Here is a 224590-nt window from a genome sequence, read left to right on the forward strand (position 1 = left end):
GACATTACTAAAGAACTTGTAATCATAGCTGTCGTAGATTAAAAAACAAGGCTGTGTGTATTAATAACAAATATATAAACTTTAAACACTTTGTTAGTGCAATATCATTTGGCAGTTTCAACTTTCTGTTCTCCCTGTGCTCGTGTGGGTTTCCTCCGTGTGCTCCGGTTTCAACTATAGTCCAAAGACATGTGCTATAGGTGAATTGAATAAACTAAATTGGCTGTTGTGTATGTGTGTGAACGTAAGAGTGTATGGGTGTTTCCCAGTGTTGGGTTTTGGCTGGAAGAGCATCCACTATCTGTACTCTCTCTCAAAAATAAAAAAATAAATACATTACTAATACTTTGCTTCTTAGACTTTACACACCTGAAACTTGCCTATAGCACTTATTCACTGCTGCTCTTATAGTTGTGTAAATTGCTTCCTTGTCCTCATTTGTAAGTCGCTTTGGATAAAAGTGTCTGCTAAATGACTAAATGTAAATGTGTAGATCCAATATCTGTGGCGACCCCTGAAAAATAATATATTATAAAAATGATTGATATAAATTGATGTTAGATTGCGGGAGAAGTGTCTGTAGTCTCAGGTTAGGTTCATGGAACTAATGCACGTTTTTTGTTCTTCGGGTAACAGTTGCAGCCATGCAGAAGAACAGCCTGATGTGGATTAAGAAGTCTTTAGTGAATTCACGTAAGCAGGGTTGTAAGCTGGTGGATTGTAATCTATGGACAGTGGTGGTTGAGCTTCTGTTGGTTGTATGGAGTACAAGACTTGACCACTGTCATATGCAGATTGGCTGATAGGACAAGAACACCCTGCTGGAAACAAAAGCCAGACAGTAATTTCATTTGAATTGCCCATCCATTGATTTTCAAATGTAAAGTTTCTTGTTTTTAGCCAGGTGTTGACTGACTTGTACATTCATATGTGACCCTACAAACCAGTCTTCACTTACGTGGGGATATTTTTAGGAATAGCCAAGGATACATTATAAGCCAAAATTATAATGTTTTCCTTTTATGCCAAAAGTCATTAGAATATCAAGTAAACATCATGCTTATGTCAACTTAGGCTTATTAGAAATATGTTCCCAGGGATACGAATTTGAGAACTGCACTTTTTGTTTTCACAAATCCAATAGAGGCTGCCGTGTACATATTTGCCAATCTCAGTACGTTACTGGGGTTTGTTTTCTCATATCTGCCATTTCTTGTAAATCCACCAGAGGCCATTGTGTGCATTTTTGCCCATCTTAACGTCCTTCTTGTGTGCGTCCATAAGAGAGTGTGTGAAAGAGAGAGAGAGCAGTCGCTGTGTACTTTTACCACAATGCCTTTGTTGTTTCGTTTTAGCTGGTTTCTGGAACTGTCTTAGGCCAGATTCAAACCCCGGTCCAGTCCCCACCACGTCCCAAGTCCAACACCATATGTGGTGAACTATCAAGCAAACTTGTCACACCAGAAAAGTAATCCATAAGAAGGTAAGCATTCTGCAGTATAGCACTAAAAGGAACAGAGTATGTTGGTGGTGTAGTGTTCATGTTACACACAAAATGCAGCCATACATAGCCCAGGGCACATATTTTATGGTTCTCAAGTATGTACCTCTGGCCACATATTCCCAATGAGCCTGTGTTGGTTCCTGTTCTATGAAGAGATTTTTTTTAATTTCCTACCATAACATAAAAACTTTGATACTTGATAAAACTTTGAATCTTCGATAAGTAATACGCAATGGTAAGAACCAGTTTTTCCAGATAGTTGTATCTTGGCCAAATATTATCCTAAATACTGAGCATACACATCACCTGAGCAGTACGTTTCTGAATGCAGTTATTGACCATGGGTGTTGCTAAAAGATTATAAATTATAATCAGTAGCAGATTACACATTGCATGATAAAATTTCTAGTTTGTAATGTCATTTTTTAGATTATACATTTATGGTTATGTAATCTGATTACGTTTGGATTACATCTAGATTACTTTTGTGCCAACCCATATACAAAATGGTGATCTTGTACTATTTTGACACATGCACAAGTACATGCATGCATGCATGAATATTCATCAGCAACGAGAGCCTCAACAGCTCCTTTTTAAAGTGCAATGATGGTCAGTTACGTCAAAATACTAATGCTATTATACCTCACTGTTAGTGTTCACTAAAAGTAACACTCAGTATAACTAAATTACATCCTTTGATTCTAAAATATTTACTTAAAATTAAATACATAAGGAAAAACACCAACATTACAAAAACTAACATTTAAAAACATTCAATTGACAGCAATATCATTGCAACATCAAATATTAACAGTATAAAATATGTAATCCATAAAAATTAACTAATCGGATTACAAGAATTTTAAAAAGTGGGTTACTCCAATTACAAATACTTGACTTTTGGAATCTGATAACAAAATGTAAATATATAAAATCGACCTCCTCTTCAACACTAGAATCAAATGTAACTCCCTGCCTGCACGCATTTTATTAATGTCATAAATAATCTCAAATAATGTGCAGATCTTACCAGCCTCATGATATGAAGGCGGAGGTCCCGGTGCATATAGTAGTCCCATTGGCATAGTGGGTGATTGTGGGTTATTAGACACAGGGTGGTAAGCGGAGTACTGGTCCTCTTGAGGATAGCGTTGTGTAGTCGTGACTGTAGTTGTTGACGTCACTTTTGTTGGGAAAAATCAATAGATGAAAGTACATTATGGATAAAATCATCCATGTATACCATTGAAACTTACGTCTGTTTCTGATCCTTTTTTCACTGCAGCAGATGATGATGAACACAATGATGACAAACACTAAAAACATGACTATGGGCTCAATGAAAACCGTTCGGTCCAGTTGATGGGGAGAATGACTTGACAAGGTGTTGTTTCTGGGAAGAGAAACATTTGAAATTGAGTATTGTGACTTAATTCAGTCAAATATTTAGCAAAGCATTCAGACAGTTTTCAGAATTTATAATTCATTGGTATTTAATTAATTTGATACTTGAATAAAAGCGATCAAAATTACGACCAGTTTTCAGTTTTACAGCTGATGAACTTGTTCTTAGTTATTAATTATGTTAAAAATCTGCATTTCTTACGAAAAACAGTCATTTAGTTCATCTTTGGTTATTTTTTCCTTCCAATTGTTGCAGCAGTATATCTTATCGCACGTCCCGCAGCAGAAGAAAGACCTTCTGCTACACAATACAAGATCACCACTGCTGGCATTGTAGGATGCACAATCCTCAAGAGCTATGAAGGAAGAACAGAAATAAAGTGATTCGATTTTAAAAGCGAATAACAAATCCAAGTATAGTTACATTGTGAATCACAAATAATATTTGAAATTACTAGTACTTTTCTAGTTTATCTGCTCATTTTTACAGTTAACATCAATATATTCGGTCACTTACCTAATGTCACTTTGATTAAAACTGCAGAAAGGCACAGAAGAAACATGACGGCGTACACCATAGCGCAGCTCTTCCCATTTAGTGGTGAGTTTTGTGTACATGGCGTATTTCCGGAGACTGCAGAATTAATTATGCTCAGTTATGCTGTTGTTGTTGCTCGTGTAACCCAAACAATCCTGATGATAAGTGCCTCCCATGTTCATGTGACAAACCCAAGAGGAAACCAATGACTGCCAGTGCAGTTTGAACATTGTTTTTAATGTCTAAATCCATGAAAACTGAAGAAAACTATACTCAAAATTTCCTCTGCGTGAAAACTGAAAGATTAACAAGTTCAAAACATTAGGTTTCTCCAACTCCAGACTCTGATAGTCAACTTAACACTTGCAGGTAACATTTAATGAACTAAAATCAATATATTCACAATCTAACAAGTTTACAATCTCAGATTCGCTGGATGTGGTTTAGTAACCAGTCTTGGGCATCTGAACCCGTGTAGTCATAGTTGTTCCCGGTGATTCCACGTAAACAGGGTTTACTGCTAATGGAAGCGAAGTATAGTCGATTGGCATTGCTGGTTGTTTAGGGTCCACAGTCTGACCTCCATCTGGACATAAAATGAAAGACAGCAAACAGAAGACACCAGTTAGTCAAATGATTTTACCATATTGCATTTTGGGAGGTTTTTAAGGATACCAGAGATAAAATGATCGCGTCTTGTGGAGTTTGGTATTGTTTGGGCATATGGTACTACCTTGTCTAAAAAAATGCTTCTTGATTTAATAATGTAGATATTTGGACTAGAAACAAGACTAAAACTGTAAGTAAGAAAAACAGATTTTACCAGCATCCAGATATGATGGTGGTGGTCCATTCAAATGTCCAGTTGGCATGGGTTGGTCTCCGTGTGGTGTTTCATTTCTCAAAGGCTGGTATGGAGGGTAGTGGCCGCTCTTACTGTCAAGCTGTGGAAGGCACTGTGTCGTCACGAATGTAGTTGTCGCCAACACGGCTGTGTAAAGAACCAAAAGTTGTACAATGAGTACATTTACATAGACACCAATAATCTGATTTTAATAGGATTAAGACAATACTCTGATTAAGAGTCTACCATGTAAACAGTGATTTTGATTGATTTAATCCAACCAACGTCATAATCGAACTAAACAATCAAATTAAGACATGTAGAGTATGCCGATTTTAGTCGCATCATTGAAGTGCATTACAGAAATGTAGGACTAGGACAGGATAGTCTATACACACAGCTGTTTGACACCATTCTCTGCACCTATCGAGTCAGTAAAGGACACATACCACAAAATGCAGAGGTTTTTTCCTCCCATTTAGCGTATGATATAAAATTTCATTAAAACAACACTCTTCCACCAGTCCTTAATTGGTTCTCGCATACAATACCTCAGTTTGTCATGGGGGGCATGAATGAGATGTTCCTAAATAAAAGTGAAACTGCTGAACTGCAATTAAAGCTGAAGTATTTAAAATGAAGCAGCCGAAATTACATCAAACTCCAGAGGAAATGTGGATAGCGTGATGACTCAATGACGTTAATCGATTTATGTGCTGTAACTTGTAAATCGAGATCATGAAAGGAACATTCAAAAAGCAACTCATAAACCTTAATCATATTATTGCCCTAATCAGATTATAGCAAATAATTCAATTACTGATGTCCATGTAAACACAGTCACTGTTGGATTGATAGTCTAAAAACATTCATGCATGTTCTTATCATGATTACAATTTATGACCATACGCATTTTGGTTTAAGTAAACCTGTAAACCAATTTTACTTTATCAAAATAAGCCATAAATGAATCAACAGTGGGATTTTTTCCTTTCATACCAAAATGTGTTCTCATCTTGTGCAGGGAGTACAAGTGGTGCAATCAAAATGGAGCAGAAAATACTTTCCAATTGCTCGTAATAAGCTACATACATGTTTTACAGCTATTAATTTTTGAACATGACAAAACAGATTGGACTTGCATGTAAGGCCACGTTCAAACAAGACTAAACATGAGCATGCAAACTTGTAGTCTGGTTCAACTGGTTCTTTCAATAAGCAGATTTTTGGGAGTAATCTGCAAAACGTAAACAAACTTAAAGCCATGTTTCCATCTATCTACTTTTATGCATTTTAGAAAATTGCACACAATAAATGCTTAATGGAAGTGCCAACATGTGGATACATTTAGAAAATCAAAACTAATGCGCACAAGTGAGAAGGATAAACTTTTTATGCCATAAGAAACTACAGTGGAATCACATTTATCGACAAAAATTCAAGTTTGTGCATCAAAAATTGATTTGGTCTTAAGAGATCCTGTGATGATAAAATTGGCATGACTGGGTGGCGTTAATGCACAAACCAATAGATCCACCACATTGTAAAACACCTGAAGTTCTAAAATACCTAAAAGTCCACTATTACAGTATTAAGCATCGGCACTCCCAAAGAGCGGCCAGTCACAATATCTATTTTTTGTTGTATGGCACCAAATATATTGATATATTGCACCAAAATATATTGCAATAAACTACATATCATTTTAAGACCATTTTATGCCAGTCATTATATAATCTGAGATTGACAATATAATATAATCATAATACAAGCACACTTCCTAACACAATTTATTCTTAAGAATATATAATTCAATCATAGTCATTTGAACACATTCAATAAGGTAAAAAGTAACAGAGGCTGCCATATCTGCTACCAGATCTATGTTCAGTAGTTTCACCCAAATGATAATATACTAAACTAATTTATAGTAAATATCATAGTGTTTTTTTAACCATACTGAAACCTCCAATAGAGATCGAGATATTGCTTCAATTAATTTTGCTTAAGATCAGCTAAAATGTTGCTAGAATTGGTTTTTATGTATGGTGATTAGCGCTGTGTAATTTTTTATGACAGATATTGTGATTTGATTTTTAGTCAAGCTGCAGCTCAATAACCTGTAAGCCGTGGCAACAATTCAGCGACAGCTCTTAAAAATTAGTTGGTTTTGTTTGGCGTCTGTGACTTTGAAACCAAAATATTCCCATATTACTGATGTCCTGTTTTTCTTTGATATTAATTTGTCTATTAATGTTTCTGAAGCAGCATACGCCATTACCCCAGTTGTCCGCGCTTTCCTGTATTTTTTTATTTTTTATTTTTTATTGTGGGCGTTCCGCATAGTTCGGTTGCGCTATTCTGATTGGGCAGAACAAAAATGTGCTCACTCAATTGGCTAGTAAGACAATCACACACAGACGGCAGTCACACATTTGCTCTAGGCGGTGAAAATTAAATAATACATATACTTCATATTACAGCCTCTTGCAATTAGCTAATCACAACGTTTTAAATTGCAATTCGATTAATCACACAGCCCTAATGGTGATTTCTCTGGAATGTTTTAAGAAACTCCTTAAGACTCACCTTTTTACCGTTGCTTTAAACTTGTATTAATAGTTAAAAACCAATTGTATTAATACTTAATATTTTATTGTGGTCTTTTTATTTTTTGACTGTTTTTATTGTTCTGATTTGTTTGCCTTGTATCTCTGTTAGCACTTTGGGACTGAGAAAAGCGCATTATAAAGAAAATGTGTGTGTGTGTGTGTGTGTGTGTATGTATATATATATATATATATATATATATATATATATATATATATATATATATATATATATATATATATATATATGAGTATCTTAGTAATTTATTGATAAAACAATAATCACTTATATATCGCCAAGTCATGTCCATGTGTTGTACGATAAGTCGATATATTTTATACTGTGACTGGTCTAATCTCACAAGTTCTAGTGCAAATTATTTATTATACAAGAAAAAAGGCCCAGAGTGGCTTCTCATATCACAAAATTCTCAGTTTTGGTGCCAGCTTACCAGGAAGTGACGATTTTGATGTCTTTCATACATTGGCAGGAAACGGTGCTTTATTCGCAAAGGTTTTATGCAAATAAGTTTTGCCCTTAAATTTAATTTGTATGGAAACAAAGCTATCGACTCTTACGTCCAGGATTTCTGAATCTCTTATGGAGAAAGCAGGAGGGAGAGACCCAGCAGATGATGAACACAACGATGAAGGCCACAACTCCAATTAAGGAGCAATAAACTGCGACATATGTGTTGTCAGTTGTGACTTTCTTTGGTTGAAGAAAATTCAACTTTCCTTCCAAAGCCTTGAAGTCTTTCCTTGTGGAGAGAAAATGGAGAATATATATAAGTAATGCAACTTTAGATAACAAAAACATTAGCTTACGGATCTGTTTCGCTTGTTTAAACTGAACCAAAGATTTGCTTATGTTGAAAGTTAAACCTACACACATTTATTTTCTGTCCTCTTGGGAACAAAGTGGTTTGTGCTCATAGTAACAGGGGAAATGATGGTTGGAAGGCATTTCCTCTTTTAGATTTCCTGTAGTCTGAATCTCACAGAATAATGATGTTAAAACAAGAAAATTGTCCATCTGTCAAACTTTTGTACATAAATTATGGTAAAGCTGTTGGGCTATGCACAGCTAGTGATTTTCAGCCAATCGTGAACTTCCGGTGAAAGGTTTATGTTATTATTTTCAATTTCATAAGTTTCCTTTTACAACATCGAAAAAAATGGTAAAAAGTGACGAAAACCTATTTAAACGCAGGCGCCGTCTTTAGCAGCAGGCTAGCACAAAAACTAGAAAACAGAATTTAATGCAGTGCTTCTGGTTTGGTCTGATATCGACTATATATTGCATCTCAGCCAGGCAGTAAAGATCACTGTTTTTAAAAGAAATCAGATCTTAAACACAGCGATTTTTCTATTGGATGACTTAACCGGAAGCCCTGGGGCTGGCTGACTGAAATTAAAAGTCTGTTTGCATACATCCCATTTAAGATTTAGTTTTCTACTAATTTTTCACTTTTATAAGCAAACAGCTAAACTGCTGGGTTGTTCATCGTTCCAAAAATCTGGTTACAAAATTATTAGGATAAATTCCCAGTGTTATCAGTTAGTGAGGGAGAAACGATTTATATTTTTAAAAACAAGCAATTCCTTACCAAAAACAGTCGTCTAATTCTTCTCTGGTGATTCTTTTATGAGGGTCATTGCAGCAGTGAGTGCCATTACAGGTCCCACAGCAGAAATTGTCGGTCAACCAACCACAGACTACAAATTCATTCTTAATATAATTGTAACAGTCTTCATAGCCTAAACAAAAGAACAGAAAAAAATGACCTAATTAATAAAAAAGGGGCAAATTAAATACTTTTATGTAGTGGATCGCTTGTTTAAAGTGTTTAAATCCAGGTTAAATTTATTAGAGACATCCTAGAAACACAACCAAATATTTTTACCAAAGTTCATAAAACGATATACTTAATTTAAAAATGTTTTGCATACAGACATTATCACAATGGTCTCTGCTCACACTGATCCACAGAAATGTATTTAAAAATGTAATACACAACGCACTTGGTGAATCTTGTCTATGGTTTGTGATAATCACTTTTATAATATTCATCTTTTCACAAAATCACATATGCATGCATTTAGGCCTTTGTTTACATGAACCTACACCATGAAACCTTTTAACAGAAGTTTGCATTTTCTAATATTTTAGTGACACTTAAATGAACAGCTATGAATACATTAGCAAAATAGACCGTCAGGACTCAGGCTACTGGGTGCGTAAATTATAAAATATCAGTAATTTATTGATATATCAACAAAGTATCTTGTACGATGCATTTTAATAAAGTAAAAAGTGTCAAAACAAAAACCCAAGTAAACATGCAGTAAAAAAATATAAATAAATTTATTTATATATATATATATATATATATATATATATATATATATATATATATATATATATATATATATGTAGAATATGTGTCCTGGCTCGTCATCTAACAATATATATATATATATATATATATATATATATATATATATATATATATATATATATATATATATATATATATACACACAACTTGCATTAAACGATTATAAAATCCTGTTGTACTTTGTTAAGTACATTTATTAAATTAAAATATGTAAATGGTCAAATGTTCTCTGTGAATTTAGAACGTTTTGATTTTTTGAACAGATTACTTAAAACATTAAACCCAATTTTCTTTTATGATTAAAAAGTTATGTCAGGTTATGTCAACAATTGCACACAGCTACGTTTTTGTTACTATGAATTGAAAAAAAAAAATACTACGATTAAATTTGAATGTGTTTATATTCAAAGACAAATATTAACGGTTTAGTTTGCACATAAATTACTAACACGTGTGGGGAGGGGGGGAAGCGTGCTTGAGTGCCAAACGCGCGAAATTATCTTAAAATCAGTACAAAAAAAGACCAAACGTACGTAAAAAATGTATCTTCAAAACGGTCTCGTATTAAATCATTCTTCAAGTTAATCGACGGTAATGTCCGTCGTGTGTTCGTAGTTTATAACCTTTATAAACGGGTTAAACGCATAGATACGCTTTCTTCAACACTTACTGACAATATTCCGGAATAAACCCGCGAACAGCAGGAGAAGAAGCGGGATGCTGGAAGCCATGCAGCTCTTCACTTCACTTTTCTTCAGAGACGTGGGCGTAACCAATCCTCAGGTGTGTGGGTGCGTCTTATTCATTTCTTTACTCAAAATGTTACATCCATACAAAATGTCTCAAAATAAAACCAAGACATAGTGTAATACGAAACATTTATTTTAATGTCTAAATCTGACTGGACCCGTGCGGACTTCAGACAACACAAATACATATGTACAAGCAAACAGAACATATTTGAGACAAACCCCCCAGGATAAAAAAGGCAAGAAAATTGTGGAGCAAGTAAACAGTAACCAAAACGTTTATAGTGACGATTTGTCACACAAACCAACTCTTGTTTATGATTTTTGAGTTTCTTATGAATAAAATGACTAAACGGTTGATCCCAGGATATCTGAAAACAACTTATTTCTTACATTTCATTTGTTAACTAAATACACCACCACTTATCAAGTACACTTGAAGCACTATCTTTGGCAACACCTTGACTGGATATTTCCCAAAATGGTGCTCCAATGATTGTTGGTTTAATGATTAACTTGATGCAGTACAAAGTAATGACTCCATATAGCAACATGAAAAATGGTTTAGTATTTGTAAACATTGAGCATCACTCATTCGCTTTGGAATTGATGGTGTGCATGTACGTTTACAATGCAAACAACTGAGTAAGCTATTGATAACCTCGCTAACACTGTCAAGTAGGCATTTAGTATTGTTGTTGATACTCAGAAATGTTTTTGGACAATGTCTCTCCAAAATGGGTTGTGGGGTTGCTGTCATTGGATTTATTTGTATCACTATCTTCTATTGCCGCTTGGCTTTGTATGGCCGTGAACGTTTCCGCCGATCAGGTTTGCGTTGTTTGTGAAGCCGACCGATGCTTACGCCTTGTCGCCGACGCACAGAGATGTTCTGCTCCACCAGACTCGCTAACATACCTGCAAACCCCCAAAAGCACATTTGATTACTATGAAATACTTTACTGAAAATGTATTTAAGTTCATATCTTGCATTCGTTAAAGGGATAGTTCACCCAAAAATTAACTGAATTATTTACTGACACTTCGCTTGTTCAAAACATTTTTAGTTTATTTCTTGTGATGAACAGAAGAGATAGTATATTGAAAAGCCATTGACTTCCATAATATTAATTTACTGAAAATAGGTATTAAAACTCATTGGAAGATATTTAGCAGAATGTTCCCATTGCTATTTTCATGAATATATCTTATTTTTATGTTCTATGGAAGAATTAATGTTTTTTTTTACCTTCTTGTGCAAGCATTGATATGAAGGTGCAGATGAACTCGTCGTAGTTATGGGTCCTCCTCTGGTCATCAATCTGAAAACGTATCTCAATAAGCTCATTCCATACTTTATGAGGACAAAATCCTGTGAGGAATCAATCACCTACCTTGTACTTCTTCCTTTTTTCCACTTCTTCTTTCAAGTACACTTCGTAGTTGGCAATATCTGCTTCTACATACTTCAGCAAAGCCAGCAACTCCTGTTCAAGAGAAACCCTTCTATGTGATATTGAATAATTAACCATTACTTGACAAATAAATGGTCAGCGTCTTACTTTAGGAGTGTATTTTTCTCCAGGAGGTTTGGTGCTGGTCTCAGCATCAGTGGAAGGCAGGTTCTCCTTGTCAGGTTTGACGTCGACTGACTCTTTGACGTCCTCTGCTTTCATCTCCACTGATGGTCCCTCCTTCACCTCCTCCTCCCCTCCTGGACCACTCGCCTCTTCTTTCTTCTTCTTTTCCACACCACCCACTTTCTTCAACCCCTCCAATGCTTCTGTCAAATGAGATCAAAGTTAGCTTCAGTTCAGCTGAAATTGGCCAGATGACCATTTTATCACAGGACAAGCAAAAAAACATCTGACTACAGTCCTTAGTTGGTCAATCAGTGCATCTCTAGTTAAATCTTGTAGTTTTTAATGTGTACCTGTAGGTGGCAGGGCAAATATGACTCCATCCTCTTGCAGCTGGAGCTGTGTTGAGCTCACCAGCACCCCCAAGTCTCGAACAGCCCGATTGTGTCGGGCGTCTAACCTAGGCAGCCCCTCCTCTTCCCCAAACAGCACCCGGCTCAAATGGGACGCCACTGGGCTGGAGGGACGTGTAGCTGCTTGTGATCGGGCTGGCGACCGCAGTGGTGAGTTGAATGCGCTACCAATCTCGGAGGCTGTGTCCGTGCTTTCGTTACTAGGGGTGGGTGACGGCTGGCAGGCCGAGGTGATGCTGATGCCACCTGTCCGACCCTCGGTACGTACGTTCAGAGGAGTGGATCCAGTTGTGGCCAAGGCGTCTTTCCGCTGGACCTCCTTCTTGAGTTTCTCTGCTAAAACACTGAGTGCTAGTTGACCCTCCATTGCTGCGACTCCGCTCACTGCAGTGCGAGTCATGGTACGGGTACGCAGACCCACCTTTCTTCGGACCCTGCTAATTGCAAACACAAGTATTGAACATGAGAATGCACTCTATGGCTTGATTTACACCTATAGGCCATTTCAATTATGTCATTGGCCCATGAACATTTCCTGCTTCTTGTCAAACTATTTCATAACTACAACAAGAGGCAATTCAATCATAACTTGACATTAAAACAGCTGTTATTTAAAAATGTAAAACAGGAAATACATTAGGAGCTTTGTTATTGTTTACATTCCTCAAAATGGTCTGTAAGATTAATATTTTGATAATCCAATCACAAATTATCAAAACTAAATATAAGTGTACACTGAGGCTAAAATGTTTTGAATTCATCCATATTCAACCCCTTCCAGAAGTACTTGAAAAATGTGTCATTTTCAAGAGTAGTAGAGCGTACTCTGCGTACTGACCTGTTATGTGATGTGTGTGACCTATTGAGTGAAAGTAATATGGATTTCGATTGAAATTGTAATTGCCATCCATGTTCTTTTAATGGTCATGTGTTGCACTGAGCGCTCCTGTGAAGATGTAGAGCAGGGGTCACCAATCTCGGTCCAGGAGGGCCGGTGTCCCTGCAGGGTTTAGCTCCAACTTGCCTCAACACACCTGCCTGGGTGATTCAAGTATACCTAGTAAGACCTTGATTAGCTTGTTCAGGTGGGTTTGATTCGGGTTGGAGCTAAAATCTGCAGGACATCGGCCCTCCAGGAACAAGTTTGGTGACCCCTGATGTAGAGCATAATGAAAGAAGAAGGAATGCTCAAAATCCATACACAAGGGAGCCCTATTCAAACGCATGATAACATCAGGTGGAAAACACTTGTGTTAGTCTAATAGAAGTTGCATGTTAGGGTGCTTTCAACCTGTACATCGATTGTTTTGTTCAGAAACAGGGATTCAAATTGTTAGTGTTGCACTTTTTTCTTGGTGCTGTTTGCTTTCACAAGGCAAAGTTTCTAAACGGACAAAAAGAGCTAAAACAAGTCACGTGCGAGTAAACTCCTCACATTGCTTAGAGTTTCACGGTTTATTTTGCAGAATCCCGGTCAGCTGTCATGCGTCCTTTCTCTTCATATAGCCATATATATGCCTATTACACATCCATAATACACTGTGATATAGCTGGGCCCGGATTGTTTTGCTTTCTCACTACATTCAATCCACTCTAGAGTTTGTTTCAATCGAGCCGAGACCACCTCGTTCAGGTGATCTCAGATCGATTGTTTTGGCGCTGATCCGAGCATGATTACTGAATTCACATATGCCCAACGAACCACGCTAACTTGGGAAATGCGCCAGGTTCCGAAACAAAAGTCTAGGAGTGAAAGCACTCTTAATATCGAAAGAAAGAGCGCCTTTATAACTACGCAAGTATTCACATGGAACTCATCATTGTGTCTAAAAAAGTGAGATGCAGCACTTAGGAAGGGTTTTAAAATAAGTGCCACTTCAACCATGTTAACGTCAAATCAAACAGTTTTAAGGCCAACTTGTGTAAACAGAAGCTGGCAATGCTTGCCCATCCTCTTGAGTTCTTCTGATTAGTCCATAGCTTTGGAACTAACTTTGATGAATGGTGCAGCATGTAAAAAGCAAGTCACCGCAAAATAAGCAAGCATAACACATGTCCTTCACATGTGTTTACATGGAAAACAATGGAAAAGTTGGAATGGAAAAATTTGTCGAGTGAAAGGACCATTATTATGAACTAGTACTATTGCTGTCATGAGGAGAATGTCACCTAGCAAACCAGGTAACGGTTAAGCTGTCACTATTTTTATAGCCTACAGTTTATAGTTCAGAACCACTCTATTGACCTTATTCCTCAATGTGGAAGTGCGCTCATTTTTGCGATTGTTTTAGGACTTCCGATTCAGTCGCCTATGGGAGAAATGTCTAGGAATAATTAATGTCAGAAAATGGTCAAACCACTTGCTCTGCAAACAAGTGTTCGCATAACTATACAGACCAAGTAGAATAATATCATGAGAAAATATACGTTTGTATTATCAAGCAGCATAACAAATGGTTTTTAACGTCGAAAAATGAATGGAAGTGGATGAGACCGGAAGTCTCCAGCCAAAACAATTAAAATGACTGCGCCCGCTCGTACGTGAAAAATAAGGTGAATATTGGCAGAGGTTTGTTACAACGACAAAAAAGTTGGACTTAGTACCTGCTTGTGGCACCAGCAGTGCTGCACTCCTCCTCTTCATCATCATAGTCATCCTCATCATCAGAATAAGGAGGCTGAGGGGGGCGTGAGCGACCCACACCTGCAGCAAGATCCTCCTCTTCCTATCAATCAACAGGCATATGAATGAAAGCACATATTAGTCTATTCCAGACGTGGTGGAACTAAATCTGATCTTACCTGCATTGGGGATTTGGCGTAGTTGTGATTGTCCAGGAAGGCTGGTAGACGCTGCACAATGGTGTTGGTGCTGGGAGCAGGTAGAGGGGCTGGTGGTGGAGCACCCCCTGCTGGCAAAGCAGGTTTAGCCATGGGTCTGACTTTGCCAGCTGGACTTGATAAAGAGGCAGCACCTTCTTGAGTTTCTGAAGTGTTAAGACATTTTTAGGTTGCCTTTTTGAATATCTACAGTAATTATTAACAGTTACACTATATGTTGTCTTATGCACACACAATATAAGGATGTTGCAGGTTGATTAAAGCCAAAATGAATTATCAGGGTTCTTATTTGTAGCGATTAAGGATATTTTTTTATCATCTCTCATCAGCAATCACTTCAACAGCTTTCAGTCTTACTCTGCTTCATACTACTATATTTATAAGTGGCGAATACTTTAGCTCATCCATCAACATCAGTTTTGCTGGAGTCTCTTAGGGTATAATGAAAACTCCAATGATTCCACAATCAATATACTCCATTGTTTGTTGTGAATACATGCCCTCTAGTGGCGAAAATGACATACAGTGATTTTAAGTCTTATTAAAGAGATTTAAACTTAAAATACATTTAAATGATATTCAAATCAAACTGTGTGGGGTACCTGTGGGTGTGGCCTGTTCAGCACCTGAAGGTATTGGTGTTTCTTGCCCCTCCTCCTTTTTAACAACAGGGGGCGTGTCTTCTGAAGAAGAGGAGTCCTGCTGCTTACGATCCTGGCCTGATTCTTGCTGAGTCATCCGAATTACCTGCAGCATGAACATTGGTGCATATACACATTAACAACACACCAAAACAGATTAAGCTACATTCACAGGTAGCTTAATACTCCAAAAATAAGACATTTAATTCAAAAGAAATAAATGTTTGGACTCACTTTTTTCTCTCTAATCTGCTGGAGCCCTTCAAGAATGATCTGCCTGTTCCGTTTCAGGATGTCCAGCTTGGACTCGTATTTTATCCTGCGATCTGGAACCACCGCCATGAGATTAAACCGGATGTCATGGTAGGGCTCTCTAAAGAAGGATAGAAAAATGTATAAATATCAGCCAGCCAATCATGTTGCAGCAACTATTCAGTATTTAGGCATGTAGACACGATCAAGATTAAAAATTTAGGCACAATTTCATATTTACATTAAGCATTTTTTCTGCAATATTACAAAATACACATAAAAATAGGTCTTAGATTAAAACAAGGATCCACCTTGTCTTGTACCAGTGGTTTAGGCTCCTGGTGGCAAAATGGGAGATATTTTCGTTGCACACTTTGAACCCCTCGGCACCAGTTGACTCAACATTGTGACCACAGTCAACCTATATCATGACCCATCCCTCATACTTCCAGCAGGATAACCGTACGTTCACACCGAGAGCGGCAAGAGCGTCAAAGTAGCCGGAAGTCATTCATTTTCAATGAGAGCCGGCGGCGATAAGCAGCGAGGAGCAGCGCGGCGCATCTTCGCCGGTGTGGACGTCAAGGATAGTTGAAATCAAGTCAACTTTATGGTAATGAGCTATGACGCGGTTCGGCCGCAAGCAATCAGAATGAAGAAGTCCACCGCTTGAGAGGAGTTCAGAGAACACAGACCTGTGAACTTTGGTTCCGACCACAGTTGTTCCCAAGGGTTTGATTAGTGCGGTCACTGGATTTCCAATTATTTACTATGTTTTCTTACAGGAACATGCATTAAATAAGTTACTGGCGCGTTACTGATCCGCATTAATGTATATATATATAAATATAAAAAATATATATTTATATATATTTATCTTTGAAAAAGCGGGAATCTCATGCGACAGTACAAAACAGTATTGCTGCTTCAGGATATTTCAGACATATGGACATATTGGATAATTAAGTGGAGCAAAGCCACACCATATGCAACTTGATCTTCCATTGTTAAATTAATTTGATAAGTGCGCAACATTTTCACGCTAGAAAGCATGTTTTATGCAGGAATGTAATGATATGTTGCAACAGCCCCTTTAAATACGAGATCAATGTAGCGATTTTTGACGCTCTCACCGCCAGAGCTGAAGGCAGACAGCGTTGTCGCCAGGGCGGCCAGAGCGACCTTGGACGCTCTTGCCGCTTTTGGTGTGAACGTACGGTAAGAATGCTCAAACTGGTTTCTTGAACAGGACACTTCAGTAAACTTAAATGTCCTCCACAGTCACCAGAGCTCAATCCAATGGAACAACTCTGGAATGTGGTGAGATGAGATTTCTCTATATATTATTTTCTTATTGAGACTATTAATGTGAATACTCATCTTACCCAGCAGTGGCCAGTCCTATTCGCTCCATTATGACCCGTCTTGCCTTATCGGTCCACTCTTCATCCTCACCCCATGGTCCTAAAAGAGAAATGAAGATTAATTTAAACCAGACTTTCACCAGGCTCACAGTAAAGCTGTATTTAAGTAGATTTAAATGTTCACCATGGTCAATGGGATACGCCTTCAGCCCATCCAGCTCAAACAATCGGTCTTTGATTGGCACGTAACTAACAAAGTGAAATGCCTCCATCGTCCTCACAGCACTAATGCCGTTCTGTTTCTCAGGCAGATGCCGCGGCTCCGGCCTTCATGAAATCAAGACAAAAACAATAACTACAAAACAACAGATTTAATCTATGACAGATTGTTTGCACCAAATATACTTATTTGGCTAATTCACACCAACCCCTATTTAAAAAGTTCATAATTAACACAAAAAAATAACAATAACGGTATAAAAGTGTTAAAAACAATTCTAAACAACAATAACATTAATGCTAGAGAAACAAAATCAATGGAACTGCTTTCAAATGCGAACTAGCAATATTAAAGAGCTAGTTCATCATTAGTAATGTTATTACTTAAGCTCTACATGTCATTCCAATCTCGAGACCTTCGTTCATTAGTCCACAAATACATTTTTTAGATGAAATCTGAGAGCTCCTTTATCCTCCATTGACAGCAAGAGTCTAGAGATATTCCAGAAAAGGAACCAAAATTATTGTCAAAACATTCCATATGTCTTCAGTGGCCCAGCTGTAATCATACGAAGCTCCAAGAACACTTTTGTGCATCAAAAAAACTGTAAAAAGTAACTTTGCCTGTCTTCCGCATTAAAATAGGGTGTGTGTGTTTACTACAGGCAACACAACACATGCATTTTGCACTGCTAACTCTAATGGGAATACATTAGCCCCTTTCACACATACAGACTTTTTCAGGGATCAAGTGTGAACAGGCCTTTTTGAAAATACCGGTAAAGTCGTTCCAGCAATTTTCCAGAAAGACAAGTTGTAACATTTCCGGTCATTTCCTGAAATGCTTCTCTGTGTAAAAGCAGAAGGTAAATTGCCGGAAAGAGCGTGTTAATGTTTAGAACATGCTGACATGGACGTCTAATCAATCAGACGAATTCACCCCTGCGCTGTTTATGAAAATGAATGGCTTCATATCCTACTTTAGACACTTTTAGCTGCTGCTTGTTAGTCAGATAACGTTTCTATGTTCCTTATTAGTGCAAACTGTGGAAAAAATTATCCATAAATGCTTATGACAAACCGCTGTGAGTTTACCTGGAAGCTCTGCATTCAGTTGTGTGACGCATGCGCGTGTCAAGGAGTGCTGCTTAAGTTTTAAATAAAAATGAAACCATCAAGAAAAAAGACTGATCCTCTTCATGTTTAATACAAGCACGACTGTTTAGAGCTCATTTCTGGTTAATGATTTCAGAATTTACCGGTATTTTGGAATGGATGTGTGAAGGGTCTCTTCCGCGAACACTTTGGGACTACCTTGCCTGTGTGACCTGCACATATTTGAATGTATTGGTAAAGTCGTTCTGGAAATTTCCCGGATATTTACTGGCATCACTGTGTAAAATGGATTTTTGTCTTGCCCATATTAAACACACCCCTGATGACCTGACAAGGAAGTGAATTATAATATAAAGGTTTCTTTGGTGCACAAAAGTGTTCTTGGAGCTTCGTTTGATGTCATTTGAACCACTGAAGTCATGTTTTGCCAATGTTTTTGGTCTCTTCTCTGAACGTCTCGTAACCATTGCTGTCTATGGAGGACGAGGGAGCTCTCAGATTTCATCTAAAATATTGTAATTTACATTAGAAAGATAAACGACAGTCTCAGGGGATTGAAACAACATGAGTGAGTAATTAATAACAGATTTTAATTGACTGACATATTAGTTCATATTAACAATTGGATGGAAATCATGTAACATTAAAGTTTGACTCTACCTGGCATGGCTGTTGTGGGCTTTCGCCAGCTCTGGGGCGTTTCCAATGGCGTAACCTTTACTCTGAGAAGTCAAAAACAAAACATACTTCAAAACGCATCAATGGAGAAGAATCTGTTGCCGTTTTTAAGCATATGCACAGAGCTGACCTCAGGATTGAAGCCCTTGGTGAAAGCCTTCATGCGGCTCAGAGTCATGCCCAGCTCCACACCGCTGCAGTTCAGGAGCACGCTGAGAAGTGCGTGAGTCGCACAGGAGTTCGGGATCAACTGCACACAACAACCGACAAACACAGTGTAGATTTATGCTAAAAAAGCCTGAGAAATAAATGTTAGAAAGGGGGTCCAACTATATAAGAAGAATATAATAGTTGTATGTGATGCCTCTGGTGATCTGTTTGTTCTGTTATGTTAAAACGAATAAAAAACAAAAGTTAAAAAAAAGAAAGGGGGTACACATTTAAAGAAAATAAACTGTAGTTGTTTAGTCAGTGTGGTTCCTTTGGATAAGTGTGAATGCTGACATCCAATCATTGGTGTGCACCAAACATGCAGAGTGAGACCTCTTTTTTGGTGGCTTAGTTCATGGTGGCTTAGTTTATTTTCTTTTTCGGCTTAGTCCCTTTATTAATCCGGGGGTCGGCACAGCAGAATGAACCGCCAACTTATCCAGCATATGTTTTACGCAGCGGATGCCCTTCCAGCTGCAACCCATCTCTGGGAAACATCCATACACAGTCATACACTACGGACAATTTAGCCTACCCAATTCACCTGTAATGCATGTCTTTGGACTGTGCGGGGAAACCAGAGCACCTGGAGGAAACCCACGCGAACGCAGGGAGAACATGTAAACTCCACACAGAAATGCCAACTGACCCAGCCGAGGCTCGAAAAAGTGACCTTCTTGCTGTGAGGCGACAGTACTACCCACTGCGACACTCCACAATATTGTAATTTGGATTTATTTTATAATACAGACAAAAAAGACTATTATACAGACTGACCTGGTGAGCAAAAAACATGTCATTAACGATATCGTCATCGATAACAGAGGTTTCATCCACCAGTGTGGAGACTTTACGCCGAGATCTTCTCTCCTCGATCCATTTGAAGAGAAAGATGAAGCCATATACTGGACTGAGAAAAAGAAAAATGTAGGATGGTTACATGAAATATACAGCGCTTATATTTCACATATAGGTTTTACTTTTACATATATATTTAAATTATCACTATATAAGCAAAAATTTAATCTGTTATGATCATTTGATTTTTCTGTAAATTTACAAATAATAAGTAGACTCACACGGAACCCGTGCGCGCAGATTTCCAGCCCATCATTTATTAATTTACTTGTGTAAATGTGTATAATTTTCTATTTATTCACTTTTTAAACTAATTTCAGTAATAATATTGACTAATATAAAAGTGTTCATTTAATTTATTTACAATACAGTTGTAAAGTAATATTTTCTGTCTTTTCGTTCTAGACTTGCTTTGTTTACCAAATAAGTGGATCTAGATGGATTTGAATTGTAGACTTAAATAAAAGTTAAAAAGCCATTCTTTTTTATTTCACATATTGTTTTTAGTTACGATACTCCCAAAATAAATCTGCATAAATGCACAGATTTTTTTTACAAAACTCTCTGCACAAATAGCAAAAAATGTCTGCAGATTCTGCCTGGCCCTAATAATAGGACACAAAAACAATGTCAAATTTATATTTGAATTATTACTGTTATTTTTGTATCATTTTATATTAAACGACAAATTAGCCGTTAAATTAAATTAGCTCTTAAATTTAAATGACAAACGCATAAAATATGTGGTAAACGATAAAGATTATATAATTTATCATATAAAGTTTTTTCTGAGATAACTATATGCATCATATCACATGTTCAAGATTCTAAATTTGCATTACAATCACTATAATTTATTTGTAGAATTACAAAACAGTATTATTTAATAATTACAATTTTTTAAATGTTCAAAAAGTGCAATAAATTCACCTTTGACATTTGCTCTGAAGATCATAAATCTCCTCCACCTGAACACCTTTCACACCTGTTCAAACAAACAAAATTTAATTATTTTCCCCAATTTCACTTACTATAGAAGATGCATCTAATATAAATAAAACTACATATATATCATTAATATATGTGTTTACTGTAACTGTCACCATAAACGCAATAAATCATGTTTGCATACAGATCCACTCACCAAAGTCCTCCACCAGAAGTGTGAACAACCCTGTAAGAGCACAAGATATCATAATAATAACCAAAGTATTTTATCATTTAAATCATACCTGCCAATACTCTTGTTTTTCCCTGGAGTCAAATGTTGGCAGGTATGATTTAAATGGGTTTATTTTTCACACACACTGAATTTAAGCCCCACATAATACACATTAAAAGAAATACAACCAAAATGTACTATGACATTTAAACTTTGCGTATTTTAGGAACAATAAAATACTTATTGATCGACATTTAATAACGCAGCTCGGGTATTATATGCAGAAATGTTGATTTTGACACTCACCCGGGTCACTTTCTAACTCCAGCCAACCTTTGTTCATTTTGGCGAATTTAGAGTCACTAAAACTCCCGGTTAAATCATTGACCAATCGATAATATTCGGAAGAACCATGACGATCATTTTCTCGCACATCTTTGATTCATCTTTGGGCGATCTGGACGGCTAGTAAACACAATACAGAGCAGCGCCGTCGCCTGGACTTGACGTCATAACGCTGAGCCGTCAACTTGATGTAATACAGTGAAGGATCGCGCGGTGGCGCTGTGGTGTAAAGTTCAACACATGACGGACTAACAATGGCTGTGGTTTCGTAACTTTATTTATTTATATATTTAAATATTATATATTCGGCGTACCTGTGTGTGATTTGTTTCCTATTTCTCAGCATGAACACTTTATGTTGGATATGTATTATATTAGATATTTGTTTATATTAATTCTATTTGCGCAGAAGTATTTTAACAAGTGATTAACAGCTTCTTAATAATGAATAATTCATTTATTCATTAATTCATGCATTTTCCTTCGGCTTGGTACCTTTATTCATCAGGGGTCGCCACAGCGGAATGAACCACCGACTTATCCAGCATATGTTTTACACAGCAGATGCCCTTCCAGCTTCAACCCAGTACTGGGAAATACCCATACACACTCATTCACACACATACACTATACGGACAATTTAGTTTATTCAATTCATCTATAGCGCGTGTCTTTGGACTGTAGGGGAAACACCACTGGACCACCGTATCGCCCGAATATAATAATTATCATGGCGAAGACGGAATTTTACCGGCATTAACACTAATAATATGTGTATGACATATTATATATGACATTATGAAGTATTAAACGTTGTCATTTTTGTCTTAAACTTTGTTTTGAATGTCATCTCTTTTGATTATTCGTGGGATTTAGACAGTATGAAACCCTTTGGGAAGCGTTGCTGTTTTATAAGGTGCCATAAAATGCTTAGTAATTATATAATAAGTGACGTAACAGGAATAGCATGCACTTGTATCATGTATCGGGGATGTAAAGCGTAGCAATTTTGCAATGCAATTTGACCATTTTAGTGAAAACTAATCATAAACGATACTTAAATTACACTTTTTAATACAATATATATATAAAAAAAATACCGTTTTATCATTTTAACTGAATAACAATCATATATATTTGAATTTAATATCAATAGTTTTTTTAATTGTAATGTAATAACATGCACATACAATATATCAGGAGGACATTTCGTTAATGTATTCCTTAATGTATAATCATGTACATTTGTTCTTACATTTTTAAAACTTTATTATATACGATTCATATTAACAGACTCAAATAAAAAGTAAAAGTCATTTATCTCGAATAATTATTGCTGATTTGATCATCTACACAAGTTTTGCATATTTCTGTTTTGTAATATGTTTTCTTATTACATAATAAGTTACATAATGTGTACAGTCATCACACACATATCAAATATTCAACGATACATTGGATATTCTGTTTACACGTATATATAGACACACACATACATGTATATACAATAATTAAATAACATTTTAAAAATCTATATATAGGCCATCTAACTGTATTTATATACCACTAAGCATAACGAAAGCAAGTGGAAGTGACAGCCTTATCGCTCAACTTCCTTCAGTAAGTCATCGAGCTGGATTATTCTGGTCATTTACACAACACGCCACCTTGTTGTATTTACTTTTATGCAACAGTCGGCGATTATGAAACGCTGGATGACATTCAGGCCCCCGGACCGAAAGAGGAGCCGGAACCTTCAGCCTCAGCCCGCGCGCCTCGGCGGCCGTTTGAGCTCGGTTACACAGATAAAATAAAAGAATCAGGGAGTATAACAAAAAATAATTTTAATAATTTAATGCGTCGCAGCACCGCCGGAGCATCCTAAGGAGGGAGTAAAAAAGGTAAGACGCCGATTTGACACCACACACGCGCGGTTAATCGCTAACATTGCGTTTTGTTGGTTGTATTTGAGCACAGTTAGCACGAAGGCTAACGTCAACAAAAGAGAGCATCGCGCGCTCGTGCTAACACGCTAACAGTTAGCCGCTCAATAGGCTCCTGATAGAGCTGTTTACATACCGAATGCGTGTAATTTAACGCAGTACATCTGTCTGTTTGATCTGAGGTGATTTGCAGGTGATTTTCGGGATATTAGGTAAGTTTTTAGCCGGGTTGTTCATGTGGTAGCGGCGGCTGCTGGTCACATAGTACAGTTATGTAAATGTGCCTCATTCTGTTTAGTCTGGAAAAGCGCTTTAAAATGACTTCAGTTTGACATGTGAGGGAAATGTGAGATATTGCAGTGTTGGTGTGGTGAAATGTGATGTAGATATTTGTACTGACAGCGGGTTTGTGGAGTAAAGCAGGTGCAGAAGAACTGAACAATCTACCTGATCTACCTGAAACATGAACATTTCTTTAGATTTGTGATGGAGTTTGATGTGGGGGATTCTGTTTTTGTGTTTGCTTTTTAACTGAATTGAGGTCGGTGGGTTGTTAGTGATGAAAAGTTATTCTGATAAAAGATGTCATTTAATTCATTCATTTATAGGTTATGTTTATGGAGATATACCACACACACACACACCAGATTATTATAAATGAGTGATTGTAAATATACTGATTATTTTTGTTTTTATTACTGTTTTATCCTAAAATGTTGATTGTTGAATGTACAGTGTATTCTGATCTATTATTAATTCATATATATATATATATATATATATATATATATATATATATATATATATATATATATATATATATATATATATATAATGTATTGAATAATAATATGATATATTGAATAATAATGTGATATATTATTTAGGTTTTTATTTAGTTATATATTACTATATATATTACTTTTTTTCTTACTACAACTACTACTATTTACTGTGTTTACTGTTTTTTTTTTATTATTATTATATAAGTATGTTCTTTTATTTTAAATGTAAACTTTATAATGCTTTGGCAATGCATTTTTAACATTTGTCATGCCAATAAGCAATTATTGAATTGAATTGAATGGATATAAATGCCTAAAGCCGATTTATTCTCAGCAGAAAAGAACTGCATAATTTTTAGATAAATTTAACGCTAGGTTTGTTTGAAGAAATTTATAGAATTTCTGCCTTTTTTTATATATATATGTAGGGCTGGGCGATATGGTAAAAATGCAATCTCGTAATTATTTTCCATATTGAACAATTTTATATATATATATATATATATATATATATATATATATATATATATATATATATATATATATATATATATATAGAGAGAGAGAGAGAGAGAGAGAGAGAGAGAGAGAGAGAGAGAGAGAGAGAGAGAGAGAGAGAGAGAGAGAGAGAGAGAGAGAGAGAGAGAGAGAGAGATAAACATGCTTTCATGTTTAAAAGAGTACCCCAACAATGACTGAAGCCACAAAAATTTGAGGGTTTATTAAATCTATTAAAACATATTTAGGCCGATAAATTTTCGGTGGCCAAAAGTTTGTTACATCTCTAATATCAACACACTTTTAGATTCTTATTGGTGCACATTTCTGCTGTGTGATTGGTTCTTCGAATTCGAATATCGTTTGTCAGCCCAAGTTAGATGTGATTAAGGAGATGTCACTCTTTACTCTTTTTCTTTCTTTCTTTTACTGTAAAATAGAAATTGAGATGTTTGTAGAATGCCAGCGCTGCTCTTTTCTGTGCAATTAACAGAACTAGTCAGTTTATGAAGTATTTGTATGTATTTGCAAAAAAAAAAAAAGCCGTTATAAAGTTACATTTTTATATATAAAGATCTAACAAGTATTTCTGTAAAATTATTAATACTAAATATTACACATTTATAATTGTATAATAATTTAAATAATAAAAAGTAATGTTTTCATTATAATAAAGGTTTTTATAAATATAATATTTTTTTATGAACACTAAATACAGGAAAATATAACATTTTATTGATTATTATTATTTCAATTATTGTAATTATATTTTATAATGATATTTTAATAATATAACAATTATGAATTATTGTAAATAAAGATTTTCAAAATTTACAATAAAATATTAAAAATGTCGCATTTAAAAATATAACGGCTGTAAAACGTTACTTGTTATAAATAATGATTTACATGTATAATAAAGCGTCAAATATTTTATTACGTTAGATATATATATAGATGGATGGATGGATGGATAGATGGATAGATAGATAGATAGATAGATAGATAGATAGATAGATAGATAGATAGATGGTTTAATATATATATATATATATAGAGAGAGAGAGAGAGAGAGAAACTAAAGTGCTATTTCTGATAAAGAAAGGTTCATTTTAAAAAGTGTTTTAAATCACACACACTCATAACAGCACAAAATAAACTTTTATATGTAATCATACTAAAACTTGCCTGTTCAGATTTATAAATATAATTACATTTTTAAAAAGCCAAAAACTTGATTTGAAATCTTCATTTTGCTTTGGGGGGGGATGCATGACTTAATCCAACCTCATTTACTTTCGTTCTGTAAGCAACAGCAGCTGCGACGACATTCCTAATATTCCCCCTCTCATACTTCACTCAAGGAAAACACACAACCTGTTCAGTTTAAAAAACAACAGCCGGAGATCTTGCTGTAAGTTTCTGTCAGTCCAGACTGCATGAACCTGTGTGTGCAGGCGGAGCGGCAGGTGCCGTCTGTAGGTGCGTCTGCATGAGTGTGACTCAGGCTGTTGTTGTGGAACAGGCTGTGCTGTACTGTGTGAATGTGTCAGTGTGTCACGGCCAGCATGGCCTACATTCACACAGCAGCCTTCTCTTATATAACCCGCACTTATGTAAGCAGGCCTCAATCTCGCGTTCCCTGTCCTCCCTCTTCTGTTTTTCCTTCTTCTAGATCTTTCTCTTTCTTCTCTTTAACATGTAACTCCGACTGCCAAATTACAATTTTTGTGTGAGTCGCGTTTCGCTTTAATGCTTCAAGGGATGGTTCAGCCAAAAAGGAAAATTAGCGGTTAATCACTCACCCTCAGGCCATCCAAGATGAAGGCGACTTTTTTCTTCACTAGAAGATTAAAGAGGATTTTTAGCTGAAACTTGTGGTTCTTGGTGATTCATGAAATGTAAGTAAACTGCTACTAATATGTTGCAAATTAAAAATTAGAGTCAGACAGCACAAAATTAATGCAGTCAGGACATTTAGCAGAGGCTGAGTGGGGTTTTAAGAAATTATGTTGTAAATGATGTGCAGTTTTTTCAGACTGGTTATAGCTAGGGTTGGGGATCAACCGGTATGTACAGGACTGAATCAGATTTCAGACTTCAGTGCTATTTTAATGCCTAAGCTGCGGATTTAAATAAGGGACGATGAAGTTTTTACTTGTTTATTGTGAAGACATCATCTGCTTTGTTTTAAATCAGTAACCTGTAATTAATCTCACTGTGATTTATGATTACTGTTGAATTTGTCTACTGCTTGCTTGCACAACTCAAGTTTTCCCATACATACCATCTATGAGCAGCTCGCATGTTTTAAATTATTCTGCACTATTTAGTTTGTCCACAAGATATCAGTACTGAACTGGGCCGTTATTGATGTTGCAAATTTTATAAAGCTGTAAATGGCCTTATTTTTGGGCTGAAATAGAAAAACAAGTGAACAAATATATCGAATAAAGACTATTATTGTGCTGGACTGACCAATCTGGCTGTGTGAATATTTGAAATGAAATTGCGATTCAGCAAATGCTGAGATTTTCATGCACATCTTGTCAGAGAAAAGCAAATTCTGCTCAAATAACATGCCATCAGGACATTTCTATGTAGTATACTTGTTCCTGCTGCTTGCAGTAGTGTTACTGTGCTGTCATGGCAACACTGGTAACATGACAGATCGACTCGCGATCAATAAAATATGTTGTTTATTAGCTTGTTTTTTCACTATACAATTTAAGTTATTGTTAGGCCCACATGGAATCTGTGCGCGCAGAAATCTGCAGATTTCCGCAGATTTTTAGCCCCTCATTGAGTCTATGTATTTACTTGCGTAAATGTGTGTGAATTTCTATTTATTCCGTTTTTAAACTCATTTTACTAATATTATTGTGATATGATAATAGTAATATTAAAATGTTCATATGATTTATTTACAATATAATTTGTACAGTAAAATGTTCTGTCTTTCAGTGTGTATATATATTTTATAAGAGACTTACTTTGATTACCAAATAAGTGGATCCAATTGGATTTGCATGTATTGCAAGTATTTTTTTTTAAATTTCATATATTAAGTTTTTAGATGGTTTTGATTGTTATGATACTCCTAAAATAATTCTGCATAAATCCGCAGATTTTTTTTACAAATTGCTCTGCAGAAATAAAAAAAAATGTCTGCAGATTGTGCCTGGCCCTAGTTACTGGTTACATTTTTAAAGGATAACAAAAATACCAAGCAATTTAGTTTTTTGGCCAAGTGCTTCACGAATGTTTGTTTTTGACCCATGATATTTATCTCATTTTGATGTGCTGTGTGAACAACCTGGAACATATTATTTGTGTATTTTCCAGAATTTCTGTGTAAAAGGCCATTTAGACAGTGTTTTGATAAGTGCAAATATGGGTGGAATAATGGATATCAGCTACGGCATTAGTACAAAGATATTTTTCTTTCTCATAACATTTGTGAAAAAGTGGACAGCCAGCAAATTGTCATGCAAGCTGTGTGACAAGGCTCAATGTCAGGCTTATAATTATTCAGCAAAGAATTGCAGAAATTTGAAGTTTTAAGCTGTTTTGTAGAATACCAAGAACCAGACTGTTTGGCAGTTGTTAGCACTGTAGCCGTTATTTAGTATTTAGGATTAGGAGCTACCATTAGAAGTATTGATTTGACAGTTTTTCCATCTAATTTGTTTGTGTTAAAAAAAGCATGTAGACAAGGGTCAGAAATTACCAAGGACTCGAGGCAAAAGTGACCACAAAATGAACAAAAATGCCTCAAATCCAAGATAAGGGGGCCAAAATGCTGATATACACATCATCTTAATGTTTGTAGAGAATTATTTTGAAGTAACCCTTGATTTGCTGCTTAAGAAACATTTATTATTATTATTATTATAATGGTTGTGCTGCTTATTACTTGGATGAAGCTGATCCTTTTGTTTTCAAGTTTTTTGATGAATGGAGATATGTGACACTGGACCACAAAACCAGTCAAAAGGCTTCATTTTTTTAAATTGAGATTCATATAACATCTGAAAGCTGATTATTCAAGCTTTCCATTGATCGATGCTTTGTTATGATGACATTTGTGTTTGGCCAAGATACAACTTTTAGAAAATCTGGAATCTGAGGCTTAAAGAAAACATATATTGGAGAAAAAATTATTAGTATTATGCATTATAACTATATTTACAGTCTTCATAGAACATGTACTATAATAATATTTAATGATTTTTGGCATAAAAGAAAGTCCATCACTTTGACTCGTATTGTTTTTTTTTTGGAGCTATTCCTACAACCATACCAGTGCAATATAAGACTAGTTTTGTGGTCCAAATGCACGTGTTATTAATGTCTTTACCGCCACTTCTGATGATTTTAACACATCTTTGCTGAATAAACATATTATTATCTTCTTGGTGTCCTTAGGAGGTCTGAATGGAGATGTGTAAGTAATGCTCTTGGAGACCCAGGGGACGCCATGTCTGAAGAGGCGATCTCAGGAAGCGACCTGGAGCCCAGCCTTAACAGTGAAGAGGAGGAGGAGGAGGAGATGGACGAGGAGGAGGAAGAGGATGGAGAGAACGATGGCGATGACGAGGAAGACGCAGGCGGTGAGCAGCAGTTTTGAGTTTGATTAAGACGTTTACATGAGGTCAAGCGCATTTGGTTTCCGTCTGGCATCATGGCTAATGCTAGCGCTCGTCTTTCTGACTGTATTGTGAATTATTGATGCGTTGGTGTTTTCTCTGAACAGACCAGCTCGAGAGCCTGGAGACGGAGGATCGGAGAGATCCCAGCAGTCCGGCACCTACCTCACCAATGTCTGGAGACTCCAGCCCCGACCGCTCGTCCCGGCCCGCGTCTCGGCCCTCGTCCACCTCACGGACGTCATCGCGACCCGGATCTCAGCCCCCATCCAGCCCGGACACCCGCAGCAATGCATCTGCTAACAGCAACACTAAGAAGACGACGTCCAAAACCTCCAAACCGGCTCACCTAAGGAGGAACATCCGGTATTCTGATCATCAACTTTCATTTTCTGTTTACATATTTGCTTTTATCCTGGTATCTCTCTCTCTCTCTCTATGCATTTGTTATTGGACAAGTGGATGATGCTTAATACAGGTGTAAACAGTCTGAAGCATATTGTACATGACATCCAGAAACGGTTTACAATGTATTTGTAATGCGTTTTACAAAAGCCGCATACTAGCCTGGCATAACACCACATTTTTAGTCTTTTAAAATCAATTTGAATGGGAAAGATTTAATTTTAAGTCATCTGTATGCAAATATTTCTGTTTAAAATTTGACTAAAAAACAATCAATTAGTACATTTACATAAACACCAATAATCTGATTGTAATACGATTAAGACAGTACTCTGATAAAAAAAAAAAGTAAATTAATTTTATTTGATTGAGGTCATAATCAAACTAAACTGAAATTGGTTTAAGATGTAAAGCAGTGCTTCCCACACATTGACTTTACTTGAGCGTGCCGCCCAGGTATATTAACGGCCACCCAAGTATATTTAGTGACCCATTTTTTTACTATTATTAACATCCTGTTACACTTTTTGTATCTGCTCAATATAACCAAACATCCGCGATCGATTAAGTAGAAAATCTTCTCTCGTTTACCAGTTTCATTCTGTGCCCGCGAGACCTGTCAACAACCATGCAGACACGTGCACTTCATACCCACAGAGACGCGCATTTTTGGCACTTAGATCTCCTAAAATGTCCGGAATTCAACTTTTGCTTTCACTTTCTAAAGCTCATGTGTGTTTTTGCATTACTTTTTATTTTTATTTTTTAATTTAAAGACTGATTTAAGCCTGATTTCACAGCTGGCAGCTCATACAGCTGTGAGACAGAGAGAAAAAGTAAATAATAGATTCATTAATCTAAACGACTCAGAAACTTTACTATATACTCGGAGAGGACGAAGTAACACCATACTGACTGCTAAATATATGTACACCGTTAGTAATGGTTTAATTGCACTTTAAAGGGTTAGTTCACCCAGAAATCAAAGCTACCTCATCATTCACTCTCCTTCATGTAGTTTTGAACCTGCATGACTTTTCTCCTACTGTTAACAACAAAAGGATATGTTTTGAATATGCTGTTTTCTGGCACACATTGACTTCCATAGTAAGAAAAGTCAATGGATAAGAAACTAAAACAGGCTTGGTACAGTAAGTAAAGGGCACTTTTAAGTAAACGATTCCTTTAAATAATCCTTAATTATTTAATAGGTTTTTATATCGCTGATTATACATGATTAGCATAGCACAGTAGGCTATCGTGGTCATATTTAGGATAGATTAAGCTGCGTTGAAATACCCGTACAGCTTTTCTTTGACATTTCCTCGAGCGATAATGATGTCGACTGCAACTTTCTGTCGTACACCATGCCTACCAAAAGATACAATTCTGGCAATGGAGACACAAGCCTGATAAAGGTGAACCATACTGAACCGTATCAATCTGTACCACTCAGTGGATATGGGCCATATGAGTTTTCTCCTACTGCTTAAACCTAAATAATAAATTTTTAAAAATGCTGTTTTCTGGCACCAATTGACTTCCATAGTTGGAAAGAAAATGTCTATGAAAGTCAAAGGATAAGAAATTAAAAGAAGTTTGTTACCTGGTGAGTAAATGGCTAAATTTCCACTTTTGGGTGAACTACCCCTTTAAATACTCCTTAATTAATAAGTAGCTTTTTTTTTTATAGCTAATCAAACATGATTAGCATCGCACAGTAGTCTATTTTAGTCATATTCTGTATAGATTCGCCCACACTGAAATCTCATTGGTCCATGCTGTGTGTTACTGATCACTGTTTCACTTAATTACAATCATTTACCCTCCTGCTCATGGCATCTCTCCGCTTCGCCTCACAGGAAGCTCCTCACCGAGAACCAGCTGGAAGCGGGAACCAAAGCTGCTCAGCAGGAGGAGCTGGAGAGACGGCGACGTCTTGAACAGCAGAGGAAAGAGTTTTCTCTTCACGCAGGTCAGACTAACTTCTCCTCTCTGTAGGAATGTTTTTTTTTTTTATTATTGATGTGGTTTATTTATTGGTCGTGTTGTTTGTCTGTTGCACAGATTTAGCCACTGCAGCAGCTGGATCCAAACAGGAAGTGATCTGTCTTGACAGCAGTGGAGACGAGGGTGAGGAGAAAGAAGCCCCGCCTCCTCCGCTTCCTGACCACAGAGATGGTAAAGTCAAAATAAAGAAGCAACTATTAATTACATTTGTTAAAATTTATTATTGTTATGTTCGTTTGGGTAATTTGTAGTGTTGGTGGTTTTATTGTTATAGTTTTTACAATGATTAATCTTTTTTTTATTTAAAATGTTTGTTATTTATAACTTATTACAACTAATAATTGTTATAAATTATAATATATAAGGATTTATGATTTAGTTTATTATATTTCCCAAATGATGTTTAACAGAGCAAGGAAATTTTTACAGTATGTCTGATGATATTTTTTCGACTGGAGAAAGCCTTATTTGTTTTATTTCAACCAGAATAAAAGCAGTTTTTAGTTTTTTAATACATTTTAAGGTCAATTTTTAGCCCCTTTAAGATAAATTTTTTAGATAGTCTACAAAACAAACCATCATTATACAATAACTTGCCTAACTACCATAACCTGCCTAGTTCACCTAATTAACCTAGTTAAGCCTTTAAATGTCACTTTAAACTGTATAGAAGTGTCTTGAACAATATCTAGTCAAATATTACTTACTGTCATCATGGCAGAGATAAAATAAATCAGTTATTAGAAATGAGTTATTAAAACTATTATGATTAGAAATGTGTTGAAAAAATCCTCTCTCCATTAAACAGAAATTGGGAAAAAAAATAAACTGGAGGCTAATAATTCAGGGGGTTTAATAATTCCGACTCCAACTGTGTATGTATATGTATATGTATATATATATGTGTATATATATATATATATATATATATATATATATATATATATATATATATATATATATATATATATATATATATATATATATATATATATATATATATATATATATATATATATATATATATATATATATATATATATATAATGTGTGTATATAATGTACACCAAACAACCAAAAATGGCAGACTTTTGTAAATATTAATGTGTTTTGTAATTTAATTTAAAACAGTAAAGCTCTTTATATATTCATATAAAACTTTTAACAATCACATACATTCAACTTTAGAACATATGTTACAAACTTATGAATAATGATGTTTTTATTAACGTTTAATAAAAATGTTTTAATTGTAATATAATCATGTTAAATATATACAATTACGTGTTGTTTTGTTTATCATTGTCATTATTATTATTTATTTCTTATTTAGTCTCATTTGTAGTTATGTAGTTACTCATTATGTAGTTGTGTGTGTATATTAAACATTTTGTTGGTTGTATTCTATTAAATAAAAGCACCAGATTTGTTGAATTGAACAGATTTATAATGCTCCTGCTGCGTTTGTGTTCAGATGTGATCGAGTTGAGTTCAGGTGATGAAGGTGATGCTCTGCGGATCAGCAGTGAGGAGGAGGAGGAGCGCTCGCTCACTCCGGGCACAGAGGAGAGCAGCGGCTCACACATCAACGACTCCCTCAATCAGCCGGACGGCCAGGGCAGAGTTCTGGTCAACATCAACCATCCTGCAGAAGAGGAGGACCTGTTTCTCGCCCCCCAGCTAGCCCGCGCTGTCAAACCACACCAGGTACATCCATTTACACCAGCTCCACATTACATTTCACACATTGATAACACATTGATAAAGAACGAATACAGTTTGATGTTAGACTTAATATATGTCACCCTGTATCACAAAACATGCTACCTAAAATGACTGAATGATTTTTTTGGTGTATTTTCTTAACTTGCATCACGTTTTGCGACACATCTGTCTCTAAAATCTGATTATTTTTGAGATTCAGAGCAATAAATCATATTCATATGCATTCTGGTATGTACTAATCTTATATACTGTTATATACATTTGTTCACCAAATTTCAATACGAGTAAAACCAAGCTGTTTTCTCTTCTGTTTTATCACTATAAATCAGGTGAGCCATTAAAACTTCGTTGTATCAAGTAGCCTAAAATAAAATGTAAAAAATCTGAGCACACTTTTTCTTTCATGTTTAGTCCAGACAGATTAAAATGAAACCAATGTTTCAAAAGAAATGCTAAGTCATTATTGTTGTTTTTTCGCTTTACATTTGCGTCGAGAAATGCTCAACCTATCAGACACTCTTTGCTGCACTCAATGCTTTTTTGTGCTACTTTCAATGTTCATAATGTGTGGACGTTGTGCTCAACTTCCATAAAGATTAGCTGAAACTGCTTGCTACGCTAAGCTCCCAACTTGCCATTGATGTGCTGTTACATTGCGTCCTAACTGCACGCAACTCGAGGCTGCCACATTTAATAAAAGCATCTTTTTCATGTTAAAAGGAGTTTTTGTCTTAACCATCTGAGAAATCCAAACCAAATTTCTATTTAAGAAACTATTTTTCTGCAACGTCACAGCTGAACTACAGCATAAACTATGACAGTGATCACCTCAGGTACTGATTATGGGCTTCCTTCAGTCTTAAATGCTACCAGTGTGAGTTTGAACATCATTTTGCCTGACATTTATACATTATTTATTTCAATATTTACATACATTTATTATTCAACATTAGATTTAACAATTACAGTAATATAAAGATGAATGTGGGGAAGATTTGAACGTGTTGTATTCTTCGTTCTCTATCAGATCGGCGGGATCCGCTTCCTGTATGATAACCTGGTGGAGTCGCTGGAGCGCTATAAGACAAGCAGTGGCTTCGGCTGTATTCTAGCACACAGTATGGGCCTGGGCAAAACCCTGCAGGTCATCTCCTTCATCGACGTCCTGCTGCGGCACACTGGAGCCAAAACTGTCCTGGCCATTGTTCCTGTGAGTCAACTGTGACCAACACTTCTTGCGCTCTCAGCTGAGAGTCAGAAACGGCTCATGTATGCTGTGGTTTCTCCTCAGGTGAACACACTACAGAACTGGCTGGCAGAGTTTAACCTCTGGCTGCCCGCCGCTGAGGCTCTGCCCCCAGACACCGACCCACAGCAGGTCTTACCTCGAACCTTCAAGGTTCACATCCTCAACGACGAGCACAAGTATGAATCACTTCAGCTCTTGTTTGTACATTTCAAACTCTGACATCGTGCCAATGATTAAGAGATATTTCAACAGAGACTGCGCTGAAGTCATTGCTTAACATTCGTGATTAAATTACATTTAAACAGATCAGAATCAGAAAATATCTCTTACCTGTTTACTTTAGTGTGATTGTTACATAAATAATGTTCAATCACAAGAGAGATGTTTCTGGCAGTGCTCAGCAGCATTATGGTGTGTGTTTGTGCAGAACCACAGTGGCACGGGCAAAGGTGGTGGAGGACTGGACTGGTGACGGTGGTGTCCTGCTGATGGGCTATGAGATGTACCGTCTGCTGTCACTCAAGAAGAGCTTCGTCACCGGACGCAAGAGGAAGAGCAAGAAACCCGCAGGACCTGTGATCATTGACCTGGACGAGGAAGACCGGCAGCAGGAGCTCATGAAAGGTCACTGTGCTTTTAATGCCATTTTGAGATTCATTATTATTATTATTATTATTATTATTAATGTTTGAAGTTGTTTACATGTAATATATTATTGTTAATGGTTTGTTTTTGCAATAATGAATTATTTAATTCAATTCATCTTTATTTCTTTAGCGCTTTTACAATGTAGATTATGTCCAAAGCAGCTTAACATAGAAGTTCTTGTAAACTTAAACAGTGTCAGTCCAGTTTTTAGAGTTGAAGTTCAGTTCAGTTCAGTTTAGTTTAAGTCAGTTCAGTGTGGTGTAAATTTCACTGCTGACAGTCCAAACGCCGAAGAGCAAATCCATTAATGCGCAGCTCTACAAGTCCTGAACCAAACAAACCAGTGGCGAGGAACAAACTTCTATTGACTGATCTCAGTTGTTATAATTGTGTGCAACTAATAATAATAATTTGTGCAACTGATAAACTATTATTCCACTTTAACATTAAGGGAAAGTTAATACTTGTCTATTTTATTATTTGTTGTTTTAATTGTTAATGTGTTTTTACATCTATTGTAATTGTTTATATGTTTTGATATTATTTTAGAATATAATATTTACAGTGTCATTGGTTTTGTATTATTATTATTAATATTAATAAAATAATTTAAAAATGCTGAACAGTTTTTTAGTTACATTTTTGTGGTAGTATTTTTTATTTCATATAAAATGTTTTTGTAGTAATTAATTATTATTTTTATGTTTTTTTTTAAGTACAGTTACTTTTACTAAATACAAATATTTCCATAGAAGCACTGGTGTTGAATAATATATATTTAGGGCTACATTTGGCCTAAAATCAATTTCAATTTATTGAATATCTTACCTTGATTATGATTAATGAATGATTATTTTATTTATTTATTAAAAAATTTTGCCCTCATAGTTTACTGTTTACTTGTATGTCGTCTAAAGGCATGTCTGGCGCAGCTTCCAATCATCATCAATGTAATGCAAAGTAAGGCTCAAGAATGAGTCTGTCTTCCTACTTGACCAGAGATCAGATGTGGCTCCAAAGTGGGCGCAGAAGTAGAAATCAGCCACGGCCTTTAACAGAGCGTGACACATAGGGAATGTAATTGAAAAAATCATCCTGGAAAAATTAGATTATAGGTTCTGAATGTGGATTTCGATTACTTTTCGATTAATCACCCAGCCATATATATATATATATATATATATATATATATATATATATATATATATATATATATATATATATATATATATATATATATATATAATGTTTTCTATTTATAATAGTATTTATTTTTATTATTTAATGTTGTTTTTATTTATTATTATTAAACATTATTAATAATGAAATGTCAATGATTTTTTTTGCATTAAATTTGATGTGTAATTATTTTAGACATTTATTGGTGACTTTTATAAATATCAAATGCATTTTCTTAAATACTTTGTACTTAGATCTTTTGTTTTTATTTTTTGAGAAAAAAAAAAGATATGTAATATTAATATAATAAATATTATAATATATATTTTTTAATTAATAAAGAAGTTAATTATCCAAAAACTTAATTTTTCTTTCATTTTTTCAGAAAGAATATAAAACTTTAAATATTATTTTGTTTTCATTTTATATCTTCTTCTTTTTTTAATGAACTGTCTAAATGATCTGTCTGTGTGTGTTTGTTCAGCTATCGAGCGCGCTCTGTCTCGTCCCGGGCCGGATGTGGTGATCTGTGACGAGGGTCACCGCATTAAGAACTGTCACGCCAGCACCTCTCAGGCCCTGAAGAACATCCGCTCACGTCGGCGGGTGGTGCTGACCGGTTACCCACTCCAGAATAACCTGATCGAGTACTGGTGCATGGTGGACTTCGTCAGGCCGGATTTCCTGGGCACTCGACAGGAGTTCAGCAACATGTTCGAGAGACCCATCCTAAACGGCCAGTGTATCGACAGCACACCCCAAGACGTCCAGCTGATGAGATACAGGAGCCACGTCCTGCACAGCCTGCTCGAGGGCTTCGTCCAGAGGTCACACACTTTATTACCTACTGGGTCTTAGACATATTAGTATGAGAATTTATTCACTGTAGTAATGAGTAGTTTTTGTATATTATTATTATTATAAATATTATTTATTATACAAGAATGTTTTACGTTATATTTATGGTTGTTCACATTTATTATTCACTAGTTTTGAGAACTTAGTTTATTATTATTTATAAATTATTTATGTTATGACCTTAGTCTCGGGTTAAGGACATAACTATTATTATTATTATTATTATTAGATACAAATATTGTTTATAGTTTTGTTATTATTATTATTATTATTATTATTATTATTATTATTATTATTATTATTATTATTATTATTATTAGATACAAATATTGTTTATAGTTTATAGAATTTTGTAATTATTATTATTATTATTATTATAAATATTATTTATTATACAAGAATGTTATACGTTATATTTATGTTTGTTCACATGTTTACACATTTATTATTCACTAGTTTTGAGAACTTTGTTTATTAATATTTATAAATTATTTATGTTATGACCTTAGTCTCGGGTTAAGGACATAACAATTATTATTATTATTATTATTATTATTATTATTATTAGATACAAATATTGTTTATAGTTTTGTTGTTATTATTATTATTATTTATTATTATATGAAACATTATTTAAAGTGTTGTTGTTATTATTATTATTATATTTTATTTGTTGTAAATATTTCTGTATTTGTGAAAATATTTAATTGCCATTTGTTCTTTTGTTTACAATTACATATTACTGACTGTAGTAATATGAGTTTGTTATATCTATTATATGAATTATAATATCTATTTTTTTATACATTTAGTATTTTATTTATTATTATTAAATGTGTATTAGATCAAATGTGAAATATTTATGTATATATGGTTTCATTTCATTTGTTTATTGTCGTTTAACAATTTTACTTGTAGTCTTGGGAATTGAATATGCATTGTTATTACTAAAATTACTAATAAAATTATTATAAATTACTAATAATTTATTATTATTATTATTATTATTATTATAAATATTTTAGCACATTGTTAAACATTTTAATAATTTTATTTGTTGTTATTTGGAATGAATTTGTATTGTAACTGTTAATATTATTAACTATTTATTGATAATATGAATAATAATAACAGTGTTAATAATAGTTTTAATCAAATGTTTGTTTTAATCTTGTTCTTTTATTATTACTAATGATTTATTTTAATAATTATTCTTTTTATAGAATTTACATTATAGAATATTAATGTATGCAATTATACATTCAAAACAAAATATTGATTATTTACTTATAAATTGTCATAGCAAATAATAATGCAGTACTCATTGTTATGTCCGTAATTACATCCCATTTTGAAAATGAATATTTTTAGCCATTTCTCAGTGAATATAGGCAATGTATTTTGGTGCATTTAAACAAAACAGACGGATATATGTATTCAAATAAATATTTAAAAAAATTACAACCTACAAAATTTCAACAATTTTTAAATGTTTTTGCTTCTCTTGATTTTTCCTTTATTAAAATTTGTATTTAATATTTTTCTATAACATATAAATGTGGCTGTACTAGTTTTTGGACCGTTATCATAAGTTATTTTGTCAGATAAGCTCCAGATTTGGCTTCAGTACTGACTAATCTAATGCATATGCACAAATATAATATTGTGTAGCTTCCTATTTAAAACTATAAATCTAAAAGAGAGGTTTGTGAACGGTGAACCTTTATATATGCTGAGCACTGTATATGTTTTTAATATTTATTGTCATTTATTGTGTTATGGATATGTATTATTGTATTTGTATTGAGTATTTATTATTTAGTTGTTATTATTGTAATCATTATAGTAACACATTTCAGTTAAGAAAGTGAAAGTAAACAGTATTTGTCTTCCCCTTTGCAGACGAGGTCATGATGTTCTCCGTCATCAGCTTCCCCCAAAAGAAGAGCATGTGATTCTGGTGCGCCTGTCCCGTCTGCAGAGGGCGCTCTACACCGAGTTCATGAACCGCTTCCGAGAGGCGGGAAACAGCGGCTGGCTGGGCCTGAACCCACTCAAAGCCTTCTGTGTCTGCTGCAAGGTGCAAATACAGATCCACACACACAATGACCTTCATTCTAAAGAACACAATTATAGCAATACATGTTTCTGATCACTGTTAAATATTAGTGACTTTTATTGTGAAATATTTAACGATAAAATTACATTTATTTATGTGGTCATTGTTGTTATTATTATTTTTTAAATATCGTGAAACATTTAAGATTTTTATATTTTATAGGATTTATTATGAAACGTTAATATTAATATTTTATAAATATTAATTTTATAAATATTAATATAAACGTTATAATTAATATTTTAAACATTCTTAGTTATGTTAGTAAATATTTTTTTCATTTATATAATTTTTTATCATATAATAATTACATTTGTTAAATATTATTCAGTTGTTTTTGTATCAGTTTAGTTTAAATTCACTATTATAACTAAGTAAACATTTAATAATAATAAAATTAGGGATTTAGTGGAAATTACATAAGCTACCAAGTTGTTATTTTTATTATTACTACTTCATTATTTCTGAATAATAATGCATACATGAAGTAGAACATGTGTAATTTATTAATACTGTTTGTAATTATAATACACAATAATAATAATAGAGATATTTCTACACTATTTGATTTCTAATAATCTTATTTTTACAGAATATTGCTCATTATAATAAAAATAGCAATTGATTTGATTATAGTTGTTATTAAATATATATTATTTACTTATGTTTTATTATTAATAGTAGTTTTAATTATAAGTTTTAATATGGACAAATTTTCTCGAGACGCTACTTTTATTTTATCTTCAGATTTTGCTTCTCAAAGACTCTAATTACACATCTGCTGCTTGTGTTATTGTTTTTATTATTAATAAACTGTTATTAATATTGTAATTATTGTTGTAATTGTTGTTATGTTTGTGGCTGTTTCTGTGCGTGTGCTGCAGATCTGGAATCATCCGGATGTTCTGTACGAGGCTCTTCAGAAGGAGAATCTGGCCAATGAGCAGGATCTGGATCTGGATGATCTGAACTCCTCCAGCGGGACACGCTGCTCCGCTCCGGCAATCAAGAGCAAGACAAGTGATGCTGCAAACAGCAGACAGATGAGTGTGGGACACCTCAACCCCCTGCAAGAGAAGGCCAACCAAGTCATCACTTATGAATGGGTAAAAACCTGCTGTATCCTGCAGTTTAGCAGATCACATATGAAGAGTTTAGATGCAAAATCCTCTAAATGCCATCTAAAATTTTATCCTTAAATGAGCATGTTCCCCAGCCTCTTATGTTCATATTCTGTTATTTCACTTTAAAGTCAATGAAAATTACTTATCAATATAACAGTAAAATTACTGAGCCTACACACAGGAGTTTGAGAAAAATGCTAATTTTAGAAGAAAATATCAAACGGTATTCACAGGTTTTGGCATCTAAACTAATATATATATATAATATTTCAATAATATTTTATTGTTGTCGTTATTATTATGTTAATTATATTCAACATTTTTCCAAAATTGGGCATCCGTAAAATCTAGTGCATGTTTTTGACAGTAGTAACAGCTCCTATGTTTATATTAAATTTATTTGTTTATTACATTTATAAATATGTTTATTAGTATGTTGATATATAATCATAAAATGCTTTTTTTCCCAAACTGTGCAGCCCTAAAAACACAGGCTAATGATAATGTATTATTTAGTTTAATATTTATAGTACAATTAATTTCAGTTAGTTTTTATGTACGTCATAATTTTCAGTGATTATTTGTGTGCTTAGTGTTAGTTTTATTATTATTATTACTAACTTGCATAGCTTATTATTTTAGTACAAATAATATAAAATTCTGCAGCCCTAAAACAAAAACAAACACATGCCAAGAACAATAGTAATATTTATTATAGTAATAGTTTATTTAGTACAATATTTTTCTAAATTGCAGCCCTAAAAAAGGCAAAGGCTAATGTTTATTATTGTTTCATTTGGTACAAATGCTTAGCTTTTTACTTTCTAGGTAGTATAATCATATTGATATCTAATCCCAATTGTTCCCCATATACTGCTGCTATTTTTGCATCTGAAATGTGAAAATGCTGCTATATTAAGCTACTGAACTCACTCTACATTTTAGATGCGAATGAATTGGACATCTGTAATAAATTGGACACGATTTTGAAGGTTTCCGTGAAGTGCTTTGAAATGTGCTTTATTTTTTTTTATTCGAAGTTTGATGTAATCTCAACTGAAACATGAAGACAGTACGGGACATATAGTAGCCACTCCCCTTTTTAGAAAACAAGCCAGTAGGGTTTGGTTTTTATCACAATTCTGTGAGTGACAATGCAAAGGGTCTTGAAGGGGGCGGGGCATGTCAGATACTAGAGTAGAGAGCATTTGATAGGTCAGAAGATTTGATGACAAACTGAAGTATGAAATGATGTCAAAAAGTGTTGATCCATTTAGACAGAAGTGACTTTGAATGTTTTGTATCTGCTAAATTAGAATATTTTGACACTTTTTTTGGAGCACACTAGATTGTACATGTAAGACTTACTAATAATATCCTCTAAAATACTTTATTTTGATTTCATGCTGACTTAAGTCCATTTGTTTTAGGCAAAAGACGTCATGACCAACTATCAGACGGGTGTCCTGGAAAACTCCGCCAAGATGGTGTTGCTGTTCCACCTCATTGACGAGAGCGTTGCTCGAGGAGACAAAATGCTGGTTTTTAGGTGCGACGCGTGTGTGTGTGTGTGTGTGTGTGTGTGTGTGTGTGTGTGTTCGTAACATTTTGCAGATGTTTGTCTTTTTCTGTTATATCTGAGAACTGTCAGTCATCATGTTATTTTTCTGTGTTTGGTCAACGCTGACAGTCCTTTTATCTTTTGTGTGATTGTGCAGTCAGAGCTTATCAACCCTCACGGTTATCGAAGATTTCCTGAGTCGAAGGCCAATGCCTATCCAAACAGAGTCTGGCACGCACAACTGGGTCCGAAACATCAACTACTACAGTGAGTTTGCTGACTTTATTATTCATTCATTCATTTATTTTCACTTCGTCACCACAGCGGAATGAACCGCCAACTATTTCGACATATTTTACGCAGCCAATGCCCTTCCAGCTGCAACCCAGTACTGGGAAACACTCATACATTCTCTCATTCACACACTACGGCCAATTTAGTTTATCCAGTTTACTTATAGTGCATGTCTCTGGATGGTTGGGGAAACCGTAAACTCCACACAGAATCACCAACTGGCCCAGCCAGGACTGGAACCTGCGACCTTGCTGTGAGGCAATAGTACTAACCACTGAGCCACCGTGTCACCTTTGACTTAATTATTCTTTAGTAAAAACTCATAAATATTATCAGGGGTGGATTTAACCAGTAAGCAAGGTAAGCTGCCATTTAGGGCCCCCCAAGATATGGGGGCCACCAATAAATGTCTATAAATTATATAGAACATATGTTGAGGGTCTAACAAATAAAATTTACGTAATTATTCAGCTCATAATTTATTACTTTTCAGAAAATCAGACTGTGTGCTCTGAGAAAACAACAGCAAAAAGAAATACAAAGGGTGAACACTTGGGCTCCATGGCTGGAATTGCTTAGGGCTCCCAAATTTTTAAATCCTCCCCTGAATATAATACATATAATAATAATAATAATAATAATAATAATAATAATAATAATAATACATGTGCATTAATGATGACCTTGTGAATGAACTCTTCTCACGTTTTGTCTCGTTTCTGATTAGCACTCTTCATTAAAACTCTGTGTTTTATCTCCTCCACAGGGTTAGATGGGAGCACATCAGCTTCTGAAAGAGAAAGACTCATCAACCAGTTCAACGACCCGGCGAACACACAGGCCTGGGTTTTCCTGCTGTCCACCAGGTGAACAACCTGCTACCAAACACCACATGTTAGCTGCATCCGAAAGCTTATGGTTAATCATTTTCAGATAAATGTACAGGCACAGTAGTTCCAGGCAGGTTTTGACCGCATTACAGTTCAATATGATTTCAGTCATTTCACAGCTACAACAGTCGAAATTCAAAACAAAAGGCATGACTTTGAAACTAGTCCTATACACAGAACAGTTTGAGGACAAAACCCCTGACAAATGCCTTGAAATACAAAATCTGAACAGTGTGGTAGCCGTAGTATAAGCTCTTAAACAATTAGAAAATAACGAGATTCACCAGGCACTTCACTTCGTGTTGTGACCATATCAACACCTAAAATTGTGTGTTATTATTTAACGATTCAATGACCTGTTGTCAGTTATTCCTATAATGATGAAGTTGGGACTAAATGTCTGCTGTGTTTGCAGGGCTGGTTGTTTGGGGGTGAATTTGATTGGTGCAAATCGAGTGGTGGTTTTCGACGCCTCCTGGAACCCCTGTCACGACGCGCAGGCCGTCTGCCGCGTTTATCGATACGGTCAACGCAAACCCTGCCACATCTACAGGCTGGTGTGTGACTTCACGCTGGAGAAGAAGATCTACGACCGGCAGGTGTCCAAACAGGGCATGTCCGGTAAGAGATGGCAACAATGTTTTTTATGAGAGTTCCTGTGAAAGTCATTCTAATGTTATGATTGTGAATAACAAATGGCAAAGAGAATGAATCTGCATATAAGAAACAAAACTCCATGACCTTAGCAACAATATTAGTAAAAGAACATCTATAAGTTCTCCAACAGGTGGGAGCAGATTGTATAGACCATTTTGAGGGGTGTAAACAAAAACAGTGGTCCCAGCATATTTCCAGTTTTACATTTTTAATTTCTGTACCTTCCAAGAATACAAAAAAGAGCCACATATTGATAAATAATGTTATGATAGCTGTTTTAACATTAAGTTATCATTAAATTGCCTCTTGTTAGAGTTATAAAATAGTTTATAACAAGCAGGAAATGTTCATGGGCCAATGACATGACCACATTGAAATGGTCTATATACCCCCTAAAGCAGTGGTTCCCAAAGTAGGTTCCCATAAGTATTAGATTTCCAAAAATCTAATTAATGTTATTAAATCATTAGAATTACCATATTCTATCCATAACCTACTGAAGAGAAAATAGTAGTTTGTAGCTACAGCCTTTCAATTCATTTATTTATTTTCTTTCCTATTGGATTGCGACCCTTGGGGTGATTACATTATTTTAAAGACAGAGATAGCAGATTCAGCAGTTTGAATTTTATGGCACCAGGTTAAACTTTCTGGCACATTTGCAGCACTCACATACACAGCACTCATTAAATGAAGTATATTGGTGTGTGTGTTCACCGTTCCATGCAAGGTTTCTATTTGTATAACCACCTCTTAGGTTATTGGGGGTCGTGAGTCATTGGGATTGTTATTTTGGGGGTCACGGGCTGAAAAGTTTGGGAACCCCTGCCCTATAGAATTGGTCACTCTAAGATGACACAAGTTTTAATACTAGCAGAAGATCCTCCCACATGTTCTCTACTTTTCTTTGTAAAAGAACCATCAAGCATATTCTGTTAGATTGTGTCTGCTTTAATTCTCTGAGGAATTTCTGTCATTCAGTTCATTCTTTTGATGTGATTTTAACACTGAGTCCAAATACAGTTTTAAACTCAATTTAATCTATATCTGCAGTATATATTTCCTAAAATAGCCATAGACGCTGCCTTGGTGTTAAACACAAACAAAAATACATGTTATGATTGTGTGTTGATCAGATCGAGTCGTGGATGATCTGAACCCCGTCCTCAACTTCACGAGGAAAGAGGTGGAGTCGCTGTTGCACTTTGTGGAGGAGGAGCCTGATCCCGCAGAGCTGCAGCCTAATAACGAAATGGAGACGGTCATTCAGCAAGCCTGTGCGATGTACCCACACCTCTTAACCAAGGTGATTATGCTGTACCAGCAGTTAGTTTTAAAATAGTACTGTTTCCGAATCATGAATGCTCATAAATGTCAATTAGGACATTTTGACAGTGGCTTATCAACTTGTCAGAGTCTTACTAGTTTTGCTTTCGTGAAGTTCGTTGCACCCTGAATCAGAAATTTTCTCACATTAAAAAATAAATCCGGTGACACGGTGGCGCAGTAGGTAGTGCTTTCACCTCACAGCAAGAAGGTCGCTGGTTCGAGCCTCGGCTGGGTCAGTTGGCATTTCTGTGTTGAGTTTGCATGTTCTCCCCGTGTTTGCATGGGTTTCCTCCGGGTGCTTCGGTTTCCCCCACAAGTCCAAAGACATGTGGTATAGGTGAATTGGGTAAGCTAAATTGGCCGTAGTGTATGAGTGTGAATGAGAGTGTGTGGCGACCCCAGATTAATAAAGGGACTAAGCCGAAAATGAATGAATGAATGAATTAAAAATAAATCCGACCTCACATTGTGTCAATGGCATTCGCACACTGCTTCTGAAATTTTTATTTATTGTTAAAAAATATCTGATCTGATTGATCTGATCTGAAACTTAACTGTTTATTCATAACCTTTCTGGAGCATTTCAGTCACAATAATTATTTTTTACTTTATATTTTACATTGTGAATGCTTAGCTCATGCATATTTATTAGATCACACTAATGTTTCTTTGTTTTTTTAAGTTGAGTCTTCTATGCTAATATCTGTCTGTTTTTAACACCAGCCGCCCTTCCATCATGAGTCCCTTTTAATGGACCGCAAGGAAATGAAACTGACCAAAGCGGAAAAGAGAGCAGCCAAGAAAAGCTATGAAGATGAGAAGAGGGCATCTGTGCCGTACCAACGGCCCTCTTATGCACATTACTACCCAGCTAGTGACCAGAGACTCACCAATATCCCAGCCTTCAGCCAGAGGAACTGGTGAGTCCATCACAGAAAACCCTAACATTTTAAGGCTGATTTTTTACTTCTGCGTCAAGTACATGCAGATGTTCCGGCCCAGCCTTCGCTCGGTGGCATAGCCCTCACCATGGCTGATGCCGACGTTGACGCGCATCACTGAAAAAAATGTAATTACACATCGCAATGACATGTAGCGCAAGCTCTGTGATTGGTTAGCTTGGTAGCTGTGATGAGTGCATGCGGGATCAAGAGCCGTGCAAGCCCAATGGAGGGATTGTTTACAAGTGTCGAGTCCCTTGAAGGAGCTCCAGATGGAAACTTTTGTTTTGTGTTTACCTTATGATTAAAGTTGTTGCACATCCGCTGGTTCCCATCTCTGAATGAGGGACTTTTAGCTACTTGTACATTAAGGTAGCATTCATAAAAACCAAAACACCAGCGAAGAAACTCGATACAGAGGAACATAACATAACCTGCTGCCAGCTAGCGTTTCAAAAGTGTTATTGCAGAGCTACACAAACAGCATGCAGAAGTATACATGCACGGCTACACGCAAGGCAGACGCCATGGGTCATGGCGATCACTCGGCCCAGAAGTATAAACCAGCCTTTAGTCTTTGTGTCGTAAATGATGTAAAAGTGTTTGCTCATCCCTAACCTCTTGTTCAGGCGCCCTCCTCCTCATTTAGAAGAGAAACCAGTTGCAAGTGTGAGGCCAGTTCAATCCACGCCCATTCCCATGATGCCCCGACAGGTACCCATGGGCGTCCCTAGTTCAAGCACAGGATTCCCTGTCAACTATCTGCAAAAAGCCGGTGTTTACGTACAGCGAGTCGTCACAACCACTGGTACAGATCTTTTGATTCTTAATGAGTTTAAGGTTTATACAGTGTTTATTTGATAGTTTCTTGTTTTTGCTTTGCAGATATTGTGATCCCAGGCTCCAACAGCAGCACAGATGTCCAAGCCCGGATCGGTGCAGGAGAGAGTATTCATGTTATCAGAGGATCCAAAGGTACTCCAGTGGTATAAAACTGTTTAATGTTTACTGCTCTTTAAGTGTTGGTAAGTTTTATTTACTTGTTATTCTGTTTTTGCTCGCAGGCACTTACATCAGGACCAATGACGGGAGGATATTTGCCATCCGCTCTGGAAAGCCAAGACCACCTGAAGGAGGAGCCACAGCTTCAAGAGGTTTGCCAGTTAATTTAACAGTCTTTGGCACACTTTGGGTCTAAATAGGAAATTGACATTATTTAAGTTCTGGGGGGGTAACGTTTAAAATTGTTGTATTACATTTAAAGTTGAATGTGGGAAAGTTGTAAGTTCCTTTGCTTGAAAGGATGGTGAATATATATGTTTCTTGGCCCTTTCTTCCAAATAAAAAGTTCTAGAAATTCAAACTTTTCCTCGTAAAAGAAAAAACAACACTTTTTTTGGGCTGCTGTGACCTAGAGGTCTGTGTGGGTTGATTATTTTAGATTTGCTCCTGCAAGACTCTTTCCTCTATAGGGGCTTTTGCACCAGTGGAACTGTTTCACATAGAGGCCAAAAGAAGGTGCTTTCCCTGAAAGACATTTACAAACTTAAACTAAATCAACTTATTTTCTTCCTCAATATGTGAATTTTCGCACTTCCCTCAGTCTCATCAATATTCTCCCTTGCACACCTACACAATTCAAAACTTGTCCTGTACCAGACTTTGTGTAGGATGCCGAAGATATATTGATCCAATACCCATGGGGTATATTCCAAAACTGTCTGTTAGTCTACACCCTGCATCACCAAACTTGGTCCTGGGGGTTGGTATACTGCTGAGTTTAACTCCAACTACAAGATACCTTGATTAGCTTCTTTAGGTGTGTTTGATTAGGGTTAGAACCAAACTCTGCAGGACACAGAACTTGTTGACCTCTGGTCTACATATTTAAAAATATTAACCCAGAAATATCTTTCTTTTTCACAGAGGACTGTGGCCCTCACTTGCATTCTGTCAGTAATGGTCGAGCATCTCCTCAAGAGCCAAAACGTTTAACCCCTGAAGCTCTGCCTCGCCCTTCTTCCCGAGACAGCCCCAGGTTCCACCGAGAATTCCACAGCAACAAGGAACTAGTTCCTTCAGCAGAGAATCTAACATCTTCAGGAGCTCCTGAATCTTCTGGAGCAGACAGACCCATCCAACTCCCAGGTCACCTTTCTGAACAGCACCGGCAGCTCAGCAATGACATCGCATCATCTGTGGATGTTCAAAGTTTGAAACGAAAGCTTTTGGAAAGTCGGACATCCAAACAGCCTGGTGGCAAACGGACCTCAACGTCAAGTAGTGCAGCTGGAAGTTACCCGGGATTTCCTCTTAACAGCGGATTTGGGTTCCCCTCCATGGCGTTAAACCCTGCCTTGCTCGGCGCCCTGGGTCACGTGACTCCACCCTCTCTTGGAAGCAGGTCACACCTCATGCACCAAGCTGGACAGACTCTGGGTGACCTACATGCCATGTTCCCCACTGAACCACTTGGACTTGGTGTGTCCAACAGCACTCTTTCCTCGACCTGTTCGACCAACACCACATCCTCCAGCCACTCTGGAATGCTGGCATCTTCTTCATCTTCAGTGCCCTCTTCGTCCTTGTCCTCTACTTCCTCTTCTCTTCCACCCTTCATGATGAACCCAAGCATGGCAAGTATGCTTTCTGGCTTCCCGGTACCATTTTCCCAACCACTGTTTCCAGGTTCCCTTCACCCCAGAGGCTTGTCCTCTACCTCAACCCCTGCCTCCACCGCCTCCAGCTTCCTCTCTTCCTCCAGCCTGCTGGGGACAGCGTTCAGCCGCCCTGATACGCACCCCTCGCTTACGGAAAATGGTGGGAGCAGTTCGGATGACGATGTCATAGAGGTGATGGGCCAGTGATTGTTGTCATTTGCTGCTTCGGACTTCGTAATTCTGAATGGAAGAATTCTATTGGACGGAGCTGAAATTATATAAATCCAAATGCTGAATATGCATGGAGTTATGAAAGGTGATATATATTTTTCATTAACAAAAGGGACCAGAGCACAGGGCTAATGTGAAGAGCCCTAGTTGTATGTCTCTTGTGAGGGCCTGGACAAGGACCTGCCTAAGTTCCCTCGCAGAGGATACCGTACTGAACTCAAAATGTGATTGTCTTTAAAGACTGTTTGCGTTCATAAGAGAAGACTTTAGAGATACGTTAGCTGTTTGCTAGACCTTGTAGCATCACCTGGAATGATAAATGAGAAAAAAAACATGTGACCTTTTTTATTATAATTGTAAGTACTACTATTACTTTTGTAAACAGTGGTCCTACATGATTATTCATAGTCGTTTCGACCATTGAAAATGCAGACTGGGCAACGGAGGGAATTCGTAACAATCGAATCGTAGAATGACAGAAGCCATGCCTAGCGTTAGCACCGCCGAGACCTTTTTGCTTTTCCTTTAAGAAAAAAAAAATACTACAAGGAAAACCTTAAAACTCGAATGTATTTTCATGTTAGCCTTTAAAATTTGGTGGAGGGACGTAAGTTTAGTGCGTTTAGTTCAATATTAGCCTTAAAGCAGACAACTGGATCTGTGTTCTCGTTCAATTGCGTAGCAAACAAAGTCATGCGTCATTCTCAATGGGGATCATCTTACGAATGTGTAGACTGTTATGCGACCCTATTAGCCATTTTTTTCAAAAATCTGCGCTTCGCATCATCTGCGCGGCCATTTAGTTTCATCCGTGTTGGGGCCACAGTCATGACCAAAGTGTTCATTCAGCCGTTTCGAAGAAATTTGATGTGTTATACGTTTGTGTTAATGTTGACTCGTACACGCGCGCTGGTTGACCTGTGACTGACAAATCCCTCAGCCAATAACACTGTTCATTCTCTGTGCCTATTAGAGCTCTTTATTTTGACTCCTCCCACAATCTGCTTTCTGATTGGCAGATGCCCATGTCACAATCTTTGGCCTGAGTCTGCAGACGCTGTTATACAAGTACAATGGTGTGCTTTTTGACATGTGATTATATCTTTTATTTGTTGTTATTTGAATCTTTGTTTTGTAACATGACATACCGATGTATTAGTTTCGTTTTCTCTTTTTCGACTATGTATAAATTTACCAGAAATATTTATTTATGATGCTGAAAAGTAATTCATTTTCATTCTTTTTTTTTATTTTTATACATTTTCAACCTTTTTTAAGAAGAAAATAAAATCCCTCTACCGGAGAGACGCAGGGTTTTTTTGCCCCCATAGGTGAGTTCAAGACCATGATCTGTGCGCGAATGAGCTGTCGGGACCCAAAAACACACGTTGTCCCGGGAGGTGTCCACACGTCATCTCATATGCCCAGCATGGGGAGGAGTACACTCAAATGACATTGTATTTATTAAATATTGTTTTAACATAAATAAACTTGAGTCCTCCTGTATTCAAAATAATGGTTTTAATAGTTTTATGCAATTTTTAGGTTGACTTGTAAAAAGTTTGTGTGTGTGCATATATATATATATATATATATATATATATATATATATATATATATATATATATATATATATATATATATATATATATATATATATATATATATATAATATGAGAGAGAGTGTTAATAGACCATATTTCTAAATTTATTATGGATAATGGTTGCCATTTAATATAAATTATCCAAGAATCAATAATATATTATTTATGCACATTAAATGTTTTCTTTTTAAAGACAAATAGCAGTATGCATATCTTAAATGTAAAATGTTTAATTGAACTAAACAGAAAAATTGTGGGAAGTTAAATAAGGGATCTTCAGTGCACTCCATGTCCACGGAAAACTTAGAAAACTCACAAAAAAAAAAAAACGGGAAAAACTAGATTTGGCTTGATTTTCGTTTTTTGGTTTAGGGTAGAAAAATGGTTTTAAAATGATTCATTATACACATGTAGGCAGTGCTGAAATGCCCCTTTTTCTCTGATTGGTCAACCAAATCTGAGCTCATGATGTCACCCTCAAAATACATTATTATCATTTACAGTGAGCGAATGACTTCCGATGCGGTACAGAGTTCGTTGTTGTATTAGAGATAAGATATATTGATTACACATTATATATATATATACATTATATATATATTATTTACATCATGCTTTCAGCGTATTAAAACAGCTGGTCACCCAGTGATAAGCACAGTTATTCACCAAATTAACGTTAAAGTGAGCGGCGTTCAACAGGTCCATTTTCGATAGCTCATTGATAACATTGAATAAGACGAAAGGGCCAAGCATCCAGCCCGAAATATACAACTATCTCATTGAAACTCCAAGTGATTTTTTTACAGGAGAGAAGTCTTACAAGTCCTACAAGTCTTTGGATGCCTACAATTTTGTTCTGTGTGGTCATGTGCAGGATATAATTTAGCATGATTACCAGATTCAAAACTATGTAGTGCTAAAACCGAGGTTCAGGTGTCCGCAGTTTAATTAACCATATTTACCTGTTTTCGCTGAAATCATTGCTGCGATCAAAAATGAGTAATGTGTATGATTCAGCATAGAGTGAACTTACCTGATTTAAACTGAGAACTGCAGAGTCGAGTATTTTTAATTAGGTCCTTCTCCATTCAGCTCTTCTGATGGCTGTTAGCCAAAGACGTCTGTGGTTGGCATTAAAAGCAGTGAGATGTACAATAAAATTTTGGCATCCTACCGCACAACACGACATGTTTGCTGTTGCAACCGGTCTTTTTTTGCAACCGTTATGCGCGGTTGAACCCGTGTGACGTCATGTGTGATGTCGGTTGGTAATTCACCTATATATGTATATATATATATATATATATATATATATATATATATATATATATATATATATATATATATATATATATAATTAAATAAATGGTACACTTTGTTATAGCCCCAGGGCCCAATGTGTTCTTATTCTGGTCCAGCTAACAACTATTAAATAAAAAAACACTAAATAAACAATATTAATTATAATTATTATTAATAAGGGCTACAATAGCTCTGAAACAATCATGCAAACCAGGTGCTGCTCGGAAATGGCTATCTTTGCTCAGCATCAGGTGCGCAGCTGCAAGAAGTTTGGCCGTGAACTATAGGCATATTATTATTATTATTATTCATTCATTTTATTATCGACTTAGTGCCTTTATATTATTATTATTATAAAGGCCTTGATCGGAAACAATCATGCAAACCAGGTTCTGGTTGGAAATGGCTATCTTTGCTTAGCATCAGGTGCACAGCAGGGAAGACGTTTGGCAGCAAACTGTGACTTTATTTTAATGACAAATGTGTAATAATACTGCTCATTTACGTTTTTATTTAATTTAGGCATATGCAATTAATGCAAGCCTGCTAACTGATCAAATGATAGAATATGTAAACTTAGTTTATATATAATTAAATAATAATAATTAAAAGCCTGGGTGCTGATCTAGAGGGTTACTATTTTGAGGGCAACGTCACGAGCTCAGATTTAGTTGACCAGAGGAATAAAGGGCGTTTCAGGACTGCCTACATGTGTATAATGAATTTTAAAGTCCATTTTAAAATCCATTTTACTACCCTAAACCAAAAAACGAAAAACCGAGCCAAAATCTAGGGTTTTTTTTGTTTGTTTTTGTACAAAAAAAAAGCCTTTTTTTTTTTGTTTGAAAACAGATATGGAATGGACGGAAGATAGCCTGATTATTTGCATACAACTTATAAACATAATATATTTTTATTATATTTAAGTTTTCTTGTAACATTATCATATAATGTGCTGTATTTAAAAAAATACATTTCTATTAAAACAAATTGTTATTGAGAAAAAAAATACTTCAAATACATGTATATTTTTTGTAAAAAAAAAAAAAAACGAACTGTTTTATTATAAACTGCATTTATTATTTAAAATAGGCAGCGTGGCAATTGCATAAAGTAATGTTTTGTGCACAATCATCAACAAATAACTTAACTGATCATTGTAATAGAAATATTGTTCCATTCAGTCATCACTAAAGACATTTGGACAGAATATACCTTCAATGCTGCTAAAATGCACTTTATATAAAACTTGTAAAAATACACAATTTAGTTTTTAGGTAAAGTATTTGCAAAGACTTTAACACTATTTGCAAAGCATATCTTCATCATTAAACTGACAAAGTCCAATTATTTTGTAAAAAACTTTAACTTGCAAATCTGACACGGCTATTAAAGTTGACAATCTCTGTCATTACCAAATGAATCTGGCCAAATGAACTGCATTCGTTGAATTTTGTTAAAATGTATATTGTAAAGTTCGAATAATGTTTCTTCAAAATAACAAAAGAAATGTTCTCATTTAGAGCTTTTATCCCCATAAAAGCTTTGGTCAGAATCTGTAACTGCTGTGATTGGCGAGACAAGATTATACCACCAAATACTGTATTCTTAAATTTTAGTTAAATGAACCTGACGGGCTGGAGTTGACAAAATAAAAATTTTAATTAATGCCAACAATTTTACAAAATATAACAACATATATAAGTAATAAAAGCTCTAAATGAGTTTCTTTGTCGTTTTAACCGTCTCTTTTAATACTTCATCCGTTTTCGCGCCATATAAGCGTTCGTTACTTGACTCATAACGACCAGCGCGCAAACAACCGGACAGAGAACAGCCAGATACCACACATACCCGCTCACAACACTGCTAAACCACGACGAACACAGCCCAAGAAACAGGCTGAAACTGCCCAGCAGGTAGGTGAGTAAACCTGAGGTGGCGTGATATCGCTTCAGTTTAGCCAGAGTCCAGTTTTTGGCTAGTTTGGGATACAGAAGCGGAAGTCCAGCGACCGCCTGAAACACGACGACCGCGACCGTTACTACACCGATTAAACCGTGCCAGGACGTGAAGTGCGGCTTGTCGTTGAGGCTTTTGTTGTAAAATATGGCGAAAAGGCCCAAAATGGCGCAGAAAACACACAAACATTGTAGAATCCAGTGCAGGCGGCCTTTAGTTTTGTGTTTTAACTTGCTGACGGGAGATGAGTGAGGGTTGAAGAGCAGGATGGCTTCGGTCATCAAGAAGGAGAACTGAAAAGGGTGAGAAAATCACTTGATAAATTATTCAGTTGGGAAGCATATAAGTGTTTAAACTAATTAAAAATAAAGGAGTATATGAAGTTTCCTGTACTCACAGAAAGAGTCATCAAGAATGGATGCCATGAAAAAAGACCTGTGGAAAAACACCATACATTTTTAAATATATATGGGTAAGAACATTACAATAAATTGTAACTATTAAAATAAATATGATGTTGTTTTATATTATTTAAATATATTGCAAAAATTTTAATCATATAAAAATAAATACTTGACCCTGGACCACAAAACCAGTTTGGCAATAGCCAAAAATAGTCAAAATTATCGGAAACCATGTTACTTAGACATTTTGTAAATTTACCTACTGTAAATGTAAAACTCTACTGTGATTAGTCGATCGTGAGCATAGCTAAAAACTTAATTCGGACAACTTTACTCAACATTTTAAACAGTCAAATTTTCAATAGTTGCATCTCTCGACCATTACAAAACATGCATCATTGGAAAGCCATCGATCAGAAGATATTCAGCTGTTTATTTCCAAAAATTGACCCTTTGACTGATTTTATAGGCCAGTCAGTGTCACATTAATTTGTTGTTAATAAGTAAACACTCATATTTTAATATTTAAATTTAACTTTATTAATAATTATTATTTTAGTTTAAAATAATTGTTAATACAATTTTATTGTGTTTTACGTAGGCCAATGTAAAATATATCTGAACGCTTTTTTTAAATAACAATGTTATATGTATATTTTAGATTTTGTTGTTAAGTAAAATGTAATAAAAGTACACTGTTATATTTGTTAATAAATGTATTTGTTAAAATTACCACTTTTGTTAAAAAAATTGTAAAATATAAATATTCTGATCACAAATAAACATCTACAAAATCTTTGTTTAAAAACATTAAAGTTTTACACACAAACACATATATAATTTTTTTCATCATCATATTAACATATTTTTGACATGTCGAAGTTTATTACAAATAATAAAAAACATTTGAGTACAGTACTGGTTAATAGTTTATTCATATAACATCATAAAACATGAACAGGTGCACCACAGTAAACGCAGTGTTGTTTTATAGGATAATATAGTAAACGGTTTTATCGTAAACTCACTGGACGCGGGTCTGGCGAGAGCAGTGATGAAGCCGGTGAACAGCGCGCACAGCACATGCGTGAAGATCCCACACACAGTCCTGCTGTAGCGGTACAGTTTGGGTTCCGAGTCGTGATGGACCGACATATTTCCACTGGCTCTCAATAAATACAGTCTGTTTTTATACATATATATAGTCAGATCAGCAACACTAAACTACGTCGCAGGTCCATTTGCGCAGCTCAGCTAGGGGTGGTTCATTCAAAGTTTCCGGTTACAAATCAGCTTGTCAAGATAAAAGTCTTTTTTTATTTTGGATTTAACAAAACTTTTATGTTGGAAATAAAGTAAACATGACGTGTTTTAATTAGTCAATTATATAACACGATTACTATAAAATAATTTATTTGTTTCGTAAGTTGCAAATTTATAAAAAAATATATATTTTTAGTCATTATAAAATAACATTGGCACGCAATAGCGATTACTTTTATTTTGGCAATAATTGTAATTTCTTACAGATTGCTCTGTTTAAGAAACCACTGTGCTCATGCTGACGTGGGATTTTATGTTTACATTCATGTGATTCCATATTTTGACCTGCAGGGATGACAATACAATTTATTTATTTATTTTTTTCATTCATTCATTGGTTTTATTAGAAACATTTTTTTTCTTTTTATTGTTGGTTTTTGTCTGCTAAAATCCAGATGTCAGTTTTATCTATAAAATGTGTATTTTGTACAGTAGTATTTCCTGTATACATAAAAGTATGTTGTTGTTGTTTTCATGTTATATTTACATTTTTATTACTGATATAAAATTGATATCATAAATATTTATTAATTTTGATTACAGTAGTTTATCCTTATAAAATAGATATAAACCTTAAAATAAGGATTCTGTATAAACCATTACGAGGTATGTAAACAAAAACAATGGTCCCAACGTATTTCCTGTTTTACGATTTTAATTTCTATAGTTTTCGAGAGAAGCACGGTGGCGCAGTGGGTAGCGCAATCGCCTCAGTCGCTGGTTCGAGCCCCAGCTGGGTCAGTTGGCGTTTCTGTGTGTAGTTTGTTGTAAACTAAATTGTTCGTAGTGTATGTGTGTGAATGCATAAAACATATGCTGGATAAATTGGCGGTTCATTTCGCTGTGGCGACCCCGGATTAATAAAGGGACTAAGCCAAAAAGAAAATTAATGAATGAATGGTTTTCGAGAATCCAAAAAGAGCTACATATTGATAAATAATGGTATTGTAGCTGTATTAACATTAAGTTATGATTGAATTACCTCTTGTTACTGTTAAATAGTTTGATAACAAGCAGGAAATATTCATGGGCCAATGACAAGACCACATTGAAATGATCTATGGTAAAAGTTAAAGTAAGGTAATTTAGTTGTTACGTGATAATTACACATGATTTTGTGATATTGATAAAAAATTCTGCGACCCAATATATTTTAATGAAATAATTATATCTCCTCTAACTTATCTTGTCATTGACCCAAGCATAAGCTGCTCAGACAGTTTATATTCTTGAATAAAGTCAACAAACATTGTCCACAATCAAAGTTGTGGCTCTAGATTTGCCCCTAATATAGTGACAGTCATATATCAGGGAGAACAGCAGGGTTTGTTGAGGGAAATGTCATGAAATGACTCAGTTAATTGGGGAATCCAATGACCGTAACAAAACCAGACATTCACAACCAATTACTGCTCTCTGTCTCTGTCCTGTGACCCGCTGGCACTCGTCCAGCGCGAACAGAGGACACAAACCATCTTATCTCCTTCTGTGGGGCTCCCAGACCTCCCTTCCTGACCATACAAGACATCCGCTATCAGAAAACAGAAATACAGTATAGTGTCAAGCAAGCTCATGGACTTCTGCCAACTCTTAAGCAAGTAGGTGCACTGGGTTTCTGTGTAGTCATTTGGTAAATGGTAACTGATCTACCATGTTGTGATTTTTTTTAAACAAATTCCAACACTAATGCATTATTTTTTACAATATTCATAACACTCAATCTTCTTTTCGACATTTTAAATGAACGTAATTTCAACATTTTAAATGATTAGTTTTCTAAAAAATTAATTTACAACAAAAAATTATATATATATATATATATATATATATATATATATATATATATATATATATATATATATATATATATATATATATATATATATATATATACATATTTAATTTTTTAAAATAAATTTGACTGCTCCATGATGGATATTTAATTTTTTAATATTATTATTATTTCATAACATTACTATAATAATGTTATGTTTGATTGTATTCATTCATTCATTCATTTTCTTTTCGGCTTAGTCCCTTTACTAATCCGGGGTCGCCACAGCTGAATGAACCGCCAACTTATCCAGCACGTTTTTACGCAGCGGATGCCCTTCCAGCCACAACCCATCTCTGGGAAACATCCACACACACTCATACACTACGGACAATTCAGCCTACCCAATTCACCTGTACCGCATGTCTTTAGACTGTGGGGGAAACCGGAGCACCCGGAGGAAATCCACGCGAACGCAGGGAGAACATGCAAACTCCACACAGAAACGCCAACTGACCCAGCCGAGGCTCAAACCAGCGAACTTCTTGCTGTGAGGCAACAGCACTACCTACTGCGCCACTGCGTCGCCTATTTGATTGTATGTTAAATATGGTAGAATATTTGATAATGTATTTGATTGTATACAAAATATGGTAGAAAACGATGTTATATATAGTTTATAGGTATAATTTATACTTTTAGATATTAACTGCAGGCTCCCAGATTTCCTGGGGCCCTGAATAGCCACTTACCTCTCTTATTAGTTAAATTCGCCCCTGCACAGAGGTAACGATGCGTATGCGTTCACATTAAAATGATGTTTTACCCAAATATGAAAATGTACTGTTCCTCAAGTGGTCCTGAACCTTTGTAAATTTAATTCTTATGTTGCACACAAAAGATATCTCGACTTGCATATGGAAAAGCGAATACTATGAAAGTCAATGGTTACAGGTTTTCAGCTTTCTTCAACATCTTTTGTCTTCAACGGAGAAAACTCATAAAGGTTTGGAACAAGTAAGTGGTGAGTAAATGATGATTTTCAGTTATGTGTGAACTGCCCCTTTAAGAATGAGTTTGATTTTAAACAGGTCATTGTAAATAGACCCACAGGCGGGGATTGAGAGTATAAAACCCGGGGGTCCACCACATGCTCAGGAAATGAAGTCTGCTCTCCGTTCGCTCCTTAAAGTAGGACAGATCGCGCCGGATTAAGCGTTAATCTGAGTCTTCTGCGCATGCGCATGAACGCGCGCTACTAGCGGACAAGGTGCGCGTTCGGAGAAGAAACGAACCGAGCCGGTTTCGACCAGCGACAACGCGAATGAAGCCCACTGAATACCGAACGCTTGTTGAATTCATCTTTCTGCCAGCGGAGGACTGTTTTCAGTTTAGTTTTGAGTGTAATGGAAAATGTTTGGGCATTTTTTGCGCAATCCCCCATGTTATCGCCTCACAAACACGCGTCGCGCGCGCAGATTACGCTTAATTTGAGCGGATTTGAGGGAACGGACGCGTTTACTGTCAATCGAGGCTCAACTGAAGACTGAAAGTGGCTTGTTTGGGTTTAAGGTAGGTTGGTTTTCCTAATCATCTATACTAAGACATTCCTAAGTAAAACTATGATCTGACTTCATCCGACAAAACTACTTTCTAAAGCTTGTGACGTTTTATATTTCATTTGCTACTGTAGTTATTCAATGTCTATGATCATTCCATTCTCTTATAAATGTTTATTCTTTGTTTTACACAATCAAAACTACATTTTGTACATCAATGTTTTTATTTATGCATTTTTTGTTGTTAAAATATAATTTAATTATTTTATTTTTGTTACATTTATATCATTTTGTGTGTATTATTTTGTTGTTATGATTGTTTATGCAGTGATGTTCCGTGTGCTTTAACATCTAGACCTAATAATATAGGTCTATTGTTAATTATTTAATATAACATTAAATTAAGCACATAATTAATTTATGAATCTATTTATTAGGTATGCATTTACATATTTGAATATGCATATATTTATTGGCAACATATGTTTGTGAATCTATTAATAATTATTTATTATTTAAATTATTTATTTTATTCTGTTCTCTTCTATTGTTATTTTATTCTACTCTATTCCATTCTGTTCTGCATTGACGTTAATTCATTTATCACTTCCAAATGAAGCGTTATGATAAACAATTAATCTTAAAGAGGTAAATTCTGTTCAGTTTCTGGTTTTCACTGTGTTTATCTGTATATTTTATGTATTATGTGTGTGATTTATTTGCTGTGTTTATGTGACCCAGTTTACATCTTTTTTCTATTCTGGCATGTTTGGGCCTTTGGGTTTCTCAGGATTAGGACAGTGGCCAAAAGAGGTGCCCTACAACAGAAACGGCCCACAACACCCTTGAGTGAATTTTGCTTCTCACGCATACTGATCAGCCTCCATATAGATGCTGTTGTGAAGGACAGATCAGTTTGCACAAGCATACTGGAATGTTAAATCTCCATAGATTCTGTAGTCTGTGGACTTTGTTCTGGATGTTTGAAGAAGAGTTTACCTTGTACAGGCTAAATATTTCATCCTGCTCTACAAATTTCAAGGGTCTCTGTTCTGGTAAAATAGAAAAAAATATATATATAATAATAATAATAATAAATATTATATTTATTATAAATATAAAATAATTTTAAAATATAGTAGTAAACTGCATTATTGTAATCTGCTGAAGATCAGAAAGATTATAACTTTACACATTTGTTGTAATCATACAGAACACAGTATAATCTAATGTAATCTCTGATTTTTCTCAGATTGACCCAGATGCTGCTGAAAACTGACTCAAGGAGGAAACTCTTGAAGCAATAAAAAAATCATATGAAGACTGTCAGATCCACACAGTGATCCATGTTTGTGGATATGCAAACACATCAGAACAAGACGCTAAATTTATCAGCCTGCTTTAGAGTAAACAGGGTTGCTTTAAAACACTCCACAGTCATAAATCATCTCCAACCCTAACCATGATTCACTGAGCCATGCAGTTCAGCCTCCCACAGTCCCAAAATGGCAAAATGTGAGCTCATCGAGTTGCAGGACTTGACTCCAAATGACCGTATTGAGCTGGCGCCACCTAGTGTCCCTCCACCTGCCACAGTGCCCACTCTGGACAGGTGGAGCAGAGGGAAGGTGGTGCGCATGGTGGGGGAGCGTGTGCGCCTGGAGGACCCTGACTGGCTGACATGTAAACCGGGACGAGGCCACGACTTCCAGCCCTGCAGCCAGACACAGCTGAGCTGGTGCGACCTGTGTGGAGAGTTCATCTGGGGCCTGTACAGACAGAGCCTCCGCTGCACACGTGAGTCCCCCCATCATTCAGAGTCTTTCTAGATGAGAAGGTTATAAACTGAGATTAGAGTCAGTTCCAAGTGAGCTGTATAAACCACATGGAGTTTTCTATTATTTAATAGTCCAAACTATTGTTTTATAAATGTCTACACCTACCTCAACCCTAAACCCAACCTCACAGTAACCTGTTGTGTTTTATTAATGTCTACTGCACCTACACCATCCCTAAACCCAACCTCACAGTAACCTGTTGTGTTTTATTAATGTCTACTGCACCTACACCATCCCTAAACCCAACCTCACAGTAATCTGTTGTGTTTTATTAATGTCTACTGCACCTACACCATCCCTAAACCCAACCTCACAGTAACCTGTTGTGTTTTATCAATGTCTACTGCACCTACACCATCCCTAAACCCAACCTCACAGTAATCTGTTGTGTTTTATTAATGTCTACTGCACCTACACCATCCCTAAACCCAACCTCACAGTAACCTGTTGTGTTTTATTAATGTTTACTGCACCTACACCATCCCTAAACCCAACCTCACAGTAACCTGTTGTGTTTTATTAATGTTTACTGCACCTACACCATCCCTAAACCCAACCTTACAGTAACCTGTTGTGTTTTATCAATGTCTACTGCACCTACACCATCCCTAAACCCAACCTCACAGTAATCTGTTGTGTTTTATTAACGTCTACTACACCTTCACCAACCCTAAACCCAACCTCACAGTAACCTGTTGTGTTTTATTAACATCTACTACACCTACCCCAACCCTAAACCCAACCTCACAGTAATCTGTTGTGTTTTATTAATGTCTACTGCACCTACACCAACTCGAAACCCAACCTCACAGTAACCTGTTGTGTTTTATTAATGTTTACTGCACCTACACCATCCCTAAACCCAACCTTACAGTAACCTGTTGTGTTTTATTAACATCTACTACACCTACAGCAACCCTAAACCCAACCTCACAGTAACCTGTTGTGTTTTATGAATGTCTACTACACCTACCCCAACCCTAAACCCAACCTCACAGTAACCTGTTATGTTTTATTAACGTCTACTACACCTACACCAATTTGAAACCCAGCCTACTTGTAGTATAAATCCCTCCCACTTAGAGGTCTCCAGGCTGCAGCTATACCTATTTGGGTCTATATGAGTCTGTCAAGACCAGCCGGCCCTCAGAGACCACAAGCAGATCAGAGAGAGGATGTTTACACTGCGCCGTGTGTTGAGGGGAGATTGTGTGGGTGTGTGTTGTAAATACTGGTTGTTTGTAGAGAAATTTGAATCAATCGTTGAACTTTGTGCGCAGTTATTCATAAAAGCATAGCAAATAAATAATAACAAAATATAAATAAATACTATAAATAGGATAGAATGAGAAGAGCAAACAGAAAAAAAAAACTAAACGCACGACCTCATAACTAATTAAATAAATGCTTAGCAGCAACAAGGACACCTTTACAACCATATAGAATAGTTACCACATAGAACCCAGACAGAGTCTGCACCTACAGATCTCTGCAGATTTCTTTAGCCTGTCATTTATCTATTCAGTCTATTTATTTACTTATGTAAATGTGTGTAAATATGTATTCGTTCAGTTTTTATATTAATTTCTGTAACGTTATTAAATAATGCACAGATGTTTAGATGATTTATGTACAATGCAGTTTGTGAAGTAATATTTTCTGTCTTTTAGTAGATATTTTATGAGAGACTTTGTTTACCAAGCAAATGGTTATTATTTTTTATTTCTCTATAGTTTTAGTCACTATACTCTCAAAATCATTCCACCTAAATCCACAACTTTTTTATTCTGTGCAGAAATTGCAAAAACAGTCTGTGAAATCTGTCTGGCCTTCATAATGATCAAGAACACCTTAACAATCATCAAGTACACAACCACAGGACTACCTTTAAACTGCAAGCTTGGCAACTACCAAGAATTCCCTAAAACAGCCTATAAGGCCATATCAACGACCAAGGCTACCTCAACAACTTCATCAAGGCTTGTATTAAATGCACAGTATGACTTTTTTTCATTAAATTATCCAAAAACCACACCTCCCGTTTTAACCGCCTGCTATGCCTTGCTTTTTTGCTGGTGCTATCTGTGCGCCTGCAATTGAAAAAAAGTGAAATCTGAGCAAAAAAATCATGCTACGTCAGTCACGTCTTTTTATATTGTCCAATTGAATGAAAGCAGAGGTGAGGCTTCCATTGAGGTGACATCAGTGTTTGTGTTGTCAAGATCAGTGGTCCTCAACCTTCGGTACCAGTCCGTGGATCAATTGGTACCGGGCCGCACAAGAAATCATTAATTATTTTAGTTTTATTTATTATCTGAGTCTGAATGGTCTTTTATATTGAAAATCTTTTATTTTGAAAACTGACTGTATTCTCTCAGTTACATCTCAGTCACTTAAGTGCCAAAACTTAACCCACAAGCAGCAAAATGAGTAAGAAACAGACGTCTTTGGAAAGTGTCTTTGCTTAGGGGAAAAGGCCCAGTGAAGGACATGTGGGCTGCCAGGGAATAGATCGTCAACCCATTTGTCAACAAATCAGGTGAATCCAGCATGTCTGTGCAAGAAGATCAACTGCTGGAAATCGCAAATAATGGCGGCATTTTTTAATAGAGGTGCGTAGCGTGATGCGCTCGCGCCTTTCAGACGCACCCAGTTGAATGAATGCCGTCAGCGTATCGCGAGTCATGAGACAAGAACTGACCAATCAGCTTCATACTTTGTATGGAATATACACATTTCAGTAGACTAATTATCTCGGACAAACACAGAACACCCAAACACCGCAGCGCTTTGTAATTTTACTTTTGTAATAAAACTTGTATCAGAGTTGCTGCAATATCATCCTCTGAGAAAACGATTGTTGGTCACCTAGCAACCTATGAACCCCCCTATCCCCCGGTAAGAGGTAAAATTGTCAATCGTTGGGGTTGGGGACCACTGGTCAAGATGACTATGGAGATGGTACACCTTTCACTCTCTATCAAGGACAGAACAAGTGCTCTCTGTCTGTTTATTCCTTACTATTTTGCAGATTCTGCTAATAATACAATTATAGCAATATCAACAGCAACGCTCACACACAATATGCAGCTGAAGACCACAACTCCCATGAATCCACACTCTCTAGCGCTGAAAATTACACACTGTGCCTTTAAAATGCTCTAGATTATCAGACCTGAGACAAACAGAACCCATGATTATTCCTTATCACCAGCAGGTGGCGCTGTATATTCATACATTGTGCCCTGGTCTCTGTCATACACTCAATTTGTGACCCAACAACAGACTTTTGATCTCCATCTGTAAAAATAAGGAACTGTCTTGAACAGTGTTCCTGTGCTTTTGCTTTGTGTCTCCTCAGACTGTAACTACACTTGTCACTACCGCTGTCAACCCTTTATTCAGCTGGACTGCAGCTCCAACACTGACACAATCTGCGAACAATCGAACTACAGCGAGGACACCATCGAGACAGACACCAATGTGGTGAGAAAACAAGTACTAGAAAGGACAGATACCCATAATGTTAATCAGAGAGGAGGTTGTAAGTGTGCACATGCATTCAGTTCAGCAGCCATATGCCACCAACACTGATTTTATTACCGTTCACAATTTACGACAGCGCCACGGAGGAGAGGTTGCCTGGCAACCACACAATAAAACAGCTGCTCACTTTTTAATTTAAGCCTAAAAATGTTAAAATAAACATTAAAATAAAATCACACTTTGAAATAATTCATATATTGGGAGTTGCATGGATTGTTTATTATAGTGTATAAACAGCAGTTATCCAAGCGTATAATGAAAGAGGATCTGCCATTGATTTCCCTGTAAGTGAGCTAGTGAGGGTTTGATCAAGTGAAAGTGATCTGGGGGAGGTGGACAGGCTGACAGATGGCTAAATGAACTAATCACAAGTCAATGGCCCTTCATAATGGAGCTTTTACTTAATTACAAATGTGCAAATCATCTTAAACTCTCAATCTGGTAATTTCACATGTACGCGTGGGCCTTTCTGATACGTCTAATCCTTTTAAATACACACATGATGTTGCCTAGCGCAGCCCATATGAAACCTTTATATATGTATATAATCTCCTGAGACGCTAAAGTCCTTTGTGCACTGCAGGGAACCGCTTTTGTATTGTAACGTATTTGTATTTTAATTCATATATAATTTGTTTTTGTTTGGCAATTTTGTAATAATGACAAATTTATGCCTAATATAACTTAGACATACAGTTAATATTTTGCAATGTGACTACAATATAATGACAAGTGTAATAACACAGTGATTACACTTTATGTACAAATAATGTTTTTTAAAACTGTATAATTCATATAATACAAACATAATTACATAACATTTTTAAAGCTATTAACAAAAAATAATCATTCCTATTTTATTAATGTATGCTTTATATTCGTAATCGCATATTTTTTATGACATGAATACTGATATTTTAAAATAGACTTTATATTACTATGTAAAATTATCTTATATAAATGTATATTTTAATAACGTTTTTGTAATGTTTTATTTTATCATATTGAATGTAAATAATATTATGAATGAATTTAACGTGGATATTCTTATTTGCTATTATGTACAATAGATTTTACCTTTTTAAAACCAAATAAATATTATGTAGGCTACATTACTTGTAATTTTATCTTTATTAATAATTTGTTAATAATAATAATTTTATATATATATATATATATATTTATTTATTTATTTATTTACAATATATATTTATAAAGTAATATATAAATGTAAATAATAATACATCTAAAATAATTTTATAATTATTATACTATTATGCATATATGTAATTAAATTTGTAATTTTTACAACAACAAAAAAATGAAAGCGACATTAAATATGCATGTATTGTGTTTCAGAAATTAGTATGAATGGCATGTATTGTTCTGCTGGGCTCGGGGGAGGGGTCAGGACTGAATGGAGGGCGGAGCCTGCGCACTAAATTCGACCAGAGGAGGCGAGGTTTAAGCGGAAGGGTGGGGTTTGAAATCACGCCCAATAACGGTTTCTTCCCGGTTGCACGAGGTCCGTCAGAGAGCCACATCATCCCGGTCAGACACCGCGGAACAGAGAAAAGTCCAGTACGGTTTCGGTTTCGCTTGGTTTCAGTGTGAAAATGACGGACTGCGAGTGGTTTGACATGACGTGGGGCAGCAGCGCGAGCAGCGGTTACTGCAGCCAGAGCGACTCTGACGAGCACGAGCTTGAGCTCTTCTACACCGCGCGCACTTCTCTCAGGAAGAGCAGAAAGTGCAGAGATAAAGTAAGACAGCGCTTAACCGTCAGTCAACATATTATGTTAACTATTTATGTATGCTATTTTGACGTTTTAGAGGTAGTTTTGCGATTTTAGAGTGCAGTTTGTTAAACATGAGAGAGAAACCGCTGTAACGGAAATCCTCGGTTCGGCGTGGCAACAATGCTTGTGCGCTTGCGTGTTTATTTTTAAATGATGCTTACATGTACTTTCAGTAAAACAAATCTTATTACAACAATGATAACAAAATATTTTTCTTTTAAAACTATTCATATATTTTATTTATTTTACACTTTTCATATTTATTGTAATTGGTAATGTAATGTTTTAGAGAGAGAAAACGTGTGTGTGTGTGCGTGTGTGCGCGTGTGCGCGTGTGCGTGTGTGCGTGTGTGTGTGTGTGTGTGTGTGTGTGTGTGTGCGTGTGTGTGTGTGTGTGTAAAGGGGGGTTTCCTCTTCAGATGATGTCATACCGAGTAGTCCAAGCATTTGCGCAGTCTCATATTCAGTTTACAGACGTGGATGTTAACTAGAACGTAATTACTATTCATGAATTTTATTCAAATATAAGAATGCACCAGCTTTACTTTTTATTTGTACGAATATTCTTCAATGAAGTATTCATTTATAAGCTGTGTTGTTTTAGCATAACAGATGGTTTTTATTATCTTTTTAATTTTTTATTTTTGTGTTTGTGTGTATGGAGAGAGAATTCAAAATCATATTAAGTCATGTTTTATTTCAGTTACGATTTCTGGTTATAGTTAAGCTCTAAATAACTACAATTACCCTGGCTAATAGTTTTATAAAGCACAACAGGAATATACCAACATTTTTATTAGTGAACAGCATCTTGTGTATTTATTATGCATGAGTACAGTAAATTATTTATTTAAATATTCATTAATATTTAGTTAAAGAGTCATTTTAAGGATTTATTATTCATGTATTATGTTTAATATTTAATAACTACTTAAAGTAACCAGTACTTCTGCAATCATTTTTGATAACAATTTACAATATTATTACCATTATTAGTAAGTCAACATTTACACACACACACACACACATATATATATATATATATATATATATATATATATATATATATATATATATATATATATATATATATATATATATATATATATATATGAAGTAATACCTTTAATTAATGTTAGTTAATGTTAATTTTAACATAAAATTCATTTAAAAATGGGTTTATAAATATATTTAATAAGCCTGAACTAACAGTATTTAGCAAAGATTAACAATTAACAAACATTGTTTAATGAATATCTTGCTCATTGTTGTGGCGAGTATTAACCAAGTTGCTAACTAATGCACCCTGTTGTGAAATATAAAAAAAATCAAACCAAGCCGTATGGTGTTTTTCATGTTGCATTTTTTTCCGAAGCTTGTACAAAGTGATACAAACCTTGAGAGTTTATAGACCTTGAATGTAAAAGCCACTTTTTCTGTAAATGTAATATTTTTGACTAAGATTCATACTTCAGTTTTCGAGTTAATGAGGTGCAATGGAAATCTGTTGCATGTGTGTGTGTGTGTGTGTGTGTATGTGTTTCCACTTCCTGTGGTCTATTTCTGGATGAGGGAGGGTTGTTTTTCCATGAATTGTGGGTAAAGACATCCAGCTGGATCTCATAGACTATGTGAAGCCCACTTTATGCCTCACATCATGATTGTTCTTAAATACAAACTACAAACACAATTAGCTTTAGCTGCTAAATGTAAATAGTCAGTCATATAAAGTGTTATTATCAAACAGAGCGCTTCTAAACCTTACATGTAATATTATTTCTGTGTATAAATAACTAAAACCTGTAAATATCAGTGTTTACGTTAAGTCTTCAGGTTTTTCAGCAACGTGTTGAGTTGTGTGTGTGTGTAATGTGTATCTTTAGTTACCTCAGACAATCAGAGTTTAGTTTTCTTCTTTGCTTTCTTTGCTGCCCTCTTGTGGTGACGTAAAGTATGACACACTTCCTTTTTTGTCTCTCAGGATGAGCAGGATGAAGTGGACTGGAGGAAACAGGATCTGTCTGTCACTGAAATACAGCAGAAAGTGAAGGAATACAACGCTCAGGTCAACAGTGACCTCTTCATGGTTTTGGTGAGAAAAACTCTCGGTCTCAAATTGGAAAATCATCTGTCACATGACATTTATTTGAATGTATATTTTAAAAAAAATTCAAATATGATATTAATTATACTTAAGTATATATTTATCAACTGTTTCTTTTGATTATTTTAAATATTATTTATATAGTGTAATTTATAGTTAAACCAAGTGTTGTAACGTCCCGACAAGTCTAGAGTTGGTGAGAGCAATAACAAGGTATAAACTAAATGTAGAAATGATCAATTTAGGTTTCTCCCCTTCTCCTGTCCCAGCTTACAATAACCACAACACGTGTATATAGCAAGGAATAACAATGTTTATTTTCAAACTACAGTTCTCGGAGGAATCTCTTTGAAAGGAAATCCAGGGCTAAATAATAAACAAAAAGACAACTAACTTGCGGGGAAATAACATCTAACTTACCTGCTAAAATAAATAACCCCAAATAAAATGACAACAAACTTCCCTTTCTCCCTCACTCCCACAATCCAGGAAAAATGGGATTTTAAAGTAAATGGCGATTCCCAACCTACTGCTCCAACCTATTCTCCAACAAAAAATAATAAATATTTTTAATATAAGTAAAAAAACACAGGCTCAAATGAAATTTGGCAAATATCAATATTTAAAAAAATAATTTATGCCAATATCCTAGTGGTTAGTGCGTCGACATATAGCACCCAGGTGCTCGCGGTGACCCGAGTTCGATTCCCGGCTCAAGGTCCTTTGCCAATCCTTCCCCTCTCTCTGCTCCTCATACTTACCTGTCTGTTAATCTCCACTGTCCTGTCAATAAAGGTGAAAACCCCTAAAAAATATATTTAAAAAAATTAATAAATAAATAAAATAAAATGTAATACATTTATTTCATAGCACATGCTATGAAATAGCACCTATATCTATATGGGTGGGCAGCATGGTGGCGCAGTGGGTAGCACTCTTGCCTCACAGCAAGAAGGTCGCTGGTTTGAGCCCGGGCTGGATCAGTTGGCATTTCTGTGTGGAGTTTGCATGTTATCCCCGTTTTTGCGTGAATTTCCTCAGGGTGCTCTGGTTTCTCCCACAGTAAAAGACATGTTATGTAGGTGCATTGGAGAAACTAAATTGGCCATAGTGTGTGTGTGTGTGTGAGAGTGAGTGAATAAGTGTGTATGGATGTTTCCCAATGATGGGTTGCAGCTGGAAAGGCATCCGCTGCGTAAAACATGTGCTGGATAAGTTGGTTGTTCATTCCGCTGTGGCGACCCCAGATTAATAAAAGGACAAAGCCAAAAAGAAAATGAATGAATGAATGAATGTATTAGTAATTGTAGGCATTATAATTAAATAAAGAATAATAAAATAACATTTGTATACTTGTAAATGTTTGTCAGTGGTGCCTTTTGTAAAACCACACTCTCATTCAATAAAATTATATTTATTTATATTAATTCATATTAAGATTTCTTTTCATCTTTTCAACTGTATTTGTGTGTCTGCAGAATCGTGATGGCTCATACACTGGCTTCATTAAAGTGCAGTTTAAGCTGGCACGGCCCGTGTCTCTTCCCCCTCCCCGCAGCGTCTCCTCCTCCTCCATCTCCTCCTCTTGTTCAGGATGGGACGGCGGCTGTCAGGAGCGAACCTCCTTTTACCTGCCCAGAGACACGGTCAAGCACCTGCACATCAGCTCCAGCACCCGTGCCAGAGAGGTCATCCAGGCCCTGCTCAACAAGTTCACCGTGGTGGACAATCCGGCCAAATACTCCCTGTATGAGCGCAGCCAGCGGGACAATCAAGGTGAGGAGAGCTACTCAAACCTCTTATATTGACTACTTCCTGCATCTGTAACATAAACACTGTATATTTATGGAGAATGATTATTTTATTTTATTGTGATGTAGAAAGAAATATTTGACATATTCTCTGCATTTAAAACAGGACTTTACATGTAGTATAAAATAAATCATTTAATTATAAAAGTAAGTATGCATTCTGGAATAAAAATATAAAATATTTAACAGTTATTTCTAAAATTAATAATTAATATCAAGTTAGAAAATATATACATATTTTTTAAATACTGTGTTTTATTTTCTCTTTATACATCAATGTCCTGACAGGATTATTCAAGTTTTTGGTACTATAGTATTACAAATTTTGTTAGACTTAATATAATATATAGACTTAATCTAATTACATGTAATATATTAAAATAGTTAAATTCAGTAATCAAAATAAATAAATAATAATAATGAAAAAACAACATGTAATGATTAAAATGAAAACAAAGATATTTTAAAACCAATTTGTTGTCAATGTTATTATCTAAAGCTGCAATAGTTGCTTATTGATACCATAGAGGGTGTTATGAATTAGGGCTCGATAAATAATTATTTTCAGTATTGAACAATAACGATATATATATTTCGAAATGAGTTGTTAATGCTTCCAGATTTAGAGGAGTATCTTAACAATGACTGAAGCCACAAATATTAGAGGGTCCATTAAACGGCATAACATTTTCAGCCGATACATTTTTGGTAGCTGAAAATTTGGTGCATCTTTAATATTAGCCCACTTTTAGATTTTGACTGTTGCACATTTTTGCTGTGTGATTGGCTCTTAGATCAATATAGAGTAAAAAAAAAGTCCAGAACTTATAGTTATTGACATCAATTTTATCGCGATTCGATATAATCGCGTTTATCGGCCCAGCCCTATTATGAATAGTAATCAATTATATATAAATATATTATGTATATATCGTAAGTAATGCAATTCATGTTGTCTTTCTGTTTCAGTGTACTTAAGGAAGTTAGCGGATGATGAATGTCCACTTTTCCTGCGTCTGTGTGCTGGACCCAACGAGAAAGTCCTCAGTTTAGTGCTTAAAGAGAATGAAACCGGGGAAGTGAATGTGAGTGAACCCATTTCTGACAGGAGCTCAGTGTCTTTGTGTTGTCACATGGAAATAATTATTTTCAAAACAAACCAATGCAGATTAATAGGGTAAAATTAACTCATATTTATGAAGTTATACCTATACTTCCCCAGTTGATTGATCACAATAATGCTAACAAAAATAATACATGTTTTCTATTTCTGTTATATTTAAATATGCAAATGAGACATTGTTTTATTAATTATGTCCTACTTTGCATATAGTTCTGGCACAAAAATATATGAAGTCAGGATCAGAATTCTTGTTTGAATTTTTATTTTTTTTGGATAATAAAGATTTTTACCACTCCATAATTCAGAAAATACTGTGAAAATACAGCCTGAAAATAAATACATTTATATATATTTAATATTTTGTACATAATCAAGTATATTATATAATATAAAGTGCTGCTGAAGTGGATATTTAAGGCTCAGGAGAAAAAACAGGCTAGAGACTTGAAAACAACTTTATAATAATTGAAATATAAAGTCCTGTATAAAACATATGCTGGATAAGTTGGCGGTTCATTCCGCTGTGGCCACCCCTGATGAATAAGGGACTAAGCCAAAGAAAAATGAATAAATAAATTCAATCTAAAGACACAATTTGAATAAATTCAGCAATAGAAACGCTTAAAGGTGCATTATGTAGGATTGGCCTAGTGGTATTGGAGTCCAAATTCAAATGATTGGATATCCAACAATGACCTAACGCAGGTTTCCAGATCGATGACAAAAACAGGAGCAAGTATTTGCATGACTAAACATACAGAGTCAAATGTGTGAATAAAGGTAAATTGTCCTAGCGCACAAGTTTAAGTCAAAAAATTGTCTTGAAGGAGAAAACATCCCTCGTGTAAACTAGAGCAAGTGTTGTGGTGCTATTTGATGTAAACACAGCATTACACTATAAACTCCTCCGCTAATGTTTATGTTTGTAATATTTATTTAATTTGCAAAATAAAAACCACCTGATGCGGATTTTTATCATTTTGAATCCGCTTCTCATTTCGGAGACTGCTACTGTCCTCCAAAGGTTGTCATATTGAGGCAGCCTTCATGACTGAACATCCGCTGTGTTTTCCACCAAGGGAACTTGGGGTGCTGAAATATAACATGGTAATCTGGCAGTGGGCAGGTTATAGAGACCAAAACAAAGACAGATATTCCCACACAGAACGCACATTTACAAAGGAGAATTATTGATTTTACTTTTGTTTTTCAGTAAGTTTATACAAGCATGTTTACTGTTTTTTATATATATATTTACAAACATATTAAGGTAATTTATGCTTTAAAAGAGTCAAAAACTCCCATACAGCACTGTATTTTGGATTATAACAGACTGTAAAAATCTATAAAGGGCCAAAATCTCAAAACAAATACATGCATGAAAAACTGTTTTGCCTGTAATGTCTTGTCTTAAAGGTAAACACACACACAGATTTAGTGTATTTATGATATTATTCCTCTTGCAGTGGGATGCGTTCAGTTTTCCTGAACTCCAGAACTTCCTGCGGATCCTCCAACGGGAGGAAGAAGATCACGTCCGGCAGATCATACGCCGATACACTCTGGCTCGGGATAAGATGAAAGAGGCTTTGAAGAACCTCAGCACGCCTGGCTGAATTAATCTGTTTACACCTCACAAACAAAAGAGATTGAGGAGGAAATGCGGCTTATTACTGTCTGAGTCCAAAGAGTGTGTGAAAGAGCCCTTCGTCCTACTGTGGACACAATGAGGGGTGAAAGTGAAAGTGAAATGCAGTGCGCGAGAGCGAGAAAGTGTGTTTGAAGCATGACTGTTGAGTGTGACGTCAGACTGGAGGAAATGCTGCGCTCGTAGCCGTAGATCCAGTGGAGAGACGTCTTTTTGTGGAGAATCTATATATCAGTGCAGATTAAAGAGTATTTTCATCACCATTTAAACTTGTCATAGGAAATTAAACAAGGATTATTTTAATATCTGTATAAAAATGCCACCTGTTAGTGACACAATAACTTGTCATATTTTGAAGCTCCCATGTATATATTTGGTTGTTTGTTGTCAATTCTTCTGAAATTAGATAAAAATAAACTATTTTCCCCTTTAAAATGGCTTGTTTTGTTAGGTGCAATTATTAAATAATAAAAATATGTATTTAGTTTAACATGTGCATCATTTTCACATGAACGGGAACTCATTTATAGTTTGTCATCTGAAAAAACCTGTGTGTAAATATCTATTTATTTATATTTATACACACACACACACACACACACACACACACATGATGTAAATATTTTTATGAAAACAAAAAAAAATCAATATCTTGATATAACCATTTAAAACAAAAATCTACATCATATACATCATTGTATATGTGTGTGTGTGTGTGTGTATATATATATATATATGCATACATGTATATATATACAATTTGATGTAGATTTTTGGTTTAAATCTCAAGATTTAGATTTTTGTTTTCATAAAAATATTTACATTGAAATAATTAAAAAAACAAGTAAAATAAAAATAATTTACAAATAAAATAAAATTATAAAATAAATTATAAAGTTTCCCAGTATTTGAGGCTGGAAGGGCATCCGCTGTGTAAAATATATGCTGGAATAGTTGGCGGTTCATTTCACTGTGGTGACCACTATTTAGAGACTAAGCCAAAGAAAAATTAATGAATAAATTATAAAATACATATTTTAAGAATGTGTGAATCAAGTATGCACAACAATATTTAATTAACAACCATAATTATGATATAGTAATAATATTTTAAAAAATATATAACAAATTGTTAAAATATCAAATGTTTATACATTTACTAAAATATTTTGTTAGTCAGATATTATTTTGGGAGATCTTTTGGACCAGTGTTTCTCAACCACGTTTCTGGAGGTCCACCAGCACTGCATGTTTTGGACATCTCCTTTGTGTGTCATACTCATTACAGGTCTTTCAGTCTCTGCTAATGAGCTGATGATCTGAATCAGGTGTGTTTGTTTAAGGAGACATGGAAAATGTGCAGAGCTGTTGGTCGTCCAGGAACATGGTTGAGAAACACAAACACTGTTTTAGACAAACCCTGGACAAGGACAAATCACAGGTATAATTTGATACAGATTTTTTGGTTTAAATGTTATTTAGACAAAAAAATAATAATAATAAAAAAAAAAATATATATATATATATATATATATATGTGTGTGTGTGTGTGTGTTAAAAATATATTCATATTTAAATAATTTAATAATACATAGTTAATTAAAAATAGTGTTGTATAATTCATTCATTCATTTTCTTTTCAGCAGAGTCCTTTTATTAATCAGGAATCACCACAGCGGAATGAACCGCCAACTTATCCAGCAGATGTTTTACACTTCACAATTCACACACATACATTTGAGACAATTTAGCTTACCCAATTATATATAGCGCATGTCTTTGGACTGTGGGGAAACCGGAGCGCCCAGAGGAAACCCACGCCAACACAGGGAGGACATGCAAACTCCACACAGATATGCTAATTGATCCAGCTGAGGCTCGAACCAGCGACAGATATGCTAATTGATCCAGCTGAGGCTCGAACCAGCGACCTTCTTGCTGTGAGGCGACAGCGCTACCCTACCCTATATAGTGTTATATAATATCAAATATACATTTTCTCAAATAATTTTATTCCATTAAATAACCTCTTTTTAAAAAGCGACAATAAAACGTACTCAAATAATATTGCATTAAGCAAAACATGACTGAAAATTTACTTTTCTTCTTCTTCTTCTTGGTGTTTATTGGTGGTTCGCATTCTGAACAGAGCATTTCCGCCACCTACTGTGGGTTATGGATCAGAGACTCTTTTTTTTATTATTATTATTTTTTATTATTATTATTTTTTATCTCTAGACTCTTCAAAAACCCCGAGCCTTCGATGTTGCTGCATGTTCAGCTCATCTTTTATTCTGTAAAAATCGTGAACCTTTATTCTATCCGGTCTCCTGTATTTCCGGTTTCATCGGGAGCGGTTGAGAGTGTCGTGATTCACTGTCTGATCAGCAGCGGCTCGTTTGTGACTTTGCACACTCAATAAATCTGACCAAAGCAGAAACAATTCGCACCATTTCCGCTGCTCTGCTTTATTGAACACCAAAAGACTTCATTCAGGTAAGTGTCATCATTAATATGAGTATTATGTTGAGTTAAAGACAAAAACGCAGTAGCACATTATGATGATGTTAGCCGTATTAGCAGCAATGCTACCTCAATTTAGTCAACTACAAGATACACCAGATAAAAACACAGCTGTTTACTATTAAAAAAACGTACGTGGAATGATCGTGTTAATTAAATTTCATCAAATTAAAGCTTGTTTTTACTCATTTTATATGCTGACAAACAACATGTCCTCTTTTGAGATGCTAGTGCTAATGCTGAGGTAAAAAAAATCTGTTACATAAAATATTATGTCAAATATTCAGTTACTATGACTCTAAAGCACTTTTTACCCTTTAAAATCTGTTTAACTCGATGAGAAAGCACATTGCACAGATTTCACATGTCATAAAAAGTTGCCATATTTTAACATGACTGTCACCATTATCAGCTACATGACAGCAGCGTGTCAATTATTAACAATATGAGTTAACTAACAGTCTGTTTTGGTCTTCTTGCAGAACTGAACGCCCGTCCCAGTGTGACCCGACCAGGAGGAGAATGTTTTGCGGTCCATGATGGGCGGCAGCGGGTCTAAAGGTAAAGGCTACTGGCCATTTTCAGGTTCAGGTGGTGGAGATGAACCAGCCAAAGAGGGCCAGGAGCAAAGCCTGTCCCGAGTGCGCAGCATCCGAAATGCGACGCCATTCGTGTTTACCAGGAGAAGGTAAATATAACCACAGGATCTGACATGTGATTTCTGACCGCATAACTGGACTGCTGTGCCAGTTATGCTGTAAGATGAACAGATAGGGAAAAAACACATTTATCTTCAGATTTTGGAAGTAACTAGCCAAATAGTTGAGGTAATTGAACGTTTAATGTTAAGTAAAGGGTAAAGTACAGTTGATATGTTTAGATATTGCAAAATAAAGTCTGATAGGATGGTCAGTATTTTACACTGATAACTGGCTGACAATTTTTTTCCTCAACCAAAAGAGATGGTCTATTTTGGTGTCTGCATATAATAAAATATACAAATATTATTATGTTATATGACAAATATTATTATATACATGCATATGAAATGAAAATCAAGTGTCTGCTTTGTTTAAAATGACTTTCATTTAAAAAATGACAAAATGTGGGTGAAATAATTCACTGTCATATATTATGTATTTATGTAAATATGAAAAGTTCAGATGCAAAAACCTTTAAATGCCGTCTGAAATTTTCTTCTAAAATGAGCGTTTTTATCAGCCTCCTGTGTGTAGGTTGAGTAATATCACTTTTATGGCAAAGAATAAGTCCTTTTTATGGTCTTTAAAGTGAAATAACTGAATATAAACAAAGGAGGATGAGAAAAATTTCATCTTCGATGGAAATTTCAGACGGCACTTTGCGGTTTTTGCATCTAAACTCTTCATATGTATATAAATGTACAAATAAAAAACACAAATTTGTTCTGATTAAAATATGCTAAAGGAGTATGTAATCATACAAAACTGTGTTTTTTAATATAGTTAAAATAACTGAAGGATAGAGACAGTATAAATATTATAAATGGCAATTAATGTATACATTTATGTGTATATGCGGGTGCACTGTGATCCTTGAAAGGAGACTTTTAATGTTTTATTACATAATTCTTCATTATAAATGCACAGATTTACTGCCAAATAAAAAGTTTTTACACCAAGTGATCTTTAATTAGGTTTCTTCTAGGGTTGGGTCGATAGACGATGCCAACGTCTATCGCCGTTGACCGACAGACATAATGATGCTGAGCCGGCATCGCGATCCTCTGCCTCGCCCCCATTGCAGCAACCTGCTCATGAAAAATACACACAGGCCCCGTTTACACTAATACGTCTTAGTTTTCGTTCTAAAATGCCATTTTAAAACTATCCACGTCCACACTGGCGTTTCATCTAGCATTTCTGAAAAGCTCTCTTTCCACACTATACCTCTGAAAACGCACATCGAGTGACCACACACACACAGTCATGCACTGCAGTGTACGCACGCGTCTGAACTCCAGCGGTCTTGAGCACAAAACCCCAGAGAGCAGTGCACGTCGGACAGTTTATCAAGGATGTAGGCTACCGCTGGGTCTTGTCTCACTATAGTTGTTAAACATGATATTTAATTAATCTTGTCCCTATCTATCGACTCTTCGCTTTTTTCAGTCTATCAGGTAATGTGTCAGAGCGTCAGTACACTGCTTCAATCTTTCGCTTTCACGCTTGTACTTAGTAATTTTAGCGAAAACCTCAGATACTGTTGGTTGGTTCCTTTTGGTTGTGCAACTTTTTTACCAACCAAGTTTGTCGACGGCATTCTAACGACACGGATCACTCTGCCTATTCATGCCAGAGTCCTGCGGAAAAAGTGATTGACAGGTGTTAATTTGTTTATTCTTTATTTATTTATGAATTGGTTATGGGTAAAACAAAGACCATGCGGGTCAGGTAGTTGAAACGGTAGACTGCAAATAATTAATTTGTTATGAATTAAATATTTATAAATAATTAATTCGCTGCCGCCTACGACAACGATACCATCGTCCATCGGAATGTTTCACATTAGACATCGAACGATGCCAAATTGGTCAACAACACCCAACCCTAGTTTCTTTTTAAAATTATGATAGAAATATATCAATTTTATTATAGTTTTGCTAAAAATAGATATTCCAGAAAACTGGAAAATAAATTAATGGTATGCAATTTATACAATTCTAGCATCAGGTAACCACTCAGAATCATATGCTTCTTTTGGGTCCATCATTAATAAAGAGGGATTTTTTACACTTAAAAACAAAAGTCGTTTTTACTGCACCAAGTAGTATTTTACACCTTTAAATGTGAATAAAAAGTGTTGCACATGTATGCGTTTTATTAATTATTAATCATCTTTTAAAGCTCTTTGTACTTTGATGAGGACGGTGACCTGGCCCACGAGTTTTACGAAGAAACGGTAGTAACAAAAAACGGCCGCAAGAAAGCAAAACTAAAACGAATCCACAAGAACCTCATACCTCAGGTCAGTCAGCATGGGAATATTTTGCTAACATTGCCTGCATGTTTACATGGCATTCAATTGTAGCGTTTGAATATTAGTGAAAATTGTTTACGACTTGTTCCTTAGGGAATCATCAAGTTGGATCACCCGTGTATCCACGTTGATTTTCCAGTCGTCATCTGTGAAGCCTGATGCCGTCGGTGACCTCATGCGAAGAATCCGTCCTCCCTCATTTTCCTCCCGACCGCTGGATCCCGAACACGCTTGCTGTGTAGCGCCCCCATGTGTCCTGGAGGGCTGAACGCGTGTATGTGGAATCCCGGCAAACCCGGCCGCGAAACGCTCCGGCTGTCTGAGAAGAGGCTGCGGCCTGACAATGATGTCCTGACTCTTTTCGTTCTCTTGTAATCCTCCACATGTATGTCTTGAAGACTATTATGGGCTGTATGGCCAAGACACTAAGTGTGATTTGTATATGAGTGTATGGCTGTTTTTGTTTGTATGTGACCATAGAAATAGAGAAAATTTTGCGATGTTTGACTTTTATCAGGAGCACATCATGAAGGACTCTTTTAGAACGTTGCGAATGTAGACGTTCTAAAAGCCATGGTTGCATTTGAATGCTTTAATTGAAGGGCATTGTATACAAAGCAGAACTCCAGAGAGGATTTTCGTAGAGGTAACGCCGTTAGGGTTAGTACAAAAAAAACGTAAAAACTACAGCCTGAATTTTGCATGTAGTTCCTATAGACCAGATTCTGCTTTCTTTTCAGCTGGTAGGGGAGAGTCAATGGCTGTTTACTACGCTGTGATTTGTTTATATGCTGATGGGATGATGGAATTGCTGCCGCTCCTTGATTGGACGGTTGAGGCACTGACTGACACGGTGCTGCCAGTCACTGTGAGAAGCCCCGCCCCCTCACACTGTTGTGGCAGTCTTTATTTATTACAAATAAAATGACCAGATGGCATTAAAAAAATACCACATGTAAATGCGCATCAAATCGTGTGTGTTCTGTCAAATTAGTAGTTTAAAGGCCGGGACACGCTAACAGTGGTGGATTTAGGCATGGGCAATATGGGCGATCCCTGGGGGCGGCACGAGGAGACGGTAAAAGCTTGGAGATACGATTTACTTTATGCAAGTGTATTAATTTAGAGAGGTGATCCTAGAATAAAGACGCTAGGGGTCATTCACATTAAATGTCTTTTGCACGCGTGAGTTTGTTACTCTGTGCAACCGAAACAACACTGGTGAAAGCAAACTGATGCATGCATGCAGTAAACCATTCCAGGGCGCCTCGCACGTGCTGCTGCAGCTCCCAGTATGAATCCCGGTTGTTAGCATTCATGCTGATAAAGTATGTGAAATCAGAGTAACAGGGTTTTATGCAGAGGTGTCGGCACACAGCAAGTTTTGCAAGTCAACATATAGATCTTATTTTGACTAAGCATGGCTATTAAGCAGAAAGGAGCGATTAATGAGTCAGGGACGTAAGACTTCATAACATTATTCTCGACCATAGGTCGGGTCTAAGACAACAGATAATTCAATAAAACGTTTTTGTTGTATTTTATAGAATTCTAATAATCTTCATGGAAAAGATTTCTTAAGTGGTCTAAGCATATCACTCCAGTGTCTTTACATTGTTTTCTAGTTACATTTAGGATTGATTTCTGTTATTCATTTAGAATAATAATTGTTTAATAAAATTAATAACTCTATAATAAATATAAATAAATTGTTATTTATTGACAATAAATAAGTATATATATTTTTGGGGGGGGATTTTTGTCTATATATCTATGGTTGTATATGGGGTGGTTCGCCCAGGGTGACATTTAAACTAAACCGCCACTGCACGCCAAGTCAATCCCAAGTACTATCGCTAGCAAAAAACAACTTTGTTGTTGCCTCATGTCGGCCATGTCAGGACTTACAAACTGAGACATGAAATCCTGAAATCCAAAACGGAAAAAAGTAGCATTAAGTACCACCATCACAGTATCCCACGGAGCGATCCGCTCATGTAAATATGTCTGATAATCTAATAATTGATATAATTTGCAAATATTTGAGAAATGCAGCCGAATAAAAGCTAGCCTCTTAGTGTTTCTTCTTAGTTTGAATCTTTTGCTTGTATTCGTCACTTCAATTTTTAGTTCTTGCACTCTGATTGGTTGCTGCATAATGCTGATTCTACATCAGGGGTGTCCAAACTCGGTCCTGGAGGGCCGGTGTCCTGCTGAGTTTAGCTCTAACTTGCTTCAACACACCTGCCTGGAACTTTCTAGTACATCTAGTAAGAGCTGGATTAGCTGCTTCAGGTGTGTTTGATTAGGGTTGGAGCTAAAATATGCAGGACACCGGCCCTCCAGGACAGAGTTTGGACATCCCTGTTCTACATGCTGAATCGGACCAACTCACTCCGACAAGAGGCGACATGTAGAACGCACTAAACCACATGTCAAACTCAGTTCCTGGAGGGCTGCAGCTCTGCACAGTTTAGTTCCAACCCTAATTATACACACCTGATCAAACTAATTTAGTCCCTTAGTCTGGTTTGAAACCCACAGGCAAATGTGTTGAAGCAGGGTTGCAACTAAACTATGGAGGGCTGTGGCCCTACAGAAACTGAGTTTGACACCCCTGCACTGCCGAAGAGACGCTCACAGATGTCCCAATACTGCCCAATCGCCCACCGCTGCTTGTGTCCTGGCCTCAATAGTGCTTTCAATAAAAATTGTGTGACAGGACCTGATTTATTAATTTTTTTAATTATGTTTTATATCGCATGCATTTTGATGCTCAGGAAGTGTGATCATTTGGATACTTTTGTATCAACTAAAGTAAAGGTAGGTAAAATTTTAGCTGCCATTAAAAAAGTAAATGCAAATTGTGAACAAACCCTTCAATAATCAATAGAAACAAAATTCTTTTAAAATATTTGAGAATTTTTTTGTAAATCCAAAATATTGCAGATGTATCCTAAATTAAGCAATTAAGTGTATTTTAGTTATTTTGTTAATTAAATGTTCTACAAAAAGGTCTAGAATTTCACTGCTAAACATTTACCCCCAACGGGAGCCAAACCAATATTTATGGACATGTTTATCAATGTTCAGTTTAATTAAATTCCATCCACAACAGCTTTTTTTTAATCTCTCCACCAGTTACCGTCTTTCCCTCCTGCAGTCTGTTTTTCCCAGTTGTCCTTTGGTTGAACTCTATTGTATTTTACTTTCCACAGGCCTGAACTCATCCTTTGCTTCATTTCCTTTGTTCCATCCACAAACAGGAACTGAAGGAATCTTTTATCATTCCAAGGACTGTTTTTCCACCAATGCTAATCTCTGAACTGGACAAAGAGACTAGCAGAGACAGAATACAATCATTCAAGTCTGTGTAAGACAAATTAGGATGTTTGCCAAGTCAACCATCACTATGGTCGGCAATTCAATAGGAAAAAACGTTAGTACTGCTAATGCTAAGTATTAGACTTAGCAACGTCTTCCCCCACTGCACTACAGACATGACTTGTGAAATCCGAGACTTGTAAAATGAGCAAATGCATCTCATCCTAATGGGTGTGATTTATTGATTGAGGACAGGAAGCAGCCATCTAGCAACCACTCAGAACCAGCTAGTTAGCGAATAGCTTTCTTGTAATATTCTCTCAATGCACTTCAGCAAGAAAATAATGTTTAGCTTTTATTGGGGAAAAAAGAGCTCATCATTATCTTTTCTTTGGTACAGTATGATGATGTTGTCATGATCGTATAAAACTGCATTCCATGTCCTTGAATTTATCCTTAAGGAAGCACTGTCTCACTCCCACCCATAGTCCAAAGTGGGACATCAATTCCCGCTTGGTTTTCCGAAGACCAGCTATAATTTCCTTGGAGGGGCCAAAAATGAGCAGTGATGGCTTTTAGATGGTGTGCCTGGGGGCTCGTAATCTCTATCATATGACTTACTCAAAATGCTTCAGTGCATATGAAATAACTTTATATCCCAAATCTGCACTAAAACGCCCACGTTAGAATCAGCCTCTCTGACAGTTTTCCATGAGAGCTTCCATCCATCTCAAATGTGCAGCTGCATTTAGCATTAAATATCTAGCATTAGCAGAAGGTATTTAGTGCGTGGCTTGGCTTTGAGGTTCAGTTTTGAAGAGATTAGTCCGGAAATGGATCCTGAATGCCACTCATCTTTGTGTTACGTACTACAATAGTTTTTGGATTATTTAGAATTTGTTACTTTAACCTCTCTGGTTCTACTTGTGCAACTCTAGGTGGGATTGAAGTCAGTGTCTATGGCATGAAATTAGAGTCGGAAGTTAAGATTGTCCTTTGTGACGTTCATCGAATTGAAATGAGAAAATATGTAGGACAGTGCATGATTTTATCCTTTGGGAACAGATTGGATTGTTGGAAGATGGGGATTGCTAACAAAATGGGGGAAGATTGATGAATAGACAAGAGTAATGACACAGCCCTACAGTCCATGTGACCTGAGGTGAAGAATATTTTTTTCCGAAGGGACAGGGAAGATTAAGATATTTGATAAAGGATTATGAGGGCAAATACATTTTTACGAAATGAAGAAGTGCACAGATGCATCGTTTATGTAATGTAATGTAAAGTGTGTATTTATATAGCGCATTTATTGTGTATGGCCATACACCCAAAGCGCTTTTCAGTCATTGGTGGTAGCTCTCCACACCACCACCAGTGTGTAGCATCCACTTGGATGATGCGACAGCAGCCATAGGATAACGGTGTCAGTGCACTTACCACACACCAGCAATTGGTTGAGTGGATCGAGAGTGATGGAGCCAATTCAATGGATGGGGATGATTGGGAGACCATGATGGGTATGGGCTGATGGAGAGAATTTGGTCAAGACACTGGGGTTACACCCCTACTCTTTACGAGAAGTGCCATAGGATTTTTATGACCACAGAGAGTCAAGACCTCGGTTTAATCTCTTATCTGAAAAACAGCACTCACTGACAGTATAGTACCCCTTTCACTATACTGGGGCATTAGGACTCACACAGACCACAGGTTGAGCGCCCCCTGCTGGCCTCACTAACACCACTGCCAACAGCAACCTTGGGAAAACTTTCCCTTGTGGTCTCCCATCCAGGGACTGACCAGGCTCAGACCTGCTTGGCTTCAGTGAGTAACCGGTCTCGGGCTGCAGGGTGATGTGGCTGTTTATAACCAGCACTACTGTAGAAATATAAAAAAGCTTAATTTAGATTTCTTTCCGACTTTAAGGTTTGTTCACATTGGGGCATCTTTCGTGCCTGATAATCTCTGATGCTGGCTTTTAATGCCTTGTGATTCTGTTTAATTTTTTGTTTTGTTTGGCCACACGCACCACATTCAAAATTGCAGACAAATGAGATATTCACGTTTGTTCATGTGCCTTGAGCTGCTGAATTGATAGTAAAAGACACCTTGTGAAACACAAAATGGTCCAGCCAAGCACACAGCCCACCCAGCAAAAACTCGTAGAGATTTATTATTACTCTCAAAATAGGACAGAATTGCACATCTAATCGTGTCATTTCACTTAACTTTCCGTCATGGCTCGTAACGTTTTCCAGCAAACTTTTGATCAGGTGTTTGTGTGCTGTAGTGACTGAGAGCTAATATGGCGTCAAAATGTTTATGCATGATTACGTAATGAAAAAGCCTGAGGATGGTGATTACTGTGCAGCAAGTGAGTGTCAGAAGTGTAAAGATGTAAGTGTAAAGATGTGCAGCATCACCTTGTGTACTGCAGCATTTCTGTTTTTTCATTAAATTACAGGAAGTTATTGCATGTGCACATTCAGTCTATTCATCAACAATGGATGTCGAAAAAAAAAGCCGGAGATACACATCTCGGTGTTTACGAGTCTTAACAAGTCTGCTAAAGACCATAGCCTTTAGCTTCAGTTGCTAGTGCACACTGGGATTCCAACTGATGTCTCTGGAATATGAGGCAAACACCCTAACAAGTGTTATAAGAACACAATCTCTACTTGCAAACTCCTACTAGTTGGTCTCCAACTCCCATACAAGAAATAGAACCAATGTCACCCTCTGGTTCAGCTCAACACTTCCTTAAGTAGTATTCAAACTATTGTCTTTAGAATGTGCGGCAAGCACCTTAACAAGGACGTTAAATAACATTATCTCCAGCTTCAATTATCCTGTGATTTGTGGCCAGGAGTGTGATGTCTATCCACACAACTCATGTTATACTCACCTCAAAACTCTCACTTGCATTTGGGTCAATGCAAGGTTACCCCTCCAGTTTTAGCTCAGAGTGGTATTTAAATACTTGTTATCTGGCAGCCATGCTAACAAGCATGCGAAACACTAGCATTAGTAGCATGCCACTTGAGACTTGGGGAGTTAAGTTTTACCTGCACATCTCCTAGAAGCTTGCCTGATGTACTATTACAATATATGTTTGCTGCCATGTGCTTCACACCGTTTCAGATGTTTTTTTTTTAAATACCGTGTAGTACTGTAGTATTCCTTCTGAATTTTACAAGTGTGTGCAAGCCCTTTCCATCAACACGGGCTGGTCCTCTAATTGCTTTCAGATGATTCTCAATAATTGAAACCTCAGGCTCAATAGGCAACAACGTTCATGTATTTCAAATATTTAGCCGTTCACAGAGGAATGTTCCAAACTCTCAGTTGTGCCATAAATGTTCCTTTAGCCTATAAATTTTGCTTTATGGTAGGATTGTACCAGAAAATAAACATCCCCCAAAAGGCTCCTATTTCATAATGGGTTTGTTTAGACAAATTCACGCAACACTTTTCAATGACGTGTCCTTGGGTATGGGCATTGACGCACGGCATACTGACTCTTGCTGTGCCAGGAGTCCATGTCCTGCTGGCACCGCTGACCTTCCTTCCCTTACGAACTGTCCTCTTTACTGTCCAACAGAATCATGAGCCCTGTGAGAGAAACAGGCTGATCAAGGGGAAATATTCGTCCCCGTCCTGTTCGCTGAAACATGGGTCAGTGAAAGTGTGACATTAGCTGACTTAAAGCCCATATTTTAAACCTGAAATATTTGGGAGATGTACTAGAGAAACGCATATTTTTCTTTCCCTGGGGCACAAAAGGAGCTAGATGAGTGTGCAGGCCGATATTTTTCTTACTAAAATAAGATTTTTTTAATATAATTTTTTTTTGGGGGGGGGGGGTCACCTTTAAAGGATAGGAAAGTGTAGAGTATTGACAGGAAAGCATGGGGAGCAGAGAGAGGGGAATCGAACTCGGGTCACCGTGAGCATCGGAGTGCATGTGTCGACGCACTAACCACTACACCACTGGCGCCAACTTACCAAAATAAGATTGAGGTAAATATTTAATATATATCTTGAAGGATTTGTTAATAATAACTCATGTCAAATGGAACGTTGTGTCAATGTTTTTGGTTCCTTTTCTGGGATTGTTGCTGTCTATGGAGGATGGAGGTCTCGGATTTAATCTAAAATATCTTAATTTGTGTTTAGAAAATGAAGGTCTCTTGGATTGGAACGGCATAGGGGTGAGTAATTAATAGCAGAATTTTCTTTTTTGTGTGAACTAATACTTTTATTGTAGCAATAGCAATGAATGTTGATTGATTGAACTATATTTTAATAAACTGTTGTTATTAAAAATGCCAAAAATTGGATCAGGGTGGGGCCAAGTAAGAGCGCTCACACTGATCCCTGAGCTCTGCGAGGTTTGTGAAAATTTCTAATTAAACCAAAACAAACGATTACAATTGGCTTAAGATTGGCAAGGAGAATTCGGCACATGCGTCAACCAGTAGAACTTGGGGAAAAAAACTAATAATTTAATATTAATAATTCTAAAAGGTGTCCTATGTTTTAAGGAACTAAAACGTCTGTTGTTTTTTATGTGTCAGTTTCTGTCAGAATAGCTTGTGTGCATATAATCGTACTTCAGTGTTTTCTTATCCGTTTTTCAATAACGTCGCGTGTTATTGCTGAGCTGTAGGATTTTAAATATTCGACCTCTTTCCTGTTGTACTTACAGGTCTCTGTTCTTTGCTTTCTCTGCAAAACCCCCAGAAAGTAGCTCCTGAGTCAGCAAGAGGAGAGGAAACTAGAGAGAGGCATCAAGAGCAGCTCAGCTGTGTTTACTGGCTTCGTCAAACACAATGACTGCTTCGCTCAGACATAGGAGGTCCACTATCGATCTTCTGATTAGCGGAGACAGAACTGATTGATTTTTTTACTCAGGGATTCATCACTCTAAACAGCCTTTCTCCTATGATGTCACTGTTTAAACAGTGAGCTAAATTTTTGTTTTGAGGAGCACTTGTGCTACACACTTCAATTATTCAAATTTGACTAAAGCAATTAATAGCATTAGGGTTTTAACAATTCAAGCACCCCTAGCTATCTCTATTCTATAGCATATGTTTGATGACATTTCAGGAATTCGGAACTTTTACAGAAAAGTTAGTTTCAGCTGGTAGACACTTTCAAAATAACATTTGTCTGTGGTGGTGATGATGTAATAGATGGGTGTGGTTTGAACCTCTGCCTTCTATTAAATGGAAACTTCTCACTGGTTCATTCCTCGAGGACAGATATACGCAAATCTAAATACAAACACTGAAAACAATTAAGCAGCTCAATTAGTAAGTGTTTATACATACTGAATCAGGTTTAATCAAGCGGCAACCTCCCGCTCTCCCTCGGGAAGCCAATACGGAAGTAACTGAAACTGCAATTCATCAAAATTCCGCTAGTCCTGGCTCCATAATAGAGCAAATCGCAATTGAGCCCATTGTTAGAATGGCCAACTTTACAACAGAAAAAAAGGTGTTTACAGCCTGGTACAAAGAACGATTTTGGGTCATATAGTTATTATTACCCTCCATGACAACTGTGAGGGGGGTGAATTTTTTATAACGCATCCATTTCCTTTATATTAGGTTATATTAAGTTTGCATAATTAAGGACGTGGCCACTTGAGTGACAGCTAGGTCTCGCTGGTCGCCGTCACTTCACCTCAGCTGAATCTGGCAGATTAGCCACTGATCTCGGCATATTCATCGTATTTTTGTGTTGTTTTATGTGGCTTTACACAGTCAGCTGCCTTTTGGACTTATTTCTTACAATTATCAGATGATATGGGATGCTGTGTGCACTTAATTGTGCTCACAAACCATTCATGTGGCCTCGTTTCCCATGTGAGTAAAGTTATATACTTATATACCATCTCTATAAATGTATTTGTTTTATTTAAGATCATTTATCATTAATATTTTTCTTTAGACCCGTAAAGCACTCCAGAATCTGCCAGAATGATTAGCTGTAGGCTCTAGAACAGTCGTCTGAAGCGTTATCATACAGTGTTATGCTGGATTTCATCAATAGTCTTGCATTTACTAACACGCACTATATTTGAAGTGTTTAGACGTATTTCGCGTTTTCCTTCTGTAGAAAAACGTCATAAGAACAATGTTTAGTGGCTCAATGTATTACTACAGTGTTTTTAAAAGTCTAAACACTTTATTGATATAGTGTACAGCCAAGCACATGTGGTCAGAACACAAACAAGTCGCAGGTGATAAAATATTAAGTGTTTCTCCCAAAGTAAAGCTACGGTCACACCGGGCTTTGTGTGTGCGAAATTCTGTCATGTGGCGCTGCGAAAAGGGGCGGGATTAAACAAGATGATTAGACATTAATAAAGTGAGCGATTGCTCCATGTTTTTAATTTCTGTCTAGAGAGGTCCTGTTTTGATGCTCGATTGATCTCACGCAGTCAAGTGATGCGATTTCGCAGGTCAGAGTTCACCAAGCTTGAACTTTGCACCGCAGCAACCTACGAAACTCGACGCATGACCCTGCGTTTCCGGTCTGACGCATTCGCGTGCGTATGAATGGAAGTCTATGGAAGGAAAAGTCAAGTGTGACCGCACCTTAAAGTCTAAGCAAAGTGCCAGCAGGTGTCTGTAGCTCCGCTCACTCTCCGCCTCTTTGCCCTTGTTTGGTATCCCGCCGTGGGTGCGTTGACGCGCGAACAAAATGGCGACGCTTGGCCGGCCCTACTTGTAGCACTCGGATACTACATCCATATATTTTACAGTCCATGGGTTTAATACGTAATGGATGTGCGTATCCGAACGGTTGTTGAAATGAAAATAATTTATCTCAATTATTAAATTACCCAATTACATTGTGTTATGAATGTCTACACCTACTTCAACCCTAAACCAAACTCAGTTATTAACATCTACACCTACGCCAACCCTAAACCCAACCATCACAGTTATTAACGTCTGCACCTTTCCTAACTATTAACCCAACCATCACAGTTATTAACGTCAACACCTACCCCATCCCTAAACCCAACTCTCACAGTTACTAACGTCAACACCTACCCCATTCCTCAGTTATTAATGTCTACACCTACCCCAACCCTAAACCCCACCCTCAGTTATTAACGTCTTCACCTACCCCAACTCTAAACCCAACCATCACAGTTATTAACGTCTGCACCTTTCCTAACCATTAACCCAACCATCACAGTTATTAACGTCAACACCTACCCCAACCCTAAACCCAACTCTCACAGTTACTAATGTCAACACCTACCCCAACCCTAAACCCCACCCTCAGTTATTAACGTCTTCACCTACCCCAACTCTAAACCCAACCATCACAGTTATTAACGTCTGCACCTTTCCTAACCATTAACCCAACCATCACAGTTATTAACGTCAACACCTACCCCAACCCTAAACCCAACTCTCACAGTTACTAACGTCAACACCTACCCCATTCCTAAACCCAGTCATCACAGTTATTAATGTCAACACCTACCCCAACCACAAACCCAACTCTCATAGTAATAAACGTCTACACCTACCCCAACCACAAACCCAACTCTCATAGTAATAAACGTCTACACCTACCCCAACCCTAAACCAACTCTCACAGTTATTAACATCTACACCTACCCTAAACCCAACCGTCACATTAGCATTACAATGTCCACTACATATTGGACCTGATCCAGTACATCATTGTGCTATAGACTGCAGCGAGGGCATCTTGCAATTAGTTTCCCCAAATTGAGCTCCTAGAACAAAATCATTGGCAGAGGTGCCCCTCTCAGCCTCTCCACAGATTCAGGTAATCCCTCCCCCTTAGCGTGATTCCCTTGACACCCTCCCCCGCCACGTAGAGTGATTTTCGCGACCGTCACCATAGTCCTTTGCCTAGAGCGGCAGTTCAGCTTGCTCCGGCCCTGTGATCACCTGCCCGTTTAAGAGTCAGTGCACGGCACTGAATGTTGCTGGCTCTTATTCAGCAGAAAGCAAATTCAATTGTCTGCGCATTATAATACAGACAAGGTGTAGATGAACTTTTTTCTAACCAATTCTTACTAATTTCTTACCAATTATCTCCAAAAGTGGCTGGCATTTACAATTATCAACCACTTTTATTCCATTTGGTGTTTGTATTTGTGTCCCCAAGGATTGAAAGTCTTTGCCTGCTTCATCTTGTATATTATACTACATTGTTTTAACTACCATTATTTTCTTCAGCTTTAAATCATTTTTATTACCTTTATCTCCACTATCTCTTCCAGTGATTTATTAGTCCTATAATTGAAGTTCTGCTCAGAGGTGGGATTTCTGTGGAACACCTTGGCAACCAGAATCAGGCACCGATCTGAGATCAGTCTAAACTGCTCGTATCCAATCCTTTCAATGACGGTGAGATCAAAAGGCTGGTTGGGGCTCTGGGGCTGGCGAAGGGTGGGTGAGACGGGCAGGAATCTGTAGGAGGTACAGGGGTGTGGTTTCTCCGTGATCAACACTGTGAGTCTCTCTTAAAGCAGCTGAGCATTCTGTGACAGGAGAGCTGAAGCAGGTGTACATTTACATAGAGACAGCTGAGGACGTCTGTCTGCTGAAAGAGAGAGATAACGTTTCAGTACGGTGAGTATAAGCTTTAATATTTAGTGACATAAGACAGGAAGTGTTAAAAAAGTTCTGAAACTTAAATTTGAACTGTTTTTAGTGTAAGCTACAATGAATGTTGTGGAGTTGGTAAAAAAATATTAGGAAAAGACTGCATTAGTTGCCCAAATGTGTTTAAAGGTACAGTACACCCACATTGCTTTTAATGCACATGAATGAAAGGGAGTTGATTTGCAAAATGTATACAGTAGGTTAGTCTTTTCTTTCTAAAAACGCTGCATATGTAGTTTATAGGACTTGTGCTTTTTAATTCAGGCAGTCATTTTGTTTGAAAGGAAATTTTAAATTTATAAAATTTCTATGGTAGCATACTAGTGCAAAAAAAAAAACTAAGTTTATGAGATTAAAATAGAATAGTTGGCGGTTCATTCTGCTGTGGTCACCCCTAATAAATGGGGGACTAAGCCGAAGAAAAATGAATGATATTAATATTACAAAATCAAAGTAATATTTTAATAATAAAGTTGAAATTACAAGATTAAAGTCAAAATATTTGAAGAATAAAGTTAAAATGTTTTGAGAAGTCAAAATATTGCAAAAAAAATAACTAACAATTTTCTATAATAATTTCAAAATATGAGATTAAAGTTGTAATATTTAAAAAATAAATTCTAAATGTTTCAATAATAAATTCAAAATATTATGAGATTAAAGTTGTCATATTTAAAAAATATAGTTAAAATGTTTGCTAATAAATAAAAAATATTATGAAATTAAAGTTGTAATTTAAAAAAATAAAGACTAAATGTTTTGAGAATAAAGTTGAATTACAAGATTGAAGTAGTAATATTTTGACAATATAGTTAAAATTATGAGAAATACAGTAAAAATATTTCCAGAATAAAGTTAAAATATTACAAGGATAAAGATTTTTTACTACAAGGTTGTTGGCATTAAATCTCTCATATGACTTTAGAAATAGAAGACTTGACACATAGTGTATAAGTTGTGTAGGCCACCTTTTATGATTCCTTTGGGTTGTTTTCAGACCACCACATCTCTAGTCCCTTTTCATTTTACTTGAACTATTTCAGTTGTAACTAAAATGTTTTTTTATTTTGCACATATTTTGCATATAAAAGCTACATGCGCAAAAAAAAACACTGAAAATGTTGCATTCCAGATGCCAGGCCTTTAAGTAATGATGTTACCATTTTTTCTGGTAATGTTTTATTTATTTCAATTAATAATAATTAAATGTTTTAGTTTTTTTTAAAGAAAGAATTTAAACACCTGTCAGGTGGAGATGAAGAGTGTTTCCTCATTTCTACCTCCCATAATTAGACATTAGCAGTGTAAATCGCTCACAGCTGTGCGATCTGTCCTCTGTTTATAAGACGCTGTACTGGACTTTTGGCTCTTACAATCCTTTATTACTACAAGATGTGTTTTAGGATTGAGGTATTCTGCCCTGGAGCGAAGACTCGGCCGGAATGCCTGCCTCCTGCTGCGGACAGAAGCAAACATACACAACGCATTAGTCATTTGTAGGACAAATGCATTAAAATTACTCACCAAATACTCATACATTTTCCACTCTCAATTAAGTATTAAAGCTGTCTTAATTCCAATAGGGATGTTTTTATGACATCTGCCCTTCAAAGGTGACATCAGAGCTGACCTTTTGGCCTGCAGCTGTGGGTGGTTTTCCTCCTGTCCGCCTCCTTCACTTTTCCTCCCAACCAAGACCTCAGAAATCTATAGTGCTGACCGCAACTTGTCATTACACCCATCTTCGCTGAAACACATGGAAACAAGAGCTTTCTGGGAGGCCTTTATGTTCTCTAGGCATCCTATAGGGACGCGTTTGAATGAGCTTTTGTTCTTGCGAATGACACCAAACATTAGCATTCCTAAAGAGCTACTTAGTTGATCAGATTTGCATTGTAAAATATGTGTGAAAAAAGTATTGGGGGATTTTATAAAGTCAGTTTGTCCGTTCAGTGAGTTCATTCACAAGTACGTCATCGGCTTCAGGTGAGTCAGCACATAGGATGGTCCCCAATGCCACAGGAAATAGCACTTCCGAGCAGTCCGTTAACTTCCTGTGTGTCAAAGGTTAATGCCACTTCTGCCAACACTACCGGGTGTTATGCAATGTCAGATTTGGCTTGTTTTACTGTTTTAAAGTACTTCTAAACACATTATTTTGCAAGACTTAAACTTGACTCACTCAGCTATACTGAAAGGGATAGATTAACTTACATAGTATAGAAAAAACAAATACTATAGAAGCCAATCGTTACAGGTTTTCAACATTTTTCAATATATCATCTTTTATGCATCTTATTTATCAAAGTGTATGGAACAAGCAAAGACTGATGACAGAATTTTTATTTTTGTATGTACTATGCCTTTAAACTTCACCAGTGTAGCATAATAACTATTTTAATAATGTAATTATACTCAAAAACATGACATTGATATTATATGTGTAAACAATTTAGTACTAGCATTGTATCGTGTCAAAAACAAAGTTGTAATGTTACCTCAGATCTGTTTGCTGGTCAGTGATGCACTTTTTGTCATACTCTAGGCTTGTCTTTTCATAGTGTGGCAAATAATAAATAGAGGAATGGAAAGAAAAGCCAGAAGATGTAAAATCTGGTTCCCTGCTATGATTTTGGAGTGAAATGTGATCCGTGTGTAATGGCTCTGGACTCCTGTAGGTCTCTCAATTCAGTCAGTTCAGTAGAAACGCTTCTTCATCCCCAGCGGAGAAATCTGGACGAAACCAACTAGCCATGTAGGGGGGCGCTCAAAGACACTAACGATAAATATAACGCATTCAATACGAGAAATAACTACTCAGGCACTTACGAGGAATATCATTTTTTGTTTATCAAGCTTATATATAGCAGTCCCAGAACATAACGCTAAAGCACAGTACAATGCGTTCACTATACGAACTCCCACCCCTCTGTCCACAAGTACATTCATCAATCTTTGGGCCGAAATTCATACACATTCAATTACTGATCCAGATGAGGCAGCTGCGTACGAAAGAGACTCTCTGAAAGCGTATGGGGCGTTTTAAAGACCCCGAAACTATGATTATAGACGGGTTTGTTTTAAAATAGCGATTGGGACTTTTAATTATGAGTTGTTGGAATCCGCTGGATGGATGGACGGACGTTACGTGGTAGTTTATGAGTGAACGGACCGGTGTGCTGAACGGGTTCAGTCTGATCAGGTCAGTATTTCCTCTAATAGCATACAGTTAGTTTATCTGTTGCTAGAATTTAAAGAGGAAGCGATTTTGTAGAACTGTGTTTGAAACGAAGTGCGAACGTTCCATTGAGTATTCTAAAATGGAATCTATTATTAGAATGTTTTTATTCCATAGCGGCGTTCTAACGATATCAGTGTCATTGGTTCGAATCCCAGTGAACGCGCACTGCTGAAACGTATATTCAGAGGCAAAGTTTACTTACCCTCAACAAAGTGTTTCCGAACCTTTACAAGTTCTTTCTTCTGTTGAACACAGAGAAGATACTTATAAAATAAGGAGAAGGTAATACTATGGACGTTAGTGGTTATAGGTTTCCAGCTTTACTCAAAATTTATTCTTTTGTATTTAACAGAAGAAACTCATGAAGGTTTGAAACAAGAAAGGAGTAACTAATTGATGACAGAATGTTCAGTTTTGGGTAAACTGTTCTCTGTAACTGCTAACTGTAACCGTAACTTGTGTGCGAAATGTAAGTTTTCTCACTTATTAAACTATGTTTGTAATTTCCTTTGAAAGTTCCTTCTTTTTTTACACGCAACAACAAAAGTAACTTGTTAACTTTTTGTGATTGCTGCTCAGCTGTTACTAACAAAGCTAATGTTGTGAGTTGCAACATTATGAGCATGCATTTAAATGTGTACTTTAAGGCAGGTATTTATAGGCAGGTTTGTTAAGATCAAAACAAATACTGGTACCATTGCTTTTTTAACTGCAGTTCATTGTAATACGTTTAAATGCTGCTGTCTTAATGCAATTTTTTTTATTAATTTGTATATTCAAAGTGGATTTTTTCGTTTTGTTTTTATCTCCCTTAAACATTTTTCGTTCTCAGCTAATAAAAAATAACATGACGCACACAAACAACAAGCGCATTTAGCCAGCATAAAGCATTTTTATGTTAATTTAGAGCAGTTACACAATGTGTTGTAAAAGCCATTTTTTGGTTTCATCTTTAAAAATGATTTTACGTTTTTGGTAAGATCTAAACTAGTGGGAAAAATATACAGTTGTACACTTTCCTCAGTTAACTGTCTAAATCTGTGCATAATATAACAATGACCCAACTGGCATCCAAGTTTTAAGTTTTCTTTCACAGTATAGAATGCATTATTTATTAGTTCTATGCAATTTCAGGTCTGAAATGAAGAATATCACCTGTATCTCTGGGACGACCCGACCTCAACGGGCCTCCTGGCTGCAAGTGTTATTTTTGATGCTCTTTTGGACCTGTTTAAAAGCACAACAGTTAAAAAACACTAGATGGCCTCTGTATTCCGGCAAGCCTTTGCTCTTGGCTTGGAACGCTCCTACTGAAGACTGCAGACCTCGACATGATGTCACCTTCCAGCTGGATCAATTCCAGATAGTGGCGTCTCCAAATGAGGGCTTCACCAAGCAAAATCTCACAATCTTCTATCAGGACCGCTTGGGTTTGTACCCGTACTTTAAACCAGATGGCACTCCAGTCTATGGAGGGCTACCGCAGGCTGCCAGTCTCACACAACACCTAGAAAAGATGCCAGATGGACTCAAGAAGTACATAAGAGACCAAGCAGTCAAAGGTCTAGCTGTAATCGACTGGGAAGAGTGGCGGCCCCTTTGGATACGAAACTGGGGACCTAAACTTATTTACCGCGACCGTTCGCAACGATCAGTTGCTGAGAAAAACCCAACTTGGCCTCAAGATCAAGTAACCAAAGTGGCCCAGCAAGAGTTCGAACTCTCTGCACGAAAGTTCATGTTGGAGACTCTTCGATTAGCCAAAAGTTTACGCCCCCAGCAGCTGTGGGGATACTACCTCTTTCCGGACTGCTACAACCACAATTACCAAACTAACCTGCAGAACTACACGGGACAGTGTCCGGACATAGAGGTGAGCAGGAACAATGAACTGAAGTGGCTGTGGACGGAGAGTACAGCTCTATATCCTTCAGTGTACATAGGGAAAATCCTGAAGGACAACCCGAAAGGACGGCAGTTTGTGAGGAACCGGGTGAAAGAGGGGATGAGATTGGCGTCTGTTGGGGACGGATCTGCTCGACCAGTGTTTGTCTACACACGGCCCACTTACCTAACTAACACGACCAGCAGCAACCCTGCTGAACTCCTGCTGCTGACTGAGGTAAGATTTCTGTCCAGTTGTGTTTCTCTTATGCTGGGTTCAGACTGCGCTATTTTCCAAGTAGTTGTGTAACAGATGTTTTCACACTGCACAACTATCTGGGCTAGCGTTCTGTCACTGCTCTGTTTACACTGTGCCTTTGAAAGGAATTTGCAATTTCTCCTCAGCATTTTCTTCTTTTTTGACCCATTTGTAATATTGCTCAGATGATACGTCTGGGTGCTCCTGCCAAATTTCCACTAGTTTTTCCTCCATTTCTTGGGTCCAAATAGACTAAAAAAGAAGCCTTTTTAACTTCTCCCCCATCCTCCCGCTGGCCTGCGGATGCCCATATTAGTGGATACTGTTCTCTCATTGGCTGAAGGTGATCACCGATGTTATTTTCAACCAGAACACATTTCACACGGCATGATTTTGAATCGCCGACAGCTCCAGATATTTAGCTTGCCAGATATCTCACGAGTGTCAGCAACTCATTAGCAATTCTCTCAGATCTCATCTTTGATAGTTCACACTGTATGATTGTTACTCGCGTGCACGAGCACCGATTTGCCTGTGATTTTCAGGCATTTGTCGCTGATTTCTCAAAACTTGTCAGCGAGTCAAAATCGGGGCTAAAATCATGCAGTCTGAACTCGGCATTAGTGTGTAATTTTAGGGCTGGGCCATTAATCAAAATTTAATTGGAAATGCTATTAATCAAAGCTGTGATTGTCATGCACACGTAGTCAGGGAAGCACAGTTGTGTGATCAACAATAAATCTCCTCTGATGGCTAGAGGGCACTCTTGCACAGAATCCCCAAACACCCAAGAAGAAGAAACCCAGGAAAGCCCTATAGCTTTGCATTAAAAACATGAGATTTAACCGCTTTCATCAATTCAGGGTGACTAATAACCACATGACTATGGAGTTATCACACAGAACAATTTACTTAAAAAATCTCGACTGAAATTATGAAGTGAATTTGGAGTAAAAACGTTGTAATTTCATGTGCAGCATTTCCTACACAGAGCAGTAGTTCACTGAGCTATGCAAACAGTTCTCATGATCACAGAATGATTATCTCAGTGTAATTATGTATGAGTAAACTTTGCTCCATCTATAACCACACATGTTGGAGGTTTACAAGAACCAGCTTTACTGACAAAATGCACATGAAATTTGCATTTAGTTAATCGCACACGCATAATCAGGGTGCCTGCAGGGTCTTAAAATGTCTTAAATTTAAAAAAAAAAAATTTTTAGGCCTTAAAAAGTCTTAAATTGACAGAAATATTGTGTTGTAGGTCTTAAATCATTTTAAACACGTCTTAATTTTCATATATCCATGTAAAGCTGCCCAATCAGGCCAACACCCATCCACTCGCTAACAATATATTTCAATAAATGTTTTATAAAACGTTTATTTATTAACTCTATTTACTTCTTAATATGGCTTAATTATCTTCCTTACAATAACTTTTGTTTTTAAGTTGTTTTTTTTAAGGTTTTAACTTTTGCAGTTTTAAGGTTTTAAAAATTGCATTTAGCCTTGTGTAAGTCTGAAATTTCTTTCTTAATGGTCTTAAAATGGTCTTAAAAAGTCTAAAATTGGACTTGATGAAACCTGTAGATAATTTCTTTTTTTCCAGTAACTTCTATGTGTTTATAGTGGACCAGTATGGAAACTTGTTTGTTGACCATATAAAGTAATGTATAATATAAATTAAGTTAATCTTTATTGTAAGATTCTTGGTTTATTAGGAGATGTGCAACATTACAACACACAATGGATACACAAAACAAAATATAAAATAAAAAAAACATAAAAACATGGACCGTTTTATGTAGGATTTTATGTATCCAAATAGATGTATGGTTTCACACAACACAGTCTGTAATTGACTAATATTATATTAGTTTTCTGCCAATTTAACAGTTTCTGTTTTTAATTTTTAGGTGATTTATGGTTATTTAATTGTTTGATGCTCAGCATTATTTGTTTAACATCTACTATCTTTACAGCACGTTTACGCAACAACAGCTACTTCAAATGGAAAAAGTATTTATATTTTATTTTTGAGAACATTTTTCTGTACAGAGAACATCATCGTCAATATTTCTGATAGTTTACATAGATTTGTGAAAAATACGAAAAGTGCAGCATTTTGCCTGTCATGCCAGTAGGTGGGAATGTCATTTTGCAAATTAACTCAAACTGTCCTTTAATCCTTGATTGTCAGTTTGATTTCAATCATGCATTTATAAGTTAATCATTCATTTGCTTCATTTTTTTAAAGTAAATCAGCAGCTTTGAACTTAATGTTTGAGCGAATGATTTAAGACGTGGACTTGTCGCCACCTACTGGCAGTTTTAATGTAGTATTTATCCACAATGAGCTTAAATCAGCAACATATTGTTTAAACATGATCGTCAAACACAAGCTCTGTTTCCATCCAAAAATGCGAATTAACTTTATACACAAAACTGGATTATCGCATAAAAGATGTGCAAATAAAGCAGCGTTTCCATCCAACGAGTCAAAGCAAACAAAATCGTCACTTCCTGAATAACTGGTGCCAAATATCAACAGTAAAAACTGAATTTGTTGCGATAAGAGAAGCTGTGTGAATCTTTTCTTTATTTAATAAATGACTTGCACCTCAAGACAATCCTGACACGCAGTGAACGTGCTGTGGCGTTTGAAGGCATGAGACATGGAGCACAGATGCTCTTGATTCTGAAGGTCATTAATAATATAATAACATTAATACTGAAATGGTTAAGGCGTTTTAGAATTACCAAAACAACATTTCAGATGCTTTACAATATACTCAGCCTGCTGGTTTGTCCATTCACTTACATTTTTATCATCACATGATGTCTTATAACAAAATCACATGACTTTTTTAATGCGCATACTGGAATTTGTTCGGTAAAAGTGTTTCCATCGTAGTTTATGCACATCTTTTCTTATCGAATAAAAAGTTTATCCCACTCGGTTGTAATATGCGCGTATGTTTTTTATGTGCGTTTTCCAAAATAATAGGTGGATGGAAACGTAGCTACTGACTCTTTGTTAATATTGTACACTTTTACTAATATATGAACAGAAATATTTATGCGCTACTCTTTAAATCTATCATTAAATGCATAGCGAATACTCAGTTAGTCAGCATTTTAACTTCGTAGCTTCCTCTCCTCAAGTAACCTGAGGTAAATTTCTGCCAAATGTGAATGTGCAGCCTTTTGGACACTCTCCCAGATCTTTATCCACCGAAAACATTTGCTGCAGAAGCATTTAACATCTGAATCTGAGCAGGAAGAGAGTAGACGAACAGATCTTTGTGATGGTCTGTTGGCGTTTCTGTGAAATCTATATATTTAGTGTCGTCGTGTGTGTGGTTTTCCTGGCATTGAGCATCATTTGCAGTAGGATGTAGGTGAGGAGAACCCAAACAGACTGATATACGTCACAGCTTGTCCTCAATATAACACACACATGCTGGATCTTCTCCGCCTTCAGGAGACAAAGACTCGTCTGTACTCCTCATAGAGTCTCGGTGGAAGAAATCCCACAATGCCATTAGCAGCTCAGATGACACGTGAGGCCTTGAGGTTGACCAGAGCAGACACATGATGGTGTTTAGTGAAATGTGTTTAAATAGTCCAGCTCTTTGTAAGCAGAACAGTTAAAGGTTTGGTATTCAGGTCGACTAGCTACAGTATTCAGAGTCACAAACTGATGTAACTTTTTTTTCTGTAAAAAATCATTTGAGAAATGAGGATATTTCCAAACTGATTAAAATTAGACGGGTGGAAATCGATATTTTAATGTGTTATTTATAGTTGTCTTTTTTTTTGGCTGAACGGTGTTATTTTAGAAAAACTAAGACTCTATTATGGCTCGTTTCCACTAAATGGTACAGTACGGTATGGGTCGGTACTGGTCACCTTTATCAGGCTTGCGTTTCCACTGCTAAAAGGTACCAATGGTGGGCGTGGTGTACGACAAAGTTTCACACGACGTCATTTTTGCTTGAGGAAATGTCAACGTAAAGCTGTACGGGTCGTTCACATATCATATGAGAAGCACTTCTTACAAAATAGATGCTTTACACACAAATACTTTACTATAAATACTGTATAAATGTTTATTACTAACTTTTCTATGAACATGAGTTGATTATAACTGCAGATCAATGACAGTGAGAAATAGCCTACTGTAATGTCTGCAATTATATGAAATAAATAAATAAATAAATAAATGCAACATGTGAACACACACAGACCCTTACAGTCTCCGATATGTTACCAATTATAGAAAAACTACACACAGCATAGATTTAGTCCTTATTTAGGTTCAAAAACAACACGAAATATAGCCCACAGTCCGAGCAAACCTCTTGTTAGAGAGTCATTTCATCATTACGAGTTCATAATAGTCCAAAAGGTGATGATAATAGTTAAACATGGCAGTTTGTTCATGTTTTAGGTTGCAGATGCATCATTTGCTGCTGTTTTTTTTCCGGCTTCTCCTTTTTTACATTTTTTCGTTTTCGTTTTTTTTACGATTCAATGATAAAAAGCATGTTAATAATATAAGCTCAAAAAGTTTGTTAAAGTACAAATATAGACAAGATCGTGAGCTCTTGGGACAAAGTGAACCCGCACTTTTAGATGGGCTCGTAAAACAACAGGGCACAGCAGATTTTGTTCTTTTTGGCTTTGTGGCTGTTCATCAAGGCGATGACAAGGTTTGTTTGAACTCGGGTCGACCATGGCTCGTAATTATATGTATATGTTATTACGGTGTAATCTCTCAGCTGTGTATTTAAAACATGGCAGTTCCTTTTGTTTTCATTCTGGCCTTTTGTGCGAGCGAATAACGTATCTCTGTAAACCAATAGCATTCAGCTGCTCTGGTACCCTTTGAAAAGGGTGCCGAAAAAGTGGTACAATTCGGTTTGGAATACCTTTTGACAGTGGAAACGGCCATAAAAGCGCATCGAACCGTACCACTCAGTGGAAACGGCCCATTATAGTTCAGTTTTATTTTCCAGTAATATTTATTTGATTTTAAGTACCAAAAGTGTTATTTTTAAGAGTATTTTTGTTTATTATTTCTAAAAATTTTATTCATGTTTAAAGTAACAAATGTAAAAATATTTTAATTTCTATTTATTTATGTATTTATTTATTTACTTTATTTATTAAATCGCATTTATTTTTTATTTAATGCATTTAAATAAAAAAAAAAATAAAGTTTTTGTTTTTTTTAACAATCCTTTTTATTTCATTCAACTTGGCATTAACGTTTATTTGATGTCAAAAACAGTTGTTTGTTTTTTTATTTTATAGTTAAAGCTTTATTATTGTTATTATTATTATTGACGCTATTTCAAATATATTTTGAAGCACTGCATTAAGTTACATTTTCCCCGCCATGTCTTTAAAATATGAGCATTTATTTTACCCCAGTATATTCAATGGAGCTTCTGCGCTAGCCTGCCGATTCTGACAGGCGCGTGCGAGCAAACGGCTTTTTGTCTTGTTTTACGCTTAAGCAACTAAATGAATGCCAAAGTCTGTTTAACTGATTGTATTTTAATTGCATTACAACATTGATGCTATAAAAGGAATCATATAAAATGGAAAACAACCTCACAATAACAGGTCACCGGAAGTTTATCAGTATGGGAACAACACTAGCTCTGAGCCGACAACACATCTGAGCCGAAATCTGTGGTTTGTTCTTCCTGAGTTAACAGCTTTATATAAGAGCACGCAGAAGTGAATAAACTCCCTCTCGTTACAGCACAGATCAAGCCCAGTGTGTTTTATGGCTCTGTGAGTTCAACAAATGAGCACAACACGAGGACTGACTTTGTGTAATGAGATGACAATGAAAAACTCTGGCAGCGAGACTGTAAACATGAATCAGCAAACCAGAAACAGAAGAGAATCTAAATGATGTGCTGCACACTGCGTTTACAAGACTAGTGTTTGAAGTTTTGCTCACTATTTTATTTATTTTAATATTTTATTTATTTATACTTGTTATGATTGATTGTTTATCGTTTCTAAGTAAAACTTTTCTCATATACTCATTTTTATTAGCATATTGTTTTGTTTTTTTATTTTTGTTAAATACTTTATTTTATGCTTAAATTTATCTACTTATGATTGTTTAATGTTTCTAAGTAATACTTTTCTCATTCACTTTTTTAAAATTTAAATATTAATTAGATTATGAATGCTATTAATATTTGTATTATTTTATAATAATGATATGAACTAGCATTTTATTATGAGTAATTTCATTAATAGTAATGTTAGTGTTTAAATGTTTTGCATTTATTATAGATGTTGTTGTTGTTAATGTAATGATTAATATTAATAAAAAATATTGAAAAAATATTGATATTAAATACTATTGCTATTTATATAGTTGCTAAATACAATATTATTAATTGTATAAAAATAACAGCTATAATAATACAGCTTTTAATATAATTTCTATCATCAATATTATTAATAATGTAATTATTATTATTAATGTCACTGTTGTTGTTATTATTATTAATGATAATATTAAATGCTACATTTTTCATTTATAATTACTAAATACAAAATGTCGTTCTTATGAATTCTGGTATTCAGTTTATACATGCTAATAATGTTTTCATAAGGAAATAAATTATTGTTATTGTGCACATTTTAAACTTGTTTAAAAAGAAAAGATCATACTACTAATTTTCATTAATATTGGGAATGTCCTGGACTTTGTTTTTGGTCTCAGCTTGCTCGTGATGCTTCATTTTTGTTAGGAAAAGATGTAGAACTGACTCCAGTGTGCTTTTTCTTAAATTATTTTTCAAACATGTCACTCTCTATGCAACAAAAGAACTTGCTCCTCTTCTACTCTTCATTTGGTTTAACATTATTCTTGTTGGGTTACGAGGTGGTGCAGTGGGTAGTGCTGTCGTCTCAGAGGAAAAAGGTCACTGGTTCGAGCCTCGGCTGGGTCAGTTGGCATTTCTGTGTGGAGTTTGCATGTTCTCCCTGTATTTGCGTGGGTTTTGTCCGGGTGCTCCGGTTTCCCCCACAAGTACAAAGACATGCTGTATAGTTGAATTGGGTAAACTAAATTGGCCTTAGTGTATGTGTGTGGATGTTTCCCAGTGATGAGTTGCGGCTGGAAGGGCATCTGCTGCGTAAAAAACATTTGCTGGATTAGTTGGTGGTTCATTCCGCTGTTGTGACCCCAGATTAATAAAGTGACTAAGCCGAAAAAGAAAATGAATGAATGAATTATTCTAGAACAAGTCTACCTGGGTGGGGATTCGGGGTTGAAATGGCTGTATTATCAGTGTGAAACGTCAGTATCTGCTGAATAAGAGGTGAAGGGTTTCAACAAAAGCCAAACAGTGAATGAGTGACTGTCAGCGACGCCTTAAACCATCAAGACAATCAAGTGTGTGCTCAAGAAACAAGCCTCTGTTGTTCATTTCCATGTCACTTTTCACAAACACACACACACATAGACTTACAAACACTCACTGGAGTTTCAAAGACCTGTTGCACATATTTCACATTTAATTTGAGCAAACTATAAGCTTTGGTTAGGTTTCGTCATCATGGTAACTTGTGCTACATTGCTAACCAGCTCAAGAATAGGTTTTATTCTGGGTTTGAGAAAACCAAATTAGACCATACAGCTGTTAATAAAGTGACATGTATTTACTTTAGAAAGTGACTTTCAGTTTCACTTTCACTATATGCAGTAGTCAACATTTGAATTGGATTTAAAAAAAGTTTGATAATTATTGAACACCCATTTCTGTCTTAGGGCAATTATGAAAAGCCTTTTGTTCCATTTCAAATGCTGACAAATGCTGTCTTATTACTCCAAATAAAAGCTTTTTACATAAAGTATTTTTGATTAAAAAAAAGTAGGTCAACTCCAGTAGGTCCTGTCAGGTGAACATACACTGTAAAAAAACGTAAATTAACGACCGTTAAATTGTAGAAATTTGTCGTAAAATAAGACTTAAAATTACAGAAATTTAAATTTAAGGAAATTTCTGTAATTTAATTGCAGTTATTTTATGGTAAATTCCTGTAATTTAACGTCTGTTATTCTACTGTAAATTTCTGTCATTTAGAGGCCATTATTTTGTAGTAAATTTCTGTAATTTAATGGTCGTTATTTTACCGTAAGTTCCTGTAATTTAATGTGTTATTTTACTGTAAGTTTTTGTAATTTTAACAAAATTTTCCGGCACCCCAGCTGTAAACCTGTAAAATTAAGATTTTAGATTTTTTAATTTTATTTTTTACAGTGTAGAGCTAAATAAACAAACACTAATGCAGGGAGACGAGAGAGGAAAATGACAAGAGCCAATAACAATCTGAATTTCCACCAATCTCTTGTGGCGTTTTAAAGTCGAAATGTTTGCACCTTGACATTTTTTAAGCTTTAAATAAGATTTAAATGACCTCCGAAAAAACTGACTTGTTTTTTGTAGTATGATCATTACATAAATAAAAGTTTTGTTTTTTTATTGCTGATAAAAGGGCATTTTTAAAAGTTAGTTAAATCGTAAGAAATATCGCTATCACTATACTCATCACCAGTACTGCATATTTTCCCTGCCAATAACACTAGACATGCACGATATTAGGAAAATATGCAATAATATTGAGTGTTGCGATATTTCTTACGATATAACTAACTAAAAACACTATTTTAGCAGCAGTGTTACACTTTCAGGTGTATGTGATCCAGAGTTGATCACAAACTCTGGGGGAAAAAAACTCTGCAAGTCAGGGTTTGTTGAGCCAGCTTCATGGAACAGGCCACAGGAGTGTGAGGTTTGACGCTTGACTGATCTGGATGGTTTCTTTCTCCTGCAGATGGATCTGGTGTCGACTATCGGTGAGAGTGTAGCGTTGGGCGTCGCGGGTGTCATTCTGTGGGGCGACTCCACCTACGCCAGCAGTCAGGTGCGTCTGATACCAAAACACACAGATTAGCTTAACAAAAGTCAATGTTATTTAGGAGTTAAATAACATATAAAGGCAACACAACTTTAATACCAGTGTCTCCAGATGATTCATTGAGGTCTTAGAAAGCAAATCTTGAAACAGAACATTATTGACCACATTATTGAGGATGATATAGATGGATATTCAGAATTTAGTTATTATAACATGCAAACACTTTAATGGATCATATTAATATATCATTATAGGATGATTTTTGAGGGTGGTTTTATAGAATTTATGCATGCTAATTTCCTCTTGTTTTACTTTTAGCTGCATGTACGTCTTAACCATAATCATTTAGTTTAATTTATTTTTTATTCTTATGTTTAGTTTGAGGGCAAACAAATCCAAAAACAGTATTTATTACAGTTGTTCATTCAGTATTATTCTTATATTTATTCTTGTTGCTGTTCTTATTGTTAGAATTTATTTTGAATATAAAGAATATAGAGTTTAATATTTTTATTTTATAATAATTTCATTTATTTTTATTTTTTTCATATATTGGTTATCAACCATAGTATTAAAAAAGTAACTATAATATTGAAATTATCATTTACTGTATATTACAATAACAGTTTATTTCATAATAAATTATCATTTTATTATAATTAATTGAGAAGTTATGCATATTAATCATCATTATTATTGTTATTCTCTAGTTTATTTAGAAAAATATTTCTGAGGTCTATTGTCAGTCATATATCAGTTATTTTCACTATAAAAATAATAATCATATTTATCATTATTGTTTTATTACTGTATTATAAATATAATAACTCAATGTTTAATACATGTACATTATTTACAGACAGAGGCAAAAAATGAATTATTCCTTGCTTAATACAGTGGTCCCTCGCTATAACATGGTTCACTTTTCGCGGCCTCGCAGTTTCGCTGATTTTTTTCTGTGCAATTTGATATGCTTTTTTCTACAGCTAATTGTGTTCTGCGTCCTGACTGGCTGTAGACTATTGTCAATCAGTCTCCTCCGTGCTGTGTCTCCTGTGCAGTACAGAATGCCTTCAGCTTGCTAAATTTACATTTATCTTCGATCACTAGCAGTGTGACTCTGAAGTGCTGGACTGTATGTTTGCAAGTTTTCTCTCTACAATGTCAACAAAACGTCACCGTCACCATCAAAGCCACCTGTGGTAGCACCCAAAAGGCAGAGGAAGATGCTAACCATCGCACAAAAAGTTGAACTTCTGGACATGCTAAAGGAAGGTAGAAGTTACGCGGCTGTAGGGCACCATTACGAAATAAATAAATGGAGATCAAATGGTTTTCATCTTTAGTTTCATTCTATAATACTGGACTTATTTTTCTACGAAGGTTGGAACTTTGAGAGAGTTTAAACAAAGGAGAAAAGTGTGAAAATGTTAGTGTTTGTCTGAGAAAAGTGTGTATTGAGGGGTTTTACAGCCTTAAAACATCTATAAAAATTGTAAAAAAATAAAGCCGACTACTTCGCGGATTTTGCCGATTGCGGGTTATTATTAGAATGTAACTCCCACAAATAATGAGGGACCGCTGTGTATTAATAACAATCCCCACAAAAATCATCAAAATATCTTTGTGTTTTTTCTTCTGTGGTGTTTTACAGGCGACGTGCTCGAGTCTGAACGAGTATCTGCGCGGGCCGCTGGGTCGATATCTGCTAAACGTGACGTCGGCCGCTGAGCAGTGCAGTCGAAATCTGTGCGGTTTCCGTGGCCGTTGCCTCCGCAAACAGCCCAACACGGACACATACCTGCACCTGAGTGCTAGCACACATCGTATAGAGCGACAGGCTAACACGCTAAAGCTAACAGGACAGATGAGCGAGGAAGAACTGGGACGCTTGCGTGATGACTTCCAATGTCAGTGTTATAATGGTTACAGCGGCGACGACTGTAGTATAAAGGACAACGGGAATCGAGCGGCATCGCTATGGACTAGCGCTTTACAAAATTTGGTGTTACCGTTGATTTTGATGGGGTTTCTACACTGAAAGCTGCAACGTGGTAAGACTTTGTGCAGATTACAACACATATGGAGGTGTTTGAAACATGCGTTTGGATTTACATGTAGTGTAGTGGCGGCTTTTGTTCGAGGATGAGCGAGGATCGCCCCCTGCTGCACTGGAAGAAGAACTACACTGTGCGATATGAGTATCTTTAGTGTACACTAATGGTCAAATTTTTTAAATGTTTATACTGCTCTCCATGACTGATTTTATTTGATCAAATTACAGTAAAATTTTAAAAAAATATTAATTTAAATTACGTTTTCCTTTTGAAAGTTCGAATGTAATTTATTCCTGTAATTTTTAAAGCTTTTAATTTTTTTCACATCATTTCTCTAGTCTTTGGTGTCACATGATCCTTCAGAAATCATTCTAATATGATGATCTGCTGCTTAAGACACTTAAGCATGATTTTTTATTAATTATAATTATTTTTTATAATTATTAATAATTATTAACATTATTATTATTATCATTATTGGTGTTAAATTTCATGTTTTGTGGAAACTAAAATGGCTCCGACCATTAACATTATTTTACTTTTATTCATCAAGGACACTTTAAAGTGGACAACAATAAAAGTAAAGACATTTATATGCTGTCATTTTCATGAAATAATCGAAAAGTTTCCAATAAAATAATGAAGCGGGAAAAAACGTTTTCAACTTTGAGTGCCAAAAATAAAAGAGCAGCTGATTATCATAGTTTAAATCACAGGTGTCAAATCCAGTCCCTGGAGGACCGCAGCTCTCCACAGTTTACCTTTAACCTTAATTAAACTAATTGAGTCCTTCAGGCTTGTTTGAAATCTACAAATGTGTTGAAGCAGGATTGGAACTAAACTGTGCAGAGCTGCGGCCCTCCAGGAACTGGATTTGACACCTAAAGGATCACGCAACACTGAAGACTGAAGTAAACTTGACCTCAAATCAAAAAGATGAATAAATTTAAGCTCCCTTGACTAAAAAAACTATTTTTTAATTCTAATATTGTACATTTTTTACAGTTCATGTTTTTGATCAAATAAATGCAGCCTTATTCAGCAGTATAGACTTTAAAAATTAAAAATTAAATTGACAGTTAGAGTACAAGTGTTTGTAAATGATTGGTTTCTTTATTTTTTTATTAGTGTAAAATTATAGATGTGGGGGTTTCAGCTGTCATTTGAGGCCTTTATTTCTGTCAGTCTTTATATCTGCGCAAAACCAGTTGTGACCTTATTGTCGTCATGCGTCACGTGAGCAGCTTTTTAAAACCAACACCAATTATGCTAACACTTCAGTTTAGGCCACAGTTCACGAACTCATTAACTAACACAAATCATTAACTAACACTACTAGCATAACAGCTGTTTATTAATAGTTAGTAAGGTAGAAGTTGTGTTTTGGGTAGGATTAGGGATGCAGAATAAGATCATACTTAACTACTAATGAACAGTTCATAGCTTAATTGTAGATGGGTAATAAGCCAGTAGTTAATAACATGATTTGTGACCTAAACTAAAGTGTTAGATAAATTATTATTATTATTATTATTATTATTATTATTATTTTCAACGCTGCTGCCTCATCAAAATCACATTTCACTTCAAAATTAGGAGAAAACTGTGCTAAATCAGTTAAATAAATATCAACATCAGATATAAATCACAATTATTATATCACCATGCTATAAATTATTCACATTAAATGCATAATCATGATACTTTTTTTAAATGATCATGAAAATTGCAGAAAGATTTATAATAGTCCTGAAATGGTTTGTTTTAATCGCAAAATGTTTTATAAAATAGTTTGCGGGTGAACTGTGAGGATGGATGTGTTTTTACAGGTTTTCTTCATACACTGTTAGATAGTGAGTGATTTTTTTGAAAATCTTGCCAAAAACATGACCATAAACGTCACATCAGCCTTTCAGTGTTGTTGGTTTTTTTTGTCTGTGTTGCACAAAACTATATTTGGAGAGCAAATGTCCTCTTAAAATGCTGAACTCTGCATTTCTCTGTATTATATTTGTGTGGGATAAACTGGAAAGGTTTATTTTCGTACGATCAGCACGAGTTTGTCCAAAAAAAAACTGTTGTTGTTTCTTGTGCCTTTACAAAGTTCACCAAAAAAGCTTCCATCACCAATATTATTATTTCCAAACCTTGCTTTCTTGGTTTGTAAATGATGACTTGTGAATATTTTGGAGTGACAAATCTTTTTAGTTGGTTGAAACAAGTGTGAAATGAAACCTAAAAGCCTGTTTGCATTTCAGGGGATTTGTTTATTTTTCATACCATAAACATTTTTGATACTGGATTGTGCTTTTTCTTGTTGTTCAGACTGAATTTTTCATCAGGGTTTTTGTGAAAGACTGAGTGAGTTGATTTGAATGTGGTTTGTTTAATATTTTTACAATAAATCTTATATTTAAAAACTATTTTTGGCTTGAATTGTCATTTTACTTTCACAAAGAGACTCTTTGCTTTTTAAAAAATTTTTTATTTAGTTTTTAATTTTAGTTGTGTTTTCACAGATATGAGACACGCTTTTAAGTTCTAAACCGCGAATCTTAAATTGTGAAAATAATGTCCAATTATTTATTCAAACAATAGCACAAGCTTTGTATTAATTTCATTTATTTTAAATATTTATAGTTATTTTGGATAAATGTTCATAATAAAAAAGCATAAATGCTAATATTCAATAATATGCTAATTCATGTTTTAGGAAAAAAAATTCAAATCAGTTAAAATTAGCATTTTATTTAATTACAGGACAAGATTAGAAAACGTTTATTCATTAATTTTCCTTCGACTTATTCTCTTTATTCATCAGGGGTCGCCACAGAGGAATGAATCACCAACTTATCCAGCATATGTTTTACACAGCGGATGTCCTTCCAACTGCAACCTAGTATTGGGAAACATCCATACACTCATTCACACACACACAAGGGAAACCGGAGCTCCCAGAGAAAACCCACGGCAACAGGGGGAGAACATGCAATCTCCACACAGAAATGCCAACTGACCCAGCCGGGACTCGAATCAGCGACCTTCTTGCTCTGAGGTGACAGTGCTAACCACTGTGTTGCCCAGATCAGAAATCAGTTTTACTGAAATAATATTACTTTTACTATTTATTTAATATTATAATATTAACTTTTACTAATATTACTTTAAAATAAATATACCTTATATATATATATTTTTTATTTGATGGTGATGGCAGACCATTCCAATACCTAGCACATACTGTCATATCATAGAAAAAAAACAAATAATAAATAAATAAAATTAAATATAATTTAAAACCATTTTACAGAAGAATAAAATTACAAAGCGCTGTTTAAATTATTAATTACATATATTATATATATATATATATAATCATAAACTCTTTTTTTAATTTAATTAAAGGTTATGAGACATTAAATAGTCTTTATTTTTTTAGATGTCCCTCATTCTCACTATAGAGTTCACACTGGCCCTCCAGTTTCTCATGGGTTTGTTGTTTTCTCTGCAGACGGACGGAGCCAAACTGAGCATTACAGGCTGGCAGCACAGAGAAAGCCTTGTCTAATAACTCAAACCAGACCTTCAGTCTCAGCTTTATTCTCTTGGACCCCCAGCGGCCCTTGAGTTCGGCTCCTCTGCGGATAACACTGAAATCTGTGGCTCGCACTGCTGGAAATCACACCGCAAATATGGCGTACACATGTTTGTGCGAACACGTCAGCTCTGCGATTCATTACATAAGACTGGGCACATGCTTTAACTTTAGTGGACGAGAAGAGATATTAAACTAGGCCATTGTTTTCATCCGCAGCCAAATTAGTGTTTGAGTGAGATTTTACATCAGATAAAAATACCGTATTAGCATGGTAATAGATAAGTAGTGCTGTAAAGATGGACAAAAACATGGTATTGTTATGTTCAAGGGCAGCACGGTGGCTCAGTGGGTAGCACAATCGCCTCACAGCAAGAAAGTGGCTGGTTTGAGCCCCAGCTGGGTCAGCTGGCATTTCTGTGTGGAGTTTGCATGTTCTCCCCGTGATCATGTGGGTTTCCTCAACAGTCCAAAGACATGCGCTATAGGTGAATTGAATAAACTAAATTGGCTGTAGTGTATTTGAGTGTGTGCAAGAATGTGTGGGTGTTTGCCAGTGTTGGGTTGCGGCCGGAAGGACATCCGCTTAAGAAAACATGCTGGATAAGTTGGTGGTTCATTCCGCTGTGGCGACCCCTGATTAATTAAGGGACAAAGCTGGAAAGAAAATGAATGAATGTTATGTTGAAAAGGCTTTAGAAAACATATCAGTACTACAGTATAATGCTGTCAAGTTACTATAGTACACAAAGTTACTATGTTTTAATTCTATGTGGTATAAAAATGTATTTGGAGCCCCTATAGATAAAAAAAAATAGGAGAGATGCATGGAAAAAAAATATGTTTCAATGGATTTACAATGGTTAATTTGTAATATGTTTGTATTGTAAATAAGCGCTGCATTCCTCCTGTAAGTTTGTGTTCAATTGCGAAACTTTTACATTTCTACGCAAATGTTCCTCAAAGAAACTTTGTGGTCTATTAAAGAACATTTTGTTCACTTAAAATGTGTGAGGTCTTCAATAAAAGTACTGCGCCAGCAACCTTAGATTTGGAGTTATTTTAGTTATTTTAGTTATTTTATTTTACTCTTAGATAGAGTTATTTTGAAAAAAGTACTGCGCTCGCCAAGGAAATGTTGTTTCTGCATGCAATATAGTTGCGATTTCTTCCCATAAGTATGGAAATCACCCAAGAAACTTTGTTTGCCTGCTAATTTGTTGCATAAATTTGTAAAAGTACTTCATTCCCTCTAAAAACTTTGCATTTGTTGGTGCCAATAGCCTAGTAGTGCACTGACATATAGCACTGAGTTGCTCACAGAGACCCGAGTTCAAGTCCCAGCTCAAGGTCCTTTGTCTCTCCTCTCACTATTCATTCCTGTCTTCACTTTACTTCGTCCTAAAAAATAAAGGATAAAACCCCCTGAAAAACTATTATTAAACAAAAAGCACCCCCACTCCTCCCCCAAAGAAACTTTACCTTAACTTGTGTATAAATAATGTAATATTTATATTTTTTGTATTGTTACTACAATAGTTTTGAATGTTATACAATATAAAGTTCTATTTCTATTCATTCCATTTCGCATCAACAGATGAAATAAGTGTTTGGTACGTCATTCATTCATTCATTCATTTTCTTTTCGGCTTAGTCCCTTTATTAATCAGGGGTTGCCACAGGGGAATGAACCGTCAACTTATTTAGCACATGTTTTTGCAGCTGATGCCCTTCCAGCTGCAACCCATCACTGGGAAACATCCATACACACTCACTCACACACATACACTACGATCAATTTAAGCATACCCTATAGCGCATGTATTTGGACTGTGGGGGAAAGCGAAGCACCCAGAGGAAACCCACGCGAACACGGGGAGACCATGCAAGCTCCACACAGAAATGCCAACTGACCCAGCTGAGGCTCAAACCAGCGACCTTCTTGCTGTGAGGCGAACGTGCTACCCACTGCGCCACCGTGTCGCCCTTGTTTGGCAAGTATTTGATTGTAGTGCATGCATTTGTCTATTTTGCAGGTTATAGATTAGCACTGCTCTTTGCGCAAAAGTATTGAGTTCGCCCCCAAGAAACTGCGTGTATTTGCAAAATAGTAGTTGTTCAAAAATAATGCACTCTCAAGATCATTAGCTTTATTGTTTGTGTTTGTTTGCAAATGTTTTGCTTTCTTTAGCTAAATGATTTCCTCTAAGAAACTTTCAATTGTTTTTGAAAACGTCTGCATTTTCTAGCCACAGTATTGTGTTCTCCAAGAATCTTTGTGTTCGCCTGCAAAATCTTTGCACACTTTTTCAAAATTAGTCAAAATTGTCATATTATGTTCATGAAAGAGTTTTAAAGGTTTTTTTTTTTGTAAAAGCTAAGGTATCTAAAGGGAACGCAAAAGTCATGTGAGAGAATGCAAAAGCATTGAAATATGCAGTCTCATATTCATATCTCTTAGCAAATCATATTACATCGCTTAAAGGCTCGATATAAAACCTTATGTGCAGTAACACGCCATCATTTCATTAAATATAATTTCACAACAACCACGAAAGATGTCCAAGAAAAGATAAACTTCCGACCACACAACATCAATATAACGTCAGTGATGCTTTAAAGTTGATGCTTTTTCTCCTGGAGTTTATATTACCTGGTAATTATTTCTATAAATGCAACCAGTTTCATTTTTTTATTTTTATTTACTGATCTAATAATGTTTTGCTCAGTTTCTCCATTTGAATTAATAAATTGTCCTACCGCCACCTTTTGGGTGGATTTAATTTGATATTAGTACTACATTTTAATTAATAATGCTACAAATACATTTATAATCTTATAATACTGAATTCAAATGCAGTCTTCTTGGTATTATTTTTGCAATTGTCAATTTTTATGATTTTGTTTGATTGTTAAGAGACATACAACATTGTTATTCTATTTCATTTAATTTGAATATTAAATATATATAAATGTTTTATGTTCATGAATAAAACACTTATATTGGAAAAATGGCAGAGAACTGAGCAGGAGAATGTGGATAATATGTGAATCAGCTGTCCACTGTATACAACCACTGTAAAACATCCACGGTTTTATTTATTTTTTATTCTTCAGTGCACAAAAAAATATATATATATAAAAATAATTCTGACATTACAAAAAATGTACAGCACCCGTGTAAACATCTGAAATCTTGGTAACATTTTATAATAAAGTTTATTAGTTAATGCATTTACTAACATGAGCTAATCTTGAACAACACTTGTACAGCATTTATTAATCATAAGTGAACATTTACTAATGCATTATTAACATCCAAGTCCATGCTTGTTAACATTAGTTAATGCACTGTGAGTTAACAAACTAAAATTGAACAACTGTATTTTCATTAACTAACGTTAACTAGCATGAACAAATACTGTAGTAAATGTATAGTTCATTGTTTGTTCATGTTAGTAAATGCATTAATTAACATTAACTAATGAGCCTTATTGTAAAGCGTGACCGAAATCTTTATTTGACAAATAGTGACAAGTCCATACCAACTTCATCTGCAGTAAAGACAGCAACACAAAGCAATAGACTCTGTTTAAAGTCCCATTTTCTTGGTTCAAGCTGAAATCTGGATGATCCGTACGTTTTTTTTAGATGTCAGATGTCTCACCTTGAAAGCAAACAACAGAAAACAGCCGTAGTCACAGTCTAACCGTTTCTGTAGTAAATATACAGCTGACTGGGTGATTTCTCTATAGGGATTTCTATGTAGGCGGAAGTAGCGATACACTGCGTGGAGTGAAACCGGAATCCGCGTGACGTCATATGAAAAGGGGTGAGCTAAATTGTCCATAGTGTATGTTTGTGAATAAGTGGGTATGGATGTTTTCCAGTGATAGGTTGCAGCTGGAAGGGCGTCCGCTACGTAAAACATATGCTGGATAAGTTGGCGGTTGAATCCGCTGTGGCGACCACAGATTAATAAAGCGATTAAGCCGAAGAGACAATGAATGAATGAATTTCTAGCCACAACTGTATCTCTTCTAGTATGAACGCGAACACCGGAACCATCGCCTTCGGTCTCGTGTTTCCACCCGGAACTGTTATTATGTGAGACGCATTAACGCTCCGCTTCTGACACTACATGCAAATAATGATCAATCTCAAACTTTCACACACTCACCTCTCACTGGACATTTATTCTACTACTCATAATTTATAGGTACGTACAAAAGCGCACGATACAACTGTCCTGTGATGCGTTCATCAATAGGCGGCTCGCGGATGCACTGCGTCTGCGCACTTTAATTCAGCGACGCTATTTAACACACAATTATAAACATGTACGCTTCATTTCAACACGCGAGTCTTTTATATATCCCGACATCCACTTAGGACATTTTTCATAATTATAAAACACCTCAAATTGCAGTGTGACGCGTTAATCTGCCGTGATTAATGAGATTAGCGGGTTTTTCCCTCTTGAACGCAGATGATGAATTTCCTCCGCAATCGGCTGGTGGTTTTGGGGCTGGTGCTGCTGGCCACGGTGCTGTTGTACCTGCTGCTGCCCTCCATGCGGCAGGGCAGTATGGAGCCCTCGCTGGAGGTGCAGCAGCGGATGGGGCTGATGGCCGCGACCCCCCCTCCGCCACCACCGCCGTCCAGCGTCAACATCACGGTGAGGACAGGACAGCTGCCCGGAGACCCGCCGCTCTTCTTCAGGGAGGCTCTGCCCGTGGACAGCGCGGGACGACAGATTCTGCCCAGGTCTGAGTTTTATAGTTAGAGGTTTTAATACTTCTTAAATGTCAATGATAGAGAGCTCTTTTGCCTGTGAATGAAAATGTACTCACTGTTTACCCTTAGGTGGTTCCAAACTTCAGTTTTTTTTCTGTTGAACAAAAAAGAAGATATTTTGAAGAATGTCAGAATCATTAATTGCATGAACAACAAATACTGTGGGAATCAATCCTTCTTCAAAATATTCTCTAGCAGATGAAACTCAAAGATTTACTGAGCTGTCACTTTAATAAACAAACATAAAAAATTTAATGTAGTGTTGTTAAACCATAGATTAGGTTCATAAAAATTGGGAACTCTTTATAAATAACATAAAAACAGCGCCTCATGGCTTGAACCAACATTTTTAAAAAATTAAGTATTTCTATTTGATGTATCGATCGTTTATTATTTTCCTTATTTTATTATTTTACATGTTATTTAATTTGCTTATTGTATTTTTTCATACTGTTGTTATGTTAAGTAAAATAAAAAGAATAAAATTTCAAGAATATATATAATTTTATTTATTTATTTGTTTTTAATATAATTAACCAGAAAGTTTGGTGTCTGCCCAAGTGCATCATGAATTTTTGATATCCCACATGAAAAAATACTACAGTAATTTATAGTGTTTTTAAACCCATTGGGCCTCGCGGTATTTTATTTCCTGCAACATATATTGCGTTATGAATGTAGGCATGGGACGATAATCATTTTCAAGGTATACCGTGGTTTGGAAAAGTCAAGGTTCTAAAACCGGCAAAATTTTCAACTATATCATTCCTAGGGTATGTGTAAGATTTTTTTTATTTTAGTTTTTGTCTTGTTTTTTTAGGACAACAGTAACTCCAGTAGAAAAAAAATATACAACCATTTTAAATTGTGAAGAAATCTGTGTTTTTGAAACCAATGAAGACAGCAGAAGTCAATGATTCATTTTCATTATTCAGCTTGACATGTTTACTGCTCCAAAAAATATAAATGTTTCTCAAAATAAAATATATTATGTTCAAAGGGGAAAAGTTTTAGTTTTTTTAGGGCGTCCGCGGGGTCTTAAAAAGTCTTAAATTTCAAAAACTAAAAATAAGCCCTTAAAAAGTATTAAATTCACTGAAATATGCTGTTGTGGGTCGTAAATTACCTTTAAACAGGTCTTAATTTTCACTAATTGTCCGTGTAAAGCTATGGCCAATCATTACAACCAACAAATCAACTAAACAAAACATTTAACAAAATGAACATTTATTAATTATTTAGTAATATGGTTTAATTGTCTTCCTTACATCCTTACAATAACATTTGTTTAGAAGTTCTCCATGTTTTTATGCATACCTTTGTTGTGCATAAATTGTGTTTATTATAGCTTTTAAAACTTGTCTTTTTTAAAAGAAAAGTTAAACTAATAAAAAGTGTGATCATTATGCAAAGATCATATTTCATATTCAGTTTATTCGTCAGTAGCTTTGTTAATAATGTATTTTATAAACGGATTGTTTATAAGGACTAAGCTATTAATATATAATACATTAGGCTAATTAATAGATTAAGACATCGAAGTCAGCTAGGACAAAAAAATCACATCCATGTAGTGAATTACTGTTGAGTGGGATTGGTGCATGGTCTCGGCCTTTCATGTCCGATACGAGTATTTTAACCAAGTATCGACCCGATACTGGTATCGGTGCATCCCTACATTGAATCCAGATAGGAATCAAACTGTGGTGCTGTGTGCTAACGTGGAAAATGTGTAAATGCGTAGTAAAGCAAAAAAGACAGCTATTCCCTTTGGGTTTCAGTCATGGAAATATTGCTGGTATTTTTAATTTTTCTTTTGCATTGCTATAAATTCATGAGGTGTATCTCAATTTAGAATGTGTACTGTATGTTCTACTATTTTACCTGTTGCCTATAAGAAATAGTAATATTTGTTATTGAATGTAGTTTCAAATTTGAGTAATTATAGTGTTTATAGCAGATTTTTCAACATCAATATTCCTGATTCGAATGTTATCACTCGATTGAATGGGCGTTATCAGTGGTTATCAGCTGATGGATATGGGCCAGTAGGATACTGGTAGGCTCGAAGACTGTTATATGTATATAACTAGAGTTTGCTTGTTATGTAAAATATGTGGCTAAGAAATAACTGAATTCGAATTTTATTGGGGTAAGTAAAAACATTCCACTGGTGATTAATGAAAATTATTAGCGTTTTGCCACGTGAAAGTCTGAAATTTTATTCATAATAGTCTTAAAAAGTCTTAAATTTGATGTGATGATACCTGCAGAAGCCCTCTTTTTACCCAGACATTTAAAAAGAATATATTTTAGAGCAATAATTACAATACCATCAAACCGTGGTGTTTTTATTCAAGGTTATCATACCGTCTGAATCTTATACTGGCTCATGCCTATATGAATGCAATTTCACCAGAGGGCTTGAATAGCTCTATTTGGAAAGAAATCATTCATTTAATCTGATTGGGTTGATTTTGTATGCGTGTGAATCATGTATAATAATAATAATAATAACCAAATTGCAAGCAAAATAATTACAATAGAACAATGAAAAAGGTCAAATAAACACTACTTTATGGTTTTCTAGTGTTGGATTACTACACCAAAGTGTTCAAGAACAGAAAGTGAATACTGAAATGTGAATTGACACTGTATGGTCTTTATTATTTTAATTCAGTAAAATTATTCTTCATTAAAGTTACAGATGTACTTTTTTGTGCCTGAATGCTTTAAACTCTCTTTAAATGCCTTCTAAACGCATACAAATGATAAAGTTTCAGTCTGTTATGGTCATACTATGGTCAGCGACTCCACAAATCTCATGTACTCGCAGTTGTTATGCTGATCAACTATAATCCCAACTCAACATTGCATATCCTGTGATGTGACTATTGCAGACACACACATTGCGAAATCAATGCTGAAACGATACATTGTGCAGCCCTACATTGTATAATATTGTATAATAGTATTTACAACACTGTTAATGATTGCTTCAGTGTACTGTAGTATTAACTCTAATGAACTGATAGACTGTAATAATACTTTTGTATATTTTAGTTATTACTATGGTAAGTTATTATAGTATTGTATATAGTATTGTAGTATAATATACCCTATAGTTGTCGAAAAATACAGTGTTGGGTCTTTTTTTTTACCATAGTCATTGTGTCACAATAGCAATGATGGAATTACCATAACAAATTAATTCAAGCACTTTTGAATGGTTCAAAAACACTAGTATTTACCATGAATTACTATAGTACTTTTTCATATGGGTTCAGTCCAGAATTTTTTATTCATCCCAAGAAAAGAAAACACCCAGAAATCAACATCTACAGGAAGCTGTTACTTAAATGATATTTTTCGCAGCATTGATTTCTGTTTGGTCCAAATTTAACATGAATGTGATAAACACACACACACACACACACACACCTACAACTCCGATTGAGTGGATTCCTATTGGAATGACGTTTAAAATTCATGTTTAAAATTGGCATAAAATGGAAACTCAGATTTACATCGTAATATTGAAGAAAAGATCTGTTTGCTACTTTTACATGATCATTTTAACAAGCTGTGGTATTTTAATGCAACCCATGACCGCTTTTAAACTTACCAAATTATTTGCATGCAATATGATCTTGTCTCCATTAGATTGCAGATGGTGCTTCTTCATGGTCAGGCCTTCACCTCTAAGACCTGGGAAGAGTTGGGGACTCTCAGTCTTTTGGCCTCTAGCGGATACCAGGCCCTCGCTCTTGACCTGCCCGGTATGATCTCTAAATCTCCAATTGTAGTATAATTTACAGTGCCCTGCTTTTAACATCGAGACGAGCTTTTTTTCTGGAGATACTTAAGAATAAATAGTTTTTAAAGTTATAGTCACCAAAAAAAAAAAAAGAAAATTCCCTCATTATTTACTCATAGTTGGCTTGTTTCTAAACAGTTGAACACAAAAGAAGATATTTTGAAGAATGTTGAAAACCTGTAACCATTGACTTCCATAATATTTGGTTTTTCAAGTATTGAAGTCAATGGTTTGGAAGAAGTCAAGGATGAGTAAATGATGGCAGAATTTTATTTTTTGGGTGAACTATCCCTTTAACTGTGAATCCTTTAAAAATTGTAGAATTGATCAAAAGTTAATCTTAAAAGCTGTTTTAGATTTTTTTTTATCATATATCTTTTATCTTACATTGTTGATGTCTTTTTATTGTTAAATAATAAATAATACTACTATTAACAATAACATTGTACAAAAGCAAATTGTTATGAATAAACTGAAAAAGCCCCCCGAGATGAAGTAGGCATGGAGGCGGGGGTTTTTATTTTTATGTAGGCAAAAAAATAATATTTTTAGTAATATTTTAATCCTTTAATTCTTTTTCATTTGTTAATATATTTGCGTATTGCTGTACACCCTGTGTGTATTAAGCAATGTGTAAGCAAGGTGCACTACTAACGCACTCTGCGCTGGACTATAGGCCTGATTTGATCTGGTCTATTGAACAGTCTATTTAAGTTCCTCAAAATAGCAACGCGCCAGCAATGTGCCTCAACACGCCTCCTTTTTCAGACCAGAACACCTATGGGCGCAATGTGAGCGCAAATGCGTTTGCTATTTAAACAGCGTGGCGCAAAACGTCTAAATGACTCTTGCGCCTAGCTGAAACTAGCAAACAACAATTGAGTTGCGCCTTGCGCCGGGTGTATGATAGGGCCCAGAGTGTGTAGTGTGTCATTTGGGACGCAGCTACTGTGTGAATGCATTTTTGATGAACTGTCTGTTAATATTCTGGATATCAGTGATTTATTAAGCATGTGTAATGCAGATAACTGAACCTCCTCACTCCTCCTCAGGTTATGGGAATTCTCCGGATTCCGAGTCGGTGAAGTCGGATCAGTCTCGTGTGGATCTGCTGAAGCGTTTTCTGGAGGCTCTGGGCGTCCGAGCGCCGGTGTTACTGAGCCCTTCTATGAGCGGTCACTACGCCCTGCCGTTCCTCCAGAGACACAGCGCACAGTTACACGGCTTTGTTCCCATTGCGCCGGTGGGGACCCGCGGCATCACCCCACAGCAGTACCACGACATACAGGTGCCGTATTTGCTTTAAATCACAGATATCACACTTAAAGGGACAGTTCATCTAAAAATGAAAATTCTGTAATCATTTACTTGTTCACTTGAAGAAGGATGATGATTTGAGGAAGATCATTCAGATCATTTCTACTTCACGTCGGGCTGCCCATAAGCCTGTTGGACTTTATTCTACATGTACATTTTTGCCAGTGGTGTATAAGGTACTTGAAAGCCATACTGGAGTGAAATTACAGATATCTTACTGCACAATGACTTTAGTAAAAGTTAAAGTCTCTGCTTAGAATATTACTTGAGTAAAAGTTTTAAAGTGTCAGATATTTATTGTTTTTTAATTATGAGAGTTTTATTTATTTATTTAGTAAATTATTTTTCTTTCTGTATTTAAATAAAAAAACTGCATGACTTTAATTAGCCAACTCTATGAACAGTCTCCATGCATGCTTGAATGTATGTCTATCTGCTGAGACGGGTACAGAACCCTCCGTAAGTAACTATATTTAATATTCATTCATTTTCTTTCGGCTTAGTCCCTTTATTAATCCGGGGTCACCACAGCGTAATGAACCGGCAACTTATCCAGCACGTTTAATGCAGCGGATGCCCTTCCAGCTGCAACCCATCTCTGGGAAACATCCACACACACTCACTCACACTCATACACTTTGGACAATTTAGCTTACGCAATTCACCTGTAGCACATGTCTTTGGACTGTGAGGGAAACCGGAGCACCCGCAGGAATGCCACGCGAACGCAGGGAGAACATGCAAACTCCACACAGAAACTTCAACTGACTCGAACCAGCGACCTTCTTGCTGTGAGGCGACAGCACTACCTACTGCGCCACTGCATCGCCTATATCTAATATAAGAGTGCTAAAGTTTGTGACACTTAAAAGGATAGTTCACCTAAAAATGTAAATTTACTATTTACTCTGCGACAGTTGGTTCCTAACCTTTTTTTTTTATTTCTGCTGAACATGAAAAAATATATTTTGAAGAATGTTAGAAACCTGTAACCATTGACTTACTTAGTCTGAAAAACAGATACTATGGAGGTCAGTGGTTACAGGTCTTCAGCATATTTCAAAATATCTTCTTTCATGTTCAACAGAAGAAAGAATCTCAAACAGCTTTGTGACAAGAGAAGTATGAGTAAACAATAACAGAGTTTAAAATTTTAGGTGAACTTTCCTTTTAATTCTTTGTACTGTGGTGTAGCGTTTTTTTATTTTATTTTAATTGAACCATTTAATTCTCCACTCACCCTGTGGTTCATATATAATATGATGACGTGTCTAATCGACATTGTAGTTAATGTTGAAATCGGTGGATGCACATTCTAGCTACCAAGTATGTTACAGTGGCACTGATCAAAAAGTGAAAGTGAAAGTGGCGCATGTAACCAATTTTTACCCAGCCAAATGCACACAGTGGTGAGAACTGAACACACACACACAAACACACCATGAACACAACCCAAAGTAGTGGACAAAACATAAATCAGTATTTGTAAACTTTATTTAGTCTGTGTTCAATCATTCATGCTGTGATTATTACCTAGGGGAACAGACGCGCACTGTACGCTGCTCTTTGTTTATGCTAAACTTATTTAAGCTTTTGCTATTTAAACATTGAAGCTCAAGGTGCCCAAATTGAAAAAAATATTCAGTCGGTTATGCTTACATTGTAAACTTTCCAGACATTGTGTTGTCTGTAAGAGGAAGTGTAAGTTTATAAATGTTTTCTGTCACTACTTGTTTAGCCTGCTTTAATGCATTCAGTGTAAGCAGCATGATTAATCATTAAAAGATTGAGATCTCAACACCCACGCAACATAAATTATAAATGATGGTGATTTGCGTATGCTTATTAATCCTTTGAATTGCTGGATTCAAATCTGTGATTGAAAAACATAAAAATCAAGAGTTTTGAGTTAGTTATGAAGTTACAAACAATCAAATAACACAGAAGTACTGGGATAACAGTTCATACTTTAGATAAAACCCCTGATGTTTATAGTAAAGATTAAAATCACCATCATGTGCTCAAAAATGAAAGTTATAGGCAGCAATTACTTTATTTAACCAATAAGTGGTGACAACCAGGCATCAAAAATATGCCACTGAATAATTCTTCAAAAATGATCATAAAACATGAAGTTTTATGAGTGAATCACTGAATCATTTATTAAATAAATATGGGGACTAAAAATAAATATGGGTTATGCAAATTATGTTAGATTTATACATCAGCAACAGTAGTAGTAACATTTAGTAGTAGTATTTGTAATAAAATTACAGGTTCAAAGTTCTGTTTGTTAAAACCAAAAGTGTCTTGTAGGACTGTTTTTTTTTTTAATAAATCAAAAGCAAATTCCAGTTATCTCCTCCTCTTTTTGTCTCATCCGAAAAATGGTTCAATCCATGACTAGAAAACCATAACATGATCCAAACAGTGAGATTTGTGATCCGTTACACCACTATAAACAAGCTGGCAACTTTCTTACCCTGCTGTTGTTATGACGCATAATATCATCCAATAGATGAAAAAATACTACAGCAAATGATATAATAAATGATATAACGAAATAAATGATTGAGCATAATATGAAACAATAGACTTTTTTTTTCTATACAATACATATACAACTTGCCTCACTGTGTTTTAAAATATGTGATGCATAATAACTTGACACCAGAGCTAGGGTTGTCAAAAGTATCGAATTCGGTACCAATGATTACAGATTTTTACCAGTTGGTACCAGTAAAAAGTTTTTGTTTTTTATTAATTCCCACTAACATTTGAGCAATGTTGAGGTTGCATATTTAAACACTGCTGATTGGCCATTGTGTTCAAGTGATTAACAGATAATGGTACAGGTTAGTACTGAATACTTTTGAAAAAACTGCAGTGTGCAAAATTTCTGTGTAGCAGTAATACCACATATCACACTAATGAACCGTTCAGATTTACAGCAAAATAAATTTCCTCACCACGACAGCCCTAACTGTAACAAGGTTTTAATTCTTTCTTTCTGTTTGTTTGACAGACTCCTACACTGATCATATATGGGGAGCTAGACACCAACCTGGGCGCCCAGTCTCATAAGAACCTGATCCAGCTGCCCAATCACACCGTGGTGAAGCTGGCAGGAGCGCGACATGCCTGTTACATGGACAAACCTCGTGAGTTTCACCGCGCCCTGCTCGACTTCCTCAGTAAACTCGACTGACGGGACGGCACAAAATAAAGCTGTGGAAATGACTTTGGAAGAGACTACGAGAAAAAATGAGGTACAAGTAAAAAAAAAGGTGAACAGGACTGCAGCGTAGCCGAAAAAACTGTCCTGAAACCTAACAACATTGAGCTTTCAATCAGCCATCCACATCAGCGCACTCCTTATAGTTTCCCCGCGTGCACCATCATGAGACTTTATAAAATAGCGAACATATGCTGAATTATTATAGTACAGATTCCTTTGTAGACTCTATGCTGTTCCTAAGGATGATTGCGGAACCGTTGGTTGATATGGTTAACACTTTAAAGATCATTCTCCAACAAATCTGAGGGATGTTGTTGAAATGCTATTATTAATAATGGTTGACTTTCTTAGAGTTATACTGGGCGAGTTCTAAATTGTGTTTTTGCACCCTTGATGGGCCCTTTAGGAAGAGTACGCCATTTGTAGGGGCCGATTTTCTCTTTATTTAGGGCCCTTCCAAAAGTGTGTTAGCCAAGGGTACATGCGATGGTCACTTTTGAGGACTGGAGTTGTCGTTAATTGGCATGTGGTATGTTGTTTTATATATTACACATATTGTCGTTTTGCGTTTCTTCATATGAATTTTATATTTCATAGTAAGTTTCATAGGTAAGAAATGTGTATGGTGATGGATAATATGGAAAAAATGACTTTATAACAGGATTAAAGGAATAGTTCACCCAAAAATGACAATTCTGTCATAATTTTATCATTCTTTTATGTTTGAGTTTCCACATTGACTTCCATTGTATTTTTTGTTTCTACTATGGATGTCAATGGTTACCGATTTCCAACATTTTTCAAAATATCTTCTTTTGTGTTCAACAGAAAAAAGGTAACTTGTATAGTTCTGGAATCACTTGAGAGTGTATAAATAATAATGAGTACATTTTCATTTTTGGGTGAACTATCACTTTAAGTTTAGGGAGGGACCACGCACACATAACACATAAAGCATATTTTAATATAGAATGTGAATTTTTTTTCAACAGTAAGTAACAGCAATAATGAGATATTCTTGGTATTGCTGTCTTGAGTCATGTGAACATTCCAGGAGAAGATAAATGGGAAATTATATATTGTTCACTTCGACAAGTGTGCTCCAAAATTCTCCATTACAAAACGAAAGTGCCCTGCTCCCTCCAAAATGCCTACTTTAAAGGAACACTAAACTTTCATTAAATAGTATTAACTAGTATTAAACAGTTGAGTTTGATCATTTTTGAATCTATTCAGCTGATCTCCGGGTCTGGCAGGAACACTGTTAGCTTAGCTTAGCATAGATCATTGGATTGGATTAGACCATTAGCGTTTAACTCAAAAATTGCCAAAACGTTTAGATAATTTTCCTATATAAAGCTTGTATTTTCTGTTTCTTTCAGAAAATGAAAAGTTGCTATTTTCTAGGTTGATATGGCTAGAAACTATTCTCTCATTCTCGCGTAATAATCAAGGAGCTTTGCTGCTGTTCTGTGGCTGCAGTAGGGGCAATAATATTAACTTTAAATTATCTGAACTCTTTGGTCCGTTTTGAACGAGATGCTAATGGTCTAATCCGATTCAATGATTATGCTAAGCTAAGCTAAAGTGCTCAGAGATCACATAATAATAGTGACCACATGATAAAAAAGGTTATTAATATCCAATAAAGTTGGCACAGCATCATCATTCTGGAAATTCTGCACAAAAATGTGCCTTGTTTATAAACGTGTTGGATTGGATTAGACTATTAGCATTTAACTCAAAGCTTGTCTCTTCTGTAGTTACACTTTGTACTAAGAATGGCTGAAAATTTAAAGTTGTGGTTTCCTAGGCCGATATATGGCTAGGAACTATACTTTCATTCTGGCGTAATAATCAAGGAACTTTGCTGCTGTTCCATGGCTGCAGTAGGGGCAATGATATTAGCTTCAGAAGAGTCAAGCTTTAAATAGAAACATTATCAAAATTCTTTTATCATTTTTGAACGAGATGCTAATGGTCTAATCTGATTTAATGATCTATGCTAAGCTAACCTAAAAGTGCTTCCGCCAAATCCAGAGATCACAGAATAAAAGTGAGCACATGATAAAAACAGTAATTAATAACCAATATAGTCGGCACAGCATCATCTTTCTGGAAATTCAGCATCAAAATGTGCCTTGTTTATAAACACATTCATGGAAAAAAAACTAGTTCTTACTGACAAGGCCTAGTTCTTACTGACAAGGCCTAGTTCTTACTGACAAGGCCTAGTTCTTACTGACAAGGCCTAGTTCTTACTGACAAGATCATGAACTCTTTAACCACGCTGGCATCAGAAGAAAGTCAATAGCTGACTGTATTGTTTTTATTTATTAACATTTGGTTTCAACATAGTCCTCCATTTTATTCTCTCTTAATTTACCTGCTACACATTGGTGGATGGAGCTAAACAAGGATATTATGAGTTATGAAACCTACAAGATGTCTTTATAGCACAACGACCACATAATCTTATCGGTCAAAAGACTAAGCAAATATTAATTTCACACTACATGACCCCTTTAAACGCATCATTCAACCAAAAATGTAAAGAAATCCTGTTTTAAACTCTCCCTCATGTGGTTTTAAACCTTTTTCATCGTCTTTTTACACAAAAGAAGTTATTTTGAAGATTTCTTCTCCCATTGACTTAATAATTTCAGAAATATTTGTTTTCCTACTATGAAAGTTGATGGGTACAGTAAACCTGCATTTTTCAAACAGAAGAACGTTTAAATCCACATAAGGTAGAGTAAACAATGAGGTAATTTTCATTTTTCAAGTGAACTATGCCTTTAACATTTGGTTGGTCTTGCTCCAATAACATGGCTGCCATTTTTCCAGATCTGCAATTGTTCGTGTGGTTCAGCTGGCATGTTTTCTGGAACAGACCTGCCATGGTTTTTAGGCTCAGAGGTGTTCCTGTAAACCCATTTTCCGTAATTTTTCCATTGTATCAGTGTCACAATTGTTATGGTTGTGTTTTTTAGCCAAGTAGCCATGCTTATTATAGTCTTGGGTTGTTCATATAACAGGGTTGCCATGGTTTCCTATTTGATTATTGTTCTTATAACACTATTGCAGTGGTCGTGTAATGCCAAAATCAACATGGTTAAAGGAATCATTGCTTTTATTTCCTAAAAAGGCTCATTTTACAACTCCCCTACAGTTAAAGAGTTTTATAATTTTTTAATCCATTCAGCCGATCTCTGGGTGTGGTGGGAGCACTTTTAGCTTAGCTTAGCATAAATCATTGAATTGGATTAGACCATTAGCATCTTGCTCAAAAATGACCAAATTTTTTCCATAATTTTCTTATTTAAAGCTTAAATCTTTTGTAGTAACATTGTGCTCTAAGACGAACAGAAAATGAAAAGTTTCTGCCATGGTACTGCAGCAAAGTTCCTTGATTATTACGCCAGGATGAGAGTACAGTCCCTATCAGCCTAGAAAATAGCAACTTTTCATTTTTAATCAGTTTTAGTACACAATGTATTAGTCTATGGGTCTCAAACTCGATTCCTGGAGGGCTGCAGCTCTGCACAGATTTGCTTCAACACTAATTAAACACAGCTGATCCAACCAACCAAGGTGTTCAAGACTAAAAGAGACTATTAAGCAGGTTTGAGTTGGAGGTGTTTGCAGCTAAAATCTGCAGAGCTGCAGCACTCCAGGCATTACGTTTGAGACCACTGTATTCATTTTTAGTACACAATGTTTAGTCATTTTTGAGCGAGATGCTAATGGTCTAATCCGATTCAATGATCTATGCTAAGCTAAGCTAAGCTAAAAGTGCTCCCGCCAAACTTAGAAATTGACTGAACAGATTAAAAAATGGTGAAATTCAACTGTTTAACACTAGGGAGGTGTAAAATGAGTTATGAAACCTACAAGATGTCTTTATAGCACAACGACCACATAATCTTATAGGTCGAAAGACCAATCAAATATTGATTTCACACTACATGACCCCCTTTAAAAGTATCATTCACCCAAAAATCAAAAGAAATCATGTTTTAAACTCTCCCTCATGTGGTTTTAAACCTTTTGTTCGTCGTTTTACACAAAAGAAGTTATTTTGAAGATTTCTTGTCTCATTGACTTCCATAATAATTTGTTTTGCTACTATGGAAGTCAATGGGTGCCATCAACCAGCATTTTTCTAAACATCTTCTTTTGTGTTCAACAGAAGAAAGAATCTCAAAGGTTTTAAACCACATGAGGGAGAGTAAACTATGAGCTAATTTTTATTTTTGTTTTTTGGGTGGACTGTGCCTTTAACATTTGGTTGGTCTTGCTCCAATAACATGGCTGCCATTTTTCCAGATCTGCAATTGTTCGTGTGGTTCAGCTGGGATGTTTTCTGGAACAGACCTGCCATGGTTTTCAGGCTGAGATGTGTTCCTGTAAATCAATTTTCCGTTATTTTTTCGTTGTATCAGTGTCACAATTGTTATGGTTGTGTTTGTAGCCCAGTAGCCATGCTTAATATAGTCTTGGGTTGTTCATATAACAGGGTTGCCATTGTTTCCTATTTGATTATTGTTCTTATAACACTATTGCAGTGGTTTTCTGTTACAACAAGATCAACATTGTTTAAGGAATCATTGGTTTTATTTCTTTAAAAGGCTAATTTTACAACTCCCCTAAAGTTAAATAGTTGAGTTTTATCATTTTTGAATGTATTCAGCCAATCTCTTGGTTTGGCGGGAGCACTTTTAGCTTAGCTTAGCATAAATCATTGAATTGGATTAGACCATTAGCATCTCGATCAAAAATTTTCCATAATTTTGTTATTTAAAGCTTGACTCTTTTGTAGTAACATTGTGTTCTACGACTGACAGAAAATGAAAAGTTCCTGCCATGGTACTGCAGCAAAGTTCCTTGATTAATACACCAGGATGAGAATAAAGTTCCTATCAGCCTAGAAAATAGCAACTTTTTATTTTACATCAGATTTAGTAGACAATGTATTAATCCATGGGGCTCAAACTCGATTCCAGGAGGGCCGGAGCTCTGCACAGTTTTGCTCCAACCCTAATCAAACACAACAAGGCTACTAGGGACTTATAAGCAGGTATGAGTTGGAGGTGGTTGGAGGTAAAATCTGCAGAGCTGCGGCCCTCCAGGAATTGAGTTTGAGACTACTGTATTAGTTATTTAGTACACAATGTTTAGTCATTTTTTGAGCGAGATGCTAATGGTCTAATCCGATTCAATGATCTATGCTAAGCTAAGCTAAAAGTGCTCCCGCCAAATGTAGAAATTGACTGAATGGTTACAAAAATGGTGAAACTAAACTGTTTAACACTAGAGAGGTGTAAAATGACCATGTTCATTAAAAAGTGAAATGTTCCTTTATAATTTCTCTAAATCTTCTATGTCAGATGTGTTTGGTGAATAACCAAAGTCTCTAATCCTGCAAGAATTTATCAGAGACACTACAAGAGAGTATTTCTTGTTTTCTGTCTGTCTTATTTTCGAGTGAAATGGTTAACACCAGCAGTTAGCACACATGTATAACTGTGAATATCGCATGTCAAGGTGTGAAAGACTCAACATATGGTTTAGAAGCTCAAATATACAGAGAAAGATTGTAATACTCGACATTTCTCTTTCATTATCAGTAGTTGTCAGATTCGTACTGGCTGTAGATCATTCCTCGCAATAAACAGAACATTTCCAGAGGCTGCAGAGGAAGAAAAAAAAAGTGTTCATTAAAAGACGCTGGTATTAAATTACTTCACCTAAAAATGTAGGTGTTCATGACATATTTATTATTTATTGCCTAAAGCTCTTCTACATGAGAGAGACTGTAATGTTTGTGGTATTTCTGTGCTGTGGTCTTTTCCTTCGGTTTGTTTATAGCTTGTAGATATGAATCTGTTGTAGAGGACAGTGCGCCACCTCTGACCTGTGAATATTTTCAGATCTTCAGCCTGAGGAGATTCGTCATTGGGACTGAATTCAGATTCGTGTGCATGGTACCGCAGAGCCATGAAACATGCTTTTGTTCAATGCTTAATAAAGGTCGTTCAGATTAATGCTAATTGTGTTTGTCAGTTAATAGACGTGTGCCTATCAGGGCTCCTCTATACTCTGTAATATGGACAAAACAGACTATTGTTTGTGTAAATGTAGAATGGATTAGTGCTAGTCTATTTATTGGAGATCACAACAGGTCTGTCTTTAAAGGTTTATCTATTATTGTTAAAAAATGTACGTTTTCAACTAGAGAAAGTTTGTTTTTACTTCCTTTGTAAGGGGCTGAAGATTCAAAAGTGGTCTGAATTAAATCAAAGTTAATAAATTGTGAAAAAAATTCATTCATAATAAGACATGCGTAATTAATGTCATTAATTAATGAAAGAAAAAATATTTTTATAAAATAAGAAAGGTGCCATGCATGCTTATATTCATTTAACACATTCATGTCTTTAGTTATAATTTCAGTAGAGTTTAGAAATCAATTTTTAGGGGAAAAAACTCATTTGAAACAACATTTAAAAGCCAAAAAAGATGTAATTTAAATGACAATTCTAATGAATTTGGTATCACGGTGGCGCAGTGGGTACACAATCGCCTCACAGCAAGAAAGTCGAACAAGTTGGCGGTTCATTCCGCTGTGATGACCCCTGATTATTAAAGAGATTAATGAATATATACCACTAACTGTACTCTCTCAATAAATAAATAAATACATTACTAATGCTTTGCTTCTTAGACTTTACACACCTGAAACTTGTCTATAGCACTTGTTCACTTCTGCTCCTTTAGTTGTGTAAATTGCTTCCTTGTCCTCATTTGTAAGTCGCTTTGGATAAAAGCGTCTGCTAAATGACTAAATGTAAATGTATATATGGACTACAATATCTCATGGTAAGCAAAAAAAAACCACAAAGTTTATCACATTTATTAAAACAGATAAAGAAAATAATATTTTAAATGTGGCCTAGGCTACCATACAGTAAATTAAGAAGGGGCAGTGGTTAGCACTGTCGCCTCACAGCAAGAAGGTCACTGGTTCGAGTCCCGGCTGGGTCAGTTGGCATTTCTGTGTGGAGTTTGCATGTTCTCCCTGTGTTCGAGTGGGTTTCCTCTGGGTGCTCCGGTTTCCCCTACAGTTCAAAGACATGAGCTACAGATGAATTGAATAAGCTAAATTGGTTGTAGTGTACGAGTGTGAAAGAGTGTGTATGTTGTGGTGACCCCGCTGTGGTGACCGCAGATTAATAAAGGGACTAAGCCAATAAGAAAATGAATGTATGAAATTGTCCGTGTGTGTGTGTGAATGAGTGTGTATGGATGTTTCCCAGTACTGGGTTGCATCTGGAAAGGCATGTAAAACATATGCTGGATAAGTTTGCGGTTCATTCTGCTGTGGCAACCCCTGATGAATAAAGGACTAAGCCGAAGGAAAATGTATGAATGAAGCAAATTGAGAACATTCAGGTTAACAATAAATGGCTCATGGTGAAATTTGCCCAGAAGATAAATTAGAATTATAAACTAATGATTAGAATGATATTCGAAAACAAGCAAAATAAGATATTGTGTAATTTCTATCATTTTACATAGAGAAACTTTAAATATGCCGCCTTTAAAAGCAAAACGACGTTTTTTTTCATAGTTTTCCTGTTTCGACCACGTGTGCGCGCGCTGTGTGAGGGCGTGGCCAGGCGGGAATCGAATGATGCCGACGTCATCGCGCACACCATGCGTCTCTCCTCGGGAAGATGGCTGCTGTGTACATGATGCGAAACTGAATGGACGCAAAACAGCCCGAAATTGTTGAAATTCCCCCCTTTTTCCCTCCTCGGTCGCCCTCTCCTCATCCACATACATGCGTTTACGGTAAACCGAGGCCGTTTTTAACCTAGTGCGGAGAACTAGGATGATAATATGACCCAGAAAAAGAAGAAGCGAGTGAATCGCAGTTTGTTGCTGGCGAAGAAAATCATCATCAAGGATGGAGGAACGGTGAGTTTTAGCCACAACAAACACTCACACACGCAAACACGAAGGTTTAAGCCTTAAGTAGACACATTCATAATTTGTATGTTAGTATGTGAGTCTCATTGGAGTGGAATTTGTCATCCGTGGCTGTAAACATCAGCGTTTACTTCCCGTAAGCGTCAATAAATCACATCAGGGGACGTAAATCTGAAGATTAACCTTTTAGATGATTATATAAGAGATTTTTATTGCTTTGACGACACATAACGAGGGTTTAAAATGCCCAGCTCAACCTGTCATTATTATTAAGTGTGGCAGTAAATATTATAATTTGTTCTATTTTTAGTCATGTGAATCAAGCAGATAAGAAAGGCTTAAATAGTTTTAAAATTAATTTTTAATGACTATATAGTCATTTATATAGACAAAATATACGAAAAAGATGTTTTATAAATATTAACTTTCATTTTGGATGTGATTAATCGTTTAACAGAACTAATATGCTGGTTTGATGTTTGATACAAACAAAGGGGTTTCTAGAAATATTTAATATTTTAGTTTAGAAGGTTTAGTTTCAACTCTGTTATTTAAAATTAATAATACAATATATGATTGTGGTAGTCTGTTAGCATCATGAAATCAAAGTGCAGTGTTGTTATCTGTGGTACCGCCTCAGTGTTAATGTGATATGTGTCTTTGTAATTTAATATTCAGCCTGTTGGATGTCTAATGTTTAATGTTATTGATTAATGCAGGATCTTCTTTTGCTTATATTTTAGCACTTATTACATCTGTTTTTAATGCACTTATTACAAACTTTTAAATTTTCAGGTTTCATTTTAGTTTAATGTTATTCCTAAATGTAAAACCCATATTTTGCACTTACCTTTCCCTGTTTTTAATGCTTTTTTATTTGTAGAATCTTTGAAAGGCTTAGTTTTAAATATGCGTCCAGTTAAACAATTTGAGCAATTCCATGCAAATGTCAACCTTGCCATGAAAAAAAATAGGTTTTCACCAAAATATGGAAACCGTTTGTAAGTTTTTTGTATAAGCAAGTATTTTACAGTATTTTAGAAATACTCAAATGTTTCTGTCGATGTTCTCAAACTATTATATTTGATTTACCAAAGTTGCACAAGTGACAATTTCATATCTGTCACATTCATAACGGTGAGATGTCGAATCCATAACAACAGTTTTTCCTCATAAATGCAAAAATATTAAATAAAATAAAATGAAATCAATAATTTTTGTTCTATAGTGAGCCGACTCTTATCCTTTTGATTATCATTATTTATTTTGGGTTGTGCAGTTTAAGTCACAGAATTTCTACAAAGTATGTTGTATACTGTAAACTCAGAGACTTTTTTTTGTCACATCCATAATGCATGTTCATTTTCCTCATTTAAAGTACAAAACATTTTTACAGATTGATATTTTCTGATCCCATAACTCTGTGGTCAGTTGATGTGAAAAATATAAATAAAAGTTTTAATATAATGTTAACATATACTTTCCATGTGAATTTATGTTTAGAGTTTTTACTGCAAATGTCACATCCATAACGCTGGAATTGCTCATATACTGTAGAGTTTCTATCAAATGACTCTATCAAAATTAAATTGTAAAAAACTTTTATTTAGTATTTTATATTTAATATTATTGTTTCAATATTGTATTATCTTTTTATTGTTATGAATCTTTATATTATGAATGTGTTATTTATAAACGCTTTAATTTTAGTTTCAGTTTTAATACATTTAGTTAGTTTAAATATAAAAATCTTCCTACATTCTTCTGTAATTTGTTTAATTTTGTCATTTTTGTTGACATCACTTAACTTTTATTATTATTTTATTTTTGATACAATTCCATTTTTTATTCGTTCATTTTCTTTTTGGCTTAGTCCCTTTATTAATCAGGGGTCACCACAGCAGAATGAACCGCCAACTTATCCAGCATATGTTTTATGCAGCAGATGCCCTTCCAGCTGCAACCCAACACTGGGAAACAATTCTGTTCTTAGTTTTATTAAATTTAGTACTTTAGTTTTAAAAACTAATGAAATAAAGTGTATTAAAATATTTAGAATATTAAAATATATTGACTATTTAAATATGTAGGTTTAAGTAATTAGTTTAGTTTAAGTAATTAGTTTCTAATTACATTTTTAATCTTTATTTTTAACTTTGTTTTATTAATACAAGGTAGTAGTTGTTGTTTTTCATCTTAAGCTTATTTTATTTCAGTAAAGACAGCAATTCAGGTTTCAAGTCAAAGACCAAAAAGAAATTACAATTAACAGCACAATTTAACCAAATACCTTTTACACATGAAAAATCTGTGTTTTTTTTGCTTAGCAAATGAAAAGATGCATGCTTCATACTGCATAATGGTCTCGCTCATACACTAGGTTGATAGATTACGCCACAAACAGCGCTAATATGTAACCAAAACCAAACCACAGCTCTAATGATGTGCATTAATGCTGCCTCATTTTCTTCTCATGGTTTTACATCTCTTGTTTTTTCTCTCCTCAGCCTCAAGGCTTTGGTTCCCCCAGTGTTTATCATGCCGTTATCGTCATATTTCTGGAGTTCTTCGCTTGGGGTTTGCTCACAGCGCCGACTTTGGGGGTAAGTTGGAATATTGAAGGCAAAAAAACAGCATCTGTCAATTTGAGGCTTTTCATTTCAGTCTAATGTAAAGAAAGCATTCAAAACACACATTTTAAAGGAGTTTTTGTAGCACTGTAGATTCAAACAACAGTTTTTATATCTATATTCTGATGGTTTATACAGAGGCATTTATATACAGCCAATCGATCATCGTTTTCATGCTCTATCATTGCTTATGCCTTCGATTAATCGAGTAATTGTGCACATCCCTACTCCCAATACTTTCCTGTCTTATAAAAGAAAAGCAAGTGCAGTATTATAGAATGAAACCAAAGATCAAAACCAACAGCCATTTAATTTCTACCGTCTGTTAGCATGTCCAGAAGTTCAACTTTTTGTGCGATGGTTAGCATCTTCCTCTGCCTTTGGGTGCTACTGCAGGTGCTTTTTATGGTGCAGAACGTTTCGTCGACGTTGTGGGGAGAAAACTTGCAAACATACAGTACAGCGCTTCAGAGTCACACTGCTTGCGATCAAAGATTTGTCAATTTGGCAAGCTGAACGCATTCAGTACTAGGATTGCACAGTTTACAGGTACTGTGGTAGTATCGCGATACTATGGCTCCAATAAATGGTATTATCTTCAATAATGGTTTATCTACAATAGACAATGTTGCATGTGGAAATTGTGTAGAGTTTGCACCTTTATGGTAGCCTATTGCACATTTTCTAACGCTTCAGTTCGAACGCACATCTGAATCGGTCCATTTCTGTTCCTGTTAATATGATTTATTAGCGACCGCGACAATCTCTATAATAGAATGACTCACAAAGTGAAATTTTTAATTACTTTGGATTGTTACCTGATCAGATTGAGAAAAAAACACCAAAATAGCAACAGGAAACATTGAAACTATTGTTGACCACTTCATATAGTCTAATTTTGTTGGAAAAATGCTCTTTTGTAACACATTTCATTCGGTATAATTTGTATCTTTATTTTAATGTGTTTTTGTTGGTCAGTTATCTACAAAATAAACAAAAAGAATAAATTAATTTTAGGTGAAGTGGGGTGCAAATAATACATTTTAACCTCAAATAAATTATGAATTACATTCAAGTAGGCCTATTATAACATAAATTATAAAGAAAATGTATTTTCTTGGTACTTCAGCTGGTATAGTATCCTAAGATTAATTTATGGTATCGCGACAACCCTATTCTATACTCTACAGGAGACATGGCACAGAGAAGCTTGATTGACAAAGGTCTACAGCCAGTCAGGACGCAGAACACAATACGCTGAAGAGAAAAGCATGTCAAACTATCCCAAATAGTGGATACGAAACTGCGAGGCCACGAAAAGTGAACCGCGTTATAGCGAGAGACCACTGTATAATGCAAAACGCTAGCAATTATGATAGTGACAGTGTCTTAATAACATACATACATGGTACAAAATGATAATAAAGTGATGGCAGGAAGCATGTGAAGTAGTCCAACCAGTGGACATAATACATAATTTATTGTCTTTAAGATATCAGCCTAAATTTGTTATCAGATCTGTAACAATAACTTTAAAAATAGCACTTATCAGTGGATATCAATATGACTGCTGCTGATATGACTGCATCCCTATAGTGAATGCGTTAATTGTTAACTTTATCTGTGTTTCAGTTTGTACTTCAGCAAAAACTTAATTGATTTCAGCAATGGCAGCATTTTAAGTTAAGTCAGAGATGGAAAAAATGGGTTTCAGGCTTAATAGTGCAAAATAAAGATTGTTTTTGTGTTTAAAAAGCAACCATATATTCCTATCAGATGACTGTCGCATCTATTACAGGTGCTAGAAACCATATTGAGTGATATGATCCAGTATGAAGCTTCAAAGTTTGTGAAAACATTAGTGCGGTTGTCATCATGTGTGTGTTTTTGTCTGCAGGCTCTTCACGAAACTTTCCCCAAACACACGTTTCTGATGAACGGCCTGATTCAGGGGGTGAAGGTATGATATTCTGTTAAATCTTCTCACTTGTGTTTTGTAATTTTGTTGGTTGTTGATCAGCAGTGTTGCTGTTTGTTGTCCTCTGCAGGGTCTGTTGTCGTTTTTAAGCGCTCCTCTGATTGGTGCTCTGTCAGATGTTTGGGGAAGGAAGTCGTTTCTTTTGCTCACCGTCTTCTTCACGTGCGCGCCCATTCCTTTAATGAAGATCAGCCCATGGTTCGTTACGCTCTTCACTTTTTTGGTTATTCACACCTCATAAAATATTACGTTAATTATTATATATTAAGAATTATAACTTATTTGTTTTTAGTTCCCATATATATCTATATATATATATATATATATGAAGAGTTCAGATGCAAAATCCTCTAAGTGCTGTATGAAATTGTCTTCTATTATTAGCATTTTTCTTAGGCTCATTGTAGAAGACAATTACAGATGGCACTTGGAGGTTTTTGCATCTCAACTTTTATATATATATGAATTATTTATATATTAATGTTTATTTATAGTTTAGTATCTTTTTATGTAGTTTCAGTTTCATTTTTATTTTAGTTTGTTTTTATTTCATACTTTCACTTAGTTAGCAAGTTTCAGTCATTTTCTTATGAGGTTTCATCTTTGTTGTTATTATTATTATTATTATTAATTATTATTAATTATTTACACGCTGTTTTATTTATTTTCATTATTTACACAATTTTTACACTTTTTCTTTTTGTCAGTTTTTACTTTCTCTACGTTCAAACCCACAAAAAAGTTTGAGAAATTTAGTCTTTTTCTTTTATATATTACATTTTTATTGTTGTTTTATTTTGTACTACATACGATTTTATTTTAGTTGGTTGCCAGGCAACATCTCTTATTTTGATTTTATTTTTCTAAATTTTATAGATTTTATAACTTATTTCATGTATTTGCAAAATATTTATTATTATTATTTATTATTTAATTTTATTATTGTTATTAATTAATGTTGTTAAAATTTTTCATGTTTTAGTCGGAAAATATAGTACTACAACCTACTGTATTTAAGATGTTTCCAAGACCAATGTTTTTTACTTTAGCAGTGTTAATTTGATCTGTAACTTAATATGTACATTTTTAAACTTTTTTTTTTATTGTGAATCTAATTTTAAATTATTATTCTGTTAAAATATTAGATGACATGCACACAAAATGTATGATGTTGGCTTAAGCAGACCTTTATCAATGTGAATTATTAATTTAATAAGATTTCAAATGGTTCTGTCTCGTGTTTCAGGTGGTATTTCGCCGTGATCTCAGTATCTGGAGTGTTTGCCGTCACCTTCTCGGTTATATTCGCCTATGTGGCTGACATTACTCAAGAACATGAGCGCAGTATGGCATATGGCATGGTGTGTATAACCCATCATCATCATCATCATCATCATCTCTGTGGCCTCATATCTCGGCGTTAATCCAGCTGTTGTTTCTCCTCCAGGTCTCAGCCACGTTTGCGGCGAGTCTGGTGAGCAGTCCGGCCATCGGTGCATATCTCAGTCAGGTGTACGGAGACACTCTGGTAGTGGTTCTGGCCTCTGCCATCGCCATGCTGGACATCTGCTTCATTCTGGTGGCTGTGCCGGAGTCATTGCCCGAGAAGATGAGACCCGCGTCTTGGGGCGCCCCCATCTCATGGGAACAAGCAGACCCCTTTGCTGTGAGTCCAGCCGAGCTTTCTCTACTCATTTTTCAACATGGATGTGAAAATGCAATGATCTTACATGGTTGTGTGTCATGAGTGCTTTCAAATGTGAACCTTTCAAATGCAGTTGAAGTCAAAATTATTAGTGATTTATTATTATATTTTTTCTTTTTTAAATATTTCCTTAATGATGTTTAACAGAGCAAGGAATTTTTCACAGTATTTCCTATAATATTTTTTCATTTGGAGAAAGTCTTATTTGTTTTATTTCGGCTAGAATAAAAGCTGTTTTTGAATTTTTTTTATTTTTATTTATTTATTTATTTTTTTTAAATAGTTTCAAGGTCAATATTATTAGACCTCTTAAGCAACATTTTTTCAATTGTCTTTTTTAATTGTCTACAGAACAAATCCCTGTTATGCAAAAACTTGCCTAATTATTCTAACTTGCCTAATTAGCCTAGTTAAGTCTTTAAATGTCACTTTAAGCTGAATAGAAGTGTCTTGAAAAAATATCTAGTCAAATATTATTTACTGTCATCATGGCAAAGATCAAATAAATCAGTTATTAGAAATGAGTTATTAAAGCTATCATGATTAGAAATGTGTTGGAAAAAAAAATCTTCTTTCTGTTAAGCTGAAATTGGGGAAGAAATATACAGAGCACTAATAATTCAGGAGGCCTAATAATTCTGACTTCAACTGTATGTCAGTTAATTTCAAATATGTTCCAAAAAAATCTAATATTGCTATTAAAAACATGTCTAAATATAGATTGCAAATGAGGTTTTTTATATACAGTACAAAACATTTTTATAATATGTAACATTTTGTATGAAAGATTTTATACTCCACAATTGCTTGAAAATCAAAGAGATGTGTCTAATCAAGTTATGTAAAATCAAAAATATAAACACAAAAATCTAATGTATTTTTCAAATATATTTTACAAAATATGTTAAATCCTGGAACTGCTATTATAATCGCATCCATTTATCTAACATTATACTCTACTAAATGTTTTATTTTGTATGGAAAATTCATGGAAAAAATAATACATTCAGAAACTGCTATAAAATCATCTTGTCTAACCAAATTATCTTCCAAATTTGATCTTTGATTTGAACTTGATATCACAAACATTTAGGTTACTGAAATGAATGAAATTATGTAGTGTGCTTTACTGCACATGTTTATTTTATATAAAATCTATTTTACAAAATATTCAAAGTTTATGAATTGCTATAAAATCATTATGGTCCTAATTTGATTTTGATTTATTTATTTTCGAACAAAGTATCATACATAAAATATCATTAACAAAAGAATACATTTCAACATGGTCGAAAATTGAGTGGGATGAAGCACAAGCTTATTTAAACTTGATGTTATAAATGTTAACATCTAAAAACATTTTTATCTTGTATAATATATATAATTTAAACCTATTTTGGACTCTAAAGTTGCTGTTAAGTCTAATCCTTATGTCTAATTAAGTGGTTTTAAATTTGAACTTGATGCCATAAAAATGAGGTTAAATGAGATTTATATTAGGTGCTGTACCAAAATAGCCAATAGTTGACATTTAACATTTCTGTCATAAAACTTCTTCAACCTTTAAGTCTCATACTTGAAATGTGTGTTGTCAATATTACAATATTAGTGATTTTTATGGGGTGTGAAGCATAACGTCGCCCATTAGTAGGAGGAGGTTGTGAAGATCATTCAAATCACAGATTTTATTACTTTTGGAAATGGTCACTGAAGAACATTTATGCAGAAACTAGCGTGTTCTTAGTATAAAAAGAGAGAATGGCACTGAAATGATTGAATGATGGTAAAACTGAGGCAATGCTTTGTTCACTTGCTGTGTGTTTTTTCTGTAGGAAACTATAGGGTCTTTAAAGCCTGATGTTGTTTTAAGCTGTACTTTATCTGTATGCGTGTCATATCCGTCACTTTTCACATGTGGTCTGGTCTGAAGTTCCCCTGAAGCCTGATGCTGTTTCCCACCACGTTTATTCTTGGTGTTGATGAGCATTTTTTCATGTCTTATTTAGAAGCTACATTTACAGTCTGGTGTGTTAAACGTGTCAAACACAAACCAATGCAAAGGCCATTCTCAAACTGAAATAGTGTAGCATTCGTCTCTCATTGTTGCAGAGCTTTTATGAACAAACATGCAGTGATTTTAGATTTGTTCCAGATGAAAATTTTTGTAATTGCCTAATAAACAAACAAATTTAGTGTAGAACTTTAAATTTATCATGAAAAAAAAATCTTTTCAATTAGGGTTGGGTATTGTTTGGGGTTATTTCGATACCGGTGCTAAAACGCTACTTTTAAAACGGTAAGGGTGTCAAAATGGTGCCTGAACTGATACTTTTCAGCCACAAAATAATGGTGGATAACTCTAGAAAAATCTTTTATTTGACAAAAAATATACATTTTAATTGTTCTTATTGATCAACATAATGAAGGTTTAAATTATACATCAGTTCATATTTTATATATTTGAATTAAATCGCATTAATATATTTCTTTGATCATTTGTCAATGGCCTCAAAACACTTAATTTTGTTGTACATTTAGCTTTATTAACATTTTAATTGTTAATTCAAATAAATGAGAATTTTACATTCATATTGGAAATATCAATATGATAAAATAATGTGTCTAATGTGTATTAGTAGTCAATAAATAAATAATGAAAACGCAGGTTTCCTATGGGTCATTGAGTTTTAGTAATGTCATCTAAAAGGTCTTTTTTTGTCATTGAAAGTCAGGGAATTTTATATAGATTTCTCCAAGTCATGCAGCATCATAGATTTTTGTTTGTTGCTTTAGGTCTTACTTTACATTTACCAAAAAACTACTTTTTATACCGTCTTATTTTTTTATAGCTTTTTTTCTTTGGCAATTTGTTTAAGTTTGTGTTTTTTTTTGTGTGCCATTTTATTTCTTTCTAGCTTGTCATTGAGCAATTAAATATATTAAAATAATATTATAATGATAATATGACAATATAAAGCAACATAAGTTGTTTTGTTTTTCTAAAAAAAATGAATAGAAGTGAACGAGACCAGAAGTCTTGAGACATTTGACTTTCACATGACAAATAAGCTAAATAGATCATGCAAATTCAGCTTTTTAGCCAGTTAAAATCAGGGAAAAGTCTGGGAATTTTATATTTGGCTCAGAATGTGATAAATACAGTGATCAGCATATATAAGAGTACACCCCTCACATATCTCTCTTTTAAATTCATATTTTTAATAGGAAGCTATACAATATTATATTTGTGCATATACATTAGATTAGTCAATACTGAAGCCAAATCTGGAGCTTATCTAACAAAATAACTTATGATAACGGTCCAAAAACTAGTACAGCTAAATTTATATGTTATAGAAAAATATTAAATACAAATTAAAAAAAAAAATCTAGAGAACCAAAAAAATTGAAAAAATTAGTTGAAATTTTGTAGGTTGTAACTTTTTTTTGCAATATTTAGCTTGAATTTAATTGTATTATCTTTCAATTTCTAAATACGTTTGGTGACTAAAATATTATTGTAATAAATATATCTGTTTAATAAATCTGTTTTGTTTAAAAACATCAAAATACATCACCTTAGAAATGGATAAAAATATGAATTTTCAAAATGGGGTGTACTCAATTATGCTGAGCACTGTATATACATTATCTTTTTTATTATCATTCTTAATGCTACAAACACAGTATGTTTAGTGTTTTTAATATTCATTTAATATAAAATTATCTTATCAAACCATCTCGTAAAGTATTAGTACAGAATGTGCTCTTCACACCTTTACAAATGAGATTTATTGTTGTTCAGTTCTAGCTGTTGCTGATTTGTGAATATTATTTGTATGCTTTGCATTTTAATAAACTAATTTAACAATGTAAGTAAAATATTGTTGTTTTAAAGATTAACTTGAACTCAGTGTTCAATGTAAAAATTAGGAGTAAAGGACATGTGTAATAATCGCTCACATTGATCAATAAGATTTCATTATTTACTGTGTTTACTAGCATGGACTAATAAGAAGCAATACTTGTACAACAATAATCACAGTTCAACATTTACTAATGCGTTATTCAAATCCAAATTCATGCTAAGTTGATGCACTGTGAGTTAACATGAACTATCAATGAAGAACTGTATTTTTAACATAACCAAAGGTGAATAATACTGTAATACATGGATTGTTCGTTATTTGTTCATGTTTGTAAACACACTTAACATTAAATTGTAACTTATTGTGAAGTGTCTGATAATTACATATCTAATATCCACCATTGTCTTTATCAGGGTGTCCGCGGGGTCTTAAAAGGTAATAAAAGTTGACAAATCAATGTAGAGAAATATAGGGCCCTTAAAAAGTATAAAAAAGTCTGAAATGCTATTTTGCAAGGTATTACATTTGATTTCATGTTTGATTATGCAATGTATAGCTGTGTGCTAACGTTTGCCTGAATTAAATCTGCCAATATCAAGGTGCTGTGTAGTTTATGATATCAATAAAATCCTGCTAGATTTGACATCATGCTGCTTTGTTTACTGCAGTAACCAAGGCAACACCGTTATTTCTGCAGTTCTTTAGGCGCCAACCTGCTGAATTAGCCAGATTTAATAGATTTTTATTCAGGATATGAATAATGTTTTGGATTAGTTTCTTACATCAATATTTAGTAAATATACTGTAAGTTAAAATCTCGCCAGTGTTTCCGGTTGAAACCTAACATAGTTATAAGGTCTTAAAATGTATGGAAAGATCCTTTAAAAAGTCTTAAATGGTATTGAATTTCACTCTCTGATTCCTGTATGTACTTTGTGTATACATTAGGAAGAAACCTCTTTGCAATAGCTCACAGTTCTGCTATAAATGTGTGTGTTATCTGTCTGCAGTCTCTGAGGAAAGTGGGTCAAGACTCGACGGTTCTGCTGATCTGCATTACAGTGTTTCTGTCGTATCTGCCTGAGGCTGGTCAGTACTCCAGCTTCTTCCTCTATCTGCAACAGGTGCGTCACTTCACCTTTAACTCCCTGTCATTAATCCTGCTGTTTACTGCCTCGCGTCTGTTCCTGATAACACACAAGCGGCGCATTCATCCCTTCTGCTTTCTCCTCCTCTGCAGATAATGGGATTTTCACCTGAAAGTGTTGCAGCTTTCATCGCTGTTCTAGGTTTGCTGTCTATTGTTGCACAGGTCAGTGATTTCTTGTAAGGATGTTCACACTTAGGCTATTTTAATGAATGTTAAGTAAAACTTTTACGGTTGTATGATGACTATAGCAGATATTATTGGATATTACATTTTTGGTATAACAGTTTAGTTTAATTGGTTGGTTTTGACAGTAATCTCTAAATTTGTGAAGCCTAATGGAAATAAATCTTCATAACTTTTGTTATTGGACATACCTGAATACTTTGTGGTCTGTTCTTTACAAATCAAGCAGTTATTCTTACAGAGTTCATGCCAAATGTGAATTTAAGTATTGGGGCGAGTAGATTATAGTCAACGCAAACATGTGAATACAGGAAAATTTCCACCAGGAGGTGTGAATGACATAGAATGTGTCATACATTTACCATGACTGTACTAGATTGTTTTACACGAGTTCAAAAAATGTAACTCAAGCGGAAAATTAGCATGAGGCAATAAGCATTCATTTTCTTTTCGGCTTAGTTCCTTTATTAATCCTGGGTCGCCATAGCAGAATGAACCATAAACTTATCCTGCAAATCTTTTACGCGGAGGATGCCCTTCCAGCTGCAACCCAACACTGGGAAACACCCATACACTATTGCATTCATACACATATACTATTGTTGTATGATGTCGGTAACAGATATTATTGGATAGTAGATATTTGGTATAACAATGAACAATTGCTAATTAAACAATATCTTTAAGCTGATAAATTATTTCCGCTAGTTGAACCAGTTCACATGTCAGCTGTCTGCATCTTTATTATTATACTGATATTTTGATTTTGGTTAATGTTCAGTGACTTGGTTGCTTTTATTTATGCATTTATTCAGGTCAGGCAGTACATTTTAGTTTTATAAAAGAAAGTTGGCAAACATATTTGATCAAAATGTAAACGTTTAAGTAAAAGACAAGATTTTTATTATGAAAACACTTAGGATGTTTTTAAAAAGCCATCACCTGGACGGATTTTAAGTTTTTTACCAAATATTGAATCATATCAATATTTGTAAGATCATATTTAAGTTGAAATTAGGGCTGCACGCTATTGGAAAAGTCACATTGCGATATTTAGTTTTTCTGCAATATATATTGTGATATCAGTGTTTCCTGTGGGAATTTTCCCAGCTGTGGCGGCAGGCCTTTTACACAGATCCTCCAACTACCTTTGACGTTATTTCAATGACAAATGTCTGGAGCGCAGTATTACAGGTCGAGATCTCATTTATTTAACACAAGCGTGTGAATCTCTTCGCTTGGGCGCCAAGTTCTTTTGTTTGTGCACAAAACTTCTTGCACGCCCTCAAATAAGCTCAAACACAAATTATCTTGTGCGCTCTCAAATAAACGCTGCTCAACTGTGAGTTAGTGTGTTTATGTAGCAAGAATGTCTCCAACATTTATTAGATTTGCTAGTATTATTTATGAATGTCTCCAATAGACCTACAGAGCGACATTAATGCATCCTGAAGTAAAGTAAAACTGCTATAAACTCCAGCAAGATAGGCATTGTATGCAAAGCCATAGACCTTTATCTATAAACTATAATTATGGAAACTGTTCATCTTAATTGAAAGCTACGTTGCATTTAAATAAACGTCAGTCAGTCAGTCAGTCAGTCAGTCAGTCAGTCAGCCAGCCAGCATGTCACCTTAAAGGGTTAAACAAATAACTCACAGCACTACTACGATTACAGAAAAGTTCGCGCTGTTATAACTCACTTGCCTTTTAATACATTTTGATGTGATTATAACCCGCTATTAAAAAAAAAAAATGTTATGAATGAGAAGCTGTAATGTAGCCATGGCGGGATGAATTTTGGTATGGCGCCCTGCCATGGAAGAATAAATGTAGCGGAAACCATGTGTTAACTAGGTATGCTAGGTTATATAGGCATGTCATTAGACAAAAGCCAAAAATAAATTCTAATAATATTGACCTTATTAGTTTTTTCTATTCCAGCCAAACTATAGGCATGACTATTAGTCAAAACTAATGCTGTGAAACATCACATGGGAAATTTCTGAAAGAGAATTAAAATCACAGTAATTCACAGGAGGGCTTTAATTTTGTATTCAACTCCTTATGTTTAATTAATCAATAATTAAAATAGACATGTTTTATATAAACATGTTTAAAACTGTTTAGATTTGTTTATGTTCAATGTCTCTGTTTAGGTTTGATCTTAAATAACTGAATTCTAAGTGAACCAGGACTAAATTTATCATTTGGTGCAAGTCACAAGTGTGAACACAATCTTAATTAATACTAATTCTAATACTATGAGAATATTCCTCTCAGTCATGAAGATGATTTCAAATGTGCCTCTCTTTCTGCCTGCAGACTGTAGTGTTGAGTTTACTCATGCGTTCCATTGGGAACAAAAACACAATTTTGCTGGGACTGGGATTTCAGATTCTGCAACTCGCCTGGTACGGGTTCGGATCGGAGCCATGGTAAGATCTATTATTTAAAGAATGATTTAAGCAACTGATTAAATTACACATGTTTCACATTAATGATATAATGTGTATATTGTTTACTAAAACTACTGGCAATTCATGTTAAACAATGCAAGTAATTCATCAAATGTTAAAGTACTTGGAAGATATTCATACTGATCATCACACTGATCATACTGATCATCACACTGAAATTAAAGTTTGCAGCAATTTCCGGTTCACATGGAATTTAAGGGAATAGTTCACACAAAAATGTCTAAAAGTTAGCTGTAAATTTAGTTACCCTCAGGGCATCCAAAATTAACTGACAATGCAAATGAGTGGCTACCAGCACTTGGAGAGTCAGAAAAATGTATGTGTATACAGGTAAATCAAAAGTAATACACATGTCTTCTGATGATACAAGAGGACTTATGAATATGAATATGAAACTCATCAAAAAAGCATCATTTACAACAATATTACCTTTAGTCTACTGTAGGGCTGAGCCGTATGATGAAATTCTGTTGATAGAAGTCATTTTATATCCTGAAAATAATACATATCACCATATAGTGTCAATTCTGTAAATTAATCAATTATTAGTTTGCATTTATTAACCTCATGTAAAAGACTCTTTTACATCTTAAGGTATTTGTTTCTCACTTTATTTTCAATTATGGAAAATAAATTATGACAGAGTATTGCCATAAACAATGTGTTTTATGACACCACAAAATAAACGAAAGAGCATAGACTATTTATTTTGTCTATTCATTATATATTGGCCCAAATTCACAGTCTTGACAAACAAGCATGATTATATCTGGAGAAGGGGTGGGCGATATGACCTAAAATTAATATCACGGTATTTTTCATCTTTTGAACGGTGACGGTATAATATCAGGGTATTACTTTCAATAGCAAAATAATATACATCTCAAGGAAGAACGGACAAAAAAAAAAGTCTTACTTCTATCACTCTTTAAGTTTTTGGTTTCGCTTTGTGTCATTTTAAATGCTCCGTCCCGTTATGAGCTGATCTTCATTTTTCTCTGTTTGTGGAATAAAGCAGCACCAATTTATGAGCAGACAGAGCAGGATTCTCGCGATGACCACCGGCGCAATTCCGCTCTTTGTTATGAGCCGTAGTTTCAGTGTAAACTTAGTAAAGGTGAGTTTCTTTGGCGATGATGTGTACAGTATTAGATTTTACATTTAGCGGACATTTGCGCTGAACACGCGGTGAATGCAACGCATCAAGATTCGGGCACCTTCTCCGAAAACACTCGATTGATCTCAGCTGGTGGATCAACATTTACCTCATGTCATGATCGCTGTCATCTGCGCCATTATTATTATTATAACTTTAATTGAGGTTTGCAAACCTGTGCACTTTTCACTCTTCAGCCGTTTGCATTTCCTGCGGTAACAAAAGCTCCCTGTCATCTGACAGCGGGAAGCGTTGAGTGACTGACAGCTAATATGAACCAATACAGCGGCAGCGTAGAGCGATTCAGCAAGTTTATAGAGAAAATCAAATGCTCCCAAATATATTATGAGGGCGCATAGATTAAATTTCGGGCGCTCATGGGACCAAAAAGGTTGCAATTTCGAGCCCTGTAGTATAAGGACATGTATTCAGACCACAACTGAACGTTTGAAGAAAATTGAATGCCTTATTATTTAGAATTAGCTATTATTGATGTAAATGCAGCCGTTCAAGGCACATAATTGATTTATTACGGAATTGACGGTATTAGAAAATCCATGTCGTGGCGCAATGTCACACCGGTGATGACTATGACACCGGTGTACCGCCCACCCCTAATCTGGAGAGCCTTTAAATCTCTAGTTAAAAACATGAGATGAATTTAGCTTTATATGCTCTCCTTACAATAAGAGATAATTGTCCAGTCTTCTAATAACACACACAGTCTTGACGCATGTGATGTGCCTCTTCCAGGATGATGTGGGCTGCTGGAGCCGTGGCCGCCATGTCTAGCATCACCTTTCCCGCAGTGAGCGCTCTGATTTCCCGTACGGCGGATCCGGATCAGCAGGGTAAGCTGATGGACGTGAGCTCAGGCGTTCAGTGTTGTTGTTTGCGCAGCGGTGGCTGAAGCTCTGGTTTCCGCAGGTGTGGGTCAGGGAATGGTCACTGGGATCCGTGGACTGTGTAATGGATTGGGTCCGGCTCTCTACGGCTTCATCTTCTACATCTTCCACGTAGAGCTAGACAAGGTTCCGGAGAAAGGACCTGATTTACAGCATCACCGTGATCTCCACCAACAGGTCAGTGCAGGCACACTGGCGCATGCTTTTAATGAACCCGCTGGCTTGATAATTAATTGAGAACAGTTTAGTTTAATTGGTTGGTTCTGACAGTAATCTCTAAATTTGTGAAGCCTAATGGAAATAAATTTTTATTATTGGACATACCTGAATACCTGATATACCTGAATAAGTCTGTTCCTTACAAATCAAGCAGTTATTCTTACAGAGTTCATGCCAAATGTGAATTTAAGTATTGGGGCGAGTAGATTATAGTCAATGCAAACATGAGAATTTCCACCAGGAGGTGTGAATGACACAGAATGTGTCCTACATTTACCATGAGTGTACTTGCATGTTTTACACGAGTTCAAAAAATGTAACTCAAGCGGAAAATTAGCATGAGGCAATTAGCATTCATTTTTTTTTCGGCTTAGTTCCTTTATTAATCCTGGGTCGCCATAGCAGAATGAACCATAAACTTATCCTGCAAATCTTTTACGCAGAGGATGCCCTTCCAGCTGCAACCCAACACTGGGAAACACCCATACACTATTGCGTTCACACACATATACTATGGCCAGTTTAGCTTATTCAATTCACACGGATGAAACCCACATGAACATGCAAACTCCACGCAGTCCCAACTGACCCAGCCGAGGCTCGAACCAGCAACCTTCTTGCTGTGAGGCGATCATGCTACCCACTGCGCCACCGTTACACCCGGAAAGAAACAACCCATTCGTTTCTAATTTTTGCACGTTAAAAAACTAAATTCGACCTCGCGTTGTGTGAATCGTATTGACACACTGCCTACGAAACATTCGTCCACCATAAATTCTAAACAGGTTTGATTATTTTTTTCTTTGAGAGTTTTGACAGTTCAGAGCCACCGTAGATGTGAAAAGCTAAATACAGAATGCCGTCATTTGAGCCAGAGATAACTTTGACAAACACAGTGCATAAAATAAAGACAGAATGTGGCGGACAGTTGAGAACAACTGCTGCTGCTTGGTTGACGTACTGCCCATAGAATGGTCCGCCTTCGGTTTGTTGCTTTGACACATCAATGCGGTCACCATCTATTAAAAGGTCTGTAGATGCTGCCAGTCTCTGTTTAGGATTTGTTTATGTATGTGAATGTGTGAAGTATCACAAACAATGTATCAAAATTTCACTGATTTCTTGAAATAAACTGCATTTGGGGATAATCCAGCGCAGCTCTTTGATGATGAGCTGAACTCTCCTTCCTCTATTGGATGAACACGCTATGTAGTTTATTCCTTTTTCTACTTTAGAGGAGTGCAGAGAACAAAGTGTCACTGCTTGAACTGACTGATTTATTTTTTCTTAACTGAAATGCGTTTTTTCGTAATGGATTAATTAATACACATCGCACTCAGTGAGCAAGGTCTGCATACGTGACAAATTTTTCACTTATGAATACAAAAAAATGCAAATGAAAATTTCGAACTTGCGTGTGCAAAGACTTTTAAAATACTTTTTAAAATATGTACGATTTTGACTATTTGGGTCAATTTTGGGAAAACATTGATATTTTATTAAATAAATGTAGTCATAACTTTACATGAGTTTTTTTTTATAGCTTTTAATTACATAAATAAAGATAACAAGACAGATTGTTTTTGTATTACCTTATATTTTTAATTACAAAGCGACCTCTGGCTTTGCTGCTTTTTATCTGCTCTCACTTCTGCAGATATATGTGCCTCCAGAAACTTGCGTTCTGTGAATGAACGTCGCCTCGTTGTTCCATCCCTAAGAGGGAAGAAATCACTTTCCCGAACTCTTGCATTCAATCTGCCCAGTTGGTGGAATGAACTCCCTAACTACATCAGAACAGCAGAGTCACTTGCTGTCTTCAAGAAACGACTAAAAACTCAACTATTTAGTCTCCACTTTCCTTCCTAATCTGCAACTGCCTCTCTGGCTATACCACTAACTGTACTCTCTCTCTCTCAAAAAAAACCTTACATTACTAATGCTTTGCTTCTTAAACTTTACACACCTGAAACTTGTCTATAGCACTTGTTCACCGCTGCTCTTATAGTTGTGTAAATTGCTTCCTTGTCCTCATTTGTAAGTCGCTTTGGATAAAAGCGTCTGCTAAATGACTACATGTAAATGTAATTACTGTCTCTAACAACATAAAACAACACAATTATAACTCTGAAAAGTTTAGAACAAAAGACTAGCTGCATAAAATACAATTGTGATAAATTCATGCTGAAATGTTTCATCAGTAAGTTTTGAAGTTTTTTGTGATGCTGATATAACTTCATAAAAAAGACATATTTGACACATAAATGAGCTTCTGTATTCCTATGGAACTTATAATTCTTTATATATTTTTTAACCCGATAACAAACATATAGACTGATGAATATAAAACTATTGTATGGTATTATTTGAGATGATGCCAACCCTCCAAGTTCATAGAGGACAACACAATCTTAAGCAATACACAAATACACGTTATTGAAAATGTTTTCGACATTATATAGTGTATAACTGCAGGTTAACTGTGTATTTGCCATGTATAAATTGCTGGTTTATACTTCTGCCTCAAGCGCATGCTACAGTGCGGCCTACGTGTGGATGCATAGCCCTCACTGTGGCCGTCGCTGACACGCACCTCTTAAAAAATGTAACTACACGCTGCAACAACACGTAGCGTAAGCTCTTTGATTGGTAGGCTTGGTAGCGCTGACGAGTGTGGGCGGGACCAAGAGCCACGCGAGCCAGATGGAGCGATTGTTTTCAAGTGTGGAGTCCCGTGAAGGAGCTCCGGATGGAAAGTTTTGTTTTGTGATTTACCTTATGACTAAAGTTGTTACACGTCCGCCAGTTCCTTCCTCGAAATTAGCGAGTTTGAGCCACTTTTACATTAAGGAAGCGTTCAGAAAAAACAAAACACCAGTGAAGAAACTCAACACAGAGGAATATGAACACCCCACTGCCAACTAGAGTTTCGGAAGTGTTATTGCAGAGCAACAGAAACGGTGCACAGAAGAATGAATGCACAGCTGAGCGCGTTCCATGCGCCGTGGGTCACTGCGATCACTTGACGCAGGAGTTTAAACCAGGCTTCACTGTCCACACAACACCATAACTTTCTATTTTTGACTAAAGTAATAACGTGCACGCTTCGTAAAGCTGCTTTGGAACAATTATTGTGAAAAGCGCTATACAAATACATTTAATTAGAATTTTTCTGAGCCTAATTACAAAAAAAAAAAATAATCAGTGGAGAGGAGTCACCATTTTTGTTTGTGTTGAAAATTAGGATCCATCTTTATTTTCTTTTTTAAATGAATAACTGCATTAATCTTGTTTCCCCAACAGAGTGCAATAATCCCAGGCCCGCCGTTCCTCTTCGGCGCGTGTTCTGTGCTGCTGGCGCTGTTGGTGGCTCTGTTCATTCCTGAACACCCTCATATGGGCACTCGCTCGGGCAGCTGGAAACATCACACATCCCCCCACGGGCACCCGCACAGTCCACACCCCCCAGGAGAGGCTAAAGAGCCCCTCCTACAGGACACTAACGTCTGATTGGCTGTTCCATATTGGCCACGCCCCCCCCCTCCTTCATTGGAGGAATGAACTGCGCATGGAGGCTGTTGTCATTTATTGAAGCGTAAAGCTATATATCGAAGGCGTGCTCGGTTTTGTGAATAGAGCTGTGCTTTCTTTCTTACTTTGAAGGTAAGTTTCTATGATCAAGACTAGCGTTCCTTACTGTATCACGAATAGAGCACCACTTTTTAAAAGTAATGTATATAGAAGAACATATTTAGTGATGGTTCTGTCCAACGGCACTATTACAATGGCTTGTATTTATTCTGTTTTTTTTTTTTAAGCGACTTTCTAGTTCTTCATTATGCTAGCTCACTCAGGGACATAACCTGGTCAGGAATGTTTCCATATTCAGAAGGGCCGCTTCACAACATACATGCAAACAGAGGGTTTCATCTTATAAACGCGAGAAGAATGAATTTGTACATTTCTTGCTAAACTATTTGCAAGAATTTGCATTGAACGACCTTTTTTTTTGTTTTTAGCTATTCATAAAATTATTTTTTTAATTGTAAAATGTTTGAAAAACGACACTTTGAATTTATTAAACTATTTGCAAGAATTAACCCAGAACAAATTTAAAATTGTGCGGAAAATTTAGTTTTTTAACAATGTAAACAATTCGTCAAACATTCGCAAGAAATTGCATAGAGCACACTAATTTTCTGTGAAACCATTCGTAAATTCTGTGCGAAAACAAAGATTCAACTGTTTGCAAAGATTTGCATAAATTTAAAATAGGTTCAGTCTATAATTCTTGATGTAAAATTTGAGACGACTAAAGGATTACCACTTGATTATTCACAGAACAAACTCACAAAACCCAAAAATAAATCTACTTGCGAATATCTGCAAATTATTCGTAAAACGGTTCAAATTAAGCCAATTAACAAAGTTCATAGGATTTTTTTTTGTAGAATTGCACTTGTTTGTGAGACCCAGCTTGTCCTCCTGAACGAAGTTTTTCTGCTATAAACCTGCTGCATTCATAAGCGTTTATGAGGAAACATTACACAACTGTACGGATTTCTATATGAGAATGGCCTTAACTGATACTTCAGTTTCAGACTTCGATAAACGAATTTCGCAACGGAATGATTGTGGTTCAGCTTCAGTGTTTCATTTTCTTTCTTTCTCATGTAAAAGCTGATGCCTGTTTTTTTTATGTATACCACTTAGAATCAATGGTGCCTTCCCCAGCTTACATGGTGTCGGTGTCGTTGACGTTGACTAGCGACGCATGAAACTTCCAATTGCGAGATCTGATCTGCGTCAGTATTTGAATTGTTGAGTTGCGTCAGACAATAGTAGAGCTGAAACACATGACGCATCATTTGTCTGGATTCGCTTTGGCCTTGTGTAGAAATATTATTTTACGAAACTACATATGTTTACGCGAAACACTTTGTAAATGCCAACTGACAAAGTACATTTGAGCAAAAAGGGGTGATTTTTTTTTTTTTTTTTTTTGCCAGTGGCCTTTCAATTTTTGTTTTGTTTTCATTGAGACAAACGTATGGCTTGTTTTTAAGATACAACATTTGACCAAATTGATGTATATTTTAGTCAAATTAGTTTGTGTGCTTTGGATATTTATGAGATGATTTCCTGTAATATATTACCTTTGTTTCAGAATACAGTGTGCTTGTTTTTTTTTTTTTTTTACATTCTGTGGTTCTGTTGTGCCGTCTTCATCATAAGTTTTAACATGGTGTATTTTTTTTTGACCCTACAATGTAAATATGTCACAAAGTATCGAAACATGCATTTCAATAAAAGTTCAATATTTTGATGTATGTGCGATTGTGTTGGGTTTATTATGTATATATTTAAGAGTACTTAGTAAAAACACAAGTTCTCAAACTGTGTTTCAGATTTTATTAACTTAGTCCAAAAATTACAACTACTGGTGAACAACCAACCCATGGTACAGAATACTATGTTAATCCATAAATACAAAAATATGAATGTACACAATGAATTATATACAGCTTTACAGCTCTCTCCATGAGGCACTTACATTAACCTTACATACATTTGCCAATCAAATGATCAATGTAAAATGGCAAAAAGTAAGCTAATTCATAGAAGACTTCATATTTGGCACTTCAATGAGAACTTCAATGTATAATACACGAAAAATGAAACCAAAATCATTTCCTCACCCTAATGAAGTCCAAATGAAACATGCATGCCTTTCTTTTTTGGATCACAAAATTGTCCATATAATCAGCATTAAGCGCTTTATAAAAATAGAGTCATACTTCAAAAGTACTGAGGGACATGATGGTTTAAAGGGGGGGAAAAAAATAAGAAAAACACGATTTAATTCAACGAAACAATCATCTGTAGACTTTGTGCACAGGCGCGATCATTACTTACTTTCAGAAATCATGACTAAAACACCTTGAATCCAGCCGTTTCTTTCCCGTGTTGAATATCTTGTCGGCTGACACATGAACTGATTGTGACAAACATAAACTAGTATATTTACCTAAAAAAACGAAGTATATAAACAGTATTTTGTCGCGTGTTATTAATAATCTCCATTTCTTTTTTCCGGTGCGCGGGAGTCGTCTCATGCACGCGCCTCAATTTAAAACGACCAACAGTCAAAATCATTATTCTGTTAAACAATACAGCTTCGTTTTGAATTCCACCACATAACTATCATTTACAAGTGATCTCATATCTCATAGGACACAGCTTTAACTCTTCAGCACCTTTTTTTAAGCTTGACTACTGCTCTTACGGATGTTTAACAATAGGAATGGATAAATTAAACAAAAAGCTTCCTTACGACACCAAGGTGAGTAAATGACAATAATTTCAAGGTCTGATTAATCCTCTTTACAAACAGATTGAGAAATAGCTTTTAATAAATTAACTGAAAGTGAAATTAAAGAAAACATCCATTGAGACTCACACTGAAGGAGGAGGAGGTGCGGCTCTTCCATATAATAGTAGCGTTCACACATGACGTGGTGATGAATCTAGATTAGCCTGCTGTTCGTCATCCTGGAAAAAACGCTGATGGTGTTGGTTTCGCTGCAGCTGTGTTCAGTGGCTTTGGAACTTCTGTAGGTAGAGTTGCTTTGTATTAGATATTATACTTACTAATGATTTATCAATAAGGAATATATATATATATATATTTTTTTTAAAGATAAGCGCTTTGCCTCTATTTAGATGCATGCTGGGTAGAAGTCCACGAAGAGGAATGCTGTCATCTCGTCTCTCAAAGTACTTTGAGTCCAATCCAACAGGTTCACCGCTGGTCAGATCAGGGATATACGTTTAATTGCAGACTGATGGTTTGATTGGAGAACAGGAAGTCAGAAGATCAATATAGGAACTTACTTCTCCTTATTGGCCGGCTGGGAGAAACCAGCTGGACTCACTTCTGCTGCTGAAGGTTTGACACTCATCGGGTTAAACTGGACCTATGATCGAGTTTAGTTGCAAAAAAGATTCTGTCACAAACATTCATAATTATTGATGTCAATCAATCAAAAAAACACAAGGTTGTTCACGAAGACTTTAAATCGCAAAGCTGTTATATCATTATGAATCTGATAAGAATTATTAATAGTCATTTACATATTTCCCCAATTATATGAGTTTCTGTTAATAACGTTAATGTAAATTATAGTGAAAATTCAATAAAAGATTTACACATACCTTCTCCTTAAAACTATTAAAATAAATAATATCAATTTGTTAATTTACAACAAGGTTGTTTTGTTAACTAAACAATACATGTTAACATTAGCTAATGAGAGTAACAGTTGCTTATTGTTAATTAATGTTGACAAGTGTTGGATTTTAATGATGTATTAGTAAATGTTGAACTATGGTTCAGAGTTCCAGCATATTTTTTTTCTCCCGCACAAGCGTTTTCAAAACCGCATAATATGGCAACACTGGCTGTGCTAGCATTGTTAGTTCATGTTAGTAAACTCATTACAATAAGGTTTCATTACTTATTATTAGTTAAATTTATGATCACACTTTAACAAGACAACATTTTCAGCCAAAAACAGGACTAGGTTTTGCATTGTTTACACGTCAACGTCATTTTTGGGACTGAAAACATCCAATTAAAAACGCGTTTCAAAGCAGAAGAAAAAAAAAAAAGCGTCCTGGTGTGTGAGGGCTGTTGACAAGCAAAGTATGGACTTAAGTTACTTCACATTACAACCAACAGCAGAGACGCATCTTATACACTCGGCAAAATCTGTTTACTAAGGTGACAGCGCCAAATAACGGCCTGGCATACATAGAGTGTTTTTGAATATTTTTCACAGATGAGCAAACGTGTATCATTTTGAAAAAGTCATGAAAAGTCTGTGAAACTGTCAACATGCAAATTGAAAAAAATAAAAAGAAAAAGTTTTTGGCTACACTGTTGTCTTGTAAAGAGCTTGAAACACTCAGACCACAGAACCAGGAGAAACAGAAAGAGAAAGAGGAAAAAGCCTGCCTTTGGTCCATTGCTGCTGGTCAGGACAGACCGGGGTCCTGAGCTCACACATGAGAGGGTGAGAGGATATTTGGAGTTTATGGTAGAGGTGATGGGGAAAGCCTGTCCCAAAGATGACAACAAACCTTTACTATCAAGCTGGAGAACAGGAGGAGGACTACATCACTTCACTCTCACATGCAGATCATCAAACTACAGCTGAAGGCATGATTTACAGTCTGCTGGATCTGTGTGCATGTTGTGTGTGTTGTGTGATTGGTCACCATATTGTGCGGGACAGCGGCTGATCTCAGTGCAGCTGCAGGAGTCTCAAACATGGCCACAGTTTCCTGCTTTCTAGAGAGCTGATTCTCATTCAGCTGCTTGTTCAGCCACGTTATTACTGAGGGAGAGCAAAGCAGAAAATACACATGAGAAAAAAAACCAACAACAACAACAACAACAACAACAACAACAACAACAACAACAGTCTAATTAAATCATTTATATTACATTCAAAATAAAATCTCATTGTTTCAAAATGTAATAAAAAGATAAAATAATAACTGTAAAAAAACAATAAATAAAAATCCAAATCATCAAATAGAATTTAATAAAATAAAACAAATACAAACTTTACAACAAAAAAAGTAAAATAATTATTAATAAAGAGGAATACATAAAATCCAAAATAAAGTATTACTGACTGATACTCAAAATGAAAATAATAATAAATGAATAATAGAACATAAAACAGACAAAATACACAGCTTTAATCAAATGTTAAAATAAAAAACTGTTTTACATTTAAAATGCATAAAAACAAATCAAATATTAATAAACATTAACAGTTATATAAACCAAAAATATGATAAAAAAAGATAAAATAAAGCAGTATAATGTCTTTATAAAATTTTAAATTAAATAATATATTTTTAATTATTTTTATTATCAATATATTAAAATGTTTTACCCAAAATGATAAAGTAAAGCAATGTATAAGAGATAAATACACAAAAATACATAATGTAAATAAATAAATAAAACAAAAGCTAAAATAAACAGAAGCAAAAAAGACACTGATAAAATTCAATCAAAATTCTGGCTTAAATAACAATAATTAACATCAACAGATTTAAAATTGACAGAAATGCATAAACCGATTTAAATGATGAATAAAGAAGTAAATAATAAACCAATAAAAAAACATAATGCTTATATAATAACTCCAAATCAAAACAAAATAAGCCTGCACAAATAAAAACTTAAAATAGAAATAAAACTATAGTAAAAAACTAAACTGACCATTCTCATTAGTTTTTAACACTTCCCTGCTCTCGTCCAGCTTCTGAACAGTAGCTTCCAACTGCTCCTTTAATTTTGCTGCCTAAAAACAGAAGAAACCGAAAGAGGCCGTTAAGAAGAGTCATCCTCATCTTGTGGTGTGTTTTAGTGTGCGTGTGAGAGCCGCACCTCCTCCTCCTTCAGTGTGAGTCTCTGCTGTGTGTCCTGCAGCTCTCTCTGCTGTCTCTGCAGTTTGTCGCTGGTCTCCTGCAGGAGCTTCTCTTGAGAAACGGTGACGCTGTTCTTCACCTTGATCTTCCCCAGCAGAGCCTTCAGATCTGCCTGCAACTTCTTGATGATGCCGTTTGCCTGTGGGGGGAGATTGCTGTTTTCAGGACACTGAATATTGAACGCTGATTGCTGCTGAAAGTGGACACAAACCTTGATGAGCTCCTCCGACAAAGACTTCACTGTGGACTCCAGCTTACTGATCTGAAGCTGCCTGCTCTCAGCGTTTCCTTCCACAGAGTTCTAGCAAAAATAAACTTAGCAATTATTACATTCGTAAAGAAAAGAACAGGTTTCATATTATATATATATATATATATATATATATATATATATATATATACATACATACATATACACACACATACATATACATACATATACACATACATATACATACATACATACATAAATAAATTACATTTATCAAAATAATAATTTTTATTTATTTAATTTATATAATAATTACATTTATGAGCCTTCCTGTGAATTTGTATTGTTTTCCAAATATTTCCCAAATGCCATTTAACAGAGGAAGGAGGATTTCACAGTATTTCCTATAATAGTTTTTCTTCTGAACAAAGTCTTTTTCATTCTAGCCAAAGTAAAATAAACACATTTATTTATTTATTTTTTTTGGTCAATATTGTTAGCACCCTTTAAGAATTTTTCCTTCGACTGGCTACAGAACAGACAACAGTTATGTTTCCTCTTATTTTGTGTTTAAAATGTTTAGTTTTTTACAAGTAAAACAATATGAGTGTTATTTTGTATCTACCAATGACATTTCTCCAAATTTCAGATGTTGCCAGTGATCTTTCTTCCTCATAAACAACAGAAAGATAGCGCCTTTTGTTTTTAGACATGTTTGTATTCATTTTAGTCTACATTTTTAGACAAAACAAACTACAGTGTTTTAACTTCAGAAGAGTCAGCAAATCAATGTTTGGTGAAATAACACGGATTTTCAAAATCACAACAAATTAAAACATTTAGAACTTGTTTTTTAAGAATTTTGCTTTACACAACAATATTTTTCTCTGAACTTTGGAAGAAATGTCAAACTTTTACAGACAAAAATGAACATTTCACTGAATCCCAAACCTAACAAATCCAGTAAAAAATAATCAAGTGGTCTCTTAATTTATTTTCTAGCTGTATATATTAGTGTTGTCACGATACTGGAGATTCTAACTTTAACACCTTGAAAAATACAATTTTTGATATCGCAATGAACCTGCCACCTTATTAAAGATAAACAAAGCTGGAATTTGGTGTTTTTTCACATCAACAAAACATCTTGCGATAGTGCACTTGGGAAATAAAAAGCTTCGTTATTATAACATTCAAAATGCAACAATGTACCGTCAAAAAAGAAAAAAATTAACCACACAATACTTTGCATTTTCAAAATAAAATTAAATATCATACTAGGCCATCACGGTGGTGCAGTGGGTAGCACAACCGCCTTTCAGCAAGAAGGTCGCTGATTAAAGCTCCGGCTGGGTCAGTTGGCATTTCAGTGTGTTTGCATGTTCTCCTTGTGTTTGCGTGGTTTTCCTCTGGGTGCTCCAGTTTCCCCCACAATCCAAAGACATAGGGGTATAGGTGAATTGAATAAGCTAAATTAGCCATGGTGTAGGAGTGTGAATGCAAGAGTCTATGAGTGTTTCCCAGTGTTGGGTTGCAGCTGAAAGAGCATCCACTGCGTAAAACATATTCTGGATAAGTTGGCGGTTCATTCCGCTGTGGCAACCCCTGATTAATGAAGGGACTAAGCCCAAAAAAGAAAAAAAAAAGAATGAACTAGGCCTATGCCGGCAGCCCTACTACAAAAAAAAAAAAACCTAGTAAAATCAGTGTAATCTTAATGTTCATATTTTCTGATTAAACCAAAGGTGATTTAGCAATACCGCACAACTGACAATCTAACTGCAGAGTAACAAAAGCAACCACAGAAATGATGGGCCCCTTGTCCTCCAGCTGAAGGGTCAGTGACCCCAGCAGGCTGCCCCAGGGGGGCAAAAGTGATCACTTTTTCTGATGTTATGCTTTTCTTTTTTGCGCTTCATCATTGTGCACTGAATGTTAAATAAACTAATAATGAACAGCTTTACAAGAGTGTTTCAAGTGACTTTTTTATCTTCCGTCAACTGTCCAGAGTTTTAACACTGAAGCCGCTTTCTCAAAACTGAGTTACGTCATCAGTCTGGTAATATTTTAGCTTTTACCACATTCAATTTTTAATAGACCTATTTCCATTAAATTTTTTTTAATCGTCTGAAGGAAAAAAACTAAACAGCTAAACTAATGAGTTATTTTCCCCACAGCCTTCTTTGTGTCTAATTTACCAAAACACACACACACAGCTCTCCAACCTTCTGCTGCTGCGTGGCCTCCAGCACTTCTTTGGTCCTCAGCACAAGCTGGTCTTTATCCTTGATCTCCTGCTCCAGAACGGCCACTCGTGTCTGCAGCTGATTCAGCAAACGCTCCTTCTCATGACACTCGCTGTCCAGGGCGCTGTTCTCCCTCCTCAACGACAACACCTGCTGCTTGGACCGCTGACACTCCTAGATGGAGACCCACAGAAACAACAGTCTGTTTAGGGCCATTTACAGGACATTTTCAACCAAGATTTTCTAACTTTTCATGCATTTTGCCTGTTTGTTTACATGCCAACAGTGTTTTTTTGTGCAAAGTTTTGAAAATGCTGCCTGTCGTGTCCATATAAACACCCGAAAACAAAAGTCTTTGAAAATGATGAAAGCATAATGTCTTTTTTTTTTCTAAATTCTCGCTATTCCACAAATCAAAACCTCAAGTCATCATAGACAAGAACACAGCACCGAATATTGACCTGGTATACACAAAACCTTTTCACAGATTCGTAAACTGATTTCGAAGTTGAAGTTTTTTGAAAACACCGTCATTGTCATGTCAAGTCTTTGAAAATGATGACATCATGTGAGTTCACAAATTTTAAAGACTTGTTTTGTGAAAAAAATAAGAAATAGATTAGATCGTGCATCACGATTCTTTTTCTAGCAATTCTAAATCGACTCTCAAGTCATCATAGACAAGGAGACAGCACCAAATATTGACCTGGTAAGCTTAATATAATGTTCTTGGTCTTTTTCACGGATGGTTTTGAAAAGTTTTAAAAACTCAAAGAAAAGATTAAAAAAAAAAAACTTTCCCATTTTTGGCTATATTGTTGTGGTGTAAACAGTCTCAGACTTTCCCAGTAGCTCACCTCCTCCAGACTGGTCAGTTTGGCTTTGAGGTCTCGGATGGTGGAGTCGCTCTTGTATTTCTTGTCAATGAGCTCTCGGTTCGCCGTCTCCAGCTCGGAGACTTTGGTTTGTAGCTGTTGAGTGCTTCTGTGATGAGACGACTCCAGTTCCTGACGCAGCTGTTCATTCTGCTGCTGCAGACGGCCTTGAGTCTGACAACACAGCAAGTGAAACACTTCATGTGGAATTTATTTACAAAAAGGGATAAAATGACTGATATTAGCATTCATTTAGAGTGATCGGACCACGAGTGCTGATGCTGTCTTGAGCAGGTATAGACCCTTTTCACAATATGGTGATGGATGACACATTTAACAGTCAACAACATCTTAGAACCTGGAAAGCTTTTAATATTTAGATAAAAAAAATAAAAAAATAGATAACTGGACAATTACATTATGTCAGTAGGTGGAGAACACGTGATTTTGACAACGTTCAAACACATTAAACTGAATGAGTGTTTACTACTGATGAAAAGGCCCATTAAAGCAGGTCTAAATAAAGCATTGCTTGGACATTTAGATGTTCAGTTCACTAGAAAAGTTCTATGTCAGCCTACACATGATTACCTCCAGAGCTTTTTCACGCTCAGCGGTGAGATCCTGCATGTGCCTGCTGGACAGAGATGTCGTTTGAGATGTCCATTCAGACCGGAGTTTGTCCAGTTCTCGACTTTTCTCAGACAGGGTCTAGAAGATAAGAAAAAAAAAATAAGCAACAATAACATAACTTTATGATAAACACAATATTTGAATAATAAAACAGCAAAATACTGGAAAATGTTTGAAATAATTAAACAAGCTCTTAGGCTCACAACATGCAGTAAATACTATCATCTGTAAATATTTTGAAATGGTTTTAATATGCTGATCTGTTGCTATTTCTATTATAAATGCTGGATTTCATCACCAATTAGAAGACAGTTAGCAAAAACTGAGATTTTTTTACAGGATTCTTTGATGAACCGAAATTTCCAAAATGATCACATTTATCCTCATTGTAATTTTTATTTTAAATTAATGTATCCTTGCTAAATACAAATATTTTTTATTAAAACAAAAAAAAAAACAATAATATTAGTTCATCACAGTTATGAACTCATAGCATCTTTTGAAGAGTGTGGGACGTATCAAACACTAGAGAGCATTTGATTGGTCAAATTTTGAGGCAATGTTACGAAAATCCCCAATTGATTTTTATAAACCTAAAGAACTATATGTTTATATCTTCGAAATGCAAATGTTGTCTGGAGTACACGACATCACAGATATCCTTAAGAATAACATATTGATACTAACACCTTTAATTCTCTTTATTTTATTTCACAGGGACTTTAAAATGTTTTAAATTGCTTTAATATTTCATACACTTACTTGCTGTGCATAATTTAGCTGTCTTGTCAGATCCTCCTCAGTCTTTCTTAACTTCTGCTGCAACTGCTGCTTTTCCTCCTGAAAACACACATATAAAAATTCATCAAAATTAGTGGGATTAAACCACAAAGTATAGCTGCTACAGTCAGGCCCACAATGTTACCTTTACAGAAGACAAACAGCTGGCCAGATACTTCTTAATATCAGTGTCAGATCCCGGCAGCAGTTTCAGAGAGAGATGTGTGAGGTGTTTAAAAGCGTTTGTCTCCACAATATTGAGGTTTGAAGGACTGTGATCGAACGCTGATGATGATGACGAGAGCTGTAAAAGAAACCTGACAAAAAACATTTGAATCACCAATATTAGTTTAATTGATTGTTGACCAAAAAATGAAAACTTGCTTTTAATTTAAATCACACTGAGGACATTCAAGATGTATCGATCCCCTGAATTGTTGGCCTTAGTGATTCAGCATTTGGCTTAAAAGGTATTTTAAACTTTTTTTAATTAAGTAGTGACAAAACTAATGTCCTTCTCATTGGGACTAAAAGTGTTTTGGATAAAGCTGATAACTTTACAATAAACATTGATAATAGCACAATTCTTCCCTCTGTGCATGTAAAGCGTTTGGGTGTCATCTTGGATAGCACACTCCCATTTCAAGGTCACATCAATAATATTGCGCATACTGCATATTTCCACCTGTGTAATATTACCCGTCTCTGCCCTTTTCTCACAACCAATAACACAGCAAGTCTCATCCAAGCATTAGTTACTTCACGTCTTGACTACTGTAATACACTTCTCTCTGGGTTTCCTTCTAAACTTCTCCATAAACTCCAACTGGTTCAGAACCATGCAGCTTGTGTCATCTCTAGGACCCCATCTCATGAGCATGTCACACCACTTCTCTATCAGCTTCACTGGCTTCCGGTTAAGTTTCGGATTGATTTTAAAACACTACTTCTCACTTTCAATGCACTTCATAATCATACTCCTCAAGATCTCACCAAACTTCTCCACATTTACCCCTTCTCGCAGTCTTAGATCAGCCAACTCTTTCTCCCTGGTGCCACCTTGCACTCGATTAAGCACAATGGGAGCCAGATCTTTTAGTTCTACGGCTCCTCGATTATGGATTATCGCTTCCCCTGGATGTAAGGAGCAGTGATAGTCTTCACACTTTTAAATCTCGTCTCAAGACCCATCTTTTTAAGCAGGCTTTCTTTTGACTATCTTTTACCATGTTATTTTATACTCACGATGTGTTTGTACCTGCAACGTTTTAATTTGTTCTATTATGGCAGTTGATGCTTGTTATGAGGCGACCTTGGGTATCCAGAAAGGCACCATTTACAAATAAATATTAAAGATAATAATGTTGCAAATAAATTTCAGTTTCTTGCATAGGCTGACCGTTTAGCTTCAAAACTCCTAAATGTACTTTCAAAAGCCACTAGTATTCATTTTTAATAATTTTTTATTGTATTTCTTTGACTCCCAATGTGCCTATTGCTTTGATTTTTGTGTAAAATAACATTACAAAAAACAAACATGTTAGTGTGCACTATTTTACCTTACAAGAGTTACATTTTCTTAAATCGTTTATTGCAATTTTCATTTTTGAAATAATAAAAAAAAAATGCTCTAAGTGACATTATTTGATTTGAAATTTGGAAGACATAAGAAATGTTATCAAACATGTACAGACATGTATGCATGAAACCCGTACAAATTAAATCCAGAGAATTTTCAAGTGGTCTTTTTTCCAGATAGATATTTATAAAATTACATTTTTTAATAGTTTCATTTCAATAAATTTATATTTTTGAAAATATTTTTAAAACACCAAACAGTATTATTATGACTCAGTAAAGACCAATAAGAAATTTTTGTCCTAAGGTTGACTAATTCATCAGTAATTATTGATTTTAGCGTGTCTATCACTTTAACAACTGCAATATCTGAAAATTATTATGAATTATAACCTCTCACCGTGGGTTTTCTTTATCCTGTTCACAGATGCACTGTTCAAGCAAGTCTATAAATTTCTGTGGGAATGATGTGAAGTCTATTAAAAGCCCCTGTTGTACTTTTAAGCTGTGAAGGAGAGCAAATAAAATTATTACACAGAAAATAAATCACATATAAGCCTAATAGCAGTGCTAAAAATAAATATGGGTCATTATTATTGATAAAATGACACTTTTAATACCACAATACCTTTGAAAATCCTCCTCTGATATGATAAGGTTGTATAAAAAGTAAAGATCAGTATCATCAGTCAGCCGTACAACTAAATCCTGTTGATCAAAAACATAAAAAGATAAGTTAGAAGACTAAATAAAAATACATGTTTTATGAACATGAATATGGTTGTATAAATGTTATTAACTAACCTTTCTGTGAACAGGGCTTGATGGTAACTGCAGTTCAATACTAACGCGAATAACCGAACGCCTGTAGTTACAAAAAACAACATATATAAACACATACAGACCCGTACGTCTCCGAAATGCTAGTAATTACTGAAAAATAAAGACAAAATCCATACCATTAATCAATTTAAGCATTATTTGTGTTCAAAAACAATACAATCAACACAAACCTCTCATCGGTGTCTTTACTCTTCACCAGCACCTGCAACCGCTTGTTAAAAAGTAACTCCGTCATTCCTAATTCATCCAAAAAAGCAACGATAATAATTAAAAAAACGTGTATTCGTGTTTTAAAGATGTTATTAGGTTGTAGAAAGAATCATTTGTTGTTCGCGCTTCACTCCCGCGTTTGTCCGTTTCCAACCGGAAGCGAGATACACTTCAACCTAATCACGCGTATCATCGTATTTCATCATGTTTTCGTTTTTAACAATCGTACAACACAAATGTAAACGTTTAAAGCTGTATTTAATTTATAGTTGTGCGTGAATAAAGCAGATAAAAATGAAAACGTTTGATATCAGAGTTTACCGGCGCGCGTTGTGATTGGCCAAGAGTTAGACGTCAAACGTGAACGCGGAGTGGGCGGGGCGTTGAGGAGTTTTGAACATGGCGGTGAGTAGAGCTAACGTTTCCACACCGTTCACATTATAAACACTTTTAAGGACAAATGGTGTTATAAACAAACATATAAACACTTTTATATCTCGTACACTCTTAATGTTGATATTTTACACTTTAAGGTCTGCTGGTTATTGTAAATGTGACGTGTGGTGTATTTTTGCGCTAAGCTACTAGTCTGATGTGTATTATAGAGGCCTGTATATTGTTATATAATATGTGTTTGGTTCCTCAGGACAAAGACAAGAAAAAGAAGGAGAGTATTTTTGATTTGTCGAAATACATCGACAAACATATACGTGTAAAGTTCCAAGGAGGTCGCGAAGGTGAGGGAGTTGCTATATGAAATAAATTATGGGTTGAAATGTTTTATATTATGATATTTAAATGAATTTTGTTAAATTTGACACTACTGTTTCCTATTTTCAGCAAGTGGCGTCTTAAAAGGCTTCGACCCGTTGTTGAATCTTGTGTTGGACGGCACCATTGAATACATGCGAGGTAAAATGTGCTAATGTAAACAGAATATTTAACAAGTCGTCACCCCAGGTTCTATCTGACATTTTTGTCAAAATTGAGTTATTGACATATTCTTATTAAATGACAACTTATTTACATTATAGGATGTTTTTTTATTAGTTGTTTACATTTTAAGACTTAAAAAAGTTACATACATACTGTTTGCTATATGGAATGCAAAAACGTTGTAGCTCAATATCTCAGAATCATTCAGAACGCAGATAGAACCTTATAATTTCAATGTGATAATCTTGTTTTTTAATTTCTCACAGTATTAGTGTTAGTGTGGTTAATCTTAATAAGTGTGAACGCTGCAATTCAAATTTTAACATACAAACTCTAATATGGATTGACTGATGTGTAAATGCATCTAAATCAACCAAAAACAGGCCATGATACCATGATATGAGATGTAAAAATAGAGAATGCTCCAGCATAGCTGTTTTTGTCAGCATTACAATGTTGCTCCTTACCGTTCAGTTCAGGCATCAGAAACATAGTCTTTCAGCAGATCTTCATTTGGGTGTGTGTGTGCGACAGAGAGACTTCTGGTGTTGGTTTGACATTTTATATGGTGGCTGAGAGAGCTTAAATGCACTCCAAGTTATATAGTTCACCAAAAAAAATTATTCTGTCATTGTTAGGCATGGACCGGTATAAGATTCTGACGGTATGCTGACCTTGGATAAAAATATCACGGTTCCACAATATCACGGTATTGTGATTACTGCTCTACAAAGTTATTTGTGAATGTCTGGATAAAAAAACAACTTTTTTTCCCATTGAACATGGTACATGTTTTTTTAACATTTAAAATATTTTAAAACGATAAATGTCAGGCTAAATAATTTAAATAAGTCATGGACTTCTGCTGTCTTAATTAGTTTCAAAAACACAGATTTCATTTGAAAAGGCATCTTTGGATTTCTTTCTTTTCTTTGGATAAAGTAAGCCACTGCACGTTTCAGCTCTACAGCATGCTGGATGTTGGTTTATAAGAGATTTGTTTTTTAGATTTACTACCATGATTTCCTGAATCATGGTAGCTTGTGATATGGAGGGTCCTTTCTACTGTTGGCCAAAAAACTCAATAAAAATAGTCGTAAAAAAAACTTACAAATACCTTGAGAACAGTATAGCAGACCATTTTAAGGGTTTTAAAACCTTAAATTTTCAAAACCGTGGTAAACCTTAAAACGGTTATCTTCCCATGCCTAGTCATTGTATACTCACCCTTTATATGTTTTAAACCTTTTTTGAGTTTCTTCTGTTAAACACAAAAGAAGATATTTTGAAAAATGCTAAAATGCTGTGACCATTGACTTCCATAGGATTTGTTTTTCATACTATGGAAGTCAGTAGTTAAACAGGTGAACTATAACTTAAAAAAACAACAACAGGTAAACAGAAAAACACTGATTGAGAAAATTGAGACACATCTTCATGTGATAACATGCACCGAAAAGTGTCGGGGGACCTGAAAATGTGATGAACCAGACCCGCTGCTTCCTGTTTAGAGTCAGTGGTGTTGTCAGAGCTGAGTGTTTTACTTTAATGTCCTGGTTGTATGATTCCTTGGTGTTTGGATAATTTTAGCCCTAAATGCCGACAACACCGCTGACTCTAAACAGGAAGCAGCTGGGTTCGTCACTTTATGGGATTCCCAGACACATTTCTATGTATGTGTTTGAGAATTTGCATGCACATTTGTTATCAAACTAATGAAGGTTACTTCTCAGTTTGTAAGTGTTTTTCTATTTGTGTGTGTTTTCTTTGCTTACAATGCATTTGACCTCTCTAGGACACCATATTTAACTGAGAAAAAACTGCATGCGTGCACATTAAGCAAACAGGTGTATGCCTGGAAATTCAGAAAGTCACAAAATGTGTCATAACTGCAGCTTCTTTTCTGTTACAAATGCGAGTATGACTGCTAGACAAACCAGGACTGAATGTATAATTTTCTTTGTTGGTTCAAACAAACAAACTGACCTAAACTACAAGTGTGAACACTCTAATGCAGGGGTGGGCAAACTCGGTCCTGGAGGGCCGGTGTCCTGCACAGTTTTGCTCCAACTCAATCAAACACACCTGCTTATAGATTTCTAGTGATCTTGAAGACACTGATTAGCATGTTCAGGTGTGTTTGATTAGTGTTGAAGCTAAACTGTGCAGGACACCGGCCCTCCAGGACCGAGTTTGCCCACCCCTGCTCTAATAGATGAAAAACCCTTACCTCAGTGATTTATTATTATTCTGAATGGTTTCATATGATTTCTGACCAAATTCTTTCCCACACAGATCCTGATGATCAGTATAAACTGACTGAAGACACCAGGCAGCTCGGTCTGGTTGTTTGTCGAGGGACGTCTGTTGTGCTCATCTGTCCACAGGATGGGATGGAGGCTATCCCGAACCCATTCATCCAGCAGCAGGATGGATAATATTCTCCCTGTGTTCCTGTGCAAATGCCTGGTGAAGAATACAGATGGTTTTTGTTATCTCGGAAATCATGAAAAACGTAACATTTTGTATTTAGACTCAGGATAAATGTTTGGGTTTTTTTTGGATTGGATTTTGCTTTTGTGTTGAAATGTGTGTTGATTATGGTTCTGAATTATAAGGCATGTTTTCTGTTCGTGAAAAGGGGTGCATACTGATTCCCTGGTTCTTTCTGTGTTGTTTTATTACTGACTTTAATAAACACCTGAAATTTAAACATTTAAGCAAAAACTAAGATTATACCTGTACCTCTAAGGGTGGATCCCACAGGTTTTTCTTTTAAGAAAGCTTTTGTACACAAACGGACACCGTCATTCAGCAAGCTTTCTGAGAACATTGTTTGTGTAATCTAGTATTTTGAAGGGCTTTGGTTACTGGACGCCTTGAGAAAACATTCTTGTTTACTTAGATGGTGTCTTCTACTGTGTTTTACACTAAAAAAAATAAATCCCAAGATTAAAGACTCTGTTATGGACCCTTCTCTAGGAGATGTTTTTCCTTCTGTTGTGACACCTTAGATAATAAGCTTCAATCTCCACTTTGAGTAGAGGTTATAATAATTAGAAATTTTTCTAAATGAAAAGTCCCAAAATATACTCAACATTATTTAAAAAAAACACAATGTAAGTTGTCAGAATATGTTGAACCTTATGTCAAAGGTGACATACAGGTGAAGTCAGAATTATTAGCTCCCCTGTTTATTTTTTTTCTTTAACGGAGAGAAGATTTTTTTTCAACACATTTCTAAACATAATAGTTTTAATTACTCATTTCTAATAACTGATTTATTTTATCTTTGCCATGATGACAGTTGACTAGATATTTTTCAAGACACGTCTATACAGCTGAAAGCAACATTTAAAGGCTTAACTAGGCTAATTAGGCAAGTTATTGTACAACGATGGTTTGTTCTGTAGACTATCGAAAAAAATATAGCTTAAAGGAGCTAAAAATGTTGACCTTTAAAATGGTTTTTAAAAAATGTAAAACTATTATTCTAGCCGAAATAAAACAAATAAGACTTTCTCTGGAAGAAAAAATATTATAAGACATATTGTGAAAATTTCTTGCTCTGTTAAACAGTTTTGGGAATTTTTTTTTTTTATTCAAAGGGAGGCTAATAATTCTGACTTCAACTGTATATGATAATAGCTATAACAACAGAACTACTGTTGAGTATCAACTTTATGCAAGGGCATTTTCTTTGTGCAAAGCATTTAATGCATTATTCATTTTAGTAAATAAGAAAAACAAACTCTAGAGCAGGGGTGGGCAAACTCGGTCCTGGAGGGCCGGTGTCCTGCACAGTTTAGCTTCAACACTAATCAAACACACCTGAACATGCTAATCAGTGTCTTCAAGATCACTAGAAATCTATAAGCAGGTGTGTTTGATTGAGTTGGAGCTAAACTGTGCAGGACACCGGCCCTCCAGGACCGAGTTTGCCCACCCCTGCTCTAGAGCCTGGTTCACACCAATAACTTTAATGATAAATATGTGTCCTCACCATAGCTATTTACATTAGATGTTGCCTACACTGTTGTTGTCTATTGGAAGGAATGCGTCAATAGAGCTGCCATTTTAGTACAGGGTAACGCTCATTTGAAATGAATGTGGGACCAAGGTGTAGGGGAGGACTAGCCATCCAAAGCTATAGATATGTAAACATACATGTATCTAAGATTGGGAGTTAATTTTACATCACTGTTCTATATCGATGGATATAGGCACGAGAATGCACCCTCCCTGTTAAAATGGATTTAATCCATGTCCTGAAATCACACCCCATTCCTGCTTTCACTTCTAATTCTAACGGAGAGAGCGATTCGTTTGTGAATGAATCTCCATTATGAACGACTCATATGAACCATCGATATCTCTGCATCTTAATATGCATATCCACCTTTCTGATCTAAATGGTATTTAACACGTGTAATATTTAATAATTTAGCATGGACAGTGTGCACATTCAGTCGATGTTATGTAATCAGGCACCCTTGTAAGTTACTTCAAAAACTAGCCGTTACTTCTTTTAGCTGACAATAATACGAGTTTACTAGCATAAGCCTAGAATTTAGTGCAAGTTGGTGCTACTTTGCCTCATGGTCAATGCACTAAGTGACTATCATCATTAACGTTACTTGTTTAGCACAAAATTCATTCATTTTCTTTTCGTCTTAGTCCCTTCATTAATCTGGGTCGCCACAGCGGAATGAACCGCCAACTTATCCAGCATATGTTTTACGCACTTCCAGCTGCAACCCATCTCTGGGAAACATCCATACACACTCTTACATTATGGACAATTTAGCCTACCCAATTCACCTGTACTGCATGTCTTTGGACTGTGGGGGAAGCCGGAGCAGCTGGAGGAAATCTACGCAAACACAGAGAGAACATGCAAACTCCACACACAAATGCCAACTGACCCAGCCGAGGCTCGAACCAGCGACCTTCTTGCTGTGAGGTGACAGCACTACCTACTGTGCCATCGCGTCACCCTAGCACAAAATTCATAGCATAAAAATTAAACTTAATCTACGAAATGTTATGCCTCTATGCTTTGTTTGCTAGTTATTACACTCATACACAGCGCAAAAGTCCAGCATCTTTAGATTGGCTTTAGTCTTGGTGTGGTTGAATGACTTTTGTCCTGGGAGCACTGTACAAATGTTGCTAATGACGCATACTCAGGGTCTGTATGCAATATCTAGTGTGTATATCTATGTGTCTTCACAAACAGGCGCTAACGTTATTGTTTTATTATAATCACGAGCAACGTTTTAAAGTTTTTGTTTTCTTAACGCTGAGTGATTCTGATTGGCCATTTTTAAAAATCATTTTGCTTGAGGAAAAATCGTTCTGTAACTGATTTCAGAACTAAAACTCATTATTATTTTATAATATATAGTCTTTACTTTGCTATCCTTTCATATTATTTTTCAACTATATATCATATTGTCTTTGGTGTGGCCTTAAAATGTATGATTATGTTAACTAGAATTATGAGAATTTCACTAATAAACACCAGTTTGCAATATTAAATGGCATAACTGACTGTTTTCAGACAGGTAACACATTTACATTTAATGCAAATCGGCCACATGCGATCTTGAATATAAAATTTGGTCGGCCTTCTCTTATAGCTTGGAAGCTAGGGTTTTCCCACCATAAGCTTTTGTTTTGATGGCTATCAGATTGAGATTTGCCATTCATGCTTCTTAGCACAGCCACAAAGACCTGCTTGTCACCTTTTTGGATTTGCTTTATGTGGGAAACTAAATGTACATCAATATACTAGTGAGTTCCAGTATAGTTTCCTCTCTGATATTTAACGCAGGTAATGGAGATTCTGCTGGTCCCTCCATTTGTGATGGCAGTTTTCTAGCAGTTATGAATGAAAGGCTCAGTGTGTCTTGCCTGGCTGGTGCTCTTTTGAACAGCAGGACTTTCCAGATTTTATCAGTGTGTGCACTGGCACCCAAGTCTGGGCTTTATTGGGTAACACAGTTCTAGTGGTTCAGGGTCTGTTAACTGATGGTTAACTTTAGAGGGGTCTGTAAGAGGAGCTGCTGTCTGAAGCCGTGCCAACTCTTAATACTATTCCAGGTCAGTAGAAGTCTGAGGAGAGGTGGTCTAGTGAGGCAAACTGCATTTGATTTTGCACAGCAGATTAAACCTCTGAGGTAAAAGAAGTATTACTAGCCTATATTTGATTTATTTTTTAGTATCAGCGAAAATACAAATACGAGTTGAAATAAATATGGCAAGTAAAGACATTCAACAGAATTGATTAAGATATAAATGATAAAACTACTTAAATTCCTAGTTGTTTTAGCAAATATAGCTAATGGTAATTTCTGCACTTCTTAGCTTTACGCTATTTACAGTTGGCTTTTGGGTTTGTTTTGGATTGATTTCAACCCCTCCCAAGAGCAACAGTGTAATGTTTCTTTAAATCCCTTAAAAGTGTTACAACAACGTTTTAAGAAATAACCGCGGATTATGTTTTACGTGGACACTGGACGCGGCAGCACTTGCCAATCAGAGACGAGATTCCGCCTTCACCTGTGTAAAGCCACGCCCACATCCAAACCACCGCATCAGTGCTGAATTCAATATTCGTCTGTAGTCTTGTTACGCGGTTTATTTGGACGTAAAGAAAAGATGAACCAAAGCCCTGATGCTGTCTAAAACGGTAAGTGACCGTCTAACCTCTTTTTTTTGGTCCTAGAAATGTTCAAGAAGTTGATGGACAGCAATACTAATGACTTTTAACCTTTATATCGAGTTCCTCAGAAGAGAAATGTATAGTTGTATACTGTAAATCAAACAAATGTTTACTGTTGGATCGTTCAGTATAATTTTGCGTCAGGTACACAAATGTTTAGCAATCCAATATTCATTCATCAGTTTTATAAACTGTACTTACTCTTATTTTAATTACTATGTATGTTTGTAATGAAGTAATTTAATAAATAACTTTGCTATAAATTATTATGTATAACATATAAACAAAATATTAATATTTAATGTTATTTTATTAGATATTATAGTTATTTATTGATGTTTAACAAGACCATACGAAGTAGTATATAATACAGAATAAGAACAATTATAGATTGTCTTAGTTTTCTTAATTTCCCACTATCCCCTCAAAATAAAATTAAATGTATTAATTAAAAACAAACATATCCTCTGAAAAGGAACAAAAATTGAGCAAGTTTACAAATAAAAGAGCAAAATACTACTAAGTATACTTTTACTAAGATTAAAAAAAGAAAAATACCTTTAAGGATTTAATATTTCCTTGTTTTAATTGGAATATACCATACTGTATTATCAAACTGTGTGCTGAAAGCATTAGTTGATACTCCTGTTGGCAGGTATCATGTAAATGATAGTTTTGCACTTCAAATTCTAATTGCCATACATTGTCGTTACAGTATATTGTTTTCATTGACGTGCACAAATGTAATCATAGATATGCTGTGGCTTTTGCATGCCTAAAGTGAAAAGTAACTAAATCCTCCCCTTATAAAGCAGCGGGCTTCATATTTCTATGATAAAACATCTATGAGTCGACAATAGTTTGTTTCGGCTTCTCGGAACCACTCCTAGTATTGTCTTTTTCTATGGCCGTTGGAATAACATGTTGGCATCCCACGAGATGATTTTCACCCATGGGAGTCTCCGATGCGTTTGATTTCATAAAAAAAAAATCAATTCTTGTTTTTACCTGGTCACATGTCTGTTATTCCTGTCTCCGTGTGTCCTTGTGTTTTACAGGTTGGATCCCCAGGTTGTGTTGCTGGTCTTTGTCTAGACTGAAATGGAGAAGAAAGATTTGAATAAGTGGCCCGAGGGTGATCCACGGCCGGCTCACCTCTCTACCTGCAAATGTATGACAATAGCCGCCGCGCTAATTCTGTTCGTAATTGGGGCTGCTGTGGGTTTCATGACAGGTACACGGATCTATTTATCTCTGCATATCTTTTGAACTAAAATGTTATGATATTGTTGAACCAACTTTGTTTTACTTGTTTAGCTTACTTAATACAAGAGGAGCATTATTTTATGGACACGGTGGAATTGCAAGGGCTCAATTATAATGCAGATCTCCAAGATAAATCGTCAGGATTTTCGCTAGTTCTGTCTGCAACTCTGAAGGCAAAGGTATGAATATTTACTTGCATTACAGGACTGCGTCATATTGTAGGTTGCAAGCTGATATACATTTGTGTTTTTATTGTTTTACAGATCAAGAATATCTTTACTGCCTCTGGAGTGGCCAGTCATTTTATCGACTGCCAGATAGTTGCGTACGGGTAGGTATATGTTTTAACTGTACACTACCTGATGTCGTGGATCCCAGTTGTAAGAGCAATAAATAATATCTTGACTTCTAGTTGATCATTTGGAAAAGTGGCAGAAGGTAGATTTTTCTGATGAATCATCTGTTGAACTGCATCTTAATCATCACAATTACTGCAGAAGACCAATTGGAACCCGCATGGACCCAAGATTCTCACAGTGATCAGTCAAGTTTGGTGAAGTAAAAATCATGGTTTGGGGTTACATTCAGTATGGGGGCATATGAGAGATCTGCAGAGTGGATGGTAACATCAACAGCCTGAGGTATCGAGACATTTGTGCTGCCCATTACATTACAAACCACAGAAGAGGGGAAACTCTTCAGCAGGATAGCGCTCCTTCTCATACTTCAGCCTCCACATCAAAGTTCCTGAAAGCAAAGTAGGTCAAGGTGCTCCAGGATTGGCCCACCCAGTCACCAGCAATGAACATTATTGAGCATTTCTGGGGTAAGATGAAGGGAGAGGCACTAAAGATGCATCCAGAGAATCTTGATGAATGCTTTCTTTGCCATTCCAGATGACTGTATTAATAAGTTATTTGAGTCATTGGAGAGATGTATGGATGCAGTCCTCCAAGCTCATGGGAGTCATAAACAATATTAATTCTTTTTCCACTGCAGCATGACTTTATATTCTTTACTGTACATTATTTCTGTTCAGTGACAAGACTTTTGTCTAAGCAAAGTCAAACCTTACTGTCCTAATTAAATAATTAAAAATCAAGGCATGATCATATTTTATTTTGGTAAAATAAGCGTAATCTAGAGGCCTTTGCCTTTCATATAAGCCTCTTCTGATACCAAATGATCAACTAGAAGTCTACTAGATGTTATTATTTGTTGTTCATAAAACTTGGAATAGGCGACAAGACTTTTGTCTACTAGTGTATAAAGCAAGGTGGAGAACTGCGTTCATATAAATGTTTGTGTTTGATTGGATATTTGTGATATCTTTTAGGAATATCAACTCAAATGTGATGACCACAATTCGTTTAATCTTCCGGGTCTCTCAAATTCAGGGGTACAGCCAGAGTTTCGTACAAGACATCCTACGCAATGGATTAAAGGCTCTTCTGAATGGGAAACACATTGTTGTTCCAGAATATGGGGAGATCAGTGGCATCGTCCTTCTTGGTATGCCAATTTTCTTAGAAAATAAAAAAGATTCAAGTCAGTCAGTCCCTATGTGTAGTTATTTTTACACGTATCTTCCGGGACACACCAAGCTGATGTCAAAGTACTAGTTGACATATTAAATTTAGGCAAGACATCTATTTTTGTACATATATTAGATGTCTATCAAACACAAAATTGCTTGGTGGGATGATAATTTGTTGTTTTTGCTGTCTTCAGTAGTTTGCTTGTTCACCGCTTTTTATCAGCTGTTAAAGAACTGCCTGATTCAGTGTTGACACCATGTGGACAAGTTAGGTAGTGCAAAAACTATTCAAAGTGTCTGTACGAGCTGCGTATACACTGCATGTGTGAACAAAACTGTATTGGTTACAAAATGATGTGCATACTGCCATCCCAGTTATGAAATGATTATTGCACATTGTATGCAGACTCACTCGAACGTATAAAAAAATTGGAAAACGTTTACTTTGGGCTTAAGAGCATCATTTTGATCACTCTTTGTTTTTTTATATCAGGGGCCAGTGGAAAGTCATTCTACGAGATCGGGAATGACATAAGTAAGACAACTGTGATTATATATACAAAATTATTGAAGGTTTTTTTAAATTAGTCAGTGTGCTCAGATGTCTTTCTCTTTTACGGAAGGTAAATGTCCTGATAGCACGTTTACCTGTGACAATGGCGAGTGCATCACAAAGCCAAATCCAGAATGTGACTACATAACAGACTGCACTGATGGTTCAGATGAAACCTTTTGCTGTAAGTGTCACTATTTTTCTGTCATTAGCTATAATGCTAACACTTAAGCTTGCTATTAGTTATATATTTTATATACAGTCAACATATAGAGTACATTTTTGGAAGCTTTTATGTCTGTATAAATTAACTTTCCATTGATGTATTGTTTGTTAAGATTGGACAATATTTGGTTGAGATAAAACTATTGAAAATCTGGAATATGAGGGTTCAAGTGTCTTCACGGAAAATTATCTTTACTTAATATTTTCATGATTTTTTGGAATAAAATAAAAACTAATGCTAGTTTTGTCACATACAATGTATTTTTTTGCCTATTTCCATAAATTTAGAGTGGTTTTGTGGTCCACGGTCACCTTTTGGCCTAAAGTAAAGAGTGTGTTTACTGATTTGACAGTCTCAAAACAGTTTCAAAGTTTATGAGAGGAATATATATATATATGTTTTTAGTGTTTTGTAGGTGTAGTGGTAGTGATTTATGCTGTTTTTGAGATGTTGTCGAGTCTGGTATGACGTTTTTGCATGTTTTTTGCCACTTATGGTGATAAAACAGTATAAAAATAACATGATTAAATGGGATAGCGCACCCAAAAATGAAAATTCTGTCATTAATAACTTGCCGTCATGTCATTCCAAACCTTTGTTAATCTTTAGAGCACAAATTAAAATCTTTTAGATAAAATCTGAAAGCTCCCTCATTCCCCATAGCAAGCAATGTTCTGGTTTATTAACTAGTCTATTTTTAGACTTGATAGACCTCTATTAGATTTTCACTGACAGCTCAGATTTAGTCTTGTTTTAGCCAATCTATCTATTAGACTTCTAGTAAACTCGCACAAAAATGCTTGCTGGGCAACCACACAAACCTAGCATAGTTTTGGCATGTGGTGCTCTAACATATTCTTTAGGTAAATCTTTGATGGCTAACAGTTGTTTCAATGTAGCATGTGGAACTCGTCCAGTCATGTCTAACCGTATTGTGGGAGGTGAAAACACCCGTCACGGTGAGCTCCCCTGGCAGGTCAGTCTCAGACTACGTGGCCGCCATACCTGTGGAGCCTCCATCGTCAACAGCCGCTGGCTTGTCAGTGCCGCTCATTGTTTTGAAGCGTGAGGAAACATTTCTATTAAACTGTCATCAATCCATTACTGAGGCACCAATGTACATCTAAACATGTTTTCCTTATTTACCAAAGAGAAAACAACCCAAAAGACTGGACTGCTCTCGTGGGAGCCAACCAAGTCAGCGGTGCGGAGGCTGAAGCCTTCATTGTAAACATCAAGTCCCTGGTTATGTCTCCAAAATACGACCCCATGACCACTGACAGTGATGTGACCGTACTGGAGCTGGAAACACCCTTGAAGTTCAGCCATTATGTTCAGCCAGTTTGTATCCCTTCATCCTCTCACATTTTCACTCCTGGGCAGAACTGCATCGTCTCTGGTTGGGGAGCTCTTAATCAGTACACAAGTGAGTATGTTTGATATGGAAACATTTGAAAATTTATAAAATTGTGTATTAGATGTTAGATAACCCTTAACTTAACCCCACCTGGTCGCTTTACATGTCAACCATACACTTTTCTAGTCTAAGGCTACATTTAGGCGATAATGATGTAGCTGGATAGTGAAAAGTAAATCCATTGCATCTACATAACAACATTTTCAATTGATCTGTGTTTACACATTTACACAAAAACCACTAGAAACGCTGTATTACACGTCACTATAGCTGCTTTTCCACTATCATATCTAAGAACATTCAGGTATGGTTTCATTTGTGTATCCACATGATCCTGGAATGACACAGTACAATTACAAACAACTCTCAACCATATGGGCATGTTTTGGTTAGACAACTTTGCTGAACCTTGTTGAACTGGTAGAGCGCATGACATTGCCAGTTTCTCCATAGTCAGCTAGACAGAAGAGCGATATTTATTTATTTATTTTTTTGTTATTTCAATTAAGTAAGACCTTATAGTAGAAATATCCGGTCATCGTTACTCTTATACTACCAAGGTAACAACTGACAGATTACATCAATTATTACATTGATTATTACATTCCAAAGAGTTCCATTTTCAGCACCGCAGTGGAAAACTAAACCATTTCTGTGTTGACTGGACTGGATTTGCCCTGAATCGAATGGTTAAGCAAACAGAACAATTCGGTCTGAGCAACTCTTGTTAGAAAAGAGTACCTGTTGGGAAGTCAACAAAGTTCTGTCGGTGGCTCAATGATCGTGTCTATGCATAATTTTATGTGTATATAAGAATAGTCTCCCCCTTTTAAGCATTGAGCAACAACATCACTAACAATACAACATACTCCGCCATACTATGCATGTACAGTGCATCCGGAAAGTATTCATAGCGCTTCACTTTTTCACAATTTTTTATGTTACAGCCTTATTTCTTAATGGATTAAATTCATTTATTTCCTCAAAATTCTACACACAATACCCCATGATGCTGCCACTCACCACTTCACTGTAGGGATGGTATTGGCCTGGTGATGAGTGGTGCCTGGCATTCACTCCAAAGAGTTAAATTCTAGTCTCATCAGACCAGAGAATTTTGTTTCTTATGGTCTTAGAGTCCTTCAGATGGCTTTTGGCAAATTCTTGGTGGGGAGTGGCTTCCATCTGGCCGTTCTACCATACAGGCCTGATTGGTGGATTGCTGCACAGATAGTTGTCCTTCTGTAAGGTTCTCCTCTCTCTACAGAAGAACGCTGGAGCTCAGACAGAATGACCATCGGGTTAATGATCACCTCCCTGACTAAGGCCCTTCTCCCCCGATCACTCAGCTTAGATGGCCGGCCAGCTCTAGGAAGAGTCCTGGTGGTTGCAAACATCTTATACTTGCGGATGATAGAGGCCACTGTGCTCATTGGACCTTTCAGAGCGGCAGAAAATTTTCTGTAACCTTCCCCAGACGTGTGCCACGAGACAATCCTGTCTCGGAGGTCTACAGACAATTCCTTTGTCTTCATGCTTGGTTTGTGCTTTGACATGCACTGTCAACCCTGGGACCTTATATAGACAGGTGTATGTCTTTTCAAATCATGTTCAAACAACTAAATTTACCACAGGTGAACTCCAATTAAGCTGCTGAAACATCTCAAGAATGATCAGTGGAAACAGAATGTACCTGAGCTCAATTTAGAGCTTCACGGCAAAGGCTGTGAATGCTTATGTACATGTGATTTTTCAGCTTTTTTATTTTTAATAAATTTGCAACAATTTCCAAAAATTCTTTTCTTCACATTTTCATTATGGGGTATTGTGTGTAGAATTTTGAAGAAATAAATAAATTTAATCCATTTTGGAATAAGGCCGTAACATTAAAAAATGTGGAAAAAATTAAGTGCTATGAATACTTTCAGGATGCACTGTACGTAACATTGTCTTTTTCAAAGACTTCTATTTTCAGGTGTTTACACGGACAAGACAATAGCATAGTTAAAAAAAATCGCATCTTCAGTCCAAAAAACTTGAAATAAACAGAAAAGTGTACAAAAAGTATGCTGTTTTTGGCTGAGAATTTTGTAGTGGAAACGGCCCGTGAGTGGGTTAAACGTTTGACTACTATAGACCAGTGTTTCCCAACCCTGTTGCTGAAGGCACACCAACAGTACGCATTTTCAACCTCTTCCTAATCAAACACACTTGAATCAACTCATCAGAACATTAGAAGAAACTCCAAAACCTGAAATGAATGGGTCAGATAAGGGAGACATCCAAAATATGTACTATTAGTGTGCCTCTAGGAACAGGGTTGGGAAACACTGCTGTAGATGCCCTCTTTTAAGACTTTACCTTTTTGTGCCCGAGCAGCTGAGGTGCCTTCCACATTACAGAAGGCAATCGTGAAGATCATTGACTCGAAAGTCTGCAACAAGTCATCTGTATACAGAGGAGCGCTTACACAAAATATGATGTGTGCTGGTTTTCTTCAAGGCAAGGTGGACTCTTGTCAGGTAAGGGTTAGCTTAAATATAAGATTTTTAAAAATCAAGTTTTTTTAATTAATTGTTCAGTGGTTTTAAATGTGCCTTCAGGGAGACTCTGGAGGCCCTCTGGCATGTGAGGTGGCTGCTGGGCGCTATTTTCTTGCGGGAATAGTGAGCTGGGGAGTGGGATGTGCACAGATCAATAAGCCTGGGGTCTATTCCCGTGTCACAAAGCTCCGCAACTGGATTGTGAGCTACACCAAAACTGCACCAGCAATCCAGGAGAACCCCACTGTCCCTAGTGTCACAACCACCGAGGCTCACCACGTTAAAGCTGCGATTCCTTCCTCTGAGCTCACCACTAATGACTATATCCCTGCCCTTGGGAACTGCAGTGGCAATTATAACTGTGGCAGAGGCATGTGCATAAGCAAGATAAATCCAGAGTGTGACAGAGTCATCGACTGCCCCAATGAAGCAGATGAGAAAAACTGTGGTAAATAAACCATATTCAGTAATCTACAATGAGTGTGCACAATCCTCTTCCTGGAGACCTTTCTGGATAATTTTGCTCCAGCCCTAATCAAATACACCTGAGAACTTAAAGCAAGGGTGCCCAAACTCTGTCCTTGAGGGCCGGTGTCCTGCAGAGTTTAGCTCCAACTTGCTTCAACACACATGCCAGGATGTTTCTAGCAAGCCCAGTAAGAGCTTGAATACCTGGCTCAGGTGTGTCTGATTGCGGTTAGAGGTAAACTGTGCAGGACCAAGTTTGGGCATACCTGACCTTAAGGGATTAGTTCACACAAAAAATTTATTCTGTCATTAATTGCTCACCCTCATGTCGTTCAAAACCCATGAGACCTTTGCTCATCTTGGGAACACAAATGACAAAAAGGTATTTTAGAAGAAATCCTGTCATCAGATTTCATCTAAAATGCCTTAATTTGTGTTCCCAATATGAATAAAGGATTTTAGAGGATTGTATTGACTTAAGGGTGAGTAATTAATAACAGAATTTAAATTTTTTCGTGAATTAACCCTTTAATACAATGTTTCGGATGCCTCCTGGACGCCTACCTAGGGAGGTGTTCCAGGCATGTCTCACTGGGAGGAGGACTCGGGGAAAACCCAGGACATGCTGGAGGGACTATGTCTCTCTGCTGGCCTGGGAACGCCTCGGGATCACCCTGGAGGAGCTAGAGGAAGTGTCTGGGGAGAGGGAAGTCTGGTGTTTTCTAAGACTGCTGCCCCTGCGACCCGGTCTCGGAAAAGTGGTTGAAAATGAATGAACCCTTTAATAATTGCAAACAGGTGTGTTGGAGCAGGGTTTGAACAGAATCCTACGGGAAGGCACATCCAGGGTTGATCGTAGGATTGTGCACCTAAGTTAGTTTGCACCCACATTAATAAAGCTTTGGTTAACCAGCTTTTTCAGACACCTTCAGTGTCAGGGTAGATGCCATATCTAACGTTCCACTAACCCAGAGTTCTTCTGTGCAATGTAAAATATCCGTAAAAGGCATATTTTCAGTGTTGTGTCATCCGATCAACAGCAGTGTATCCTTTACAGCCTCAAGGTAAATGTGGCATCAACCCTGACTAAGGTCCATTGAAATAACATAAGGAACAAGAATATGAGTCACCTGTTTTCTTTGCAGACTGTGGGAATCGTCCAGCAGTGACCCAGGAGAGGATTATTGGTGGTGTCACTGCCCGGCGAGGTGAATGGCCGTGGGTAGGCAGTCTGCAGTACCAACGCACTCACCGCTGTGGAGCGACACTCATCCACTGCAAATGGCTCCTGACCGCTGCTCACTGCTTCAGAGGGTAGAACACCTTTCAATGATGACTACTTAGCATGCTAGACATGGAAAGAAATTAGACAGGAAATGTTTTGTGTGTTTTTTTTTTAATAGTGACCTGAATCCTGCTGGTTGGACGGTAAGTCTAGGCTCAGTCATTTGGTCTGGGTTGGGTGCTCTGGTGATTCCAGTGCAAAGGATCATCCCTCATCCTGCTTTCAATAGCAGCACCATGGACTTGGATGTGGCTCTGGTGGAAATTTCCATCCCTGCCCCCAAATCCTACACCATCCAGACTGTGTGTTTGCCTTCTCCCTGGCACAGCTTCATCAAATCTATGGAATGCTACATTATTGGATGGGGCGCTGTGAGGGAGGATGGTGAGTTTGGGATCTTTACATTGTTTATTTACCATGGACAGACACCAAATGGCGCAACTGGTGTCTGGTTCATGCTGACTTTAAAGTTTGGGCACTTCCATGTCTGTTTAAAAAGAGGGCTGTGATTCGACTCAAATAAACCTCAATACATTTTATGGTTGATAACATTGATTATGGGTATGTGTGGACAAATGAATTTGGATTTGGTTATGAGTGACTTACCTAAAGAACCTAATATAGGCAACTGCTTCTGTTTGGCAAGGTCCAATCTGACATGTCTGTTGATCCCACATAGGTATGATTACAAATTTGCTGCAAAAAGCACAGGTCGGTGTCATTGATCAGTCGGACTGCCAGCGGGCTTATGGTGCTGATCTTACCGACAACATGATGTGTGCTGGCTATATGGAAGGACAAAGAGACACGTGTTTGGTGAGTTTGAGCTCATAGGATCCAATATAAGGAGTTGAATGCTATCACAGGAAAAGAAAATGTTGCACATCCTTTGTGTAGGAGGAATTTAAATCACTTTTTCTGAAGCACTGCTGCACTTACCTGATACTTAACGCTCTAAAAGTCTTTTTTTTCTTACCTTAAGCTGATTACGCAACTCAGCCCAATGCAATTCAACCATATCCTTGAGGTTACAGCAGACCTCTTTAAATGTCATACCTTGCTTCCAGTGAGCGTATTGGTCTTCTCTTCTTCTGCAGGGAGATTCAGGGGGTCCTCTAGTGTGCCGTGAAACCCTGGGCCGGTGGTTCCTGGCTGGGGTGACCAGTTGGGGTCACGGCTGTGGTCGAATTGGCTTCCCGGGAGTTTACATGCGGGCAACGGTGGTCAGAGAATGGATATCTATATACCTCCCTTTTTAAATATGGACACTGGAAATGTCTACCTTCTCATAGGTGACTATTGAGGTCTCTCTCCACTGAAGAGGATGCATGAAGCTCAAATGGATGACTTTACTAACAAGTTCACACTGTACTGTCAAAATATTTATTTATTGATATGCATTTTGAGGAAAAAATCAGTGGCTATGTACCCATTTCGAAGGGTGCAATTTTCATGTGAGGTTGAGGGCAACCAACACAGCTGTGTATAAAATAATGAAAAAAAATGTGTATAAAATAAGGATGATTGAAAATCAGTTTTACTGAGGTGGAGGACAAAACGGGACGACAATCATTTTTGTTGATTAATTTAGCTTTTGAAGAGATAAAGAGTACTATCTGGGACCCTGGACCACTAAACCAGCCTTAAGTTGAATGGGTATTTTTGTTGGTAATAGCCAAAATCTATTCAATTATTTGTTTTAATTTTATCCCAAAAACCATTAGAATATTGATTAAAGATCATGTTCCATAAAGATATATTGTAAATTTCCTACTGTAAATATGTCAAACCTCAATTTTTGATTAATAATATACATTGCTAAGCACTTCACTTTGACAACTTTGAATGTTTCTAAACCCTCAGACTCCAAATCTTGTAGTTGTATCTCAACCAAATATTGTCATATACCAGGAGTGCCCAAAACTTGATCCTGGAGGGCTGGTGTCCTGCATATTTAGGTTCCAACCCTGATTAGACACACCTGAACCAGCTAATCAAGCTCTCTCTAGGTATTCCAGAACAGTGTTTCTCAACCACGTCCTAACCACCAGCTTTGCTCATTCACCATTGCTGTTTGCAGAGAACTGACTTGCGTTCTAGTGAAGACCGGTTTTGCCAAGTTAGCTCGGAAGAACGAACTTGGGAGACCACGAGAACAGAGAACCCAACCTCTGAGAAATGAGATGCTGCGTTCTTCCTCATGGTCACGTGACCTTCACATTTTTAACGGAAAATTATTTAAACATTACACATTCATACCGATGTATCAAACAATTTGTTTTTCCCCCTTTCACATGCATAAAAGCCTTACAAATATACATTGCACAATACAAATAAAATAGGTTTTAATTCGAATTTCAGCAAATAAACACCCTTAATATGTTTATGCCTTTGTTAAGATTTTCGTCTCATTTAGGGAAACTCCTGAGATAAATAAGTGATATCTCTGAACTTTAATAATAATCTATATAAAATGCTGTGCTTTCCACCACCTTCATTCTGCCGCAATGACTTCTGGAGCGAGTTTTGCACTCAAGTCTGCATCGGTGGATCCTTGATAATAAGAACACATTTTCCATGTCTCCTTAACCAAACACACTTGATTCAGATCTTCAGCTCATTAGGAGACTGAAAACCCTGTAATGGATGTGACAAAGGAGACATCTAAAACATGGAGTGTTGGTGGTCCTCTAGGAATGTGGTTGAGAAACACTACTAGAAACTTCCAGACTGGTGTGTCGAAGGAAGAGGGAGCTAAACCATCCAAGACAGAGTTTGGGCACACCTCTCTTACACTGATATAGTATACACCAAACAAAAGCTTACATATTCAGCTTTCATATGATGTATAAATATAAATTTCCAAATACTGACTGCTTTTGGAGTAGCCCTTGGTCACTTTTCTCATTTCAACTGCAGAGCTTACCCAAAACTCTTTGTCATTAGATATGATTCTCATGATCAAATTACGATAAATATTGCTCAACAATGACAGCACTTGATCAGACCGTAGCATAGAAGAAGACAGTTTGTGGAAATGTATGCAATATCGCCCCATGTGGAACACTCTGAGAATGCAACAGAAGTTTATGTACAGAGTGTTTGGGGCCAAATATCAACAAACGGTGCTAAATCTGTTAACCTCCATTTTGTTTTTCAATGCAACAAAAACATCAATAAACAAATGGACTGATTTGATGGTATTTATTTGCATTCCTTAAAAACAACCTGGCGGCGTTGCATCTGTCTGGACTTGTCTTGGTGGAGTTTGCGTCTCACAATTCAAAGGAAACTGGGAACTTTGACATGATTGTACACAAAGGAGATGACTTTTACAAAGGTTTGTGGTTTAAACAACCCTCCTACTGTACTGAACAGACAATGAGACAAAAAAGACACTCCAAGGTCGACAATTGTAGTTTGTACTTTAGAGGTAAGTAAGACGCACTGTTTGGTCGCTCCTGGTGAATAAGCGACAATTTTTGCAACAAAGACGCCTCAGAAATCTGTCCCTCTGGGAGAAAAACTAGGTTTGTGGAATTGAGGTGGTAAAGTGAGCCTTTCCCTCAGGGAATGCAGTAACATCCACCTAACGACAAAAGACTGACAGATGACACGTCGAATTTTGATTGGCTGCTTGATGAATGGATAACAACATAAGGGGGAGGAGTTTGAATTTTTGCATCGCATTTAAACCAAATAGAAAATCTCATTTCATCCCAAATCTGGCCATAACATGAAGCGACAAAAATAATAATAATTTGTGAATGATTAAACAGATATTATATATATAAGAACAAAACATCCTGAAAAATGTCCATGTAGTCTAAATCAACCACCTGGTTCCTTCTGTTTGCTGTTGTTGCACGGTAAGAGAGCCGAGTCTACACAACACTGGTTGTACATTTAGAGACCAGACATCTCTACCTGAAGACTCAGGTGATATCGAGGTAGTGCCAGATGCCATCTGCACATCAAATGTGTGCCCGTTCCCTCTGTAATCTGGAGTTGTATGCACGCGAGACCGTATTCCATGCATCCATATAGCGGTCCATGCACATGGCGATACATTTCTGAAAAACCAAGAAGTGTTTAGCATGGTTTAGATGAGGTTATTTTCGCAAACACACACGTAATGGAATAGGAAGTAATGTCTTTTACCTGTTCCGAGTTGTCCAGTGTGCTTCCTGGCTTGCCAATACACTTTTTGAAACATTTATCTGTCATTCTCTGCAATTCAAGACAAAAGTCGTTAAAAAATATTGTATGCAACATTTGGTATTTTTGTGTAAGGGATATCTAGTGTCATACACTAAACAACACGATGAAGAATTTTTAAAAACCTTTTTACTTTGGGAACTCTGACAAAAAAAACAGCAAGTGGCCACAAATTACCTACTTACTATGTAAGACTTTCATTATAATTAAATCTTCCCTAGTTGTAAGTAAATTGTGTGCCCAGTGTAATTATTAATTTCCTCGTTTTACTAAATCTGTCAGTTCTTTCTCTGGTTGCAGCTTAAGAAACTAAAGAGCAAATCATCATAGCCAAGATTTATAATCCTGGGACAGAAATTCCCCCTAAAATCTTGGTTCATTGTCACAATTTAACTAAAAGTAGCGACTGAATTTACTTAAAGAGCCCCTATTATGGGTTTTTGAAAATGAGCTTCAATGCAGTGTGTAACAGCTCTAAGTGAAGTGAAATATCCAGCTATGGCTTAATTTTGAAAGTGCACTGTGTTTAAAGCTATTGATTCATCTATAAAAGAGTCGACTCATAGTGGTTTGAATGAATCGTCGCTGTAACGAGTCTTTAGCCAGTCAATTCGGAACTCAAGCCTCGCCCATTTGTTGTGCGCGCAAACCCGGGACAATTGAAACCCTCCAGCCCCGCCCACAAACACTGTAGAAAGAAAAAGACAAACACTGTAGCAGATCCCGGTTGAATCAAGTCGTGTAGACGCTGTGCTCTGAAGTGTGAGGGAAAGTTGGTGGTATTTTCCCTACCCAAAGATGAGGCTGTGTAGAGTCAGTGGTTGAAGTTTATTTGTGCAAAAATACCTCAGCATTATAACCCCAGCCTTGTGCTGTGTTCCTGTCATTTTTATGATCAGCGCTTCAGTAATCTACACGCTTACAATAGGAGATTCATTGGCCGTTTGTTAAAGGAAGGATCAGAAAACACTATTGATGTGTGGGACTTTGTCAGAGCTCTACAGGAACTTTACAGTACAAAGTTCATGGACAGTTTCTTCCTCAATTTCACAAGTGTAAGTATCTTAAGTGCGATTAAAATGGCTGCCTCCTTGTTTTCTCTAGCTTGCAAATTATGTATTTAGTTGTGTTTTGTTACTTGTAACCACTTGTACTGTACCTGGTAAATTCTATATTCTCATATCGCATCTAAAACCATGTTGAAAACGCGTCACGTGCTGTTTTGTTTACGGATTTAAATGCGTTTGTGCGCTCGAGATCCTCTGCCATTTGTCGTTGCTATGGCCACCGTCAGTTTTTCCTACACATGTGCGCCGGTCAAATTTCAAAATAGTTCAGCTTTTGCCGCTGTGTGGATTAATACTGAATGTGTGTCATGGTTAAGAATAGAGCAATATGCTGCTGTTTAACTGAATTGCTTTAACGCACTCCTGCATTGGGTTCACACATACACTCTGCACTCTGACTACTTAAAACTTGCTGATAAGCCGTGGTGGGCATTTCTCTCTGTCTTACGGCCAATCACAACAGACTGGGTCATCAGACCAGTCAACGCAGTTTAGCCTCACCCTAAAGAGGGGTTTGGGAATGAATAAATTGCTGAACGAATCAAATGGGAGTCGTTGGAATAATTAGGTAAAAATAAATGCATATTATAAGACAATGAAAGTGTTTTTTGACTTTGCATGCATATCAGCCTGTTTTTGGAGACCCCCAAAACATGACCATTTTAATGCATATAGGGGCTTTTTAAATGAAAAAATGTATTATTTTTGCGGGAAAGATTAAATGAAAAGGAGTAAACTATTTAGTAAATACAGTTTTCTACAAAGAGAATTCATTGTTTTTTAAAGCAAATTTATCTAAAATGGGGGGAATACTATAAACTTGAGGGAACAAATGATTAATTTGTGGCAACATTTTATCTAAAATAAGTAAACAAATTAGTAAATTAAAACTATAATTTGATAGACTTTTTTTGTAATGTCAAGCTTAGGGCTCTGTAAATTACACACTAATCACAATTACTAACCTCATATTAAGTTTTTTACGCAACTCTTAAGTACAGTGACTGTAGTATATTCTTGTAAAACTGTCCAAATAAACTTTGTTTCATTTAAAGCTTTAAAGGGGAAACAGAACTTCATGGTATCACACGGTATATTAAAACATGGTACAAAAGGTTCCTCCAAAAAATACTGCTATATAGTTTTGTTAGACATGTACCGTGTGGCTGTCTTCGACCTCAAATATTACCATGGTAATGTTATGTTACATGTTTAAAAACACAACTCACCATAACCATTACTACTTTTTTAAATTAACACGGTGCATATCTAAAAATACTATATAATTTTGTAAGTGTATACAGTGGTGATACATGTTATAGCATTACTGTACTTTCCCTATACAATGGCGCTTCATGATAATCACTGTGACATTTACGTGATACTCCAAAGTATATCAGCTGGATTAAACGTGTACATTTAAATGAATATATTAAACTATTTAAAACACTATCGACCACATTTACTATAACACTATTTCACATGTTCAGAGGTTAAAGTCACTTACCTGCAGCAGCTCTTGCGCGTTTGCAACAGCAATCTGAACTTTGACCTGCTCCATAATTGTACCAGTGTCCATTTTACCAGACGAGGAGCCTGAGGAGAAATCAGAGCCAAATCCGTCCATTTTACACACTTATATTGATCTAAAAACGCTAACACACCGGATTAAAGACTGTGTCGCTTCTGTACATGTGATAATTTTGCCCTTGACATGAACCGGAAGCTGTGTGGAAAACACCCGGAACGCTGCCTTCTGGGAAATGTGGTTTTCCTATTACACAAAAATATATAACACGTTGTTAACACAAGTGCAGATTTTTTTTTACAACACACAAAAAAGAGAGAAATAAATTTAGATTGAGTCATAAAAATAAGTTTTTTTTTTTTTTTTTACCACAAATGTATTACTATGAATTCTGATTTACCAATTTAATTCTGATGAATAATGTATCTCTCAGCTGATTTAACACAAGAACTTACAATATCAAACTGATTTTTAAAAATGTATATATTTATCGTTATCATTTTACAGGTTTGCAATCTTTTGGTGTAAATATTCAAATTAAATTGCTAAAGTTTTTAATGCAATATGTGTTCTGTCCGGTAGGTGGCAGTATATTGCAACATATATATTGTATTGGGATAGAGAAGGGGTGCCCAAATCTTTTTTTGTGAAGGGCCAAAATCTATTTTATTTAACAATATTTAAACTGTATTATATTAAGTAATACAGCATTTTTACATTTTATACTGAACTTATTGATTTGCTAATTTTTAAAACTCAGATTCATTTATATTTAATTGAAACATTTAATTTCAGTTAGCTTTTTTGTAGCGAAATAAAACAAACAAACAAAAAATCCTTCTATCATTCTCAGATGAGACACTGGGCCAAATCAAAGGTTACAATGGGCCAACTTTGGCCCGCGGGCCCTACTTTGGGCATGTCTGGCATAGGGAAACGAGTTTGGAAATTGTAATACAGTTTTATGTTTAATTTAGAGGCCTAATTGTGTATGATAAATAAACTAATACCCAATACACTTTCACAATTTACTTCTAAACATGTCAAAATCAAAATATCTTATCTCATATAAACCAATCGAGATAAACCAATCAGGATAAACCAATCAGGATAAATCTACTTCCTAAAGGATGACGCTGGTACTTTTAGGACCTGATGTTATATCTACACTTGATAAAAGATTAAATATTAAATTAGTAGTTCTCACAAATTCTCTCATGTTTGACATGACCCTTATTATCATCATATTTCTCTGCTATACATGTTCTTCAGTTTTATATTGGGTCTATGGTTTATTCACCTTTATTTGTATAGCGCTTATACAATGTAGATTGTGTCAAAGCAGCTTCACATAAAAGATCATAGTAAACAGGAACAGTGTAGTTCAGTTTGTAGTGTTTAATTGAATTGAATTGAATTGAATTGAATTGAATTGAATATGGTTTACTGTAAGATCAAATTGCATTATTCCTGAATGTATAGTATCCATTCCCTTTATTTTATTTTAGGACAGGCTTTTCCGCTGTTCTTTATTTTGGTTTTCTTGCATCCTTAAAATTGTATTTTCGTTACGGTCAATGTTTATAATACGCAGTGTGTTCAGGCTTTGTTGGAGAGGGTTTATATTAGGGTTGCACGGTTTACCGGTACTATGGTAATATCGTGATACTATGGCTCCAAAATACTGCCGGTGCTGCTGTAGTTTGTAAACGGTAGTATCGTCATTAATGGTCTATCCCAAAATAGCAACAGGAAACATTGAAACAGTTTTTGTCCACTTTATTTAGCCTAATTGTGTTGGAATTTTTTTTGGTATAATTTGTATCTTTATTTTAATGTATCATTTGTTGGTCAGTTATCTACAAAATAAAATAAAATAAAAAAGAATACATTTTAGGTGAAGTGATGTGCAAATAATACTTTATTCAATAATAAGAGAATTATAAATGAACCTCAAATAGGCCTATTATAACATAAAAAATAGTATTTCTGACAATTTTCTTTTTAATTTGAGTTAAGAATTACAGTATCGCAGTACTACTTGGTATCGTGAGACTTCAGCTGGTATAGTATCATAACATGAATTAATGGTATCGTGACAACCCTAGTTTATATATATATATATATATATATATATATATATATATATATATATATATATATATATATATATATATGCTTACACACACACACACACACACAATTGAAGTCAGAATTATTAGCCCCCCTTTTAATTTTTTTCTTTTTCAAATATTTCCCAAATGATGATTAACAGAGCAAGGAAATTTTCACAGTATGTCTGATAATATTGTTTCTTCTGGAGAAAGTCTTATTTGATTTATTTCAGCTAGAATGAAAGCAGTTATACAATAACTTGCCTAATTACCCTATCCTGCCTAGTTAACCTAATACCTAGTTAATACTTTAAATGTCACTTTAAGCTGTATAGAAGTGTCTTGAAAAATATCTAGTCAAATATTATTTACTGTCATCATGGCAAAGATAAAATCTTCTCTTCGTTAAACAGAAATTGGGGAAAAATAAACAGAGGAACTAATAATTCTGACTTCAACTGTATATATATATATATATATATATATATATATATATATATATATACAGTGCTACACCCCTCACAAATCTCTCTTTTAAACTCATATTTTTAATATGAAGCTCTACAATATTAAATTTGTGCATATACATCATTAGATTAGTCAGTACTGAAGCCGAATCTGGAGCTTCTCTAGCAAAATACTTACAATAATGGTCCAAAAACTGGTACACCCAAATGTATATGTTATAGAAAAATTAAATACAAATAAAAAAAGAGGAAAAATCAAGAGAAGCAAAAAATAAAAATAAAAATTTAGCTGAAATTTTTGCAATATTTAGCTTGAATTTAATTGTATTATCTTTCAATTTCTAAATATGTTTGGGGACTAAAATATTATTTTAATAAATATATCTATAAATCTGTTTTGTGTAAATGCACCAAAATATTCATTATAATCAATCTCTATATAAATAATGACATTTGTGCTTGGCCTAAAAATAAAAGAAAAACAAACAATCAGGAGGACTGTTACGAAAGTCAGATGTAATTGTTTCTGAAGACTGTGTGAATAAGGCTGCAACGGCTGTTTAAGCTCTAATAACTCTATTAAACATGAACGCTGAGTGTCGGCAGGGGGTCAGACAGTAATTAATAATCACAAAGTACAGTGAATGTTCCCTTACAGTACAGTTGACACAATAACCGCTCTAATAATTGCTCCTCCTGTTGGCATAAAGCAAACAATGTGGACTGATACTAAATACCGTCATGAAAGAAACTCAGTCTCCACTTAAGTATCATGGCACAACAATGGTGTGAAATTGTCTGTATTTGTGTGTGTGTAATAGATATATAATAAATAATAAAAATAACATTTATAATAATAATATTTTTAAAATATCCTCCTCAAACTAATATGTCTAATATTCATTACACCCAACTGTCGACTTTATCTATTGAAATGAGTGTAGTTAACTCAAAATTGACTGAAAGTTAATTCTACTCATATGAAAAGAGTTTTGAACTCAGTGTTGAAGGTAATGAGTTAATTTTGAGTTAAGCTTACTCCTCACTGTTCAACCATATTCAATATATTGTCTAAAGTGTGTGTAGCATGTGCATAATTTGCATTGTTTGGCCTTCCACCTGATGAGTTGAGTCTGACTCAAAGACATTATTGCCTTTGCATCTTTACTGGCTCGCAGACTAATTTTATTGCACTGGAAATCTTTAAATCCACCTTAAGCATCACACTGGCTTCAAGATCTGATGTTATATCTACACTTGGAAAAAATTTAATATTTAATTAGAGGTTCTAGCAAATTCTCATCTGTTTGGTAACCCTTATTATCGTATTTCTCAACTATAAATGTACTTCCTTGGGAATAATGTGACTTCTCTTGCATGTAACTATAATTTCCATTTCTTTTCTCTCTTTGTCCAGACCCTCCTGCTTAGTCTTTGCTCTACTGTAAAATAGCACAGCACTATTCCTGATTGTAACATCCATTACTGTTGTCTGTTTATTTACTTATTACTATCATATCACAGCGGAGCAGTGGGTAGCACGATTTCCTCACAGCAAGAAGGTCGCTGGTTCGAGCCTCGGCTGGGTCAGTTGGCATTTCTGTGTGGAGTTAGCATGTTCTCGCCGTGTTCGCATGGGTTTCCTCCGGGTGCTCCGGTTTCCCCTACTGTCCTAAGACATGCGGTATAGATAAATTGAATAAGCTAAATTGGTCATATATGTGTGTGAAAGAATGTGTGTGTTTCCCAGTGTTGGGTTGCAGTTGGAAGGGCATCCGCTGCATAAAACATTTGCTGGATAAGTTGGCAATTCATTCCGCTGTGGCAACCCCATATTAATAAAGGGACCAAGCCGGAAAAAAATGAATGAAAGAATGAATGAATTTAGTACTGTCAGTATCTTATTTTACACAATTTTTCTCTTTTTTTCAATTTTTTTGTGTGTGTGTCTACTATTTTTATTATTATTATATTATGCAGCGTATTTAGGGTTTGCTGAAGTAAGTTTATTTAAAAATTCTGTATATAAACAATGACATTTGTACTTGGAATAAAAATAAATGAAAAAAGAAATCAATGAGCCAAAAACATAATTAGCCTTCAACACATTTACAGCAATGCAAACGGTACATTTTCTCAAGCGACTGCTTTTCATCTGTTAAAAAAATATGCCTAGACTGAACAAGTGACATAAAACAATAACATGGTTATAACCAGTGATGTAAAGTAATAAATTACAAATAATCAAATGACTGTAATTGTGTAGTTTTTCTCAGGAATTGTAATTTACTAAGTAGTTTAAATGTGTACTTTTGCTTTCCCTTGAGTACATTTTTAGTGCTGCATTGGTACTTTTACTCCACTACTTTCCTTCAACCTGCAGTCACTACTTTATTATTTATTGTTTATGAAAATTTGAAAATCAGTCCTGTGATTCCTCATTCATTTTCTTTTTGGCTTAGTCCCTTTATTAATCCGGGGTCGACACAGCGGAATGAACCGCCAACTTATCCAGCACGTTTTTACGCGGCGGATGCCCTTTTAGCCACAACTCATCACTGGGAATCATCCATTCACACTCATTCACACACATGCACTACGGATAATTTAGCTTACCCAATTCACCTATACCGCATGTCTTTGGAGTTGTGGGGGAAACCGGAGCACCCGGTGGACACCCATGCGAACGCAGGGAGAAGATGCAAACTCCACACAGAAACTCCAACTGACCCAGCCGAGGCTCGAACCAGCGACCTCCTTGCTGTGAGGCGACAGCACCAACTACTGTGCCACTGTGTCGCCTCCTGTGATTCCTGTCCAATCAAATTGCACATAGAAGGTTAATCGCATCATAGTAAACTACCTCAAGACATGAGTGATTTATAACTGCAGCTAACTGTTTGGAAGCATTAAAAGTGTCCAAGAATGATGTCCAAAATCTTTACACGCATTGACCCAGAGACTGTTTAGATGCATGTCACTGATGAGAAGAAGATGAATGTTTACTGTATGATGACCGAAATGACCTTAATGAAATGACCAGCATGCACAAGATGTCAACATGACGTCAGACTGACGTTGTACCTCAACGTCACGGGAATGTTGCATTTTATTTGGAGATGAAAGTCGGGTTGACATCAGAACCCAACGTCAGGCCGACATCAATGTTCAGCGTCAAACCTAAAATCAATCAAATATTAATGTCTAATAATGTAACAGTTTGACAATGTGTGGACGTTACCACTATGACGTCTATCAGATGTTGGATTTTAGTTGCCACACCTGATGAATAAATGTCAGTATTTGACGTCAATATGACGTTGGTTTAAGATGTTGGCTCGGACATTGGATTTTGGTCACTTTCCAACAAAACCTGAAATCAACGCCATTTGACGTCGTTATTGGACATCAAAATAACGTTGTCCTTAGACGCTGGCTGGACATAGAATTTTGGTCACCTGACAGATTCACAACCTAAATCTAGCCTAATATTAACATCTCATGACGTTGTGTGCCTGCTGGACAATAACTAAATGAAATTGCACTACAGAATGTTACGTTTACACACATCCACAAATTACATGTAAATGCATCAGCTTTTTACAGCATAATACTCACTACTCTTGAGTACTTTTAAAGGGCTACTTTTACTCATACTTTGAGTAATATTCACAACAGACACTTTTACTCTACTTGCACTACACTTTTAGACAAGTAATGGTTCTATTAAGTATGATTAAGTATGATTTTTCAGTACTCTTTCCACCACTGGTTATAACTGACATAAGACATACCTAAGAAACTTTTCTATCTGTAAACGGCCTTATATAATTCAAACATGACATAAACGTTCGAGCATCCTCCATCCACATGTTCACTCATTCTCCGAAACACTTGTGATGATTACTAATAAAACGTGTCCTAAGATCACCTCCTCCGCCAGGATTGGACATTTAACACGAGGGAAGAGGAGGAGCGACTGAGATGCACACTACACACACTCGCACACAGCTCAAATCACGGTAGTAAAGCTCCTCAGCGTGTAACAGGCGGATCTCACACAGTTTACACGAGAAACCTTACAAGTGAAGCCCTTCAGCAGGACATCCTAAAGTTACACGCGTCTCCAAAAGTCGAATGAATCCCGTTCAAGGCCACGCGTGGAAAAGAAATAAGGTAAGTCACAGGCTACTACTTTTTTCCCCCACACATGGTTTACATATAGGTTTACAATATACAGACGTGTGGTCTACATAGAACTGCTAAGTATACTTGTTTAGCGAAATATTGATGACAAGCACATTCATGCTAAGTTAACTGTAAAATAGAGTATGTAAAAGTTTTAAGCGCAGGAAATGCACGTCGGAAATAGCTCGCTACTGTTGCTACTATAAAACCGACTGACTTTTAATGAATATTTCATCATGACAGGACTTGTAGAAATAAATGTAGTAGCCTAAATGTGGTGTTTTATGAGGCTACTGTAAATTTTAATTGAGATGACAAACTTAATGTTGTGTTGGCTGTTAAAATGTTGGCTGTTAAAAAATTGGCTTGGTTAATGACTGTTATCCACAGTTTCCTCATGATGTGTACAACACTTTAAATATGACAGAAAACTATAAATGATCCTCACAAATAATAACCTTATACATATTATAATAAAAGTGTTATAACCATGCTGTTTTGGCAGATTGATTTACATTTGTATAACCAGTTTTACTATGAAAAAAAAACATGGTTTTACTATAGTTGGTTTTAAAACAATTGTTTGTGATATAAACCAAAAGTGCTTAGGGGTAGCTTAAATAATGTGTCGGTGCCCTTTGGTTGAGGGATTCATCAAAATAAACATTAAAAATCAATCCAAGGCACTTGAAAAATGTGGAAAAAAATATTAAAAAGCATTTATTGACATGGCTATTCCTTGAACAATGGTTAATTTTTAAATTATAGCTGTCATTTTCATTCGTTGCAGTATTATTTTTTGCATAACTCAAATGATGAACTGATAATCCAAGAGCAGTAACTTTATCTGAGATCAAAGGCGGCGGCGATCAATCATTTCCCATGAATCATTTACCATTGTACTGAAAGAGAGAACAATCTCAAGGTAAACGGAACGCCTGTAATGCTTTATTGCTGTTTAACAAACGATTATGGGTTTACTGCCGTCCAAGGATAAAGCTGGTTCCAAGTGTAATTGCCCTAACTATGATGTATCCACTGTCTAATTATATGTTGAGGATTTTTAAACACTGCTGAACAATAGGGGTTTCCGAGTAATATCAAATGAACGGCTGTGGGAGATTTAAGAAGTTAAAGGGATAATTTACCCCAAAATGAAGAACTACTCACTATTTACTCACCCTCAAATGGTTTCAAACCTTTATAAGTTTCTTTAATCTGTTAAACACTGAAAATGTTTTGATGAAAGCTGAAAACCTGTAATAATTGACTTCCATAGTAGTAAAATTAAACACAAATAAAAGTCAATGGTTATAGGCTCTTTTGTGTTTAACAGAAAATAGTCAGTCAAATAGGTTTAAAACAAGTAAATGGTGATAGAAATTTCAGATTTGAGTGAACTACACCTTGAATGTTTTATCAAAAAGGATTTAAAATAACACCTTAAATTCTTTCATTGTCGTTTTTTTTCCAGCTCAAAGATGTCTGTCAGTAATCACGAGAACCGAAAGTCCAGGTCAAGCTCTGGGTCCATGAACATCCAGCTGTTCCACAAGACATCACATGCAGACAGCCTGCTTACTCACCTCAACCTCCTCCGTAAGCGGCGTGTCTTCACGGATGTAGCCCTGCGTGCTGGGCATCGAGTTTTCCCATGCCACCGTGCAGTTCTGGCGTCATGTAGTCGATATTTTGAGGCTATGTTCAGTGGTGGCTTGAAGGAGAGCCGAGATGCAGAGGTCAATTTCCATGACTCTTTGCACCCTGAGGTGCTGGAGCTCCTTCTAGACTATGCCTATTCAGCCCGAGTGATCATCAATGAAGAAAATGCAGAGTCTTTGCTGGAAGCTGGCGACATGCTCCAGTTCCATGACATCCGGGACGCTGCTTCAGAATTTCTGGAGAAAAACCTGCATCCATCTAACTGCCTTGGGATGATGCTTCTGTCCGATGCTCACCAGTGCCAGAGGTTGTACGAACTTTCTTGGCGAATGTGCCTGGCGAATTTTGCTAATCTCTACCACACTGAGGACTTCCTAAACCTGCCCAAAGATAAAGTTCAGGAGCTTGTGTTTAGCGAGGAATTGGAAGTTGAGGATGAAAGTATTGTCTACGAGGCTGTTATTGACTGGGTTAGAGCAGACATTGGGAGGAGACACCTTGACCTTCCTGATCTTTTACGTTGCGTTCGCCTTGCCTTGCTCCCAGAAACCTACCTGCTTAAAAACGTGGCATCTGAGGAGCTTGTCATGGGACACAAGGTGGGCCGTGAGATTGTGGAAGATGCAGTTCGTTGCAAAATGAAGATCTTGCAAAATGATGGAGTTGTCACAGGTTTCTGTGCCCGACCTCGTAAGGTGAGCCAAGCCCTTCTGCTTCTGGGAGGCCAAACTTTTATGTGTGACAAAGTATACATGATCGATCACAAGGCCAAGGAGATCACCCCCAAAACAGACCTTCCTAGCCCTCGTAAAGAGTGTAGCGCTTGTGCCATTGGCTGTAAGGTATATGTCACAGGTGGTCGAGGCTCTGAAAATGGGGCTTCAAAAGACGTTTGGGTCTATGACACTCTGCACGATGAATGGTCCAAAGCTGCACAGATGCTTGTTGCTAGATTTGGGCATGGTTCGGCAGAACTTGACCACATCCTGTATGTAGTAGGTGGACACACATCCCTTGCAGGGTCATTCCCTGCTTCTCCATCTGTATCTCTCAAACAAGTGGAGCAATACAATCCCCAATCCAACAAGTGGACTCTTGTAGCCCCTCTTCGAGAGGGTGTGAGCAACGCTGCAGTCGTTGGGGCCAAAAACAAACTCTTTGCTTTCGGAGGGACTAGTGTCAACAGGGAAAAGTATCCCAAAGTTCAGTGCTTTGACCCCTGTGAGAACAGGTGGACAGTCCCGGCCACTTGCCCTCAGCTTTGGCGTTACACAGCGGCAGCAGTTGTTGGGAACCATGTTGTGGTCATCGGCGGAGATACAGAGTTCTCCGCCAGCTCTGCTTACCGCTTCAACAGCGAGACGTTCCAGTGGACCAAGTTTGGCGATGTGACTTCAAAGAGAATCAGCTGTCATGCAGTGGCGTCAGGGAATCGCCTGTATGTGGTCGGAGGCTACTTTGGAGCCCAGAGGTGTAAAACCTTGGACTGTTATGACCCCTCAACAGACTCATGGGACAGTATAACAAGTGTACCCTATTCGCTTATCCCGACAGCATTTGTCAGCACCTGGAAGTACCTCCCATCTTGAAGAAAATACATCTCCTATTTGGTGAGTATTGTCAAATGTAGGGCTGCACAATATTTTAAAAAATGACATTACAATATTTTGTGTTGTATATATTGAGATATAACATCTATTTCACCAGATGGATTGAATATCTCTGTTTGTAAAGAATTGATTATTTCTGAATGGTTGGGGTGATGTTGTAGGGAAGTGAATATGCATGAATTATTATGAACTAGCTTGATATATTTATATTTTTTGTATGCCTTATTGGTAGTTGTACACAAATACTGAAAAATCAAAGGCAAAATTGGCACTTTGCAGTCTTCACTATATATACACGAAATGCAACTAATCTTTGTTAAAGCTAAAAATTTCAATGGTTCTTGTGCCTGGATGCGCTTATGCAAATTATAAACTGTAATTCCACAATGGTTATACTTTGCAATTAATCTACAAGTTACATGCTTTCCAAACTATGGCTCCTCCAGTTTAACAATAATCCCTACTAGACATTAAAGATCCTAGTTCAGCGTCACTGTCCTGGACTAACTGACAACTTTGCTTTGACTCCAAGCCCTTTCAGATGTATAAAACAGTAATTTTGTTTGTTCATGAAAAATGTCTAACCGTAATTAGTGCTGTTGGGTGTCAAATAAAGACAAAATGTTCCTTAATAGTTCGAAAAGAACTGTGGCAGTACAAATTATAGAGTAAAACGCGTCTCTCTGGGGTGTACAGGCTTTTCCAAATGCTTCCAGCTAGAACAGGATCAGGTTCAAGCTTGTAGTTCTGCCTCTGGCAAGGCCTGTACCATTTTAGCCTACTGCTTCACCCAAAAAAACGTAGTTTTACGTATTTGGGTTGTTTACAAATCGTCCATCTTTGCTTTAAATAAATGTCAGGGCTTATTGTTCTTGCATGCTTACACAGTAGCAAGACAGATAATAAACTCAAATAATGGTTTCCCATAGACTAGCGATGTTTAGAAAAGGTGTGTTTATTTGAGTATGAGGCCTAATGTTTGGCAGGAAGATTCAAGGATGGATACTGGAACCTTTCAACTCATTAAAGGATGTCTTTATGGGGGGCCCTGGTCTTTGTTGTAAAAATAAAAGGCCTTTACTAGAAGAATTCTCAAGTACTGCTAAAACTTGCACTAGTCCAGCTTCTGAAACAGCTTGTCTTGTTTAGCACACTCTCAAGTTGTTACCGAAAGCTCAGTGCTCCCTTAATGGAAGGAAGCCTAGGGGAACTGCTGTTTGCCCTTCCTCAATAATAAACAGATGGTTTGGGTGGAGACTGGCAGAAAAGAGCCTGCGAGGCCCCAGATCTGCACGTTTGCATCTGACAAGTCCTTCTTTGAGAGTGCAGAACGGTGCAGTTCCAGCTCTTTTGAATGCCACTAATTTGCCGTTGATTTTTGCACAGAATAGCCTTGTCAGAAGAGGCATGTGGTGTAGGGTGCAGCTATATTTTGCACCGTTTGGCAGCCAGCAGCTTAAACCTAAAAATACACACTGCTTCAGAAGCTGTCATCTTGTAACATGGCGAAAGAAAACAAATAGAGAAAATCTCCTTCTCTTTGATGTTCATTTTTTTGCCACAAGCCGACTTCCAGCACACTTGGACGCGCATCAATCTGAAGGTGTAGACTCTCTGATAATTTCTCACCAGTGAGTCGCACCCATTTAAACGGAGATAAGTTTCTTTTTGTATTGTCACTGCATATCAGCGCGGTGAGTCACTGTTTGACTTTGAGTCGTAGTTAACTGTTGAGATATTCTGAGGAATGCAGTTCACCCGGCATACTTTTTATAACCCATCCTTATAATTCTGACATACTTTTTTTAATCTCTAATTACTCTATGATGAGTTCTGACATTCATTTGTACAGTTGTGAATGTACAGAATTGTTACTTTGTATCTCACAATTTATATCTCGCAGATTCTGGGTGAAAAAAAAACCAGAATGAGAAATAAAGACTGAATTACTTTTTAAACTTTGATCCTCTTGGCGAAACTGGTTTCCTAGATCCGTTTGTTGACATCTGCAGCCTCTCAACTAATATAGCACCAATAGCCTCAAGGCTAACAGAAAAGACAGCCACAAAACTTTGCTTAGATTGTGGTTTAAGATTGATCATGTTTGAAATACCCTGCTGGCATAGTTTTCAGTGCGCAGTATGCCAATGTGTATTGAGCTGTAAACTGTATCTCATAAATAATGCATGGTACTTGATATGATCTTCCATTTCCAGTTCAAGCAATGAATTGGATTTGATATCAAATATTTCATGCCTGGTTGGCTCATTATTTGATCTGACTACCAAATGAGAAGATATTTTAGACAGTTTTAACATAAAAACATCTCTACCTCATGAAAATTAACCATGGGTTTTCTACAAATGAACAACAAAAACAGAAAAACAAAAATATATTTTTTTTGTACTACTAGTAGTAAAACTGATGTAAATTAACCATGCTAAGCCAACCGTGTTCTGTAGTAAAATGGGTATACAAATAGTAATCAATGCGTCTTGGTTACTTCACATACTATAGACCATTTCAATGTGGTGCCCATGTGCCCATGAACATTTCCTGCTAGTTATCAAACTATTTCATAACTGTAACGAAAGGCAATTCGATCATTCATAACATTATTTATCAATATGTGGCTCTTTTTCTATTCTCGGATGCTATAGGAATTAAAAATGTAGAACAGGAAATACATTGGGACCATTGTTTTTGTTTACATCCCTCAAAGTGGTCTATAATAAAACTATAAATAAAACAATTGTTGATTTTTGTAAGGCATCTTAGCATAAAGCCTATAGTTTCATTACTTAAAAAATGCTGTGTTCATTGTATACCATGCAGTTTTTCAAGTATTACTAAACTAGAATGTAGCCGAAAATCAACATTGTTATGGATGAATTATGTTTCCAGTCTTAAGGCAACTATAATGTTGTCTAGTTGGCAAGACTGGTAATCCAAACTGTAACATGAACGCTGGGGAGGAAGTTATCAAGATCCCCTCATGCTTTGTTCAGACTGTAGTAACTGGCACTGATCCAGAGAGCGCCATATGAGTCTCTGTTTGTTGTATGACACACCTGATCTAGGCCAAGGGTCAGCTCCTCTCTTTCAGGACGGTTTTATAATCCACGGTCAATACTGATGTTTTATTAATGCGCGGCGTTTAAAAATCCATCCGAAACGCTACCATAAATCCTTTATTTTGGCATCTGCGTCCATTTTCCTGACGCGCGCGCGAGTGAACGCGTCTCTCGCCAAGCCCCGCGGCGCGGCAAAATCTGCGTGAAGTTAATATAAATTCACTTCTTTGTCCGTGAAAGCGGGACCTGCAGAAAGAAATTGAATGAAATAAAGGCTTCAAATTGGTTACCAGCCGTAAATAGATCAAACAGGTCATTCAGCCGGCAACTCGCTTGGTGTAATTTATCAGAATTGCATAATATTTGCTGAGGTGAAAAGGTTGCGATTAGCATACAAACCGTCTTTGTTTTTCAAAACCCGGGGCGCATATTTCGGTATACATGTTAATTTGTGGGTCAATTAGAGCTCAGCTCTGTAGGGAAGGGGAGTCAAATGATCAAATATGCACAATAATAAGTCTTAAACCTGTCATCAGATGATTTATAAGTTAACCCTTGCTCAATAGGTTGACTCTTGCTCATTAATAAACATTGGCTGAATATCTCGAGGTGCCCCATGGTTGATGCAAAGCAAAGGCGTTTGGTAATAAATAAAGTGCTGATTAAGGATTGATCCACTAGAGGAGCTGAAACCGATCAATTGACAGTGGTATAAACAGCTGTCATTATATCACCTCTGTGACCCTCATTACAGTTACTGAAAACAGCAGGAAAAAGCCAGAGCCAAGCCTTTGTTTATTTTAGCTATCCGTTCATTTTCTTTTTGGCTTAGTCCCTTTATTAATCCAGGGTCGCCACAGCGGAATGAACCACCAACTTATCAAGCATATGTTTTACGACTTATGGGGGAAACCGGAGTACCCGGAGGAAACCCACGCCAACACGGGGAGAACATGCAAAATCCACACAGAAATGCCAACTGACCCAGCCGACGCTCGAACCAGCAACCTTCTTGCTGTGAGGCGACAGTGCTACCCAGTAACATTTGATGTATTATTTAAAACATTTCAAATAAGTAGATAAAAACATGAATAATTTAGCTGATGAAAAAATTCATTCAAAATATTCTGGGTTGTATTGATCCAACCTTGGGTCAGTTTACTGATGGGTTATTTTTTATTCAAAAAATATTTTTTTTGTCAATATTTGACCCATCAGTAATACAACCTAGCATTTTTAGGATGTGTGTTTAAAGATATTACCAGTTTTAAATGTTGAATAGTGATAAATATTGATTTACTTTATATTTTATTATGTGGGTGGGACGGTGGCTCAGTGGTTAGCAATGTCACCACACAGCAAGAAGATTGCTGGTTCGAGTCCTGGCTGGGCCAGTTCTTCTGTGTGGAGTTTGCATGTTCTTCCCATGTTTGTGTGGGTTTTCTCCGGGTGCTCCGGTTTCCCCCACAAGTTGTAAAACATATGCTTGATAAGTTGCCGGTTCATTCCGCTGTGGCGACCCTGGTTTAATAAAGGGACTAAGCCGAAAAAGAAAATGAATGAATGAACGGATAGCTAAAATAAACAAAGGCTTGGCTCTAAACTAAATTGTTCGTAGTGTATGAGTGTGTGTGTGAATGAGTGTGTATGGGTGTTTCCCAGTACTAAGTTGTGGCTGGAAGGGCATCCGCTGCGAAAAAATATGTTGGAATCAGGTCTGTGCAATTTGGGGAAAATATCTAATTGTGATTTTTTTTAATTTTATTTATTAATTAATTAATAATTTTTTTTTTGACAGATATTGCGATTGCAATTAGATTTATGAATTAATTCAAGCTTCAAGCTGATTTTAATTTAATTCAAGCTTCAGCTCAATAATCTTTAAGCCGTCTCAATTCTGTTACAGCTTTTAAAAATGACCTATTTTTGTTCGGTGTCTGTGACTTTGATTCCCATATTACAAATTCTGTTTTTCTTTGAAATTAATTAGTCTATTATACTTCTGAAGCAGCAGACGCCATATTCCCATTTGTCAGCGCTTTACTGTTTGTTTTCTTTTTTTATTGTGGGCGTAGTTCAGTTGGCCAATTATGATTGGGCAGAACGAAAGTGTGCACACTCAGTTGGCTACTTATAAAGCCCCGGTCAGATTACACGATTTCGGCACAATTTCCTTGACAAAGGGTGTCGTGAATAATCGTAAATAACAAATGGACATCAAGATTCAATCGTTTCTTCTCGTGTAATGTGGCATAGTTCACGACAACCGATACCATGTCTACGATGCCTCACGACACATCACAGAAAGTCTAGGATGGTCAATTTTCTGAAGCACAGTGGACTGGTTTTGAAGATGTTATTCGTTATTTTTGTTTTCAATATTCATATATATGTCATATTGCAGCCTCTTGCGATTAACTAATCGTTTCGAATTGCGATTGATTTTGATTAATTGCACACCCCTAGTTGGAATAGTTGGCGGTTCATTCAGATGTGGCGACCTCTGAAATAGAGACTAAGCCAAAGGAAAATGAAGGAATTTTATTATGTTATAAGAAAATTTAAGTCGTTATAATTTGACTTACTAAACATTATTTACCAAGTACTTTTGCTTGTATTCTTATACAAATAATGTATTTAGAAACTAAATTATATACATATATAATATAATATCATATAATATATGCGACTTGGTGGCGCAGTGGGTAGCACGTTCGCCTCACAGCAAGAAGATCGCTGGTTCGAGCCTCGGCTGGGTCAGCTGGCATTTCTGTGTGGAGTTTGCATGTTCTCCCCGTGTTTGCGTGGGTTTCCTCCGGGTGCTCTGGTTTCCCCCAGTAATGTAATAATCCCCCACAGTCCGGTATATACACATGCGGTATAGGGGAATTGGGTATGCTAAGTTTTCCGTAGTGTGTGAGGATGTTTCCCAGTGATGGGTTGCAGCTGGAAGGGCATTTGCTGTGGCGACCCTGGATTGGTAAAGGGACTAAGCCGAAAAGAAAATGAATGTGTGTGTGTATATGGACATCATATATATATATATATATATAGGATATACATATAATATAGGACATAGGATAATATATATAATTTTATTATATTCAGTAGAAATAGTAACTAACATTACAAAATAGAATTACAAACAACAAAATTAAAGATGAACACATTAAATCCTTAATTTATGTATTAATTTGTGTATGCACACAGTTGACAGCCTATAAAACCTGCAACTGAGCTCCAGACTTTGCAAGAATCCAGAAGTAAAAACCAGTAGGATTTTCCATTTATGTATAAAGTCCATTAAACGCGGGCTGATTGAATCGCAGGCATGCGTCTCGCTCTTTAGACCTGCTTTAATGGAATTTGCGAGAGCTCAAACTGGGTCAAAGGTCACGGGTTGGAGGCCTGATGGATGAACACTGAAGACATGTTCACTTCAGCGCGGCGTTCATTAAAATAACAGGCTTCGGTTTGTACAGCGTCTTAAACTAAAGTGTCTGGCGCGTCCAGAAATAACACAAAGGTATGAAGCGCTTGTGTTTAAATAGCAGCGGCTCTGAAGCTGCTGCACTTGAGAAGTATATTTTTAATTCGGCTCAATAGCAGAAAAAAAAAAGATTGCTTTCATGTTGTTGTTTTAAGTGACCTCCGACCTTCTGCATGAAGTGATGTGAGGGTTAATGATGAGCAAAGCTGGCTGAGTGTGTGTGGATGAGGTGTTTAATTTCAGACACACGTGTCCAGAGAATATGCCGGCTGTGAACTGATCAGCTGGAGGATTTTAGCAGTTTGTTGATGGTATTATCTAGACTTTACAGCACCGTTAACCTTGTTAAAATTTAAATCAGCGGCAGTGGTGTCAGTCTGAGAGTTGGCCGAAATATCTACAGTTGAAGTCAGAATTACTAGCCCTCCTGAATTATTTGCCTCGTTTATTTTTTCCCAAATTTCTGTTTAACGGAGAGAAGATTTTTTTCAACATTTAAACATAATAGTTTTAATAACTCATCTCTAATAACTGATTTATTTGATCTTTGCCATTATTACAGTAAATAATATTTGACTAGATATTTTTCAAGACACTTCTATACAGCTTAAAGTCACATTTAAAAGCTTAACTAGGTTAGTTAGGTTAACTAGGCAAGTTATGGTAATTAGGCAAGTTATTGTATAATAATGGTTTGTTCTGTAGACTATCGAAAACAAATAAATATAGCTTAAAGGGGCTAATAATTTTGACCTTAAAATGGCTTTTAAAAAATAAGAAAAAATTCCTTGCTCTGTTCAACATAATTTGGGAAATATTTTAAAAAGTAAAAGAAAATTCAAAGGGGGGCTAATAATTCTGACTTCAACTATATATATATATATATATATATATATATATATATATATATATATATATATATATATATATATATATATATAATTTTATATATTAATGTATCAGTATTTATGTATTTTAGTATAGTAAATTCAAAATAATTAAATTAAATAATTAAACATTTAATTGAAATTGATTAACAACTATTAAATATATAACTATATAAAATCTGAATTTTATATGCCATGCTGCTCTTTTAGATATTAATTAAGCTTTAGTGAAAAATATTTCCACATTCTCAACACAACACAGAAAATAAAATGCACTTATTTTTTTAATAGGTCAAATCTTAAAACGGATCGGCTTGTTTTATAGGCTGTGGAAAAACATGTCGGGAAAGTGGAAATTAGGCTCGAGTGAACTTCATGAGCTCATTACCTACATGTTTCAGGAGATGAAACACATTTAACGGGCCAGGAACATTTTATAGAACAAGTTTTAAAGCTCTTCTGAAATTAAAAGCAGCTTAGCATGCCGAAGGTGATCTCATTAGCAGGCGTATGCTCACATATGCATATTATGAGTTAGAAATGCACCGACTGACCAACACAGTCTCATGACAAATGTGAGAATTGAAATACTTCATATTTTGATCTTATTTGGTAGATTTTAGTGTGATTTGCACATCACTCAATGATAGTTGGGTTTAGGGTGGAGTTTGGGCAAACGCCTTTTTTAAAAAAAGTTTACATTTTCATATGAAATAAATTGTATGAATTCATCTATTTTCTGCCAGTCTGTAAGAAGCCTGATCTTTCCTCATGAGATCAGGCTGGATTGACTGCCAAAAATGTTAATCTTTAAAATTAAGAATTTTAATTGATATTGATATTTGTTAATTTCATACATTCATGAATTCTTGATGTTTTAGGCAAAGCAAGGCAAGTTTATTTATATAGCACATTTCATACACAGTGGCAATTCACAGTGCTTTACATAAACAGGAATAAAAGAGACAAGTATAAAAATAAGAACAAATAATAAAAAAATTGATAAAAACAGATTAAAATGTGTTAAAACAGGTTATAAAAGAATGAAAAAGAAAAGAAACGTAGCACAGTGCTCATTCAGTAAAGGCACAGCTAAACAGATGTGTTTTCAGTCTAGATTTGAATGTGCCTAATGCTTGAGCACATCTGATCATTTCTGGAAGCTGATTCCAGTAGTAGGGGGCGCAGTAGCTAAAGGCGATTCACCCTGCTTTGACTGAACTCTTGGAATTTCTGGTTTATTTGATCCTAAAGATCTGAGTGATCTGTTAGGTTTGTATTCAGTGAGCATATCTGTAATGTATTGAGCTCCTAGGCCATTTAGTGATTATAGACAAGTAATAATACTTTAAAATATATTCTGAATGTAACTGGGAGCCAGTGTAAAGACCTGAGGACAGGTGTGATATTCTGAGTTTTTCTGGTTCTGGTCAGAATCCTGGCAGCAGTGTTCTGGAGGAGCTGCAACTGTCTGACTGTCTTTTTGGGAAGGCCAATGGGGAGGCTGTTACAGTAATCCACTCTGCTGCTGATAAAAGCATGAACAAGTCCTCACTGGAAACAAAGCATCTTGCAATTCTTGCAATGTTTTTAAGATGATAGTATGCTTTAGTTACTGCTTTGACATGACTATGGAAACTCAGAAACTCTGAAAATCTCATCCTCAGAGGGTGTCAAAGGGGCTGAAGTCATTAGGCAGTAAGGCAAAGTAGATCTGAGTGTCATCAGCATAACTTTGGTAGGAGATTTGGTTCTTTCTCATTATTTGGCTCAGTAGGAGCATATAAAGGTTGAAAAGGAGACGTACCAGAATTGAACCTCATTCATGTTAAATTGGAATATTTTACATTTAAGACTTTCGTGTTTGTGCAGTTTTCATTATAGTTTAAGTTTAGACGACCAGTTTGAGTTTAAAACCTATGCTAAAGAGCATTTTTGCTTGCCTTGCTTACTATTGGTTACTAGGTTACCAATACTTTAGTGAGCTGCTCTATCAACTTGATGGAAATGCACATAATTCGTTGTTTAATATGTTGTCTGTTTTTTTTTTTTTTTTGCGCAAACTTTGAAAAAAATTTACTTCATGTTGCAATGGAAACCTGGTCGGTAAGGGGAACTCAAAAGTTTAAATGGAATTTTCTATTTAGAATAGCCATATTTATAAGTGCCTGTCTACTGTTTTAATTTTCTAAAGGTATGTTTTAAGTAAAATAACGCAAAGCTAAAGCCAAGTTCCAAATTACTAAGTTTTTCCTTTATATTTGGAAAATAAACAATATTTTAATATAAAAATGTAATAAACATTGTCTTAAAAAGAGAAAAAATATTCAGCCAATTTGCTTCTAAAAAAATCTAAATCAAAATTAGCCATTAAAAAAACAAATATCACATTCAGTGCATCATTACCGCAAGACAAATATGATTTTAATCTTTAATGTTAAGAAATTGAATTGATATTAATATTTGTTAATTTTATATTTTCACGAATTCTTGATGGAATATTTTACATTAAGACTTTTATGTTTGTGCAGTTTTCATTATATTTTAAGTTTAGATGACCATTTTGAGTTTTAAACTGGTGCTAAATAGCATTTCTTCCTGCCTTGTTTACTGTTGGTTACTAGGTTACCAATACTATAGTGAGCTCCTCCTAATTCAATATGTTTAATATGTTGTCAGGTATTTTTTGCAAACTTTGAAATGATTCACTTCACGTTACGGTTTATAAGAGAAACTTATTGTCTTCACAAAAGTTTAAATGTAATTTTCTATTTAGAATATCCATATTTATAAGCGACACCTACAGGTAGATAATTCATTTTCATTCAGCCTGTCTACTGTTTTAGTTTTATAATGGTATGTTTTAAGTAGTTTATATAGCTTTATTTACATTCTTGGGAGATGCAAAATGAAAAGTGGAAACGTCTGAGTTTTGTATCTCCAAACAATGTAAAATAAAGCTATATAAAGTAATTATTAGAGTGCGAATCATGACCTTCTGAACGATATTATTAACTAGATTAATGCACCAAAAATTTTTTAAATCATGAGAGCGCAATGCAAACTTCATTACTGAATATGTTTTAAGTAGCACAACACAAAGTCAAATCATTATGTGTTTCCTTTATATTTGGACAGTAAACAATCTAATTTATTGTTTTCCAGCCAATTTGCTTCTAAAAAATCTAAATAAAGTATCACAATCAGTGCATCACTACCACAAGACAAGGGAGATTTTTATCAAGCATTACCTAACAAGTATGTGAAGCCTGTGTAGTTCAGCCTGTGTAACTCATTGCCTGTTTTTCCGTCCTCAGATGTTTCAGCATTGGAATGCAGTCGAGTTTCCCCCCCGCAAGGCTTGGGAATGACGGAGGAGGGGAAGAAAATGCTTTTCCTCATTTACATTCACTGGAAAACAAGCCTTAGGTCAGTCGGGATGGTAAACAGGCGTTTCTGATGGCGAAACGTTACCCACAAGAGATCCAGAAAGCATTATGAACCCATGTGTACATAAACTGAACTCTCTAAACTAGCCTGAGGTTCAACACTTTAACATTTTGCTCATTTATAATCGTAGTAATTATTAACTTTTGTCTCCAGGTTACTCACCTTAGTGCATGAAAGAGGGCTCATTGTGTTGTTGGTAAAACCTGGGTGACCTTTGAAAGAGGAAACAAAACCCAAAATATGTCAAATAACCTTTTTTATATCAGACGTGCTACTTTGTAATACACACTTACTCAAAACATTTCTCTGTTTAGCACTGTTTTTTGTTATTATAGTGGTAGAAATAGCAAGACTTGGTTAACAGACAAGTTTAAGTCTTATTTCACTCTTTCCATATGGAAAATAAAGCTTGATATCATTTTAAAAGCAGTTACATCTTTTTTTTCTTCAAGTTCTCATTTCTGTAATGCAAAAAAGTCATTACCATTATGGAAAATAATGCAATTTAAATTCTAAAATAACTGTTTTGCACATAAAATTGACAATTGAACATGTTTTTAGGGTGTTTACATTCTGGTGTTATTTTTGGGGTAATTAAGACACCTTTTTTTCCTAAATTCTCATTACGGTAATTTTGATAAATTACACATTGACAAGAGTTAATGAACGTTAAATAAAAAGCAGGCTTGATTTTTCTTCATTCAGAATATGACTTTTCACTACAAGATGCCTAGTTTACAATGTGAATAGCATTCAGAGTTTGTATTTAAAGTTGTTCAACTTCTAAAGCTCTGGATTTCTTCTTATTGGTTCTGTGCCAAATGATCAGTAAAAGCGTACATAAACCTAGCAAACTAAACGTTCTTGTTATACTTGCAGCTTTAGTTGCGCTCTCTGTTTGTTTGTACATTTGTGAAGTGTATATAGTGTTTTGTTAAGTAGATTTTGCACATTTTGTTAAGCCGCTGTCCTTCTCACTTTAACGGTCATCTGCACTCATGAGGGTGTTTTCTTAAAAGTCAAGACTTTAGAATGTGTTGCCCGAGGCCAAAGAAAGCAGCACAGATAGAGACATGTTACCAGCTAAATCTTGTGAATGTTGTGAAATGTCTTAATTTATGTACAGTTTGTGTATTTTATTTTGGATATTTAAAGCCAAATGTTATTGTTTATAGCATCTGCCTGTCATTTGATGTGTCTTTTTTAAAATAAAACGTCTAAAACCTAAAGTTTTCTTTCTATATTGAATTATTGTTTTTTTAGCGCAAGGATTAGCGCAACCATGAGCTGCTGAGTGACGAGAAACATCTCACACCTTTCAGGAAACCTCTAGGTACACTGGAATGTAGAAATTGTTGGTCACACCCAGTTGATTTTAACCGCAGCTCTTCCACAAACCTGAAAATCGATTTCTGCATACAAACTTTGCGACTTTATATGGCACTATTTTAGCTCAGAGATCAGTCGTCTTTTAAGAAATGGCTCTTGAAAGGGTGTGTGGGTACATGTCATGGCACCAGCCTCATTCCACTCATTCCCGGGCAGGTGTTATTAGTGGAAATGCCAATAAATGGCACACAGACTCCAGACTGCGTTCCTTTGCCCACACTATAAAGAAAAGATCTGTCTGTTGAAACAAAGAGACACAATTATCATCAAAGTGAAAACGCATAACTTTTTAAAATTTACTTTTGGAGAATTCCCAGTGATGGGTTGCGGCTGAAAGGGCATCCGCTGCGTAAAACATATGCTGGATAAGTTGGTGGTTCATACCTCTGTGGCAACCCCAGATTAATAAAGGGACTAAGCTGAAAAGAAAATGAATGAATGACTTATGGAGAAGCCAACCAGTTATTCTTAAGGCAGGCTTACATAGTGCAATTTTTACTGTCATATTATGTGCAAAACATACCTGCCAACATTTGTCTCTGAAAATCTGGGGAGACCGGGGTGTTCGGGGGTGAGGTCTCATAATAATACTGTTGAGAATGGGATAGGATGCAGCGGGTTTTGGGTGGCCGCTGCGATCGGGTACTGTACCAAAGTTGGCGACCCAGGGGTGTTTACAGACTGTACCAAAAAGGGGGTGAAATTACTGGAGTTCTCCGGGAGAAATAACAAAATGGGATGGTTGCGGGAGATTGGTCTGAAATACGGGAGACTCCCGGGAAAAACGGGAGTGTTGGCAGGTATGGTGCAAATATTCATACTTGTATGCAATTTCTTTCCTATCGGTAGAAGTTGCGTGGAAATCATTCATGCCTTTAAGCAGCCTTTCCACTGCACACGACAAGTGACAGACCAGAAGTCATTCATTTTCAATGGAGAGTAGTCCGGGAGCTGCGTGGATTCTAATCATCTCCTTGCGCTCATATCATTTGAGCTGCGGATACGTTAAAATATTTGAACTCCTCCGACTAGACCGTACACAACTAGTCGACCGGATGTGATGTATTCCAGTGCTGTCCAAGCAGGTCCATGTGCATGAGATAAGAGAGAGTAGTTTTTCATTATTTTTTGATTCAGAAAAAATTCTATATGAAACACATTTATATTCATAAATATTCATAATTTTCTTTTTTTATATTGTCTCCACATTCCCTCCAAAATTTTTACCTGTGGCGTTATTTCAATGACAAATGTCGTGAGCGCAGTATTAGAAGTCGAGATCGCATTTACGAGCATAGGGATCTCTTTGCTTGCGCGCCGTTTTTTTCTGCTCGTGCACAAAACTTCTTGCACAACCCTAAATAAAGGCCACTTTAAGAGCGAGCAGGTCTTCTTGTGCACTCTCAAATAAACGCTGCTGAGGTGCGATTTAGTGCGTTTATGGTACGAGTATGTCTCCAACATTTATTAGATTTGCTAGGAATATTTATGAATGCCTCTGGTATTAATGCGTCTTGAAATAAAGTAAAACGGCTATACGTCGTGTTTGCTGGCCTCACGCATCACGCACCTGTCACAGTCAGCCAGCACTTAACCTTAAAGGGTTAAACAAATGACGCACAGCACTACTACGGTTACAGAAAAGTTTGCGCTGTTATAATTCACTTACCTTTTAATATGTTTGGGTGCGATTATCACCCGCTATTAAAAAAATAGAATGTTTTGAATGAGAAGCTGTAATATAGCCGTGGCGGGATGAATCTTGGCGTGGCGCCCCGCCATGGAAGAATGAATGTAGCGGAAACCATGATAGTTGTTATGAGAAAGAGAGGGAGGCTTTGAAAGCAATCCTCTGACTAGTGATGGGTCATTCTTGAAGGATTTGTTCATTCAGTTGTAGATGTGTTTGGAAGCAACTTGTAATTTTTTAATAATATTTTAGCACATTGAACAAAATGACTCAAAAAAGATTCATTCATCTCAATGAACCCAAGGTTCAAGTCAGTAAAATGATCCGAACTTCCCATCATCTATGAATTTGCAGCGACATAAAATCGTTTCATAGATCACTGCATCTGAACAATTTTCACATAAACTCAAATGTATGCACGCACATACGACCATCAGAATTTGTAATGTGTACACCCGCCTTTAGGAAGAAAAATCAACTTCTAATGGAAGAATCACTCGCTAATCACCAACGCCTTGTCAAGGCTGATAATTAAGATGCCAACGTTGAGTAACGAAATTAAGCATTCCTACCAATTCAGTCATTCCCAAACCCAATCCATGGCTGAGCTCCAGGAGACTGATTGAAAAAGACACGAATACAGAAAGTAAGAGCTGGCCTGATGCCTGCCAGACACTCTTGAATAAGTTATGCATGTGGAGGTCAAAAGCCACGGGTCTGTGCACTAATAGAGGCGATCAGAGATGCCAGATGGGAGAAATCCCTAAAAGCAGCTGGGAGCACTCCCATGGGGAAGAAAACTGGGCTTTCCAGACAGATGTCTTTATAAAAAAACTTAAGTCTTTTCAATAAACATCGCTGTTTGAACTAGAACAGGAAAATCTGAATAATTTTAGGTTGGTAGAATGAGATCATTCTAATACTTGAGCAGATCAGACTGAAAATTTGTATTTGATGTTTACCCTCACAAAGATTAATAAAGTATAAAAAGGCGGCAAAAACAGTTCATTCATCACAGGAAACGTATTCCAACTGAGCATGTCGACCCACTAAGTGCTTCAGGTGCGAGTGCAGATGGGGAGCAGCATCTGAATGAATGCGTCAAAACACACACACACAAAAAGCATGGGGATACTAGACATCTTTCTTTCAAAGGGATCCTGGCAGGATATGTGCGTGCGCTAGCGTGTTTTTTTGTGAGACTTCTCAAAAGCCCCTATTGTCATGCAAAATGAAAAACCGACAAATTCAAAAAGATTCCGCCGGCGACGCAATTAATGCGCCGCGCATAAATAGACATTTGAAACTTGGCAGGAGACAAAAGGACTGGAGCTCTGAAAGAGGAAAGACCGCTGCAGCGTGGACAGAAAGAGGGGGTGGTTGGTGTATTTGGCTTCAGTGAGTGTAGTTGGTTAACGCTTGTCGTAACCCTGTGCAAAAAGGGCGCAATGGCGTGGAACGGCCATTAAAGGAGGGGGACAGGGGTCGGACACCCCCCTTCACCTAAATACTGGCGTGTGTCTGCCAGGCGGATGCGTGCATCTGGGGGGCCTGCAGGAATACAAAGATCCCACATTAGCTTCAACTGGTTGCCCCCCATGGGGATTTACCTCAAGGGTCTGGACCAGAAGCGTCCTTTCCAACCGTCCACCTACTATGAAACTAATCCCAACTAAATCAATGAACTAACGAAAATGTTATTTTGCCCCGCAGGAACCTCCTGCTAAGTACATTATGTTTATTATGCACAGAAAAAATAGGACCCTCTGGCTATGTTCAAGCTGAGGTTTATTGCCCAACCAAGACAACAACTCCCATTACTTAAGAAATGCAAGAAATTTGTTGTTGTCGACATGGGCAGGCAAGTCAAAGCAACACGTTGGTGAAAAGTGGCCACAAAGAGACACAGTTTGAGCCTGCTTTGACCACAGGCAGCCAAAAATGCTGATGTCTAGGTGCGTCTGTGGTGTCTGTGCGCAGGTACTTTCCTACAGTTGAGCAGAGATGTGATCTGTCAGGAACGTTAATGGTTCCAGTGGTTCCTGTGGTTTAACTGGAGGGAGCCGATACACAGTGACATAAACAGCATTTAAGGCAGGCCTCAAGGTGTGTGAAGCAACACTGAAGTTACATTTAAGAGCATTTTGACTTGTGTGTTGCAAAATGTATTATTCATTTTGGCTGGCATGATAGTTGGAAATGTTTTTAAGGCTAAAGTTGAACCAATCCTTCCAATCTAGAACCAGAACCTATAGAGTTGCACAGAACAGTTTGACATTGGCTTGAAACCCAGACCAGAACCATGTTGGTGGAACAGGGGATTCAGCCTGCGTCCTGAAGTGGTATTATAGGGTTTCTAGGCAAGTACTCCAACATACGCAACGATTCCTAGGGCTTTTGTCTGATTTCTTGGCCATTCCAAGAGTTTTATACGTGGTTGTAAGGCAGAGGTGTTGTGAATGGTTGACAGGGTGGCTGCTTCAGTTATAATAGTTATATGGACAGATTTAGTGAAACTGAAACTGTTTAGTTCCCTACTATATAGTAAAGTCGACTAACGTCTATCCAGATGACCTACTACTCGTAATCTAATATGGATCTACAGATTGTTTCATGACTATATGTGGTTGAATATCCCTGTAGCCATTAACATCAATCCAAGCAATGGAGGACATTCAAAAAGTGGCTATAATTTTTGTTAATGGATGATGAGGAAGCATAACTGACACGCTTTAACACGTGTCACTGGTTCTCCTGGAGTGCACATAAATCTTCCCTCAGTAAAATGCACATCACTCCAAATTAAACACAAAGAGGTGGGTGCCTCCCTCTGTCTTGCCAAAACATCTCTTTGTCTAGACACCATAAAAGAAGCCAGTTATTTGCGAAAACAATTGTGCACAGAAATCTGAGTCTCTAAAACGGAGACGAGAGACTTCTGAGAGCGTTCCGACAGAAACGGCCAACGGAGAGAAGCAGCGTTTTGGGAAAGGAGGGGGGAATGGTAATCACTGTTTACACAATGGAGTAATTACACTGAACAGTAGGGGGGCGAATGGGAGGGGCGGCGTGGACAGAAGCTCTGCTGACAGATCTAGCATCGCTCTGATTAACAGTGAATGTTATTATGCGATGCCAAGCTTTGATGCTCAGTCTTGTGCGGTTGATGGCCTCAGGTTGAGGCGTAGCATCCAATTGAAAGCGTTTCTGGACTCGCAGTATGCAAACAAAGGGGGAAATAACACTGTTTGCCCAAGCTCCACAAAGAAGAATGTAGAGATTTGCAAAAGTTTGTACGGATTTTCAATGTAGGAAGTGGATTCTTTACCCCTGAGCTCAAACGGTGACAAAGATAGCGGCTAGACACATGCCACAGATCTTATTCACAAGCATTCCACAGACACTTCACATGCTTGGATGCTTGAAATAGTTCCTCATTACCATAATGCTTCTTGTTTGTTTGGGATGAGTGGGATTCGATGCTATTCAAAGAAAAAAACAAAAAGGAACGACAGTGAATCATATCTCTAGGATGGGACAGAGCAGTAATTGGACCTTTGTGTCATTCAGATGGGGAGGGGCAGATGGTCCTATCCTGATATGGGCCCGGATGATAATTATGGGCCACTCAACTGAAAAGGCACTCGAAAAGTGACATCAGGATGAATAATACAACAAAAGGAAGTGAGGCGTCTGTCTGCGCCGTCTCTAGGGTGTTGGGGTGTCAGCTACTCTAACTCGCAAGGTTAATGAAGCAGCTGCGGGCAAGGACTTACCTTGGCTTTTTTGTGTCTAGCACCATATGATGTACATTGAACCTCGTGTGGTTTGCATTTCTGTTTGGGGATCAATCATTGCCTATCAAGGTTTTGAAGCAAAAATCTTTGATGAGTCCAAGAATTTGAGGTGAACTCAAAACCAAATTTAGGTATGCAAGCCCTTATACTAGTCTAATTTTCAGTACATCTCCCTAACAATTTCAGTCTACACTCTACTGTGCTGTTTCTCAATCAATAATTAAACACAAGAACATGCATAGACATTTTTCATAATCACATTCTGCTTTCAATTTCATTGAACCACTTTCAATTGAAACAATTTATATGCAATATTTCATGCACATACTGTGCCGCATCAATGAAAAACAAGAAAATATACCTGAAACCTTTCTTATGTAAACTGTTGCATTGGATTTCCTGTTACGTGAACTATGGAGTATTGGCAAAGAGGTCCTGCAGTTTTTGCATAGGGATGACGTCTGAGCTCGATAAGACTTCAGGCGACATTCAGACTCTTTAAACTGAAATGATGTCATCGCAAGGTCCGTGCTAGGCGATGACTTATCGATAGTACAAATCAGATATCTGCAAATTTCCACAGATTTTTAGCCCATCGAGTGTCTAAATTTATATTTATTCAGTTTTTAAATTAATTCCAGTAATTTTATTGATTCATATGATTCATTTGATTTATTTACAATACAGTTTGTAAAGTAATATTTTTGTCTTTTAGTAGAGATATTATATGAGAGACTTGCTTTGTTTACCAAATAAGTGGATCTAATTGGATTTGCAGTGTAAACATTAAATAAAAGTTAAAAAGGTGTTATTTTCTATTTTAGATTTTAGTTACGAGAATCACAAAATCATTCAGCATTTTTTACAAAATTGCAAATTCCGTCTGGCCCTATATATCGACCATCAAAAATGAGCTTCAAGCCGTGAAGGCGGAATTCTCTAACACAATGATATTGATGCAATCTGAAATATGTCGACACTGAAAAGTAACTGTTGCATTATGGTAATCATTTTACTTTGCAAATCACAAAAAAATGCACGCACCCTAAAAAATGCTGGGTTATGTTTAGTGATGTGTCTAATATGGATAAATCTAATATTGGGTTAATTTTTTTTTTAATTCAGTTTACACTCATTAACCCAATGGTTGGGGTTGTCTATATTTGATGCTACATTTTGTTACAACAGCCCAGCATTTTTAGAGAGTGGGTTAAGCAGATTTAAATAATCAAAAAAAAAGCACAGAAATGTTATGTTTCATGAACAACCTTTTATATTCACCTTATTCTGCACTGCAGACGTGTGCTCTTCTGTGATTGTTTAAGGACTTATGATTCATTTACCTTTTGGAGAAATGACTAGGAATAACATACGACAGTAAATGGTCAAACGACTTCGTCTACAAACAATTGTGTTCATGACAATACAAATAATACAATAAAAAAAAAAACATTTTGCAACATCCAGCAGGGTAATGAGCTGTTTTTATGTTTAAAAAAATCATTGGAAGATTTATTGCCAATGCCATTTATATTCATTCATTTTCTTTTCGGCTTAGTCCCTTTATTAATCCGGGGTCGCCACAGTGGAATGAACCGCCAACTTATCCAGCAAGTTTTACGCAGCGGATGCCCTTCCAGCCGCAACCCATCTCTGGGAAAGCACATTTATATTTTAGTATTAATTTACAATTAAATGTATTAGAGAAAATGTTGAATAACATGCATAAAAAAACATTAAAAATAATGTTGCGCATTTTCAACCAATTAACATTTGACAAATTTGTTTGGTAATCAGAAATCCTTCCACCAAACTGGTCAGACGGCAAATAAACAACCAGCAGCATTCAGTCACACAGGCCACTGACATTTATAGATCATTGAGCTTGGCAAGAATCTTATTTGGCACAAGACCTACAGAGTACGAGTGTTTTTATCACAGATCGCTGTCCACACACAATCCCAAATAAAGCCTTTCCGGCCTGTAACTAAATACACAAAGATTTTACTATGACAGCAGATTCTTTGCAGGGCACTTTATTGGATTACAGCTGCACAAAGTTATGAATAAACACTCTGTGTGTGTGTGTGTGTGTGTGTGTGTGTGTGTGTTGTCGTGTACTATCAGTCAGCAGTAAGCTTATCTTCCTGGTCATATTTCGCTTTTCATGATAATAAACATAGAACAATAACTTCATTCATCACCACTGTACATTTCTATCATCCACTTTACTGGTGGGCTTTAAACACACTACAAAGCAATACCCATAAACAATAAAGGAAAAAGTCATTCAATTCGTTTCCATGGACACACAAAAAACACAATAAGCATTTATTTTTATGGGGCAAGACTGCAAGTTATATGGCCTGCACGGGTCTGACATGATCACTGGTTTAGACTTTGCAGAACAGTTATGCAACCGAGAGATATTTTTGACACTATTTCATGTGTTAGCCTAGAAGCTAGTCTACCAAATTAGCACTTCTAGCATCAAGATTTAAAGAATAATCTCTGCAAACAGCACGTTCTTAAGATATTAAATTATACTTTTGATGCCTGAAGCTATTTGCTAATTAGCAAATTAGCTTGAAATCGTCAAACCTGTTACTTTCCCAGAGTTTTTCTTTTGTAACATGGGAGTCATTCCGGTTTTCTTTGATCAATCCCTTAACATCAATCCTGTTATATCATTAATGTCATAAAAATTGTACACTTTAAAACCCAATAGTCAACTTTATCAAATGAAACGAGTGTAGTTAACTCAAAATTTACTGAAAGCTAATTCTACTCATTTGAAAAGAGTTTTGAACTCAGTGTTGAAGGTAATGAGTTAATACCTCATTACTTCAACTTAAATGGAGTAAGCTCACAGTACTAATATAGATTCAGTTTTTAACTTAAATGGTTTGTTGCAATTGGTTTCCTCAAACGGTTTGAGTTACCTTAACTTTTTGGGTTTTACAGTGTACAAATTATATTTGATATGGCCTTCTTATTAGGATGATCTTGTTGTATGTTAAACTGTTTTAGATTTTGGACAAAGCCATCGTATATAGTATAGAGCAGAGATGGCCAAAGTAGAGCCCACGGGCCCAAGTTGGCCCATGGTAACCTTTGATTTGGCCCACCATCCCATCTGAAAAGAGAGAGAGAATGATGGGGATGTGGTTGGGGCGAATGCCTTTGACAGAGACCATCATTTCAATTTGAACGTAACCCATTGTTTCTTTGTTTTATTGCTGCGCTACAAAAAAGTCAACTGAACTTAAATGTTTCAATTAAATGTTGTAAATGAATCAGACTTTTAAAATGTAAAAAGTATGTCAGTGCAATAGCCTAGTGGTTACCGACTAGACATATGGTGCAGTAGCACTTCAGGGTGTCCCGAGTTTGAATCCTGGCTCGAGGACATTTCCCGACCCTACCCCTCTCTCTCTCTTTCCCACTTCGCTTCCTGTCTTATTACAGTCCTATCTAATAAAGGCAAAAAAGGGCAAAAAAAAAATCAAAAATGTAAAAAACATCACCTGACAAAAAGCAATGCAGAAGACATCGCCGAGCAAATCAAGGCAGACAGGAGCAGGTCAACTAGTGTTTTCAGCATGTAACTCTATTGTGGTATAAATGAGATTATGTTTTACTGTAAAAATAAGTTCATTGTAAAATGTTAAACATTATACTGCATTAGTTAACATGATTTAAAGCAACGTTTTCATGTTATTTTTAAATATCAGCAAATAAATTAGGAAATTACCCATGGCAAATTTAATGTTATATGATGTGATATATTCGGTTTGGTATATATTCAACCCACATCCCTCAATCAAGTTTGGTGTTTGGCCCTTGATATAAAAAGGTTTGAGCACCCCTGGTATAGAGATATGTTCCTGCCACTAAATAATAATAATAATAATAATAAAAGGTTATTGTGACAGAATTGCATGATACAAACTAGGCATGAGATGATAACCGTTTTCAATGTATACCGTGATTTGGAAAAGTCAAAGTTTTAAAACAGTCAAACAGTCTGCAATAACGTTCCTTAGATATGTGTACATTTTTTTTTATTTACTTTTTTTTGGTTGTTTTTTAGGGCAACAGTCTCTCCAGCAGAAAATATATCCAAAGATACCGTTTTAAAACGTAAAAAAATATGTTTTGAAATAAATGAAGACAGCAGAAGTCAATAATTAATTTTAAATATTTAGTCTGACACGTTTCCTGTTGCAAAATATTTTAAATGTTTCTTAAAATAAAATATACTGTGTTTAAAAGGGGAAAACGTTTTTTGGTTTTTACCCAGACATTTAAAAACTATATATTTTAGAGCAGTAATTACAATACCGTGATATTTTTATCCAAGGTTATCATACCGTCAGAATCTTATACCGGCCCATGCCTAATACAAACTCGCAATAAGCTTTGTTTATTATTCAATGGCAGGAATGGGCTTCCATAATATAGAAATGCTTGAGTCAATTTGATTCATCTTTATTTCTAATAGTGCTTTTACAATGTAGATTGTGTCAATGCAGCTTAAGTTCTAGTAACTTTAGATTGAAACTGTGTCAGTCCAGTTTTCAGAGTTGAAGTTCAGTGTTATTTAAATTTCACTGCTGAAAGTCCAAACACTAAAGAGAAATCAGCGAAGAGATGAAAAAAAAAATCCCTTCAGTAATTGGGATTTAAAAAATGTTTTTCAGTAATGAATAGTGGCATTCTCAAAAATAGCACAAAAACACTAAGAAGAAACAATATTAGCACATTACATAATAAATGTAATCCCTAGTAATTGTCTATGACTGGAGCACTGCACAGAACCTTTATTATTTAGCATGACTAATTCTTCAAATTGCTAGTGAAACTCTGACTGCTTTTACAGCTGGGCCGACAAACCAACAGCACGGGGTTTGTTTTCGTTTGTGGTCAGAGGTCTTTGCACAGAATAACTACAATTAAAAGAGTGACGTGCCTTCAGACACTTGTGAACCAGACAGAGCTCGTGTCTCAGAGCAGCGTCTAAAATTAGCAAAGACATTAAAGACGAACAGAAAACCATTACCGAAGACAAAAGCGAGAGACATCATCTGGTAAAGAATTACTACTCGGCTGTCAGATCCGGACTGGATAAAAGGGAAACCACAACACCTGAAAATAACTTTGTTCCGCCACAGCACTGCAATTATCATGGCCTGAGAGACGGACAGCAAGTTTTTGTGAAGCTGAGCGCCATTTCTGTTCATGTGAGAAAGCGGGCCAGAATCAACAGACGCGCGGCCAGAAAGCGGAGAGCGACGGAAATAAAATCATATTGTCCGTACTTAACACGGAAGATACGGCTGAACATAAGCACTGTTTTACTTACCTTCGAGTTTCCTTTGCGGTCAGGCTCAATTGTAAACTGGGAGAACGCCAGTTATGAGTAGAGGAGCTGCCTTTGTAACTGAAAATGGCGCGCTATGAACAAAATATACCCTGTATCCAACTTTTTTTTAACGTTTTAGCGAGCACGAGCGTTTGTAAATTGTATTGGCGAGATTTCCGGTGTCATTTGCTTAGTTAACCTCTGCAAAACAATTAACTATGCTGCTTGATATTTCTTACAAAATGATATTGAATGGCAATATCATTTTGTTATAAAATAATCATGAACATTTGTTCATTAAATCATTTTACCGTTTCTAGATGTTCCCACTTGACTGCTATCGAGAAACAAATATGTTCTGGGAACTTTCTCTCAAATAAAAATAACTCATTGGATGATCTCAATTTAGTTAAGGGCAGGATTCCATCCAATAAAATAGTTTAGCACCAACTAAAAAAACAAAAACGATTTACATTAAATACAATCGAGATGGTCTAACACAATTTTATCAAATAAAAGTTTAAATACATTTCAATTTTAATTTGACAAACTCAAAGGTCTGATAATATCATTTTAAGTCTATTGTATGTTGTAAATCATCGTAAAGTCTCTTAGTTTTATTTAAATGCATCCTAAACGAACTAAAAGAGCCATTTTAAGGATATTTCATGAGTTACATATCCCTGCTCAAAAATCCAGCTTAAACCAGTCTAGGCTGGTTGGCTGGTTTTAGCTGGTTGACCAGCCTGGTTTTAGAGGGGTTTTGGCCATTTCCAGGCTGGTTTCGAGTCATTTCCAGCCTGGTCTTAGCTGGTCAGACTGGAAAATGAACAGCTAAGTCCAGCTAAAACCAGCCTGGTTTAAGCTGGACATAGCTGGTTTTGGCTGGGCTCCCAGCCTGGCTAAGCTGGTCAAGCTGGTTTAAGCTGGTCATCTCCCAGCCTGACCAGCTTAGATCAGGCTGGAAATGGCTGGAAACCAGCCTAAAACCAGGCTGGTCGACCAGCTAAAACCAGCCAACCATCCTAGGCTGGTTTAAGTTGTTTTTTCAGTAGGAATTTCCTGAATCATGTAGGTACTTTTTCTTGGTGCACAAATACTACAGCGAAGAACCTTCGCAGATTGTAGCAGGGTGTTTTGAAACAACTCGATAAATGAAGACATTCTGGAAACGTTCTAATAACCTAGAGGGAACAATACCCGCCGAACAGTAAGAACAGAGAGCTAGATACGGATCCAGTTGTGTTTCCACATGAGCCTGTTATTGATGGAAATTTTAGGAATGGTCAATAACCATGTTGAGCTGTGCTGGTAGAGAGCATGTGCAAGTGACGCCGCTACTCTATTATCTAGCTACCAGTTTCTCTCTAGTTGGTTATGTGAAAGCATGATGTTTCATTTTCTGTTATTTAACAAGGTAAATATCAGAATATCAGAGTCCCTAAAAATAGAAATATCGAATCATCATTCATATTTATGTTTACAATACACTTGTGTTACCAAGCCAACGGCTGAAGTATTTATATTGCATGTTAAAAAGTTCCTTTATCAGCACCACTATGGAAAATGAAGCCTTATCCGTGCTGACTGACCAGTTTTGGCTTGGAATGGAACAGTTAAGCAAAGAGCCTGATATTGTATATATGTAAAGTAAAGTTTCCTGGCCATCCAACAGAGAACATTCTGGAAACCAAAAATTGATAGTTGGGTTACTGCTCTTTTTTTACTTACAAACTTTCATTAATTATAAAATATATTAGAAAACTGCAAACCTGAAATTTAAACTGAAACAAATTTTGTATAAATACATAAAGTGCTAAACAAATCATTTGGGCTCACTTTACCTCTCTATTTTGGCACCAATTCAATGTGCATGCTTTGTGCATATTTTATGGAAATACGATATAAGAAAGGGGACATATTTCAGAAAGCATGGTAAAACTATACATTATCCATTCATAAACATTTTAAACAGCAGTATATCATGTTTAATCAGCTAAGTTGCATACACAAGTTAAATTTCAAAAGTATTTAGTATATGTTATGAAAAGGAATATATTTTTACATTATTTTTGTCTCTTTTCAATAAACAATTGTATATGTATTGCTTAAAAGGTGATATATTAACTGAACTTCTACTGTAGAGTGTGTTATGTTTTGCATACTAATGAAGCATTTTTGCAGAAGTAGATGAAGCTGATTGTCCAAAATTAACTTGAGCTCTGTAGCGAAACTTCCTGTGAGCACAGAATATTATGCTCTTAATGTTGTGCAGAGAATTTGTTGAAAAAGAGGACGTATGCATGGGTGCGGCCAATGGAGGACTGGAGAATGATTGACAAGTGATGAATTCCACTAAACTCCACCTGTTATATCTTATAAAAGAACGAATCAGGAAATAAAATAGTTTGCGCAGCGATGAATGTAACTCTTGCATTGAGGATAACGGAATTCTGTGAATCGAATTATTCATTTGTATCCAATAAATTA

The 224590-nt window shown here is 36.0% G+C and overlaps 14 protein-coding genes and 1 long non-coding RNA gene across 25 annotated transcripts; 9 read left to right on the forward strand and 6 right to left on the reverse strand.

Annotated features, from left to right (window-relative positions):
* Window positions 1-3665: 3665 nt before the first annotated feature.
* LOC130216355 (protein shisa-5-like) lies at window positions 3666-10042 on the reverse strand. Its single transcript, XM_056448243.1, has 5 exons — window positions 9975-10042; window positions 8513-8663; window positions 7482-7663; window positions 4273-4440; window positions 3666-4035 (listed from the first exon to the last, which is right to left on the reverse strand). The coding sequence occupies exons 1-5, from the start codon at window positions 10033-10035 to the stop codon at window positions 3893-3895; spliced, it is 705 nt and encodes a 234-aa protein (XP_056304218.1). The 5' UTR covers window positions 10036-10042; the 3' UTR covers window positions 3666-3892.
* A 126-nt stretch (window positions 10043-10168) lies between these two features.
* Window positions 10169-21899, reverse strand: bap1 (BRCA1 associated protein-1 (ubiquitin carboxy-terminal hydrolase)). 3 transcript variants are annotated; one of them, XM_056448119.1, is made up of 17 exons: window positions 21694-21899; window positions 21370-21399; window positions 21156-21210; window positions 20145-20277; window positions 19288-19407; window positions 19140-19201; window positions 17329-17471; window positions 17166-17244; window positions 15763-15901; window positions 15490-15634; window positions 14849-15033; window positions 14651-14772; window positions 11987-12480; window positions 11616-11836; window positions 11448-11540; window positions 11303-11375; window positions 10169-10971 (listed from the first exon to the last, which is right to left on the reverse strand). In XM_056448119.1, the coding sequence occupies exons 1-17, from the start codon at window positions 21728-21730 to the stop codon at window positions 10838-10840; spliced, it is 2265 nt and encodes a 754-aa protein (XP_056304094.1). In that variant the 5' UTR covers window positions 21731-21899; the 3' UTR covers window positions 10169-10837. The 3 variants fall into 3 exon arrangements, with proteins under 3 accessions (XP_056304094.1, XP_056304095.1, XP_056304093.1); XM_056448120.1 differs by having other exon boundaries at window positions 11616-11833; window positions 11987-12483; XM_056448118.1 differs by having other exon boundaries at window positions 11987-12483.
* Window positions 21900-23438: 1539 nt separating this feature from the next.
* On the forward strand, window positions 23439-50977 carry rad54l2 (RAD54 like 2). Of its 3 annotated transcripts, none has more exons than XM_056447415.1 (22): window positions 23439-23633; window positions 29387-29571; window positions 29715-29973; window positions 31875-31987; window positions 32080-32193; window positions 33497-33729; window positions 34775-34957; window positions 35039-35172; window positions 35424-35620; window positions 37308-37650; window positions 39584-39761; window positions 40685-40906; window positions 42355-42473; window positions 42643-42752; window positions 43546-43645; window positions 44085-44290; window positions 45463-45632; window positions 46379-46575; window positions 47226-47404; window positions 47482-47571; window positions 47661-47750; window positions 48523-50977. In XM_056447415.1, the coding sequence occupies exons 2-22, from the start codon at window positions 29439-29441 to the stop codon at window positions 49461-49463; spliced, it is 4311 nt and encodes a 1436-aa protein (XP_056303390.1). In that variant the 5' UTR covers window positions 23439-23633; window positions 29387-29438; the 3' UTR covers window positions 49464-50977. The 3 variants fall into 3 exon arrangements, with proteins under 3 accessions (XP_056303390.1, XP_056303391.1, XP_056303389.1); XM_056447416.1 differs by lacking the exon at window positions 23439-23633 and adding an exon at window positions 23785-23887; XM_056447414.1 differs by lacking the exon at window positions 23439-23633 and adding an exon at window positions 26552-26859.
* A 2492-nt stretch (window positions 50978-53469) lies between these two features.
* Window positions 53470-56034, reverse strand: LOC130216033 (transmembrane reductase CYB561D2). Its single transcript, XM_056447928.1, has 3 exons — window positions 55788-56034; window positions 54753-54790; window positions 53470-54648 (listed from the first exon to the last, which is right to left on the reverse strand). The coding sequence occupies exons 1-3, from the start codon at window positions 55954-55956 to the stop codon at window positions 54145-54147; spliced, it is 711 nt and encodes a 236-aa protein (XP_056303903.1). The 5' UTR covers window positions 55957-56034; the 3' UTR covers window positions 53470-54144.
* A 2970-nt stretch (window positions 56035-59004) lies between these two features.
* Window positions 59005-73727, forward strand: rassf1 (Ras association domain family member 1). 3 transcript variants are annotated; one of them, XM_056448234.1, is made up of 8 exons: window positions 59005-59428; window positions 60206-60470; window positions 60668-61212; window positions 64615-64739; window positions 68580-68690; window positions 70181-70478; window positions 71483-71598; window positions 73103-73727. In XM_056448234.1, exons 3-8 carry the CDS (start codon window positions 60921-60923, stop codon window positions 73250-73252), a joined length of 1092 nt encoding a protein of 363 aa, XP_056304209.1. In that variant the 5' UTR covers window positions 59005-59428; window positions 60206-60470; window positions 60668-60920; the 3' UTR covers window positions 73253-73727. The 3 variants fall into 3 exon arrangements, with proteins under 3 accessions (XP_056304209.1, XP_056304208.1, XP_056304210.1); XM_056448233.1 differs by lacking the exon at window positions 60206-60470; XM_056448235.1 differs by lacking the exons at window positions 59005-59428; window positions 60206-60470; window positions 60668-61212; window positions 64615-64739 and adding an exon at window positions 66291-66562 and having other exon boundaries at window positions 73103-73725.
* Window positions 73728-75622: 1895 nt separating this feature from the next.
* On the forward strand, window positions 75623-79785 carry tusc2b (tumor suppressor 2, mitochondrial calcium regulator b). The gene is made up of 4 exons (XM_056448276.1): window positions 75623-75780; window positions 76290-76495; window positions 78693-78813; window positions 78919-79785. The coding sequence occupies exons 2-4, from the start codon at window positions 76344-76346 to the stop codon at window positions 78982-78984; spliced, it is 339 nt and encodes a 112-aa protein (XP_056304251.1). The 5' UTR covers window positions 75623-75780; window positions 76290-76343; the 3' UTR covers window positions 78985-79785.
* Window positions 79786-89476: 9691 nt separating this feature from the next.
* On the reverse strand, window positions 89477-93503 carry LOC130215899 (uncharacterized). Of its 2 annotated transcripts, none has more exons than XR_008835752.1 (4): window positions 93320-93503; window positions 92452-92563; window positions 92064-92277; window positions 89477-90759 (listed from the first exon to the last, which is right to left on the reverse strand). It is a non-coding gene; the product is annotated as an uncharacterized LOC130215899 (long non-coding RNA). The 2 variants fall into 2 exon arrangements; XR_008835751.1 differs by having other exon boundaries at window positions 92452-92568.
* Window positions 90681-109649, forward strand: hyal2b (hyaluronidase 2b). 2 transcript variants are annotated; one of them, XM_056447758.1, is made up of 4 exons: window positions 90681-90788; window positions 95197-96184; window positions 105086-105175; window positions 106824-109649. In XM_056447758.1, the coding sequence occupies exons 2-4, from the start codon at window positions 95204-95206 to the stop codon at window positions 107208-107210; spliced, it is 1458 nt and encodes a 485-aa protein (XP_056303733.1). In that variant the 5' UTR covers window positions 90681-90788; window positions 95197-95203; the 3' UTR covers window positions 107211-109649. The 2 variants fall into 2 exon arrangements, with proteins under 2 accessions (XP_056303733.1, XP_056303732.1); XM_056447757.1 differs by lacking the exon at window positions 90681-90788 and adding an exon at window positions 93677-94023.
* Window positions 109650-114927: 5278 nt separating this feature from the next.
* On the forward strand, window positions 114928-126159 carry abhd14a (abhydrolase domain containing 14A). Its single transcript, XM_056448417.1, has 5 exons — window positions 114928-115040; window positions 115311-115588; window positions 119282-119397; window positions 120488-120723; window positions 123778-126159. Exons 2-5 carry the CDS (start codon window positions 115311-115313, stop codon window positions 123958-123960), a joined length of 813 nt encoding a protein of 270 aa, XP_056304392.1. The 5' UTR covers window positions 114928-115040; the 3' UTR covers window positions 123961-126159.
* A 5559-nt stretch (window positions 126160-131718) lies between these two features.
* Window positions 131719-153590, forward strand: mfsd14a1 (major facilitator superfamily domain containing 14A 1). Its single transcript, XM_056447985.1, has 12 exons — window positions 131719-131973; window positions 134493-134588; window positions 136513-136575; window positions 136664-136791; window positions 137840-137954; window positions 138041-138259; window positions 143178-143291; window positions 143408-143479; window positions 145826-145938; window positions 147890-147987; window positions 148064-148218; window positions 151564-153590. Exons 1-12 carry the CDS (start codon window positions 131896-131898, stop codon window positions 151768-151770), a joined length of 1458 nt encoding a protein of 485 aa, XP_056303960.1. The 5' UTR covers window positions 131719-131895; the 3' UTR covers window positions 151771-153590.
* A 1134-nt stretch (window positions 153591-154724) lies between these two features.
* On the reverse strand, window positions 154725-165480 carry sass6 (SAS-6 centriolar assembly protein). 3 transcript variants are annotated; one of them, XM_056448002.1, is made up of 17 exons: window positions 165107-165480; window positions 164898-164958; window positions 164722-164801; window positions 164494-164598; window positions 162661-162832; window positions 162498-162575; window positions 161694-161813; window positions 161085-161276; window positions 160207-160401; window positions 157982-158071; window positions 157730-157909; window positions 157562-157643; window positions 156541-156659; window positions 156278-156415; window positions 155155-155237; window positions 154974-155068; window positions 154725-154872 (listed from the first exon to the last, which is right to left on the reverse strand). In XM_056448002.1, the coding sequence occupies exons 1-17, from the start codon at window positions 165169-165171 to the stop codon at window positions 154808-154810; spliced, it is 1920 nt and encodes a 639-aa protein (XP_056303977.1). In that variant the 5' UTR covers window positions 165172-165480; the 3' UTR covers window positions 154725-154807. The 3 variants fall into 3 exon arrangements, with proteins under 3 accessions (XP_056303977.1, XP_056303978.1, XP_056303979.1); XM_056448003.1 differs by having other exon boundaries at window positions 156278-156379; window positions 165107-165479; XM_056448004.1 differs by lacking the exon at window positions 156278-156415.
* A 25-nt stretch (window positions 165481-165505) lies between these two features.
* On the forward strand, window positions 165506-169053 carry lsm7 (LSM7 homolog, U6 small nuclear RNA and mRNA degradation associated). Its single transcript, XM_056448005.1, has 4 exons — window positions 165506-165551; window positions 165793-165883; window positions 165987-166058; window positions 168378-169053. The coding sequence occupies exons 1-4, from the start codon at window positions 165546-165548 to the stop codon at window positions 168518-168520; spliced, it is 312 nt and encodes a 103-aa protein (XP_056303980.1). The 5' UTR covers window positions 165506-165545; the 3' UTR covers window positions 168521-169053.
* A 3641-nt stretch (window positions 169054-172694) lies between these two features.
* On the forward strand, window positions 172695-185297 carry tmprss9 (transmembrane serine protease 9). The gene is made up of 15 exons (XM_056447831.1): window positions 172695-172776; window positions 173868-174043; window positions 174127-174254; window positions 174339-174406; window positions 175412-175587; window positions 176106-176147; window positions 176236-176349; window positions 177291-177456; window positions 177543-177817; window positions 180188-180330; window positions 180412-180799; window positions 181965-182133; window positions 182223-182488; window positions 182784-182920; window positions 183202-185297. Exons 2-15 carry the CDS (start codon window positions 173911-173913, stop codon window positions 183361-183363), a joined length of 2367 nt encoding a protein of 788 aa, XP_056303806.1. The 5' UTR covers window positions 172695-172776; window positions 173868-173910; the 3' UTR covers window positions 183364-185297.
* timm13 (translocase of inner mitochondrial membrane 13 homolog (yeast)) lies at window positions 185294-189127 on the reverse strand. The gene is made up of 3 exons (XM_056447832.1): window positions 188897-189127; window positions 186266-186334; window positions 185294-186177 (listed from the first exon to the last, which is right to left on the reverse strand). Exons 1-3 carry the CDS (start codon window positions 189014-189016, stop codon window positions 186079-186081), a joined length of 288 nt encoding a protein of 95 aa, XP_056303807.1. The 5' UTR covers window positions 189017-189127; the 3' UTR covers window positions 185294-186078.
* A 6374-nt stretch (window positions 189128-195501) lies between these two features.
* On the forward strand, window positions 195502-211088 carry enc3 (ectodermal-neural cortex 3). Its single transcript, XM_056447927.1, has 3 exons — window positions 195502-195674; window positions 197161-198958; window positions 209727-211088. The coding sequence occupies exon 2, from the start codon at window positions 197168-197170 to the stop codon at window positions 198935-198937; it is 1770 nt and encodes a 589-aa protein (XP_056303902.1). The 5' UTR covers window positions 195502-195674; window positions 197161-197167; the 3' UTR covers window positions 198938-198958; window positions 209727-211088.
* The last annotated feature ends 13502 nt before the right edge of the window (window positions 211089-224590 follow it).

This window comes from Danio aesculapii, chromosome 22 (assembly GCF_903798145.1).
Source record: "Danio aesculapii chromosome 22, fDanAes4.1, whole genome shotgun sequence".
In the NCBI taxonomy this organism is placed as follows: Eukaryota; Metazoa; Chordata; class Actinopteri; order Cypriniformes; family Danionidae; genus Danio; species Danio aesculapii.

Bases quoted from the DNA above. Each gene is read 5' to 3' on its own strand.
- LOC130216355 (XM_056448243.1), bottom strand. From the start codon at position 10,035: ATGGCTTCCAGCATCCCGCTTCTTCTCCTGCTGTTCGCGGGTTTATTC. The intron at 7,664-8,512 runs GTAAGGAATTGC...TCTCTCCACAAG, and splicing joins GAATTAGACGACTGTTTTTG to GAAAGACTTCAAGGCTTTGG. The intron at 4,441-7,481 runs GTAAGAGTCGAT...TTCTTTACACAG, and splicing joins GAGATTCAGAAATCCTGGAC to CCGTGTTGGCGACAACTACA.
- bap1 (XM_056448118.1), bottom strand. From the start codon at position 21,730: ATGAACAAAGGTTGGCTGGAGTTAGAAAGTGACCCGG. The intron at 15,635-15,762 runs GTGAGTCCAAAC...TTCATGCTGCAG, and splicing joins AGCAGATTAGAGAGAAAAAA to GTAATTCGGATGACTCAGCA. The intron at 11,376-11,447 runs GTAGGTGATTGA...ATACGTTTTCAG, and splicing joins AAAAAAGGAAGAAGTACAAG to ATTGATGACCAGAGGAGGAC.
- rad54l2 (XM_056447414.1), top strand. The intron at 29,572-29,714 runs GTGAGCAGCAGT...TTCTCTGAACAG, and splicing joins TGACGAGGAAGACGCAGGCG to ACCAGCTCGAGAGCCTGGAG. The intron at 31,988-32,079 runs GTCAGACTAACT...TCTGTTGCACAG, and splicing joins AGAGTTTTCTCTTCACGCAG to ATTTAGCCACTGCAGCAGCT.
- LOC130216033 (XM_056447928.1), bottom strand. From the start codon at position 55,956: ATGTATAAAAACAGACTGTATTTATTGAGAGCCAGTGGAAATATGTCG. The intron at 54,791-55,787 runs GTGAGTTTACGA...GTTTTTCCACAG, and splicing joins TCTCGCCAGACCCGCGTCCA to GTCTTTTTTCATGGCATCCA. The intron at 54,649-54,752 runs GTGAGTACAGGA...CACCCTTTTCAG, and splicing joins CATTCTTGATGACTCTTTCT to TTCTCCTTCTTGATGACCGA.
- rassf1 (XM_056448234.1), top strand. From the start codon at position 60,921: ATGGCAAAATGTGAGCTCATCGAGTTGCAGGACTTGACTCCAAATGAC. The intron at 68,691-70,180 runs GTGAGAAAAACT...GTGTGTCTGCAG, and splicing joins GTGACCTCTTCATGGTTTTG to AATCGTGATGGCTCATACAC. The intron at 70,479-71,482 runs GTGAGGAGAGCT...TTTCTGTTTCAG, and splicing joins CAGCCAGCGGGACAATCAAG to TGTACTTAAGGAAGTTAGCG.
- tusc2b (XM_056448276.1), top strand. From the start codon at position 76,344: ATGATGGGCGGCAGCGGGTCTAAAGGTAAAGGCTACTGGCCATTTTCA. The intron at 76,496-78,692 runs GTAAATATAACC...CATCTTTTAAAG, and splicing joins TTCGTGTTTACCAGGAGAAG to CTCTTTGTACTTTGATGAGG. The intron at 78,814-78,918 runs GTCAGTCAGCAT...CTTGTTCCTTAG, and splicing joins ACAAGAACCTCATACCTCAG to GGAATCATCAAGTTGGATCA.
- hyal2b (XM_056447757.1), top strand. From the start codon at position 93,980: ATGAGTGAACGGACCGGTGTGCTGAACGGGTTCAGTCTGATCAG. The intron at 94,024-95,196 runs GTCAGTATTTCC...ATGCAATTTCAG, and splicing joins AACGGGTTCAGTCTGATCAG to GTCTGAAATGAAGAATATCA. The intron at 105,176-106,823 runs GTGCGTCTGATA...GGTGTTTTACAG, and splicing joins CCACCTACGCCAGCAGTCAG to GCGACGTGCTCGAGTCTGAA.
- abhd14a (XM_056448417.1), top strand. From the start codon at position 115,311: ATGATGAATTTCCTCCGCAATCGGCTGGTGGTTTTGGGGCTGGTGCTG. The intron at 115,589-119,281 runs GTCTGAGTTTTA...TGTCTCCATTAG, and splicing joins GGACGACAGATTCTGCCCAG to ATTGCAGATGGTGCTTCTTC. The intron at 120,724-123,777 runs GTGCCGTATTTG...TTTGTTTGACAG, and splicing joins AGCAGTACCACGACATACAG to ACTCCTACACTGATCATATA.
- mfsd14a1 (XM_056447985.1), top strand. From the start codon at position 131,896: ATGACCCAGAAAAAGAAGAAGCGAGTGAATCGCAGTTTGTTGCTGGCG. The intron at 138,260-143,177 runs GTGAGTCCAGCC...ATCTGTCTGCAG, and splicing joins AACAAGCAGACCCCTTTGCT to TCTCTGAGGAAAGTGGGTCA. The intron at 143,480-145,825 runs GTCAGTGATTTC...TTCTGCCTGCAG, and splicing joins TGCTGTCTATTGTTGCACAG to ACTGTAGTGTTGAGTTTACT.
- sass6 (XM_056448002.1), bottom strand. From the start codon at position 165,171: ATGACGGAGTTACTTTTTAACAAGCGGTTGCAGGTGCTGGTGAAGAGT. The intron at 164,599-164,721 runs GTATTGTGGTAT...TCTCCTTCACAG, and splicing joins TCAGAGGAGGATTTTCAAAG to CTTAAAAGTACAACAGGGGC. The intron at 157,644-157,729 runs GTGCGGCTCTCA...TTCTGTTTTTAG, and splicing joins TCACACTGAAGGAGGAGGAG to GCAGCAAAATTAAAGGAGCA.
- lsm7 (XM_056448005.1), top strand. The intron at 165,884-165,986 runs GTGAGGGAGTTG...TCCTATTTTCAG, and splicing joins GTTCCAAGGAGGTCGCGAAG to CAAGTGGCGTCTTAAAAGGC. The intron at 166,059-168,377 runs GTAAAATGTGCT...TTTCCCACACAG, and splicing joins CACCATTGAATACATGCGAG to ATCCTGATGATCAGTATAAA.
- tmprss9 (XM_056447831.1), top strand. From the start codon at position 173,911: ATGGAGAAGAAAGATTTGAATAAGTGGCCCGAGGGTGATCCACGGCCG. The intron at 174,255-174,338 runs GTATGAATATTT...ATTGTTTTACAG, and splicing joins CTGCAACTCTGAAGGCAAAG to ATCAAGAATATCTTTACTGC. The intron at 182,921-183,201 runs GTGAGTTTGAGC...CTTCTTCTGCAG, and splicing joins GACAAAGAGACACGTGTTTG to GGAGATTCAGGGGGTCCTCT.
- timm13 (XM_056447832.1), bottom strand. From the start codon at position 189,016: ATGGACGGATTTGGCTCTGATTTCTCCTCAGGCTCCTCGTCTGGTAAA. The intron at 186,335-188,896 runs GTAAGTGACTTT...CTTGAATTGCAG, and splicing joins ACGCGCAAGAGCTGCTGCAG to AGAATGACAGATAAATGTTT. The intron at 186,178-186,265 runs GTAAAAGACATT...TTGGTTTTTCAG, and splicing joins CACTGGACAACTCGGAACAG to AAATGTATCGCCATGTGCAT.
- enc3 (XM_056447927.1), top strand. From the start codon at position 197,168: ATGTCTGTCAGTAATCACGAGAACCGAAAGTCCAGGTCAAGCTCTGGG.